The 288358-nt window shown below is 48.4% G+C and overlaps 4 protein-coding genes across 9 annotated transcripts; 3 read left to right on the top strand and 1 right to left on the bottom strand.

The window, feature by feature from the left end:
* The first annotated feature begins 81970 nt into the window (after nucleotides 1-81970).
* Nucleotides 81971-93917, top strand: fmr1 (fragile X messenger ribonucleoprotein 1). The gene is made up of 15 exons (XM_049028374.1): nucleotides 81971-82739; nucleotides 83761-83813; nucleotides 84180-84273; nucleotides 85218-85289; nucleotides 85439-85587; nucleotides 86794-86887; nucleotides 86977-87093; nucleotides 88122-88292; nucleotides 88634-88712; nucleotides 88800-88912; nucleotides 89009-89098; nucleotides 89190-89385; nucleotides 90116-90301; nucleotides 90626-90708; nucleotides 90975-93917. Exons 1-15 carry the CDS (start codon nucleotides 82689-82691, stop codon nucleotides 91152-91154), a joined length of 1728 nt encoding a protein of 575 aa, XP_048884331.1. The 5' UTR covers nucleotides 81971-82688; the 3' UTR covers nucleotides 91155-93917.
* A 13256-nt stretch (nucleotides 93918-107173) lies between these two features.
* aff2 (AF4/FMR2 family, member 2) lies at nucleotides 107174-222251 on the top strand. Of its 5 annotated transcripts, none has more exons than XM_049028793.1 (21): nucleotides 107174-107295; nucleotides 138576-138699; nucleotides 146360-147214; nucleotides 179708-179752; nucleotides 182301-182387; nucleotides 183218-183254; nucleotides 183467-183521; nucleotides 189770-189821; nucleotides 195117-195154; nucleotides 210341-210500; nucleotides 211578-212573; nucleotides 212693-212802; nucleotides 214340-214610; nucleotides 215453-215589; nucleotides 216078-216141; nucleotides 217913-218049; nucleotides 218369-218440; nucleotides 218973-219066; nucleotides 219148-219197; nucleotides 220837-221051; nucleotides 221304-222251. In XM_049028793.1, the coding sequence occupies exons 1-21, from the start codon at nucleotides 107243-107245 to the stop codon at nucleotides 221423-221425; spliced, it is 3774 nt and encodes a 1257-aa protein (XP_048884750.1). In that variant the 5' UTR covers nucleotides 107174-107242; the 3' UTR covers nucleotides 221426-222251. The 5 variants fall into 5 exon arrangements, with proteins under 5 accessions (XP_048884750.1, XP_048884747.1, XP_048884749.1 ...); XM_049028790.1 differs by having other exon boundaries at nucleotides 219136-219197; XM_049028792.1 differs by having other exon boundaries at nucleotides 146357-147214.
* A 29667-nt stretch (nucleotides 222252-251918) lies between these two features.
* ids (iduronate 2-sulfatase) lies at nucleotides 251919-257928 on the bottom strand. Its single transcript, XM_049029407.1, has 9 exons — nucleotides 257689-257928; nucleotides 257368-257504; nucleotides 256696-256873; nucleotides 256211-256299; nucleotides 255379-255579; nucleotides 254682-254852; nucleotides 254456-254582; nucleotides 253467-253640; nucleotides 251919-253038 (listed from the first exon to the last, which is right to left on the bottom strand). The coding sequence occupies exons 1-9, from the start codon at nucleotides 257753-257755 to the stop codon at nucleotides 252512-252514; spliced, it is 1671 nt and encodes a 556-aa protein (XP_048885364.1). The 5' UTR covers nucleotides 257756-257928; the 3' UTR covers nucleotides 251919-252511.
* Nucleotides 257929-259962: 2034 nt separating this feature from the next.
* On the top strand, nucleotides 259963-287105 carry zgc:66433 (uncharacterized protein LOC321250 homolog). Of its 2 annotated transcripts, none has more exons than XM_049029147.1 (12): nucleotides 259963-260132; nucleotides 272948-273024; nucleotides 275199-275370; nucleotides 276818-276935; nucleotides 278317-278475; nucleotides 278870-278935; nucleotides 281134-281292; nucleotides 281810-281930; nucleotides 282088-283731; nucleotides 285075-285208; nucleotides 285780-285864; nucleotides 286074-287105. In XM_049029147.1, exons 2-12 carry the CDS (start codon nucleotides 272961-272963, stop codon nucleotides 286253-286255), a joined length of 2904 nt encoding a protein of 967 aa, XP_048885104.1. In that variant the 5' UTR covers nucleotides 259963-260132; nucleotides 272948-272960; the 3' UTR covers nucleotides 286256-287105. The 2 variants fall into 2 exon arrangements, with proteins under 2 accessions (XP_048885104.1, XP_048885103.1); XM_049029146.1 differs by lacking the exon at nucleotides 259963-260132 and adding an exon at nucleotides 265314-265539.
* Nucleotides 287106-288358: the final 1253 nt, after the last annotated feature.

Below are 288358 nucleotides of genomic sequence, written 5' to 3'. Positions count from 1 at the left end.
CAAACGACACTGCCAGATCCCAGAAGTGCCACTCGTTTTCTTTTAAAAGGCTATTTGTAAAATAACAATACTGCAATTATACAATCAGCAAAGTGTAACTTACAAAGTGTGAAGTGCCGATTTGGGGCGGGGTGGCATAGGGTGAAACAATTCACACTCTGCCTGATTGTGTTGCACGGAAAACGTTATCAAATGAGCTTCCTGATACCAAACTGTGATAATTACCTCTGGTGATTGGTGCTGGCACGGCTGAGCATCTGCTGCTGTCAGCCGCCACGTCGGTGTCCTGTGGGCAGAGATGAGGACTAAAGCTTTTAGTTTGTAGCCGCATCTTTAGCTGAGTCACGCAGGCCCGCTTAGCGTAGCAGGCAGATAGCTTTTAGCAAGGAGAATGTTTGCCTGTCACAAAATGGCCGCCGCAGCAGAGAGGCTGAGCACTGTGCTTTATTTTATGTGCTCAGCCGGGGCTCAGTCGGCAGTCATTGACTTTCAGACATCCTGCTCTTTTCAATTGCCGGTAAAAAAAAAAGGCTTTTGCTACCTTTCACGATGACAAGCACCGCTGTCAGATTTCGGATGAAACAGCCACTATTCCCTCCGAATAATTGGACAGATGTGACATTCCGTTTATCACGCCTATTGGGAAAACACTGACTTCCTGTTTTGCCCCTTAAAACGGGCGTTTTCCCCCCATTCTTTTTTGTCATCTAAAAAATTGATAGCCTTGTGCGCAGTGCCAAGCCGCAGAGAAAATTACTAAAATACTTGAGCATGCTTTAATATTTCCACCATACAGTTATCTAAGGAGAATTAATTATGTGTTCTGACATATTATATTGAGTCATTTTTTTTACTTGTATCTATACTAGTTGGCTTTGATTACTGCAAAGAGGAAAGGATTTGCATTTTAATTTCGAGACGTTACCCTTCACATTGACTGTTACCCAATAACAAAGAGCTGTAATATTTCTTGAATGGGGTCCCAGAATTGATTATTAAGCCTTTGAAACGCATCAACCCATTGTACTTAAGAAGGCCAACATCCATAAATGCTTAGTAACTGCTAATAACAGGGTTAAAAACTTTACATGTAACCAATTTCTCCACATAGTAGGAAACACGTCTCTACTCTGGGCTGCTTATTGACCTTCCTGGTTTAATGTTACTGATTCTTGTTTAATTTACTTCACTAGTGGCTCCTGCTGGCTCGATACCGGCTTGCTTAACAGAAATGGTGAGCGACTGAAAAAAACATTCTGCAAACACGCAAAAATATGAATTCCCAAAATATCCATCCTTGTGATGTTTCATTAATTAAACTACCCTTTATGTGGTGTAGGATTAGTTTTGTTTTCCGCACTGCGGAAAGGAGTCATGCAGATGTTTCTGGTTATTACTGGTTTGTAGTAATTGAGTCTATTATCTAACCAAATTATTTAGTGCTGGATTCGGTCTCGGAGATGATGTCAGGCAGGCGAGTTTGATCGTCTGGTAATCAGTCTGCAGCTCGACAGGTAGGGATCTGCGCCTCTTGGCATGTCGACCATGAGATACCTGCCCGCAGTGTGCGGTCACGATCACCGTCCCGCTGCCCGAGTGAGGTTGCTGAGCATCATTAATGCTCTTGTCAGTCTTCTTAAAGGTCAATCTGAAGGGTCTGGAACTCCAGCATCCGAAGTATGAGTGTGATCATGGGCGTTGGATGACGATGGAGGATGATCGCATACCTGAGTGTAGATCAGGTCGCAAAAGAGCTATGATTTGTGGGGACAAACCTGAGGCAAAATGAGCACTGGTATCCAGACTATGGTGTTTACAGTGTTTCATATTGGTAACAGTGCTAAGCAAGACTAACTTTACTTACGGATTATGTGCTTACGTTCATTGAATTTGCAGTTTAATACACTGTTACACTTCAGTGCACTGCCAAATATATAAATACCTGCACATATGTTTCCATATTTAACACTAGTGCTGTTCGCTCCGATACCCGCGCCTCGAACCCGGTTTCTGCTCTGGATGTCTCTTAATCCTGGGTCATCCTTGCGGGCATGTTACGGATCCCTGGGTGAGATGCCACCTGACCCTTAGGTGACAGGTTCAGAGCATCCGAAACGCCGCTGGCACCCTCGTACGAAGCCTGCATGGCCACTATTCCCAGCGCTTCCTCGTTAATGCTCCTGACAGTGAACGATCTGGAATGTTCTGAGAAAATCCTCTCGCAGCACACCTCATTTATGTAAATGAAGCTCCTTTATCTGCCTTAAATTTTGATTCATGGGATGCTCCAGCGTAGATTTAAGAGAACTCGGTGATTTAGTGAAAACTGGAATGGAAAATTAAAGAGCTTTGTTGTTACAGACATACAGGTTCAGATGCAGAACCTTGGTTTGGGACACACAGACACACACACACACACACACAAACAAACACGCTTGCAGGAGCAGCCTGCAGTGCTAGTTACCATGACTCGTGAGGAGTGCCATGCCATCACCAGACTGCAGGGCTGTTGCACTGAATTTGCTGCTTCTTATCCTTCCCCATTGCTCCAGATGAGCGCTTCGGCTAAGTAAACGTGCCACAAATGCCACTGTTTGTGCGCTTGCGTCATCTGATGACGTTCAAAGGGAAGAGGTTCATGGAGGCCATTTCCTAATGATCTCCCGCGGAGCAAACTGGCTCTTTTTGTCATTTCTGATTAATTAGCGCTGCACTGTGCAGTGAAAATAAATCAACCACATTACCATAATCAAATCTAACCCAGAAAACGGATAACAGCTTATCAATGAACAATACGAAAACAGTGGCACCAAGTCGGCAAAGGAAGTTTCCTTTATAAGTGTCCTTTGAAATCACGGCCATGATGAAGCTCAAAGTCCAAATTAACGGTTTCTGTGGCACTGATTTTCCAATTATGTCTGCGGCTTTCGAAGTTCAAGGGGATCAGAAACCCCATTTTAAGGGACTCGTGAGGAAATGTTCTGCCTTTGATCTCTCTGGCATCTTTAAATTGGTCAACAGCCGAACAGACCAGATGATTAAAAAGCTGCCCTTCTGAACAGCAGCCGAACACTGGAATCCCAGGGAGGGAGTCGATACGTGATTGAGGATGCGGCGCAGTTGCGAAATAACCTGAAATAATGTTATTAATTACAACTCATCATTTCTACCATGGTTTTTTTTTTTTAGCACACGCTGCAAATTTGTGGAGCGCCGGACGGATCAGAAAAACACAACGCTGCATGACGATTAAAATTGATGAGGGAACTGGTGAGGGGGCCGGGGGGGGGGGGGGGGGTGGAGAGCTGCATCGCATGCATGCAAAGCTGTGCAACCATTCGTCAGGCCTGGAGATGTACGGCGCGGCGAAAAAACTGTGTGGCAATAAAACACGCTGCACGGCCCATTGGGTCACGGTGCAAAGTGCCCATCAATCCCACATAATCGGCCAGCTGAGGTGGGCTGAGGTCCCCAGGAGGGGCTTAAATCCTGCCACCTGACACTCGGGGTTGGGCTGGATCAGCTTCAGCCCACACCGCCGTTGTACTTTGCTGTTTTTTTTCTGGGCAGGAAATTTGGGGGGGGGGGGGTTATTTTCGGGGAGGGGGGTGGGGGATACGGGGAAGTAAAACATAACAAAATGGGCAGATTTTTGGTCATACAGGGAAAAGGCAAAAGTGAGCTGAATAGCACCATCCTCCGGGGGTTTTACACAGGGATGCGGTCAGGGGGCTGGGCGTCAGGCCCATTTACTGGGGGAGGGAGAGAACCAGAGGCAGACGACATCTACGGCGAAAGACTCAGATGGGCGAGATCAATCGACACACGCTGCCACGCACCCAGTCACCCGTCACCTGCTCACTCATGTAGCAGGAAGATATTAATTTTTCATCGTGAAAAAGCCAGTTAACCGGAATGACCAGAACCATATATTACTGCACACAGCACAGCTCGAGGCCTAAGAGGAGCCCTAGTTAAGCCTCACCGCCAATGGCCCGCACCAACACCACCATCACATAGCTGTCGCCAGGGGGTGTGAGTACTTCTGGAGGTGAGGGGAACATATAGAGCACCCAACACATAGTGAGTCAATCAACTGAGTAAGTCAGCACCCCCACCCCCACACAAGATGGGCTTCTAATGGGGTACAGCCATACAACTAGCTTCCTCTGACTACCCAGATGCAGTGGAAAAGGCAAAGTAGGCTCTCGTGTATGGGGCTACAAAAAACATAGCAGCACACTGTAATACCCAGCATTCGATTATCTCTCTCAGAGTCGGAAGTTGTATAAAAACATCATGAAATGTGTCACTTCCTGTTGGAAACACGCCTCCTTTCCCATATTGAAATTGGACAAAATTTTGTAGTCCGAGTTTTCCCTGCGACATCATTTCAACTTGGCGGCTTACACAGTCAACAGTGATTCTATTTTATAAATATTTTTAAATGTTTATTTTATTAAATGTATAAATAGTTATAATGGTCCATTCAGAGAATACCCTATCATGACCATAAACCGCATCCTAGCAGCTATATCAGATTTTTACCAGACTTGTTAGTGTCTTTTGTTTGTTTGTAGTTTGTTTGCCTCTCGAAAACAGAATATCGCTATGAATGTACTAAAATATTAAAAGCTTTTAATGTGGTTTGACTAGTTCATGTTTCTTGTTTGTTTGTCTCTTGAGAAAAAGAACCCGGCTTCAAATCTGCTAGTACATAGCGGCAACACACGACAGCGCGTTCGTGGAGGTGGCCATGTTCGTTCCGGGATGCGTAGCTCGAATGGGAGATCGGTCAGATATGACGTCACGCACCTCAGAATTTACGACTTCGGAGAGAAAATCGAACGCACTAATATATCAAGGCATCACTGGGAAAGAGGAGCCAATCATCAGGAAGGGCAGTGATCACTTCACCCCGCCAACCCCCCATTTCTCCCACAGCTGCCTTCTTAAATCCACACTGTTATGCAATCAGGAATCCATTTACAAAAGTTCAACTGGGACTTTGTTCAGCATCTGAAAGATAAAGTTCAGTGAAATTAACAATCCAATATTTCTCATTAACCAGAGATTTTAACTTCTTTTTAAAGACGATTGTGAATCCGCTTGATTCACTTAAATGTATTTTTAGGCCAGTCATTCATACAGGGTCCTTAATCTGGTCATTATTGTGGACTCTAAGTGGTGTCTTAATAACATGGTCACCTACTCAGCATAAAGGGCATCCAGCGCTTGAAACAAGGGCTAGTTAATACTGGGGGTAAGCCCTTTGATTATCGAGCAGATCTATCTCCAAAATGACCCGAGAAGCATGTATCTTCAATTAATGCTGAGAGATTTCAAGTTATTACTTTGATCCCTTGAGCACCAAAGCGGGTGGAGGACTGAGCCAGGGATGGGGGGGTCTCATCTATCATTACACTCCCCCCCCCCCCCCACCGTTTTTTTTTTTTGCTTTGTCCCAATTGGATGGACTGGGTCCAAGCACAGAAGACCAAAAGAAAATATGTGCTATAAACAGATAAATAAACCATGCCGTGGTTTATGGTCTGGAGCTAGTAGAAGAATTTGCTAGTCAGATAACATTAATCAGTTAGTTTGACGCCGAGGCACCGGCAGAATACTACTGACATGTTATTACCTCCACAAAAGCATGAAGCTAAGTGCCCCACGCATTCTGCACCCCTGGATGTGTCCACACTAATAAAGCAGCTGGCATTTAAAGTTGCAGAAGCTCCTAAGCCTGGTGCTTACGGCCCGCATCCCCTATCGATCTGGGCTTTGTGGTGAGGAGAGGGGCAAGGAAAATTTGCACATGGCCCTGTGTGAACGTAACCTGAGAGAAAATACACATGCGGGTCCAGGCTTTGGAGCCCTGCCAGGTCTGCTTTACCAACACTGGCTCTGCCCCACTTGTCCCACTCCGTCCACACTTACACACTAAGACACTTGGCATGCAAGTATTCAAGGGTGTCCCATTTCTCAAGTGCAGCGCACTTGATGTGCACTTTATCCACACATTGGCAAATACTACGTAGAAGAGGTCTTTGATTAAGTATATAGACCACAATGTACTGCATTAGTGATAACTCATATTCACACTGAACATAAGGAAGTGTCCGGGCTTGTCAGAACACAGGATGTCTCCCAAGACGTTTCAACATTAGTACGCAAAGTTGTATGACGAGTGTCTACATATGTGTCATTCTGTTTCACAAGTGGACACCCACGAACACAACCAACACAGATGAAAGCACAGTTGTAGCGTGTCTCTTGTCTACCTCTTCAGATACCAAGTGTGTCCCATTGCTTTTAAGAAATACCTGCGCACTTTGGCTCTTTATATACACTTCAGCACTTCACATTTAATGTTAACATACATCACCATAGTGTGTAGTATCTCATCCAGGGACAATCCCTAAGCCTTAGGGGGGCTAAATACAGGACATCACCCCCCTGTGATTAAAATTGTTGGGAGAAGGGGAGATCCCCATGATAAAGTTTACCGAGATGGGTGCAAAATAAATATATAAATCTGGTTTTGCTAAATGGTTTCAGAAAAAAAAACATCTTTCAGGAAGGCTGAAAGAAAAATCAGGGGAGATGAAGGGTCTAGATAGGGTCTAGAACCACCTATGATCTCCACGTGCTTGTCCTTAAGTGTGCTGAATGGGACGCGGCCCTAAAGCTATAGGGTGTGCCATCTCACAAAGGCCTGATCCCCTGAATGTTACCTCAGTATTGTTTGGTGGTTGTACACTCTTCACAACATTATGACACATCAACATGTGTTTGAAGTCTGAATGTGTTATTTTTAACCCTTCCGGGCCAAACCATGTTGGGAGGGTCTCTTCTGGGTACTCTGGTTCCTTCCTGCACTAAATGATGTTCCTAAGCTGCCTGTTGTGTGTACCCTGTGATGGCCATACCTTGCCTGCTATGGGCTCCAAGCTCATCCTGACCTGAAGTGCTTGAAAATGAATGAATGGATGGATTTGAAAACGATGACAAGAGTAAAAGTTCCAAAGATGCCCTGTGACACTTTTCCCTCCACTTTCCGTTGGCCGTCGATGTCCTGTTTGACGGCCACCCGCACAGAGAATCAACCCCCGCCCCCCATGGTGTTCCACTGAAATGTCAGATCTGGATGCATTTCCCCGAGTGAATGATGCCATCAGTCCCCTGCAGAGACCCCCGCACCCCCGACAGGTCAGCAAAGCAGCAGTGACAGGCTGGCACTGCCCAGGATGGCAGGCCTGTGGCTGCTGACATCGATTTGCTGTCCTGTTAAAGAAAGCGCACTTCAGCGGGGAGGTGACTCCCGCCTTACAGGAAGCAGGGAGGGCAGGGAGGGCAGGGAGCGCTGCCTGGCCTGTGGCTCAAAGCCAGGGATACGCCGTCGGGCATGCCGATTACCCACCCGGACCGGATCAGATCGCATTCGAAAGGCAAAAGCGATGCAGTACAGAAACTTACAAGCTGTAGGTCAGGGGTGGCCGATCTTATCCGCAAAGAGCCAGTGTATATGCAGCTGTTCAAACCCAGGTGTGAGGACTCTTCAGCCAATCATTCCTCTAATTAGTAATCTAATTAGGGAGTTGCTGCAAAAAACCCACACACACACACTGCCCCCTTCTGGATCAGATTGGCCACCCCTGCTACAGGCTCAGACTGTGGTAGATATTTGGACACTTTTCTACTACATCCTCTTGCTGATGCAGTATTTATTAGAAAACTTTGCTCCTGCAGGGCTTTGTTTAGCTTTTCTTCCTGACCATCCTATACTGGTCGCTGGTCGTGAACTGGAAGCTCTGCCCAGCAGCACTGGTAGCTAAGTTAGCTCGCAGACAGCTGCACGCCTGTGACGGACTGTTTGCCTCACGCCTACATCACTTTGGACAAAAGTGTCTGCTGATGAAATAAATGTGAATGTAAGTTTTAAAGATGGAACTGTGCTAAGCCCTTCCAATCCAGTACGTGCTTGTTAAACAGTCAGGCTCGGGGTGTTTGCTGGGGCCATCTGTGGGATAGATGTGGCCAAACGCAGAGGATCTCACTCATTCAGAGTCAAGAAAATAGCATGTTTTGTCATACAAAATGAACATAAATGCCACGAGTACAGCCAGTTGGCTAATCAGACACAAAACTAAAATCCAATGAAGAAGATCTATCTATCTATCTATCTATCTATCTATCTATCTATCTATCTATCTATCTATCTATCTATCTATCTATCTATCTATCTATCTATCTATCCCTTCTCCCTTCCCTATGCCCATATCCGCTTATCCGCCAGTGTTTATTTTTTTATTCAATTACAAGCAGTGGAACATCAGTTACTCCTGATCGGCGGGAAAAACCGGGATTCTCCGAGATGTGACTCTCTCCAGGTCACACTGCTATCGCCGTGGAGTGTTTTGCGGGGGGGCAGGGAGGTAAAGTGGCATTCACAGCCCACTCTCATCCATGTCAATGTGTTCAGAGGTGCTGCCTCACTGGATTAACGCCCCCCCCCCCCCCCGCTTAGCTGCCCTTTGCCTGTGTCCTTTTCATTATTTCGGAGAAGTCTGCAGTGGGGTGTGGAGCAGCCTATGAAGCTGGCATCTGCTGGGCCTCATTCATCTCGGCTGCCAGATGGAGTTTTATTAGCCAGTTAGAGATCATTTTATAGGAGACCGTCAGGGTTACGACACGAAGACGGCCCTTTATTTTAATTCACTCCTAACGACTCGCTGTATTAGCCCAGTAGACGCCCCTACGCACCGAATAGCAGTTTTCCATGTCGCTAGATATCAAATAGACTGTTTGATCACTCAGAGGTCCAATAGTCATTTTGCCTGTTGGGCAGATTTTTTTTCATTAGTTCCTTTAATATACACATTCAAACCTTTTAAAATATTTCCATCCAACAATCCATCCATCTGTATTTGATGTGCACAAAATAATAATAAACTTCATATGTCTTTCATTATATGCTGCGATTAAATTACTCCGCCACATACCATTTGAAAAACCCTCTCATATTTTCGTCTCAGGATTTTTATAGTTGCTGGAAAAATGTCAGTATTGCACTGATGCATTATATATTTCATTTTAGATGACTGATAAATGCATATGTTAGCATTTTTACTATTAAGAAAAGGCTGCTGTATTGTGCTGAAATCTCTGGATCAAAATAGATCCTCTGGCATTAACCACGGTAACTTCAGACCCATGAACATCTCCGTTCCTAGCTACACTTTGTGGATCCTTGATATTCAAGTAATATAAAATCCCAACTGAGAATAACTATGCAGGTGAATTTCTACACTGAATCTGAATGCTGGTACTTATGGGCCAGACCTAGATAACCCAACACCTTCCAGTACCGCTTCACATCAGCAGTAACATGGCCCATGTGTGATATTGGGGCAGGTACCAGTTCCGAACCAGCTCAGCTATGCATGTGGGGAATATCAAATCAGCTGTCTGTCAAAATGGTTCAACAGGACTTGGCCAAGCTTGGAATGTGTCATTCCCAGAATCCCCGCTGGCAATAGACAACGAGGAAGTATCAAAAACCCATCTCTCCCAGACAATTGAAGTCTTTGGCTGTGCCCCAGTTCAAGGACTGCATTTGAAGACCAAATGCGTCACAGCGGCGTGACAAGGCTGTCCCATTTAGAAAATGCAGCCTGGAATCGCATCTTTCTTTCCCCAGGCTGCAGAGAATCCATTGGGCGGCCCAACCTGTCCCAAGGTTCATTGTACAGACCTTCAAGGATGCAGCCCCTGAACTGGGACACAGCTTTTGTCACAGGTTGCATCGTAACCATGTAGTTCAAGATAACTGCATGTTAGGGCTATGAAATGCTGACAAACTAACGTTAACTTGTGAACATAATCACAAGCATAATCCCCGATAACTTTAGAATTTCCTTTAAGTTGAACAGTATAATGTCAACCCTGTATGAATATGACTGCACTATTTTGTTTTGATATTTCATATTAAATTTTTGTTTCATTCTCACACTTTACTGGTAATCTCCAGTTTTGACTGGCGTTGCAATTTAATGTACCTAATTCAGTCCAATATTTGTGCTTGCATTGATTACTGGACAGAGCAATGTCAGTCGGGAGGGATTAAGTTTCGCACCTTGAACTCCAGCCTTGGCAGTATTTTCATTCTGTTGTATTTGCGAATCTGAGGGGACCCTACCATTACACTTCTGTGATGGGGGTGCTCGTAATCTGATGGGCAAAACCAAGTCAGTGCGTGGATCACTGAATGTAATCATGAAAAATGATACTCTCCATACTTTGTAAGTTTTATTACTTAATAAATAAAATTGTATTTTGGATTCGTAAACTTTACAGTTGTGAATAAGCAATGTTTTGTACATAGAATGTTAATTGTTCATTGGATTAATTCTTCCAAGGGGAAGAGCTAAAGCCTATATACTGTAGACACTGGGGTAAAGCACGTTGTAACTTGTATATGGATGCTACTGATGCAGGGTGCACTAAAGCACAGCTCACTGGGGTTTTTATTCACAGTTTTATTTTTATCATCACTATTCACTTTTGCACTTTTTCCGGATGACTGAATAAAATTACTCGCACTATTGAGATGCCTTTGCCTCCTCTGGTGTTCAGAGTCTCTGACCACTCAGCCATTGGTAACATCTTCATTCGCAATTTCAATTTCGCAGCCAAAAGCAGAACTCCGCCACCACAAGGTGCCCTGCCTCCTGTTTTAAACCGAGCTAATTAAAGGCAGATTGAGGTATTTACTTCACGCTGCCTGCCAATATGGAGGCCAGATCCTCAGGAGCCTACCAAGTTAATGACACCAAATGTCAAGAACCATACTTCACGAGTAGCATAGCCCGAATCATCACACACAAACTAATTGCAACAAGAGGAGGGCTTGTTGTCTCCTCCCATCTCCCAGTTAAAGTTTTTCTCCTTTGGACCAAACTCCACATTCTCTGCTGCAAAAATCAGGCACATTTTATGACTACTACAGTATGTGAGCAGTCAGAACCTAAATGTGACACAGGAAGAGCTCAGATGATCCTGCCCTCTCCCTGGCCCTCTGCTCGAAATGCACTACAGCCACTGATGGTGTTTGCCATCACACAGACCATGCATTTGTGTGGAGCCCCCTGCTGGCCACAAAACTCACTGCACTAAGTATTGAAGAAATGCATCTATTTAGGACAGGGATAGGGAACCTGATCCATGGAGAGCCGGTGCGGGTTTTTGGGATGACCTCTCAGTCAGCCAATAATAAAGCAGCGATTCTCAACTCCAGTCCTTGGAATCCACTGTTATTGGCTGATTGAGAGGCCATACCAAAAACCTGCACCGGCTCTCCGTGGATCAGGTTCCCTACCCCTGGGCTAGGAGATGCGTAAGCAGCGTGTTCTGCTAACCAGCTGGCTATCCACCATCTTCTGTTAACGTTTTATACAACCATCAACCAATCATTTCCCAGCGGTTCCACAAAGAGAAAGGACATAAAAGACATGAAAGTCTATGGAAGAATATTTAGCAAAAATCTTCCAGCAAAGACGACGGGAGGTAAGCAGTGACATTTCGAGTGGGACTGCAGGGAAAGACAAACCTGACTCTGCTTACAGTCAATTCCTTAAGTATCGTTTCCATGCGCTTTAAGAAAGGGGCGGAAATGCAGCAGGCCGCCAAAAAACAGGGAACGCGGAGGACAAGACACACTTCATATGATTCCTTCAAAACATCCCTGATGACATCCCACCCTTATTCATCTTCTGAAGCTGCCTACAGGCCCCAGAGCGCCCCCCAGGGGACTCTGCCCGTAAATCAGCCAGCATTTCAGGTTCAGGCGACGCATTGCTCATCAGCCCGGTCCCCAGCTTTGGTGGCGACACCCCCACTCACTAAATCAGCATGAGCGGGGGGGGGGGGGGGCGCTCGGGCTACAGTGACAGTCAGCGAAGACTGCGCCAGAGAACGAAACCCACGATCTGCAGAAAGCCTGGCCTCTGAGGCCCCTGTACTGCAGGCACTCATCACACGAAAACAACGCAGCATTCAGCTCAGTTTCATTCATGTTTAAATAGAGCCGCTCCACACAGAGCTGCCTGAAAGTGCTTCACAGAGAATATAGAAATATGACACATAGATCGGAAGCGATTTAAAGGACTGATGGCATCACAGGCAGACCGAATAGTGAAATGCTAGTCGCACTAACATGCATTTCTATACTTAGTGTATAACTATTATTTTGTATTATTTATTTAATATGTATTTTATGCTTATATTAAATTCATATTCTATTCATGTGGTGTTGAGTTTATTAGTCTATGCTTTAATAAGGCTAGTGTGCATGTAGTTGCATATATAGTTGACAGTTATGTATTTTTGGTATCTCTCTAGAGTAATTATATGTCATCCACAGACAGTCCATCAAAATCAACAAAGCCCCCCCCCCCCCCCCCATATTAAGATGGGCGAGAATGAGTCGTGGGAACTGAATATGTTTGACATTTAGGGCAGCATTTAATCCATGTAAATGTGCAGTGAAAGCTGAGGCGGGACACGCTTCGGGAAAAGTGTGGTGTGTGTGTGTGTGCGTGTGTGTATCGTATGTGTGTGTGTATGGATTGGATTGATATTACATTGTGGGGCTCAAATGTTCCCCATAATGTAATAAAAACCTGTTATTTTTATGTTGTTGGGACCATTTTTCAGTTCCTCATGAAGATCTGAGAATTAAAAAATAAAATGTAAAAATCACACCAAAAGTCTTGTATTTTGTTTGGTTATTTATGGTTAAGGTTAGGGCTGGGTGGGGGTTAAGCTCATCATGTTGGAATTAGGGCTTTCCCCATAGAAACGAATGGAGAGTCCCCACAAAGATATAATTACAAACCTGTGTGTGTGTGTTTTGTGTGTGTTTATGTTTGTGTGTTTGTGTGTGTGTGTTTGTGTGTGCATGTGCAGCCCACAGCACCACCTCAAAATGCGAGGGTTGGCTTGTTTGCAACGGTTTGTGCAGAATCGCAGGTGTGAGGCTGCAGGAATACATGGTACATCCATCTCTCTCTGGACATTTGCGGCACGTATGATATAATAACAGCAATTAAGCCGATTAAACAAACTGAAAATGTCAAAAAGGCATTTTTATTAGGAACTGAGGATTACTGGAGAAAGATCGATCCTGTAAACAAAACTTGTGGGTAATATATTACCGTAAACGTTTTATTTGTTCGTTTTTTCATGATTCAACCAAACTCTATTAGTATTCTACTGTATGAATTCATTCATTTGTTTTCTCTATAAATACCAAAACATGGGAGTATTTCACTCTGTGATATCATACTATCAGTTTCTATAAATGCCAACCCACTGGAGTATTTCACTCTGTGATATCATACCGTCAGTTTCAATAAATGCCAACATGCTGGTGTTACGGCAGGCATGACGAGGGAGGGACGATTCACGTAGGAGCTCCCAACAAAACAGGGTTTTGTTAACGAAACAAACAGAAAGGGAAAAATAGAAAAAATGGCCCATGAGGGGTCCAACCCTGGGCACAGGAATACTAAGGGTGGAGAGAAAAACTACAACTAAGGAATAGAACAAGGGCAGCCACTTAAATATACAGAAAATGAGGACTATATATGGAGCAAGCGCAGACCAAAACAATTAACCAAAGACTAGGATTGGGAATAAAACACCAGTGAGGTTTATGATAAATATTTAAGGGTTCCATCACTAGGAGAAATCAGGATTACAAGGGTTACATAACTGGGACACAAGCTGGAATAAAACAAAGATACTAACCAAGGAACCAAGCAGAAATACAAAACAGGAATAAAACAAGAACCAAAAATGAAAAATAAACACAAACACGACAAGTAGGAGAGTCTGGATGACCGGTGCCTGCTTTGCCAATTAAACCACATGGCAGCCAGGAGAACAGGAAAACACTAGGGGCTACTAACCTGGAGCATAACAGGAATCAGAATGACCAGTGACACCCGCTGGCCAAACAGGGAAATGACACATGAACCAAGGCAGGACGGGGACTGATCCTGACAGTACTCCCCACCAAACATGCTAACACCAGGTGTGCGAGGTCACTCCCGGGACCACAGAGAAGGATAAACAAGACCAAAAACAGTACAAGACTAGAAATGGGAATCCAGGTGAACAAAGGACAGGAAGGTCTGAAGCAAGGCATAACACAAAGGGGACCCAAGACAGACATGTGGAACTCAAGGAGCTGGTGTAGGGCCACCTGATTAGGGAACTCTACAGGGAACTGGACACCAGGACTGGAACCACACAGGGGACAGACAAGATGACACCCAACAGGTACACTATCAGGGAGCAAGAAATGAGACCATGACAGATTAGGAGAACCAAAAGGGAAAGGCATGAATGGGACATGGCAGGACAGCAAGGCAGGAAATGGAGGGGGAAGGATTCTAGGAGAGGCAGGACTAGACTGGAGTTGACAGGACACTGGGGTTTTAACCAACCAGGGAGGACGAGACACAGAATGACAGGGGAGTAGCCCCCTATAGACCAGATTCTGGACACTTGGGCAGAGTGGGCTCCAGTCAGACTCCAGAGGCTCAGGATGAGTGGTGAGCCCTCCTGGGCCAAACTCTGGAGACTCGGGTTAAACGGCGGCCCCTTCTGGGCTGGGCTCTGGAGGCTCAGGAGGAGTGGGTGTGGCCAGCTTCTTCTGCTTCCTCCTCTAGGGATGAGGACCAGGCATGGCACTCACGGGGGGTGAGGAAAACCCCCTGTCCTCCTCAGGACCGGGAACAGCCAGGTAGCCTCTGTTGGGCCAGTGACTTGGGATTTGGCTAGGCGGTGGCCTCTCCTATGCAAGGTTCCAGAGACGTGGAGGCAGCCTCTCCTGGGCTGGAGGCTTGGGATGGGAGGTAGCTCTGGCCGGGTGGTGAAACAGGTTTACCATGGTTCCCTCTGCTGGGCCGGAAACTGGAGATGGGCTGAGGGATGCAGATCTCAACATGACCAAGCATTTGCTGGAGCCATGGGATGATCAGTTTGAGTGGTTCATTCTGTTATGGAGGGGCATGGAAAAGGAGGGATCCCTGTAGGAACTCTCAACAAAACAGGGTTATATTGACAAAATGAACACCCAGGGAGAAGGAGATAACAAATGGACGAAAAGGGGTCAAAGCAAAACTGGTAAAACAGAAACTAAGGCAGGGAGCATCACTGGGAACAGCAATAGTAAACACAGGGAGGAAGACAGGAAAACTGCAGTAACTACAGTAACATAGGATATCAACTGGGCTATTTCACTCTGATGTCATATATTCATATCTATAAAGGTCAACGCACTGGAGTATTTCACTCCGTGATGTCATAGATTATTTTCCTTTAAAGGCCAACTCACTGGAGTATTTCATTCTGTGATGTCACACGTTCATGTTTTACAAAGGCCAACAACTTGGAATATTTCACTCTGTGATGTCACACATTTGTTTCCTGTAAATGCCAACACACTGGAGTACTCTACCCTATAATCCCATATTTTTGTGGTAAACACCTCAAAAAGAGTTCTCCACAGCCTGAAGCTGACATGAGTGTTAATGAACAATCCCACAGAATCCCCCCCTTATCGATCACACCACTCGCAGCATTTTGCCCCCCACACCCACACCTCACCATGGTCGCTCCGGTGACCAAGGGAGCTTGTCAGGTCCCGCTCAGACGCTTGCCGCTATCGTTGGCCTTTTATCATCCCCTGACAACAGGCCGGATAGAGCCGTCATGCTCGTCTCCGGCCATACGAATAAATCATCCAATCCGCTCCCACACGCAGTCTTGGGGAAAAGCTGGGTGAAACTCTCACGCAGTCATACATCACAGTGGCACACACAAAATGGAAAATCGCCCTCGCAACCATAAATCATATATTAATCTACTTTGCTTCGCAATACCAACAATCGGGATTTGGGCACTCTGTGTGCTATTACACTCACTCTCAAGCTCAATATAACAGCCTATACAAAAATTTAATTAACTAAAACACAAAAGGCCAACTTCAATAATGAGATTTTTTTTTTATTTGACATGATATTTACTTATGATTTACTATGAAACGCAAATAATTTGCTGCATTTGCGGCCGCAGCTGATCGAGCCCTAACGGTCACAAAGCCGCCTCACGGAAAACAGAGACAGGAAAGTGAGATGCTGGAAGACCGTCGAAAGGTGTGAAGGGCCACCTTAAAACAGGGGGCGGCAAAAACATTAAGAAACAGTATAATCGTTCAAATTAGGCCTGGAACCCTTCTGGAATCTTCTTTAGAGCATTTCATCACCAGATACAGAGTTTATTAGGAAGCTGTCGCTCTTCCGTCGTCGAGTTTGGGGGTGGGGGGGGTGACAGCTCGTGTCCTGACAGCTGTACTTTCTTTTTTTTTTCTCTTCTCCCAACCTCGTCACGATTCAAGGTGGGAACACCTATTTCTGGTATCCCATCATGCCCCTAGCAAGCGCAAAAGAATCCGCAGCTCCCGGCTGGCTCTGTCAGGTGATTTAAAAATACCATCCGGAGCGAAGCCGCCGCAGTAACTGTGTGGAGTTCCCGGTCTCGACAGATTTTTTTTCCCTCCTTCTTCTTACCATTTTTTCCTCCACTCATCCGTTTACTGTCACCTTTTCCCCACAGCTAAACTACAGGTGCACACCACGCTGTCACACCTTGTGGAGTTGGGGTAGAGGGGGACACTTCGCTTTGTCAGGCTGAAACGCGGGGGGCGGGTCCGTCCGGTCCGGATCTGTGGCACCGTTACCATCCGTTTAAAACCTGTCATGCTCGTGCATCTGGTGATTTCCAAACAACATTATTTGTTTTCAGCTCGGCTGCTTTTCAGCCCAGAAATGCTTGTACGCTTACTGCTGGCTGATACTGTTTGAGCTACATAACGATTTGGTACATAATAATGAGATTCAGAAAAACTTACCGAGCTACAGCCTCCATTTGCAAAACATCTTCTGCTCTATTACCTGAATCAAAATCCCTGATGGTGCCCAGTGTCAGACTGGTGTCTTGAAAATCACTTCCAAGTCTGTGGTCGAGAATGTTTCACTTTATTTCCCTTTAAAATCTTTTCCTTTTCCTCCCAGTGCTCAATTTGAAAATTACTTCTCTAATACCTTTCCTGCCAGTCTTGGTCTTCATCTCCTAATGCGGGTCCCACATGGAAAGGTCTTTGGATTGTTCAGAATTATTTTTATTACTCATATAAATAGCTTTTATAACACAAACATAAAACCCTTCTTCATTTGATGTCGGATCTATCATCAGTTTTATTGCTTATTCAGTGTGTGCAAAGCATGGCTATATTAATGTTTAGAGTGGAATGTGCATAGAACGAAAAGCCGAATCATTTACAGCCAGAAATGTTATCCGTTACATTTCATTAAAATCTTTTAAATCATTGGTTTTTTAATGTACTGGGCAAGTTTCCAGTGAATTAATAGTTCTATGTGGTGTCGCGGACAAAGTCCTTATTTGATAACCAAGATATTTCAAATTAATTTTTTGCTAAACACTTGTCTTATACCATTACTGTGGTTACATTTGTTTTATTTATAAAATAACACCCCCGCGACCCAGTAGGATAAGCGGTTTGGAAAATGGATGGATGGATGGATAAAATAACACTTCAGCTCATAGTGATATACCTACTGTCACGTTCTGTCCATCATGTCCAGCTGACCCTCCTGTCTCTTCCCTAACATGCCCTGATGCGTCGCGTTTGTTGCTTGTTACCCCTCGTCAGTCCTTATATTTTAGGGTGCGCAGCTCACCTACTGCCATCCCATCAGTGCCCACCTCACCTTCTGCCATCCCATCAGTGCCCACCTCGCCTCGTGCCATCCCATCAGTGCCCACCTCGCCTCCTGCCATCCCATTGGTGCCCGGCTCACCTCCTGCCATCCCATCGGTGCCCGGCTCACCTCCTGCCATCCCATCGGTGCCCGGCTCACCTCCTGCCATCCCATCAGTGCCCACCTCGCCTCCTGCCATCCCATTGGTGCCCGGCTCACCTCCTGCCATCCCATCGGTGCCCGGCTCACCTCCTGCCATCCCATCGGTGCCCGGCTCACCTCCTGCCATCCCATCAGTGCCCACCTCACCTCCTGCCATACCGTTGGTGCCCAGCTCGCCTCCTGCCATCCCATCGATGCCCGCCTCACCTCCTCTCGTCACCTTGATGGCCTCCTTGCAGCCTCCCAGCTCCCCGCCAGTGATTTCCTCATCCCCTGTAGGCCACTGCTAGTCCTGCGCCCGACTTCCCAGTTGCCGGCAGGCTGACATCTGACTCCCTGGAAGATGCCCTGCGGTAGGAGTTAGAGAGGGACCCTCTTCATGGTCCCCTGCCTCAGCCCAAAGTCCACACTGACCCAGCCCTAAGTCCTACTGCAGTCAGCAGTGTCAGCTGGGGCCTAGAAGAGGGAGGGACTGGCCAAATCTCCATCTCCAGGACGGGGAGCCAGCTGCAAAGTCTCTAGCCTCCCCAGTGATGTCAGCCCTGCCGCTACCCAGCTTCCAAGGCTCTGGAAGACTTCCCGAACATTCCGCGTTTCCTCTGCTCCCCCCTTGGTGCCTATCCCGCTCATCTGTCTTGCCTCCGTCTTGCCCTGGCCTGGGTCCCCTATAACTCCCTCCAGTATGTCTCTGTTGCTCCCCTTCTTATCCACCCTGTTCTGGTGTGGCACATTCTGTCTGTCTTTGTCTCTTCTGCTACTTGGTCCCTATTTGATATCTGGCATTTGTCTCTTGTGCCTGATCTTGTCCAGTGTTTGTTCTGTTTCATCTGTGTGGTTTGTTTGCTGGTCTCATCTGTTGTTCTGTCCTGTCCTACACCTACAAAGGCATCAGTGTATTATTAGCCTAAATATCCAGCGATGGTTGTCCATAAAAAGCACGTGATTTTATATCATATTCATGATAATAAATATATTTCTGCCCGATAGTATGATTCGTGCCAATAAGTCTGCAACATCGAGACGCAGCGCAGATTCGGCACAGAAAGCAGCCAATCGGTGAAGCGAATCACCGTGGCATTCCGGCAGGTAGGATGAGCGGGAAGGTCGTACCCACCAGCCAGTAATGAGTCCCAATCGCAGCCACTCAGTCCGTAATTCTGAGCTGCACAGCGATGTGTGAGTCACCGTTCGCCCGGGACACCACTTTTACCGGGCAGGTCGGGGAGATCGCTTGCCGCTCGAGGGCTGTCTCCCCCTGCCACCTCGCCTTATTATGTCATTATTAGCAATGTGCAACCCCAGCAGTTTGTGTCCCCCTATGCAGAGGAGACACCGCTATGCTCTCTCTCTCTTCCTCTCTTTCTGAGGCGCTGCAGGATGAAAAAAGCACACATTCAAATGCGCTGCTCCTGCCTCCTGTTTCTGCAGCTTATGCGTTTCTAAAAACAGGGACTAAATCCCCAGGAAGGACAGATCCCTCATCTCGAAATGCTTTATTACTCGGGGAGCAGAAAAAGATGGGAGTAGCGTGTGTTTAGTTTCTATGATTCGAATAATTAGGGGAGCCCAAAAGCCGTCGCCTAAACCACTATCACTGGCTGTGTAATTCCTTTAGCAAGTATATCAGGAGGCCAACGCAGGGCACTGGGACCCCTGTGTGGCATTAGGATCAGGATTTGTGTTTCCCCACCTTCCAGAACGGATTCGCCTAAATTTGCTTCTACTTTGCTGGGAGATGACAGGCAGATGAGCGTCTCCCTTTGTCCACTAATGCCATGCGCTAAAAACATGTCATTAAGTACATTAGCGAAACAGCAGAAGACATGAGAGGAACAGAAAGTGAATTGTTCATCTGGTGGCAGGCATAAGGCAAGTGTATGTAAGTGATGTTAAGTAGAAAATTTTAACGTTTGCATTTATCCAAATCAATGTATATTTCTTAATAGAGAAACAATAGCATCCTCCAGTCTCTGGAGCAACTGAGGCGTATGCAAAGTTCACACTACATGATTTTGCCAAAAGTTTTTGGAGATCGCCAACCAAACCCCAAGATCAGAGGCAAATCGGTGTTCGATCGGTGCCGGCAAATCTTAGTTCTTAGTGTTCAAGAAGATATATATTATATGCCAAGGTATGTGATACCGTTTCCTGAGAGTCCTATGTATGCGAGGGTTAATTTGGCGTGGGTTCTGATTTTGTGAAAAAAAAATTTAAGTGTGTAAAGAACAACAATTTAAAGACTCTTACAGCATGTGACGTCTGACGAGCTAAAAATCCATGTAGTGTGATCTTAACCTTAAGGGCCTTACTTGGGAGCCTAAGAATGAAATCACTCTGCCTACCCTGAGTTTTGAACTGATGATCTTCCGGGTCGCAGACAGCTTCAAGACCCAATGAGACACACAGTATTCTGCAGGTTGGGTTTAGCCCTATGTGTTAGCTTGCGCTAATGTATATCGTAAAGTGGCATAACATTGCACCAGTGGTTCCATAAATTGACGTGTCGTCCCAGAGAGGGTAGGGGGCAACAGCGTGGTCTTCGCTTCTGACGAGCCTCAAGCAGCTCAGAAAGCATGCGTGTGAATAGTAGTAAAGGCAGAGCTGGCTGAGAAACTGGACCTTTTAGGTTTATTGTTGTAAGTCTCCTCCCAGCCCAGCATTCACTACACTAGACCTTGGAAATTGGCCCAATATTTTGTGGTGGAGGTTTGTAGCTGTCAGGGGGCAGAGGGCTTCAAATGAATATCACAGACCATGCCAAGGAAGCATCAATGCTTTGCTGTTTTTTGTGATACTGGATAAGCAGTTACCGGGCATGGATGGATGGATGGATGGATGGAGGGTTGGATAGACAGCTGACATTCCCCTAGTACAATCACATCAGATAGACACTGGCATTTTTGCAAAGTTCCTCTGCAATTTCTTTTTCATTTTTAAAAAGGGAATAATGACTTTTTCCTCCGACATGGGCAATCATTAAATTGGTCCCAGTCTGGCCACTTTGACAGGCCCTGAAATGGGGAATTAGCCTTTGGTGTCCCGCAGATTTTATGTGAGAACCCCACTGTGTGACTCAGAGTGCCCCAGAATTCCCCTCACGCACTCCTACCGCGATTCGGGTGAGTTGAACTCAGTCAGAAAAGGCGGTTTTCTGGAGAGCTTCAGGCAATCATTTAACCACGCATACAGAAATAATGTTCCCATCAGCACACTCTATGCAAAACCCAAGAACAATAATTTCTGATCAAGTCAAGTAAAGTTTATACTGGTACATTAAACACAGCAGACTGGGCAAAAGTAGAAGCCACTCGCACTGCGACGTGGATTTCCTGTTTGCCCGCTTAAGATGCAAACCAGGACCATGTTTGGGGTAGCTGCAGATGTTCTGGCTTCCCAACTTCAGTCTAGGCCTCACTTTGAAGAAAGCACCGCATTTGTCACTGGCATTATGGGATGTCACACTGATGGGGTGGATGGCGGAGATGACTTTTTGGCTTAAACTGAAGTTCGACCTCTGGAAGTACATTTAACGTGTCAATGTGTCTGTAAAGACAAGGCGAGGAGGACTTTGACACCAGTTGGACAGGTTTCAGCATAATTTGCATAATAATAAAAGCGTGGGGTTGTCACGCCCCCGATGGGCGGGGCCTGCGGACTGAGCAGAAATCAGCTCCCCACCCATGCTGCTCTATAAAAACCTTCCGACCCGCACGTTCAGCACGAAGCATTGTTGCCCCAATGCACTTCACCAAGCACTCTTATAACCTTGTCTCTCATGTCTCCCACCTGCCCGCTCCTGCCCTGCCCTTGGATCTTCATCGGACTGACCTTCTCACCTTACGGACCTGCAGGATCTCCTACTACGACTGCACTTCTTGCCTTGTGACTTGGTTTCTGTTTGCCTGGACTCCCCACTAAACTTTTCGGTCTCCCACATCTGAGTCCCCTGTCCTTCCTGTCTCCTAAGTGTAACAGGGGTAAAGGTGCATGTTTCATACCATCCATCTTCTGGGTTTTGAACATTACCTTCAGGTTTCCGTTTAGCATACCCCAGCCCCAGTGCTCCTGTGACCCCCACCCACGGTGATATCTAACCAGGATCCTGCCTTCCGGTGTCGGGAGGTCACCAGTGAAGCTGCCCCTCCCCCAATCTTGTATACCCTTCAAAATTAGTTTTTGGAGAAGCTGAGTGGAGGATTTATCATTGAAGCAACACCAGCAGAGTGTGGTTCAGCAGGTTAGAGTGATATGCTTGTTATCAGAACATTGTTGGTTCAAATCCCAGTGTGCAGAGAATGATTTCACCATAACCTTAGCAATTGTTCCAGTTAGTGTTGTCACAATACCAAGCAGGGTCTTGATACTCAGCATAGGCAGTGGTGACTTAATCATTAAATAAGTGCCCTTGTACACATTCTGTACAATAATTCACTTGTACGCATTTCGTTGCTGTGCACTGTGTGCTGTGGTGTGTCAACAATGACAATTAATCACTAAATTCTAAATGATATAAAATGTAACTCAATAAAAAGAATCCAGTTGCAATTTTGCTTGTAGTAAAAACTTCACGACCTTTATAAACTTATATCTTAAAAGAAAAAAAAACATAGCACCACTTTATCAGTCAAAGCGTAATACAGTTTAAAAGCAGTCATTGTTTTGTAATTGTCCTGTAATCACATTCAGAGACATTCGTGAGCAGTAAATACTCACCATTAAAAATTAGACGCGACTTTACATTATTATTGCAATGTATAATAGTCTCAAAGCATAAACACATTTAACAGTTGCACAATTACTGTATCTGAATGATCAACAGTAATCAACATAATTGCAGACTGTTGTCTTCATTCAGAAATTTCAACCGACTCTCAAAAAATGTTTTAACCTGTGAAAAAAATGCACGTCACATCTCGACCTTAACAGGTTAGTACAGATGAATATTTTACTAATTCAGAAGGAAGACACCTATCCCCCGAACCTCTTTGTATTGCGTTGCATGCTGATCCTTTATATATCTGACTAAATTTGTGCTGTGTGCTTCATTTGCATTGTTAACTTTCTTTTTGGATCTCACAATAAACATAGTTGCTTCCCATTTTTCTACTGAGAAAATTCTTGTGTTCAGTTTGGGTTCACCTTCGACTGAGCATCTTCCAGGCTTATTTGTCCTTCCTGCCCCCTCACTCCAATCTTGGCAATAGAGACCCCTGGATTGAAGTCGGTCAGCGGACAGGTTACAGATGGCAGGGGGGACCCCTACCTTCAGGCACCCATTATGAGAATGAGCCGAAGCAGTTAGTCTCAGCTGACAGCCGGTCACTCCTCAGCCCCCAGGGCCCGGAGAGATGACCTTGTTCTCTGGATGGGTCTCTGCCCCAGGCCCACGTGTCAATTGAACCAGGAGAGAGGAAAGGGACAGGCAGCCATTATGTTTATTTATGCTTATGTTTATTTTAATTTGGACGCCTTTGTCCAAAGTGACATACAGGTGCGGCAGATAACACATTAGAAACATAGCAGATAACTACATATAAGTGCAGCTAGGCTGAGCTTCTAATGCATACCCAGCCACAGGTCAGGTCTAAGCAGTATCGGGGCAGAAGCTACACAACATCTTTGAAACAAAGCAAAATCCTCATAAGACAACTATCCAGCACGTCCAGAAATGCCAGAATCGCTCTTATCCCTCCACAGTCCAGCAGCGTGACTGTGCTACTGAATTGGGCTGGAGGACGTGCCTGTGAATTGGATGGTGGCTGGTTTGAATTCCATGCTTAGCAGAGACGCTACTGTGCAAGGTCCTTAGCCCCCCGACAAATGCCCCAGGGGGGCTGGATGGACAGCTGACCCTGTGCTCAGGCCACAAGCTTCACTCTCACCTGTGTGTGTGTGTGTGTGTCTGATTGTGTGTGTATACATGTGCGAGCGGGTGTGTGTCTTAAAAAAGAGAGCAATATGGGGCATGTAAAAACTCACACATTCCGATGTACCTGTACAAATGACAGATATAGTTTCAATTCATTATTTATAATTCCATTTTACCGTAAGAGCCTTTCATATTCATAGGTGCGAAAATGCTCGTCACAGCTGCCAGGAAGATGAAGGGATGGGCCTCAGTCAGGAAGGGGGACCTAAAATGATTCATTAGCAGGAACCAGGTCGCTGACAAAATTGAAACTAATTGGCAATTTCTTATACCACTTGATACTAAGGAGGCAGATTATTTAAGGACTGGCATCTGTTGTTGTTCATCTGTCGACTCCATCTTCCATTCTGCTCCCAGGTTCGGAAGGGCTGGCCTTTCTGACAGGGGTCCTGAAGGATACCAGGTGCAAACATTAGCGCCAGGACCGTCTGCACAGAAGCAAACATAAAGCACAGGGACTTTGGTTCTCGGAGGCTTGACAGAGGTTAATCTCGTGTTGCTGAGTAGACGTCAAACCTTGACTCATGCATCTGTCACTTCAGATATTTCTACCGATTTATTACATTTATTATGGGGCAACGTTTGATTTAAAGAACGCGCGAAAAGCTCCTGGCTGTTTTTCATATGCAATATATCACCTTCCTGTATCGGCCTGTCAGCGTAATGACGGAAAACGCCAGAGTTAAGTACCTCCGCGAGCCTGAAGGGTAGGCAGCCCCTCACAGGGAAAATCTGCAGGGGGGCTCTCTGTGGGACCTTAAGAAAGCCACTGAAAATAAAAATTGCTTTTTATGTAACAGTAGCTATATATGCCAATGTTGTGTGGGACTGTAGGATGTGTAAGCTCCTTTGGAAGGCTGAGTCTGCTGTATAGAGAAATAACGTGAAATAGGAATAATAAAGCAGATCTTAAGAGCGGTAGATTAAAGAAGCTCGTGTCTGGGAGCAATCGGGGGCTTTCGGGGTGGAAAGCCGAGGCTTCATAATTAAATCTGCCGCTGTCAAGGATCACACCCAATGCCACCTCTGAATAAATGGAAGCTGATCTGATTTGTCACAAAATGATTACAAATACAAACATAAATTCTGCTAATCACCGCCAGTCTGCCGATGTGTGTGTGTGTTGGGGAGGGTGGGAATTCTAGAATTCTCCATGCAGGGTGAACAAGCCACGTCCCATGTGGGGGTCTGCATCAGTCGGCTCAGGAAATTGCACCCCGGTTGGTCCAGAAGCGCCCCCTGCAGCACCACCCTACACCCTACCCCCTGTACCATACACCCAGGCAGTCGTGCTTTACGTGGCTGTAGAGAGCTTCTGGCCAGATGTGCTGAGGTGCCTGCAGGAGGCGTCAGACCAGTGTGATAGCTCTGGGATCCATCTCATTTCGTCCTGAAGTCCTTTTCAATAATGCATATGAAAACCGTTTCTAATAAGACATATCTTAAAGTGACCTCGTCCATTTTCATCAGTCGCGTCATCTGGTGCCATTTGTAGCTCAAGCAATACTGCAACACTCTGATCTGGAAAAAAAATGGTGCTTTAAGTGATTGGCGTTCACTTTGCTGTCCTGCATGGTAAGTTCACTCAGCTTCTTGTTTCCTTTCCATATCCAGTGCCTCTATGTCTTGAGTTCCTACAACACAGACCGGCCAACAAACAAGTAGATGAACATTGTGGATATCACAGATGAATGGGAAGAGCCAGATGGAGGATTATGTGTGCTTGGGCCTGGGGGGGGGCTTCAGAAACATCTCAGAAATGGGATGGATGTATGGATGGATGGGTGGATGGATACAAGCAGGGCTATAGGTGACATTGCCTAGGGTGCCAACGTCTGAGGGGGTGTCAGCCTGCCAGCGAGTTTCACTGTTCATCGGACCACAGGTGTTGGCAGTGATGCTTGCCTAGGGTGTCACATTGGCTTGGATGGGCAATGGATACAAGGCTAGGTAAGCCAGCTAGTACAGTCATGTGTCACAAAATGACATTTCAGTCAACAATGGACTGCATGGTCCCATAATATTACAATCCTTGAACTATTTTACTGTTTTATATATTTACTACTGAACATTTTAATGTTATTTTACAGTGCACTCTTTCTATTTATATTACAAAAAAGTTTATCGTAAAACAGTATGCTGTGTTGTACATCATGTTGTTGCAGCATATGATGGTCGTGCAATGAGGAAATCACCAAATGACACAATTCTCACAATTATCTCTCTGATTTTGATCATTTTCGTTAATTTTGATACCCCAATGGGAGAATAGAATGAGCAAAGATTTTTCATAGAATTTAATTTCTATACTGAATATACACCATAAAATCTTGTTTATATTTTCTTCATTGTATTTTAGTATGATTGTACATGCGATCAATCACAATTAAGAAAAGGAGACGCAGGGGCACCAAACTCTCCAGTTCTGCTCAAACGGCATCCAGGATATAGATATCTGCCCCCTGCCGGTGTTAATTTTGCACCCAATCCATAAAAGTATCCTTAGAATTCGCCCAGCACCGAAAACTGGCTTTTAAATCAAATCAGCCAGAATACAACAGAAATAAAGAGGCTTATCAGACTAAGCAGAGCTTCATTTTTATCGCTGCGTGAGCCGGGCGGCTGTAAGGTCACGGCAGTGGGCTGCACGATGCTAACGAGCGAGGCTCGTTAAGAATGAGCCGTCCAGAGCCATTCCTGCAGTTAGATAAGTCAAATTCAGCTTCTGTTCCTTCCTCTGGGCCCGAGCTGGAACCTCAGCGCTGAGCAGCCTGACAGCCACCCAGCGATTAAACGCCACACCGTCTCCTCCGCCAGCAGGGGCTGGATTTCCAGCCTGCCTCTGGTCAAAATCTCAGGAGTCTGTCAGCCAATTAGGGGGCAGCCATTCTGGGAGGGGGCTCATCAAACAACCCCCGCCACCCCAAACTCTCTGCTTTTTCCCCGGAGACCTCATTTAAAGCCCCCAGTTTCTGGCTGCTCACACACAACAATTGCAGGTGTCCCACCGTGGGCTGGCTGAAGTGTTTCATCTTCACGGGAATCTAGACCTTGACAAATGTCTTTTTCCAGTTCAACATTCCTGTTTTCCCAGTGTGTTTAAACACTATGGCTGTTTACCTTTATCCTAAATGCTTTTGTAGTTCTGGGTGAACTTTACTGACTCATGCTCTCGGGGGGGGGCACTGATACCCGGCAGCCAGAACACGTTTCTGTCCATTCTCACTGGCCCTGGAGAACATATTCAGCAACTCATCAGCGCCCCCTACCTATACTTTACTTTCTTTTCTGTCGGAATCCTGCTGCCAATACAGACCTCCGACAGCCATAAGACACAGCCCCTCATCGGCCTGCCCCCTCGTCTCCCTCCCGCATGTCCAACAGTCCAGCAGAGACCCCCCCTCCCCCCCCCCAGTTCGATGAAAAGCCCGCAGCCACCAGAGGACCTGCATGGATCCTCTAGGCCCGGTTTAATTTCATAAGCGCTTGTCTTAGCCTATTCAAGAGCAGGTGCATAATAGGAAATAATTTACTGTCTGTTCTGAAAGCCACCGCGATGTTGTATTATTCATCACAGGCTGATGGGAGACGCGGCTGCCACCTCGCCGGAGGGGGACAGTGGGGCGGGCGAGGGGGGCTCCTGAAGCACGACACCACCATCATGCACACCACGGACGCTCACTTGTGCCAGTCCCTGACCCTACCTCATTAAGAGCCGTCTCCCTGCGTATCTCTTAGCGCCACCGATGCTATAGCTACTCAAATATTACCATTTTGATAACAGCGCAATTAGACGCCCGGGAAATCATTAGAACAGAGCAGTGAAATGGGAACAAGCCGGCTGATGCTAATGATGGAACTTCTTAAGAATTCCGAGCTTCCTCCTAGTAGAGGTATAGTGTGCTAGTCTTAACCGCTGGCAAGGAGCCAGTACCACCGCAAACTTTCTGGTGAGCAGAGATGGGGGCAGCTATTTAGGGTAACTCTGTATGCGACTTCTGCCTTCGGGGGCCTGCGTGCCAAGGGACGGGCTGGCCCTCACCGCTGCTGTCGTGTCACATCCCAGGGTACACATCCGCTGTTCTTATCATTTCTTTTCTCACCTTTGCCCGCTTCTTCTGAGGGTGCAGGAGACAGCACCGAGGCCGCAGGGCCCGGCGGGGAGCGGGCATAGGTGTGTGGGACTCTGCGGCCTCCCGGATGCGGTGGGGGCCGTGCCGAAGCGGGTGTCAGCCTCTACCATCTGGTAGGAACTGGCTGAAATATTCATCAGAGGCGTGAGTCAGGCTGCAGATCGAAGTGCCCGACTTCTAATACGTTTTTATTTGTGCTGTTATGTGACAAGTGAGAGCTGATATGTGTTTGCACAGGGGTTTTCTGTGCTTTGGGGGGGTTTGGGAGTCACTAACAAAAAGAGATGCCTCTGGCAAAATTGCAAATATGGATAAACTCCCAGCTTCTGTTGCAGTCAGAGACATTACCCTTCAGCACAACGCACGCACACGCAAGGACACACACACACACACAAAGAGACACATGCACACACACATCACATGCTCACAGTGTCTTTCCCATCACAAAAAAACAGCGATTTTCTCCTGAAATGAAGCCTGTAATGGGTAAAACTATAAAGCGCTCTTGATGAAAATGTTAGTATAGAAATGCGGCAGATGGCCACTTTTTGGACTCAGCCACAGTGAATTGTGCATTTAAGTGGATTTGCTGAGCTGGTGAGCTGCAGTCTGGTCACTGTGGAAAAGCAGGGAAACCAAGCATTTCAACATTTTAACTGAGATCTACCAAAACATTCCTCAGAGAGGAAACAAGTTCGGTCAGATACTGGGCTACCGCTGATGAGAGACGGCTGTCAGAGTCACTGAGCCTCATTCCCTGTGAGATAATGAGAGAGTGGGTGGTTACAGGTCTGTTTGCATGACGTTCTGCAATGGGGGGGGGGGGAGGGGGGGTGCCCTAGTTCTGCCTTCAGCCCTACAGCAAATTGTCTCATCCCAGTGGGAAGGAGGTGATTGAATATGGGGGGGGGGGATTCTGTGGACACCATTTTCAACTTCAGCTTTCAGATGTAACACCTTCCCATGCTAGTCTTCCCAAATGATCAAAATCTCTTAAACTGTTATCTAAATCGCTTCCGTAATGGAACACAGGCGCTAGAACAGTCCTGAGACCCGTGAGAGAATTCCATGGCCACTTTAAGATCATGGGACTTTTATTTACACAAAAATGTCCTGAGGGCAGAAGAAAAAATTATTGGTTCTGAGAGATAACCAATCAAATTGCAGAGGAGGTGGGTCCAAGCAACTAGAGGAGGTTGAACCAACCAATCCATTTGTCTTTGTCCCGCCTCCCCTAGCTGCTTGGACCCCCCCTCCTCTACAATATGATTGGTTATCTTTCGCTATTCACATCTGTAATGTCAAAAAAAACCTCTCGAAATCAAGCTACAAGTTTTCAAATTTGTCGGAAAAACACTCGGCATGTATTAAAAAATACTGTATGAATACTGTATCTGTAAACATTATTCAAATGTCACCTTCTTTGATTAATGAGTACAAGGATTGTGAATAATTTTTCATAAATATTTGCCCCAGAATCCATCATGTGGCTGCAGGACCATCTGAAGAAGAAATACCTGTTAGGATTTTTGGGGAGTCACATCACAACAGACATTTATCATGTGGACACATGAGATGTGGATCATGCGGGGTTACTCTGAAAGAGTCATTCTGATTAGATGCTCCTCTGAACATGTTATTTTTAACTCTTTTTTTTATCAGAGCGCCTTGTGCACTTTCGGACAGGTTGTTGGAGAGGGCTAGGGTTAGGGTTGGGGTTAGGGCTAGGGTTAGGGATAAAATAGTTAAAGTAACATCAAGTTTTATTTCCAGGTGCAAATTCTGTTAATTATGGTCCTGCAATCAATGAGACCAAATTATAATCTTCCTCTTCATTTGTTACGCTGCAGCATGCCAGTGGGATGATGTTAAACTTGGAATAACTGGAAAAGTAGGAAATTTCATAGCTAATTATAGATCAACGCTAGGTTTCAGCTGGCCTTTTAGTGTCTTGCCTGTGAACTCAGTTAATACCCCCACCCCCAGTATACTGGAGAACATCACAGTGTGTCGGAAATAAATTACAAGGTTTTGTTCCTGTCTTTCATAGACACGTTGGCATTGAAGAATCGTGAACTTTATGAATCCAAGTACACAAATAAATCAGGGCCCTGGGTGGGACCATTAAGCTTATCGCGATGTCATCCGAAATTCCCCAAATTGCAAACAAAATAGCATGCGAGGCCCCGTCCCTTGAGCGTGTTCGTGAAAACAAATTATACAGCCGTTTAATAGCCTTCACACATTTATGCATCCATATCAAACTTCCACAGAAATCCAGGAAGGTTATATATCATGACAAGATTTATGCCACTCGCGGGTGAGGAACGAGAGGGGCGTATTTACCGTGGCAAGTCAGGGGAATCAATCAAGCAGGACATCTAAAGAGGATCCGTTCCACTGCTCGCCTACAGTACATTCTGGCAAAGAGTTCTGGAAAAATTCCAGGTGGTCAATTCATCCAAATTAAGAAATGCGGGAGTAGTTATATCTTGCTCTTCCAGGTCCTGCATCATCAGATGTTTCTCCAGCAGAACATAGGCGGTAGCAGTAAAAGACACTTCTGGGAAAACCAGACACTGGGAGTTTGGAGATGGGAAGTTTTCTACTCACTCACAGTGAGAGAGCACACCTTCACAGGCCAGAGTTGGGTGCAATGTGTGATGAATGGAACCATGAATCAAAATATTTATAAATACAAATTAGATTTAGCCAATGCCTAAGTAAGTACTGTCAACAAAAGAACATAAGAAGCTTACAAATGAGAGGAGGCCATTCGGCCCATCAAGCTCACTTGGGGAGAATAGCTTGAAGTTGTTAAAATTTTATCTAGCTTTGATTTAAAGGAACCCAGGGCTTTAGCTTGCGCTGCACTAACAGGAAGACTATTCCATACTCTACACGCTGTGTAAAGAAGCGTTTTCTCAAATCCAATTTAAAATGCTCTCCCTCTAATTTCCACCTATGGCCATGAGTTCCTGTATTTCAACTAATATTGGAGTAACTATTTGGTTGGTCCAAACCTGCTAGAATCTTACCTGGATCATGTCCCCTCTTAGTCTCCTTTGCTGGAGGCTAAACAGATTCAGCTCAGCTAACCTCTCCTCATAAGACCTTCCTCTATAACCAGGAATCATTCTCGTAGCCCTATGTTACACTCTTTCCAAGGCACCAATCTCCTTCTTAATTTATGGTGACCAAACCTGCACACAATATTCTACTTTGGGTCTTACCAAGGAATTGTTTAATCTTAGCATTACCTCCCTTGACTTAAACTCCACACACCCATGTTCTAAGAATTAGTTTCCCTTGCCCTCCTTCAATATGTTTCGCAATACTTTCCTCTGGTAGACTTTAGCCCATTTAAGCGCTATGGGAGTGTATCTACAGATTTGGTTTTGTAACTGGATCTTCCATACAGAAGCGAATACCGAAGGTATCTTCCCAAAAAGTTTCTCCTGGTTTTGACACGAGCTCAAATGTTTTACTATTAGCGTAGCTGTGCTAACACCAGGTTAGGAGACTATATTTAGAAAAAGCGAGCAGACTTTATAAAGTCTCATACAGTGGTTTTCCTCTGTGCCATAGAGGTCTCAATAAAGCAGTATTTACTGCTAAGAGAATAAGGATCTTCTGGCCCAGTTTCTCTGTCCTGAGCTGCAACCTCCTCTGGGTCGGATCCTGATGCATGACAAAAGAAAAGCAGCTTTTCCAAAGGAAACTGTCACCAAACGGATATTTGTCACACTCTCCCCGCGACACCAGCTTTCAGAACAGCAGCGCATCGATTAATTAAAGAGTTCCATCCGTAGGACGGAGTCCACAGATGAACAACAACAGATGCCAGTCCTTAAATAATCTGCCTCCTTAGTATCAAATGGTATAAGAAATTGTCAATTAGTTTTAATTTTGTCAGCGACCTGGTTCCTGCTAATGAATCATTTTAGGTCCCCCTTCTTGACTGAGTCCCATCCCTTCATCTTCCTGGCAGCTGTGACGAGCATTTTCACACCTATGAATATGAAAGGCTCTTACGGTAAAATGGAATTATAAATAATGAACTGAAGCTATATCTGTAATTTGTACAGGTACATCGGAGTGTGTGAGCTTTTACATGCCCCATATTGCTCTCTTTTTTAAGACACACACACATACAAAAGTGAAAGTGAAAAGACAGGTTCAGCTATCCATCAAGCATCCCTGGCGTAATTCTCACGGGTTAAGAGCCGTGCTGGAACGGCTGAGCAGAAGATTTGAACCAGTTCCCTTCTGATCAGATGCACAGAGGCCTGAGCCACTGAACCACTCAGCACTCCACCAGAGCAGAATCCAAAAACATACTGTATGAGTGCAATGGAATTCGATCCCAGGATTCTTCACAGCATGGGGAAGGGGTTTCAGTGTGAAATTCAGTCCTGGACCAGTTGGGGGCGCTAAACATGGATTTGAGATCAGAGATGCAGATTTTGCACATGGACTCACACATGACATTACCACCCCAGATGGTCATGACGTGTGTAGGAGGGCTTTCAACAGATGACTTTGAGAGTCAAGCATCACAGTGCCAACTGGACATAAGAGATTCTCTCTCAGGAAAAAGTATCTCGGATAGCAATGTTGGGGTATCTCGCAGAGATCTGTGACTCTGTGAGTGTGTGTGTGTGTGTTTATGTATGATGAGCATTATGTTTGTTTTGTGGTGTCTTTCAATCTACAGTATAAGATATATATTCAGCCGCTAGTTTAGTATTTTGAGAGCATTATGAATGTTTCCCTTCCACCATTCACCGTGAGTTCACAGACGCACTGCGATTGTGGCTGATTTGATATTTAATGGCTTTATTTAATGTGTGTGGGCTGCTCAGTACAGCTGGGATTTGTGAGCCTCCCAGTCTGCTCAATGGGATCGTGCCCCTGTGACGGGGAGATGAGCCAAGGTGAGTCTCCGACCTCCCGAGCCCGCGGGTCCCCGAAGCAGTCTGAGCCTTTTGTAATGGGGGGACAGGGTGGCATGGTCAACCCTCGTCGGGGGCAAGGGTTGGGGTGTAAATCACCCCTTCCACTAATAGACAGACAACAAGCTAAAGCTAACTGTTTCCCTTCCAAACGGTATCCTACTGTTATTTTGTTCACTGGGGCAGATGGACTCTGAAAAGTGTTACTTTGCTATCAGGCTCAGTGAGGAAGCGTGATAGTTCGAATTTGCCAAAGACGAATCACATTGGGCAGGAAGGTAGTAATAGTAATGTTCCAAATAACATGGTCTTTTGATAACAGATGACTGACAGACAGACAGACAGACAGACAGACAGACAGATAGATAGATAGATAGATAGATAGATAGATAGATAGATAGATAGATAGATAGATATTTTCACAGTAATATACATCAACAATAAATGATAAATCTGATTTTACTAACCAAATGTGGGTCATAATGACTCAAAATTTATTCCATAAGCTGTATGGGGCGTCGGGCCAGAACGTTCTGGATCGTGGGTGTAAACGGGTTGGATATCCTGAATAGGCAGCCCGGGGAGTGAGAGGTGAGGCCACCAGGGGGGGTCACTGTGCTGACAGCCTGTTTTGGGTCCGTGCCTGTGTAAGGGTGCCTTCGCCCCTTTTAGGTGATCCTTCATCCGAATCGAATTCAAAACAAACCCAGGCTTCCGAGATCCATAAACCTTCTAATCATTTACTGAGCAAAAAATGTAACAAATTTTATGACAAATTCTGAAGAATTCATGTGCATATCAGATGACGTGTTTGCTTCACCCAGGTCCTGGAGACAAACCAAAAAAGCTCAGGATGCCAGCAGAGGTAATAATTTTCGGGCTTGCCCAGGTTTACAAGAAGGCGGCATCTGACTTGCTAAGGAGCCTTAACAACATTGTCGCAGCACACTGGTAATGGATGCTCGCTATATCTGGCAGTGCATTAATGACCTCAGAAGAGTATGTTTGCCAAACAGCTCTGTTTATGTGGAAATGCCCTCACATGCGATTAAAAATGGGAAAACAGTCCTTCCTTAAAAGGACATAATCCCATTCAGGGGGTACCCCCGCCCTGTGCTGCCTGGGATAGACTGGGCTGGATGGATGGATGGATGGATGGATGGATGGATGGATGGATGGATGGATCAATCAATCGTTCAACGGACAAAATGGACTTATAGCACATTTAAAAGAACAGGACAGCCACATATCAAGGAAATTAAAGACTGGTGAAAATGTGTAAGGTATCTATATTAGTGAGAAGAGGTTTTTAGGGGAAACTCATGTTAAATTGATGTTTTGTCAAACTTCCATGTTTATTAATGAATAATATGCATTTAAAACCACTCAAACCTCACTGAAAAGGCTATAATGAATATTCATTAGAGGTTATTCATTAGAGCAATCATTCTTCGAAGAAGCTTTAGATAATGAATCGATACCTATGTATGACAACTGTTTGCTGTTGATACTATTTCTGCGCTCCTCTCCAAAAGCCCTCCAAAGTCATCTGACATCTTTAAGGGAAAGATGGCGCCCTCATCTGGTCACGTATACAGATACGTTTGACAGGCACATAGCTGATGGCAAAGATTATTCACAATGGCCACTTCTCGTATTTCTCTGATGACCGTGGTGTCTCTGCCACTGTGGTGGAGCTTGATCCAAACTCCGTCCTTCTTATTAAAGGTAGATCCAAGTAATGAGGTTCAGAGGTCTCCTGGAAGGGGGTGGGGGAAACAAGCAGCATGTCTTGTTCACGTTTGATGTCCGAGCACATTTCTCCTGTAAATGTACAACATGATAAGAGCTGGTGCTACTGAGTGCCTCAAACTGAAACAAGGGCAAAAAAGGGCTCACATCTCTGACATATAAATACTGCACTAGAAATGAAAAACAACAAGGTTCTTCATAGGTCAAGTGAAGGTATGTTAAATACACTTGTGAGTAACATAGAAAATGCATTTTTACTACATTTGTTTGGCACATTGTGCTCCAGAAATGAGCAGTTATATTTCACTGTGTAATTTGCCTCAGCAGTGTGACTCCCTGACTAAGGTAGCTCTGCATGCCATCTACATCATATCCAAGCCTGCTTTGCTTGAATGAATCAGCAGGGATATGTTCCCTGTTCTCTAAAAGACTCTGGGCAAGTTTGTGGTAAAAGCTTAGGAACCAACAGATCCATTTAATTGCCCTTAATTATACTTGAAAATGTCGACATTGGGCTTCAAAGACCGCGCTACTCAGTTCATTTCTTTCCTCTGTTTTTCTGTGTCTTGAAGAAGAAGCAATGCATTAACCAACTGAAAATGAGGTGAGCCGGGCATTGGCTGATGGTTCATGATAATCCTGCCCACTTTGGACTCTGAAGCTTTGTTCCTACCATCACTAATAGTATATATATATATATTTATATATATATATATATATATATAGTATATAATATGTAGTTAAAAAGCGGTACAATTTTATGATTAATTACTAGCAAGCTCCACTGAGCTCCTGTCCACCAGTTAGCGTGGTTAGCACGTTAGCATCCATCACGCAACATCTTGTTGCCCTTGCAACCTTTCTAAAATAAACGCTCTTGCTAATTAAACTGATGCTAATGACATATTATCTTCTGAAATTCCTTGCATCATTGATCCAAAACGTGAAATAACTGCTATTTGGCAGTTGTGACTTGTCCCACTTTCCAAGGTCTAAAACTGTCAAACGTGACAATATTGCATCTTGAGGGGCTACCCAGTGGTGACTCCCCCGCCCCCTCAAAGGCTGGCTAGGTGGTGCGGGGTGGCCGGGTTGGGCTTGATGAAGGGCACAGAAGAAGTGAGATAAACAGATGACAACAGCAAGCTTCATGTATAAAGCAAGCCATTGAATATCTACTCATATTATGTTTGAAGGGCTAAATGATCGGTTTCGTGCACCGACATAAAGTTGCAGTTGACCACAAATCCCAAAAACCCCTGTTGATGATGAGGATCCATCTTCAGTGATGGATGGGCGAAGTTCTTATTTATAGCCACCTGTAAAGTGATAAATCCATATGTTTTTTTTTTGGAGTTAGCCGTTTTCGAGAAGGCGAAACGTACAGAGCTAATCCCTCTTCTGAAATGCCCTTATCTAGTGACCATTAATCCGGGCTGCCACTGTGCAGTTAAAACAGTCACGGCACAGAGGCATACAAGCTTGATTTCTGCAGGAAATGGTGCGTTTTTATTGGCTTACAGCTGGAGTGTAGCAATAAGGGCTTTTTGTTTTGTCAGACGGGCACCCTGCAGGACTGAGCAACAGGATGCTGTAAAATATAAGAGTTGTGCTCCTGAGCTCCCAGGATTTATGGAAACGACTTTTTTTCAGATGTATTAATACATCACTTCCCTTCTACGACTGGAGATGGGAGGGCAGGCAGACTGTAGTAATCTAGACAAAGGAAACACATTGCTGCTATCGCTGGTGTCCCTCTCCGTGCCTCTGTAATGAAAATCACAAAGGAGCAGGGCTAATTTCCGAGGCGGAGACGGCGGGAGCTTCACCTCGTCTTTCCTGGGATGAGCCGTCCGTTGGGAGCGGCGCGCCATCACAAGGGCGACTCAGGCGCGCGTCCCCTTCATTCTTTTTCTGTCGGGCAGCAAGGCAGGCAGCTCAGGTCCTGTCAAGCTCCCACTTCATCTTCTTCTGGCCCGACTGCGCAAAGATACTGGCCCCGTTTGTCCATCGAGGCGGCCCATTTTCCATCTTAGGGACCACAGAGAGCACGGGAACACGAGATCCAAAGAAGATAATTGTGTTCAGGGGGAGAATTATGAAAAAGCCCCAAGGAGATGGTTAATTTCACGCTGCCCTGGGCCTGGCCCCCAGTTGGCGAAGGGTAAGAAGAAACTGGAAATTCAGGCCTGATCCCGAAATTCACTTTATATCCCCCAGATATATATTCCAGATACACACCGGCACCAGCCTCCGCATTCTCAACGCTTTCAGTCAGCCCAGAAGCTCCTAATGTATTCCTTTTTAATACTCCTTAATCATTATAATAATGAAAAATCAGATTTTTTTTCCTCTTCTGATTTATTACACTCCTTCACCCGCGTCCTTATCGGGCTCATGGTGCAATAAGACCGGGCGTAATGAGCGAATGCATTTCTCTTCATTATTATTTCTGCCATTCACAAAATTGCACTCAGATCACTCAAGGGCTATAAAACGTATGGTATTAGAATGAAGATTCTATTTGTTTTAATTGCATTATTAGCAGAATGGGTTAATTTCATTTCGTTTACAGTTACTTATGGCAAATCTGGCTCTTTGCAGAGATACATGCCATTCATCTACGTTCACCATAAGTGTGACATTGCAGTAATAGTAACGGTTAATGATTTGAATACCCAGTAGCTTTTGATTGCTTACCTCTGCAGCTCAATCCTCAGCATCACTGAATGATATCCAGAAGGCATTTTGCTATGTCCCACAAAACCGGTTCCCCCACCAAAACAAAACCTTTATTCACTCGTGACTTGGATCAAAGAACAGTCTACACCTTTTTTTTTTATAAACCCATTCCACAACGGATTTGTGGGAGTAGCACTGCAAAAATAACAACCAAAACAGAGCTGAAGTCTCCAGCGACAGATACAAGCCCTGAGCATCTTCTAGAAAACGAACTTGCTATTTATAGATGAAAGGAGGCCGCATGGCTTGCAGTGTAGCTGTTTTGGGAATAGACCGCACTCAGCTCCACAAAATCCCCAGCTAAGGCAAACAGCACTTTGATACAGTCGAGTTATCAGGTTCAACATCAAGAGTTACTACTTTGACCAAAAGTGAGCCCAGAATGTATGTTTCGTTTTTTTCTCAGCGACGATGTTTTGATAAACCACGCTTATCTTTTAAAGTCAACCTAAAATGCAAATCATAATTTGGGACCTGTGGTGTTAAAGTGAATTTCTGCTAATCCAAAAAAGACTCATAACTGTAGATGGTGACTGTAAAACTTTTCATTTCATAGAATAATATCCTGCTGTGTTTATTATTTCACTTCTGTATTGAAATCACGTGAGAATCAGATTTAAGTGTTTCCCCTCGCCTGCGGAATTGAGATACAAACACTGAATTAACACCGAAACCAATCAGGCCCAGAATTGATTACTCAACAGTTCGACACGATTGAGTCGCCATTGAAATGTGCCCAATAAGCTCTCGATTTCATGCGGTTTCAATCCCAGCATCCATTAAAGCAGCAGCTCAGTTAGGGCTAATTTATTAAGAGCTGGATTAGAACAAAAACTCAATGGGAGTTTCCAGGACCAGCACTGAGAACTTCACTGTTGTTGCATTTTACTAAACATCGAGGGTAGTTTTCCCAGCTGCTTTGCCACTGCTGTTGTAAGATGTAATACATCATTTTCTAGTGTAAAGAGAAAATATGGTAACATTGTTACTACTGTTTTTAGTAAGTCATAATCACATTCATAATGTATTATAATGCATTCATAAAGCATTACAAACATGGCTATAGATATTTATCAAAAGGCATAAATCATTATAATCATATGTATTATGCATTATGAATGCTTCATGAAGCTCTCATCTATAATGCACTATAGATACCTTTATAGCACATTATATAGGTTGGTGTATGCATTCAGGATGGTTTTCACTGCATTATAAAGGTATCTATAATGCATTACAGATGGGAACTTCATAAAGCATTTATAATGCATAATGCACGACAATAATGCCATTTATGGGAATGTTTATAATGCTTTATGAATGTAGTATAATGCATTATGAATGTGTTTATAAATGACCAAAAGCATAGCCTTAAGTAAAGTGTTACCGAAAAACATGAATTTAAAATGAGAAAATGAGTCTGGCAGAATTGGCAACTCAGGAAACAGAAACATGTGACAGAATAAAATGATAAAACAGAAGCTCAGCACAGCAACAACAGTATGAGCTCACAGACAAACCTGAAATCCAGCCATCAGTTCTGACTCACAGACAAACCTGAAATCCAGCCATCAGTTCTGACTCACAGACAAACCTGAAATCCAGCCATCAGGTCTGACTCACAGACATAAACCCGAAATCCAGGCAGGAGTACTGACTCAAGGACATGAACCCAATACCCAGGTAAGAGTTACTGACTCACAGACATAAACCCAAAATCTAGACAGGAGTCACCTCTGGAATCAGCTAGCCAACCTCAGCACTGTGGATGCCATGAACCTTGAGCCCGACTTAGTCTGGTCCTCCTCAAACATGTTCTTTCAGGCTCAGCACACAATAGGAGCCCAGAGTTATTAGTGAGAGACAGCATTTAGGGCCATTATACACTATATACACAGTAAAGTGCAATAAAGATCCTTTCTGAACCATTAAAAAACCCAAAAATATCAAAAATAAAACAGCAATAAGCCATCATAGAGAGTGTGGAACAGAAAATAGATCAAGATTAATCTGCAGCGTCAATTTACACATAGGAGAAAAGGGGCTTTGAGCTTTATGGTTCTGGAAGCCACTAGCTCAGTGATATATGCACTGCAAGGCTGTGTATATTCAGCAATTTCTTGTTGTTTTTTTAGGCAGAACGTACTTGACTTGATTCTGCATTGCACATTAGCATTTTCATCAAAGTCCAAACAGCCACGCTATAAATATAATTCTTAATTTTTACCACGCAAGCAGAAAACACTGCAACCCTCACAAGGAAAAGTTATTTCAGATGGATGGGTGGATGGATTGCAGCAACAGTCTTTCACATCAAGTCACAGTATGAACTTGTCCAAGACCAGGACCAATGACAGTTGTGTCATGGTTGGTCCCTGCCATGGCCCTTTTGTGTGTATCCTAGCATGTTCCCCTGTTCTGTGGGTAGCTGTGTGATCTAAGGTATTAAGTGTATGACTGTGTTATCCAAACTTCCTTCTTGTCATGGGGTTGAGGCTAGCCTCAACCATGTTTACTATTTAGCATTTAGGAGTCTTTGTATATCATGTTTTATATACTGGTGTATTCCTGTACAGATCCTTCTTGTCCCTTTGTAGTTTTTCGTATTTGTAGTAAGGCTCAGTAACCTTTTCTATCTAGTCTTCCCTGGTGTTCGATCCTTTGGTTGACATTGATTGCCAATACCCGTTCCTCAGTGTTCCTGGTCCTTAGTGTTGTTAACTACCCACAACTGTTTCCCGCTGATCTCTCTCATGTGTATATTTAAGTGCCTAATGCTCCATTCTTCAGTTGGTCATTGTGTTTCTGTTTCGGTGTCCGGTCTGTTTCTTATGATTGTTATTGCCTTGCTTCCTGCCTGTTCCCCTCAGAAGGTGAGTTGGTGTTTGGCGTCTACCTGCTGTATTTTGACCCCTCGTAGATCCATTTCTTTTCTGGTTTCCTGTAGAGTCGAGTTTTGCTCTGTGAAACTCCTTCTTTGTCTGAGAGCCGTACTGTAGATCGTCAATCCACCATTCCACGCCACAAGTTGGATGGTGAACCTCCCACGCTTCCATATCATAGGGTTGGATTCTTACCGAAACCCGAACCGTATCATGTTTCTTATGAATCTGCCCCATTCGAATCCCATCCCATGTTATCCAGCATCCTCCTGAGACTGTCCTGTAGGTCACTGCATCTCAGAGACCTGACAATTCCGACTCGTTACTTTCCCTCACCGATTGGTCAATTAGTCTACTTTACAGCTAGTGGCAGGTTTATACTCTCCATCTTCAGTTTCCCTCCATCCAAGCTGAACGTAGGCCGAGCTGTCGCCGTGTCACACTGTGGCCACAGGGCTACTGTCGGCTGCACATCACACAAAGTGACACTGACGCTGACAGCAGGCCTGGGGATTCTGGGAGGTTGAGGGAGTGGGATAGGACCAAATTCCAGACAGCCGGACCCTGAAAAGCCATGGGGGCAACCTCCTCTGGGGGTTCCACCGCTTCCTTGGATATTCCTGAGCTGCCCTTGACCTTTATCGTCACACCTGACACCAAACCGCAGTCGTCAGTGCCAATTATTGCAGTAGGTAAGAGAGGAGGCTGCCTAGCACTCCAGCTTCTGAGGGGACGCAGACTTATCCAGTTGATTTCACTTTTTTTTTTTACATGGGGGTGTGCCAGTGATGAATCTTGCTTAGGGCACCACATGGTCTTCAGCTGGTACTAGCAGCCATGTGTCCTGTCTTCTCTCACAACCATTCCGATATGGATATCAGTCTCGACTGCTGGGACACTCGCTCATCCCTGCCAGTCGGCTGGTTTGGGGCTGTCTCAACTCCTGCTGCAGACATTGCCTTGTCACCTTGAGCTGCCGCTGTGGTAATTTTTGATGGGATGTTTAGTGCATTTCAGATGAATGCCAAGGCAGTAAACGCGGCCCAGAAAACGCTTAGAAGCCCTCACGGTGTAAACGAGGCTTCATGCACACTCCATCGCTCTCCTCTCTTACTTTACCGTCAGCAATAAATTCTGCCTTAATCACGTTGATGTTTTTTTGGTCTTAACAGCACTTAAAACCCATAACAGCAACTGGTAATAGATGGCTGAGCGATAATATTTCAGGTGGTTTCCTCACCTACGTGGATCTTGACTTTATAGTGGCTATTTCAGCAGACCTTCCTGCCAGTACTGAAGATTGCTAACACTTATTAGCTTCGTGTGTGCAGGTGTGTAATAAGAAGTCAGCAGAACTGCGCCTTTTCACCCCCCACACGTGCATGGGGCATTTTCACAGCTGTGAGACGTTAAGTGAAGCTCTGGTGAACGGTGCCTCGAATGGGCGAGGTCGTAAATGGCAGGAGCTGTATTGATCACGGATTGTTGTCATTTTCATTTCATTTATTTAATTTTATTTTTTCACTGAATAAAAGTGTGACACTGTAAACTTGAAATTATCCGTCATGATTAATAATATATCTATCTGTCGGTCCATCTGTACATCCATCCATCTATCTATCTATTACAGAGGCATACACTGAATCTATGTATGGAGGGTTCAGTCAGACGGTGCCTTTGGAGCTGGACTTGGGACTGCAGCATTCTCTGTTCTACTCTTAGGACGTCCTGAACCTTTCGGTAGCAATAATCAACATTATAAATGGGGAAGATGCAAGTAGCTCTAGATACCTTCTAAGCAACATTATGCTAAATGATGCCATATTTTATTCATTAAATTCACTATTAGATTTACCTCAAAGTGCTCACGAGCTAAGCTATGGCAAGGACACTGATGTTACCTGGAGAGGGTGCCAAGCTGCCATTATTCACACGAGGAGCGCAAAGAGAGAGCATCAACTCCTCTTCGCAGGCAGACCCAGGCTGAGCCCTCTCTCACCCTGCCTGCACTCCCAGCTTGAACTCGATTCCTCAGGGAATGGAAGAGCAGGCTTACTGGAGGCTGGGTTTCTGTTGTCGGGCTTGATCCCCTGCAGGAGGAGAGCAGCAGGAACAGCCAGACAGACAGTCACCTATGGGGGACGTGTACCGGGATACCCAAAGAGGTCTCGTCTCCTGGGTGTTACAGATGAGAATAAATCTGTCTGCGCCATCAGTCATGAACAAGGGGGAAGAAGTTATAGTCAAGTGACTCGCAAAACAGCCATCTCACCCCCCACCACACACACAAACGACTGAATTATACAATAATGTAAAGGTCCAAATTGTCCCACAATGAATTACAATGGAAGATACTTAATGGGGGTCTGAGGCAAAAGGCTAACTACGCGTAATTCTGCACCTGTGGCTGTCACAGGCCCGAGGAATAACCTCAAGGAAGACGACAGACAGAGGTATGAGGTTTCTCACTCACAAACGTTTTTATTTTTCGTGAAAGATGCTGGCTGCTGTGGTCGGAGACGCTGCCCAGCAGGCCTGGCCTCTGCCTCCCACAGCCGCAGGATAATGAAGAAATCGACTCCCCTCCCCACAAAACTGTCAGCAGTTTGTAACGGTTGACCCGCTTGTTGGTGCTATCTGAGGGAATCTCTGGGCTTTCATTAAAGTGCCCCCCTCCCCCCTAGTATTTCCTTTGAGAGGGAAAAAAGAATCAGCCAGAGCTTTTCTTAGGTGTGGGGGCTGTTTCCAACAGGTCTCTCTATTCCAGCCATTCCACGGGGGAGGGAGCAGTATCTCCACACAGCCCAAATGTCTGGAACCCAGGGGCAAGGCTGACACCCCCCTGCTGCCCCCAGAAGCTGCTTCCAGCACCGCTTGAGTCAGTTTAATATTTCTTGACACATACCATGGGATGCTGGAAATGATGCTGGGAGATGGCAGCAGAGTCGCAGGCTGTGAGCAGCTCATTTGGGAAGATCCAGTCTGCTCTGGAAATAGGGTCTTTTAGCCATGAGCCTGTGGGAGCTGAGATTTCATGAGCTCCCCCCCCCAACACCCCTTGGGAAGGAAGACTCATATGTGACCCCACTACACCCAGGCTAACTGTTTCCTGGCTGCCTCTTTCAGCCAGAGACCAGGAACCTTCCACACACGAGAGTCCCTGCATCCATTCATTAGAAGCCCAAAAACCATGCTGCTTTCATTAGTGCCCATTAGAATGGTTTGCCAGTGACCCGTGGAATGTCGATCAAATGCAGCATCAAAATGTAATCAAAAGGAATGGCTAATCTGACGAGATAACAGAATATCTGCAAGGAAGCTGCTCTATGTGTTGGATTCGCTCAGTCTAACAGCCCGGGAGGGGGATTCGAGAGAATCCTCCGAGGGTCCTGCACTGCAATTCGAGATTTTGCAATGAGAGCTAAAAAAATAACGAAGCTGTCCAACTCACAGCAATGTTAGGAGCGAAGGAAAGACTATCTGTAAGGACGAGGTCATGGTTCGGTTTCACTGTTGAAGCTGGAAATCGTTCCTGCTGTGATATATCATTGGTGGTCTTAATCAGAATATTAGGCTATGAGGCTCACTTAAAACAGCTTTAGCAGTAGGGTAACAATATGCAATTAAGCTCAGAGGTTTACTTTAGGTTACCTCTGGATTAATGATAGGCTAACATTTGGCTAACTGGTTTACTTCCAGGGTTGCCAATTTTGGTCAGCTTGCTGGAGCGAAATTATCAATTCAAGACAAGTCTGCACATACATGCACATGTATGTAACTGTTTTATTACCCTCTAAATAATATGTAGTATGTATGTAGGGCTTGTAAACTACCACAACACTTTTAATGTAGCTAATTTTAGGTTTATAATGGAGTTACACAGATTTACCGTAAGATTTCTTGAGCACCGTGAGAGTCTGAAAGCCTGAGAGTCTGATCATGCCAGAGTTGGCAACCTTGTACTTTAACTTAACAATGGATTAATAATAGGTAAACTTTTGCCTGTAAAAGAGGTTTACTTTAATTTAACATTAACTTAATAGTAGGCTAGCATTGTGCAACAGAGTATTAGGCTAACAGGTTTATGTTAACCTTATCTTAATATTAGGCTAGTACTGAGCAGGCTTGAGGCTAGTAGCTTAACGTTACTATGTTTACGTTAACATTATGTCCATAGTAGACTAACATTAGCCCCAGATTATTTTAACACTACAGCATTTTTGTTCCCAATCTTTTCAGTTTATCATGAATCCACAAGCCATAGTTAAGTCATCGCGACTACCAACTGGCCAACATACAATGTTACATTTGGTGCTTTTCTATTGGCATACAGGAATCAGGAATACAGGAGTTAAACCCGAGTTGTACCGCAAATAAAGTATAGTTACAGCGTTTTTCCAGCTTACTTCAGTTTTCCACTGCAGAAGGGTCAGCTTTTTAAAGCTTTTTAAAGGCACTGTAGGGTTTGGAGCTACGTAAAGCTGAAGAGACACTTACAGTGTAAACTATGCTTTGCTATGTGCAAGTTTCCGCTAGCATGTCTGTGAGAATCGCCATGTTAGGTTAGCATCACACGCTAGCGGAATTAGCATTGCCTGCTCAAGTTTACATTATGAATCCATTCCATTCAGCTGTTCTATAGTACTTTTTATGTAGAGTTTGGTTCAGGTTCCAAGTTATTGGGAATTCATCAGTACATCATGGCGTGCAATGCAACCAATAATGAATAATTTACAGAATACACCCTTTTTCCTTCAGATAATCTTTGCGCAGAACCTTGGTATCTAATGCATCAGATGGTAGTGAGGAAACCAGCCTGGTTTAATCAGACTTTTGACCCTGCATGGTTACAGCTTGGGTACAGCTCACATACTTTGCAATGGCAAACCACTACTTAATGGTACATTGCAGGGCACACTCACACACCAGCCAATCACCCACACATGGTCTATTGGACAATAGCATAAACATCAGATAGAGGCTCCTCTACAATGTGTTACAAGTTTAAATTTACCAAGCCCAATATACTGTAATGTTACATAATATGTGAGGATACATTAATAGATTTTGTTTTTTGTTTTACTTTAACACACATAATTTAACATTAGGTGAAACTTACTGTAGGATAAGTCGTTTTCTTTGCTGAAATAAAATTAATTAGCCTATCAAAAATATGGGAAAAACCATGTTGACAATTGCATCCAACATAGGCTTGGTGTAAATTAAGCATGTATAAAGTTTATGCCAACTTACATTTCTGATGTGTATTTATTTGCTTATTGCTTTACATATTTAAGTACCCCTGTCAAGTACTGGGCCCCCAGAATCTGCTTGGGTATCCACGCCACCTGTTCCTAGGTATACCTGTAAGTAAAGGTGCATGTACAAATTAATATATGCAGACAGGAAGAGGTGTCAGCAAGAAATCACTACTGTTTAAATTGTAGGCAGTAGATTTACACACAGCTCCTTATTGTTGTCACACCCCCCTCATGAGAATGTGGAACACAGCTGACAGCTCTCACATGCACCTGACTTAAACCCTGCTGGATCCCGCGAGCAGTGCGATGTATTACCGAGTGTTCTATACTGTATGTATACTAAGCGTTCTGACTCCTAAGTGCACTGTGAGGTGTACTAAATATTCTGACCTGTGTCTCCTGTTCAGCTTCGATCTGCCTTGTTTGCTCTGCCCGATGCACCTGTCAGTCCTTCCCTGGCTCCACCCTGCCTGTGCCCTCCTCAGACTTCGCCCTCCTGTTGTCCCTGTATATAGAATCTGCGTTTGCCGCTCCAGATTAATCTCCCCAGCTTCAGACCTCTTGGACTATGAACTCTAGAGTCCGACTTTGCCTGCTCTTGCTGTTTACCTGTGGAGGGTATCTAATAAACAACTAGACCACTCAGTCCCTGTGCAACTGTTCTGTCTGTTACAGAATTCCTTGCCAAATACCATGGATCCCTCGGAGATGCAGTCCGAGCTACAGGGCACCCTGTCCCAGATTGTGCGGCTCACAGACCTGGTCGGACAGTTCCAGCAGGGTATGTCCACCGCCGCTCTGCTATTGACAACTCCACCCGACGATCTTCTGTCATGTCAGTGGTGATGCTGAACTGCTACGACAGCAACCCTGACACCTTCTGGGCCTATCAGATGCAAAATGGGCTATATATCGATCACCACCCAGAGCTGTTCCCTGATGACCAAGACCGCGTGCATTTTATGGTCTTGCTGCTAAGTGGCTGAGCACTGGAACGGGTGACTATGCTCTGGGCTGAGAACAGCGCACTGCTGCAGTCCTCTACTGGGTTCCAGGGTGCATTCCTCGAAGTTTTTGGTCACCCGGCCGTAAGCCGTAGTCAGGTCAACGGACTGTGTGATCAGCACCAGGGAACAGATCAGCCACACTGCTAGTTTGGGTGCTGTTACAGGTGCTGTACAGATTCAGAGGCGTAGGCAGAGACTGCCTGCCAGGGAGCCACTTGTTCTTTCAAGGAATATGTGAAGCTGTTGATCGCTATGGACAGCATCATCCTTGAACAGCGTCATTCCCAGTCAAACGATGACAATCAACGTGCTTCTACCGCTCCCTGGGTGGAACCAATGCAACCCAAGGGGATCCCTCTACCTCCAGTAGATTGTGGAGGTATCAGAAGCATTTTAGTGTCAACTATAGGGAACCAGTACTTGTGATCTGGACCTACCCTATGCGCTCAGTGAGAGGACAACCTGACACCGGCCCAGCATACTGTAGCATTCCCCTGGAGCTGTTGACAGCCCCCGTTTGGTTCAAGACTGAATCATCCAACTGAATCATGACACCCCTGGCTGCCGAAGCACAATCCCCACCTGGAACTGAAAGGTAGGAGAGATTTGGTCCTGGTCCAATGAGTGGAACGTGTCTTATGTTGCCACGCAGAGTTTCGTCAGTGGAGAGCCCCCAGCCAGAGGGTGTGTCTACCATTCTGCCTCAGTATCAGGAGTTCCGGGAATTAAGTTTATGATATTGAATAAAATGTGTGACCATGCCCCAGTCAGTGAAAGTGTGTGCCCTACCCCTAGACCCCAGAGGGTTAACATATTACGTCTACCGATCAGTATTTGGTGATGCCATATGGATTGGCAAATATTCCTTCCACATTCCAGTCTTTCATAGGTGAGTTCTTAGGGGATATGTTCTACTCTGACTCATTGGAGCACCACTTACACCACATCCGAAGTGTGCTTCAAAGCCTGAAAGACCGCCATTGCTACATCTATGGAGAGAAATGTGAGTTTCATAGCACCTCTATCAAGTTTCTAGGGTACCGGATTTAATCTGGAGGAGTGGAAATGGACGATAAGGCCGTCCGGGATTAGCCACAAGCCTGCGCAGTGAAGGAATTGCAGTGCTTCCTGGGTTTTCAAACCTCTTTTATCAAGGGGTTCAGCTCTGTGGCTGGCCCCCTGTCCAACCTTCTCTAAGGCTGAGGATCCAAGCTGCAGTGGACCCTTAGGGCCATCTCTGCCTTCTTAGTATGAAAGAACTGTTCTATTCTGCCCTGTTTCTGCGACAGCCTGATCTGTTGCAGCCCTTTGTTATGGAGGCGGACACAGCAAAGTAAACATCAGCGCCGTCCTGCCCCAGCGCAACCCAGAGGCCAGTAAGACCCATCTGTATACCTTCTATTAAAAAAAACTCCCACCAAGCATAACTGTGATGTGAGCAACTGGGAACACCTGGCCATTAAGGCTGCCCTGGAAGAGTGGTGACATTGGCTAGAGTGGGCCCTACACCCCTTCCAAGTGCTTACCGATCACTGGAACCTGGAATACCTCCACAGCACCAAGAGGACTACTTACTACCGGGCCAGATGGACACTCTTCTTCATGTGCTTTGATTTCCATGCTCCCAGAGCCTCCCCGCTCCCATTTTGTGTTTTGTAGGTCTAATCACCTGGGCTCTTGAGGAGCAATTTAAGAGGATCAATCAACAACATCCTCCTCCTGCTGATTGTCCCCCAGGGAGGATGTTCATCCCGTTCCGGCTCCGCAGCATAGAGCTTCAGTGGATCCACATTTCCTTGGGGTTCGGGCATTCAGGTGTGGCTGTGACCATCCGACTGGTCTTCTGCAGATACTGGTGGCCTGGCTGGCGATGTGAGATGGAGCAGTATGTCAGCTCCTGCCCCGTGTCTGCTCAGAATAAGGTACCTCCCCTGCCACCAACTGGCCTCCTGCAACTCCTTCCCACACCATCCCAGTCATGGTCCCACGTCTCCCTAGACTTTATCACTGACCTGCCACCCTTCCACAGTTTCACCACTATCTTGACGGTGGTAGATCATTTCTTCAAGATGATTGGTTCCACTGTCTAAGCTTCCATCCGCCTCTGATCTAGCTGACCTGCTGTTCACTTTGGTGTTCCGAAACTATGGGGTCCCTGAGGAGATTATCCCAGATTGTGGACCTCAATTCACTTCCAAGGTATTTCACTCCCTCTGCTCCTGCCTGATTGTTACCCTGAGCGTCCCCTTGGCATGTCATCCCCAGTCCAATAGCATTGCAGAAAGGACTAACCAGGAGGTCTGAATGGACCAACCCTACTGAATGGTCTCAGTACTTCCTTTGGGCAGAGTACCTCGGGAACTCCAAGATCCAGCCCTCCATGAACCTCTCTCCCTTTCAGTGCATCCTGGGTTGTCAGCCCCCACTCTTCCCATGGGTTTCCCAGCCCAGCGATGTCCCATCAGTGGAGAAGTAGTATCGACAGAGTCGGGTCTGGAAGCATGCTCACTGTCGCCTCTGCCAACAATCTGCCGCACAGAAATGTCACGCTGGCCACAATGCAGACCTGGCCCAATCGTCCACCGCAGTCAATGGGATTGGCCCTCCACCCAAAACCTCTGTATGCCAACTGGTCATCATTTGGCCCTGAAGTATATCGACCCTTTCTATGTCCTGAAACGACTGGGGACCGTTACTTACCATTTACAGTTACATCAAGTATATCATATCACCCGGTCGTTCCATGTGTCTCTTCTCAAGCCTATTCATTACTGCCTACCACACCTACCCTTGTAAGTGTCCGGACCCCCTCCGTTGATCCCGCTAGAGGATGGAGAGGCCTTCTCTGTCCAGGACCCCTGGATTCCCATTGCCGGTGAGGCCACTTGCAATACCTGGTGGACTGGGAGGGTTACGGCCCGGAGGAAGATTCCTCCGCCTACCACAGATGTCCTAGACCCAGAATTGATTGACCAGTCCCACCGAGATCATCCAGACCGGCTTGCCCCACGTTTCCCGTCAGACCCCTCGGCCTCCAGGAGGAAGCCAACAGGGGGAGTTCTGTCACGTAGAATTTAAAGCACACAAATCGCTACTGTTTAAATTGTAGACAGTGGATTTACACACAGTTGCTTATTGTTGTCACACCCCCCTCATGAGAATGAGGAACACGCAGCTGACAGCTCTCACCTGCACCTGATTTAAGCCCAGTCAGGTCCTGTGATCAGTGCGAGGTATTACCAAGTGTTCTATATGTATACTAAGCGTTCTGACTCCTAAGTCTCCTATCCAGTTTCAATCCAACCTGCTTGCCATGTCCAACCTGCTTGCCAGTCCTGCCCTGCCTCCACCCTGCCTGTCCCCTCCTCATCTCCATCATGGAGACTCAACATTACTCTCAACTGTGACTTTGGCTGGTTTGTTACAGTTTGTCCAAAGAGGGTATCTAATAAACCACTAAGACCTCTCTGTCCATGTGCGAGTATTCTGTCTGTTACAATTGTCAGGCTGCTTCCAACTCACGTTAAGACTGACAGTTTAGATCTCTTTTTTGGCAGTTTATTTTTCTTAGGCTATACTGTGCAGTTTGCCCCATCCTGCAGCCCATACTTGTGCCAGTGGGCACCGGGTTATTTGTGCGAAGGAAAAAGAAGGTCTTTGCAGTTATTCCAGCATAAAATCTATAAGTGAGAGGGGCAGATGAGTAGTCTGAGAGGGGTGGGGGGAGAGAAATGGGGAAAAGGGCCGTCCGGTCATTTGTAAAGTGCAGCAATCAAACAGATTGCATCGGGCCTCGCTGCTTTCAGTACCCCACTTCATTATTGTAATGAAAGGCATCCGGCAGAGCCTCTAGTGACGGGTCAGCATGGCCACATGCCCTCTGCGCTTGCCTTTCTTCTCCTAAGGAACAGTTCCTGTTGGCCGCCTGACCTAACAGCAGTTGGCTCGAGTGTTAATGAATCAGAATGGTGTGAAGTGACTAAAAGGTGATGGATTTTATAACCCAGGTGGTGCCTTAACACCCAGGAGTTCCTTAACCTTGAAGCTAACAGCTGTACGAACAGGCGGAGGTGGTAAAACTTTGAGCGATGGAGGTTGCTACGGGTCAAACTGAGACACTGCCAACTCCTGGCCCATGGAACACAATATCTAGCACTCTCACCAGGATGTGGTGCTCAGAAATGGGCAACACTTGAGCAGTTGGCCTCTGGGAATGGAGCGATGATTATGATTATGATGTCATTTATGCTGATACTGATGGTATCAGTGATGGTAACATCTTACATGATCACAAAGTTCTTGTTTATCTGTTGTAGACGAAGCTCTACACGGTGGAGGTCCTCAAAGGAGCACTCTCTCTTGCCTATGAACAGGACATTAAAATGTAGGCTAAACCACCTTGCAATGGTGAGCCAAATGCTGTAGGGGGCGAGGTTTTTGGGCTGCTCATCCTGGTATTGGTTCTCCCTTTCCTCCGGGAATCAGATTCACAAAAAACAGACTAAACTAATAAATCATGGAGCCTTGGGCAGTGTGTGAAGTGCAGACATTTGAACATACTGCATTGCGCTCTTAACGGGGAAAATAAACTGACCAGTAGGTGAGACTGTGAATCAGAAATCGACATGGACGCAGTCATGTGATACCCTCCCCCCCCCCCCCCCCTCCCCGTGACAGAAAATGTCTGCCGTGTTTTGCAGTGAATCACAGAAAAGACAAAAAGCAACACCGGCTCTCCGGGGCTTGAGGTGAATTTGCGGGTTGGAGAGGGACCTGTGTAGCATCTCCGGGGATGTTTTTGAAACTCTGGTGTCACCTTGTGGTCAAGACATGAAATCATTAACAGACACACAGGCCGGGCTAATGTCCACGCCGGGGACGGTCACAGAAATCACAGCTGCATGGCCCCTGTTTGCACTGTACTGCCTTCCTTTGAGTGACTCATCTGCATAAGGGTGACATCAAAGCCATTTCTTACTCCATAAAGGCTTCCTTCTACTTTAGCTTCTCTCACGCTCCCATTATGGCGCTTGTATATTCTGCACAATTTGTACAATCTGCAATTACTGCAACACATACTTTGCTCAAGGGTACAGCACTATCATTGCAGCATATAACTGCAGCTTGTTGTTTTAATTATGAGTAGCAATAACTAGTCCCTATGCTAAAGTACCTGGCTAGTGAACATGTCCTAGAGTATCATCTTCACAAGGCGGGAGAGTGCCACCCGTCCCCCAGGAAACATGTTTGCGTGGCATCCTGTCGCATGTTCCCTCGAACCTCAGCCCAATCCAGGTGACGCAACGCCAGAGTGAGTCAGCCTTCCCTGCCAGAAGCTGCCCAGAGAAGATTCCGGAAAGCCTGCGGGGACTGACACGAACAGCCAGGGACGACACAGGCCCATTAAACGGTGAGGCGGTCACGTCGCCAGCATCACTAACGTCAGCACGTTCACCGGAACAGCACGACCCAAATGGGCCGTGAAAAGGGAACAAGAGTAAAATCGCTCGAAAGGGTCGACAGGGAATGAAGATGAAAACATGGGATCTTCTAAAAGAGGAATGATGAAGTAGACAAAGGTGGCAATAAAGACGAAGGGATCGATGTGGGCAGTTTGATCAAGCTATCAGACCCCCCCCCCCCCCTTCACAGTCGCTTCCCAGGGAGGTGGCATCAATTCCAGGCTGATAAATAGTAACGTAATATTTTCTCCACGACTGCCATTAATCTTTCCCTGCATTTCACTGGGAATGATCACCGCTACAGAAGGTAATTAAATTTCTCTGTGTCTATATCCAGCCCATAAAAACGGCACGCCAGCGTTCCTTGCTGTAATGGAAAAGTGGCTCCCCGCTCGATTCCGGCCCGGCCTATTGTTATTGGGAGGAGTCTCAGTAAGCGCATTACTGACAAACTTGCTGCTTTTCCCCCCTTTTTCCCACTGTTCATAATGGGTTTTTCAGGAGAAATAAAGCCTTTTTAGAATCTTCTGTTGTGATGGCAGCAATAAACAGATCGAGGTTTTCGCAGCTTGGACGAATATTCCCTCGTCTCTTTCAGAAGAGGAAGGCTTGTAGAACAATGGCGTTACTTTGTTGGTGGGGATGGATCCAGCCGGGGTTTCTCCTTGCGATATCCGTATAATTGCGCCTATGGTTCAGCTTCCCACAGAGCGGACGGGAAACTGCGAGTGGGAAACCCGATCCCGCTCCCTATCGGTTATCGGACGCATTTGGGCAGGAGCGGGAGCGAAGGATTAGGCCTGGACTGTTTCAGATGAGTGTGCGGGTCTGCCAGCACCTTCCCACGGAGTCCAACAATTGAGGTTACCATTTCCGTGGCTGATTGCCAAATGGGCAGGCTAACACTTCTCCGAACAAACCGGAACAGACGGGACTCCTCTCCCAATGCGGGTGATACCGCAGAACCACTGACAGCTCCTCTGTGGGGCGCAGGAGATGTTTTCATTTATTTTGACTACATATTAGCTTAGCGGGTGGTCTCTCTCTTCAAAATGACTCTTCGGCCATTTACAGAGCTGAAGTAGTTCAGTTATTTTACACAAAATCGAGCACTAAAGAGTACAAGAGCAGGGTTCCACTTGGGCTTTAACAGTGGATCTGCTTTTGGCAGTCATTCAGGAGCTCATTTCTTCATCAGGAGAGCTGCTGTACTTTAGAAAGGTAGGCAAAATCCTTGAGTGGGTGTTCTTACCATGTGCTGAATCTGGGAGGTTTATAACTGCTGTTTTACAGTGATGTGTCTTCCTTTGTCTCCTTACCAGTGAGCAAATTGCTCAGTAGCTAAATCCCAGCACTTTCAAAGGTCCCCTCGAGACAGTGGTCATTTTTCCTGACAAAAACAATCAAAGGAAAAGTGCTTCATAAAATGTTGCTTCTATTCTAGTGCAGCTGGTTCCATTGTCCAAAGCATAGACCGGGGTTTTCTGTTATGACATCACCTTATCGTGCTAAAAATCCTCTGTTGCATTTACATTTGTTTAATGTAGCCATGTTTTATACCCTAAGCTACTCAGTGTATTAATGGATAGGCCACAACAGGCTACATAAGCATACAATAAGCTTGAATATAAGGTGAAAATCAGATGCAGCACGTTTCACTAAGTGTGCTGAGTGTTGTGCAGTGTGGATGTTGGATGAAATGTTACACATGACAACATAATTCTGTAAATATCTATGGAAAACAGGGTGAGTCAACACTCACATTGAGGACTCGAAATCAGACAGCAGAGCTAGAATCAGCTTCATACAAAGACGAAGACACGAGTGCGACGACAGGATCACGAACGTATTCAGGATGTGGTGGGCACTTCAGGCTGGAGAGGCATTTGGCAGTGCCGTTGTGGGGAGGTTTGTTTCAACACACAGGGGCCAAGAGCGAAACCAAATGGGATTTTAATTTTTGACCCGTCAGACCTGGAACTGTCAATTGAGCTGATGTAAGGAATCGTCTTGACAGTACAGGGAGACTCTGGAGTTATTATGCTGTTTTCCTGGCTACCTTATATACCAAGAATTACCTCATATACCAAGAGGAAGGTCGGGAATTTCAGATGAGCTTCTGACAGGTAGTCGACGTATGGAGATCTGGAGGGAAAGGAATGTGCGAGTCTGGGGAGGCTGAACACAAGTTCAGAGGTTAGGATAAGCCCAGCTCGAAGAGTGGGACATAGGTGAGAGATGATCATAGCCTGTGACAGAAGTTAGGCTGAAGGATTCAATCTGTAGGTGTAAAGTCAATGTTGCTATGTTATGGGATAAGCTGAGGCTCTTCTTAAGGGTGACAACAAGGTTTCTGGTTACCCTCCTTTACATATTAGGTGGTCTGTCTGCTTTCTGATATCAAACTCCTTCAAAAACCCCAAACAGCCAGAAATGACGTGACTTCAGCCCGGAGCCTTCTCTCCTCGGGGCATGATGTTCATGGGATCATGGAGGGTGGGATATCAAAGCCCACAAACCGACAAAGCCACATGGACCTAAAGCTGGCCATCCTGCAGCCGAATCCAGAACCACAGGATCCTAATCTATCGAAACTACCACAAAGGCTGCAGAAAGCCAGGGCGAGATATTATACACGAGTCGCCACCTGGTGAGTCAGCGTGCACAGCGGCACCAAGTGGGAACGCCGGCCCTTTTAGGCTGGTTAATCGCTTTTTTAGGAGGTGAGTGGAGCTCTGGGGAAAAGTCATTATGTTTCACGGCTGGCGAGGCCAGCTGTTGATTGGACGGCGGGAGTGAGTGCTTTTGATCACGCAGAGAGGGAACACGTATTGGAATCACACAGAGAGTTTGGTTAAATAACTTCTTTCGATAAAATAGCTATAGTTAAAACGTGGATAAAGCATAAGATAAGAAGCGTGTTTGAGGACAGTCTGGGAGTCCTACCTACTGACCTGACAGCAGGACCAAAATGTGGTTTTGCATCACCTGAGCCAGCAGATTGTCGTAAAAATTATTCACCTATAACTAGTCCTGCATGTTTCGTACCTGGGGGAGGAAATTTGTGTTTTGTTTTAAGTGTAAGTGTAGTCAGAAGGTTTGTGGTTCATTTCCCATGAAGCACCAGCAAGCCACAGCAGTATAAATGGGTCCATAATAACTCTGAGAAGATGATGCTCACTGTCTGTACCCTAGATGGTCACCTCCATGTGCTCCAGGCAAACAGCGGCCAGGATGCTTCAAGTGCACCTTATCCACACAGGGAGTCGAGAAGAGGATGTTATCCAGCACATCCATTCTGCATTAACGGAACATCAGAGTAATCAGTGCAGAAATGAGGCCTGGAGTGGCCCTCAGTGGGAGGGGCTAACATCATACGGCCAATCACTGCTTGGCTCGGCCCCATGGGGAAACAGGAAGTGACCAATGAGAAGCGGCTAAACCTGACAGACAGAGCACACATCTCTGGATGGTGCCTATGGTGGACAGTGGGCACTATCTGAGCTGGAGCCCTGGTTCAGTCCCATTTAAGGATGCGGTTGTGGATGTGACTTACAAACTGTAACATTGTGGATACCCTACTCAGGCCGATGTAGAGAACTGACTCATTGATGAACTTTGGTTTTGCCCTTGACCGTAGTTTACACCTTCCTTTTAGTATAAAGCCCACACTTTCAGTGGCGTAGAATTGGGGCATGCAGTATATGCGATGCATATGGGCACACCGCCGGGGGGGGGGGCGCCAAAACAAGGGAGGGACAAAAAAATATATCATTGACATCTATGTTTTAAAACTGTTCTTGTGCTTTTAACTCATGACTATGCTCTAAATATGCTGTTTAAAATATTTAAGAAATGTGAGGCCCGGCCACTGGCAGTAGATGTTATGCATTCATGCATTCATGGATAGCTAACACATGGCTGACAGAAAGTCGGATGAAAGTACTACAACTCTGTTCTGTTCTGACCACGATACAAACTCAGCTAACTGATTTATTATGATTACTGGCAAGACTGCATCAGATAGATGTGTAATTCATGATAGATGTGTAATTCATGTGCAATATGTCTGCAAAGTCATTAAGCTGGTTGTTTACTTTTTTCCTTTTTTATGGTGAAAAATATAAAATCTGTTTAAATTAACTCTAGTAAGTGAACTGTAAAATTGGCATGTTTTTTCAAATCCTTTTTTTGGGGTGGGGTGGAGTGGGGGGGGGAGGCGCCAGAATTGTTGTTGCATACCCCCCAAAAAGTGAATAGTTGCACCCCTGCACTCTTTATTTGTATAATGTCTTTACTCAGGGGGGTGGGCAGCCAGTTGACCTTGGACCTCCAGAGGTTTTTTTCCTCCCTACTTGGGAGTTTTTGCTACCCCTCCTCCATTGTCATATGACATTCTTTTATTTCTTTCTTTCCATTTCTTTGTTTTTCCATTGTTCACTATTTGTAGTGTTGCTCTTATCACACTACACCCACGCAAAGCGCCTTGGGGTAACTCTGTTGTGAAAGGCGCTATATAAAAATAAATTGAGCTCAATTGAGTTAAATTGAGAGCGCCACACTCTGTGTGTGATACCCGGCTCGTACGCACCTCGTGTATGCCACGCCCCTGATTACCCACGTGTGATTCCCTGATCGTCTCCATCTGTGTCCGCTTATTTTGATTGGTCTTGTCTTATTTAAGTCCTGGTCTTACCTCTTTGCCTGGTCCGTCATTGTGGACTCGTTGTCAATCCCTGTCCGAAGCGCCCTAACCCTCGCTTCTGTAATAAAACCCCGTTATTCCCCGCACCTGGCTTCCCTTGCCTGTTTCTATTCCCTGATCGTGACACTGTGGGCCCTGCCGAGGGAAGTGGCTGGGCTGGCTGGTATGCTTTCTTCCTTTTGAAGGTTAATTTTTTCCGCAGGTTGCTGGTTTTTAGCTTTGCCTGGGAGGCTTTGGGGGCTGCAAGCCACAGCGGCAACCAAACACCTGGTACATCAGTGTGGGGCGTCTTTGAGTTACACTGTGCAGATACCTAACACAGCAACGAACTCATATAGATGTGTTTGTGTGTGTCAGAAAAATGATCAGAGACAAACCACTGAAATGCAACAAAAACTCTTCTAAGTCCTACTAGAGAATGTACTGTTCTACTTCCAAAGGCACAGAAATAAAACAAAGACAATTTAAACTCATTCTACTGATCAACAATGGCACAGAAGGAATTCATGACAGTTCGCCAATTCTCCGTTCAAAATGACACGTTTTCAGCTGCAAAAGTCAAGTGCACCAGGAAGTACTGCTTTAGAAATGTATGACATTAAAGCTGCAGCCCAACAGCACCACGATGAGCAAATAACATAACAGGCTTACATCATCCGTCAGGAAGGAGCCCCTGAAGGGAGCATGCTGATTGGATGTGCATAACCTCCAATAGGAGGGCAGGATATGAGCACGTTTTGGTCATGAATCAGGTGCCATCCAAACAGTCAGGTACATCTGCGCGTTTAGGAATTAAGGGTTTTATTAAACCTGTGTTCAGACAGACTAAAAGAGTAACAGCACAATTTGAACCAAAATTGAGAAAGAAAACAAGAAAAGGAAAGGTTATAATTCAGAAAGGATAACACTATTCTGAACAAAACTACAAGTTACCTAGATCTACCAAGCGCCCAAGCCCAAGTGCATTGATGTAATCAGGCCCAGTCTGGTCTTATGGTACAGTATATATACCCTGAATATCTATGCAATTAACCCTCCAGCAATATCATGCATTACATTACTGTGTGGGTCATGGTGTAAAGAGCTAACCAAAACTAAAAAGCTTTTCTTGTTGGAATGAACAAAGACGTCTGTGTTATAAGTGATGAGTACTGGTGAGTACTCATGACCCAAAGCAGGTAAGGAAAATTACCCAAATTTTGAGGAATAATGAATATACAGGAAGTAGGAAATACTTCCAATGGCTGATTATTTTATTACAGGAGATTATTTTATTATAGCTCGAAGGTGAAGTGGTGTCCTGTTTTCTATAGTATTTACAAAGCACACAGACACTTCAAATCCACAAGTAGCATGTTAAAAAACAGCTTAAGCACATTCATTATTGTAATTTAGAGGGAATTAGCGAGAAGAAGAGCTCATTTACAGAACAGAAGGGCAATTAATGGTTAGCAACTCGCCATTCAGCAGAATATCCCCAGAAACAATAGTCACAAAGTCTCTGAGATGATGTATCTTTAAGGCCGGGTGCAGGTTTCAGCGCCATCACCAGTTAATGGGCCACTTGTTGGATAACCTCGCGGCCCTCCCTGTCGCTATGGGAAACATGATGTTTTTCGTGTAAAAAAGACCGCAGAGGATCTTGTGGCAATCGTTCACTCTGCTTGCATCAGGCCGTCACGCATAGGCAATCAGGGAACCAGCGAGTCTGGAGGACATGTGACTCCGCTGTCTTCTCCCGAATGTCAACACCGGCCCGTCTGGCAGCCTGTCGATGCGTTAATTAAGCACGCCGATCTGTTTCACGCTGGAGAATCGGCTGCTTAGGAATCCGGGCGGGCAAATTGGCCGGATCACGGAGAGCCGTCGCTCCTGTGGGAGGCGAGGGTATGGCCTACCTTGCGGACACTTGCCTAATTCCCCATCAAAGGCCCCCGATCCGCAGCGCTGTTCGGAAGCGGCCTGCACGCTGAAATATTCATCACATCTGCGTTTCAGGCCAGATGGCGCTGCGCCGCAAAACAAGCCGCGATCTGACAGCTTCTGCGCCGAAACCTCTGTTGTCGATCTGTCAGATTGGTCTTTTCATCCACCCTGCAGAGCACACCGGGGGCGGGCGGGGGGGAGACGTCTGTGTCACCCTTTGTCAGGCATATATATAAATCCCCGGAGGCCCATGAGGAGTTCTCCATGCATAAACACTGGACTTGCGTGATTCCCCTGCTTTGGTTAATGCATGTTCCTGAGGGCCGTAGGGGACCACAGGCAGGGTGATGCTTCAGTTCGGAACCAGGGTGTGTCCTCGGCTGGTCCAGAGGCCCCTGGAAGCAGAACAAAGCTGTTTGCCAAAGCGGGGAATAATCAGCCAGGGTACCTCAGCTGCCCCGTGTGTGATGAGTCACCATCAGCAGGCACATGACATGGGACACGACCCTCAGATTCCTGGCAGGAATTCTGTAGCCTGGATACCACAGAATCTGAGGCGGTTAATATGCAACACGCAGAGCGGATAGCAGGCCACCGACAGCCTGTAAAGCATTATCTCCATGCAGGACACTCACATAAATCATCTGTCCTACTCTCATATGTTTCTAAAAACACATTTTCAGATTAGGCTCACATTACGCTGTAAGCTGGGGTAGGAAAACTGCACATATGCACACAGCACACATACGTGCACTCACACACACACATATATGAACACACACAAATGTACACACACACGTGTACACGCGCACACACACACACACACACCTGAGATAACTGTCTTCACAGGACAAGCACACACACAAATGCACACCACACACACACACACATGAACACACACAAACAGGTACACATGCATGCACGCACATACACACACATGCACCCCTGAGACGCGTGCGTCTTGTGAAAATAGTGCCAGCAAACTGGAGCATCAAGAGACCGTAACACATCAAAAGAAACTGCAAAAAATGATATATCATGATGTGCATAATATTTATTTAAAAATATTACTCCTCATCTAAGCGAAAACACCCCAGTGCATGTAAATGTTTTAGGACAGTTGCAATAACATGATGAAATCTGTATTTCATCATTTTCGTTCTTCGAACACTTGCATGGAAATCTGTTTTTTTTTTACAGAAAAACGTGACACCTGTGTTATTTTTAGCTAACGGGACAGCTCCGTGTCATGCGCTAACCCTACACACTCCCTCCCTGCCCTTACTGGGCAGACATTATTGGCCTCTTTTCAGTCAGGAACCTGTCCAAATAGCCAGAGCATCTTAGATCAGTATGAGGTCCACATCAGTCCCAGAGTAGCAAACTTTTCTGCCAGAACTAGCGATGAGTAATTAGGGTTTTGTGATATTCGATCCAGTGAGACATAACTTTTGATGATCACTGGGAGCTGGTTTGGGGTTCAGACTCCACCAGTAAGATCACAGCAGTGTAAGCTAGCCTGTGGTTGGTAAACACTGCCTGAGTGTTTAGGCTTATGTAAAATGTTGAAACAGTGTTTACCTATTATGGCTTATCACCATATACCCCCCTATGAATCCCCCACTCCCATTCACAAGTGTGAAACATCATTAAATCTATTCAAAAGAAAAAACATTTTCCAATTAAACTCCTTTTTAAAACATTCCGTCAAGGAACATTTTATGTAGAAACTTGTGCCTTGTTTGGATTTGGTCTTTGGGGTGTCCATGTCTCGCACAGGTAAAATCCCTACGGTGTGTCTTGGGGCATTGCCTGGAAAAACTTTGACTAATCCCAGAATGCACTGCAAAGCTTTTTTTGCCTGGGCTTCAGCCAGAGTTGTCGCTCCAGTGACTCTTCGTTAAAGCGTGCCATTTATTTGCCTGCGCTGAGATTAATCGAGTAATCAGTGTCCCTCATTCCCTTGGGAGGTCTCTGAGATGCAGTAGCCAGGACAAGCACACAGAATAGCATTTACGCTACACGAAGAACAGCGTCTGAAAAGGTCCCATTACAGAACGATCCAGTGGAGTGAGAAATCAGGTGTGAAATGCTAATTTGCTAACTGGGACATCAATGCATGTCACTGATTTATGGTGGTACCTGGGAGGGGGCTTGCCGCTTGGTCTCCTGCCTCCTCACCACCAGTGGTGGTATTTACCACCATTCAAACCGCACATTTGCATGGGGCAATTTAGGTTTTCTGCCACCCTGTGTGGTATATATTAAATCCATCCATCCGTTTTCCAAACCGCTTATCCTACTGGGTCACGGGGGGTCCGGAGCCTATTCCGGAAGCAATGGGCACGGGGCAGGGAACAACCCAGGATAGGGGGCCAGCCCATCGCAGGGCACACTCATACACAATTCACTCTCATATGCACACCTACGGGCAATTTAGCAAGTCCAATTAGCCTCAGCATGTTTTTGGACTGTGGGGGGAAACCGGAGAACCTGGAGGAAACCCCACGACGACATAGGAAGAACATGCAAACTCCGCACACATGTGACTCAGGCGGAGACTCGAACCCGGGTCCCAGAGGTGTGAGGCAACAGTGCTAACCACCATGCCGCGCAAATATTAAATAAACACTTAAAATAAATAAATATTTAGGAGATGCTGCAGTAGCCTGTTCTGCTAACTAGCAGATGCTAGCTACCATCTATTGACTCTATGACTCCTTAGGTAGTCATTTAGCTGTCAAAACTTCCCGGGGGGATTTTTTCAAGCGGGGTCTACGTACAACAAACCCACCCCTGCCCATGGCACACATGATATTTGACACTGTCCATTTCAACACGCATGTTAACGTCTCCAGAAAGTTTATAGGGCGTCACAGCAATGTTAGATCCCAGCTCGTCATAGATCAAACAGCTCAGAACGGACAGAAATTCATGACAAACAGTCTCTTATTTGTGCTTCTGTCTGAGTCACTACATATTTCACTGGAATGCTAGAAGATGAAAGATAATCGGCTTCTCCCGGAGGAGAAAATAGTGCCTTTTAATTGCCACGCTGCACTCTGCAAAACACGAGGAGTGACTTGCGAAACCTTTGATATTACCACAGTTTTGTTTGCTTTTCATTTATTTATCTTCCAAAAGGTCCTCTGAACAATACGCTTTTTTCTCCTCACAGAAAATAGAGCACTGTGCCCCTCACATGCCTCCAAATTGAAAGATTCTGCCAAATCACTTATTGGTGCAAGAGACTCACAAACAGGCAGCCATTTATTATTCATGCCCGCGTAAGTGGAGCCGGCCTTGTTACCTTAGCCTAACCAGCCAGCCTCAGCAGTCCTCTGTGTTGAGGTGACCAGCTCGGCCTGACAAACAACAGGATTGGCTCTGAGACATCGTTAAAAAGCAGGCTTGCCGTTTTGAGAGTCAGAGCGTTAACACAGCAGCCAGTTGCAAGGAGAGGTGACCCTGCCAGTTGGGTGAAATCAGCAATTAGCATGCTAGGTTAGCAGTCAGTGTATTCCGTTACGTTTTCCGGAATCTGATCCGTAATGCAAGGTCCTTCCCAATGAAAGTGCACGATTGCAGCATCGTTTTAACCTTGGAGCCTAATCCTTCCTCACCGACATTATATATTTGTGCTGCCTGGAACCGAGCCAAGAATTTGTTGGATGTGAGTCATGGTGAGATGAGGCACTGGCATAGGGGTCAGTACACACTGCACTGTTTGCAGTGGACCCTTATATTAGTTTGCTGTTATTATTAATTATTCATTTGAAAAATGACCCGCAGCACTCTCTCTTCCTCCCGGCCAGCCAGCACTTTGCTCAGCCGTATGAGAACCGTGTTCTTCTTTGTACTGGAACACACACCCCACTAGTCAGAGGTGCGACCTTTAAACACAAAACCGATGTTCATGATCATTATTCTAATGAGAACTCAGCAAATGGCAGGACGGTCACTCTCAGTGCTCAACTTTGTTTTGGACGGAGCTGCTTGCTAAATATCCTGCAATGGTTCAGGCTCATGGATTCCGCGTTTGTCCTTGAACAGGAAATGAAGCAGGTAGCTTACTCCATGGCACCACCCAGTGGCGGGTCACTGGAGCTGTCAGTGTCAGTGGGGGGGTGCTGCTTCGGCATGCATCTCGCTCATTGTTCCTGTGCTTTGGTGTAAATTAATAAAGTTCCTTCCCAGGAGGCTTGTGGGAGAAAGCCTGGCCCCTCCTGCGGTGGGAGAAAGTTAAGCTCTCGATAAGTTGCTCTCATATCGATTTCCTGTCTGAAGTGATACCCCAACCCCCCCACATTCCAGTCCTCTCAGCCGCCCTGTCTGTGTTATTACTGGGGGGGTGTCAAGGGGGTGGGAGGATTCCCCTCCTCTGTGGTGCGGACACCCAGAAAGAATAATTAGCGCTGAATGTTACCGCATTTCGTTTGTCTGACACAGATGGCAGGCATGCTGGGCTGGGTGATGCAGCAGGGGGACCTGCCGAGATCCGCAACATGGCCTCACAGGGAGCCGGGACACAGGTTGGAGGATGAAGGCCTGACTTTTCACTTTCACATAAAGCCTGCAGTTCTACCCCCAGGGAGAGATTAATGCCCAGGCCAAGCCCCAGCAAACATCAAAGCCTCATTCTGCCTCTGGAAAAATGGAGCGGTTAGTTAAATCAGCAAGACCTGAATGTCCATGCTGATGTCAGCCTAGGGTCCCCAGATAAGTGAAGCCCCCCCCCCCCACACACACACACACACATTCATAAGGGTTTGCTAGCATGATACAGCAGTAAATACTCATGGATGCAGCAGCATATGAAGACCTGGACGAGCCCATCACTGGAAAGAAGATTAAACTATATCTCTCTGATTAATGAAATACAACCAAGTTTACGAAATATTGGGGACGCTCTTTACAATGCAAATAAAAACACAATCCAATGGTTTGTAGTTTCAAAGACCACAGACCCATATTTAATTGAAAATAGAACAAAAACAACATGAGAAATTTTATTGTTTTATGACTGTCATGCCCAGCTCGTCTGATCCTCGTGTGTGCCATGCCCCCTGACACGCCCCCTGACACACCCCCCCTGACACGCCCCCTGATTATCCACTTGTGCTTCCCCGATCTTGCCCAGCTGTGTCTGATTATTTTCGCCCAGTCTTTTCTATTTCAGTCCACGTCTTGCCTTGCTTGTTGTCCGTCATTGATGTTAGTCAATGTCAGATGTTTCCTAGTCGCTGTCTCCGTGATAAATCCCCAGTTTCCCCCGACTTTCGCCTCCTTGCCTGCTTCCTGCCCGCTTGCCTGCCCGTCCGCTTACCAGCACTCTGACAATATATATGTTCAGTTTGAATTTGATGCCAGTAACATGTTTCAATAAAGTTGGGACAGAGAAAACAAAAGACTGAAAAGCGTGTGTATTGCTAGAACAAAATAACTCCTGGTTGAATATCTTACAACTTATCAAGTTAATTTGCAACAGGTGACTAAGGTAATTGATATAAAAAGAGCCTCCCAGAGAGGCAGGGTCTCTGTGCAGTGAATATGGGGAGAGGTTCACCAAATGGTGCAACAATTTAAGAATACTGTTCCCCAGTGTAAAATCACAAAGAATTTGGGAATTTCATCATCTACAGTACATAATATCATTAAAAGAGAAATCTCTATATGCAAGGGACAAGGCTGAAAACCAGTATTGGATAGCCGTGATCTTCAGGTCCTTAGGTGGCACTGCATTAAAAACAGACACGATTCTATAATGGAAATCACTGTAAGGGCTCAGGAACACTTACAAAAACCATTGTCTGATAACACAGTTTGTCACTGCATCCACAAATGCAGAATGAAATCTCGCCCTACAAAGAACAAACCATATCTAAATATGATCCAGAAATGTCTCTGACTTCTCTAAGCCTGAGCTCATTTAAGATGAACTGAGGCAAAATGGAAAACTGTCCCGGAGTTTGATGAATCAGAATTTCAAATTCTTTATGGAAATCATGGACGCCCCATGCTCTGGAGTACAGATGAGAGGGACAATCCGGCTGGTGATCAGTGGACAATTCAAAAGCCAGCATGCATGATGGTATGGGGGTGTATTAGTGCCCATGGCTTGGGTAGCTTGTACCTCTGGGAAGACACCATTAATGCTAAACAATATATATCAGTTTTGTAGCAACCTATGCTGCCATCCAGACAACATCTTTCTCAGAGAAGGTCTTGTATATTTCAGCAGGACAATTCCAAACCGCATTCTGTGCCTGTTACAACAGCATGGCTCCATAGTGTATCAGTCCAGGTACTAGACTGGCCTGCCTGCAGTCCAGACCTGTCACCCACTGAAAACATTTCATGCATCATGAAATGAAAAATACAACAAAGGGGAGCCTGAACTGTTGAACAGCTGAAATCTTATATCAGGCAAGAATGGGACAACATTTCACTTTCAAAACTCCAGCAACTGGTCTCCCCAGCTCCCAAACATTTACAGAGTTAAAAGAGGAGGTGATGCAAAACAGTGGTAAACATGCCCCTGTCCCAACTTTTCAGAATCATGTTACTGGCATCAAATTCAAATTGAGCATATACAGCTGAGGAAAAAATTAAGAAACTACTCTATGTTTTTAAACAAATCTACAATTTAGAATTCTGGTTATATTGTGAGTCTCCTAGCAGAAGGCTGTACTGTGAGTCAGATTACTTCCAGGTTCAAAGTTTCTAAGACAGCATAACACAAGAAGAAGGTGAAGCAGGAGACACTGCGAACAACCAGAAACTAGCGAGATAAGCGGCAGAAGAGACTTTCTAATGCCAGAGATCACCATTAAGTTATCTAACAGTTTCTCGTGAATCGTAGGATGGCATCAAGCGACCTTCTAAAGGATAGGCTACAGTTTGGAGAAAAAAATATATTATTCACAGACACACACCCATAAATTGAGAAATGAGTGGAATTAAAAATTGTACTGTGGTCTCTTAATGTTTTCCAGAGCTGTCGTTGTCATAAAACAATAAAAATTTCTCAGTTTCAACATTTTACATATTACATTTTACAGTGTCCCAACTTTTTATGAAAGGACGTTGTATATATGAAAGTCATGCGATAATATTAAGCTGGCAGTCAGTGTGGGCAAGAGGGGTCCTGTCTGGTAGAGGGTGTGACTGTACAGAGCAATAAGGTGCATGTGTACCTTCAAAAGAAAAAAAATTGGCCCTTGACATGCAAATTAGCCGAAACAGTTTCCCTTGTAGACCCTCCACTGTTCCAGGGCTGCTTCTCTTGTCTGGTTGGAAGTTGAAAATCGAGCTTATCTAGGCATATGCAGGCTGAGAAAGGTGATCACCATATGGCACACGGTCCTCTTCATCACACCTACAGGTCTTCCTTGAGTTAAAATGTCAGTGTTTTGATCTGGAATCAATAATTATGCAAAATCCAAACCTGAACAACCACAGCCAGGCCCAGACAGGCACCAGAGCTAATCTTAAAAAAGTAAAAGTAAACTGATTATAAACACCAACAAATATTGCTTAAGCTGATGGTCCATATTTTCCAGTCTTTCAATGAAACCAAAATCGTAGACTTCATTAATCCTCAAAAGCGCATCTTCTGTGTTAAATTTTTCACTATTTCAAATTATTATGCAGTTCGAAATGAAAACCAGAGCAGATTTTCCAGGCGGGAGTTCGGTCTCTCTGATAACGGACCGCTCGCCTCTGAAATATTAAAGCCCGCAGCTGCTTTTCTGTTTCTGCGGAAGCCCTTTAATCAAGAGTGAAGAAACGCAGGATGTCCGGTGCATTATATCTGCATTGTTAACAAGTAGCACATTAAATGCATCCTCTCCCTGGCACAACAGCGCGCTGGCATTAATGCGGGCATTGCATTCCTTTTGCTCTGACTTCGTCTTCTGCTCTTTCTCATTCTCTGCTACCTTTTTCATCATCATTTGCCCGAATAGTTGCCACTGAGAAATGAAATACAATGAAGCAGCCCCCCTCCCCTCCCCCGCTCCTTGGGTTAAGTCTCGGTGTCTAAGGGAGCCCATTAGTAAGGCGAGGCGAGGCGGCCCACTCTCATCTCTCCCCAGCATCGACGAGGGCCACTGCAGTCCCTAACTGGGTTGCCGCCATCTTGGTACGTGCGTGTTGGCATCCGGGGGATCTGTCACCGGCACGGAAGCATCAGAACTGGATCAAAGGCGGAAACGGTGTCACCTGCTCCGTTCCCCTAGTGGGGATCCTGTCTGCCGGGTGAAAGACGTAAACAAACGCGGGAGGGCCATGATGTAACTCGGTGCAATACTGATACATCGAGAAATGCACTAGGAAAATCATCACCTGCCACGGGGCACGTGCCTAGAAAAGAGCACTTTGGGAACCGCAGAGGTCAGAGGAACTCCCCGGTATGGTCCATGTGCAGCCAGAGAGAATGACACTGCACAGAGCAATAATACCCCAACCTCATAAATGTGTAATACACTTTACTGTACAGAGTAATAATACCCCAACCTCATAAATGTATAATACACTTTACTGTACAGAGTAATAATACCCCAACCTCATGAATGTATAATACACTTTACTATACAGAGCAATAATACTCCAACCTAATAAATGTATCATACACTTTACTGCACAGAGCAATAATACCCCAACCTCATAAATGTATAATACACTTTACTGTACAGAGTAATAATACCCCAACCTCATAAATGTATAATACACTTTACAGAGCAATAATACTCCAACCTAATAAATGTATAATACACTTTACTGCACAGAGCAATAATACCCCAACCTCATAAATGTATAATACACTTTACTGCACAGAGCAATAATACCCCAACCTCATAAATGTATAATACACTTTACTGTACAGAGTAATAATACCCCAACCTCATAAATGTATAATACACTTTACAGAGCAATAATACTCCAACCTAATAAATGTATAATACACTTTACTGCACAGAGCAATAATACCCCAACCTCATGAATGTATAATACACTTTACTGTACAGAGTAATAATACCCCAACCTCATAAATGTATAATACACTTTACTATACAGAGCAATAATACTCCAACCTCATAAATGTATAATACACTTTACTGCACAGAACAATAATACCCCAACCTCATAAATGTATAATACACTTTACTGTACAGAGCAATAATACCCCAACCTCATAAATGTGTAATACACTTTACTGTACCGAACAATAATACCCCAACCTCATAAATGCACAGTGCACTTTACTGTACAGAGCAATAATACCCCAAGCTCATAAATGCACAGTGCACTTTACTGTACAGAGCAATAATACTCCAACCTCATAAATGTGTAATACACTTTACTGTACAGAGCAATAATACTCCAACCTCATAAATGTGTAATACACTTTACTGTACAGAGCAATAATACCCCAACCTCATAAATGTATAATACACTTTACTGTACAGAGCAATAATACCCCAACCTCATAAATGTGTAATACACTTTACTGCACAGAGCAATAATACCCCAACCTCATAAATGTATAATACACTTTACTGTACAAGTGTATGGAGTTTGCATGTTCTCTCCATGTCATCGTGGGGTTTCCTCCGGGTACTTCGGTTTCCCCCCACAATCCAAAGACATGCTGAGGCTAATTGGAGTTGAAATTGCCCATAGATGTGCATGTGTGAGTGAATGGTGTGTGAGTGTGCCCTGCGATGGGCTGGCCCCCCATCCTGGGTTGTTCCCTGCCTCATGCCCATTGCTTCCAGGATAGGCTCCGGACCCCCCGCGACCCAGTAGGATAAGCAATTTGGACAATGGATGATCTTCAGGTTTAAAACTATGACAGTATGCCTTAAGACAGTAGCCATTTTCTAAACTTCAGGTAAAATCACCCCAGTATTTGCAGCAATCCTCCACACACCCATGCATTTTGCGACTCGACCTCTAGCACATCTCATATTCTAATTAATAAAAAAATACTTTTTTTAAACGAGTAAAGTAAATTAAGTAATTAAGGGAGCTGGTGGTGATATTTAGCAAATACATGGAATGACTGAGGTGCCGCTGAGGAGAGATTTGTGAACTGAAGCGGTGATAATCTAGCCATTAAAGAAGATATCAGTAACTTTTTGTAAAACAGAAGAAAGTTTTACTAGTTTTTATTGTGTTATTCTTAATTTGCATATGTTCTAATGCTAAAGTGTTTTTTGTTCTGAGCAAAAGTGATACTCTGCATTTTTTGGCTGCCTAAGACTTTTGTACTGTACTGTACTGTATGTAAAACACTGTTAAACTTACATTGAGTACAGCCTCTGCTGTAAAGAGAATTCAATGCCATCCATCCAGTTCCTGCTGCTTGTCCGAGGGTAGGTCGTGGAGGCAGCAGTCTAAGCAGTCATGCCCAGACCTCCCTCTCACCAGTCACCTCCTCCTGCTCCTCCAGGGGAATACCAAGGAGTTCCCAGGCTAGCTGAGAGATATAATCTCTCCACTGTGTCCTAGGTCTGCCTCAGGGTCTCCTTCCAGGTGAACATGCCTGAAAAACCTCTCCAGGGAGCCGTCCAGGAGGCATCCTAACTGGATGCTCGAACTACCTGAACTGGCTCCATTCGATGTGGAGGAGCAGCAGCTCTACTCTGAGCCCCTCCTGCTGATCTGAGCTCCTCACCCCATCTCTAAGGCTGAGCCCAGTCATCCTGTGGAGGAAGCTCATTTCTGCTGCTTGTATCCATGATCTTATTCTTTTGGTCATTACCCAGAGCTAATGAGCACAGTTGAGATTAGGAATATAGATTAACTGGTTAATCGAAAGCTTTGCATTCCAGCTCAGCTCCTACTTTACCACGACAGAATGGTACAGCATCCACATTACTGCCGAGGCTGCACCCATCCGTCTGTCAAGCTTCTACTCCCTTCTTCTCTCACTCATGAATAAGACCCTAAGGTACTTAAACTCCTCCACTTGAGGCAGCAAATCATACCCCACCAGGAGTGGGCAATCCACCCTTTTCTGAATGAGAACCATGGCCTCAGACTTGCTGAGCCTCAGACCTGCTGAGCCTCGTCCCAACCACCCTGCACTCAGCTGCAAACTATCCCAGTGCATGCTGCAGGTCATAGCCTGATGACACCAACAGGACCGCACCATCCAAAAAAGGATCCTAAGGCTCCCGAACCGGACCCCCTCCACCCCTTGGCGACAGCTAGAAAATCTGTCTATAAAAGTTATGAACAGAATCGGTGACAGAGGGCAGTACTGGCAGAGTCCAGAGTGAGTTTTACTTACTGCTGGCAATGCACACCAAACTCTTACTCTGTTTGTATAGGGACCTGATGGCCTACAAAACAGACCCCACACTCCCAAAGCAGCCCTCCACAGAATCCCCTTGAGGGATATGATCGTATGCCTTTTCCAAGTCCACAAAACATTTATAGCCTGGTTAGGAAAAACTCCCATGAACCTTTCAGTGTCCTTGCAAGGGTGAAGAGCTGGTCCTGGCGTTTCGCAACCAGAACGGAATCCGCATTGATTCACCTGGATCCGAGGATCAGAAATTATCCAATGTGGGGTTGTTTCTCTCATAGAAACAGGAAACATTTCAGCCAATCAGAGGGCTCCCACTGTCAGTGGCCTTCCATTACAGTCAGCTCTTTCTGACTCCTCTGACGCTGCATTCATTTCCAGTTTGGCACCAGAGGAGCTAATTATACACTTTATTCTGCTCGCATTAACGCCCTTTATACTAATTGTTTTGGTGAAGTGATCACCTCCCACATTTTATCTAGGCCATGGTTTATTTTTATTTGCTTATTTATTTATATTTTTTCACTTATAAAATTGTTCACATAAATGGTTCATTAATCCCCCCCCCCTCCAATATTTAAATCTTCACTAGCCACAAATACTCACAGTAAGCAGCACAGTTGTGATAAAGAGTTTATGCTTATATACACCATATATCTTATAACAACTAATTCTGCTCCGGGTCACGGGGGCCCAGGGGCCTATCCCATCCAGCTCAGGGAGCAAGGCTGAAGTCCACACTGGACGGGGTGCCAGTCCATCATAGGGCACAGACACAAATTCATAGGGGTTTTACTTACACAAAAAAATTATGAGGGCAGAATGATAAATGATTGGTTCAGAGAGTTAACCAATCAGATTGTAGTGGAGGTGGGTCTAAGCAACTAGAGGACGAGCGGCCATATGTCTTGTTAATGCCATCTCTAGTTGATTGGATCCACCTTCTGTACAATGTGATTGGTTGTCTCTCTGAACCAGTCATTTCTCGTTCTGCCCTCCGAACATTTTTACGTTAGTAAAACTCCCACAAGCCACATACAACCCTGTTCTGTGGTGAACTGTGACTTAGTGGGTTAGGCTTGCGATCAAAAGGTTGCTGGCTCAAATCCCATGATTGGTGGACTGACGCCACCATTGGGCCCTTGAGTAAAAGGCTCCTGGGACAGTCTGATCCTGCTTTCAACATTGTGTTGTTTTTCTGAAGGTGTGAAAGCATGCAGGAATCATGCAAATGCCACACACACAGAGCAGAGGCTGGATTCAAACCCATCACCCCCAGGTGGCACTATGGACTCTGGTTACTTAGGTACTCTGTTTACTTGCTTTGTTTAAAGCTGATCAGAGGAGAGCAGCATTTCACTGGCAGCTCCTTCTAATTGCAGAGCACAATGGAAATTGATTGAGAATCCTGACTGGGATGCATAACCATGACTCACCCATACTGCTACATCAATCTCTCTCACGCTTTAAAGAAGATAAATCCCATGATCGTTCAAATGATTTTTATTTCAATTACATTTCAGGTGAATCTGATTTCATTCTGTATTTGGGGGGGGGCATTATGCATCCGAAATCCTAAGTGAGGAGGGCTATGCAGTTTTGGACTCCCTGAAAAGACTAATTCCATTGCAGGCCCCCGTGGGGCCTAGCTGGCTCGGAGCAGAGCGATCAGGTAAACATGATTCGGCCGAATGTTTCACTGCATTTCCAGTTAGCCCGACGCGGGAGATTAAGATGTCAGAGACACGAATACCTGGGAGTCACATGGTAACGGAGCGGCCAGCTTCTATTAGTGTCTCCAACTGACAGCTCTGCTCAGGTCTGTGTACAGTTCAGTCCACTGGATGGATCCCTTTTTCGGGGTGGATACACATGTGGCATATGTGGCTGTATGCTACCCTCGGCTCAGAGGGAATCCTGCAACTCACTGGCTTGGGATGTTGTACCCATTACTGGAAGATCACAGGTTTGAACCCCTGAGCAAGACCCTTACTATATCCCACCAGTTGCTCCAGAGACTTTTCCAAAATGCACGTCGCTTTGCAATTAATTAGTATAGAATAAATGTAAAATGACTACATGTCCCATGATTCAGTGGGTCAGCACCGCTCCCCCTGCCCCCACCTCCAAGGACTGCACCCTGTGACGACGTATTTACATTTATATATGTGGGCTAACATTTTGTGCGCTGGGAACAGGCGAAAGACAAACGTAGGCACATTATCTTGATGGACGCTTAATGCAGGTGCGCTGGGTGGGGGAGGCACTTCAGCTGGTGAAGAGCAGAGTTAATGACAGGAAAAAATAATCAAGCTTTAAGCAGTTTGGAGGATGGATGGATGGATGGATGGATGGATGGATGGATGGATGGATGGAGGGAGGATGGATGGATGGATGGATGGATGGATGGATGGATGCCCTACTTACCTGCTCCTCCCGTTTCTTCCTAGCACGCCTGTTCTGTGTTTGTCTCTCCTTTTGTTCCTGCCCCCTTGTTAATTAACTCACTCCAACTGCTTCCTGTCTCCTCGTTAACCCAGTGTACAAGGGCCTGCCAGTCTTGTCTTCCCTAGCCCTGTTATTGATGTTGTTTCCAGCTGGGTCTATGACCAGGCCAGTCTTCGTGTTTTTTGATACGGTGTGGGCCCCTTTGTTTCTAGGCCTGGTTCTTCTGCTTTCAGCGAAGTCCCTACGTCTCCCCATAATCCTGCTCTTGCATCCTGCATCCTTCCTGGCACATGACATCTTACATATTTGTATGAATTACATATTTATAAAAAGTGTCAAATGTTACCGCAAAGCATTGCATAAATACCTCACTGGCTTTCAAAATCGCCCTCAGCTTTTTAATGTTAGCAATCCAGTGTAAGTAATACTTGAAGGACATTAAGGTGAAATGCATCTGCCCCCCTAAGAGAACAACTGGCCCCAGTCTGCCACCAGCCCCACAGTTCAAATTGTCTAGAACTATACTGCACAGACACACATGCACTGGACAGGTTTGAAACATGTCTGCATGTCTGTGGAGTCTGGGAGGAAACTCACACGTACAGTGGGATTTAACCCCAAATCCTGCAGTGTTACTCGAAGAGATACCATGGAGACATTGTATAACTTACCGGCAGGAGTCACCATGGGGAGCAATTCCATTTAAGAATTTAAATGACTAAATTCGGGGGCTTTTAGCCTTCTCTTGATTTAATTTATCTAATGAAGCTGCCCCCTCAGGGTAATAGATGAAGATAAGATTCTGTTTATATACACCAATAATGTGTCACTCAAAAAATAAGTAGTCACACATAACATCATAATCAGGAAGATCAGGGTTTCATGGCTACACCTACTCAGCAGCTGAGCAAACAATCAGCGCATTTACGTTCCCCGTCTGCAGGGTGAGTTTCCCACGCTCCGATCTACTGGGTTTGGTTACTGGTCGGGTCTGAGCCCCACTAATGAGCGTTTGGGAAAAGCATGTTTCCTCGGACCGCGAGGCATTGCCTTTGAGGTACCAAAAGCAGGTAATTCATTTCCCCTGGGGGCTTTTTAATCTTGCAAGACAAATTAGAGTCTAAAAATCGCTTTGTCGCCAAATGGCTCCTCTTCGGCCTGTGCACCCCGCTTCCTCTGGCCATAATCACACACGCTGCAGTGAGATGGAGAGGTGAGACAAAGCGAGCAGCTGTAATTAAGGGTGGGGGCTGCTCCTGGCTAGCTTCAGTATACAGGGACAGTGCCTGAATGACTACACATCATGCTAATGGATAGCATTAGCGTCGCTGAGGCCTTATGAGCAAGTATAGCCATCACAGAGAATGCTAGTGGCAGGGAGCTAGCGACTGGCAAACTTTGACCAACCAGCAGGCCCACAGTGCCCCTCTCAGGAAGACCTCATTCCCAACTGGCTGCTTGCCCACCTCTCCACCCCCCCCACCCCGGGGAGCGCCCGCTGGCGAGAGTCAGCGTTTTTTAAACAAAGCCGCCTGGCTGATATGCAGACGATTTGAAATGGATCGTCTCGCTCCAGTGTGGAAGCCACATGCGAGCGTGTGTGTGTGTGTGTGTGTGTGTGTGTGTGCGCATTTGCTGGTGCCTTGGAGTGCTGTGAAATGCGGCATGTCCATTCGCTGCTGCTCGGCTTTGGCGCGGATAGCAGACACTCTCACCGATGCCAGGTATGACAGCCAGAGGCAGAGGTGATGACAGCTTCTGAGCACAGAGATCCTTAGGACCGTCTATCTGCAGCAGAGGGCAGGGCAGTTGGCTAGGGGCAGGTTTGTTGTTTCGCACTCAAAAAGTCACTTTTGCCCTCGCCCCAATCTCAGATGTTCAAAAAACTAAATAAATAACTAGCGAGTAGGACGAGAAGATTAGCTATTAGGTAGCTAGCTAGCTGGTTAGCAGAACGTGCTGTTTCAGCGTCTCCTAAATAAGGAATGCATCTATTTGATATTTAGTGCAGTGACTTCGTGGCCAACAGGGGGCCCATATACTTCAGGGGCTCCAGGAAAATTCATGTTTTTTTCTCTAGAGAAAAATTGCACCAAACCCTTATGGTTCCAGTAACACCTCCACTGATTGGAAGATGAGCGAAAATCACGCAGGCCGTCGTGTGGACTGGCTGGCTGCGAGGTTGGGTATAAAAAAAGTGGGGTCTTGACTGTGATGTGCTCAGTGAAGGGGGCGGGTCGGTGACTGGGGGGCTTCCTGTCTGTGTCTAATGCGTCTCTCTGAGTTTTACCCTTAAGACAGAAACCTATTTTAAGCCGCCTGGAGAAACAAGCTGGTCTATTAAATATGCAGCATTTCCTGGAAATGTTAACACTTTAGAATAAAAAATATGAGAAGAGTAAATAAGTTGTGTTTTCAAAATAATGTTCCTCTGTGGAATCAGCTGGAAGGAAAAGTAAATGAATTTAATTGAATGCAAATTAGTCTAACAATAAAAACAATGCAAAAGCCTGTACCTAAGTTCTAAAAGTTCTACTCAAAACTTTTATTCAGCAAAGAAATTGCCCCTTTTCTCTCATGTCATGTGATGAACCCATTGGCTTGTGCAGTACACTTTAACGTGATTCTCCAGATGACCTCACTGGCTGAGTCTTCACCCGTCTTCTGTAATGGCCATAACTGCTGCCCTCCAAACCTGCCCTCACACCTTTCTCAGACACATTTTCTGGGATTAAGAATTGTTTTGTGTAATATTTTCAACATGTACAGGTCAAACGTGGCGGATCACTATTTTAAAATATATATGCATTCTATAATATTTTATCATATAAATCTATGTTACCACTTCCATCAACTTGGACCATGATGTTTTAATGGCCTGTGGGAGCTTAACTTTATAAAAAACGTTATGAGGGCAGAATGAAAAATGATTCAGAGAGATAACCAATCAGATTGTAGAGGAGGTACGACCAAGACATCTTATTTGTTGGTCCCACCTCCTCTAGTTGCATAAACCCACCTCCTCTACAATCTGATTGGTTATCTCTCTGAAGCAATCATTTCTCGTTCTGTCCTCAGAATAATTTTGTATAAGTAAAACTCCCATAATGTTTTAATGGTCCTCTCCACTAAACAGAGATCATATGCATCAATACTTTTCTTGTCAAGATTCTTCATGATCCAGCTTTCATCTCCATCTGAGTCACACACGATACCATATTCTGATCAATTCTGACCATTCTTTCTTAGAGGTCAATCTTGAATTGTCCAGTGTTGTTCCATCAACACACTGACATGTACTGAAGGCTGTTAAAGTTCCTTCCTCCTGTCTTCAGCCCACGTTTGTCTACTTCCAGTCCAGCTTATTTCTTTGTATGTTCTGCATACACGTTGAACTCCTTTACCAACCTGGATCGAGCCAGTTTCTCCATATTCCCTCCGAGTGCAGAGATGCCCATGTGCCTTTCCTGGCCGGCTGTGGACATGGCCTTCCCTTCCTCTGTGCCTTCAAAAGCCGCTTTCCTGATGTCCCCTCAGCTGATGTCGTCATCAGGTGATTTTGACCCAAAGCCCTTGCAAAATCGATGCACCCATTTGCAAGCCTGGATGAAGTTCAGCTCCTTCAGCCTCCCGCGGCTGCGGTAGCAGGACCCTGGAGGGCAGTGGGTCAGCAATCTTGGTGGATCCCTGCTGTGCGGGAGCCCGGACTTGGGGAAGCGCAGAACTGACACAAATAATTCATCGGCGGAGCAGAGGCTAAGCACGGCTCTCCATTTCATTGACAGACCAGCAGGTGGAGGGGGGGGGGGGGGGGGGGGGGGGGGGGGGGAATTGTATAAAAAATGGTGGTTCTGCCTAAAAAAAAAACAAAAAAAAAACACCTGCCAACAGGAAAAGGGAAAAACAAAACTCAAACTGAGAACCGTCACAGCGAAAGCAAACCTCAAACCATACAAACAAACCTGGGGACTGAGACCCCCTCCTCCTCTGGCCCACCACCCAACACACTGCCCTGCTGTCCAGTGTAATGAGGCTCTGCTGTGATCTTTACATACGTGTGCGTGGAGGTAGCAAACCCTGGGTTTGTCCTTGAGCCCACATCAATATAACCTCTCCAATAAAAAAAATGTTCATGCACAACAGGACCACAATAAAGTACTATTAAAAAACACATTTTAGAACCAAACATGTTTATTTCATTAATGTTTGATCATTAATAACAATTGGGCTTGATAACGATCAGCTAAGAATCCTCTGCTTCAAAGAATGCACATTTCCTAAATAAAGACTGCATAATTAATTAATTTGCCTCACAAATGCCTGCGGATATCCAGGACCGAAAACAAATTCAAGTTATAGAGGAGGTTAGATAAACAGTTCCAGCCAAGCGTACTTCAAATATAAAAGTGCGGAAAAGAAAACATGAAATAAATGGATTTATTTTAAAAACCAGGACATACAATATAGAATGCTGAAAACAGACCGCAACCCCCCCCTTCCCCCCGAGAACCTCTCACTCTCTTTTTCTCTCTTTATGGGTTTATGGGGATTGTAAAAAATGTCCCCAGAAGGTCAAAGTAACAGGGTTTTATCGCATATCACATTGTGTGTGAACCTTTGGTCCCTACAATGTAATGTATACATGATCAAACACACACACACACATTATTAAATGTTTAAAGCAGGTGTAACAGCTTGCTACTGTGACAACCAATGGGACAGCAGTCAATAACTGTTTATACTGAGGCTTCAAGATCTAAGACAGAAACCCCGGAGGTTCGCTCTGCATGATCACAAGGCGACCCTATAGCGCCTCACAGTGGCTGTTTTGTGGCATATCCATCACCTGTAACTGAGGCAAGGACTTGCGTGTGCTAAGCAAGCTGCCTGCATGTGTGAAACCTGATTCCCCAAGATGGGGCGCCTTAATTGGGTGAGTTTCTGCCTCGTCATAATTGCCCTTGATCAAATCTTGCTGCTCTGCCCATCCACAGCAAAGCCATCGGATCTTAAACCCTAAATCTCTCTGGAAAAATGATGATGGACAGCTCAATTAGGGTTAAGGGTTGGGAATGTTGGGATTATATGTTAGGGTCCAACAGCTTGTTACGAGAAACAAATGCCCAAGCAGAGTGCCCTATTATCCCCCATCCCTAGAATATTTCCTTCTATATTGCTTTCGGGACCACAGAGAATCCAAACAGCGACGTGTGCTATTTTTTACCATTATATTACAGATTAGCCCTAAATAATGGATTAAGGACATAATCAATAATGCATAGTCATATCTGTGTTTATCCCCAGGCCGTACCGTCCCTTAAATTCGCTGACAAAAGCTGAAAGCATCTTTGCAGACTAAAAAAATCACACTTGATTATTCATGCTAGATGAAATGATCCTGCAGGATTTGACTGGCACAGTCAGTCGTTTTTTTCTTGTACGTCCTTGTATGTAACATCTACATATTAATAAGGTATTTATGACGGGCTGGTAATATCTTCTAATATTCAACAAAAAGCTCCCACTGAGAGCTTCGAGAACATAACTGCTATCTCAGCTTAACTTACCTTTCTACATGTGAAATTCCATTAAGTGCCTATATTTATTATTTCCCCAGCTACAATAAAAAGTAATCGGATTGCTTTTTGTAGAGAGCGAACGGTAACCTAATTTCAGTCTTTGAGAACAGAAAAGCAGGACATTGGACACAGCCGTCCCTGCAGAGAGTCACATTAAGTAAAGTTAACCCAAAGGTATTTGCATTGGAAAGACAATTTAACTTTGGGGGACTTTTTCAGAAGTGACAGAAGCCATTAGAGCCAGACATTTTGCCTTTTTTATGGGAGTAAAACAGGCGATGATGACAGGGAGCTTCCTGTCTGTCCACTCCTCCACCAGCCGGGTGTTTAATTGGGAACCAATGAACCAAAAGGCAAACTCCAAAGCTGCCTGGATATTTGCTGATAACAGACAGTAACAAAAAATGACCATAGGAAAAGCTTATTTAATTCCTAAAAATAGTCATAGGAAATACTCTCTGGAAAAGTGGGCTTTGATTTTAAAAAGCACTTTCCAGGAGTTCCTAATAAACGTTCACTTCATTGGCTTTGTTTAAGCGGTGATTTCCTGGCTGAAATGACCCCGACATTTATTGCAAAATCTAATGGGGGGCCCAAGGTGACACGCATAGACATTTACTAGCTATCCTCCTGTCTCAGAACAGAATAGTGACACTTTATTCATCGCTGCGGTCAAATTATTATTATTATTATTTTGCCTACTCATTTTGCTCTCCCGGAGACACACACACACACACTCACCAGGTAAAAGGAAGTCTGAGTTGCAGTGCAGGGCCAGTCTTATATCCAGTGCTCCTACAGCAGTGTTTTTAAACCCAGAAAACCCTGGACAGTCCACATTTTTCCTTCCTCTCAGCTTCCTCTCAGTCTTTGATGTCCCTGATTGACTGGGAGCTAAGAGGGAGCAAAAATGTGGACTGTCTGGGGATCCCTGAGGACTGGGTTGGGACATACTGTCCTAGAGAAATTAGAGGGGGGGGGGGGTCAGGGTCTTGCTCAAGGGTCCACTGGTAACATCACTCTGGTAGCCCTGGGATTTGAACTGGTGACCTTCTGGTCACAAGCACCGAGTCTTGACCTGCTGAGCCATACTTGGCCCCTATAAGCTTCATACCGGTTTCTTCAGGGTTTTCTTATTCCGCTCTGCCCTCTGCACCTTCCCCCCCCCCCCCCCCCCCCCCCCAGTGCTGGATAAGAGGGTGGGAGATGGTTGGAAATTTAAATGTGAGATATGCAAGTTTCTGTGAACAAACATCTTTCAACATCTACACAACAGTCACTGTAAATACACTTAGATCAACAGACAATAGCTTTCTGCTGTAATTACCCACAGCTTTTGTTCTTCAGTGGCACAGCAAAGACCGGCATGCAGGGTTCCAATCGGGAATGGGCCTGGGCATCAGGGCGTTTTTCCGTACGGGGCAGGTCTACACGGAAAGCTGCAGTTTCATAGTAATGAATCTGTGAAATACGAACTGTCCACTTTGTTAATGGCTCAAGACTGAATTTAGAAGCAAAAGTGTGATTTTAGGGATCTGATAACCACAGATTTATAATCCTTAGTAAAAACCAATCAGTCAGACGTGGCTTTCCCTGTTCCAGCTGTAGACGGTTTCTCCCAGAAAAGCTCACGGCAGTGCGGTCCAGCGACTGCTCAGGCTGGAATGCAGAAGCGCAGCACATCAGTGTAAGACAGCACCCCGTATGCAGCAAAGGAAGCACGCCATCGTGCGCTGGACAGTCTACACTCTTGGTCGGTGGTCCAGCTCGGGAGCCATTACACACTCTTCACCGGTGACCACCCCAAGAAAAGAGGGTGGTGTGCAGCTCAGTGGTCATCCGTTCAAATCACATGCTTGGTAGAGTAGCCACATCCGCGTTGGGCCCTACAGCAAGGCTCCTACATAATGCCCCAGGGGAGCAGGATGGACGGCTGACCCTGTGCTCAGACCGCATGCTGCACCTTAACCTCTACATGAGGGTGTGTCTTAAAAAGGAGAGCATGGTGGGATATGTGAAAACTAACACACTCCATTGTTACATTGTGCCCGTACTCCTGCAAACAGCAAATTATTTCTTAGCTTTCTGTCATAGTACTTTGCACTCCTAAAGAACCCCAGCCACTCATATTCAGGAGAAAAATGACAGGGTATGTTAAGCACAAGGTGTACAAGGGTTTGTATTTCAAGAGCATGACATCATCACAAAGATAATAAGGCAATGCAGGAATTTTATATAGCCACTAGATGGCTACAAGAGCAACCATCCACTCTTAACTGCTTATCCGGCTCAGCACTGTGGGTGTCTGGGGCTGATCCCAGGAAGCAGAGGGCATAGAGCTGGGGTATACAGTGGAGAAGATGCCAGTCCATCACAGGGAATATACATGCACACCAAGGAATCCCATCAGACCTGGGGAAAACAAGAAAACTGCACATTCTAATGACAGATGTGGGATTCAAACCTTCAGGGAAGTACAGGGCTAAACCACTGAGCCGTTATCTCATCCCAAGATGGACAGATGATAACTTAAAAATGTGCTACAATGCACAATAATATGCCTGCACAAATGTTCACCTCTACCTGTCTCTAGGAAACATGAATCTTTCTGCTGGAAGTATTCTATTATCAAAAAGAATATAGTGAGTCTTGGTATTTCTCTCAGTATTTTCCTTACATTTTATATTCCAGGCAGCATAATTCGTATCCGGCAATTAAGTCAATGTATTTGTAAAGGAAAAACTATTGCTGACCCTTCGTCCAACTCTGGGTTAATGAGTTACCTTTAGGATGTAGGTGATTTCACTGATGTTGTTTGCATGAAGTGACATTTGCAATTGAAGAAAGTAAATTAAATTAGTACACTTTAGTGACATCTAGTGGGAACAGACGGACAATACAGGGCAGTCAGCATTGATTTTCAAACGAGATTAGATAGATAGATAGATAGATAGATAGATAGATAGATAGATAGATAGATAGATAGATAGATAGATAGATAGATAAAAAATAAAGATCGTGAGCATACATTTGTTTTTAACTTTTTGTGCTTTTCCTGTGATACCTAAAAAAAAACATACCTTTCTCGGTTTTTAATGCGACCTGAACAGTGAAGGCATGAGTACCAGTCACAGGGGACGGTTGTCTTACTTCGGTACAGCATTGCCACCCTTGAAAGTATCAGAATGTGTATCCAAATCAAGGTAAATGGTCTGATAAAGTTACAAATTACACACATATAAACATATACACATATTTCGCGTTACTTTTATATGGTCTCTTACAGGACATGGGTTTTGCTTCATATAATGTACGCATGGTGTGTACATATAATTCACACCAACACAGCAACCTTTCGCGGGGAATCGCCAAGATGACTTGACAAATACATTTGGCGTGTTCGATTATAAAACACGTTCGCTTTCATTCGAAAGTCAGACTGACAACTAAGCGCTGTTCTGCTTATACGTTGCCAGTACGCGGCACCATTTTGGATCAATTTCCGCATCATTTAACTCGTTAATCATATGCGCTGATAAGAGCCAACATGGCCACCACCACCCACTCCGTGGACGGGTGATCCGGGGCGCCCTCTAGCCAAGAGAAAATGGTTTAATCCTGTGGCAGGATCATTTCTATTAAATATTTTTATTAATTAAAAATACAATAATTTAAAAATACGATAACAGTAATCGTAGTACTGAAACATAAATAGTGTTTCCATAAATAGATAAACCATTAGGCCTAACTCAAAAATGCACTAAAAACCTCCCTGATCACGTGTAGAAGGTGAATGAGGGGGTATCACGTGATAAGGTTAACGAATGGTGAAGACCCTGATCACGTGTGAGATGTGCTATCTGAGTCTGCTGTGTTGACGTGACTATTCGTGTTCTTTCTGTGTATCGTCTGTGAATATATTGGAATAATAAAAGTGGGAGTTTTTGAGACCGACCCTGATCACCTGTCGTAGGTCCTCTCAGGGTCTGTGGAGTTTTCGTGACTGTTAACGTTCTTTCTGTGTGTCGGCTGTGAATATAATATTGAAATAATAAAAAGAGGGAGTGTGCGAAGCTGACCCTGCTCACGTGTCTGGGGGGCGCTCTCCGGTTCTGTAGCGTTTACTTGACTACTAACATACTGTGCATCATTTTGTGAATATAATATTGAAGTCTTTGAAGCCGATCCTCGTCACGTGTCGGGGGTGCTCTTAAGATCTGTGGCGTTTACGTGACTTCTTTCTGCGTGTCGGCGGTGGATATAATGTTGAATAATAAAAGAGGGAGTGTTTGAAGTCGACCCTGGTCACGTGTCGGGGGTGCTCTCCGGGCCTGCCGTGTTTACATCGCTGCGCTCAGGAGCGGCCGGCGGGGAGGACTTGCTTCTTGTATCCGCGCTATGCGCGTCGTCTTTCGCCGTCGGTCGGTTAAAAAGCCGGTCGCGCTACCCGCTACGCCGAGCAAGTAAGACATCGCCGAGGAGAAGGAGCCGAAGCGTCGCCGCGGTTCCGGCGGCGGGCTGGGGGGTGCTGGTGTCCGACTCCCGTTAGCTAGCTAGCGTCTGACTGGCTGCATCTATGGAGGAGCTGGCCGTGGAAGTTCGAGGGGTGAGCGGAGCCTTCTACAAGGTGGGTACCCTTCCTCGGAACACATCTCTCCACCACCAACAGGGAAGTGACCGCCTCCGTGGGCTGCCTGGTTATGCAGGCCGGTTCGCTATAACTGGGTGTCGCTTTACGACTGCGGCCCGCTTCGGCGCCCTGGCGGAAAGGATCCCGGGGGTGGAGGCTCCGAGCTGGGCATAGGCTCTCCATTTCTGCGGGAACAGGACGTAACTGTGAATCAGCTTCGTGCATTTTTAGCCATGCATTGATGGCATTTCGTTATTTTATCGACGTACCAGCCATGCCAGGCCGTCTGCCTTCTTACCCGTTCGGCTACGTGCTGGTTTGGTACCGGTTTTATGAATTCGTCCTCGGTAAATTTGCATGCCGCAGCCCGATTTTGCATACCGTTTCATGCATGTGTATAGCAACGCTCCTTCTGCACAGATACGTTTGTGATAATTGTTTCCAGTAAATGGGGCAGGTTTTAAAGCAGGGTGCTATTCCTGGCGGTACACAACAGTTAATGGAACATGGAATATAGCGCCTGCCCTTGTTTCACTGGTATAGGGAATATAGGACCTGTCCCTTTTTCACTGGGATAAGGAAAATAGTGCCTGTCCCTTTTTCAGTGGTATAGGGATTTGAGCCCCTTTTCTCTTTCACTGGAATAGTGAATATAGGTCCTGTCCCTCTTACATCCACAGATGTATATTTTTAAGTGTTATATTTGTTTTGTTTAATGTATTTTTTTTATTTATGTCCACTGTTCACGGTTTGGAACACTTCAGTGCCAACTGTACCAAATATAATTGTGTATGTGACAAACAAAGGTATGGAAAAAACCCCTTTGGATGCTGTGTACTTCCTCACAGTGACTGTAAATAGTGTGTTAGGTGTCCATGAGAACTCCTGTGCTCTGAGCACCTAAATGAGGTTTAAAATGGGGCAAATCTCTTGTTTTGGTCCGAAGACCTTTTACTGTATAAACAGTCTTAGCCTGGATGTAGTTGTTGTTAATCTTTGTCCTGACTTTGCATCACAGGCTTTCGTGAAAGATGTGCACGAATCAACTGTTACTGTGGCTTTCGAAAATAAGTAAGTACTAAACCCTGCTTCCCCTAATAAGTAAAATGTACTATTTATTGCATTTAGCACATCATTTTAACCGCGGGGGGGGCATTTCCCTTAGGAGATGGACAGTTTGAGGTGGTGTTACAGTTTGGCCAAGTGCATGTTTGAATTAAGCATGGTAGGCAGCCCGACTCCGGCCGGATCTGTGGAAGTAAATTTGATCGCAGCAGGATATTGCTACAGGCTACATGGAGGAGTTGGAGAGGATATTGATTTATCTTTTGTTTCCTGTCATGCTTTTGAGACTGATGGTTTGCTCTAGTCTTCTTTTTTATTACTTTATTTAAATCTTAAATCCTTTTTTTTTTTTTTTTTTGCCACCTCCCTCAGCTGGCAGCCGGAGCGTCAGGTCCCCTTCCACGATGTCCGCTTTCTCCCACCCACGGGCTTTCAGAAGGAAATCAATGAGAGTGACGAGGTCGAGGTACGCGTCATGAGTCGGGGCCTTTGGGGCCTGGCTGAGATGCAGCACGGCAGGGAGATGTGTACGCTAATTAGCGAGTGCTCTGCATGGGAATTGTGAATTCCGTTAATGGAGACGTCTCTGGGTTGTGTGGCGTGGTGTCTAAGTAGTTAAAATTTGATGTGACACTGCAGGAATGAATGACCATGACATAACTAAACATATGCATGACATAAGTAAGCCTTGTCTGACCATTCAGAGCACCTTATAGCAAACAACACATAAACCGAAAACATACTAGTGATATGTGCTAAAGAACACTCATTAAAAAATGAAATTGTAGTGTAAATACGGGGGCGGCATGGTGGTGCAGTGGTTAGCACTGTTGCCTCACATCTCTGGGACCCGGGTTCGAGTCTCTGCCTGGGTTACATGTGTACGGAGTTTGCATATTCTCCCCATGTCGTCGTGGGGTTTCCTCCGGGTACTCCGGTTTCCCCCCACAGTCCAAAAACATACTGAGGCTAATTGGAGTTGCTAAATTGCCCATAGGTGTGCCTGTGTGAGTGAATGGTGTGTGAGTGTGCCCCATCCTGGGTTGTTCCCTGCCTCGTGCCCATTGCTTCCGGGATAGGCTCCGGACCCCCCTGCGACCCAGTAGGATAAGCAGTTTGGAAAATGGATGGATGAATAGTGTAAATGCAGGCGCTCGCTGCCTTCTTGCGTGATCGCTTCTGCGAAGTCCGATATTTTTTGTGCAAGTTTTGATTGCTTGAGTCGGTTCTACCTTACTCAAGAGCTGCCAGTAATTTTTATTGTTTTGACATTCAAAAGCTTGAACATACTGTTTCTGACCGGAATTCCAGTTTGGACCAGAGGATGAGAGCTGTCGGTGCGTAGCTGGAAGTTGACCTCTGTGGTAGTTGTACAGAAATGCCCCCTGTAATGCTGCCATTTGCCACCAGGTGTACTCCAGAGCCAACGACAAGGAGCCTTGCGGCTGGTGGCTGGCCAAGGTCAGGATGGTGAAAGGAGAGGTGAGCTTTTCTATCCTCTGTGTGTGGTGGGATTTTTTTCCCCCCTTCGGGGAGAATTCCCTAACTATTGCTTTCACACAGTGTATAGTTTTAATAGAATCAGCCGTTTTAAAAGGTGTCATTGTGCCCCCCCCCCCCCCCCCCCGCAGTTTTACGTGATTGAGTACGCAGCCTGCGATGCCACGCTCAATGAGATCGTCACGCTGGAGAGGCTGCGGCCCGTCAACCCCAACAAGGCGGCCACCAAGATCACCTTCCTCAAGGAGCGGCTCGATGTGCCAGAGGACCTGCGGCAGATGTAAGAGGCTCCGCCTCCCACCCCGCCGAATGCACAGCTACTGCTCACCGCCACTGCAGACAGCTCCACTCATTATTGCTCCCTGCTCTGGTCAGTTTTCACCTCGCTCCAGTGAAATCGCTCACCGCTCGCTCCAGTGAAATCGCTCACCGCTCGCTCCAGTGAAATCGCTCACCGCTCGCTCCAGTGAAATCGCTCACCGCTCGCTCCAGTGAAATCGCTCACCGCTCGCTCCAGTGAAATCGCTCACCGCTCGCTCCAGTGAAATCGCTCACCGCTCGCTCCAGTGAAATCGCTCACCGCTCGCTCCAGTGAAATCGCTCACCGCTCGCTCCAGTGAAATCGCTCACCGCTCGCTCCAGTGAAATCGCTCACCGCTCGCTCCAGTGAAATCGCTCACCGCTCGCTCCAGTGAAATCGCTCACCGCTCGCTCCAAAAAAGAAAACAACATGCATTATATTTTAATTTTAGCTTAAACTGTTGCCTGCCACCGAAGTAACTCGGCAGCCAAATCCACATTCAAGCAGCAAGATGCAACAAAATAAAAAGAGCCATCTGTAAAATTAATCACAGGCGTAATTAAATATAAGCTACAAGAGGTACAAGTTTTATAACTAAATGAACTGTTAGGTAAATCCTTTAATTATGACTTAAATAAAATTGACTTGTCTTAACTCCAAATTCCTTGCGTAATGCATATATGGTTTACATAAAATTTCTCTCTTCCCTGTCAAATGTCCTTTTAAATAAAATACAAAGAGTTGAATTGTCAGTAATGCCTCAAATGCATCGTGTGAGCGGGTCCGGTGCTGCTCCGGTATGCGAAGGTGGATGGAGGCAGAGCGAGAGAAGTTTTTTCCACATATGCCGTTGCTTGCTCCTGCTCCGTGCTCGCTCCTGCTCCTGCACCATTCCCGGGTGGAAACTGGCCAGGCAAGACCAGCCACTTTTGTCTGTTTGCATATCGGCACATTTGATGACTTATAAGGAAGAAGGTCATCATTTTCTTCCTTGTAATGCTGTTTACTGTCAATATTTCTGAAATTAACTTGCTTAATGTGCTCAGTGCTGCCCATGCACACGCTATCCCCGCTGCTCCCTTTCTGTGGCCCAGAGCCCCTGATAATATACAGGCTGCGTGCTTAGCCTCTAGTGCTGCCTTCTCAGTTAAGCACCCTGAGCCACCTCCTGCTTTCGTCCTCTAGGTGTGCGAAGGACTCTGTGCACAAAGACTTCAAGAAGGCCGTGGGTGGCTTCAGCGTCTCGTATGATTCCGAGAAGAAGCAGCTGGTCATCCTGGTAAGGTTGCGTGGGCCCCCCGTCCTTCCCTGAGGGAGCTCACCCTAGCCGCCCGTCGCCCCATCTCATTATTATCTATCCCACTCCAGTCGGTGAACGAGGTGACGAGCAAGCGGGCGGCCATGCTGAGCGACATGCACTTCAGGAGTCTGCGCACCAAGTTGACCCTGATGCAGCGGAACGAGGAAGCCAGCCGACAGCTGGAGGTATTCCAACCCGGATCCTGAGGCGTCTCTCGAGCTTAGGAACACGGCTTCAAACTTACTGGGTTGTTATGCCGTCGAGCTCTTTGATGGCGCAATAGCTGCCGTGGAACTAAAGCTGCACAATTTCACATCGCAATTATGTAACGTGTGCAAAATAATCACCAAGGCTTCAGATGATGGATATAAACCGTTGTCCAGATGCTTGTTTCAATACTATATGGAAGTTTACTTGCACTCAGCATTTGGTAAGCAGATTAATAGTGCATGACAGGCATATCACGACACCCAACAGTGAATCTGTATAAATTTGGCATACCTTTAATAAATGTGTCTGATTGCGAAAAGACCATCTTCCACCACCAACATGTTTTTACGTTCATCTGTCCCTTTCTGCTTCGGTGCTTATCGTTTCTGTGATTTGCCGAAACGGTAGAATACGGTATGCTCCGCTAACCAAATTGAATAAACACAAATATATGCAGAGTTTAAATGCATCTCAATATGCAACTCATTAATATTTTAGGCATACAACTAATGTGTTTTGCCAAATTGTGGTTATAAGGAAACATCAGTAGAGTGTTGAGCCTTACATGCAACCCTGAGAGAGGCTTCAGTTGTTCTAAGAAAGACTTGGTGTTTACCGCCACAGAAACTACATATTTATGTTGGAGACCTGAAGTTTAGGCTCCCTGTTGACACAGAGTCACTACGCTAAATATTAAATAAATATTTAGGAAGTGCTGAAGCATTATGTTTTGCTAACCGGCAAGCTAGCTATGATCTGACTGTACTCGCTAGCAATTTAGTTTTTCAGATATCTAAATGGTGGGGGGGGGGCAGACTGGGTGCTAACGCATGTTATACACCATCTTCCATTCTGGCCGGATGTGCATGCTAAGTCTTCTGAAGCTGGTGCACTTCAGCGGTGTTATCAGCTATACGACTAGGTCAGGTGTTTAGAACTTTTCTTTAAACAAAAAGGCACGCTGTATGTCTAAGCGAATTTTGGTGGTGGTTCCTGTATGCAGAGCTCCCGGCAGCTGGCCTCCCGCTTCCACGAGCAGTTTTCCGTGCGGGACGACCTGATGGGGCTCGCCATCGGCACCCATGGAGCCAACATCCAGCAGGCCCGGAAGGTCGCCGGGGTTACCACCATCGACCTGGACGAGGAGACGTGCACTTTCCACATCTACGGAGAGGTATCGTCATTTTCCCCTCCTGAGGAATTGTTTTGGTCGACGAGTCGTTTGTTTCGTTGAGTGAGATCAGACAAGCCGTTCGTTTTCCTTGATGGGAAACAAAGCCTAACACCAACTGTGTCTGCGGTGAGGAGGGGGGTTGTTTGGTTATCCCTTGGCCTCTGGAAACGAAGCAGCCGAGTAGAACTCCTGGGAGAAGATCCAGTAGACTAACAGCCGTGGGATGAGTATGCAGCGAGTGGGCCGCCTGCACCGCTAGCTTGTCGGGCCCGCTGTGTGGTCACCGAGCAGCTAATTTCGGCAGCTCATTTTAAACTGGCACTGGTGGTGTTATGCCGTAGGACCAGGAGGCCGTGCGAAAAGCCCGAAGCTATCTGGAATTCTCCGAAGATGTCATCAAGGTTCCCCGGAATTTAGTAGGTGTGTAGAAAGGCCCTCAGTCGCCACCCTCGCTTGTCCGCTGGGTTTTCCATCATTGATTCATTACCACCACCCCTGTCTTGTTAGGGAAAGTCATCGGTAAAAGTGGCAAGCTTATCCAGGAGGTTGTGGACAAATCCGGAGTGGTCAGGGTGAGGATCGAGGCTGAAAATGAGAAGAAGCCGCCGCCGGCAGACGAGGTGAGTAGGCGTGGCCAGCCGGCGGCGGCCTGACGTGGGTCTCCTCAGCTGGCCGTGTGATATCTAACGGGCCGCTCTCCATGACATGCTCTGCAGCAGGGGATGGTGCCGTTCGTCTTCGTAGGAACCAAGGAGAGCATCTCGAATGCCCGCGTCCTGCTGGACTATCATCTCAACTACCTGAAGGTGAGGAGGGGGGGGGATTCTTGGGGCGGGTGGCCTTGCTTTTCCTGTGCGTGCAGATGTAGTAATCGTAATCCCCTCCGGCCCCCCACAGGAGGTTGACCAGCTCCGCATGGAGCTGCTGCAGATCGACGAGCAGCTCCGGCAGATTGGCGGGGGGCCCAGGGCCTCGGCAGGACGGCCCGACAAGGAGAAGGGCTTCGGTGTGGACGACGGTACTGGCCCCCCTCGTGGGGGGAAACCCTTTGGCCGTGGGGGGCGTGGCCGACGGGGTCCCGCCTTCACCTCAGGTACTTCCTTCTCGGTTAGTGAGGTTTCAGGTCTGTGCAGTCAGAAGGGGTGGAACCAACCCAGCTATCTCAGTAAAACGTGACACCCGGCCACCCGTCTCTTATGAGCTAGTTTAACGTTCAAAAAACAAAACATGGTGATGCTTCCCTGTGGTTAAATGGTAAATGGACTGCATTTATATAGCGCTTTTCTACTCTCTCGAGCACTCAAAGCGCTTTACATTTCATGCCTCACATTCACCCATCCACACACACATTCATACACCGGTGGCGGAGGCTGCCATGCAAGGTGCCAACCTGCTCACCGGGAGCAATTTGGGGTTCGGTGTCTTGCTCAAGGACACTTTGATGGGGTCATGAGGAACCAGGGCTCAAACCTACAACCCACTGCGCCACCATCTTCCCCAACTTAGGCCTGTGTAGTCTGACCTGATGAAGTGCGTGTTTAAATGTGTGCAGTACGATTCATCTGCTCTGCTGCATTTTGATTTCAGTCAATTTGGTTTAATCTGCTGAGACTCCACTGGACACGACACCGTGATCCGAGAACCAGCCGGTTTCCTGGCTGGCAGCTTCGCTGACTGTTCTGCGCTATAGGAAATAGTCCAATGTACTGTTGGCTCCTCCCCTCATTGCTGATAGGCTGCTCGAGTTCTGCAAGTGACCTGCCACTTCCTGTTTCTGCCCATGTGACTTTAATGTACTGAGATGCCACCCCACGCTCCCTCAGGCACCAACTCCGAAGCCTCCAATGCTTCAGAGACTGAGTCGGACCACCGGGACGAGCTGAGCGACTGGTCCCTGGCCCCCACCGATGAGGAGAGCAGAGGCTTCCCTCGCCATGGAGATGGGCGCAAGAGGGGCATGGGTCTCCGAGGACGTGGTGGGAGGGGCCGTGGGGGAGGGGGCTACAAAGGTCAGTGATGTTCCCTGTGGGGCATCCCAGCTGTTTCTGGTCTTGCTTATGGTGACTGCAGCACCCATTAGCTGTTAGGATGCCTTAGCTTAGCACTGTGTAGCTGCATGTGTGCCATTTTGTCAAGCTGGTGCGTGTTTAGCTGCAGGGATTTTTCGCCCGTCTTTAGCCAACGTGTGCTGTAGCTTTCCACTGGGCCCGTAGCTGTGTGTGAATCCCGTGTAGCACTTAGCTAACCAGCCCTACTGCATAACACAGCATGACGGTAAGAGCAAGTCAGGAGCTGGTATTCAGCTCTTTAATGATGGGCCGTCTGCTTTTAAGTTCCTGAAGACGTGCAGTGGAATGATTCCCGCCCACGCAGTTCCAGAGATGTGAAATCCAGGCCCCAGGAAGATTCCCTGCAGGTGAGAATGCGTGAGTCTTTGAAATGGGGTTTGGGTGCAGTTCCACATACTCGCCACTGGGTGTCATTCCCCCCCCCCCCCTCCAATTTCCGGTTGTCGCCCAGTGCTGACATCATCACACACGAAGTGTACAAATATATACTTTATCATTGGACACGTTCCTCAGATGTTTGCACGTGAGCACCCCCAGGGGCCACCATGGAGCACTGCACATGCTGGTGATGTCCACCGATGTGCTTTGTCTACCTTCTCTCTGATGTCTGCAGATTCGTGTCGACGGAAATAACGAGAGGAGCGTCCACACAAAGGTCCTCCAGGGCCCCACCCCTGGAGCCGAGATGGGTGGTGGGGGCCACCGGCAGAGGCCCGCCAAGGAGCGGGGCCTGAAGAAGGAGAAGGCAGAGGGACCTGAAGGGTCTCAGATGCTGGTGAATGGAGTGTCGTAGTCCAGCAGCCGCTCCCCACCGCACTCCTCCCCTCCCGCCTCCCCACTCTGCTCTGTCAAATCCAGACGCTTGTTCATTAGAGACTCGATAGGCCAAAGAGAACGGGATTGGTAGGGCTATTTCAACACACTGGGGGAGGGTGGGCGCACATGACATTACTGTGTCTCCAGCACTTGCTTCAGTGGAAGGGGTGGGGTGGATAGTGGTGTGTGTGGGGTCACTTCCTGCCCGCAGAGAGAGCGTTCGGCTTTAGCGAAAGGTAAACAGGAGACAATTTGCAGGTGGATTGCAGGTTATAATACTCTGTGTGCTCTTCAACATCTAAAGTGAGCTATTATTACTATTATTATTACTGTTATTTGTTCCTCCTCCCCCCCCACCCCACTGTACAGGTTGATGAATAAGTTTTGTGGCTTTTTAGCCTTGCCATTCTTTGATCCCGCCCCCCCACAGGTAGCACATCACATGCTCGTTCCAATGTGATGTCACTGCTTTGACATTATTCGAGGGGAAAAAAAAAAGGAAAAAAAAATCCTGTCTGATTTGTGCCTTTAATCTGTTGTGGGTAGTATCGTGATTGGACGTGTAAATCAGGGAAGAAGGCTGGGGATAACACTAATGTAATATACTTGTATTTAGAGATGCCTGTTCCGCTGATTATTTTCCTTTTCTCAGAGACTGCATGCGTTTCATTACCATTTTTTACATTGGGCAAGAAAACGGAATCGCCCGTGTTATCAAATACTGGTTTTTCCATTAGCCTTGCACTGAAATCTCCTAGGAAGCTGGCGATAGAGCGGTTTGTTTGCCCGGGGGGCACTAGGAGGTGCTCGCCGTCAAAAGACGGAGGGACTCTCTCGACTTTGCTTTGCGGCTCGTGTGGATGAACCAGATGTAGCGCAAGCCACAGCATCAAATGGGTGTCTGCTGATTAACTTAACGCGTGATCGTTTAATATTCCACTTTTCCTTTTTTTTTTTCTTTTAATTAAAACCGCGCTGAAAGACAGTTTAGGCATAAGTGGGCAAGACTTCTGTTTGTGAACTATAAGACTAGGTTGCTTTGTAGGGGATCGCTTTTACCTTCGGTTAAGTAGACATTCTGCTACCCGCTTCGTGAGTAATGTCCTTGTACAGTGTTTATATTTGACAGGACTGTAGAAGCACTGACTAGGATTCAGTGGCTCTGGTGGGTGGACTCACAGACGTCATACTATGAGATCATTCTCAGTCCCACGCCCCTTACTGATTTCACTGAAAGCACGAGGGTTTCGACTAAGCCTGGCTGTCATTGGATGGAGATGAGCTGGAGTTCAGGTGTATGCATTTGTGTGCACGCCTGTCAGATACACTGTCAAGTTCTGTTGGGTATAAGGCCGCACCCATGCTATTGGACGGCTGCAACACTGTATATTATACCATTGTTTAAAAAATAGATGCTGTTATTTTGGACATGTAAGGTAGGCCTTTTCTTCCCGTGTCATTTTGCAGGTGTTTTCTTTTTTCGTATGAAATGTAATAAACCTGATGTGGTATTTAAAATCCTTTGGCGTGCACCGTCTGCAGTGTTTTGAAATCGGGCAGCGGTTTTCTGGCCGATTGTTCTTTTGGCGCCCCGGCCATTCCAGTGAGAGACTCACTTCGCTCCTTGTGCACCGTCTGTCTTACACGATCAGTGCTTGTGCATTAAACCTTAGTTTACTTTCGAGGACTTGAAGCTGTTTAGAGCCATGCCTCTTTTGACTTTCTCTGCCCTTTTATTATATTTGTAATATAAACATCTGACGTTACACGCGACTTCCAGTTTGGAACTGCTGTCAAATTCCGTCCAACACCGCGCTCACTTGGTGCCGCCGGTCCAGTAGTTTTGGGTCGTGATCTGCTTGCCGTCCGGTGGAAGAATGGCTGTTCGGACAGGAAAGAGCGTTTTTACCAGACGTGACTTGTGAATTTCTACCACAGGGTAACCGACTTGGTGTGACTTGTGATCCTGCACCTTGGGATAACCCACTCTGCATGATTGGTGATGACATGACTGGTGAACCTTCACCAAGGAGTAATCAGCCCGGCGTGATTGGTGAACCCGCACCTCGGGATAACTGGCACCACGTGATTGGTGAAACCCGCACCTTGGGATAGCTGGTGCCGCGTGATTGGTGAACCCGCCCCTTGGGATAACCGGCTCGCTGTGACTCGTGTCACTTACAACAGCAGGCGCGCAGATCTGTCATCATTTTTCACATCCGTCGTTGGGTGCAGTAAGTGGGCTTTTGGTGCTGTGGTGCCAGTCTGTGACACCTTCTGCAGGAGATATCCAGCGAAGGCGTTGGCGACTGGAGAATCACAGCTCAGGGCTGCCGCTTGACAGGCCCTGCCAGGCCGTTTACCATCAGTGTTCTTAACGCCTTCGCGCCCGGCACAGAGAGCAAGCAGATGGTCCTCGGAAATGTCCTCTAAGTGTTGCCAAACGGGACGATTTGTAGTTATTTATTTTGGGAATGTATATGAATTAAAAGATTAAAAAAATAATCCGATGTTTCTTGCACACGTTGTAGGCTGTCGTGGTATAAAACTTCAAACAGAAACGTTGTAGATACTGAACTGAGGTAGACTGACCTTGTATATTACTGCACTTTGGGCAATATTTTCTCTGTACATATTAGCAGAACCAATTTGGGTTTTATGTTGACATTGTTTGGTTATAGTGCAATATATTTTGTATGCAAGCAGTTTCAATAAATAAAGGTTGATCTTTCTCTGCTAATTTGGTTTCGTTTGTCTCTGTGACATTGTTAAATCACGACTCAGAAATTCAGCATCAGCGTAGCTTTATGATGCATCAAAGCATTTGTATTTTATTATTTTTTTTAAAAAAAAAACAAGGTTAATATCATGGGTAGTACAGTGGTTAGTCACCTCACACTTCTGGGGCCAAGGTTTTGAGTCTCCGCCCGGGCTGTGTGTGTGTGGAGTTTGCATGATCTCCCTCTGTTGTTGTGGGGTTTCCTCCTGTGACTCCTATTTCCCCCACAGTCCAAAAACATGCTGAGATGAACCACAGTTACCAGTTTGTCTATAGGTATGAATTGCGTGTGTTTGGCATCCTGCATTATTCCCTACCTTGTGTCTGTAGCTACTGGGACCCCTGTGACCCTGGATTGAACAAATGGATGGATTTTATTGCTCTTTCTAGGTTATATGGCATGGAATCTTGCAATAAAAAAAACCTCATCTGTAGCTCCTGTGTTGAGCCACTAGATGGCAGTGTTCTGCTGCCCAGGGGTTTCACTTGCTGGGTTGGGTGATCAGTGTTTTCTACTATTTCTCGGGAGATATTGTCTGTTCGAATGTCTCCGACAGCCTCTGACAGAGCAGCCCTGGCTAAGAGATGCATCCCAATTATTTCTAGCGAAAAAAAAAAGGGGGGGGGGGGGGGGTGTACGGCTTCGGCCTCCCGCTGGCCTCGCTGTGGAATTAGAGCTGTCATCCACGTACTCCGGAGCCTGACCTACTTTCGCATGCTCTCTCACTCTCTCCCCATGACATCGATGAGCGCGGGCTGGGCGCAGACCCCGCATCACACCGGCGCGGGTGGGCTCTGAGGATGCGGAGCACCACCTGCCCGACCCCTTCGCCGGGCACCTCAGCAGGATCGTTAAGAAGTGCAGGGGAAATTGATGATGGCACTTAGAATGGTGCCTGGAGTGCCATTTAATTAGCATATAATGGCAGAGCCTGTGCATCCATTACAGTCTCGTATTAGTCGAACGGGCATTCGGCTCTGAGTAACTAATGCCAGTGTTTTGCTGGATTGGGGGTGGGGGGCCGGGTATAATTTGTTACTTGAGGAGCGAACTCGGAGCCCGCTTGAAGATTTGTCCTGTCTGCTGCCCCATGCCTAGCTTTTTATTGGGAAAGATTTATTTAGGAAGGTGCTAATCAGTTGGGGGGGGGGACCTACTGCATCTCCTAGAGTATGATGCTCAAGTGACTTTGGAATGACCTTATAAATACGTCCATGTGTGGTTCTTCTACCGCTTCCATTTTTCTGTTCTGTCTTTTGTTTCGCCCCGTTTTTTTTTCCTTGGGGGGGGGGGGAGGGGCTCTTTTGTTCTCCTTTCCCCGAATGAGCCCCTCCAACTTTTTTGGCACTGGCTGGCCCCTCGTTTAGGAAGGACTTCACAGGCCACGGGTGTGAGGCGCTGGCATCCGCCCTGCCAACGCCGCGGCTGGGCTCTGCCGTCCCGGGTGCCCGGGGATGCCAGCGCCTTCCAGCAGTGCATTCACAAAACGCTGCCCTTTCAAATCATCTCTTATTGTAAACATCGTCCGTGGGAGGCGACGTGCTTGTCTCCCAGACTCTATGCCAGCTGGTCTCCAGTGTGGTGTTTTAATTCTAACAGATTTTTACTAGAAATTCCTGCTCCAGAATTCCCAGTCCCAACATTTATTTATTTATCCACCCCCTCCGCACCAGACAAGTGCCTCTCTGTTCAGGTCTTTTGTGTGTGTGTGTGTGTGTGTGTGTGTGTGTGTGTGTGTGTGTGCGTGTGCGTGTGCGTGTGCGCGCGCATGTGTGCATGCAGGCGTGCTTGTGAGTTTCCTACTTCCCAGACCTCCACTCTTAAACAAGTTGTTCATGTGGGGCAGCATCTCTCAGACTTTCCTGGGAAAAGGACCATGTGACCTCCACGTTCCTGTTTCCATGGCAGCTCTGAGTCACGTTCCACTGGCCCGCAAGCTGCACAATTTACAGTCCTTTTCGGCCATGGTCGTCAGGTTGGGGCTGAAGGTGAGGTTGTGGGGCAGTCCACTGTCCCACAGACACTAACAGGTCCCAGCCCCCTGCTGTAGGGACACATTCCTGACACATTTCACTTGGACACATGTTGGGCTACCTGGACCAGATGTTATTGGCTGGTTGTGGTCATGTGACTAATTACATCACCACTGATGGTGCCATAGCCATTCATGTCATGGACTTTAATGTCTGGGTTGCGGCTTCCTGTATTAGCCTGAATGGGGTTGTGGTCAACACCCTTTGCTTCTGGCGCAATGGCTCTTCAAGACAGTGGTCAACATTCCAAACATCCAGCAGAAAACGTCATGTTTGATGGTTCTTTATGTACCTCCATGTAGCTCCAGGATCACACTGAGGCCTCAGTGAAGACGGGTCACTTTCTGTTTACCTAATTAGTGCCCCAGCATTGCTTTTCACTCTGGAAGACTGAAGAAACCCTCATTAAGTGTCAGTGCGCAGTAACGGTTTACAGAGTGTAAACGCTTCAGAGCATCTAATCCCCTTTGAGTGGGCCGGATCCGACACCCGTGTGAGCAAGAACCCTCCACGAGGACGACCTTGTGGACTGGGGCTGGGGTGGCACCTTGATTAATTGGTTCCCTTAGTAGAGAGCGCTAGTTGGAAAAAAAAATCAGGCAGACCAAGGTCACCCATGTCAGTGGAAGGACCCGCCAGTTCAGAGCAAAGATCTCTCTGGTCTCCACTTTATTATTGGCGTCTGTTGCTGTCTTTCCTTACTTGGCGTGTATTTGTTTCCTTGGCTGCTGCCCTTATGCTGTTGCACCCTTTTCCTCACGTAAGGAGACTCCCTTCCAGCACTCTCTACATGGGCTAATTTTGTACTTTTTTACTTGTGCAAATGCCATCGATGGCACTATTTATTTGTGTTTTATTTTTCATACGCAGCGAGGTTGTCTGAGGTCGCCCGAGGTTACCTGGGGTTCACCCAGGCGTGAAGTTACAGCCCCTCCTCAGAAAGACGGCCAGGTGTCTCCCCGCTCGAGCATTCTTTCCCATGGGGCCAGATTCTGAAAGCGAGATTCCGAGCTCGCGCTCTCACGGGAGGGGCTCTGGGTTTCACAGGGGCGCAGTGGTTGGGTCTGGGGAGGGCGGGGGGGTGGCACAGGTGCCCCGGAGCTTCTGGTGTGTTGCGAATCCAGGGAACAGGGGCATCTGTTTCGACCTCTGACCGTGGTTTTTAATGTGAGATTAGCAGCTGTACCTGCTCTCTGAGCTTCTTTGTACGAAACTGTTGCACAATTGAAAGCGGAGTATGCGGGGGGGCGGGGGGTGGAGGTGGGTAATCGGGTCCTTAATCGCTGCAGATTTCCGCGGAACATGCCACATATGTACCACCTGCTCCCTGTCCCCTCGCTCCCTCTGGCCGATTGACAGTCCAGTTTGACAGTCCAGTTTGACCACTTTGGCTGTCTGACATGTCGTTCCTGTGCCCAACCTCAGAGCCCTTGGTCAGTCCAGACAGCAAGGTTTTTTTTTTTTTTTTGGGGGGGGATGTTAAATTCTTTCATTCTGGCTTCTGTGAAACGCGACCCAGTGATTGGCTTCTCTCCAGGGACATGTAACCCCTCCCCCAGCACTTACCAAGCGATCGGACCCTCCCCGCTAATTCATCACTGTCCCAGCCCCTTTGGCCCTGGACCGCGAGGGCCTGCTGGAGTCTTCAGGCCCGCCGTGGGAGGGGCTCCGCCTGCCAGTAGAGATGTCAAGAAACCCGAAATAAAGGGAGGAAAATGGAACAGAACCCATAAAAGCTCATTAGGAAGGAACACACAGTGCTGTGCTGTTCCTGTTCAATCCAAACACCCCATAAACTTTTTGGACTCTGCCATTTGAATTAGGGCTAGGCGTCTTGCTTTCTGGCAACGCCCCACCCGAAGAGAAACACTGATGTGATGCAGCCTCGTGCTACTGACAGTAGACCTGAAGGAGGCGTCAGTGAGCGTGGGGTGGGGGGGGAGGGGGGTGTTTTTGCCCATTGACACCATCCGTGTCCTGGTAGGTGGTACTGGAGAGCTCCCTCCCATCCCATCCGTTCTCGTGAAGGCCGTCTCTTATGGGAGACAGACATCTCCTTTGTGAACGTATGTCCAGAGCAATGAGCCTGGTTTTAAACAAAACCTAACGCCGCTGTTCAGTTTTAATTTAGCGTTAAGCAAAACAGAATCCTGTCTGGTTTCCTGAAAGCCCCCATTGTCCATGCGCAGGTGAAACGGGATCGTCTGCGGAGAGCACGGCGACAGCGTAGGCCGGCGTATCCATTGTTCATGTTTTTGTGAAAGTGAGCTGGCCGCCGTCAGCTTATTCAGGGTGTCCATGTTTCAGTGATATCCGGCCACGTTTACCTGGTGATGGGCAACGACGGCAGAATGATCGGGTTGGAGGCTTCCAGTGAGCGTCGGTTCCTTTCTTCTTCTGCTTCTTCCAAGATTTACTCACTTTATAAATGTTCGTTTAGAAGAACAGGTCCTCCGCCCGCTCTCTGCGACCTCGTCGTACTCCCTTCCCTCCGCCTGCGACTCTGTCCTGCCGCTTTCCTGGTTAGTGTGCTTCACCCGCACACTCGCCTTTGGGATGCACTCTGGCATAGCGTCAGCCCCCTGGAAGGCCGGAATCGGGTAGAAATGGGACACCCTAGAATATGGCCGACTTCATGAAGAGCAGGCTAATTAGGAGACGACCGAGTGCAGAGCAAAGCTTGGGTTTCACAAGCCTTGGTCACATGGTCCAGTTCATCCTTAAAGCTCTACTGTCACCTTAAGGTTATGAGGCCGTCTCATGTCGGTATTTGAAGCTTATTTTAAACATTGTATATAATTCAAATTTTTTATGTAATTTAAATTTACAGGCACATGTAAATGTAAATCTGGAATTATGCAAAAAAAAATTATCCAAGATATACAAGAGTTTACGGAAGCACTAATACGAAAGATGTTTACCATTTATTTAATGTTATTTCATACATGTCTTTTTGTTATAAGACAAAGAGGTGGCCAGTCTTATCCACAAAGGGCCGGTGTGTGTGCAGGTTTTTGCGATAAGCTTTAGGTCAGCTGTTCAAACCCAGGTGTGAGGACTCGTCACCCAATCAGTCCTCTAAGTAGTAATCTAATTAGGGAGCTGCAACGAAAACCCGCACACACACCGGCCCTCTCTGGATAAGATTATGAAGTGTCTTGAAATGCTGTGGGCAAGTTAATGTGACTTCTGCAAAATCTGACTTATGTAAGGTTTTGAGGGACGGATTACTTGCGTCAGTCGGAACCTGCCTATATACACATACAGCTGCCAAATCTATAATGGAAACATGGTAACAGTCACACTTCAGGAGAAAGAAAGTAAATGTGATTTTACAGTTTATGATTCAAATTCAAAAGGAGCCAGTGGTTGCTTCCACTAACAAAGGAAGTTACCTGACATCCCCGCTGTTTGTTTGAACATTTTGGCCATCTGCACGTTCTACTGCACACTCGCAGCAAATTAGAACAGTGTTTAATCACTGCACATACTACTGGCTTCCCTTTTTAATAAATGGCATGGTGGGAGCAGGGCTAGTCAGAGTGGACTTGGTGTCACCCTCCCCCAACTGGTTCAGCTGGTACTCTGGTAAGTCATATGCATAAACGAAACTGAAACCTGGCCGCTTGCCGCCTGCCCGCTAAGGGTCATACACGAAGCGGCGCTGTAGAAACACCAGCTCTGTGTTTTCGGGACTGCACGCCAGTTCTGAAATGATTAGGCAAAACGGTCCCCATTCAGGTGTCGATTTGCATGCGCTGTCGACGACCTGATTTCCTTTCGGGTCCTTCTGCCGGTTGCCAGAGTTCTAGAGGGCGGCTTCACTGCTGCCTGCGTCACTCACTGACATAAAACCTTATTATGTTTATGCTGAAGTTAAGATGATATTACAAGCTGCCGCATAATTAGCCAGGCGGGCAGGACGGGAACTTCTGCAGCCAGCGCTCTGATTAAATCCTGCAGCCTTCCGATGTGCTGCTACTTTTCAGAAATGCATCCAGCAGGTTCCGCGGCGGCCCGCATCCCTACACCCTCTGTTGCTGCAGCAGCATCATTCTGAACCCCCCCCCCCCCCCCTTTATTTGTTGCGTGCATCAGCTGTGTTGCGGCTGTTCTGCCTCGATCAGGGACTGGAATCGCTTCAAGGACATTTAGTAATTAGTCAAATTTGCATTGTGTACATCCTACGCGCCTCTCTCCCGTGTTTTGACGCGTACACGCTCGCACTGGGGCTGGCCAGAAGCTTCCAGAAGAAGGTTTTGTGCATGGCTTCTTATATCTACTTCTCGTCTGCTGCCATCGTCGCCCCCCTCCCCGCCACCACCGTTCCGCTTGATGGCCGAATTAACGACAGATTTTCTCCAGACTGAGAGGAACTAGGGGCCGCTGGTAATGCGGAGATTGCTGTCTTCGGACACACATGTATGAATAGGCCCTTCGGTGTGTCTGTTAGCATGTTAGCGTATGGTGGGGTCTCGGGCAGGGGGGGGTGCCTGTCGCGACCGGCACGTGAATCCCAGCGCCCAAGCAAGTTGCGTGCGACCTGTGCTGCCAGCAGCCCGGGGCCTGGCGGCCGCAGATGTTTGCAGGGAGGACCTCCGTCAGCAGAGTGCTGCTGGAACGGCGCTGCTCTGAGCGGGAGCTCCTGCCAGCCGGGCAGTTTGTCCAAGCCCGTGGGGCCATGGCCGCTTCTGGCTGGGCATGCCGGAGGCTAAGCTAATTAATGACTTCCACTCCACAGGAAGGGCAGCCAAACTCAGACACACCGGGAAGGCTAATGCTAATGCTAACGCTGCTGCTCCGAACATTAGCATGGTGCTAACAGTAGTGCTATTGCTAGCAGTCCTCTGGTCCTTCTGGGCTACTTACTGAGGTTGAAGGCCGCCCCTTGTGGGCCAGTGTCTGCGCTAACCTCGCAGGTGTCATACTTAGCGAGTGTGTTTTGTTTGTTTCCACGTATCCCATCATGCTCTGTTTTTAAGACTCACACATATATAGAGGTGAGAGTGAAGCGGGGGCAGCCGTCCATCCAGCACCTCTGGAGCATTTTATATATGGGGCGGGGGGTTAAGGCCCTTTCTTAGACCAATGGAGATGCGGCTTCTCTACCAAGCAGAGGATTTGAACCGGCAACCTTCCGATCACATGGGCCTAAACCACTGAACGACACACCTCCCATACACAAATATTTTTCTCTGTAATTTTTTTTTGCGCACCCAGTAGCGAAGTCATGAAGTCTGAAAGTTTTTAAAGTGTCATGGTATCTTTCTGTCGGTATCGTTCTTTGTGAGATGAACAGCAGGGAATCTCCTGCATAATTAGACAATTCCTTCAAACGACTGTCAATAGCACTTAGATATCATTCAAACTGAAGGCAAAAAGGGGAAAAAAAATACAAAGTACAGCTGGCAGCTTTCGCGACAGACCCCTGTCATGTCTGATTGGTAACTTTGATCGAGGTCTTGAGGGCCATCGCACCTCGCCGCAGAGAATTGTGGGACAGCTTTCCCCAAGCCCACAGGAGAGTGAAATGAACCGCTGCTGGGTAAACAAGCTAACGTTTAATTATTTGTTCATTTTCACTCCTCTGAAAGGAGAAATGAATGATATGCCAACAAAGGCTTCTTGTTTTCTTGCTAATGCTTAACGTTGGCAGATAGTTCTGTGATGCTGAGCGGTTAGCACCCTACTATGTTATTATCTTAAAAAATATGATGCAGACAACTTCTGCTGAATTTAGCTGCCTTTTAAAATCACAATTCATTTCGTCGAGCATTTTCAGCGCCAACCTTTCTGGGAGAACAATTATTCATCAAGCACATTCTTCTGATTTTTGGGTCCCTGTTCCGCACCCTAATGTCCCCCCCCCCCATATCACAAAGCCAGCCCACTCGCTTTCACCCAAGCCGTCGGGCCCCCACTTGCCATTTTTTTGTGCCTCCGTCTGGCAGGTGGCCAGGTCACGTGACTCAGCGAGATCGCAGGGAAAAGTTTTGTCAGAATCGCCAGAGATAATTAACTCTGAAATTACAGCAGTGTAATTAGGAAGAGGTTCTCTGCATGCTGTATCAGTATAACTAATAATGCGTCCTTTATTCATGTCATCAAGATCAGAGTGGGCAGGGAGGCAGTTGTGTGACCTCTGCTGTTCCCATCCGGAGTCTCTCCTCCACTTCTGCAGTTTTGTGAAGCTGGTTTGCAGGTTGATTTTCAGACCCATCCAGCTGTGGTCTGCAATGGTGCTTGTGTACACGGTTTCTAAGATGGGCCGCTGGATAGCCCTTAAAACGTGCAGCATTCTGGATGCTCAAATAAAGGAAAAAAAAGTTATTAATGATCTTTTCTACTCTGCCAGTTGATGAATCGATTGCGTTTTTATCATCGTTATGAGGTTGTTTAATTAAACTCCAGTTCTCCGGGTACCAACGAGCCATTTCATGAACTCATCTACTTCCCTCCTCTTAGTGGGTCATGAAGTGGTGGACCTTGGTAGGCCAAGGCGGCCTTAGACCTGGTTTAAACCAGGGGCCTAGTTCTGGCTCAAAGAAGGTGAGAATTTAGACCTCAGCCAAGGCAGGGGCTAAGACCTGGTCTGTACCCCAGCCACATTGGGGACTTAGACCTGGCTCGGACCCCAACCAAGGCAGAGGCTAAGACCTGGTCTGTACCCCAGCCAAATTGGGGACTTAGACCCGGCTCGGACCCCAGCCAAGGCGAGACCTAAGACCTGGCTCGTATCCCAAACAAGGTGGGGACTTATACCTGGCTTGTACCCCAGTGAAGGCGGGTGCTTAGACCTGGCTCGTACCCCAGTGAAGGCGGGGGCTTAGACCTGGCTCGTACCCCAGCGAAGGCGGGGGCTTAGACCTGGCTCTTACCCCAGCGAAGGCGGGGGCTTAGACCTGGCTCGTACCCCAGCGAAGGCGGGTGCTTAGACCTGGCTCGTACCCCAGCGAAGGCGGGGGCTTAGACCTGGCTCGTACCCCAGTGAAGGCGGGGGCTTAGACCTGGCTCGTACCCCAGTGAAGGCGGGGGCTTAGACCTGGCTCATACCCCAGCGAAGGCGGGGGCTTAGACCTGGCTCGTACCCCAGCGAAGGCGGGGGCTTAGACCTGGCTTGTACCATAAACAAGGTGGAGACTTAGACTTGGCTTGGACCCCAGCCCGGCTTGGACTTGAGCTCAAGCTTCATTCACAGTCCAGTGGGCTGTGTGAGGAGTTTTGTGGTCCTGGGAGATGAATGGAGGCTTCAGCACTGCCAAAACTCATATTTGAGTGCATTGAAACTTCTCATGCAAATCACAAACTGCCAAGCAATCATGATGAGACTAATGCCACAATGTCAAGCAGGAAAACTTTTGGGTCAGAATGGAATTTTTTACGGTATGTTCCCCCTGGCTCATCACAGAAGGTTCTAGAAGTGGTGGTGTAGATGTACTCTTCAGGTCAATGGGTTTTGAATTAAATTATTGAACTCGCTTGGTTGTTTGCAAAGATGAACCATCGTAGCAAAGCTGGGGGCCGTTCATCTCATGCTGCTTTTTACACATTAATCTATATTTATACCGACATCAGAGGGCGGGAAGGACCTGGTGGAATCTGAACTCACTGCCCAGGGCACATCTTTCAACGTCAGCACTCCCTTTCCGGAGAAATGGTGGATTTTTTTTGAAAACCCGAAATGAAGTTTTATTTGTTAGTCTACAGCTACATCAGAGTTTATTAGTTGTCCTTATTAAGACACACACAGACACATAGATGTGAGAGTTAACATTTGGGTCTGAACGCAGGGTCAGCCATCCATCCAGTGCCCTCGGGGTATTTTGGGGGGGGGGGGGGGGGGGTTAAGGGTCTTGCTCAAGGGCCTCGTGGCCAGTTAGCTATTCTGATGATCACAGGATTTAACCTAACAACCTCGCAATCACAGGCCCAGAGGCCCAACCTGCTGTGAACCCCCACCTCCAGGGGAGACTGCGAACCAAATGCAATGTGTTAGACCTCCAAGACTTTTTTAAATGTGGCCCCAAAAACAACAAATCTTCCCCTGACTGCGCCCCGCCCCGCATACTTTTATTATTAAAGGCAAAATGTATGTGAGTGTGTATGTGAGTGATGCGTGAGCGAACCCTGTCATAAGCACTCAGCGTGTGGCTGCACCCATTCGTCATGCACATGCTATATCGAAGACCTTGATTTGAATATCGCCACACCGCGGTTTGTCCGAGGCAGCACCAGCTGCAGTTGGTTTCCCACGAGCCGGAGTGTTTCACCCCCAAACTACACAAAATAGCCAAGAAAGCATCATCAAACCTTCAAACCCCTGCCAAAAAATAAACAGTACAGGACACTCCATTCCCTGGCAACCAATGAAGTTAACGATAAGTGCATTTATTATGCAGTTTTTGGTCAGATTGTGTTGTAACACGCTCCACATGGGGGCAGTGTGTGGTGCAGTGCGTTAGTGTGTGTCTACTAAAGTGTAATTTCTATTTATTTATTTATTTACATATATGCATTTCACTGCCTGAACAGTAAAATTTTAATAGATAATGAGCTATAACTGAAGTCCAACAGGCCTCGAACAGGCTATGGATCTCAGAGCGCCCCCCGGAGGACAGTTTAAGCAGTAACACCGTGGTGGTCCTGTGCTCCCCCTGTTTCACATGGTAGGGGGACCAAACCAAGACTCTGGACTCTAACACTGATCTAGTTCTTAAGGACCGGATGCTTTTTATCCCGACTTTTCCACCATGATTTTCCAAAGAAATAAAATGAATTGATGTAATATGTTATTTTTAAAAATGTATGACGTGATGGTTTTACTTCTTAACATACATGTTTTACATTTACAAATGTATATCTTATTGGGTTAAAACGTGCTGCATATAAAACAGAATATGCATGTTATATAGATTATTTTTAATGAACCTTTTAAATCTCAGACGTTTCACGTCCTTTGTTAAGCGGCCAGCCACACTGCGTTCTGTACCACTGAAGACTAAACTGAAATGAATTATTTATGATGATGATTTATTTTATTTTTTTTCCCTGGACTTTCACGCGTCTCGGGGAGGATGGAGGCTGCGGATCCTGCCGGACGTCAGAAGCTTGCTGTTCCTTTGTCTCTGTGCCTCCAGCCTGTCGCCCTTCTCCCGGCTCCTCCTGGGCTGCGAGGCGCTTTCTCCCTGGGCCAGCCAGCTGGGTTTAGGCCCAGTCGCGTGTGCCAGCAGGCTGAATTGGGGGGGTGGGCGCTGTACTCACTTCCCCCCCCATCCATGCGATGGTGTCGCTTTCAGGACCCGGATGCGCACCATGTATGATCCACCGACTCACGTCTCTGTAAATTCCACCAGACCCCCCTTGTGACATCCACACTGTCACAGTCAGCCCCCCCACCCCCACCCCCAAGTAAGGGAGTCTTTAATGTTTCCTAATGTTGTCCCTCTGTCTTTAATGACTCGATTAACTGAGCGATCTCCGGTGGCCATGACACGTGGAAACGGACCTGTCCCCGGGTGGCACCGCAGGGTCATGGGTTTGAATTCTTTGGCGGTCACTGCAGTTGAACCCATGGCCGTCATTCTTGCTAACACCGTCCGCATGCGCAGTTTCACCAAAAAAAAAAAGAATGAGCGTTGACTGAATTGTATGCTACGTGTTTGCCTTCAGTCTGCATTGGGCAAGTACAACCAGAGGCGTGGCCGGGATGGCGACTGTAAGGCACAAGCCAATCAGGAGCTGCCGTGGCAGTCACCTGGCAGGTGGGGTGACCTTCACGCCCAGCGGCAGTCTGGATGGCATGGATACCGGGTCCTTCTTTAAGCACAGGTGACCTCCTCCTCCTCTGCGGCGAGGACACCTGTCTGACGACCACTAGGGGGTGCTCATAGGAGACACTGGGTCTGACGGCTGATCTGGTCAGTGGGGATCCCGGCTCTATTTAAAGAGCAGGCAGCTTGGCAGCAGGGCTCATGTTCCAGGGGATATGCTGTCCTAAAAATACCCTGACCAGGGCCTCCAAAGTCCCAGCGTACAGACACCAGATCTTCCAGCCCCTACCTCCCATCACTCCCAGTCACATAACCAAGGGCCAGTGCGTTGTCTCTGTGGCCCCACTCAAAAGTCACTTTGGGGCCTCTCATAGTGTAGTGACTGTTTTTGGCCAATCGGTGGCCTCCTGCAAATGTGTAATTTGAATGACGTAAATACCGGCACTGCATATACTGTAGCACACTGGAGTTTTCCGGAATTCCATTTCTGCCCCTTTGCCTTGAGGCCTCACTCATATGGCAGTAGGTTCGATGTTTGTCAAACGGCATGTAAATTGAATTTTTTTAAAAAGATGAAGATGATGTCGTACGCCTGGTATCATAAATACGGTACCGACTCTCATCTTTGTTATAATGTGTAGAAAGGTAGGGGGTGGTTCCCCTAGAGGCCAACAGGTGTAACTGCATCGCTGAGTATGATTAAAAATATATATGTGGACATAAAGAGCAGCATTATGCTCGGGGACAGGGTGAGCGCACGGAGGACAGGTGAGATCGGCGTGGCAGGAAGCCAGTCCGGAACACAGCACGGGAGGGGCAGTCAGATGAACGGCTGCGTCAGCCATGCCCACCTGCCCGTGGGAATGACAGCGGTCAGGGGGGCAGATGCACTTGGTGCCCGCCGGGAGCTCAGGGAGGCAAGGCACTGCCGGTGGGGGTTTCCGAGCCTGGCGGACAAAGCGCTGTGCGCGTGTGCGAGACACCCCCGGCAGACAGGAGGGACACTGGCATACAAATAAACCTCACATATAAATGTATATAAGGAGCAGCGCTTGTCAGCCCGATGCTTATTTATACGGCTTCTTGGGAGAAATATGTTGAGACAGAAGCCGGGTACCGTGGGGGGGGGATGCCAGGCGCCCCATCCTCTGCCCCGCAATAAAGCCGCCTTCGCTGTTATCTATGTGGCGCACAGCAGCCGCAATGGCTCGGCCCAGCTGATCTTGACAGCAGAGGGGTGCCGCTGGTGCCGCTGGGGGGGGGGGGGGGGGGGCGAAGGTGTACCGTTATTCCGCCTATTTAAATATGATAAGCCGGCCCCCCCACCCTTGCCCGGCTCCGCCTTCGCCGAGACGCGGGGCAGGCGGCGGGGGGCGGGGGCCGTGTGTCGGCTCTGCTCGGCTCGGCGGAGCACGTACAGTACGGCGGGGTACAGTGTGCGGGAAGCCACGGTCGCTGCGTGCGGGCAGCGGCTCCTCAGCTATGGACCTATTCGAGTTTGACTTCTTTAGGGACTGGGAGCTGGAGCAGCAGTGGTACGTGTGATGCTGTTTTATTATTTTAAATACGCGTAATACGTTTGCTTTTATTATTTTTTTACTTAAAATACGTGCGTCTTTGTCGTGCAAGCGGGGCTGCGCCGCGCCGGTGCTCACGGCATGACAGCCCGGACCGCGGCGCCGTAGCCGCGTAGCCGGGAGACGGGAGCGGGGATCCGGGAGCCGGGAGCCGACGCTGCCCGGGATGGTCCCAGATGCGGGGCTATGTCGCCGGCTGGTTAACTTTAACAGGGTTGCGGTTCCGTGTGCGTTTCCTGACGCCGTTTAACCGCATGCATTTAACGCATTTAATGTTAATTCGCAATTTAAAAAAACGCCACTGTTTTTATCCCATGCATTTAATTGGTTTTAATGTTAATTCGTAACCAAAACGCCAGTGTGTTTCTTATTATTGTATACATTTATTATTATGATATACGGAGAGAGCAACTTTGTGGCGGCGTTGTTTCAATACAAGTTGTTACACCGTTAAATCATATCGGTTTGTATCATTTCACGGTCTCCATCGCCCATACTGTCATAATATTAAATAACAATAATATTAATAATAATGTCTGATATGATGACAAAAAATATCCGTGCAACTAATCATTACAGGGGCCGACGCTCAACTGTCATCTTTGTAAACTTGTTTACTCATCGCTAATAATTTATGAGTATAATTATTTCTCCTGCATAATTGATCATGCCACTACTAGAAAGTAAATATTTGTTTTGTGTTTTTTTTTCCTTATTAATAAAGAGGGCACACATGAGTCGAAGTGGCTGTAATTTCGGGCTTTATTCATGTTCCCCAGGTACTCATTTCTCCATCTGGTTAGTTTCTAATCGACTGGTGGAGTTTTTATATTTAACATTTTATCATTTGAGTGTAGTCCGTGCGCTTCCGGGACTGGCCGAACCGAGCATCGCAAAGGAATGTTATGCTTGTTTATATATTGAGATATTAATCTCTGTTTGCCCTAATTCAAGTGGAAAGCGTACAACAAAAGCCCGAACCGCTGCTAATAGGCTAAGAAGTAGCGCCACCATGTGGCGAGATTTGAGAAGGACAGGTGTGGGGACTGTTTGTGTTCTGCTCTGTGCAGGCCCTGTGTTTGTGTGCGGGCCACCCTCTATATATCTGTGATAATAACTGTGACATTACGATCTATGATATTACTGACAACCGGTAATTACTGTATTTACTACTGCTACTGCTCTAAGTATGAATAATACAACACATTATTTACTGGATTACTGAGGCTTTGCCTTATGCAGATGAAACAGTTTTGACACTGCTTTTGAGTCCATACTAGTGAACGCTGTGCACAGCTGTGTGCCCTGTACGCCGTGTCCTCCGTCCCACCCAGATCAATAGCACTGGGCTACGTTAGTGCTGGGAGGTGGGGGGGGGGGGCGTGGGGGGGGGCAGAGCATTGGGTCTGAGGCCTGCGTCACGTCACTGTGTCTCCAGTGCTGCCTTGTTTTTCCTTGGTGCCACGTGCCCCCCCCGCTCTCTCTCTCTCTCTCTCCCTCTCTCTGCCTCTGATACTTGCTGTACTCTCTGCTCGTTCTGCCTTATTCTCCTTTTTTTCCATTCATCTCCACCTCCCTCTGGTCTCTGCCTCTTACTCCTGCCCCACCCCCACCCCCCCGCCTCTCTGCTCCACCCGGTGTCACGCTCGGGCCGCACGCTGACTGTTCACTGCCGCTGTGTCATCGCCAGCGGTTCCCAGCCGGCTCTGTATGGCGCTGTGACACAGCCCCGCAGCCCAATGGACCCCGGCTGCCTTTTCACCTGGTGCCTGGATCACTCTGTTTGTTCTCTTCTTCACGGGAGTCACTTATGTAGCCTGGTAATTGTGTCCGGACTCTTTCTGCTGTCTGGTACTTGTCACCAGATGTTTTAATAAAACATGCCTGTTTAGCAGCTGACCTACGTGTTCCCGGAGCCGTTTTGCTTGAGCGCCTCGTGCGTCGACCCAACAGGAAGGCCGTACCTGCAGCCCCGTTTTGGGGTTCATCTTGGTTCTGGATTCAGGCTAATTTGTTCGCTAACAGGACCTTGACCCAACATTTCCGCATCTGGGCTTGTCCTGAATGTTGGCAGGCAGCCGTTATCAGATAATGAGTGAGGGCATCTTACTCTGCTCTCTGCCAAAGGTCACATCTCAGGTTACCCAGAATTCAGTTTGTGGTTCAGGTAGTCATCCATGTTTGGGTCATGACCTCTGTCTCTCTCTCTCTCTCTCTCTTGCTCTAAGATTGTGAAGTTGTACTGTTTGGTTGTTGGCAGTAGGATCTGTTGCCTGTTGCAGAGTATCTATTTCAGGGGTGTTCTTCCAGGGGGGAGGATGGTTCAGTCATTAGGCAGCTGGTCACATCTTCACTGTCACGGTGAGGCCAATTAATACTAACTGAGCTTCGGAATGGGGTGCACTTAAGTTTGGACTCGCTGGTGTGTTTGATCACAATTCATATCCCAATGGTGAAGCACGTCGATTCCTTTAACACCGGGTTACTTAATGGCTGAGTGATCAAATATCTGTATCATTTCATATATCTGCACTGATCTGAAATCCGTTTAATTTCTGATTAGTAAGGCAAAGCTGCCATATTGCCCAGTTCTCTCTGCCCAGTTTGTGAACGTAATGCGATACCAGGGTTCCTGTTTAAGGGCCACTTTTGGTTCTGATTTGATTAAACACATGATGCGTTACATGGAACAAGTGTGAGGTTTAATCACGTCAAATCAGGTTTCACAGTGAGGGGAGATTCAGCTGCTCGCAAAACGAGCCCCCCGTGTGGAGAAAGGGGCCGTTTGTACGTGTAAGCTCACCGGGGTCTGGGGGCTGGGCCGCGGTCTTGGCGAGCCGCAGACTCCGTCCAGCTGCGTTTTTTACACTCTCTCCGCAGCCAATAAAAACCCTGAATTTTATGTGGTCCTTTAAAAAATATTCCGATGAAGACAGGCCTTTTGTGCGGATGCATGAGGGTCTGTGTGGAGCCAAATGACGAGATATTGCTGTGCGTGTTACCGTGAGACGCTGCGTCCGCTCACAAAGGCACAGTGATGCGTGCGTTTGCACCCCCCCCCCCCCACTTGGGCTGCAGCCAAGCGCAGCACATGGCGATGTAACAGCGTGTGTAACAGACTCGGGCACATCGGCGCTCGTAAAAACACACGGGCAGGACTTTCTCAGGAGGCTGATTAACGTGTGCCGAATGCCCCTTTCCAGTCGTCGCCGATGGGGCTTCCCACGTCGAGGCTGCCAGTCGTGGTAACGCTCACCATGTTCTAGAAGGATCCTGCGGGCATCTCGCCGACCGCCCCCTTTGTTCCTAACTCACGGCGCTCCGTACAGATTTCCTCCCTGGATAATTTGCTGCTATTTGCCGGGAAGATTCGTGAAACTGCAACACCGGAGAGATGGGACTCTGTCCCGCATGTTCATGTGCTGCCTCCCGACAGGAGCTGCGCCGTACTGGTGGAGGGGGGGGCAAGAAGAACAGCCCCCCTCACTCGCCCAGGGTGACTCTAGAGTTGGAGGGGCCTCGTCGCTGATTTGGGTGACCTGCACAGGTGCCCGAGCTGCATGTGGCCCCGTGCACCGGCCGGCTCGGCTCTGTGTGACCTCCGGACGAGGGATGTGATTTGTTGGTCCCGACAATGTGGTCACGCAGATTCAGCTTGCTTACGGGATGCAGCAAAGCCGGCACATTTGCTGCCTGCTCGCCCTGTGCTTCTGGGTATCCCATGATGCCGCGGGGGGGGGATGGGCGGTGAGCCATAACGAGAGGCACACCAGAGGTGGCGCATGCCAATCTCATTTATGGCTGGCATGAGGAGGTGGGACTGCCAAGGAGGCCCACTGGCACGGCCACGCCTCCACCCCCCTCCACCCCCGGTTGGCACAGACCTGTACTGCTGAGCCTGTCGCCAAAGGAGCCCTGAGGCCCCAGCATGCTGTAACCAGTGAGCACTACCTGATGGTGCATGGAGGAGGCCGGCGGCCTTCACTAGTGCTGCCATTATTGTTCTTATTATTATTGTTGTTGGTTTTCAAAATTCCCCTCCGACATTCCGCCCCCTGCTGGCCACAGTCAGTTGCTGCCAGTCTGTTCAGATGAAGTATTAAGGTCCCGCAGATGGGAAACTCCATAATTAAATAAGTATATGAGCACAGGCCTCCAGTCTGCATACCTCCCCTCCAAGGGCCAGATATTCTGCAGGGACAGAGAGGAGGCAGGGCTACGGACGGCCAAGTGGCACCAACCATAGGCCAGGCATGCCTCCACTCCAGCCCCCCCCACCCCCGGCAGAGTGCTAATTAGCACGCGGCTAACGGAGGCTGCGGCAATCGCCCAAAGGATAGGGAGGCGGGCCAGACGGGGAGATCGGCCGAGCAGGCCAGACGGAGTCCCGGGTGCTGGCCGGGTCCAGCCTGTCACACGGCCCACCGGGTCGGGGGAGGCCTGGGTCAGCTGAGTTTGGTACCACCGACCCGCTGTAGTGCCATTTGGCGAATCTGTACGCCAAGCCTGCCCCACTGTGGCGTGGTCCAATACGTGTCGGCGTGGGAACCAAACAGTGGCCCTCACCATTGTCACCCGGCGTGGCTCAGTTAATCCACGCTAAGAGACTTTGATTTACGGGCCGAGATGCGGTCCCTGGCCCCCCTGGAAGAGCGGCCCACCTGGACCCGCCCCCCATCCTCACCCGGGATGGCTGATTAGCACCTGCTCTCAGCTGATAACCTGCGTGGCCCCCGGGGAATGAGGGGCTGGTGTCGTCATGCAATCACAGCATCTGTGTTGCTCTGCCCGTCATTCGGAGAAGCAGCCATTAAAGTTATTGGATTAATCTCTGCACTCAGCTTTTATCGGACGCTAATCGGAAGGTCCTGCACCGGCGTGGGCGTTTTGGCATCCCCCCCCCGCCCCCCCCATCGTTCCCCTCTATCGTTTGTAAAAGACTAACGGGCCATTTTTAAACCCGATGTTTGCCATTCCCTGTGAAATAATTCCCCACCATGGAGTTCAGCAGCTGCGCAGTAATTCGCCTCTCCATGCCAGAATCTCATTCCCGCCATTCCCGCCATTCCCGCCATACCCAAAATCCCTGGCGTTCTGCCTGCTAGCTATTATTGCCATTTATCGTGGTGTGTAAAATGAAGTGAGTGTAAATCATGTTTGTGCGCTTTGTCGTCGATGCTGCAATCAACTTGCGAGGGGGTGAATGAATGACTCAAGCTGACGGGGGGGGGGACGACACACAGTCCCCCTCTCCTGCTCCCACGGCGCCTGCCCTCATCACTGTGCACAGAACATCAGTCCTCCCCTCGACCGGCCTTTCATGACTGATCTCTTTATAAGCTGTTGGAAATTGCGATCCTTTCAAGGGGTCTGTTCTTTGTGATATGATGCTTATATGATCTGTCTTATGTTGCTGCCCCCAAGGGGGCCCATAGCATGTGATGGTAACGGGGGGGGCGCAGGTATATGCAACGAGTCACACGACAACAGCAGCAAGAATGAAAATAACAATAATAATCTACATAATGATACAGCCAGTTCTCAACTGATGTAAGTCTGTTTTACAAACTCTCGTGTAAGTCAAATTAAATAAATGCTTCCTGTAATGATGACGATGATGGATGAAGGCATGGTGTACAGTATATGTGATTTTAAAGTGATATTATGGATATTTACTCTGTAGCTTTACAGCATCTGTCTGTCTGTCGTCCTCAGGTGCTAATGATGGCGGGTCAGGTTAACGGGGCCCACAATGGGAGCCGATTATCAACAAAAGGTTCTTTATTGCCAAACCAAGCTTGCAGCACGTGTGTATGGGTGTGGGGGGGGGTGGTTTCCCACCCCCTACCCCCTCCCACACTGTTATCTCGGGAGCCCCCGCCATTAAGCCGTCACAGATCTTATCGGACCGCAGCAAAAGGAATCCAGCCTTGCGCCTCTGCAGGGCCGAGCGGCTGCGGATCTGGCCGTCTGTGGGGGAATGCGGTGGGTGCGGGGGGGGTGGGCTGGCCCTATCTAGGTGAAGATGAAGATGATGGTGTGGAATGTTCTCATCATCATCATCATCATTATTATTATTATTATTATTACGATGATGACTAAGCTTGTAGACCTAGTTTTACTCGATTTGATCTTTAATTCTGGTTCCGATACCTTAAAGGTACAGCAGACAGCCCACTCCTAGGATTGGTTGCTAAGGAGTTGGGGTTAAGGACGGTGCATTAAAGCGCAGTGAGTTGATAGAAGGAAGTGCGGAGACTGGGGAAGGCGGCGGGCAGCTGGGTGTCATGGAGGATGGCAGCTCTCGATAAGCCTCGCCGGCGAGCGGGATGATGCCGTACGCAGCAGGGAGATAAGAGGGGGCATGCACACGCGCGCGCCACGGCAGGGTGGGGACAGGGGGGGGTTGACAGCTGTCAGCCCAGGGTGACTAAGGTTTGGGGGGGCAAGAAAATCTTCTGATATTTGATGGGAGAAGAGAACAGGAAAGTTGGACAACAGCGAGTCGCCGTGGAGAGGCACAGTCGGGGGCGGGGGTAATCCAGGATGGGGGGGGCAGAATATGGGCATTAATTCATACAGGGGGGCAACTTTACCATTAGCCCCTGTGGCCCAGCCCCTGTAGACACCCCTGATCTGGGTGTTTACGGACAACACCACAAGGAATTCCCAGAATGGCTGCGGTTTTTAATGAGCGTGTGGGGAACATGCATACAGTGCAAAAGCGAGAGGGAGAGAGAGAGAGAGGGGGGGGGGATGGGGGGAGGGAGGGAGCTGCACCACCTGGGACCCCCGGCCGGCACGTTTTCTGAAATACACAACCCCCCCCCACCACCCCCCCATCTGTCGTTTCTCGCGCCAAACGATATTTGCAGAAGCCGGGTTTGGCAGTAATCTTCTCAGGGACGAACTTGTGGAGAATAAATTGACAAACCATTTAGCGGCGGCGATAACGTCCTCGGAGGACTTCATAGAGCCACAGGAACGGCACACCGGCTGAATCGGGGGGGGGGGGTGTGAGCGGGATGGGGGGCAGCTCTGCTCACACTGCGACGTCGAGAGCCAAATTACGACCAGGAAAGAAAGTTTTGTGGGGATGCAAGATGGGGAGGGCTGATTGAATTTGGCCGTGCTCATAAAGATGGGTGAGGCTTAGATTCCATGAAGCGGGGGTTCCAGTGCGGGGGGGGCAGATGCACTTTTCCTTTGGGGATTTTAAGAGCACTCCCAGACCACCCCATGGATTCAAATTAGGCTTATGCCACCATGTTTTTGCTGCCCCCCCACCCCACCTCCGCCATTCCCCATCACAGCTTTGTGTCTGTGAGTCACGCTTACTTTTTTCGGCCGCACTGAGCTGTGGTGTCCCCCTCGTCACAGCAATAGGCAGAGGTCAGGGTCTGTCATGCACTGTCATGCATATTCCTGTGTAAATAGGCCGCTGCCAAGCTTCAGTGCTTCTCCTTTGCTTCCTGGATCCACTGAAGCTGTGGCGATCAGGGTCCCACCCCAGATCACAATCAGATGCATCATCACCAGGACTTACTCACAGTGGGACAGCCTGCCTTCACCATACATTCGAGAAAGCTGGGTCAACCAGACCCTCTACTAAATGGAGACCAATGTTGACATCCACTCTGTTAACCCCAGGTTTTGAACTGGTGACCTTCTGATAATGGACACAGAGTCCCAACCTTCCGAGCCACACAGTGCCCATGATGACCCTTAGTTTCACAGCACAGACAGGGTTTGAACCCATAATCTTTGGTTTATGAAAACAGCACGATATCTCTTGGCCATCACACTTCTGTTCTCCCTCCCAGGTGCTGATATCCTTATATGGAGGGAAAAAGAGAAAAGATAACTCTGCCGTTTAAGACGCGATTCGGCACCAAGAAACACATCTGCTGTGACATCACCACATTCGCCTGCCCTGTGGTCTTGCTCTTTGTCATGCCCCTGGGGTCCTTGGGGTCCTCTGTCCGGAGAGAGGACAACTCTGCCTGCATGTAAAATCAGCTCAGAGTCCTGCATGAGGGCAGGGGCCCTGGCGTTGGCGAGGGGTTTGGGACGTGGCCCGGGAGCAGCTGGCCTGTGGGCCGTCTTGGAAGGCCGTGGCTCAGAAAGTACCCAGAATGCCCTCACAGTACCCAGAATGCCCTCACACACGACAGACTTTTCGCTCAAAGTCCGAGTGGCATCCCATCGATGTCCAGATTTTTTGTTGTTTTTGTAACGTGTGAATTTGTCCGCGTTTCCACAGTTACCCTCCAGACCGGTGCCACTTTCCGATTCGCCGATTCCCACGGCGGTAATCCAGATGATTATTTTTCTTCCCCGTTATTGATTTCCCCCGATTCTTTCAGGAGTTCCCAGCGTCTGGCCCACATCGGCATGATGTGACTCAGATGGATGTGCCGCAGTCCGAGCGGATGGCAGCAATGGCCACATTACCGCTATTCCGCAGCCATTAAGCCTTAATCTTCCGCCGCGTCTCCAATGTGCGTTCCAGCTCTCTCTCTCTTTCTGCCACTCGCCAGTCCACTTGTGCCGTCCTTTACGGCTTCATTAATTCATTTGTTATCAAAAGCCGTTAGGGCCGCGGGGAGAATGTTCTTAATTATATATTTTACACGCACTGTCCTCGCCATAACCCAGCTCCGTGGTTCATAAATCTCACGGTCTCTGACCTGCTGCTTCTCCGCTCTTCTTGAGGAGAAGTGAACCAGCTTCCCCGGCACAAAAGCTGGGTAAGGCGGTCATCTCTACCCCGCGAAACCTTGAGCTGAGATCAGTCTCGCCGGTCATGTCCTCCTGTCTCTGCGAGTTTACGCACCGCACGTTTTGGCCCGAGGGCTACGGTATTTAATAACGAGGGGCCCCTCTCAGGGACCTCTTGTGTTGAAGGGATTATTTTCCATGGGTCTTGCAGACCTCCGGGGGGAGACATCCCCCATATGGGCAGGTGGGTGAGGGGTGGTCGGGGTGTGGGAGCGGCGGGGACCTCACACTGCGGTGTGGCCCAGATTGACCCAGTCCTGGGAAGGCATGAGCCTTACCTGTGACACATGCCTAAACCCCCCCCCCTCCCCCCTGACAAACGTCAGACAAGGTGGTAGTTAACAAGTTTCCTTTTTCATTTATCCATGGTGTCTCCCACGTCACAGTCAGGGTCACTGATGATGTTACAGGGCTGGCCAGACAAATAACAAGAGGCCACAGAGATCGAGACGGAAGTGGAACATTCCGGCACTGACGTCTCGGAGCGGCCTTTCTGGGCAGTGAACGCCCATGTCACCTGATGACTAAGACCTATTTCCAGCTCGGTGCTGACATAATTAAGAACACACTTTGTTTGGAGCCCCGCTGTTCGTGCCCTTGCTGAGAGAGGGTGAGGAACGGACACGCAGGGGGAGGTGCGGAGTGGGTGGGGGGGGGGGGGGGTAGCTACAGCGGTCATGCAGCGCGAGAACAGGAAGCGGGCCTGGCGGTCGCCTGCAGCGCAAGGGATGCTCCACGCTGGCGTTTCGCCATAGCAACGGGATGCCTTGGAGCTCAGCCGGGGTCTGCTATTGGAGGATACATCCTTACATAGGCTGGGGTGCAGGAAAATTATTATAGTTATGTCATTTTATATTTATCTATATTATATTTATCTATATTACACTATGTGCGTATGCCACACATTTTATGTATGTGCTTCGGCTGTCTTTATATATATTTATGTGCAGGTATGAGGTCACCCCCCCACCCTTCAGTTTAATTTCCAATCCCCTCCTCATTTACCCCACTGCCCTTCCAGGTGGCTGGACCTCCAAGGTTCCGGGATTCTTTGCTGCCTGCCGTTTATGGTTCTCACATGGGCCAATCACAGTGCGGTGCTAATTAGCTCAGGTGCAGGAAGCTTATAATAGGTATAATTATGTAGCAACCTCCAGGAAGCTGGTTTTTTGGGAAACAACAGGCCAAAGGTTACACAAGTAAGACAAGTAAAGAATCTGAGTATGGAAGAAAGGTGCAGGTATTGCGAGGGAGTGACACGCCAGGCTTCTGCTCTTTTCTGCCTGGGATAGCCTCCAAGCCCCCCTTAAGCAGGAAGTTGAAAGATGGATGGATGGATGGATGGATGGATGGATGGATGCCTGGATAGATATGCAGGCACATGTGTATGTACTCACTGGCTAAAATCATTCTATTTGTATATTCTAGAGTAGGTTTAATATGAAACAGTGTTCTTGATATTGAGACAATACAGATGTTCGGTGTTAAGCTGCTGACAAGTACCGTTCAGGATGTCCTGTCTGTCGAAACACAGCGTGAACCTGTGGTCCTGGTTTAACACCTAACAGAGCGTTTACATCATCTTTCAGGCCCGAAGGCAGAAGGGGCAAATGTTGCCGGGTCACCCCTGGCTGACAGTTAATGCCGGTGTGGGGAGAGGCAGGCTTCCCCCACCCCCCCACACCAGCGTTAACTGTCAGCCATCTCCAGGCGGCGCAGTAATGGAAAATAAGGCGAATCACTCCTTTATTGTTTTGATAATGGCGATTTTATTGGAAAATCAATCAGCTCCAACTATGCATGTGTGCCCCGGTAATTTATACGTGCTAAACACAGGCATGGCGTGTGTTGGGCTCTAATTACTATGGGATGTTGGCTGCTGTGCTTGAGACTGACAGGGCGGGAAAAGTGACTGACTGGTTGCCGTTCCCACGGCGACGTCCTGGGGCCTTGACTCACACAGCGGTGCTGACCCGACCCGCGGTCTTCAGCGGTCTAACAGAATGTCCCTCGTGTCCGGTGCAAACAGAACAGCCTTTCACTCAGGCAGCAGATCCTGGGTTTTCACACCAAAATTTCACGTTCGGGTGTCAGATCTGGATGTGACGGGCCTCTCTCCCCACCGGGTCCTTCGAGGGTTTCAGCCTGGCTGTGGGGGAGCCTTCTGCGAAACCCGACTAAATATCATTCATTCCTCGAATGCTGGGGGATCCCCCAGCCATGAGTCATTACGACTCCCCCGGACACGTGTGTGCTGGCAGCATGCGGGAAGCGGGTTTATCGTCCTCAGCTCGACGGTCGCAATGCAACATCATAACAGAGCTCGACTGGAATGTTCCGGAAAGAGAGGCGTCATCCCAAGCCTATTTACTGATGCACATTAAAATATCACAGTAACCTGTGACGGTCTTGACAGTGTTGGACTTCTGGAATGCTGGTCAGGCTTGTGGTTTGAAGCAGGAGGCTGATTGTTGTTCACGCCCCCCCCCCCCCAACCTGCTTGCTTTGAGTCTCCCTGGGGGACAGCCGTTAGTACCTCGTATTATTAAGCCACCAGCAAGGCCATGATTAAGGATCCGTGACCTGGAGGTCAGAGGTTCAACTCCTGCACTTGTAATTGCTGTTGTACGATCGCTACCGTAATCACATTTGGGGCGGAAATCCAGCCAGATGTAAAATGCGCGGGAAATGAATGGTACAGAATCGGGTATTAAATGGGCCGCTGCGTTGTGTCGGTGCTGGGAGGTGGGAAGGCTCGCCTTTTGCGAAACATCCCTTTTGAGGAGAACGATGCGCTCAAAGACAGGCTTAATCCGCTAATCCATGCGGGAGAAGCCCATCTCCGTGGTTGGCCTGGCGATCGCAGCGGCGTTAGCTTGAGTGAGACACGCTGTGGTCACCGCAGTGATCTACACCGAGTCCCCCCCCCATTGCAGCTTGCATCTGGGGGTCGTGGGATGCCTTACTGAAAGTGTGAGGCTCTCTTTTCGTTTCTTAAAATGGCAGAATGAGACATGAAACAGAAAGACAATAAAGGGGGTTAAAAACAGAGGCATCTGCTGTAAACTCCTGCTGTGTGCAACAGAAGGAGCATCAGCATGCTGGCTGACGCGCCGAGAGGCTGCGGAGATTCACTTGGGGAAGGATCCCAGACAGACGAGTCCTCGCTTGCGGTTTATCACAGAGCAGAACACGCAAGGTTACCTTCTCCTGCCCGCAGCGCCCGGACACTGCAGATCCAGCCAGCAGGTGGCCTAGCGGTTAAAGAATTGTCTTTTTCCACTATAGAATGAAAACACTTGTTCAGCGTGTTTCTCTGCAAATCATATGGCAGTCACATGATCCGCTGGCAGTCACATGATCCGCTGGCAGTCATATGATCACCACAAGGCAAAAAAGAAATCAACTTCTGTCACAGAACATTTGGGAATATAAGCAGTATTCATGTTTATACTTGGTGTTCAGCAGTGACAGACAGCACAGTATAAACATGTTAGAAACTTCTAGAAAGGCTGTCACTCGTCCCCCCTCCCCCAGCAACTTTCTATAAAATGATTTAAGTGGTCAAATTCATTAAACATCATGATTAAGCAGTGCGGTAAGTGCAAACGAGCTAATAATCAACTAAGTTTTTCAATTTTTATTTCTCCCCTTGGCCAGGATTGGAAAACTCATTCAGATGTTCCTGTTCATTTGTTCATTCATTTATTTCATGTCTCCGCCTCCCACACAGAGGCCCCGCCCCTCCGGCCCACGACCTACGGGCCCCCTGGCCTGGCCTCCTTATAACCCACTGACTCAGAGGCTCCATGTTCCAGGTGGCCTGGCTGGGTCTGCGTGTTTGATTGTCCGACTCCCCCCCCACCCTTGTGATTTGATTCAGCTTCTGGTGGACGTGCAGCTGTGCGTTACCCAGGCTTGGCAACAGATAATGCATCTAACTCCACAAACAGGAGGGAATCAACTGAGAAAAGGAGGAAATGTTTTCGTGGATTGGAGAGGCATGAGCCTTCCTCCGGTGTCCCCTCTGACGCCCCTGTGTTTGTCACTCACGCAGGGTAATAGGGGTCACGGGTCCAGCGCCTGTTTTCATTTATCCCTTAGTTTTAGGGTGTTTTGAGCGGGATGTTGGCTCGCTGGGCGGCACTGTGGCCTCACACCTCCATGGTTGTGGGTTTGATTCCCTGCCCGGCTCTGCGTGTGCGGTATCTATGCTCTCCCATCATTCTCTGTGTGTTCCAGCTTCTTCTCACGGTCTGTAGGCACTGTTTAGATGGGCCGACGCCTCTGAGGGTGTACGTGTGTGTGTCCCCCTGAAGCGCTGGGGAGCCTCTTTCCCTGTGCATGCTGGGATATGCTCCAGGTGCGCCGTGACCCCGAACTGAGTAAGAGGTTATTCATCCATCTCCTATGTTGTTCCAGTTTGCGATGTTGGCGTATTTCAGCTATTACTCGTCCGGGCTGCCAGACCACAGGGTGTCGTAGATAATTGTGTGGACCCCCATCCTCCCCCGATACAGAGTCCTGACTGCTTACATCAGACAACAGTAACTGAGGCTGGATTTAATTGCTGGGCTCTTCTACACCCTAAAAGCATGTTTTTGTAGGACGCTTTTGTAGCGTGACGGGGGGACTGTGAATCTGCATTTCAAAACATTTAGCAGTAAAGTGCTAGGAGGGGTAATTTGTTAGCTGTGTTAGTTAGCATTTTAAAGGTGAATGCAGTGACTCTGCAGACAGCGTGCTGGTTTACCTGTGGTAGTATGTCGACAGGCCCCGCCTTCTTTTGGAAGCCTACCCCTTCCTCATGGTCCTGCCCCCATGGGGGCTGCCAGTGGACCTCTGGTGCTCTGCTCCCTGTTCTTTGTCCCCCTGATGTACACACTTCACACAATCATGTTCACCGTGTTTTGAATAGTGCTGCCATCTAGCTGGTGGGGGGGATGGATTAGTAATTTCTATCCTTTGAGCCACATCACTGCGTCGATATGCGATTAGTAATGACTGAAAGGGACGGTGTCTGATTTAGCATCAGTGTCAACATTAGTGTTAGCACCGGTGTTAGCATTAGCATTAGCATCAGCATTAGCGTTAACGTTAGCATTAGCAACAGCCTGCGTCCTGGATATGGGCACAGCTAACAGAGAAACACTCACCCCGTTAAACCTGCATCCTGCTAAACCCCACGGGACAATCTAGCCTCTCTGTCAGTCCGCAAAGGAACTTGTTAAGAGGTTAGAATGTGCGCCAGCGTGTGGAGTGAGGTGGGAACTTTGAACTCTTCTTTTGTTTTTATCTCAAATTCCGCGCCTGCATTTTTGCAGGTTCATACATCCAGGGTGAAGATTTATTTTTGTTTGCGGAGCCCAGGCAGGCTTGGCGAGCCATGGGTGGAGGGGCGGCCTGTTTTTCTGACGATTTATGACGCCCGTCTGGCCCGTGAAGCAGTAATGGACCGGACCCATGGCTAATTCCGATAACATGTGTTGAGATATTTAAGATCTGGATAAAGGGCTCAGCTTGGCGATGCTTGGACTGGACGTGCCCTGCTGAATATTCGCAGTGTTCCTGAATTTTTGGGTATGACACCCCCCCCCCCCTTCCCGCGTACCCTCACTGTGTTTACTTAGCTCTCTATCTGGCCGTGTTCCTCATCTGGAGCCAGTGTGACTTGGGCCTCATTTGCATTCTGCGACACGATTGGTGAGCTTAACCCCCGGCATGCTGGGAGCAGCCGTAATTGGCCCTGGCTTTGTGTAGGAGCGCCTGTGCCTCTGTCCTTGGAGGCCGCTCCTTCTCATCGCAGTGTCTGGGCCAGCAGTGGGTTGCTATGGAAACCGGGGACGAGTTTCCATACAGCAGGAGACCTAAATTGTATTATCTTTTTTTTTTTTATGGAGAGGAGAGTGGTAGGGACTCCTGTGTGTGTCTGCGCGCTAATTGAAACAACCATCTCAGAACTGGCTGGAGGCTGTTTATCGGTGTCTGTCACAGGAGAACCAGAGAGGGAGTTGTTATTCTCCGGTCCCTATTTATAAATCCTTGCTATCTTTTTTTTTCATTTTATCCACCCTCAGCATTAATATAGGATGCTTTTTTTTTTTTTTTTTTTTGCATGTGCAAATTTTTTCCCACCGGGAAATACGCGAGTGAGAAACTTGATTAATTAAAATCAGCGATGCCGCCGATAGAGCGAAGGATTACAGTAAGCTGTGAAATATTACGCTCGTTTATCACGGGGACTTGAGCGGCACGCTCGCCGGCGTTTGGCGACGCTCTGTCTCGTGCCCGGCAGCTCATGAAAGCCATTATCCTCTTCATCACGGTGGGGGTAGTGCCGCCCAAAGACAGCAGCTACCGGGGAGGACCCGGCTCAAAGGAGGCATGCTACCCTAATGCATCACATGCTAAGTGACCCCCTCGACCTCCTGGGTCAGGGGCCCCTCTCACTTCTGTCGAGGGCCCGTGTGGCACATTGCTGCCCCCTGGCTCCCAATGGGCAGCACATCAATGGCTAAAACGTGGACGATAAGTGCAGGCAAAGGGGACCCCCAGGAGCGGTGGATTTACTGCAAATCCCTGTATCGCGCGCCTGTACGACGCAGCAATGGTGCAGCCGCAGGCCAGCCACAACTGCGGGAGTTAATGGAGTGCCGAGAGGGAGTGAGACAGAGAGAGCGGCGGGCAGCGTGCGGATGTCAGGAGGCCCGATCTCTCTACCCCTGCTGCTAGTCCATTTGCCTAATGTGTGCTTCCTCGACACAAACACCATTAGCACGGCTAGCTTCTGCATTCCTGTTTCTCATACTCATTAGCACAGCTACCCTCAGTATTCATGCCCGCTTTTCCTTATTACCACAGCAAGCTTCTACATTCATGTATGCTTTTGTTTGTTAGCATAGCTTGCTTCTATGTTTATATATAAGGATAGGCTATTTAGCGCACTTAGCTTCTGCATTCATATTTGCTTACACTGATTAGCGTAGCCAGCTTCCACATTTATATATGGTTATAGCATATTTGTATTAGCTTTTGCTCATCAGCACAGGTAGATTCTGCATTCTAATATGCTACTGTTTGTTAGCATAGTTGCATTAGTTTGTACTCATTATCACAGTTTTAGGGTTGCCAGCTCTCCGGCATCTGGCATAACACTCACACTTTCAGACTCTCATGCTCGCACAAAAAAAAAAATCTTACGGCAAATCTATCTATTATTCCACTATAAACCTAAAATTAGCTACATCAAAAGTGCCGGAGTAGTTTGCAAACCCTACTCACTATATTCAAGGCAATAAAACTGTTGCATACATGTAAACGTCCTGAAAATCTGACTCGAGCCGACCAGAATTGGTCACCCTGCAGTTAGCTCCTATTTCCATATATTTTTATAGTACCGCTAGCTATTATATTCATATATTTAAATACTCATTAGCACAGCTGGCCTTTTCATTCATATATTCTTTTACTTATTAGCATGTTTGCATTAGCTTGTGCTCATTATCACAGTTATGTCCATATACGCTTATGCTCATTAGCACAGCTATCTGCCTCATCTATATGTGCTAATGCTCAGTAGCACAGCTAGCTTCCTCATCTATATGTGCTAATGCTCAGTAGCACAGCTAGCTTCCTCATCTATATGTGCTAATGCTCAGTAGCACAGCTAGCTTCCTTATCTATATGTGCTAATGCTCATTAGCACAGCTATCTGCCTCATCTATATGTGCTAATGCTCAGTAGCACAGCTAGCTTCCTCATCTATATGTGCTAATGCTCAGTAGCACAGCTATCTGCCTCATCTATATGTGCTAATGCTCAGTAGCACAGCTAGCTTCCTCATCTATATGTGCTAATGCTCATTAGCACAGCTATCTGCCTCATCTATATGTGCTAATGCTCAGTAGCACAACTATCTGCCTCATCTATATGTGCTAATGCTCAGTAGCACAGCTAGCTTCCTCATGTATATGTGCTAATGCTCATTAGCACAGCTAGCTTCCTCATCTATATGTGCTAATGCTCAGTAGCACAGCTATCTGCCTCATCTATATGTGCTAATGCTCAGTAGCACAGCTAGCTTCCTCATGTATATGTGCTAATGCTCATTAGCACAGCTAGCTTCCTCATCTATATGTGCTAATGCTCAGTAGCACAGCTAGCCTCTCCTTTCCTGTATGCCTGTGCTCATTGTCTCAGAGGGTTGCTGTGTTCTCTTGCTTACACTGTTTTGTGTGTCGGTGTGATGTTTGCTTTCGCGCAGAAAGTCACCACAAAGCGCGGTCAAAGGGAAGGTGAAGCGGTATTCCCAGGAGCTGCACCGTTTTTGCGTTTATGTTTTTGTGTTCAGCGGCTGTGTGCTGAGCTCAGTGACCTTGGCTGCCTACACACAGCACTGGGATTTTGGAGAGCGACATAAACGGGTCCGTTCGGTTCACTGGGAGGGCTGGCGCTGTCGACCCCCCTCGCCCTGCCGGTGGACTGGGGGCATAGCCCTAGGAGGGGCAGGGAGGATTGACAGCAGACTCGGGACATGACTGGTGTCTCGCTGCAAGCGTAGCTGTCACACGGCGGGTGAACGGCCGGGTGGGGCTCCTTGGTGGGGTGGGGTGGGGGGGGTTTAGTGTTTGTCACTGGGTTATCAGCTCAGCTGCAGTGGAAGGTGGCTGGTTTGGTGTGGCAGCCTAATCTCCCCTTTGTACTCACCCTGTGGTGATAACGGGTGCTTCTTTCTGCTGTGAGGTGTGTGTGTGTGTGGACTAGGCTTACAGTATATTACATTGTGGGGACCAAGCATTGCCAAGCTGTCTCCCACAATGTAATAAAAACTTCTTTTTTTTTGGTGTTGTGGGGACCATTTTTCAGGTCCCCCCCAAAGATCTCTGAATGCAATCAAAAAATTTAAAATACAGACGGTCTAGTATTTTGTTTGGTTACTTATGGTTAAGGTTAGGGCTGGGTGGGGGTTAAGGTCATCAAGTTGTGATTAGAGTTTTCCCCATAGAAATGAATGGAGACACAAAGATATAATTACAAACCTGTGTGTGTGTGTGTGTGTGTGTGTGTGTGTGTGAGAGAGAGAGAGAGAGAGAGGGTGTGTGTGTGTCCCCGCCATTTCTGCCTCTCCAGCAGCAGGCCAGACTGTATCCCTGAACACCCCCTATCTGAAAGCCCCCTGCTCACCGGTTGTCTCTTGAAATGCCTGAAGACAAGCTTGGTAAATGAAGGGAGCCAGACAGCCTCGCACGTCGACAGCGTCCTCTGGTGGCTGGCCAGATGCTCCCCAGGGACCCGCTGATACCTGCTTGTGGACTGGGCCTTTCAGCCGGCCCGGCCCAAAGCGACTGCAACAGTGACTCTGCGTCTTGCTGCTCATGACATGCTGTCAGCCATTTGCGATTTGGATCGGCACGCTCCTTGGTAGCTGTCGGTAAACACACACTTTATCGTTCCTAAAAATGCATACATTGCTCATTTTCTCTGTCCAAAAAAAAAAATCAGAATTCAGAATCCAGCAATCGATCTAAAAAAACAGCTGGTACAATGAGTTGCAAGATGGGGATTGAAATTAATTGCTAGTTTTGAAAAAGTACAAATTATTCTCATGTCTCTTTTGACCCCGTCTTTTCTTTAGCGTTTGCATTTCTGTCTTTAAATTCGACACACATGAATTCGGAGGCCCAACTCCAATTCCAGTGCATTGTTCCGTGACCAGTCTGGGTTCTGTCATAGTTCAGAGACTCAAGTGACGTTCGAGACCCTTAAAGGCTGCATGTGTGTATTTGGGTGGCTGCTGTCTTACTGTCACCTGGCAAATATTAAGAGGAGAATAAGGTCACACAGAAATTCTGGGCGCTAGTAGCTAGCCCCCCCACGCGCCGGCGACAAAGTAAAGGGACGCGGCGTGGTGCCCACCCCCCCCCCAGGGGACGCTGCTGGTGGCATGTTTTGCCCGGGCTCCTGGGAGATGAATTGCATAACATTCAAAGGCAGTGGGGCAGCAATGAAAATCGTGTGGGGTTCTAATTAAAAGCAGAGAGATCCATCTCTCAGGGTGTTTCATGCGGACGGGCACAGGGGGAGGCCTGTGCAAGCGATTACGGAGCGGCTTCAGTTTGTTTTTTCTGGGCTCCGGTCTTTCGGTGCTCCCTGCCCAGGGACCAGGACAGTGCAGGATTCATCTGTTGGCCTGGCCCCCGTACACGCCATGGCCCCCGCTCCGCGTGCATGTTTAATGGGGGGATCCCTCACGGCCGTAAAGGACCAGTATGGCACTTTACTGCGCTGCACTTCAAAGCCTCGCTTTTTTACGGCCCGTTCCACACGCCGAGTTTTACCGCGCGGGCATCTGGACGCTGTAGATGAAGCACGGGTCGCCAAGTTAACAGCCGCGGGATTTATAGCGGAGAGGGCGGAAGACGAGATAGCATGCAGCCTGACCCCTCCCCCCCCCCCTCCCCAGGCCAACCCCACTGTTAGAGAGAGAGGTGGAGACAGACCGACAGAGAGAGAGAAAGAGGGAGAGATTTAGGGAGAGACAGAGAGAGAGAGGGAGGTACAGGGGAGAGAAACAGGAAAAGGGAGAGAGATACAGGGGAGAGTGAAGGGGGAGAACGAGAGAGGGAAAGAGAGAGGGAAAGAGAGAGAAGGACATAGAGAGAGTGGACATGGTGAGGTGACTGTGTGATGTCAGGAGATTAACGGCGGTTTCCGCCGCAGCCGCGGACGAGCGCACGGTCAAAGGTCCTGGCGGCAGTGCAGCTGTTCAGATGTGACACGCAGGGTCACACTGGCATTTGGCAGGCGAGCATGACCTCAGAGCACCAAGCTTTAAAGCAGATTAACGCCGGAGCCGGAGAGGTCCTGTCTGTCTCCGCGCCACATGGCTGTCGCCCCCCTCCATTCCTCTTTTATTTTACCCTGGACTGGCTCATTTTCAGCACCCCCCCCGCCCCCCCCCCCAGTTCACGAGACGTGCTGTTCTTTATGCCACTCTCGCTCTTTATTCTCGAGACAGTCTGTGCTGTAATAGAGTCCGAACAGGAAGGCCTCCCCTGCCACCTCTCATTACCGCGGCGGTGCTGGAGACTTGTGCCGTCATGCAGTACTCCCAGCCCAAGTGACGTGGACTGCAAACATGTTCCATGCACTGTGGGGGACCGTGTGTGTCCCTCCCTTAAAATATCTGCCCTGGCGGTGCTATCAATGAGTCATCGCCTCTTCAGCCGGTCTCCCCTGGCGTTCCGCGTCACACTCGTCCGGGACGCGCCTATGAAGTAAAGGTCAAACAGGGCACTGTCCGCCTTACAAAATCCTGCCATCGTTATGTTTACAGTCTCTGTTTTTAAATTTCAGTTAATGCACAAAGTCAGTTCCTTTAATTAAGTGTTAATTCTCCCCTCTAAAGAAGGCACAGAGTGATTTAGGGAAAAACTTATCTTTGTTGTGTTTGTTCAGAACTCATAACCTCTGGAACCATTCATAGATACTCAGCTGGACACAGTAGTGCTCAGTGATATTTATTAGTTGTCAGTGGGATTCAGTGATACTCAGTACTCACTGGTACTCAGGTATATTTATTTGTCATCAGTGGTATTCGGACATGCTCAGCAGTATTCAGTGATACTCAATACTCACTGGTACTCAGTTATACTTATTGGTCATCAGTGGTATTCGGAAATGCTCAGAAGTATTCAGTGATACTCAGTACTCACTGGTACTCAGTTATACTTATTGGTCATCAGTGGTATTCGGCAATGCTCAGCAGTATTCAGTGATACTCAGTACTCACTGGTACTCAGTTATTCTTATTGGTCATCAGTGGTATTCGGCAATGCTCAGCAGTATTCAGTGATAATCAGTAGTCCTCGGCAACACTCATCCTGTTTCCGTATACATTCTTTTGGGGATGTATCAAAAGGAAAACAGTGTTATCGGCTGGAGGCAATTAACACTTTCCACATTTGAATCAGAAGTTTTCGCAGTGATGCGTCTCTCGTGGGAACTGAAGCAGGAACTCTGAAAACTACCTTTAGACCGCCATTCGGCATTTAGCACATGCAAGGACGCTCATTTATTTAACCTAAAATGCAGAGCTTGGCCTGGTGTTGCTCACTCTGCACTGCTGGGGGCCGTCAGGGACTCCTGTCCTCAAAGTCTCTTGCTGGCGTCACCTGATCAGTCACATGATAAATGTTTCAAGCCTGTGACGGGAGGGGTTTCTGAATTCTGTCTCTCAAACTTTATAAGAGGGATCCAGGAAGTTTGAGGTAGAAGGAGCTATGAAGGCACTGTGGGGTGTGTGGGGGGGGGGGGGCAGTGTTCTGGGGCTTGCCGCAGCGTGAGTGTACACCACAGCCGAACCCCAAGATCCTGGAACCGGAGCCACGCACTGTCGTCAGGATTTATGGAACACAATGTTGTCTTTGTGAAGCCAGCCCACATGGTATCAATTGAAGGCAGTTTTTTTTTTTTCTTTCTTCTTTTTTTCAATTTTTTTCAAAGGCCGCATGACCGGCCTGCGTGGCAGAGTGTGAGTTAGGCCAGAAACATGGAAACGGCCGACATAAGGCAGAGATGCGGGGGTAATCAGCTGCACACAACCCCCACCCCCAGCTTGGGTACACTGCACTCATATGTGTACATGCCCCCTGCCCCCTCGCCTCAAGGGATGGTTGGCCCAGGCAGACCTACCGCCATCATTGTTTCCATGGCAACAGAGGTAGCGGCAAACCACTGTAGGTCCAGGGCGACTGAGGTGAACGTCTCTCACCCAAATGTCGAAGAGGGCTGGGACCTCGAAGCCAGACGTTGAGCCCTGGCCATCAGCACGAGCCCCCACCCCCCCCCCCCACCCCCGGTCAGTTTAGACCAAGATCAGCAGTCCGATTTGAGACTTGGCCCGGATCCACCACCTGCCTGCCGTCCAGCTCAAATCCGATACCCACAACTCACTTTTTCCATTTGGCCAGCCTCAGGCCTGCTTTCATTTCTCAGGAAACGCGATGAATTTTCGGCACCAGAGAAAGGATCCTAGAGTGAAACGAGTCCCAGAAAAGTAAGCAAGTGTCAAGATAGGAGTGATTCATAATGTCCCACATCTGCCAAGAGAAGAGGCAGGATTCCCAGATTCACCTTTCTGGAAAGATCCGCCACGCTGTGCCGCGCCTGTCTGCCAGGAGTGTGCTGAGCTGAGCACAGGGTGATGTTTCCCCTCTAGGACCTGGACAGCCTGAAAGCGTAAATCCAGCTGTGGTCCGGAGGCCCGTGATGTAAATGCATGTCAGGGCTTTCATAGGCTTGTGGGACTCCTAACAGATCACACTACAGAACAGGGCCCAACAGTGCAGCTTCAGCGTGAGAGTCTGTGGCCTGGAGATAACCTGTTCCCAGGTCAGTGCCCCTATATTAATGAGGAACAGGTCTATCAGCGGCCTTTGCAGGGACTTATCTGAATCATTTTTACATGAACAGACACCTGGGCTTATAATCAGAAGGTTGTTGGTTTTATATTAGTTATGAAGGCATGCACATTATATTAATCTCTGCAGCTCCACTAAGGTCACTCTTAATTTGTACCTGGCCATATGGTGGTTAAATATCTGGGCTTATACCCAGATGGTTGTTGGTTTTATACCATCTATCAAGGCCTGTACAATACTATGCTAGTCTCAGGCAGTGAAGAGAAATGTTTAAAGCAATTTATCTGGCTAGTAAGTGCACTTTGCTCAGAACAAGAAACACAATTGACATGTATATTAAATTACATCATTAGCTCACTTAATTTTTTTTGTTAAAAATCTATGAGATATGGATTAGCTATAGAAGGTGCACTAGTGGTCAGGTCAAAAATATTTGTGTGTTTTGGATGGGTACTACAGATACCAGGGTGATTATGCAGACATTATGAAATGGCTAAGCTAACACACTTTCACAGGCATAGCATCGTAGTTTTACACCAACATGAAGATAATTAAAGCATTTTTTTTGCACAGTACTGTACATCGTATTAATCTGTGCAGCTCTACTAAGGTCATTGTTAATTTGTAGCTGTCTGTTTGGTCATTAAATGCCTGGGATTAAAACCAGAAGGTTGTTGGTTTCATTTCAATCATAGCAACGGTTGGGTGGCCTTTACAGACCTCGTGCTATGATGTTCCCCACTGCTAAGCTCCAAGAGGTCACTGCCAGCTTCACAGGACCAGCTTCTCTCAGGGGGGGTAGTTTGTCACACTTTGGGGGGGTGGCAGCATGTCAAAGGGTGCTGTATTGCATCACTCAGCCCAGCTGAAGTCTGGAAGCATTATGGCCCGGTGACTATGATAACACCATCCCCTTTTTGGATGTTGGAAATAGTCTTAAAATATTATGCATAATATCAATGATAACAATAATAACCACCCTGGATTCCCTGTTTGAGTTTCTGGATGTTTCTGGATATGATGCTTACAGTAGATGCACGTGACCCTCCTTGTGTGTGAGGTGCCCGAGATCTCAAGGAGCTTTGGGGTGTGAGACCTGTCCACTGTAGCCTTTGGGAGACAGCCAGGTGTTTCCTGGAGCTGGGCTGTGGTGAGAGTGTTTGGGAGGAGTCACGTCCATATGTATGAGGTACACCCTCTGCGACGCACAGTGCTCCAGGCCCCTCTCAACTGCCCCCCCCCCCCCCAGATTTGTGTGCCAGAGGGGAGGGGGGGAGCATTAATAATAACAGCCTGTGAGAAGGAGAGGCACCTTAAAGGTTTCACTGAGTGGTACCATTCCGACAGCTGCATGCACGTGAAGAATCTGCCACTGTGAATTCGGATCAGCGGGCAGCCTGGCTGAGGACCTGCCAAGCTGAAGGTAGCTACATTGTTTCCTGGGCCTCCAAGCACCATAAACCAGAACCTTCCTGGAACTGGACCAGTCGCCGTCAGTCCAGGCCTGCAGTTTGGAATCCGCCTCTGTAAAGCGGCTCTTTCCCTCATAAGCTCTTTTATCTTAGATAAATAAACCCTTTTGAAGTGTACACATCATTAAGGTAATTAGGCATCTCTGCACCTCTTCAATCTGCGCCGTGACTCAGTTGGGGGCCGAGCTGAACCTGCACGGGCTTGTCGGCCAGCCGGCGTTTGGCGGAACGAAAAGCCGAGGTTTGCATTAGTGGGAAGGTGGGGATTTTCACCCGGGCAGGTGACAATTGGACACGCAGGTAATATGAATGGAGGGCATTTGCATGGGGCGTCCAAGGTTTGGGCCCCCTGTTGGCCACAAACATTCACTACACTAAATATTAAATAAACACGTTCGTTATTTAGTAGATGCTGAAGGAGCAGTTCAGCTAACCAGCTAGCTAGCTACCATCTTCCAACTGTACTTGATAGATTTTTATTTACTTGTTAAAAGATCTGAGTGGGGTCAGGGGGCCCGAGGTGACCGAGGAGCACCAACCCTGCCCCTGATTGAGGGTGACAATGAAATGACCAGTGAAATGTGTGTTTAACCATTTTCCCAGCAATATATATTCCGTAGTCGTATAATTTTCTTTTTCTTGTGAAATCATTAATTGTAGGTAATGCAGCTTGAATTTTGCACTTTCAATGAAATCAAGTAATTGTTAGGGGTTGCGACAGACAGAAAGGAGGGGGGGGGGGGCGGGGAGTGGGCGGGCACTTTCGGGCTGACTGATGGTGTCCACCTGCATGCTAACAGACGCCCTGCTTGTCTGGGGTTGGGGGGGCTCTGCCCTGCACCAAGACGCAACCTGCTGCCCATCTGGGTCTTAGCCGACTGCTGTTTTGTTATTTGAAGCTGATCGCTGCCGGCGTCCTTATTCAGGCGTTTGCTGAAGTCCTCCTTTTCTTCAATGGCCCCTCCAGTGAACTTGTCCCAAGTCATCCAACATATTTACCTCACCATCACAGCAGTGGACTTGATTGGCTAATCTATGTCGTGTCACATCTCAAATAAAGCCTGCTATCTGGAGACGGACGGGAAGAAGCCCATCTCCTAACAGCGTGACACCTGATTTGTGATTCCCAAATCAAGCCGAATTAAATGGAAAATGGAGCGACGGCCTCGTGCTGTCGGCAGCATTTTCCATATTAATATTTATTCGGGATCAACAGCCTCACGTTTATTGCAGATTAACATCACTCAGGCGGACGGGCTGTGCATAGCCCCCTGGACCCCTCGCGGTGTCCTGAAAGCATGCTGCTTGGTGCGGGTGGTGCTGGGAGGGGGGGGGAGGTGTAGCCCAGTAAAACGGCTGACGACAGGCTGGATCTGTCTAATAAACACCAAGAAATATTCAGGAAACCCCCAACCCATCTACCCACAGCCAGCGGCGGTGTTTAACACCACTCAAAGCATGCATGTGTCATGGACCCAAGCCATCATTGGGTACACACACTGTGGGCGATTTAGAGGCCCTAATTTAACTAACCGTATGTCTTTGGGAGAAAACCAGAGATATAAATACCACTTATATATAATCTAATAAACGTTAATTCTTCAGCAAGAAATCTAAGCTGTTCTCCCTCAGCACTAAGGGTGGCAGTAGCTCACCTTTGATTTACAAACATGACAATCATGCAGTGGCGGGCTCGTCTGCTCACTGAGATGTGGGATTCCGTTTTCCCCTACAGAAATTCCCAGGGAGGAATTCTGGTGCAGCCAGCCAGGGTGAGCTCAGTAGATTCCAGAATTAGGGACAGCTAAGGAATAGTTTGAGCTGTAATGCTTAGTCTGCATGTTCAAACAGGATGATGCTTTAACGGAGTACCTAAATAATGAGGATCCATGTGCATGATAGCGCCTCAACGGCTCCCAGGTAATTGTTGCCTAATTTAAAGTAAATTCCTTTTAAATGGAGACAGGATACAAATAGCTGGGGGGTAAAGTGAGGTTGGGAGGGTGCATGCTCATTAAAGCATGACATGCCACTCACACTGGCTGGCGGGCTCATTCCGCCATCTGGGCATTCCCACATTCCCGGCACGGGCACAAGACCCCCCTCCCCAATTTCACCATGGCCTACACTTCATCCAAGTTCCCCCCCCCGGTCTGAAGTGCTATGCGTGTTCCTTTCATGGAGGTCTGGAGCTGAGCGCCGGCGTTTCCAGCACCTCACAGGGGCCCCGTTTGTTAAATTGGGTCGAAAGTTGGAGAAAAGCCCGGGTTGTTCTTAAAATATTCATAACATGACATTTCAGACACGATCCAGTCCCAGGCAGTGTCCCTAATTGGCCACCTCGCTTAATCATGGGAGCTTGTGTCGTTAGTCACCCTCTGGGGGGGACAGAGGGGAGAGAGAGATAAATAGGATGAATTGGGCAGGGTTTCGGGGCACCAGAGTCTGTTAGGGATGTTTTCCTGACGTGCCCATCTTTCTGCAGTGCAGAAATGTTACAAACACCAGCATCATCATACCACCCCCCCCTCCACCCCCCCGAAGTTTGCCACCTACTCCCACCCCCACACCCAGCGGTGGAGTGCCGTCTCACTTCCGAGTCTAATCACCTAGCTACTGGAAATGGCTCACGGGACACTGGGTGTTGAGTTAGGGCGGGGCAGCCGCCCCAGGACTCTCTCCTGTGTATTTCAAATGGTGCAGCATTGATTTTGTTTGAATCTGTGGCCGGCGCTGATCTAAGGCCGTCTGCATTGTACAAAAGTGAGAAGCCACGAGATCTGAGGGCACTACACACTTAAAATGATCTGAAGTGACCAATCATATCACTCAACAATCAGCCGGCCATCCTCAAAGGTCCAGCAGAGTGTGAACTGCTCGTTATCAGCCGGTCATCCTCAAAGGTCCAACAGAGTGTAAACTGCTCGTCATCAGCAGGTCGTCCTCAAAGGTCCAGCGGCATGTAAACTGCTCGTTATTAGCCGGTCATCCTCAAAGGTCCAGCAGAGTGTAAACTGCTCGTTATCAGCCGGTCACCCTCAAAGGTCCAACAGCGTGTGAACTGCTCGTTATCAGCCGGTCTTCCTCAAAGGTCCAACAGAGTGTAAACTGCTCGTCATCAGCCGGTCATCCTCAAAGGTCCAGCGGCGTGTAAACTGCTCGTTATCAGCAGGTCATCCTCAAAGGTCCAACAGCGTGTGAACTGCTCGTTATCAGCCGGTCTTCCTCAAAGGTCCAACAGAGTGTAAACTGCTCGTCATCAGCCGGTCATCCTCAAAGGTCCAGCGGCGTGTAAAATGCTCGTTATCAGCCGGTCACCCTCAAAGGTCCAACAGAGTGTAAACTGCTCGTTATTAGCCGGTCATCCTCAAAGGTCCAGCAGAGTGTAAACTGCTCGTTATCAGCCGGTCACCCTCAAAGGTCCAACAGCGTGTGAACTGCTCGTTATCAGCCGGTCTTCCTCAAAGGTCCAACAGAGTGTAAACTGCTCGTCATCAGCCGGTCATCCTCAAAGGTCCAGCGGCGTGTAAACTGCTCGTTATCAGCAGGTCATCCTCAAAGGTCCAACAGCGTGTGAACTGCTCGTTATCAGCCGGTCTCCCTCAAAGGTCCAACAGAGTGTAAACTGCTCGTCATCAGCCGGTCATCCTCAAAGGTCCAGCGGCGTGTAAAATGCTCGTTATCAGCCGGTCACCCTCAAAGGTCCAACAGAGTGTAAACTGCTCGTTATTAGCCGGTCATCCTCAAAGGTCCAGCAGAGTGTAAACTGCTCGTTATCAGCCGGTCACCCTCAAAGGTCCAACAGCGTGTGAACTGCTCGTTATCAGCCGGTCTTCCTCAAAGGTCCAACAGAGTGTAAACTGCTCGTCATCAGCCGGTCATCCTCAAAGGTCCAGCGGCGTGTAAACTGCTCGTTATCAGCAGGTCATCCTCAAAGGTCCAACAGCGTGTAAACTGCTCGTTATCAGCCGGTCTCCCTCAAAGGTCCAACAGAGTGTAAACTGCTCGTCATCAGCCGGTCATCCTCAAAGGTCCAGCAGAGTGTGAACTGCTCGTTATCAGCCGGTCAGCCTCAAAGGTCCAACAGCATGTAAACTGCTCGTTATCAGCCGGTCATCCTCAAAGGTCCAGCAGAGTGTAAACCACCTATTATTAACTGGTTATCCTCAAAGATACAGTGACTAGTTGCTCACAAGACTCGTCTGGGTAGTGCTGTATGCTCTGTTATACCTAGGGGTTTTCTGGCCACCTTGCGGGCCCACCCAGCACTGGGCAATCTTGGCCCGAATCCCTGCAGGACCCCCATGGTCATTCTCCATTTACCCCTGATCATCCAAAAGTGGCCCGCAACCTTGGCGTCCGGCTTGCCTGGCGATAAACTGGGAGCTCGTTATAATTACCATCTGACGGAATAACGCTAACGAGCGGCTAAATGCTCTGTTGTAGCTTTAATTAGATGGTGCTTCAAATTAATAATTGCCGTTCAAGTGAGAAGCCGGTAACTGTTGTCGGCAGTTCCGTTTTAATAAGGATGCCGTTTGCCACTGAGCGTATCTCTCGGTCTGAGGCTCTTTCCGGGGGGCCTCTGGCAGCGATTTGGGGTGGGGGGGGGGGGCAGGTCTGTTTGGTTATCTTCCAAGTGCAGCAAAGCTCAACTGAGATTAAATTCATTCGGTTCACTGTGGATATCAGTATTAGGGGCCAGGAAGGAACGGGTGGAGAGGTGGAGAAGAAAAGAGATAGGAGAGGAGGAAAGAGAAAAATAGAGTCCTGAAAACGGCAGGATGTGAGGGAGGTGTGCAGGGAGACGCGGCGCCATTCTGCCGGAATCCACCGACTAATTAACGGATTCCCAAACCCGGGGGGAAAGTTAGAGGAACTGATGAAACGAAAACAACAGAAGTGTCCTTATCGGTCACAGTGCGAGCGGGAAGAAGGGTGACACCCCACCCCCCATACTGAGCTCTAAATGCAAGCCTCTTTGCATCCTGGCACTCTATTTACTGTTTCACCCCCCTCGTCTTGATTATCAGGACCCCCTGCCACCACAGGCAGCGTACCCCATGAGGGGCGCCCCGCAGCCGGCATACACCCCCGCACTCTTGCGTTCGGAGTGTAATTCAACGTCGGGGGACCTGGTTTCTGTGCTGCTGTCTCAGCTGTGCGTTTGATCTATCGGCCTGTCAGGTGCCGCTGTCAGGCGCCCCAGCGAAGCGACATAAAGATAACTGACATCTCGCTGTCAGTACCCGCACGGGACCGCCGTCACTCTCGCCATATTTATTCCCTATTCCGGAACCATCTCCCCCCGCCCCCCCGCCTGTCTCTCTCTCGGACCCCTGGTCGTTTTTCTTCCTCGGCGTGGCCTTTTTCCAGAACAATTTGGTGATGGATTAAACGCTTCGGAAAAACCAGACGGCCTCAGGGCGGGGGTGGGTGGGGGGGGGGGGGGGGGGGTGAGGGAGGGAAGATTGAAGACAAACTGATTTCCGCTTTCCGCCTGTTTTTTGTTATCTACCACAGAGAGTCGCAGCGCCCCCCAGAGGAATAGCGGCCAGCTTCAAAATAAATAACACTTTACAAACGAGTTACTCTAGTGAGAAGGAGCAGTGGCTGGGAGATCCTTAAATGGGAAATGCTGATGTACCCAATAGCATGTTTAGCTATTTACGTAGATTTTGAAGTACTAGCATGTTTAAGTTAAATTGACGCTGTATATGATGTCAAGAGCAGACAGACAGTGACCCACGTGTAGTGTGGGTCTTTCAGGGGTCTCTTCCTAATGACAGTCCTGATATTGGACCACTGAACTGCTTTTTGAACAGCTGTTCAAACGGGTGTTTCAACGGTGTGACAGTGAAACTCATTTAATTTTGGCAACCTTCTCAATGTGTGTGTGTGTGTGTGTGTGTGGATTAGGTTTATATTACATTTTGGGACCAAATGATTCCCTACAATGTATTAAAAACCGGTTATTTTGATGTTGTGGGGACCACTTTTCAGGTCCCCATCTGTGAATGCAATCAAAAAACTAAAAATGCTAAAAGTCTCATATTTGGTTTGGTTACTTATGGTTAAGGTTAGGGCTGGGTGGGGGTTAAGGGTGTCATGTTGGGATTATAGTGTTCACCATAGAAATGAATGGAGAGTCCCCACAAAGATATAATTACGAACTTGTGTGTGTGTGTGTGTGTGTGTGTAAACATGTTATTTTCACATTTTATAGATCTTATACAAATCTGTGACTGCACAGATCATTCTTAAAAAATTAAGAATGCCAAAAGTCTTGTAATTTGTTAGTCATGGTTACGGTTAAGGCTGGGTAGGGTTACGGTTGTCATAGTTGGGATTGAGGTTATACCCATAGAAATGAATGGACAGTCCCCACAAAGATATGAATACAAGCATTCAACTGCATCCGCAACACACAGACTTTACCGACACACGCTCAGACCTGCTGTTACCTGTGCGTCTTCACCAGCAGGCGGTGCAGCGGTTCAGAACCCGGATTTTCTGTTGAAAGATTGCTGGATGTGAGCAAAGCCAGGATTAACAGCTTTCCAGCGCAAGTGGTTTACTCTGGATGTCAGAAATAACATCACATCCATGGGTACCAGTCCTGGTCACTGAGACCCAGAGACCCACTTCCGTGGAGGAACTGTGAGTCTGGGGGGGCCCTGCAGGCAGGCGCCTGCCCAGCCCTGGACCCTGCCGGACCCCCACCATGGCTGGCTCTCCTGCTGCCTTCATATCTGATGCCACTGTGATCATTCGCAGATTGACAATACATGCACGTCTGGGCTGTGACTGCCTTCCCCGGGGGGACATTGCCATTCCGCCAGGGACAAGAAATCATTCTCAGATGCTTTCCACGTTGTCGTGTTTCTTTCCCCATTTTTTTATTATTACTTCCCATGGAACATCCATGCACTTCACAATAGTTAAAAAGGAGGCTTAGCGAGAAGCGGGGTCATCAAACTGGGCCGGCTACAACCCCGCTACCCTTACGGTGGAATTTATTTCTGTGAAGTGGAGCGAAAGCTTGTGCACTTTCAAACTTCAGTCCTTATTTACATTCCGAAGGGGCGATGCTGATGTTCTTTAATGTTTGCATTTCGGAAAGCGAGGCGGAAGGAGCGTCACCGCGAAGCCCTTTCAGCGAGTTCGCGACGTCGGGGTGCATTATGGGTAAAGAAAACCGAGTGCCCTTTCATTCAGAGTGGCCCGCTGCTTAATGAGATGAGATTAACATTAAAGAAAAAGAAACTTAAAGCCGGAATTTTAATTTGTGAGGATTGGGTTTCACAGTCCCCCCAGGAGGGTGGGGGAGGCCCGGGTATCGTCACTGCCAAGAGAGCCGTTTGATGCCAGCCTAGAAGGAGAGGTTCCATTTCCGGATTTTTCTATCATTTTGATATTGGCTCTGAGAGGTAAGCCTCTCATGTATAAGCAATTAAGTGCCAATCTCGTTTTTTTTTTTCTACCTGCTTGTGCTTACTGGAGGTATGGATGGCGATGCAGCATGCCCCTTAACGCCTGCCCCCCCCCCCCCCCCCCCCCCCAGCAGCCATTACGAGCCGGACCGCAGCGCGCTGAAGAAGAAGGAGTGGGAGAGGCGGACGCAGGAGGTACAACAAGATGAAGATTTCCTTTCCTCCGGCTTCAATCTGTTCGGGGAGCCCTACAAGGTAAGGACGGGGGGGTGGCCAATCAGAGGCGGCGTTTTCTCGCCATGCTCCGGGCGTTCCCCGGCAACAGGCATGGGGTGGGTGTTTAATGGAAGCATCTGCGATGCTACTCTCCCCATCATTTTTTACACCTGGTATGCCCCTCTTTCCCAGCTTTATTCAGCTTCCTCTGCAACCTGCCTCCCCCTTCCTGATACCCCAGCCTATGACGGGGTTTAGCCCCTTTCTGCATCCCCTCTAGCATGTGTATAAAGTTTGTCCTCCCACATTCTGGTTTTTACCTACGTGTGACGTGGGCGGTGTCACCGAGTGTCCCAAATAAATCCAGAGCCGACCCTTCCGGTGACCCTGAGCTGTACGCTCTGCCTCCTTGACGTTAAATGGGTGTTTTCACCACTGCAACTCTCTCCCCGTCTGCTCAGTGACAACATGAGCACATGGTCGTCGTAACCCCCCCCCCCCGGACTTGCAGACGTGACCCAGCCGTGTGGTTCTGTCACACATGCATTTAAGGTCACAAAGAGTATTATAAGCTCCCGTGAAATAAGATGCTCGTATTTCCCAGAAATCACTGCGGACCACGGGACCAGCACCCCACCCTACCCCAACTGATGAGCTCGCTGCCGCCCCCTGCTGATGGGTTATTTAGCACCCCGCTTTGTTTTCTCTTTTCCTGCTCTGTTTGAAAAAAATGACCCATTTGCCAAGCTCAGGGAGCCAATATAAAATAATAGCAGGGCTGTTCTGTGTGGGGAGGGGGCGCCAGTACATACATCCCACTGGTGGATGGGGTTAGCATACCCTGGGGGGGCAGCTGCTCCTTCTTTGTCCGGTCCCCTTGACATTACTTGGCCCCCACCCATCACAAAGAAGCTGGAATCTGGGTTAATGCGATTCCAGCAGTCTCTGTCACTCTCCCCCCCCCTCCTTTCTTGCCCTTTCATTTACATATAGATATATTTTTTCCGACATGCAGCCCTAATTAGCCATGTTTGACTGAGATATTTTTTCTCTCCGGAAGCTGCTGGTGACAACACACACATCCCTGCCTGTGAATCCACAGCGACCCCCCACTCTTTATACCTCGTTTTATTTTTCTTCCTTCTCCCTGCTTCCTGGGTGGAATATCAGTGGCCGTTTGGAGTCGGCCCAGCTGAGGGAGACCTCCCTCCCTCGTTCCCTCTCTCCCCCGCCTCGCTTTACACTGTCCACATCCCAGCAGGTGGGGAGTGCCTCCCCAGGCTGAATGCCGTCTCCCTGGACTCGGGACTGAGCGCATCCGCTTTCGATCACGTCGGGCCTCCTGTCATCTCATTGGCTGAGATTTTACTTATATACATTTTGATAAGCCCACAATAAGCTGTGGAGTTTGGGAACTGCGTCATTTACGGCCGACTTTGTGAGTGTGGTTTTTATGTCAAATGGCAATTAATCTGATGGTTTCTTACAGTAACATGCGTCGGCAAAATACCATTTATTTTACGAACACAGAACATTTTTGCTGATATGAATCGAATATCTCATGCAGGCTGATTGGTTGGTAATGTAGCCCTACACTTCCATCTGATTGGAACTTAGGTCCGGAGTGCCACCCTGTGATTGGCAGCATCTGGTTCAGACCATCCGATCAGGATCTGCCAATCCGAAGGGGTGATTTCTCTGTCTTCCGGTTCTCGTCTTGCCCCGCAGGGCTGATTTCAGCCCCCAGCTCACACCCTGCTCACAGAGTTCCCATAGCACTCAATGTGTGGTAGTGGTGGTTAATCCCCCCCCCGACTTGAACACCCCTCCCCACCCCACAACCTCTACTTTTATTACCTTAATGCATATGACCTTTAACATCACCACTCTAGCTAAAAACAACTAATAAATCACTGTTATTACGACTTCAGTAATTATGAATAATAATAGGGCAGGAAAGGGAAGATCTGTGTGAAGGTGTTCCTGGGCCTGGGGGCTTTCTTTTAGCATGGGGTGGTTATTGTTTTATCAGTGGGGTACAGTGAGGAACTCTTACCCTGCCAGGACCTCCGTGTTTGATGATTATGTAATAATCTCATATTTTACAGATATTTGTTTTTTTATAAAGACAAATGTGTGCGTGTTTGTGTGTGCGTGTATGTGTGTGTGTGTGTGTGTGTGTGCGTGTATGTGTGTGTGTGTGTGCGTGTGTATGTGTGCGTGTGTGTATGTGTGTGTGCGTGCGTGTATGCGTGTGTGTGTGTGTGTGCGTGTGTATGTGTGCGTGTGTGTATGTGTGTGTGTATGTGTGCGTGTGTGTATGTGTGCGTGTGTGTGTGTGTGTGTGTGTATAAAGTCCTCCTGTGTGTCCACCCTGCCCCCCAATCTGTACCAGCCCCCCCTGCTGGTGATGCTGCTTCGCACAGTCTGTTGCTAATCTGCCTTAATCCTGATTAATGGAGCTCTGCTGTTAGGGGCTGTTTGCTATGTGTTTACCGGCTTCAAAGCGTTACACACTCTGGCTCTGCGGGGTTAGGGGAGGGGGGCCCTCTGGGAGACAGACACAGATACACACTGACACTCATTGAAACAGTCACAGATACACACCGACACACTGACACTCACCGACACAGTCACAGATACACACCAACACACTGACACTCACCGACAGTCACAGATACAGACCGACACACTGACACTCACCGACAGTCACAGATACAGACCAACACACTGACACTCACTGACACAGTCACAGATACACACTGACACACTGACACAGTCACAGATACAGACTGACACACTGACACTCACCGACACAGTCACAGATACAGACCGACACACTGACACTCACCGACACAGTCACAGATACAGACCGACACACTGACACTCACCGACACAGTCACAGATACAGACCGACACACTGACACTCACCGACAGTCACAGATACAGACGAACACACTGACACTCACCGACAGTCACAGATACACACCAACCTACAGTACTGACACAGTCACAGATACACACTGACACACTGACACTCACTGACACAGTCACAGATACAGACCGACACACTGACACTCACCGACAGTCACAGATACAGATCGACACACTGACACTCACCGACACAGTCACAGATACAGACCGACACACTGACACTCACCGACAGTCACAGATACACACCAACCTACTGACACTCACTGACACAGTCACAGATACACAGTGACACGAACACTGATGCACACTGTCACACACTGACATAGATGCACAGTGACACAGACACTGAAACACACTGACTCAGTCACATATACACACTGACACTCACTGACACAGTCACAGATACACACTGACACACTGACACTCACTGACACAGTCACAGATACAGACCGACACACTGACACTCACCGACAGTCACAGATACAGACCGACACACTGACACTCACCGACACAGTCACAGATACAGACCGACACACTGACACTCACCGACACAGTCACAGATACAGACCAACACACTGACACTCACCGGCAGTCACAGATACACACCAACCTACTGACACTCACTGACACAGTCACAGATACACAGTGACACGAACACTGATGCACACTGTCACACACTGACATAGATACACAGTGACACAGACACTGAAACACACTGACTCAGTCACATATACACACTGACACTCACTGACACAGTCACAGATACACCCCAACACACAATGACACTCACTGACACAATCACAGATATGCACTGACACAAACTATGATACACACTGACGCACAGTAACATAGATATTCACTGACATACTGTAAATACACACTGACACTGCTACTCACTGACAGTCACAGATGTAGTCACACTGACACTCACTGACACTGACGAAGTCACTGAAAGAATGACACAGATACACACTGACATAGAAACACAGTGACAGACACGAATACACTGACAACCACTGACACAGTCAGAGATACAGACACACAGATACACCTTAACTCACACACATACTGACACAGACACACACTGAAATAGACACAGTCACATACACACAGTCATATACTGACAGATACACACTGACACTCGCTTTCACTTAGACATACTGACAGAGACACACTTTGCTACAGACACACCAATGATCTCTCTCTTTCCATACACACACACACACACGCACACACACACTGACCTTCTCTCTCTCTCATACACATACAAACACTGCCAGACACTCTCACACACCAACACACACTGACACTCTCTCGCACACAGAAATTGACTTATACTGTACGTACACATTCTCTCACACACACGTTCTTTCACACACACACACAGACACACACGCTGACGCTCTCCCTCTCGCACACTCCACCGCTGCCCCCATCAGTCCCGCAGTAAGACGAGCTGGAGGTGCCTCCCTCCTGACTCCCTCTCTGTTACTCCTCTCTCCTCCTGCTTCACTCCTCACCCATCTATGTTTTATTCATGGCTGTGCGGTTTGCGCTGCAGGATGAATCGTCCGGGTGATGCGGCTGCCTGCTGCTCCCGGCTTGAAAACGATCCCCCCCCCCCCCCCCACGACTCCCCTCCAGCCGTCAGGCCTCCTGAAGCGTTTTATCCAGGGAGTCGCTTAGTGGGGCCTTTCTTTGCCAGCGTGTCTCGTCAGCAGGACGCCGACTTCTTAGCCTGCTCCCCACAGCTCCGCGCAGCTCTTTATCGATCACGAGGGGGCTGGCTAGGTGTGGGGGCCTCCCCCCACCCCCCCATATTGACTGTGTGCTAATGGCCATGCACGCCGCTAATGCCTTTTATTACTCCTGCATCCCCTTCAAAGCAAGCAAAACAGTAATTCATCTCAAGAACGTCCATACCTTCTGCCCTTTCTTACCCAGGGAAAGCAATAGCGCCGTCTAGCTCCATAATCCAGGCAGGGTGCCATTGGCATCTCATGTTGCCGTCTCTCTTTTCTGCCTGCCCATACAGAACATCAGTCCCAGAATTCCTTGTGGTGGCACGACGCAGGTCGCACCGCCAATGACACTTTGAAGCTGGTGTCGTTAGCGGTAGCGTTTACCAGTACTCAAGCCATGCACTTATGTGACCCCCTTCTGGTTTGGGGGCCCCTTATTGGCTACAATGAGTCACTGTGCTGGGGGGGGGTCCCAGAGTAGCTTTTTTATTGGGGTCCTAGAAACTGCAAACCTGTCCCTGGTTGTTGAGCTTTGGAAAGCCAAATAAATGACACCATCGCCCCCAGACAGTTATGAGGCACAGCATATGATGGAGTCGATCGCACTGTAAGTGGGCTCTCCACTGGGGCGGCGCTGCCAGCCATGCCCGTTGTCCCGCAGGCAAATCCCCATCCTTCAAGGTCCGTGGGGGATTTTTCTCGCCTTTTTTCAAGCGCAGGAGCTGCACTGAGATTTCTGCCTGCCTATGACTCTGGGCTGCGGCTCTGTTCTGCTTTTTAATTTCCACGCTTCTAAATTTGGACGCTGGTCTCGGAGCAGCCGAGCTCCCACTGCAATAGTGGCATTTTCTCCCTTTTCACAGGGGTAAAGTGGGACCTTTGGGGGGGGGGGGGGGTGGGGTCTGGCTCTTAGGGTGGACTGAATAAGTGACCATCCAGATCTCAGGTTTTCACCCACCACCTTTTTTTACTAAAAAATCTTCAAAGTAACCCCCCCCCCCCCCCCCACAAGAAAATAAATTTGGTCATCCCAAACCAAACTGTCAGCCGCTGCCAGACGAGAGGGGTTTTTTATTTTATTTTATTTCTTTTAAGATGAGTCATCTTCGCCTCTAATGCACTGCAGAACCCAGTAAGAGGCAGTCGCTCTCCTCCACTGAAAAAAAGCCGTATTTTATTATTAAGAAATGAAGTGTAAGGATTTTCAAAGTGTCAGTGCAGGCTTTTAATGTCATCCTGCGCGGCTCTGCTGAGAGGCCAGGGCGCCCAAAGGCACTTCACGACGGGGGGGACTTTTAAAGGGGTCTGTTGATGGGGGTCACAATAAGCAGGACGGGTCGCTGCTTTGAGAGATATCAAAGTCCATTTTTATACTCAGCAATTGCCAGTTGCCAGGATTATTGTTTGCCATTGTTGGCATCCCATTAATCTTTTACTGAATATCGAGTGAACATCCTCTTCCATCTCCCTCCACCCTCCACGTGTCTGATTCTGTGATTTTAGGGCGTCAGTTTCACCGCTGAGCGTCCCATTGCCCATTTCAATGTAGGTAATCAAATTCAGTCAGCACCGCAACACCATAATAAATGTTTTACTCGAACCCTTAAAAGGCTCGTTTGCTAATTGCAGCGGCAGTAGACATCGCCGCTGCGTGCATTGCGAGCCGCTGCATGCATTGCGAGCCCGCATGAGATAATCCCCCCTCGGACCGCTATTTTTGCTGACTAGCGCTTTGAAAACCAAAACAACAATTGACGACACGCTTCAGCCTTTCCAGCTGGCTGAATATCACCACTAACTGCTATACCTTTTGTCTTTTTTCGCCTTTAACGACAGGGTAATTAAAGCGCAGGGGTGGCCGGGATCCAGGTTTCTAGCTGGGAGCCGGGCAGGGCTTTCTGGGTAGTGGGTGTGTCCCCACTCCGACAGCTCTGCAAGTCTGAGAGCCCAAATGCTAAAAATACCTTGACCACAAAACGCGAATCAATACGTGAGACATCGGGGCACGCAGGCAAAGTCGAACGTGAGAGGATTTCCGAGATTGGCATTGGCTGGCGGTGGGCGGGGCTACGGGTATGGGTGGAGGCTTATTTGCTTTCAGCCATCCTGATTGGTCCTCTCTCAGTGTATCCCAAAATTGCTAGTTAAAGTTATGTTATTTAAGAGGAATTAAAAAGTGAAATATGTAAACAATTATTTAAACAGTCAAGTCATTCAGGGTTGCAAAGTAGAGTTCAGAGGTTTCTGGGAATCATTCATCGATCCTCTTTTTTTTCAGAAGAATTTGAAGATTCTTTTCTAACCTCTGGGGTTGATCTGATCAGTTTGAACTCAGTCGAATTCAACACGTTATAATGACTAAGTAAAACTCTCTGGGGATCGGGGTTTAGGTGCCAGACTACCGGAACTTTCCCTTGTCACCCCATCCTCTCACTCAGACCTGTTTTCAGGGTATCTGTAGATTGTTCTGCTGTCATACTGCACACTGGAGAAGCGCCCCCTACTGTGTGCGGGAGGACGTGTCACTGATCCTCTCGTAGCTGATTCAGGAGGCTGAGTCTCAGGCAGCGTCTGCATGAAACGATCTGAGGTCTATTATGCAAATAAAAGGAGGGTATAAGCTAATAATACGCTATAAAAACACTGCAAGAAAACACTTATTATAATAAAGCCAGTTTCCACATGTAAAAGGAAGCCCCTTTTAATGAAGTGTTACATTGTGTTTCCATGGTGCCACCCACTGGCTGTGAAACCCCTGACCCAGGTTTAAACCCCTGGTGAACATGACCTCTTCTGCCCCATACCTCTGTGCCACCCCTCACCCTCCCAGCCTGGCCATGCAGATCAGCAGCCCCCCCGTACCATGACCCAGACCCCACCCACTTCATTTCTAGCTGAGTCCCCCACAGCACAGAGCTGACAGTGCTTGCGATGTCTCCAAATGCCCCTGTTCCCCATGCTGCCCCCTCGTGGGCCGGTTCAGCATGTGCTTTGTTTAATCCTTGCCTCTTCTGCCCCAGCAGACCAGCAAGGGCGACGCCCTGGCGAACCGCGTGCAGAACACGCTGGGGAACTACGACGAGATGAAGGAGCTCCTGACCAGCCACTCCAACCAGAGCCATCTGGTGGGCATCCCCAAGAGCTGTGTACCGCAGACGCCGGTGGAGAAGGCCGAGCAGCCTGGCTTCTTCCCTGAAGGTGCGCGGGGACGCCCAGGGCCTGTCCAGGCCGCATCCGGATCTATGCCTCCCCCAGGCCCCTCCTCTGCCTCCTCTACATCATCATCTTCCACGCCCAAGAAATCTCGTGCCACAGACTGGCACAGAGGGGGTGGGCAGGCGGCCCTGGGGGCCGGGCCCACTTGTGGGCGGGGCAAGCACGGGACCACCATCCACGAGCCAGCCCCGGCTCGCCATGAGGACCCATTCGTTCTCCAAGGCGACAGCCACAAGGGTGACTCTAGCCCGGCGACCTCCTCCTCGCATGGACGACGGCACGCGTCAGCAAAGGGGGCGCCGGTGGACACACCGTACAAAGAGCCCCCCCACGGCCGGTCTCCCGGGGATGTGGAGGTGGGCCCCCACGGCGTGGGCTCCCCCGTGGCCTCCACATCCCTGCTGCCCGGTGGCCTGGCCACGCCCACCTTCCCACAAGCCTTGCACAGCAAGCCCAGTGCGGTCCAACAGAAGCCCACAGCCTACGTGCGGCCCATGGACGGCCAGGACCAGCTGCCCATCGACTCGCCAGAGCTGAAGCCGCCCATGGAGATTGGGGATGGCTATGGCAATGCCACCTTCGGGGGCCTGGCGGACAGCAAGGCAGCTGGTAACGTCACCAAGGGCAAACTGCCGAAGCTGACGCTACCGCCGCCCGGGGAGGTAGGTGTGCCATGTGCTCGCCTTCCCATGCTTTGGGTTGGACCTGTGGTTGACACCATCTATGTGATCCTGTTGGTGGAAGGTGGATCCAGGCCGGCTGTACCGTGACTTGATGGACTTGATGGTACCTGTTAGAGTGCTCTGTGGTCATGCCGTGGCACCATCGCGGTTTTGTAACCATCGATTTGGAGCGTCCGGCCATTAGCCGAGCAGGCGGATGGGATTAACATCTGCCACGGCCACCCGTAGGCACGGCTGTTCAGAAAGAGAATCTTCCAGGGCTGCATATCTCATATTGAAGGATGTGGATAAACGTGTCCACAGCACAACCTTTAGATGAAAACCCCCTTTAACCCCTCACTGACACAGAAGCCTTCGTTTTGGGCCCAAATTAAGGTTCAACTGCACTTCTAGCCCTCGGGCCAAAGCTATGGGCCACCAGGTACGTGAACGTGAACTGAGTCCAGGGCTTTTTTGGGGGTGGAGAGCGGAGCAGCAGAGCCTGTTCCCAGCCCTGCAGAGGTGCCGCTCGCTGGGCCTCTGAAGCATTTATGCGACGCACCGTGCCAAGCCCCTGACAGAAGACATCTTTAATCCGTGGCGCCCTGCAGTTAAATGCTAATATATTAAGGGCACTGTAAGTGCTTTGAAAGAGGGATTAGAGGGAGACGTAGGCCGCGGCCGGGGGGGTCATTAGGCCGGCTCAGGGAGTCTGCTGGCGCAAACACAGCGTCACAGAGGTGGAGGATAACTGCACCCTCAGCATTCAGGTCGCGAGGGATAGGGAGTGACACAAAGAGGATCCTGGGATAGATTAGCCTGGCCTGGTTGAGATAAGGACTGAATCTGCTCGCCTTTGTTCTCTGCGGTCTTCTGAGGATGCCTGGCTCCTGGTCTGCTGACCTGCACCTGCCTTTAATATATGTCTTTTTTTAAAATATCACAGTTGATTATATTTCTGCTAGCTGACAGGCCAGCGGTGTTCCGTAGGAATGGGTGGGAATGCCACATGCTGTCAGTCACAGGCAGGGTTGGCCCTTATTGGTTAAGGCAGGAGGAGTATTGCATGTTAATCCCGCCCCAGAGGGCTTCACGGCGGATCTGATTGGGATGATCCCTCGGGGATGAGGATGGGCCCCAAGCTGTCACTAATAGTGGGATAACTGCAATGGGTCCTGGTGGTGGGGGGGGGGGGGGTAAAATATATTAGTGTATTTACACCTTTGTGTCTTTGCCTGTGTATGTATTTGTTGGAACCTGCTGCTCACGACTGGGACATGAAAAAACAAATCAGGGTTCGATGGGAGGTCTGACGGACAGAAAGCCCCCCAAGGTGAAACGTGAGCAAGTCCCGAGTGCCCCAAGGCGCCCACTGTAAGCCCGTCTAACGGCCTCAGAGGACACGGCCCGCTAAGGTCCATCAGACACGTTGGGAAGCGTCCTGCTATCACTGAGGGTATCAATCCGGCCAGGGGGGTGCATGCGACACTCACTGCAAACGGCCGCCGCAGGTCCATCACGGCAAATGCGAGCCACTGATAGTCAGATAACGCCATTGATCGGCCTCGGTGCCGGGCATTATGGGAGCTCTCCGTAACTAATCGCCTTATCGCTAGGCCCTTCCGGGACAGAGCCACAGCGGCGATGGGGCACATTAGATTAGCCGCTCTGTCGAGTGCAGACTGAAGGATGCGCCGAAAATGATCTTTTATTGCACGCTCTTCCTTTAAAGAGCCATTTTTAATCCTTTGATGGTGTTGTTTTGCGGGAGATCATAGCGGATATTTGCGTGGAGGGTAATCTCATTCCGTCCAAACGGTGGTTTAAATAGTCCATCCCAGACGGTGCACCCACTTTGATGTGGGCCTCAGTGGGCTTAGCACCAGCCGCCCCCCCCCCCGCCCCCCCCCCAGCCTGTGCAGCTTCTGACTGATGGATTTCTGCCTACCGAAGGTCAGCTGGAGTTCCTCGGCCGTGTTTCTGGAGGTAATTGAGCCGGTGTCGTTGACCCTGACCAGCGCCCTCGATGAAGTGGATGCCATACCCCGCCACCCCAAAAAAAAAAAAATTGTGTGTGTGTGGGGGGTTGCTGACCTCATGAGCCCCTATGGCACAAATGCTCACTTTCCCGAAGCAGACAGCACAGTATTTTTCGCACCAGGTGTGTGTGAAGACAGGGAAAGAACATTCTGGAATGAGCCTTACGTGGGGCTTGGCTCCGGTTTCAAATGCCTCCTGCCTGAGCCACATTTCCAGCGTCACTGCAGTTCCGTTTCTTCCGAAACGGCTTGGAGGATCTGCCCCAGAGTGAAACTATTTCACACACATTCGTCTTGGCAGACTGGTCATGTCTTTCAGAACGGTCCGTCTTGGCACATGTACATTTAATTTATTTAGCAGATGCTTTTATCCAGACCAATATACAGGGTCATACAGTCCCTTTAGCAACTGGAAGCTGAGAGTCTTGCTCAGGGGCCCAATGGTGAAGTCCCAGACCAGCTGTCTGTCTGGACGTGTATCATGTAAGGTAGTGTGGCCCTCAGATACCAGGAGGCCAGCGCAGAGCCTCCAGGACACCTGCTGGAGGTGTGTGAGATGTAGGAAGGTGGCTGGTGCATGTAGGGAGGGTGAGCAGGGGTCACGCTTTGGGCTGGGGGTGGGCCAGCTTCTGGGACTGGCTGGCTGTGTTCAGCAGCCTTTAATTTAGGATTTAGTCTTTTGAAAGGAATATGGTCGGGGTTACCACCCACAACCCTCCCTCCTTAGAAACTGAACCCCAAATGCCCCCCTCCCCCCTCCACACTCATGGAGTTCCTCCTCTGTCATGTCTCGTGATGATAACAGCAGTGGAAGCTGTGGTTAAGGCTTTATTTTCATGTAGCCTGTCCGTTTACCTCAGAGCTAAATTGGATTTCTGGGAGGGTCTGGGCATGTTGGCGGGGGGGGGGGCAGCAGAAATGCTGGGGGACTGAGACTGGGGTCTGATGCTCAGTTTGAAATGGGTCTCTGACCATGCTCTCACAGTCACAGTGCCGCTCACAGTCACAGTGCCGCTCATAGTCACAGTGCCGCTCACAGTCACAGTGCCGCTCACAGTCACAGTGCCTCTCACAGTCACAGTGGGCATCACTGCCAGCAAAGCATCTTGGCTCCCTTACGGATGGCCGAGAGTGAGTCAGAGCAGCTTCTGTGATCGGCCTAAGGAGGACCGGTTGTCTCACTAATGGGTGAGTCGTTTACAGGCTCGTCATCGGGGCAACAGAGGTGCCGTTAGGTACTGCCAAACACGCAAGCCGTCACATGGAGAAAGTCCTATGGGTGTTGCCACGGATACACCTCACGTTAAGCAGTCAGCGTCACCACGTGTCACTGCACATGTTAAGTGTGAAACACCTCGGCCCATTCGTCTTACAAGTATCCCGTTCACCGAGACAATACGGCAGTCATGCCTTTCATCCTTCAAGTACCAACATGTCCCTCTTCGCCCCAGAATCAGACCAGGGGCTTCCACAAATGGACTCTGTATTTATGCTTTGATCAATATCCTGTGTGTCTCACTGTCGTCGTAGATATCACTGTATATGAAGGTAGGAGTGTCCTCACCTTTAGTGGCATGAATGATGTGAGCCCATGTTCATGCTGTTATCCCACTGTGACCGGCTGATCGTTATTCTTAGTGCTTCTCCTCTGTTTCTCTGATCGTCCTTACAAGTTAAGAGTCCCCCATTCCTAAGGGAGGTCATTATCACAGGTGCGTCAGGCTGAGGATGACAATCCCCCATCTGTGTAACCACAGATAGAATCACAATAGATAGACAGATGTAGCGATAGATAGCAGGCAGTAGTCCCAGATCAGGCTGTGCTTTTTGGGATCTCGTTCAGATAGGCAAGGGCTGTCGCACCTTCGGCCGGCGGCTGGTGCGGGGGTGCGGCGTCCATCCCGCCAACGTGCCGCGTCCAGCTGGATCACCGCAGCACTGAGTGTTCTCCCCTCCATGCTGAGTTATTAGGAAGCTCCTTAATTCCAAGTAACAGCTGGTCTCATTTGCATAAATCCCATCACAATCTATTTGCCCAGGTTTCTTGTCAAACTGCAATAAAGAAAGATTGTGTAGGCCTGGGGCTAGAACCCACACAGGGTTCACCGGCACAGCCGGGAGGGTCGCTCTCTCCAGCCAGCACCTTCTGTCCAACCCAAACTCGGTTCGCCACACAGAAAATGCGTCCTGCTTTGGGTTTCCCCTGCTGGCTGATTCGCTATATTTTGAGTTGAAAACTGTTTGTAAGTTTTAGTCAAAAGCTAGAATCCTGATTAGATGTAACATATGAAGATCTAATGAAATCATTGCTGTTTCCATCCATCCATTTTCCAAACCGCTTATCCTATTGGGTTGCAGGGGGTCCGGAGCCTATCCCGGAAGCAATGGGCACAAGGCAGGGAACAACCCAGGATGGGGGATCAGCCAATCGCAGGGCACACTCACACACACACATGCACACCTACGGGCAATTTAGCAAGTCCAATTAGCCTGTTTTTTGGACTGTGGGGGGAAACCGGAGTACCCGGAGGAAACCCCACAACGACATGGGGAGAACATGCAAACTCCCAGGCGGAGACTCGAACCCGGATCCCAGAGATGTGAGGCAACAGTGCTAACCACTACACCACCATGCTGTTTGTAGAGTATATTTATATATCATAGATTAAAATTTATTAAATAAAGTTAATGAATTTCACTCATTTTGGAGGTTGGTGTCGGGATTGGCACTCCAGCTACCATAACAAAATTTCACAGAGCTTCGACAAAGCAGCCAGGACTCTTTTCTGCTCTCCGTGGGAGCAGCTCTGCTGCTGCCGCCCACAGGAAGGCTGCACACATCATGAAATGGATGGAGGGAAAGTCCTCTAGAGCTTCATCCCCAGAGGAGTTGAAACCGCTGGAGAGCTAATGGAATCGGTCCTGTTGGGGATCGGAGTTGGTTTGGTGCCAATGTGTTGCTTGCTGCAAGGCAGCACTCAGGTTTTAACCAGAGGGGATTCATCTGGGTAGGCATGTTTATCGTCTTGTGTCATGATGCCCATTTCCCCCCACTTTTGGAGAACCTTTGAAAGCTCAACATTTCAGTGGTGGCACTCTCTGAGGTATGCAGACTGGGGAGTGGCCAGTTCTCTGTAGGTGGGTACACCAATTATCAGTCTAGTCACCCTGATAGCTCCCATACTCAGGGAGTAGCTGTTTCTGAGGTGGATCGGCTCCTCCCGATGGTGTCTGATGTCACTCTTTTCAACGAGCGTATCATGAGACTCAGGCTAAGGCACTCTCTGGATGTCTTGTCTGTTGTCTCAGTGTCTACTCCAACTGTGATGAGTGATTTCTCGATGAGGGAGACATTTTACTCGCAACTTTGTTCGGTTGTTGATGCGTGCCCACGAGGTGACACTCCTCTGGTCATGGGTGGCTTCAATGCGACCACTGGCACTGAAGGGCTGGCTGTGAGGATTGTGTCAGTCCCCACGAGTCTGGTGACCATGGTGATGGTGGCAAAAGGTCAGGAGCTGCGAGTCGCTGGATCTTAGTTCCAGTTCTCTGAGCTGCTTTGTTGAATTTGGTACCAGTACTGGGGCAAAGGAAATAGATCATATTGTCATGGGCAGTTACTGGAGGCTCCTATAGAACTGCAGGGTCCAAGACTTCCCAAGACTTGTTGTTACTACTCTGAAGATTCATCTTAAGTCCAGAAGGCTTCCATCTACTAGGAGAATGAGGCTGGACCTGGCCAGACTCCAAGATGAAGCTCTTTCTAATGAGTTTGCATACAGTTTCTACGAGGACCTTACAGACTTGGGGAGACGACTCTCAGCTCTAATGTGTTGTGGAAGGTATTCCATGGCAAGGTAGCTGAGGGTTGTATCGATGTTGCCAGTGTTCCCAGAAGGCAGTGTTTCATCTTGAACAGCACCTTGAATATTGTTAAGAGGGGATCACACCACACAGCTTGATAGGAACTCCAGTCTGTACCAGGAATTGAGAAGGATAGCCGACAGGGCTTGTTAGAGAAATCTATGAGTAAGTTACACACCATCTATATTCTAGTAACCCACGTGTTACTCACATCTAAATTTGTTTCTCAGAGAGTTGCAGTCAAGGTGGGTGATGGAACTGTCCTTATGGATGACACTGCAGTTGCGACCTGTTGGGCTGGCTACTTTAAGCAGCTGTTTAAAGCTGATCCTCTGGCTAGCACATTGGGCATCTCTGGGTTCACAGTCTTTGAGGCTAATCCTCTGATTAGCTGTGAACCAATCTCAACGAGATTGCACAGATAGTGAACCAGCTGAGCGTAAGAAAGGCTGCAAGGATCTGTGGTATCCAGGTGAACTTGTACACACTGTTGGTAAGTCTCTCCACCTGGCATTGCAAGCCATCTTTGCTTCCATTTAGGACATGGGCATCATCCCAACTGACTGGAAAATGGAATTTGTTGTCACTATATGTAAAGAAGGGTGATCGCCTGGATTGTGGCAACTACAGAGGATAATACTGCTCTCGGTGCCAGGTAAGGCCCTTGCTCAGGTTATCCTCAGCAGGATCCGTGATCACTTGCTCGTGTACCACTTTTACACCTAAGAAATTTACTATCAATCGCCCCTTGGCACTGAGGGATCTCATTGAGCACAAGTCCGGATATCAGCAGAGCTTCTTTGCAGCCTTTATCATTATCATAATGCGTTCGAGCTGCCCTTTGGGACATCCTGGGACTTTACAGGATCCCCCCTAATTTTCTGGATGTCATAACCAGCCTGCACACTGGTACTGTGCGTGCTGTGCAGAGTGCATCAATCCCAGTTAATTCTGGGGTTCTTCAAAGGTGTACTGTCTCTACTACTCTGTTCAATGCTTGTGTGGAATGGGTGTTGGGCAGAATCGTGGGGTCCAATGGCTATGGGGTATCTTTTGGTGAAGACAGATTCACTGATCTTGACTTTGCTGATGATGCTGTGATCTTCATGGAGTCAATGGAGGCTCTGATCAGGGCTCTCCAGAGACTGAGTGAGGAGTCTGGGCTAGATAAAAACCAAAGATCCAGACCTTTAATGACCTCTTGGGCATAGCCATCAGCAGTGTATCTGTCTTCAGAAAGAATATTGACTGCATCAAGACGTTCACTTACCTCAGTAGCGACATTCATATCTCTGGTCACTCTTCCTATGTAACAGACTCATTGTGAGAGCACAGGGGGTCATGAGCTCACTGGAAAGGGGTGCGTGCTGCTCCTAATATCTTTGTAAGAGGATGAAAGAGTCCTGGTGCTCTCTGTCTTGCTGTATGGCTGAGATGAAGACTGGACTCCTTTCGTATTGTTTCTCTTTGGAGAATCCTTGGGTACCGCTGGTTTGACTTTGTGTCATATGAGCAGTTGTTTAGGGAGACTTAGATGAGGCACATTACCTGCATTGTGAGGGAGTATCTGTTATGGCACTATGACCATGTGGTGTGATTTCCTGAGGGTGATCTAGCCTGCAAGATTCTCATTGCTGAGGACTTGAGCAGCTGGACCAGGCCAGGGGACACCCACTTAACACCTGGCTGTGGCAGGTATACAGCTATTTCTGGAGGGTGGGACATGATGTCAGCCTGGGGGGGGGGGGTCACCAACCGGGATCCCGAGGTTTTATGTCATGTGGTGGGTGTGGAAACACAATGTACCAGTAGATGCTCCCTAGCCTGACCTGACATGAACTGAGTGAAAGCCACAAAGAAGCATAATCCCTGCTTGAGTACACAGTTGGTCAGTAGCAAGTGGCTGCTCTGACCTCCAGCTGCAGCATTCAACACACTTCCAGCTATGGGAAGTGTGTCACTGCAGAATGAGCAGTACAGTGTCATCAGTCCCCTGCCACTTCTCCCATGGGGAGGCGGGTCACTGCAAGGTCTGCTCTGGCTCCTCACAGCCTGGAGGGGATAGGGAGGTCTCCTGCCAACATACAATGGGTATGTGACGATGCTCTCTGATAGGTTGATATCTGAGGAATAAGCTGAAAGCTTTACTGTTCAACTTTTCCATGAGGCAAGTAAAATGCCGACCATCTGAATCTGCCGCCCCCAACTTCTGACATACACCTTTTTTTGCCTATACATACAACCTCACAGAGTTAAATGCAAACAGACTAACATCCTGTGTTATTACTGCCCCCGAAATGCAGTGGAGGGCCACGATGCATGCGCACAATGCTGTACCCCCCACTGGTCTGCCATGGCACAGTGCCCGTAACCTGCCGGTCAGAGGCTTGGTTCCTGTCTCACGGGGCTCGGGGGTACCAGCTGACGCCAAGCAGCACCACAAAGCGAAGGTGACCGCTCTGATTGCTTCACCATTCCCGAACGTCACATTAGCGCTGAGCAAGCGTATGGCCAAGCTCCAGCCGTTATATGCCCCGGAACCTTCTGGAAGGTGCTCATTTGTGTCGCCCTACAAGAAATCCTGAGCTGCAGGCACTTCAAACTAATGCACGACATGGTGCACAGGAAGGCTGGCGGCCTTTTCATTCATCCCAAGTGCAGGATACCCGCAGTTTCTCCTAATGAAATACCCACAATGCAGTTTGCAGGTATGTCAAGTGGGCTGTGACCAGATATGCTAATTTAATGCTGTAGTATTGCCGGTGATGGGGGGGGGGAGAGATATTGCAAGCACCTCACACCCAGTACACACATAAAAGCAGCTCAGAAGTCATTGAATTTATCACATGTAGCTGGCAGGGGTAGACAGAATCCATGGCTATCAGCTGTAAGAAGCCGCTTGTTTTCGCCTGTGCCTTGTTATTTGTCGGGGGGAGGAGTGGGGTACACAGCTAGTTAGGTAGAAGGGGATGGGGGAGTGGGTGTTCTACTTCACCACCCTGCCTGCAGGTGGCGCTGGGCTTACTTATCACCCCTGAGTCAGCTACTGATATCTGCTCACCACAGTATGTAAACATACCCTGTTAATCAGTTAATGTGCCCCTCAATTCCACATACACTTTGGCACACAGCTGTCACTGCCCCCCTCCCCATCACCCCCCCAGAGTTTACAGTGAGGGCCATCTTAAGACACTTCTCCTTAACACAGCTATTACGTTCCCCCCGCACCCCCCCACAGAGTTCAGTGTGAGATCTATCGTTAGACACTTCTCCTTAACACGGCTGTTAGTCCCCCGGAGAATTCAGGGTGAGGGCCATCGTTAGACGCTGCTTCTTAACACACCTATAACCCCCCCCCCCCCCCCCCCCCCGGAAAGTTCAAGGTGAAGTCCATCATTAGAGGCTGCTCCTCAACACGGCTGTTAAACCATCCCAGAGAGTTCAGGGTGTGGGCCATTGTTAGACAATGCTCCTTAACACGACTGCTGTGCACTCCTTATCCTTACTGTTTTCCCTCTGCGTCACATATTTTCAGGGGTGTAAAGACTGTCAGTGGTGTGTGTGTGTGTCTGTGTGTGTGTCTGTGTCTGTGTGTCTGTATATGTGTGTGTGTGTCTGTATGTGTGTGTGTGTCTGTGTGTCTGTATATGTGTGTGTGTGTCTGTATGTGTGTGTGTGTCTGTGTGTGTCTGTGTGTCAGTATGTGTGAGTATATCCCTGTGTGTCTGTATGTGTGTGTGTGTGTGTGTGTCTGTGTGTCTGCATGTGTGAGTATGTCCCTGTGTGTCTGTATGTGTCTGTGTGTCTGTATGTGTGTTTGTGTGTCTGTATGTGTGAGTATGTCCCTGTGTGTCTGTATGTGTGTGTGTGTCTGTATGTGTGTGTGTGTCTGTGTGTGTCTGTGTGTCAGTATGTGTGAGTATATCCCTGTGTGTCTGTATGTGTGTGTGTGTGTGTGTGTCTGTGTGTCTGCATGTGTGAGTATGTCCCTGTGTGTCTGTATGTGTCTGTGTGTCTGTATGTGTGTTTGTGTGTCTGTATGTGTGAGTATGTCCCTGTGTGTCTGTATGTGTGTGTGTGTGTGTGTCTGTATGTGTCTGTGTGTCTGTGTGTCTGTATGTGTGAGTATGTGTGAGTATATGTGAGTATGTCCCTGTGTGTCTGCATGTGTGTGTGTGTGTGTGTGTGTGTCTGTGTCTGTGTGTCTGCATGTGTGAGTATGTCCCTGTGTGTGTGGCTGTGTGTCTGTGTGTCTGTATGTGTGAGTATGTCCCTGTGTGTGTGTCTGTGTGTCTGTATGTGTGAGTATGTCCCTGTGTGTGTATCTGTGTGTCTGTATGTGTGAGTATATGTGAGTATGTCCCTGTGTGTCTGTATGTGTGTGTGTGTGTGTGTGTGTGTGTGTGTGTGTGTGTCTGTGTCTGTGTGTCTGCATGTGTGAGTATGTCCTTGTGTGTCTGTATGTGTGTGTGTGTCTGTGTGTCTGTATGTGTGAGTATGTGTGAGTATATGTGAGTATGTCCCTGTGTGTCCCAGTGCGTATCTTTGCTCGCATCCCTCATCGGACGTAAAACACTGATTGATGATGCTAATTATAGGGGCGTTGCTCTGTCTCCTCCACCATCTCGCCGGGTAAATGATGCATGCCCCCCCCAACCCCTACACCCATATATTCAAGGTGTCCCCCCCCACCATCCGGCTGCTGGCTGACTCCTTAATCATGGGTTTAAAAGTCAAGCTCGTGCTTCTGAGAAGCTGCAGGGTTGCATGTCCCATCATGTCACCCCAAGGATCGGGATCATGACGACACCTGATACATAAACTCCAATAACTACAGTGGGGGCTGGGCTCAAACCTCAGACACCTCCACTCCGCACATTTGGCATCAACTGAGAGTGAGACACTGTGACTCCGGGGTCATATGTATTTGTGTGCACCTTCCCGCCATTTGACGTTTATACTTGGTTAAAGGTGACAACTGAGGGTGCTACATCACCCCTGGGGTCCTCTAGTCCATCAGTAAAATGTAAGTCAGGTATTAAACTCCTCTTCATTATGTCAGCTCCTCCTGTCTACTGCGATGGACACGGATTGGTCAGTTCTGCAGTACTTACTCAACCAGAAATGGCAACATGCTGGACCAATGGGGATGGTGTGTGGCTCAGCAGGTTAGCCTGCTGTGCTTGTGATCGCTAGGTCACCAGTTCTAATCTCAGGAAAAGTCACGTCACTGGGCTGAAAGTGTCTGCTAAAGGACTAAAATGCAATGAATTAGCTGCTCAGTTGTAGTTGTGCCGGTCAGTTTTGTAGGACTGGAACAGAATACTGTCTCTTAGGAATTCATGGCAAGAAAGTACAACCTGTTTTACTCGGCAATACTCATGACTCAAGACATTCCCCTCATCCTTCTAACTCGTGATTGCGAGGGGGTTCTTTGTCCTGTCCCTGCCAGTTTCCCACCCACGAATGCTGTGGCTGCATACGGGGGGGATGCTATATCAAAACGAACTCGCGCAGAACTGTTCCCTCGAGGGATACTATCTACTGCAGCAGCTCCGATTGTGGGAAAATGCTTGGTCAGCCTCCTGGGGCAGTTTGCATGAATGAGCAGCGACCCCTTTGGTTCTTTTGGTGTAACTACACCTCGATGCCCTCCAGTGCCCCAACCCCCCCCACATAAACACACACAGACACACACACTCAACTGCCAAACTCTGTCAAGAGCTTATCCGCGCCCTGAGTCTTGGGGGGCCGTAGATAAGACACGGCAGTTATTCATTAGCCCACTCTGCTGATCTGTATGCTAATGTGACCTACCCTGCCACCCCCCCCCCCCCACAGAGTGTGTGCGCCTGTGTGTGAGGCAGGCCGAGATAGGGTTACCCACATTAAGACTCACACGTAAATTGCATTAGCTAATCAAAACACCAAGCGAGTGTTTGCTCTGCAAGATAAATTGTTTCAAGATTATACAATTTTTTTTCTTTTTCCTTGGCAAAGGATGAGTTATTTGAAGCTTCCGTTTGCATTAACCAATGATTGTTTGCCAGTTAATCATCCTAATTAATGGCAGAGGATTTACAATGTCCTCTGGCTCCGCCATGGATGTGTACAGTCGGCGTCCTTGCCCCAAAGCGCTTCTGAGCGTGCCTAGATAGAGAAAGAGTTTGAATGAGCGTGCCCAGATAGAGCAAACTCCTCTTCGCATGTCCAGATACAGAGAGCTCCACAGAGAGCATAGCCAAATTGAGAGAGAAATCCTCCGAGTGTGCCGAGGTCGAGAGAGAGCTCCTCTCAGCTTGCCCAGATCGAAAGTGAGTTCCTTTATGTGTGCCCAGATCAAGAGAGAGCACCTCTGAGCGTCACCAGATCGAGGGAGCTCCTCTGAGCATGCCCAGATCGAGAGAGCTCCTCTGAGCATGCCCAGATCGAGAGAGCTCCTCTGAGCATGCTCAGATTGAAAGCTCCTCAGAGTATGCTTAGACTGAGAGAGACCTCCTCTGAGCATGCCCAGATCGAGGGAGATCTCCTCTGAGCATGCCCAGATTGAGAGCTCCTCAGAGTGTGCTTAGATTGAGAGAGAACTCCTCTGAGCATGCCCAGAATGAGGGAGAGCTCCTCTGAGCATGCCCAGATCGAGGGAGAGCTCCTCTGAGCATGCCCAGATTGAGGGAGAGCTCCTCTGAGCATACCCAGAATGAGGGAGAGCTCCTCTGAGCATGCCCAGATCAAGGGAGAGCTCCTCTGAGCATGCCCAGATTAAGAGCTCGTCAGAGTGTGCTTAGATTGAGAGAGAGCTCCTCTGAGCATACCCAGAATGAGGGAGAGCTCCTCTGAGCACGCCCAGATCGAGTGAGAGCCCCTCTGAGCATGCCCAGATCGAGTGAGAACCCCTCTGAGCATGCCCAGATCGAGTGAGAGCCCCTCTGAGCATGCCCAGAAATAAAACAAAAAATGCATTAAACACATTCTGGAAGATGTTGTAGCATGGGTCCCACAAAAAACCCCAGATGGCTGTGCTGATGGTTGAAGAGGGATGGGACAAGTCCGTGGTGAATGGGAGGTATGATTAGAGGAGAATGGTCATACCTACTGCTGGAAACTGACAGAGCTGCAGGTTCCTGTTGCACCAGTGAGGGGAGGGGTAGGAATAGGATTACTGGGCAGGGATCAAACTGCCTGCCCCGGTGCACTCCAAGCAAACTTTAGAGAAGCAAAAAGAACAGGACCTGACATCAGACCCCTCCACAGATATCAGTCCTCACTCCTTTTAGATGCGAACATGGGATAAGGAAGGCAGCTTGTCCAGCAGGGTCAGGGTAGCTCAGGGATAAGCAGTTGACCAGAGGCTTCACACCCAGCTGATGTTCAGACTCGGGTGCATGCGGGGGCCAGTTTGTGGTTTCTGGGGCCCCACTTATAAAGCTACTTTGGGGCCCCAGTGTAGTGACTGTTTGTGGCCAACGGGAGGCCTCGCGCAAATGCATGGTTTGAATAGTGGTAAAGACCGCCACCGAACAGACAGCAGACAAGGAGTCCGACATGTGTCCATAGTGTGACCCCCCCCCCCCCCTCAGGTTACCTTACAACCCCCCGCCCCTCAGAATGTAGGGGAATGGGGAAGTTGTTATTGCCATAACGTCCGTCGTGTGATGGGTGAAACGGAATAAGACTGCGGCTAAGAGCTTCATTTCCGGGACACTCAGGCTATGCACTTGTTATTGGTAAAGAATGACAGCCATCATGCTGGGGGTGGGGGGATAAGTATCTCCCTGCATCAGGAGATCAGATAGCTCCCAGACTGCCTTCGTCAAATCATGGGATCGCCTTTGATATTGCACAGTGGGAGGGACAGTCATGTCAATACCTGGGGGACTCAGCTCACTGAGGGCGATTAAGCAACAGGTAAAAGGGTGGTGGGGGCAACAGGCCGGGGGGCGCAGCTTGTGGGAGGCGGAGCTGCCAGCAATGCTTCGCGAAAAGGCACCCCTTGTCCTTTGAGGTGTGCTGCGATAGGGGGGTCGCTTGAGCGTGCCAGGGGGGGATTCGCCTCAGTGATTTAAAGGGAGAAGGGCCCTCTTTCTGTCGTCCTGGTTCAAGTCCGGGACCACGGCTGGCATATCCGGCACCTGCCACTGTTTCACTTGAAGTTGTTGCTAAGGTGTCCAGGCCGACAAGGGCACAGTGATCTAGCCAGGAAGCAGGGTCCTGGATGAGGCCCGACAGGCCGCCCGCCAACACCAAGCCCGTCTGCACCAGAGGGTCAGTAAGCGCCAGTCGCCTTCGCAGGCCCAGCTTGGACACTGGCTGGTTCTGCCTTGGCAATGGGAACGCATTGTCTGGTGATGGGAAGGGGTTTCTGCGGTCTGAGGACTCCGGCAGCTCCAGATGGCGCTGGTGGCTGCCAGACACGATTGCTTGGCCTGGTATTGAACAGCAGCCAGTATGGAGCCCATACACTGAAACAAGCAGCAGCTGCTCCCACTTCCCCCGCCCTTTGACATATATATCAGGTAACGTCCGCTTCGTGCTCTGCTGCTCACCTTCCTGCCCTTTGGCATATATATTCAGTCATGTAGCTTTGCACTCACCTTCCTGCCCTTTGACATAATTATTCAGGCATGTAGCTTTGCACTCACCTTCCTGCCCTTTGACATAATTATTCAGTCATGTAGCTTTGCACTCACCTTCCTGCCCTTTGACATAATTATTCAGTCATGTAGCTTTGCACTCACCTTCCTGCCCTTTGACATAATTATTCAGGCATGTAGCTTTGCACTCACTTTCCTGCCCTTTGACATTATTATTCAGTCATGTAGCTTTGCACTCACCTTCCTGCCCTTTGACATAATTATTCAGTCATGTAGCTTTGCACTCACCTTCCTGCCCTTTGACATAATTATTCAGTCATGTAGCTTTGCACTCACCTTCCTGCCCTTTGACATTATTATTCAGTCATGTAGCTTTGCACTCACCTTCCTGCCCTTTGACATAATTATTCAGTCATGTAGCTTTGCACTCACCTTCCTGCCCTTTGACATTATTATTCAGTCATGTAGCTTTGCACTCACCTTCCTGCCCTTTGACATAATTATTCAGTCATGTAGCTTTGCATTCACCTTCCTGCCCTTTGACATAATTATTCAGTCATGTAGCTTTGCACTCACCTTCCTGCCCTTTGACATTATTATTCAGTCATGTAGCTTTGCACTCACCTTCCTGCCCTTTGACATAATTATTCAGGCATGTAGCTTTGCACTCACCTTCCTGCCCTTTGACATTATTATTCAGTCATGTAGCTTTGCACTCACCTTCCTGCCCTTTGACATTATTATTCAGTCATGTAGCTTTGCACTCACCTTCCTGCCCTTTGACATAATTATTCAGTCATGTAGCTTTGCATTCACCTTCCTGCCCTTTGACATAATTATTCAGTCATGTAGCTTTGCACTCACCTTCCTGCCCTTTGACATTATTATTCAGTCATGTAGCTTTGCACTCACCTTCCTGCCCTTTGACATTATTATTCAGTCATGTAGCTTTGCACTCACCTTCCTGCCCTCCATTTTTTTTTGGGGGGGGGCATTCACCTTTCTGCCATTTGACGTATATTTTTGGGGGTGTACACATTCCCTCTCTTTTTCCTTTGAGCTCTTTGTGTCCACATGCATCTGACTAAGTCTAATCACGATGCTGTCATATTTTTTAACTCAACTACTTCTACTGATTAACTGAATGAATAGCATAAAATTGAATTAAAATAATCCAACTTTGTACATGGGTGTAATTGTAAGCAGCTTTGGATGAAACCGTCGGCTATACAGAGTAATGATATGAATAAATATGAATAAATGATTATAACAGTTTTTCTCCTGGAGCAGAATTCCACATAATTACAGTGGATGGTGACAGTGATGTTTACTGCAGTGCTGCCAGACCCTGGTGAAACAGGAATATGTGATTTATGGCAAACTCAGGGTAATTGGGAGGGCATGGGGGCATGGGGGGCGATTTATGGGCCAATTCACCAGCAATTAATGGTGTTCATAAATAGTGTCACCAACTGCCATCAGCATGTTGGTAGCAAAATACCATGTGTCTGTTGGGTACTGCCTCTTGAGTGTGTGTTGGGTAAGGTCTGTGTCTGAATGTGTGTTGGGTAAGTCCTATATCTGAGTGTGTGTTGCGTAAGTCCTGTCTCTGAGTGTGTATTGGGTAAGTCTTGTCTCTGAGTGTGTGTTGGGTAAGTCTTGTCTCTGAGTGTGTGTTGGGTAAGTCCTGTCTCTGAGTGTGTGTTGGGTAAGTCCTGTCTCTGAGTGTGTGTTGGGTAAGTCCTGTCTCTGAGTGTGTGTTGGGTAAGTCCTGTCTCTGAGTGTGTGTTGGGTAAGTCTTGTCTCTGAGTGTGTGTTGGGTAAGTCCTGTCTCTGAGTGTGTGTTGGGTAAGTCCTGTCTCTGAGTGTGTGTTGGGTAAGTCTTGTCTCTGAGTGTGTGTTGGGTAAGTCCTGTCTCTGAGTGTGTGTTGGGTAAGTCCTGTCTCTGAGTGTGTGTTGGGTAAGTCTTGTCTCTGAGTGTGTGTTGGGTAAGTCTTGTCTCTGAGTGTGTGTTGGGTAAGTCCTGTCTCTGAGTGTGTGTTGGGTAAGTCCTGTCTCTGAGTGTGTGTTGGGTAAGTCCTGTCTCTGAGTGTGTGTTGGGTAAGTCTTGTCTCTGAGTCTATGTCGCATAAGTCCTTAGCTGTCCTCTCCTGTCCTTCCTTCTCCACCCTGTTAGGAATGAGCGGTTGGGGCCCCTGCAGTTGTCTCTGGCTGATGGAGCCTATGGTGGCCCTTTCAGAAGGGGGGAGTGTTGTGTACCGGCTAGCTTATCGCTTACAGTGTGCTGTAAGACATAATCCTCCACTCTTATGGACACTTATGCAAATGGTAAAATCAGACTAAAGCCATAATTAGGTTTTGATTTATATCGCAGTCACTGACCATTACACCAGTAAAGGTTGGGAAAACCAATTTGTTTCATGGTTCTTGTGAATGGTATTCCCTAGCACACTACAACATAATCAGCACGGTGTGTGTATGTGTGTGTGTGTTCGTGCGTGTGTGTGCGGACATATGTCTGCATGTGTGTTTCTGTGTGTGTTGGGCATACGGTGGTGCTCATGCAGCAGTGCAGTGCAGCGTATCGCAGCGAATTTAGAAACTGACTTCAAGGTAAATTTCCTTCAGTGCAGTAAGAGACCGGAGAGCAGTGGCAGAGTCACTGATCCACTGTGTCTCTCGCTGGGAAGCGCTAACCGGTATAAACCGGCAATCTCTGCAATCATCTCTGCGATGAACCGGGAACATCTTTTCTGTTTCCAGAAAAAGGGGAATAAGGGAGAGGAGCTGTGGGACGGTACTGTTCTGTGCCCGGGTGCGTGTGCCTGTACACGTGTGTTATGTTAAGGATTTTCACGGGTGTAGGGACACCTGTGAACATCTGCATGCATGTGCAAATGTGCCTCGCCGACCTGGCACTGCCAATTTCAACGGCACAAACGGGCAGGAGGGGCTGGCACTGCCCCCTGGCACCAGTGCAGGGCCGTCTGGGGTATTAGACAGCCGTCAGCATGGCCAGCCATGGGGGGGGGAGACAGCTATAGATCAACAGGAAGTAAACCGAGAACCCAAAATGTATATCTGTCTGTATTTGTATCTGTGTCTGTCTGTCTGTGTACCTGTGTATGTCTGTGTCTGTCTGTGTCTGTCTGTCAGTCCGTCTATCTGTCTGTTTGTGTACCTGTGTGTGCTTGTGTCTGTCTGTCTGTCTGTCTGTTTGTATCTGTATATCTGTCTGTCTGTCTGTTTCTGTGTGTGCAAATGGTTGCCACACATAATCCTATGACAAGCCCAGCTCACTGACTATGGACCCCATACAGCCGGAAGTCATGACGGTACTGTGGTCAAGAGCAGCCGGACGGGGGCTAATCTCCCCCACCCAGGGCGGCCATCTGCAGCCTGGCCTGGGCCATGACCGTACCTTAACCAAACGGAAGTGAGGGGGGGTTGCATCCTGGAAACGGGGCTAATGTCCCGCTAGCTGTATTCTATTGCAATTATACGGTTCAGTGCCGGTGATTATAGCTCTTCTTCAATATCGTTCCTTGCAGTTGTGGTTAGCTGGCTCCCTCATAATTTACGGCCCGGACATAATGGCCCAGTCTTGTGGAAAAGGGATGATAAATGGAGCTGGCAGGGGCTCATAGATTTATTAAATTTCTATCAAACGCTGTAACAAAAAAATCTGCTTTGGTTAGAAATGGGCTTAGATTTTTTAATCAAAATTCATGAGTTCCCCGATTTGTGGTTGAGTGCGGCCGAGGAGGACTTGAATCGAGGACTGATTAAAGAAAATAAAAGCCTTATTTGAAGTAATTTTTCAATGACGCCTTTTAATTGGATGTTAAATCAAATACTTATCTGCCTTCGCACAGATAGTGTCCTGTGTAGTGTAACGTTAGTGTCATTTCCCCCGTAACCGATACTCAGAATAATAACTGACTCTGTGCTCTACCCCCGTGAACGCCCATTGGCTGCTTGCGCTGATTAAATATGCAAATGAGCAGCCCACCCCGAGGAGGTCAGGCGAAACCACAGGCCAGAGCAACTTCCAGTGGGGAGGGGGTCAGGCAGAGACCTGACTGACAGGCAAATGCAAGCCCCCCCCGGATCGTTGTTGGTTCAATGCCCTTTCACCACTCTATTCCCCTGCCGTCCTTTTGGCCTGTATCCCAGCTCTCATCCGACCCTCAAAGTGTGTCAGTTCCGGTGTGACGCAGCCGCTGGCTGGATCCTGTCACCGGGAGGCGCTCTGGGTCGCCAAAGTTACAGTGTGTCTCCTTTTAGGTTAGGAGATGTGGGCCGTTGTCTTCATTTCCGGCAGTAATGAGGTCAAACTGCAGCTCCTGGCAGGATTCAGCCGGGCCAGTGGAGCTTGCCTGTCCCTGGTCGGGGGTGACACAGCGGCCCATTCATCACCGCGAGATTTAACAGCGCCGTGCTTTACGGCAGAGGCATGAGCGTGCATCACCGCGACCTGGCAGCCGCTCTGGAACCTCGGTGAGACGGTCTTCATAAAAGCGTGGCACATCTTCATTGTGGAGGAGGGCGACGATGGCTGACAGAGATGTTCATGAGTCACAAAATTAGAGTCCAAGTAAGGACTCGAATCTCTGACTTAGATTCCGAGTCAAGTCTCAAATCTCCATTGTAGCTCCAATTTGACACGACTATCAAAAATGTAACCTCCTATTTGTTTTTTCTATTAGTAACTGATGCAACTAAATGGGAATCACCGCTTGAACAGCTCAAATCACTGCATTTCTCATAGGTCCGTAGGTTAATATACGTTTCCAAAGTAACTGCTATTTCAAATGCCTTTGAAGCAATAACATTTTTGTAGGAAACTAAGCACTTTTCTAATATAGACATTACAACTAATAGTTTCTCAGAAATAATCTTGATGTTCTTGATAATCTTGTTAATCTTTATCTAATGATGCTGACATCCCTTGTTGGAAATTTCGGCATTCCTGAGTTGGACCGTACATGTACATGTATGCATGAATTACTGTGCTGAAAGCCCAGGCCTTGATCTGGAGCCAGACCAAACCATACCGGACTGCACCCAAAACTATGTTAAAGTGATATAATTGGCAATTGCATGAGTATAACTGAGACCCTGTTTGTCGTTCTGCTAAAGTAAATGCATGAGCGAGCGGGCGAGGGCCACCGCTAATGTGACTGGAGTCTGCTTCCTGTTGGGGAGAGTGTGTGTGGGCCCCAAAATGACTGTGGGGGGGGGGTGCAGAAACAATTAACTGGCCCCTGCCTGCAGCCAGACCTGCCTAATCCCACCACTCACCAATCAGTGTTTTTTGAACTAATAAAAAGCGACAATTTCATCTCAACGAGGATGAATGGACTGCTTTATTATTTAGCTCGGTCGTTAATAATCTCAGTTACATAACTGGATGACTGATTAATCCTAATTAGGCAGAGTACTACACTGCCGTCTCGCCACGTCACGTTACGGAGGTGCAAAGACTCTACTGAAATTCGCCCGTGACCCTTCAAGGTCAAAGAATACGTAGCTCACAAGCGACATCAAAGAGACATTATGCCAAACTAATGTCAGACTAATTTATTGTTAGGTAAAGTCTATAAAAACAGTACGCACATTTGGGGGGGGGGGGGGGGGGGAGTCTGGACAGCGGCCCCAAACAGGTTATTTAGGAATCCTCCTAACTTCCCCCCCCTTTCCAGCACCCCTGGGGCTGGGCCCTGTTCTAGAACATCACAGATGTTCCAGAATCCCCACAGGAGGTGTAATGGGGCTTCTCACCCGGTGATGAGGAACAGTGTGCCCTCTTCCCTTAAAATCTGCCATTCGATTATTTGGCCCCCCTGAACATGAAGTGAGAGGGGATCGATTATTTGGTCTGCCCAGATCACTGGGCACCTGCAGTGTGGAGGCGCAATATCAGGTGTTTTAACTGTACAGTGTTAGTACAGTGAGACGTAACTGCATTTATGGTGCAGATACCATAGATGCCAACATAAGCGGCTAAGAAAATGCTAATGATGGCTATTTCTCACTTTTGGAATGGGTAGTGTGTAATAAAAGCTTAGTCTCCCTTTGAGGAGCTGCCTGAGAATCCCTTCTGTTTTATAAATGGGCCCATAACCTGATATAGAATAAACCTAATGTGTGGTAGACCTGCTGTTTGACAGCTGTAACCAGTGCTGTCCGTGATGTGTGATACTTGTAATGTGTGGTATCCAACATTTGTTATGGCTGTAACCTGTGCTACCTGTGATGCCTCATAGTCATGTCTTATCGTTGTCAGGATTGATAACTGTAATGTGGGATAACCATCAGGATTGATAGCTATATTGTGCGATAACCATCGGAATTGATAGCTGTCATGTGGGATGACCATCGGGATTGACAGCTGCAATGTGTGATAACCATCAGGATTGATAGCTGTAACGTGTGATCACCATTGGGATTGATAGCTGTAACGTGTGATAACCATCAGGATTGATAGCTGTAACGTGTGATCACCATCGGGATTGATAGCTGTAACGTGTAATAACTATCAGGATTGATAGCTGTAACATGTGATCACCATCGGGATTGATAGCTGTAACGTGTGATCACCATCGGGATTGATGGTTGTCATGTGGGATGACCATCGGGATTGATAGCTGTAACATGTCATTGTCATTGTCATTGGAAACCCTTTATTGCTGATGCAATATACCATGGCACCAGGCACAAGTACCGGTGTGATCACCATCGGGATCAATAGCTGTAACGTGTGATCACCATCGGGATTGACAGCTATCATGTGGGATGACCATCAGGATTGACAGCTGTAACGTGTGATAACCATCTGGATTGATAGCTGAAATGCGTGATAACCATCAGGGCTGATAGCTGTACCATGGGATAACCATCAGGATTCGTAAACATAACCTGTGATAATTGTCAGGACTGATAACCATAGCATGTGATAACCATCATGATTGGTAACCATAGCATGTGATAACCATCAGGATTGGTAACCATAGCATGTGATAACCATCAGGATTGGTAACCATAGCATGTGATAACCATCAGGATTGGTAACCATAGCATGTGATAACCATCAGGATTGGTAACCATAGCATGTGATAACCATCAGGATTGGTAACCATAGCATGTGATAACCATCAGGATTGGTAACCATAATCTATGTGAAGGCTCAGTCGCACCCGCCTAACTCCCTGCCTACCATTTTCAGATGTTTTCTGGTAAAATATTTACTACCCTCTGATCTGTGGTCTGGGGGTGTGTGAGAAAGGATGTTATAAGGGCAGCATGAGAAAATGGCATGGGGCCGTTATAGCATCCTTGGGGGTTACACATCAGTTTTTCAGGTGGCAGTGCTGCTGTGTGCGTGTACGTGACACATCCCCCCACCTGCTGAATATCGAGGGGAAACCCCTCCTGGCGCAGGAGGCAGTGCTATCGTTCAGTAACCGGAGGGTTGCAGGATCGAGCCCCCGTTCCTCTTGACTTAATCAAAGTATTCTTGAACAAGACACTGAACCCCAAATTGCTCCCGGTGAGCAGGTTGGCACCTTGCGCGGCAGCCTCCGCCACCGGTGTATGAATGTGTGTGTGGATGGGTGAATGTGAGGCATGAAATGTAAAGCGTTTTGAGCACTCGTGAGAGTAGAAAAGCCCTATATAAATGCAGTCCATTTAATGGTGCTGAGAGTCTGTAATGATTCTTCTGACAGTAAACAAATCATCATACCCTGGGACTGCCACCCCCCAGTGGCCTGGAAGGACAGACATCACTGCAGGAGCAGCACTGACCCACTTTCAACAGGGGTTCATGTGTGCAGAGTCTTCCTCCCAAGGCCTCCATTTGACATCTTCCTGTTAAACACTTTAAACTGTCTGACTGTGTTGACTGAACCAATTATTGCTCTTGACCAGTTTTCTGTCATTCCACCTATGTTTATTGTAAATATTGTAAATATCTGGTGTTGTACTTCATTGTGTTTATTGATAATGTTGAGGGATTCACAAGTGGCTGATGATCTGTGAGCAGTATCAACAAGTGTGGAAGAAATCAACATGGGGGGGGGGGGTGGGCCTGCGCTTTGTCTGGGAACGCCAGGAATGGTGCAGTCAGGGAACGCTTGAGTAATCGCCTTTCATCGGACGTGAAAGGGAAACAAGCGACATGCCATAAACGTCGGCAGTTGTGTGTAAATCTAATTATGCTAATTACGTTTGTCGTGTCTATCTGCATTCATTAAACCAGCGGGCAGGCAGTGCTGTTTTGATGGGCGGCTGGGCACGCAGGAAGCCTGGCCCCCTTTCAGGTTCACAGCCAGGGGTCAGGGCTCCACAATGCTGTTCCCGTCATAATAATAATAATAATAATAATAATAACAATAATAATAATAATAATAATAATAATATAGCCACATACGCTTATTCATTTGCAACAAAAGTGATGTCACCCCATCCTGTCGCTTGTGGCAAAACAATGCCCAAATGCATGCTGGGAGAGAGTTATGCCTAGACTAAATAATAATAATAATAATAATAATAATAATAATAATAATAATAATAATAATGCAATTAACAGTAAAGATGGATAGATGCATAGTAATTATTAGGGGTCGATGCCATAGCAAATTCTGGTGAACATTTTGCTTATAATGAAATTTTTACCATTTAAATGGTGTTTAAAAACTTAACCTATATAGTATTTTTTTCTGGTAACTATTGGTACAGACAGTTTGGCAGATGTTTCATTGTTGTGTTTGTGTTTGCCACTGTAAAATTTAGAATCTTCTGGTTTGAAATTTGGAGTTTAAATATGATTTAATTTAAATCCATTCATCCATCCATCCACCAATCACCTGTCCTTATTCCATAGCTGTTTATCGATTATAGGGTCACAGCCCATTGAAATATGTCAGTGTTTCTGTGACTGTGTTATACAGCTCAGCTGCCTGATATGTGAGTACTGTATTTACCGTGTTTTACCTGTCTGCAGAGGTACAGCCGGGACATGTGTGGTTATTTGCGGCGCCTTGGTTTGCGGGCTTAAAATCTCAGCCATGTGACGTTAGGAGACGTTAAGGTTTAAATGCGTCAGTGACACTGCACGGGCTTCAAATGCGACGTTTGCCCGAGGACATGGGGCCACCTCCCTGGCGCGCAATAAATCGATTAACAGCCTAACCCTAATCCCCAAACAAGTTCTGAAAATAAATTGCACGTGTAAAAAAACCGACGCAGAAGCTCAGCCAGCCCCAGCTTCCAGACCTTTCCTTGTTTTGTGAGGTCTGCGGTTTCCCCGTGCTCGTATCTTCTGTCGCGGGATCATTTTCCTGGGGAGTTTTGAAGCCGTCCCGGCTGTCCCCGAGCCCCTGCACACCCTTGCAGCCCCCTGCCTCTCCCTCCCCCACTCTGAGATGATGATGAAACACAGATGGACCGCTGCATTCAGCCGCGCACTGTGCATAAATAGTATATTTAATTAGACTGTAGTGCGACCTAAATCAAATTACTCCTGGACTGACAGGAACACTTATATTAACATCATTCCATGCGGAGTCATAGCCAAAATTTAAATTAGTAACAGATAATGAGGGTGTGTGTGTGTGTGTGTGTGGGGCAGGGGGGGAACTCGCCAGGCATTCCTCAGAGTAATTGGACAGCATGTGAAACATACTGCCGCTGCTAATTAACGGCGCTGTGCTCGGGTGGGGGGGGGGGGGGTTGGGGCACACGGTCGCGGTCATGGATGAAGGGGACCTCGGCGGGACACGAGGTCGTTCGCTGCAGAGTGCGTCCGGCCGCTCCCAGCATGGCGCCCCCTTTTGGTGACTGAGAGAAGCACGTCGTTTGAATCCGCGTCTACGGGTCTCCATTTGCAGACACATTTTCGGGATTCTCCCACTCTACCTGAAAATGTATGAATATGCAAAGGGGGATGTTTTCATTTGTAAAATTCCTTGTGTAAAAAGCCCAGCGTTAACCGTTTCTGCTTTCAGTCTGACCTTAGTGCCACCGGCGGTGTGTTTGATTTGCTTGTGAGTGATTTCCTCGCATTCCCAGTCTTCCTTTGTCTTCCTGCATTTTGCCTTGAGCCTGGCATCTCTGCAGCCCCGGAAGAGCCGGCATCCTGTCTGCCATCTTAACCTGTTTCTCTGTTGCTCTTTCTGTGTTAATGAGACATTTGCCGTGTGATTGCAGCCTGTTGACCTTCTTTAACATCCACAAACCTCGATATTTTCACCTCAGGATGGCCCGCACCCTCGAACCTCCCCTTATGCACCCCCCCACCCTGGGCTGTGTCCATGCACTTATCCAGTGGGACATAGGAATACGGGTTTCCTGATGCGCCCCCTGGTTAAACATGTAGCTGCTCCTTGTCCAGATGAGCTGAGCACAGCGACCCCCTCCCCCATTGCCCCCCACCCCCCAGCTTGATTCTCACGCTCACAATCAGTGTGTGCAGATGGAGGTCGTTACTTTAGTGGAGGGAACGCGCCGTTTGACTTGAAGTCGCTGTGCATCGCCATGTCACGTAGGGAGCTTAGTAAGCCACAATCAGCCAAGTGGCATAGTGGTTAAAGAACCAGGCTGGACCTCCCAGACACTCTCATGGGTCCTTCTGCTGAACCCTTCTGCTTGCCATTTAAGTATCACTATGAATTAGCTATCACTGGGAATCTACAGGGCAGAAACGCTTGTTGGAGCCATTAATTCTGCTTTTACAGCTCAGTATTTTACGGGAATATTTCCATGCTGTGCGGGAGGCTCTAAGGTCCAACAGCTCGATGCTCCTCAGAGCATGCCACCCCCCCCCCCCCCCTGGGGGAATGTGGCGGGGGTGTAAGTGGGGCAGCTGAAGATGACTCTCCTCGTCCCCTCCCGCAGGGCCGCCTGCCTGCCTGGCTCCCGCTTCCTGCCCGAGCTGTCATGCTGGGCTGCGTCCTGTGTGCCCCCCCACCCCACCCCCCCGCCGGCGATGCTGTGCCTTGCATGGTAATTAGGTCTCTTTGTTCCATCTGTCCCTGGCGCCGTGCTTTCGGCTGCTCTGTGCTCGTCTGGGCTCACTGCTGCTGTGCTTCTCTGTACTCACCCACCCCCCCCAACCCCTTCCACTCTTCTTTCTTGCATGGGTCAGTGTGTCCCACCCCTGTGCCAGGAGGCAGGTTAGAATTGGGCCCCCTGTAACAGGAAATGGGGCCCAAGCCACGTCCAGTCCTGTCCTGTGATGGCATATTACCGCCCCCCCCCCAGTTCAGGTGTGTGTTGGCCAGCCTCATGATCTAGCCACCGCAGCTGACCGCAGGCCATCCCCATGGAGACGCTTCCCAGGCCAGGATGTCCCCATGTGACATGGGTGGCTTCCGGCATCATGGGAATGTCAGAGCTGGAGAGCGCGGGGACAGGATTAGACGCGGGGAGCGACGCACGGCTCCCGGAATAACCGGCGCACAGACAGAGGCGTCTGGGGATGACGGCGAGGACGGGGAAAACCGGGAAAGAGGGAATGGCTTCCGCTCAGACAGCTCATTACCGGAAGACAGAAAGCGCATTTCAGGAACGCTGAGAGAAGGAAGAGGCGGATAGCGGGGAGTTAGTGTGTTAGCGTGTGGGAAGACGATGGTAGCTGCATTGGAGGCGGCTTCCTTGCCTGCCCCCCTCACCTGCGCACCTCACCCCCCTCACCAGTCTGGTCTGCTTGCCTCTCCCCCCCTCGCTCGCCACCCCTGCCTACCTCCTTTGCAATGAGCCAGCCTCATCCACCCCACCAGCCTGACCCTCCTCACCTACTCTCCTCACCTGCCCCCCCACCCTCCTCACTTATCTCACCCCCCTTGCTCACCTCCCCAGCGCCGCCCCCTTCGCCCACCGCGGCCTGAAGTACCCGCCTCCCGCATCCATTCCGCTCGTCATGATGTGTTTATTTCCCGGGAATGGCAAGTGCCCAGATCCGGCAGACGCTTGCTGCCAGTGGGAGGAGGCCGTCCCGGGGATTTCGTGGCATGCGGAGTGATTGTTTTTTCCAGTTAAAACAACAGTCAGAGAAACCGTGTTGACAATAATATGGAAAGTTTGGAAATCTGGAGCCCTCGCTCCCCTCTCAGAGCTACCCCCGCCCACGTCCTTGAGCTCTGTCATCGGTAACCATCACTGCGACTGGCGGTCTGTGTTGCTGCTAAGGAGCTGTGCAAACAAAAGCGATGTGGAGGGGAGAGAGGGAGAGAACGTGAAGGAAGAGAGAGCTGGTGAGACCAGGAGAGAGAGGGAGCTAGAGAGGGGGGAGGTGGAATAGAAGATAGAGGGATGGTGGAAGATCAGACATTGAATGAAAGGATGGGGAAAAAAGGAAGAAGGAGATAGAGAGAGAGGGGAATAGAGAGTGGAGGGTGAGGGACAGAGAGAGAGAGAGCACTTTGGGGGGCAGGTTCTGCGGCTCAGCTGGCTGCTTTAGGCGCCCCTGCGTCTCCCAGACTTGCTTCAGGGATCCATCACGGGCTTGACGAACTTTCCAGAAGAATGATGGTCATCAGATTGGCCATTAGCGGTAAAGCCGTCCTTATGATGTCTTACAGCGTGCTGCGAGACGAATGCTTTAATAACCTGCGTTCGAAACGATCCACTCATGACGAGTTAGGTCACCACCCAGCATTGGTCCTGATTTTCTTATGAATAAGTAAAATTTAATTTTTGACTGACAATAAAGCAGCATTAGTTTGCTGAGTCTTTAGAAGGTTCCAGCCTCTTTTTCAAGTCGTCCCGGGTCATGTGACGTTGTCAGCATGAACTTGCTGAAGCGGTTGATCACACGAAACTTCACTCCGGTGCGTGTAATTGATGAAAATACACTTTTCCTCAACAGCCGTGGCCTGGCCGCCTCCATTCCTACGCGAGGAGCTTCACGAAAGATACAGACGACTCGTTCCTAGGTAAACATCTTTAGCAGATGCTTCTGTCCAAAACTGCACACTAGTGAGAAAGCAGAATCAGTCAGTCCCTGGAACGCTGGGGGCTTTAGGGCCTTGGTCAGGGGCTCAGCGGTGAAATTGTTCTGCTGACCCTGGGATGTGAGTCCTAACCTGCCGTTACCTACCTGGTATTTCAGCAAATGGTCCACATGAGGGGATGTGGTGTTTCGTCAGCCCCCTGTTGACTGCCATGATGCCAATGTAACTTGTTAATGTCGAATGCGTTACCGTGACACACAATGACAGTGGCTCATTAGAAGTGGGTCTCTTTCACCGATGGGTTTATTTTTTATCCCAGAATCGGCCCTTTGGGGCTGAAAACCAAATTCCTGTTCTTGTATATTAACTTAATTGAAACTTTGAAGTAAAACGAAACAATCACACCTCTTTATGCAATTATTCATAATATAAATAATTTCCATTTCTTCACACGTGTTATTTTACTTGCGATTGTTTGAATTATCATCCTTTTTAGTGTTTTTTTTGGATTCTTAAATTTAAGCATGAGGATCCAGGCTTCGTTAGGAATCTGATCGCCACACAGCTTCGATATTCTCGCGTGTCGCTGGCCTCCGTACCGGAATCACAATACATTTTCCATCTAGATATTGTTTCGTCTTTGTTTTGGCAGAAGCTATTGAGCTGTTTTACGAGGAGCAACATTTGTTGCGATTCCGATTACAATAAAGCTGCCGGTAACGTCTGCGACGTCTTTGCACGACCCCCATTGTCCTTGTTTCCTTTTTACCCGAACACAAGGCCTGTCAGTCATCTCCGGGGGAAACAGGTTGGATTGCCCTCTCCCGTCCTGATATTTATTTTACGCCATATCTGTATCTGGGAGGTATGAAGTCATATGTGCAGGTATGTCGGCCTGAGAAGCTGCTGATCGTCCTCCAAGAAAAGCTGGCTAGGGTTTGCGCGCTCGTTCGCCCATCTGCGGGCTTGGAAGCCCCCCCGTCTGACGGGATCGAGAGGATTGCTTCCAGACGGCGGTGCGGGGACACCCTGTTCATCTGGCACGGGAAGCACTGACCTCCCCGGCTGTGGGTTCGAAGTCTCCTCAGCCTCCTGTTTTTTCTCCTGCCTTTTCATGCACCCGGGAGGCAAAACCGGAGCTATACAGAGGCCACGTCGACAGGGAAGGGAGTGCCCTGCTGCGTGGGTCCCGTTTCAGCCCAGCTGCTGGACGGCCGCCACGCTGGAGGCAGAGGGCCAGAGACCTTTACAGTCCTGCCTTTATGGTACTGGGCTTTGGCAGCTTTCAGCTCCATTGGAAGCTGCTCTGCAACTGATAGTTACACGCTGGTATCTCTCCTGTAATTATGTTTAAAAGCCTTGATTCCGTTCCTACGATGCAGTACATCCAGCAGGTATAGATGTGTGCAGTCCCCTGTGCAACCAGCAGGTGGCGGAGTGGTTAAGGCTAAGTAGGTTAAATGTCACAATGACACATAGGCTAAATGGTGACTGCTGAGTCCCTCCCCCCCCCCCCCGAACTGGGATCCACAGAAAAACGTGGCATTTCCCATGACTCATCCCCGAGGCCCTCATGCGGTACACATGTGAGGCACCCCCCCATGCCAATGTGCCCCCTACCCCACCGTCTGCCCGGTTCAGGGAAAGGACCAGAGGGCCTGAGACCAGCTCTGTCTGCATTTCTGTCTGGTTGTCCTGGTACATTTTTCAGGCCAACTGGATCTGTGTGAAGGGCTACACAGTCTCTGTGCATTTCAGTAGTAATACTATTACTAATTATAATAATGATAGTAATAATAATGCAGGTATTCAATGCATTATATTCATACAGTGCTTTCCAAAGCCGAAAGACACTTTCAATATTCAGTAATTCTGAATTAGACAGAAACAGGGACAACCAGCATTCTTTTTTTTTTAGCAAAGGTCAGTGGGGGGGGATAGTGCTATACTTTTTTCCAAGAAGCTGTCTTCTTGCCCCACGTGTTGGAGGGCCAGCACTCCTCCTTGGTCCCTGAGAAGGAGCTCAACAACAGAAATCCCCCCCACCCTTCTTTCCTCCGGTGCAGTGCCAGGAACAGAAGCAGTTACCCAGTCTCAGTGGTGCTCAGTGGCATTTGGCAAACTAGCCAATTAAAAGGCTTTGTTTTCTCCTTGAGAATGGGCAGGCGGGGGTGGAGCAGGCGGAAGGCAGCGCGGTGGACAGGCATGGTGCCTGCGGGTGGGTAGTGTGACACGCCTCGTGGAGGCCTGCTGTATGGGTGCATTCACAGTCGTGTCATGTTACACGCTGCAGTGACATGCGTCCTGCATCGTGTTTCTGTGTTTGATGTGTGTCTTCAGTTAGGCCCCATCCCTGCTTCCAGACTCTTCCAAGGGTCCCAGGGTGTGTCCAGCAGGTCATGGGGGACTGTCTGACGGCTCGCAGGGGGAGTGTCTGCTGGCTCAAAGGAGGAGTGTCTGGTGGCTCACAAGGGGAGTGTCTGCTGGCTCAAAGGAGGAGTGTCTGGTGGCTCACAAGGGGAGTGTCCGGCAGCTGACATGAGTAGTGTCCGGCGGCTCAAAAGGGGGAGTGTCCGGCAGCTCACAGGGGGAGTGTCTAGTGGCTCGCAGGGGGAGTGTCTGCTGGCTCACAAGGGGAGTGTCCGGCACCTGGCAGGGGGAGTGCCTGCTGGCTCTCAGGGGGAGTGTCTGACGGCTCGCAGGGGGAGTGTCTAGTGGCTCACAAGGGGAGTGTCTGCTGGCTCAAGGAGGAGTGCCTGCTGGCTCTCAGGGGGAGTGTCCGGCATCTCACAGGGGGAGTGCCTGCTGGCTCTCAGGGGGAGTGTCCGGCAGCTGACATGAGGAGTGTCTGGCGGCTCAAAAGGGGAGTGTCTGGCAGCTTGCAGGGGAGTGTTTTGTGGGTCACAGGGGCAATGTTTGGCAGCTCACAAGTAGAGTGTCTGGCGACTCACAGGGGGAGTGTCTGGTGGCTTGCAAGGACAATGTCCAATGGGGCAATGGGGGAATGTCCAGTGTGGGAAAGGGGGAGTGTCCGGGGGGGGGGAGGGGGAGTGTCAGGGGGGGGCAGGGGGAGTGTCCAGTGGCTGACAGGGGGAGTGTCCTACAAGACACAGAGGGAGTGTCTGGTGGCTCACAGGAGGACTGTCCAATGGGGAAAAAGGGGAGTATCCAGTGGCTTCCAGGGGGAGTATCCAGTGGGGCACAGGGGAGTATCGCACAGTGCACAGCACGTAGGGACCCTCCAAGCAGCCGAATACTTCCCATCTCAGTCACTGGCCACATTACGGTTTAATGGACCTTCATCCTCTGCCATATTTATACCGGCTTTTAATTTTATCCCTACATCTCATGTTTGTTTTAATTTTACTGACCAAACATCTACCGTTTTTAAATATATTGATGACATACATATCTTTTTCAATCATTAGAGTTCTGTTGTGGTTCTGGTCATGATTTTGGTAATGATGATGCTGTTGATGATGATGATGACGATTATTATTATTATTATTATTATTATTATTTTCACATGGTGGTAATGATAGATAGTGACTTAATGCTGATGCGGCGTAGGTTAACTAACCCAGCTGCCTGTCCTCTGCGGGTCAGTTAAATTGGCCAGCATTGATGGCGAGATATTCTGCAGAGGCAAGAGAAAGACAATGGGGAGGCGGAGCATCCGGAAAGGCCTGGAATGCGCGAGCGGCCCGTTTCCATGGCAACCGGTTCTGGTGTGCCAGCGCTGCTCTAACGGGGAGCACACCCGCGTGTGTGTCTGTGTGCATGTGCTCTGTGTGTGCATGTGCTCTGTGTGTGCATGTGCTCTGTGTGTGCATGTGCTCTGTGTGTGCATGTCAACGCTTTGGGAATTATTTCAAAAGTCATGTGTTTTGTTTGGTTACTTATGTGACAGTCCCCACAAAGATATAATTATAAACCTGTGTGTGTGTGTGTGTGTGTGTACGGGTGTGTGTCTGCTGTGGGCCACTGAGCTCTGGTGTTTACTGAGCCCCACGGTGCCCAGTGGCCAATCAGGGCCTCACCAGGGTGACTCAGGTCCGTCTGATTTGACGGTTCTCCTTGCCGGGGACACCCTTCCAAATTCCTTTGTTGCTGAAGGTTAGACCTCGAGGGTAAATAACCCCCCCGAAATAAAATCCAAACTGCTCATTATCTGCTTGCCTTGGGGGTGAATGGCGGGTTTGATTACCTGTGGGTCCACCAGACATTACAGTCCCATTTACCTGATTTTCTGTACTCCTGTCTGCAGCTTCCCTCTGAGTACTGGGGGGGGGGGATGTTAGTTGATAGGCTGGCTTGTCGCAGTGCATCACAACCTTCTGACAGGGCGACTGGGGTTGCATTTGGGGTCAGAGGGGTTCCTGACCTGACAGGGATGTCCTGGGGGGTGGGTTCCTCACCTTTCAGGATGGGTCTGATCTGAGTATTAAATAGCGGAGTTGTCGCGGGCACGTATGGCAGGGTGTGATTTCCTCATGGAGGAGGCCAGGCGTCTCCTCTGCGGGTCCCCTCGCCTCCTTGCAGGCTCGGCACGGCAGACGCGGCTCTCCCTCGCACCGGGACTTCCTCCCACATCAGCGCGAAGCCAGCAGAGTGACGAGCAGAGCCGACTAAATATAAAGTGGCGACTAATTCCGTAAACAAACCCCCCGTTTCCACGGATGGCCGCATTTGCCAGTTATCTGCCACTAATTATGTACCAGCTCAGCCTGGCTTTCACGCTCGCTCCTCAGACGGCGGTTTTTGTCTGCGTGCTTTTCCGTGAAATCCCTTAAGTGACAGACTATTCCTGAAACTGACTCTGCCTTTTTATTCAGGATGAATCTGTAAGTTCGAACCCTTTGTTTCCCTTCTATATGGAGATCTGTCCTCCTCTCGCCTGTCCGGGCTTAGGCTGTCTGTCTTATTTATCTCACCCCAGACCCCAATTTGCCCTGACCCCAGAAATCTTTGCCCCAGCCCCAGACCCCTTTTCCCTATCAGCTCTCTCCATGTCCTAATCAGAGGCTTCTCCTGTCTCCACAGGTCAGCTTGTCCGGCGATTCCGGCTGTGTGGAGGACATTCTCCGGGTGAGTCCAACGCTCTTCCTGACCCCCCCCTGCCCCCTGCCTCATGTTAATTACACGTAGTTACCTGCAGGACCCTGCTAGTGATCCTCTTACCCCCCTTGGAAGGTACCAGAGCTCTAGGAAGAGTCGAGTGACAATTAACGAGCTCTGTTACGCCACGTGCCTGTCAGTGCACGCCATGGGGTAGGGCTATGTGGTTTAACTTTGCTGTTTGTGCTGCGTGGGCGAGGCCTCGAGGCAGCGGTGACGCTGGCATTCCCGAGGCCCCCGCGGCGTGCTGGCACTGCCTGGTTGTTTATCGCCAGGGAAACAGGAGGCTTTTCAAGTTGGGGGCTGGAGGCCTCCACATGGGCCCTCCTCCTGGGGCCACAGGGCCACCAACAGGAATGACAAGGTGGCGGTCAGCACCCTGTGGTGGAAGAAGAAGGGGGGAGCGGGGGGTGACGGTTGCTGGGCAACAAAGCATTTAGCCTCCCCGTGGGACATGGCTGTATCAGACATGGCGCTTCTTAGGGTTTTGTCATTATAAACCAGAGCACTTCCATGTCATGTGTGGGATGTTTCAGTTTCCTACCTTCCCATAATCCTCCTGGGGCCGGATGTTCTTATTAAGTGATTAACTGGTGTGTGTCTTTTTTTACGTCTGTCCTGTCTCGCCTTCCAGAAAAGTCTGTCCAGTGTAGTTACACAGTAATACCCTATGGGCAGATTGCCCACCTCTGGACCAAGGGCTCTTCGGTCAGAGTTCACTCTTTCATCCAGTCTAAAGGCGTGTTAAGCAATCTTGCTTGTCTAAATAGTCATAAAAACTCATACCCACAAAATCACTGTCCAACCCACCTATCTTGCATCGCTATTATTATAATTTTTTTGTCCAGTATAATTATTCTTGAACATGAATGACGTGAAAACATGAAGGGTGGTTTCGGCCTGTGATTATTCGAGCGGGTTTTAATCTTGGCGCCGCTGTCTCCAGGCTTTACGAGCAAGCGGCCGCCGGCATCAGCTTGTTCTGTTTGCAAAACCGTGTTTAGATTGGGAGACACGCTCTGGTACCCTTAATGCGTTTAATTTGCAGCCCAAGGCCGCCAAAGATGCGCTCGGCCTCACTGCAGCAAGTAAAGAATAAGGTCAGGGGGAAAATTAGGGGGTTTATGAGAAAAACAACCCTGCGGAGTGGGAGGTGGGAACTGAGATATCTGGGAGTGTTATGAAAGGGCAGTAAGTCAGGATAGGTTCTGGGAGCCATTACTGACAACCACCTGCTTCTGGGGAGACCTTACTGACAGCCAGCTGGTTCTGGGGAGACCTTACTGACAGCTAGATGGTTCTGGGGAGACCTTACTGACAGCCAGCTGGTTCTGGGGAGACCTTATTGACAGCTAGATGTTTCTGGGGAGACCTTACTGACAGCCAGCTTGTTCTGGGGAGACCTTATTGACAGCTAGATGGTTCTGGGGAGACCTTACTGACAGCCAGCTTGTTCTGGGGAGACCTTACTGACAGCTAGATGGTTCTGGGGAGACCTTACTGACAGCTAGATGGTTCTGGGGAGACCTTATTGACAGCCAGCTGGTTCTGGGGAGACCTTACTGACAGTCAGCTGGTTCTGGGGAGACCTTACTGACAGCTAGATGGTTCTGGGGAGACCTTACTGACAGTTAGATGGTTCTGGGGAGACCTTACTGACAGCTGGTTGGTTCTGGGGAGACCTTATTGACAGCCAGCTGGTTCTGGGGAGACCAAACTGACAGCCAACTGGATCTGGGGAGACCTTACTGACAGCCAGCTGGTTCTGGGGAGACCAAACTGACAGCCAACTGGATCTGGGGAGACCTTACTGACAGCCAGTTTGTTCTGGGGAGACCTTACTGACAGTTAGATGGTTCTGGGGAGACCTTACTGACAGCTAGATGGTTTTGGGGAGACCTTACTGACAGCTGGTTGGTTCTGGGGAGACCTTATTGACAGCCAGCTGGTTCTGGGGAGACCTTAGTGACAGCTAAATGGTTCTGGGGAGACCTTACTGACAGCTAGATGGTTTTGGGGAGACCTTACTGACAGCTGGTTGGTTCTGGGGAGACCTTATTGACAGCCAGCTGGTTCTGGGGAGACCTTACTGACAGTCAGCTGGTTCTGGGGAGACCTTAGTGACAGCTAAATGGTTCTGGGGAGACCTTACTGACAGCCAGCTTGTTCTGGGGAGACCTTATTGACAGCCAGCTGGTTCTGTGGAGACCTTACGAATAGCCAGCTGGTTCTGGGGAGACCTTACTGACAGCTGGTTGGTTCTGGGGAGACCTTACTGACAGCTGGTTGGTTCTAGGGAGACCTTACTGACAGTCAACTGGATCTGAATTGACCTTACTGACAGCTGACTGGTTCTGGGGAGATTTTTCTGACCTCCATTTACCTCTGGGAGACCTTATTACCATCCATGGCCTCTGTGTATGTATGTTTCTTTCTGAGTGTGATTATCCATGTGCATTTGTGTATGTGTGTGTTGCTCTGCAGATGACTGATCACTGTCTAATGATGCCCCCTACAGGAGATGACCCATTCCTGGCCCCCTCCTCTGACTGCAATCCACACACCAGGCAAAGCGGACCAGAACAAATTCCCCATCCCATCCAAGGTGACTGCCTTTGCCCCACACTGAGCTGACCCGCTGCTCACAGCACCGTATCTGTGTTCTCCCAGCATGCCTCGGTACAGCATTCTCACATGGACAGCGTCCCGCCTCATGACTTGGGCCTCCTTTGGGTGCAGCTCGATCAGGTCCCACCCCCCTGTCGGAACGATAATGTCATGTTCCTTTCCTGCTATTTCTGGTTCGGTTGCCGTTTGAGGAATGATCACAGATGTAACGGAACTATGACCGTCCCTGGTGTCCGTTCTGGATCTCGATGGGGTGGGGGGGGGGGGGGGGGGGGGGTGATGTGCTGCCCAGACTTGTTTGTTCATTTAATGATTTGGCAAGCTGTCCTTTGAAGAAAGAACAGTACAGATGGTTTATTTAAAATTGGGCCTTAAACCAACCCAGCGCCTCCTACAGGGCCAGTTGGGAGTGGTCACAGCCCATTGAGAGCATCAGGTAGTCAGATTGGGTCGATCCTCTGTAGAATTAATTTACAAAAGCAAACAGCCCATCTCTCTCATGAACCCCTTTAACCATTAGTGATTATCATGCCTGATCGCGTGACTCATCAAGACGCCCATTCCCCATCCTTTTACAGCTGAATCCCTTCATTTGTGTCCTTTAACCATGTGGCATTTTTCATAAGGATCTGTGTCAGTAAATCCGTGTTTAACGGCGCCGCCCTTCAGGTGAGACTGCCTAATGCATCACTACCAGATCAGGTCACTCCACATGTATTGATGCAGTGACGTGTCGCATGTATGATGACTTCCACATGTATGATGACTCATCAGTTCTTCCACCCCCCGTGTGTCTCCCCTGTTTAGGACCCTCAACATCTCACCTCAGGATACAATGGACAGAGTAAGTCTGCTTTTATTTTGCTTTTTAGATTGTCCATAATTTTTCAGAAACATTAATTATGAAGACTAGCAGCAGCTCATTGTCCTCCACGGTGGAAATATTCTGCCATGCGAAACTTCGTTAGTGACGCTAATTGGCGGCATGCCAGCCCCGCGATGACACTGAGCTGATGCCGGCCCATGCTGACGTTTCCGCATGGCATTCCGTTACAGAGCGGTGTGGCATCACCGGTAACAAGCCCCCCACCAAGGCTGTGCCTCAGAAGTCGTGAGTATTCATTTTTATTAATTATCTGGTGCGGCAGGGGGGGACCGCTGCCTCCTCTGTGGGATAAGCTGCCTGACACTGGTGCCAAATGGTGTGAATGCTGCAAGACACAGGACAGAAAATGGGAAACATTTGCCCTCTGCCTAACCTCTGGCAAAAACACTTCCCTGTCACATGACCGAATGGTCCCCAGTCACATGACTGACTGGCTCTCCTGTCACATGACTGGCTATGACAGTCGGAGGCATGCCTGGCTACCTCGTCAATGCGTCTTTCACTTGAGGCAGAAGCGAAGATGAAAACGTTGCAGGTTCATGTCCCAAAATCTTGCTGTACTGGAAGATATTATGAAATAAAATAAAAATGTAATCAGTGTATGTTGATTTGGAAAAAGTAAGGCGGGTGATTTTACTGATAGCTGAAGCAGTATTTTCCATCATAGCCCAGAAGCGGCAGGGAGTCATTTCCTGAGAGACGGCATCCGCAGACGGAGCTGAGCATGACAGTGAATCTCTCCGTTGACCTTTGCACCTTCACTCTCTCTCTTGTCTCTCGACAACTGCACTGTCGCCCATGGAAGTTCTTCGCCAGGTGGCGTGCTCTGTAGTTCCGACAGCCCCATGACGCATGTCCTGATGCTCGTTACAGAGGCACTGCGGGAGAGAGGCGTCCTCAGAAGGCCCCGGTTGTGATGTGCGCGCTCAGCCCCTGAAGGATTTTGGGAATTGGGCACATAGAGCCCTTCTAATCCTCAGACTAGCTTTGCCACGTGCACGCAGCAGTGGGGAGTTTAGCAGTTAAGGACATGGTGGCTTCCTGCAAGACTCACAGTGCACGGGCTATTCCTGTAAGAGTCACAGCAATCAGTGCGTTCCTGTAAGACTCACCGTGATTGGTACATTCCTGTAAGACTCACCGCGATTGGTTCATTTCTGTAAGACTCACCATGATTGGTACATTCCTGTAAGACTCACCGCGATTGGTTCATTTCTGTAAGACTCACCGCGATTGGTACTTTCCTGTAAGACTCACCGCGATTGGTACATTCCTGTAAGCATAAGCACTCAGCCACAAGGCTTTAAGAGAACTTCCCGTATGTACAACAGAAGGCTCCACAGATGCACAAAGCTATTGCTTGCAAATCATCCAGCTATTCTGATGTGTGTGTGTGTGTGTGTGTGTGTGTGTGTGTGTGTCTGTGTGTTTGTGTCTGTGTTTTTAGATTAACTCTTTATTTTTAAAGAGTAAAGTACTTAAGACTGAAATAAACCGAATCCTCCTCCTACACAAGCCGTCCCTGTCTGCGGGGGCTTCGGCATGCTGTTTAACCACGACGCAGGGGGATAACATGGCGGAGTGCTCTGCCCTGCCCACACCACCGGTCACAATTGCGGTCATTTACACCAAAGGGGTGTGGCCATGCAGTGACGGCAGCATGGAGCAGTTCGACGTGAGCGGCCATGCATACAATGCGGTGACGTCACCGCGTACAGCCACCCGAGCCGTTAAGGAGGCGGAACGGGAAGGAGTGTGTGCAGGCAGCTCATTCCGAGCAACACACCCACCACATGCTCCGGGAAGCAGACGGATCGTTGAGTCCGAGAAAGGAGAAAACATCCGACTCCAAGCGGTCAGGAATAATTACCAGTCCACGGTCAGGGTTTGAAGCGTAACCGGGTGTGGCGGCTTAGAGAGGCTTCCGCCATTTCCTGGGAGAGAGGGCAGACAGCCTCCAACTCTAACGATGCCTCCGAGCTTCCCGCCCGGTGAGGCCTCAAGCCCGAGACAGACTTCCTAGCAGCCTCCTGTAACCTTTTCCACTAGATTAAGATTCCAGACGCTGCCATGGAAACGGAACCTTGAAAATGAGATCTCTGTCAGAGTGTGGGAGAGGCAGTGTCTGTCCTTTTGTGTTTCTCCAGTGCCGAGTCCGATTAAGCTGGCCATTATCGCTATGGCAGTTTTTGAATAGGTATAATGCGGTATCCCACCGCAAAGTGTCAAGTGTAGAGCTATGGTGAGACTCTCCAAACACCAAAGTGGCTAAAGATTAAGTGGAAACCTAGGGGACAAATCTAGCGTGGTTGATCGGACCCTGGGACGCCACCTCTGAACTGCTCCGTAACCGGAATTTCCGCTCCTGTAGGTGAAGGAGCCTTTTGTCATATCTACCTTGAAATGAGAGCCTCCTCTTGACTCAGGAGATGAATTCTGCAGAGGCAAATGATGTACGATGCTGTGGGGCCTCGTGGTAGACAAGGAAGACACGTCCTGTAAACCCTAGAGCCCCATCAGAAATAAACCCCACAGCCCCATCAGAGATAAACCCCACAACCCCATCAGGGATAAACCCCACAGCCCCATCAGGGATGAACCCCACAACCCCATCAGGGATAAACCCCACAGCCCCATCAGGGATGAACCCCACAACCCCATCAGGGATAAACCCCACAGCCCCATCAGGGATGAACCCCACAACCCCATCAGGGATAAACCCCACAGCCCCATCAGAGATAAACCCCACAGTCCCATCAGAGATAAACCCCACAGCCCCATCAGAGATAAACCCCACAACCCCATCAGGGATAAACCCAACAGCCCCATCAGGGATGAACCCCACAACCCCATCAGGGATAAACCCAACAGCCCCATCAGGGATGAACCCCACAGCCCCATCAGGGATGAACCCCACAACCCCATCAGGGATAAACCCCACAGCCCCATCAGGGATGAACCCCACAACCCCATCAGGGATAAACCCCACAGCCCCATCAGAGATAAACCCCACAGCCCCATCAGGGATAAACCCGACAGTCCCATCAGAGATAAACCCCACAGTCCCATCAGAGATAAACCCCACAGTCCCATCAGGGATAAACCCCACAGCCCCATCAGAGATAAACCCCACAGTCCCATCAGAGATAAACCCCACAGCCCCATCAGAGATAAACCCCATAGCTCCATCAGAGATAAGCCCCACAGTCCCATCAGGGATAAACCCCATAGCTCCATCAGAGATAAACCCCACAGTCCCATCAGGGATAAACCCCACAGCCCCATCAGAGATAAACCCCATAGCCCCATCAGGGATAAACCCCACAGCCCCATCAGGGATAAACCCCACAGTCCCATCAGAGATAAACCCCACAGCCCCATCAGAGATAAACCCCACAGTCCCATCAGAGATAAACCCCACAGCCCCATCAGGGATAAACTCCACAGCCCCATCAGAGATAAACCCCACAGCCCCATCAGAGATAAACCCCACAGTCCCATCAGGGATAAACCCCACAACCTCATCAGGGATAAACCCCACAGCCCCATCAGGGATAAACCCCACAGCCCCATCAGAGATAAACCCCACAGTCCCATCAGGGATAAACCCCACAACCCCATCAGGGATAAACCCCACAGCCCCATCAGGGATAAACCCCACAGTCCCATCAGAGATAAACCCCACAGCCCCATCAGGGATAAACTCCACAGCCCCATCAGGGATAAACCCCACAGCCCTGCAGCCCCAATTCTCCCACTTTTGTGGTCTGAGGTGTTTCCTCAGGTGTGGATATGGACATCCCCATATTTTTCTTCCTGGAAAAACCCCAGATTGAAATATTGATTTTCATCCCTTTGTCTTTGCTGGGATTATTGGGTGTATTTTCATGTCTCACATTTCTGCCGATCATCCATCTTCCCCTCTAATCGCTTGCCTGCTGTCTACATTCGGGCTGGGATCAGTGTCCGCAGGTGTCTGCCTCACGTTTGCACGTGAGAAGGGTTTTGCCACAAGGGGGCTCTGCTGCCGTGACTCATCCATGGTTAACGGGGTCGACAGCGTGTTCATTTTCATGCTGTGGGGGGTTTGTGCTGGCAAGAACCTGCAACTCTACCCACTGGGATAGAAAATGGGGTGGGGGGGGTGGTGTTGCCCCTGGCAACATCTGCTGAACCGCCACGCGAGTGGAGAAGCAGGTGTGTGCGCAGGCGTGTGTAACTGCAGGCAGGAGCATGATGCAGGCACACGTGTCAATGTACACGCGTGTTTGCACCTGGTCTGTGAGCACGTGCAATTTATAATTTATAGACTGAAAACCCAATACATTTAACGGTAAGATCATTTTAAAAAATGTAAAGGTATTTTAACTCATAGGAACAACCTTACAGTGTCCTTTTATATTTTTTGTTCAGGAAAATATCCCCCCAAAAAAATCAGGTGTACCATTCTGGCATCAGCCCCCACCATGGCCAAATAAACATGTCTCTGCAGGGTAGTTACTATACCTGTAACTCTTATAGGGAAATATTTAAACGCGAAAGATCACCCACGTTAAAATCTGTGTTTTTGAGTCAGATCTCATCCTGGCCAGCTGGTGGGTCAGCTGAATGAGATTCAGACAGTGCTCAAGTGTCTGAGACACAAACTGACGACCCCCGTGGGTCTGCTGGCCGATGACTGCACTCCAGAGGGCCCCTGCCAGACCTCTGATTCATCCTGTTCTTTTGTGGCTTTCAAACAGATGTGTGCTCTGCCTCTGTATATTTTGAAGGAGGTGTGCTTAATGGGGAGTGCTTTAATACATAGCAGTGTTTCACACCCCTGTGTGTCACTTCACAATGTTGTACGGGGACTATATTATGCATTGGAGCTGCCTGTGAAATACCAGTTGGGTCGCCTACTACAACATGCCTATTTGTTAGTGTAATGCTTAACGTTGCAGACAACTGATCGGCTGTCTGTTAGTTCTTAGGCTAAAACCAGCTGGTAACTGGCTGCGCTTTTCAGTGGGACAGGCAGAGCCGTACACACTAGTGGATCCCTTAGATGTCCCTGGGGAATTTTTAGGATAACAGGAACGTCCCCCACCCACTATAAAATGCCCTGCCCCTTTCTTACACAGAATATGCCCCCACAAACACCCCACTTTAAAACACCCTGGCCCTTGATTACACAGAATAACCCCCCCACACACACCCCATGCATCACTGATCAACTTGCTGACTTCTTTGTTGTGGGATTTTTATTCTTTAATTGTTTATTTTTTTTATTGGTCTTAGAAGAATGCCATGGGCATACCCACACACACAGAAAGACACACACACACTCACACACACACACACACACACACAGACCTATACTCATATTGTTTCCATTCATTTCCTTGGGCATAACCCTAATCCCCAACTATGATGACCCTAACCACTATCTAGCCTTAACCCTAACTATACATAACGAAACATTTTTAGTTTTTTGATTGCCGTTACCGATTTTTATAAAATTGAAGTTGATGTAAACCCGCACATACCCTAACACCCACACATACCCTAACACCCACATACCCTAACACCCACACATACCCTAACCCACACATAGCCTAACCCACACATACCCTAACACCCACATACCCTAACACCCACACATACCCTAACACCCACACATACCCTAACCCCCACACATACCCTAACCCCCACACTCGGAGACTCTCTCACATACGCTCTCATGAATTACCTTGGCTTTGTGACACAGGTCCTGCAGGACACATGTGAAACATTAGAGGAGTAATTGCTGGTAGTTGGACTCTGAGGTCCTGCGTGGTCTGAGACAGTCCGGGCAGCTGAGGTCATGCTGTGCGAAGCTCTAACATATTGGCCTCTTTATTGTTCCCGCTTCAGAGGAATGACTGCCAGACCTTGTTAGAGCCGCGCCAGGCTGCGATCTCGCCGTGCAGGAACGCATGTCAGCAGGACTTGGCGTGCGTCTCTCGTGTGGGTTTTATTTACATGCTTTTGCGTTGATGTCACCACAGCCCACGGGCTGCGTAATTGCATCACCTCTTAAAGCCATTACTTCACGCATTAGAAGTCCGACATGAAAGTTGGACACGCGATCGGCCCGTGATGGGTATCGCAGACCCGTAGGGGGTCAGGTCGGCGTTCTGCATCACAAAAATCCATCATATAGTTCCTTGCATCAGTGCAGTCAGAAGCCTGGTGTTTGAGTCGTACAGAACGTTCCATCAGTTATGTGACACGGCAACTGGCAGATGGGACACCGTCTCCGTGAGCCCTGGCCTGAAGGGTTAATGTCACAGGACCGGCGATGGTGACAGTGACACGCGGCACAGTTACTGTATGTTTACCACGCATCGGTCGTAGGTCCCAGGGATGGGGGGGCCTCTGTCATCAGGTACTCTGATGGAGTCTCTGTGTGGCCCCAGGGGATATTGACCCTGTCATATTTACATCTACAGGATGCTGGAGGACGACCTTAAAATCAGCAGCGACGAAGACGACGGCGACCAGGTACCGTGTGTGAGGGCCTGCATGCATGTGTGTGTGATCTGTGTGCATGTCTGTCTGTGTGTCCGTAAGCATTTCCCGGTGTATGTGTCTATATCCATGTGCGAGTCCATGTGGATTAGGGCATCTCTGATTTCCTGAACCTGTACCAGATTCAGGGGCTGTGTGCAGAAAACTCAATCATCGCCCAGCTTTGTACACATATTCAGGTGAGCAGAGTGTGTGTGTGTGTGTGGGGTAGGATGGTTTGTTTAAAGAGACACACCCTACGCTCCCCCTTCGCACTACATTTTGACACTGGTGAAAAATGTTTGTTTGTACTGTAGTTTCTTTGCCACACGTTAATCTCTGCCTGCGTTTTGGGGGCTCAGATCCACACCTCTCAGCCTAGAAAACGTTCCTTATTTATGAACCATGTGAGGAAATATGGCCCATGTCAGGGCTGCAGATTGGCTGCAGTAATCCAGCTCTTTAAAGGACCTGGCTAACTCTGCGTGCCGTCGCTCACTGCGTCCTCCGGAGCTGCGGGTTCACCGAGAGTCAGACGACTGCAGTCGTGTTTCATGTGGGTTCGCGTTAATCCAGCCAGGATTGACTAAGTTTGCAGAAACACATATACGGGCAGTGGGGCCATCATATGTTGTGTAAGTCAAGCTGGGGGCGGGGTGGGTTGGAGTGTCCATGCCCCCCCCCCCAAAACCACACCAGTCATCCTAGATTACAAGGGAAATGCACAGAGTCTGAGTCAGAGTAAGCCGATAAGTAATCAGAAACCTCAGGACAGGGGGGAGCTCTCGTCCGAGCCTCTCAGTTTTGGCCCTGGGGACAGGATAATTATGTCTCATCTTCCAGAATCTTCTCTCCGTATCAAAGAGAGCTCTCAGTCCAAACTATAGGTTTGCCTGCCCTTTGTTTTGGCAGCAGCAGTTGTTTGTAAAGTGTTTTTCGACTGCAGTGTGACTATCCATTTATTTAGGCTATTTTTATCTGCAGCTTTAAGAGAGACGCGCATCCCCCCTCCCCTGCAGATATGGCACGAATGCCTCGGGCTCTTGTGCCCCCAGAAATGCTATTGGGGGGGGGGGAAACCCACCGGGATTCTGTAGCTTTCTAATAAGCCACTTCCCTCTGGATGACAGGCGGCTCTACATGGGGTATTTGCCCCTTTGAATGAATGACAGTCGCCCAGCTGTACAGCCAGGTGGCGCTCATGCGCGGTGACATGCTCTGGTGTCCAGCCCATTGCGTGTGTGGAACACGCATGTCCCAGCCGGGCCCCTCCCCCACTCCCCTCTATTGCTTTAATGATAGTTACCATGTGCTGAGACCTTTATGCTGTTCAAGAAACTAACATGAAGGTGCTGGGGGTGGGGGGGTTCAGCCAGTTTAGATACTGGAGTGTTTGTCTCTGTCTCATGTCTGTGTGTGTGTCTGTGTTTGTGTGTGTCTGTGTTTCAGTGTGATTGTCTGTGTGTGTCTGTATGTGTGTATCTGTCTGTATCTCTGTGTCTGTTTGTATCTGTCATCCCACATACACACACTCACACACACACACACACACACACACACACACACACACACACACACACACACACACACACACACACACACACACAAGCACACAGCTCCCCCCCCCAGGCAGATTCCCAGTGTGAGTCACGCTCGGCATTTTCTCCAGCATGTGACTCCAGGCAGCGGTCGGGGATGGGGTGGGGGGGCTGAATATATTTGTGACAGGGCCTGGGGGGGGAGGGGGGTTGGGGGGGGGGTGCAGCCGTAACTCCACTACCCCCCTTGCTGTGCGTGCGTCACACTGCATCCGGAGTAATTAGCATCGCCCGGCATGCTCCATCACCCCCCCCCACCCTCTTCTGCTGCTATTTCATGCCCCCGCTCTCTCCTCTGAATGCCCCCCCCCCCCAGAGGCAGAGCAGGTAGGAGGTGTTCTGCCTAATCCCCAACCCCAGGCAGCTGGGCGGCATCGACCCATAGTGTCATCAAAACGAGATGCCCGCCCCCCCCCAAGGAATTCACTTAGCACTCTGTGAAGATTAATTAACGGGCTCAGGAGCGCCCCTTACAGGCAGGCCATCTTGCTGACCACGCAGGTTGAGCCACCTGGTGCCATCCCATAATGTTCACTCAGGTATGCTATAGTAACACCCTGCCGTCTGCGTCCGATCACAGTTTGAGGTCCTTCCCTACGGCGACGCACGGAAACGTGCTGTGGTGCAGCATCACATGCCGGTAAACGTGCGAGTGTCACACACCGTTGTCAACTCCCCGTTGTCACATGCTGCTTCCCTGTACCCCTCCCGGTTGCCACGGCGATGTTTGACACGGATTATTTACTTCCATTCACGTCAGTCCCTATGTGGAAATTTGCCAGGCTCCCGTTCACAGAATCATGGCACATTGTGAAATGTTCCTCAGACATATTTTAAATAATTCTTATTTTTTTAGCTTTTATTTTTTTAGTCCCTGTAGTGACTGGAGGGTTAAGGGCCATGCTCAGGGGCCCAACAGTGAAGTCACTCTGTCGACCTCAGGATTTGACCCAGCAACCTTCCGATCATAGGTACAGCTTCTCCACGCACACCTCAGACATAAGCAAAGGTGGCTCAGAACCTAGTGAATCTGTTGCATCCTTATAAATTGTGCTTTGGGGTTACGCGTGTGTGGGGGGGGGGCGTACTCTCACACCCGCTCCCCTGCGGCCATTGTCACTCCTTACCTAATTATCTTCTTCAGCAATTAAAGCTCCATCTAATCTCTCCAGACTGCGCCAACGCTATTTGTGTTTCCCCAGCTTTACTGTGTAATGATTCAACGTCCCGTTTTGGTCCAAATTGAATGAGATATCGGTGTGACTGATAGGGGGCGTCGACGGGGCACGCTAATGGTATTTTCACAAGGAGTATTGAAGTTCAATGGCATCATTTGTTAAGAGCGAGAGGATAATGAGTATTGAGCGATCGGGCAGATGAACGGAGGCGATTTTTATCAGATGTGTAAAATCCCACATAATCAAAAGCTAATCTTTGAAACGGAACAAGGCACTCTGGGCCAGCGAGGAAACGCGCCCCCCCTCCCTCATTAAGCCACACGGGCCGTCTACCAGAGGCATCCTGAATTTAATTAGACCCCCGTGGTCTGTTGGAGGAACCCGAACAGGGGCCAGGAGAAGGTCAGAGTTAGGGTCACATGAGCGGCGATTAACCCTTTGTGTTTTTTATTCATTATTCCATCTTTAAAAGTGGTGCTTAGCTTGTCGATGCCACTGCTGTACTGGGGGGGGGGGGGGGGTTAGACCCCCCCCAGGAATTATAAAGGGGAATAAATGTGTGTACTGTAACGGAAATGAGTGAGCAGCGGAAATATGACACAGAAATGACATCTACTGGATTTTTTCAGAAAAGAACACATCTTGCAGAGTTAGGAGTTTTTTAAGCAAATCCTCCGCATCATCAGCAGCTAAATCTGGACTGGCGTCCTTCAGGCGAAGTGCAATAGAGGGGTATCGGGTTTCTCTGTAGTACTGTATATCTATTCTTCATTATCTGTTTCTTTACTTTTCTGCATAACGGAGCAGTGTGTGGCTCAGCACATTTGGATGTTGTGCCTGCGATCGGAAGGTCAGTGGTTAAAAATCCTGGAGGCAGCAGAGTCACTGCTGGGCCCCTGAGTGGGGCCCTTAACCCCCAACTGCTCCAGGGACTGTCTGCTGTCTCACTGAATAAATACGTTTGTTCTTTGTGCACCTGTTGTAAACTCCCACTAAAACATCCAGAATCCTGGAGTGTTGGACACCGCTGCCCAAATGCTCTGGGAATACTGTGACACGTATTATCTGTGCCAAGCCAGACGGATCTGGGGAAACAGCCCCACGCGGGTGGGACTGGCCGTCCCGTCACCCCGGCCCTCCCCCCCAACGCCGGCCGCCCGGACTGCTTCTGCGGTGACGGCGGCGTGTGAAAATCCTGTCAGTCGGAAGCAAGGCCTGAAAAACAAAAGTGCCGCAGCCATTTAAATAGCTTGGCGAAGCCAGCGACCCGCTCTGGCAAGCCTGGGGCCCCCAGCTGTGTTGCCTAGCAACGGCCGAATTCAAGAAGGATGGAGGGAAGCGAAATCCCCGCAGAGAGAGAGAGAGCGGTGAACAGGCAGGAGCCTGGCGCTGACAGATGAGACAGCCTGTTTCATCTAATACACTGTGAAGATCACTGGCTCTTTCCCTGAATGATTAATGGGCTGTACACAGATCAATAGCCACGGCAATAAGGCGAGAGCCCGACTTCAACACCTAGCTGCGGACTGCCGGGGGGGGGGGGGGACTCTGTGTCGCCACCGATCACGGTGCTAACAGATAAATATGTTTTTCTGGGACCTGACACCACCCTGGTCAGCCTACGGTATCTGAGCACACTGCCCCCTGCCTGCCGTCTTGTGTATCTGTCTGCCCTTCTGCCCGGACTGAAGGGTCGCAGTCTGGGTTTTTTTACCTCTCCTGCTCGATCTCACCTCCCCGCTTTACTGCCGACGGGAGATTCGTTACGGGGAAGCTAATTATCGCTGCCTTCCTCTGCGTTTATGAATACGGTGCTGAGGTCTGCGATCCCTGATGAATGTGGCGTACAGAGCGAGCGCCATCCTCATCCGTTTGAGCAGGAGGTTGGCTGCTCACAGATGGAGACGCGGGGGCTGGGGCCCGGAGCCCCCGGCGGCCTGAGAGGGACCCCAGGATCCACGCCATCGCTATCGGTTGCCCATGCCTTTGGCTGCCAGCATCGATCTGTCTGTTTACATTTCACTTCTTCTTGTAATGATTTAGATTTCAAGAGAAAAGTGTGTGTGTGTCTGTGTGTGTGTGGTCCAGGTATACCTTACCTTGTGAGGACCAAATGTCCCCACAACATGATGAATACCTGTTTATTTACCTTATGGGGAGCAAAAAACTAAAAATGCAAAAATCTGTATTTTGTTTGGTTACTTACGGTTATGCTTAGGGCTGGGTAGCGGTTAAGTTTGGCATAGTTTGCATTAGCATTTTTCCCATTGAAATGAATGAGCGGCCCCCAAAAAGATATGATTGCATGACTGTGTGTGTGTGTGTGTGTGTGTGTGTGTGTGTATCTCTGTGTCTGTGTGTTAAGTGTGCATCTGTCTGCCTCTGTATCTCTGTTGTGTCTCTGCGTTTTAAGTCCTCCCTCTGTGGTCGTCATTAGGAACCTTTGCTACGTGTTTGAGGTTGGATACGAGCCGAGGATCCCCAACTTGACTGGGTTGTGTTTCTGTCCACAGGCTGCAGACAAGGCCAAGCCAGGCAGTGGACCTCTGAAGTGAGTGTGTACCCCGCATCTGTGGGCCTGGGTTCCAGTTCTCCCTCACCTGTGCACCAATTAGACAGCGCTGTGTGTTACATGACTGTAGCAGAGTACCACTCTCCAGTCAGGAGAGGTTTACCCGTGTGGGGGTGGAGGGGAACCACGAGAGCACAGGGTCGTGGGCATCAGTGGGTTACTCTGGGGTAGTGGGGGGGTCACAGTTCCCCTGCACTGTTTATATGAGGCAATGAAATATGGCTTGGAGACACAACGCATCCAAATCAGCAATTTGCGCGCACAATGGTCAGATCTGCGGGGGGTTTGACTGGAGAAGCGTAGCAAGCGGCTGGCCCAGTTCGCCTGAATGACGCCCCCATGTGTGAGCTAATATTAGCAGCCTGACGTATGACTTTTTTATCGTTAATAAACATTTCCCCACCGGCGGCCAGAGACGGGTGACAGCGTAGAGATGCTCATTAGGGGCTGCTGTAACCGCAGTCCCTGGTGCCCTATCCTGCGGGAGTAGCACACCAGCTGGCTGCAGTGCCTGACCAATCAGGGAGTAGGAGCGTGGTGGTGGGTGTCAATCAGAGTCACTGCTGTACTGTGGTGCCGTTCGAGACCGGGCTGCAAGGAACTAGGTACCTTTACCGCCTTTTTACCACGTTTACCGCGCATTAGCATGATGCAGATCCAGTCTGGCCTTGACTCTTCAGGGGTGATTGTGAGGAGCTGTGCACTGCGTTCTGCAGCTGCTCACGGTGGGCTCTGCACTGCAGTCCCATGTCCAGCTGGTGGGCGCCGTGGCGTAAGTTGTCAGCTGAGACACTCAGTGTGAGGCTCTGCCAGGCTGTGTAAACTCACACATTAACACTCCGAATACAGGCATGGCTCATGCCACATGTTGACACGTTGAGGCCCCCGTTCGATATAAGGGAAGTGAACACGTCATGCCCTTGGACCTCGACCAGTTACTTGCTCTGCTGAATCAAGTGACCTGGGCAGAAGCTCTGTAATGGGTCATGTGACCAGGGAAGAGGCTCCGTAACACTTTAACTTGTGTTTTGTGATGTCTGAGATTCTAGCTAATTATTAGCACTGGGTGTTTCAGCAGTAGTGGTCCGTTCCAGAGAGCCCCCAGTCAGCACGCTAAGGTAAAGCTGAAACTGAGGCTTTACTGCACCCCCCCACCACTCCATACATCTGTGTTCTTATCTGTGAGTCCAGACACTACCCTGCTTGTTGGCCCAAAAACCACATGACAAAAGCGGGCGAATCAGGGTTACGCCCTGTGACCTGAGGGGGGGGTTGTCGAGCCTTGCTGTCATGCCGCCGCCTGTCGCGCCAAATTGCCTTAGTTGCACCAGGAATTTGGGAAGTAAATGTTATGAAGGTGAGAAAATGTATGTATTGAGTTCAGCTCTGCGGACGGCCCAACGGTGGTGCCAATCTGTGTGAGCAGTCATGCAGGAAATGCATCACAGGCTCCGCGGGAGAAGGGGGCGGTGCGCTCCCTCGTATCATTCTGCCCTGGCAGTCCGTCTGCTGGCTGGTCATCCTTTACGAAAAGGGGGGGTTGAAGACGGAGAGTGTTTTAAGACTGTGTCAGGACGCCTCAGACGACTCCTCGCTGATTGGCTGCTGGTCTCTGGTCGCTTTTCCCCGAATTTTCATGGGCACCTACTACTATTTTAACAATGAGGTTCACAGCCGGGGAATGGCGGCATGCTTATACGCACCGCTAACGTGCTTTCACACGCCAGAGTGTGACACACTCGCAAGGCGTGAAAGGGCGGGTGGGGGGGACGTGGGCAGCATGAGCGTCCGGCCGCCATTAATCAGGCTTGTGTCCGCTAACCGCTAACCGTTAACTGCTGCCGGCACCCCAGCTGCCTCGTACGGCTTGGGGTGCCGATTGGCAGAGCAGAAGGTGTTCTGGCAACAAGAGGCTGATAACGGGAGGCGATGACTTGGAGGGGGGGGCTTTTAATCTCCCCCACTAAACCTGCCGTCTGGGTTCTGGGTGGGGGGGGGAGGGGGGTAGGGTGCAGCCCGAGTGCCTGGTGGTGGTTCCTGCCAAGCTCTGCGGTTTCTGGCCTTCACGCAGAACCAGGGGGGTTCGGAAGGTTTCGGGCCCCCAGAGAGGGCCAGCAGTGGTCTGACCCCCCAGCCTCCCCCTCACAGCTGAGACCCTGCAAGTCCTCTAGAAAATGGCAGGGAACCTCAGCAGACCCCCTGAGAGAGACATACACACACAAATACTAGCACGCAGAGGGAGACACACACAGGGTGCTCACATCCCCTGGCCTCCTGCAAGGTGTATGTGTGTGTGTGTGTGTGTGCCCACTTTGGTGGTACCATTCTCTGAACGCTGACCCCCCCGCCTCCAGTTCTTCACTCACTGGCCTGTTTGGGGAGGCATCTTGATCGATTATGGGGCCACATACCCGGGGTCGATCTGACAGTGCCCCCTGGCACATTCCTGAGAATGCAGCATTGTGTCTCTCTGTTCCTGACAAGCACGGCCAAAATGCAAACTTTCCCTCTGACGCCTCATCCTTCATTAATATATTTACTTTTTGTTTATCACCTTTTTTTCATTACAGTGTAGAGGGATCGGCTCACTGTGTTGCTGGGCCTCTACATTAGTTACAGTGCATTCCCTCTGCATGCTTTCTGCGTGTAACGTGGTCTGGGAGAATCCAGATTGGGGGGGGTAGGGGTTTTCAGCTCAACCCCAGGGGCTTTGCCCAAAGCTCATGCATTCCCGTTCAGGTGAATCTGTGTGCTGACACAGAGGCACTGTAGGAATCCAAGAACTGGGAGGAATTACAGGTGCTCTGGGGGTGTTTCTGACAGGTAAAGGCAGTCACAGGCAGACGCAGTCGCAGGTGAATGAAGTGGCAGACAAATACAGTGAAAGGGGAATGCAGTGACAGTCAAATGTAGTAACACACAAATGCAGTCACAGGGGAATGAAGTGGAAGACAAATACAGTGACAGGGGAATGCAGTGACAGGCAAATGTAGTAACATACAAATTCAGTGACAGGGGAATGCAGTGACAGGCAAATGTAGTAACACACAAATGCAGTCACAGGGGACAAGTAACAAACAAAGTAACATGCAAGCATAGTAACAGGCCAACGCAGTGAAGGACGAATACAGTGAAAGGTGAAGATAGTGACAGGTCAATACAGTGACAGACAAATGCAACAACAGGAAAATCCAGTGACAGAAGAACACGGTTACAGCCACACACAGTGACAGCTGCACGCAGTGACAGGAAAAGGGTTAGGCAGCCAGGTGTAAATGACCATACAGGACTTCTGTTGGCGGACTCTTAGGTCTCTGGATCAGCATCACCTTTTGGATGCTGTGAGCATCTTAATGGGATCTTAATAGCAGAGTAAAGAACATCAAAGCAGTCAGCAGAAAGTCACTGAGTGATATCTCTGGCTTAACGGCAAATGTGACAACCCTGAAACAGTGACACTGTCACACAGCAGGTCTGCTAGCTCCTGGGTTTAAAGGCAGAGAAATCAATGGAAGCTTATGATGAAGACCTTGGAAACTGAGAAAATACAGCAGAGATATTTGATGGAGCTCAGTAAAGGCCCACAGAGCAGATACAGTGATGCTTGATGGAGCTCAGTGAAGGTCCACAGTGCAGGTACAGTGATGCTTGATGGAGCTCAGTGAAGGTCCACAGTGCAGATACAGTGATGCTTGATGGAGCTCAGTAAAGGCCCACAGTGCAGATACAGTGATGCTTGATGGAGCTCAGTAAAGGCCCACAGTGCGATACAGTGATGCTTGATGGAGCTCAGTGAAGGCCCACAGTGCAGATACAGTGATGCTTGATGGAGCTCAGTGAAGTCCACAGTGCAGATACAGTGATGCTTGATGGAGCTCAGTGAAGGTCCATAGTGCAGATACAGTGATGCTTGATGGAGCTCAGTAAAGGCCCACAGTGCAGATACAGTGATGCTTGATGGAGCTCAGTAAAGGCCCACAGTGCAGATACAGTGATGCTTGATGGAGCTCAGTGAAGGCCCACAGTGCAGATACAGTGATGCTTGATGGAGCTCAGTGAAGTCCACAGTGCAGATACAGTGATGCTTGATGGAGCTCAGTGAAGGTCCATAGTGCAGATACAGTGATGCTTGATGGAGCTCAGTAAAGGCCCACAGTGCAGGTACAGTGATGCTTGATGGAGCTCAGTGAAGTCCACAGTGCAGATACAGTGATGCTTGATGGAGCTCAGTGAAGGTCCACAGTGCAGATACAGTGATGCTTGATGGAGCTCAGTGAAGAGTCTCTGTAGAGTTTTGTAAAATAGAGTGAAGTTTGGTGTGGGTACAATGGAGGTGGGCAGAAGACAGAATAAAGTCCAATGAATCAGTGTGAGAGGTTAGAGCCAACGTTGAATGGGTCTAGATGGATAAGTTAGAGCTTCTCTCTGCACATGTGGATCTATATGGGAGATCTGCTTAAGCCCCACCCTCATGAAGTACCACTGAAACAACACAAGATAGAAATTCCCCAAGCTGAATAACCAGGGCAGAACATCAAAACATCAAAGGCACAGGGGGAGACTGATAAACCCCAGCCCAGATCAGAGTTAGCAGTCTTTGGCTCACAGGGACAGCACTTGTGTTGGAATGGTGAAGTGACACACGTTCTCTCACCCTTTCTCTACTCCTCTCCCCTTCTCTCTGTCATTATCTCCCTCTACAAGAGGTTTCCTCCCATCATCTTCTCTGAACCCTGGAGCAAAATGCTCCTGCATCTGTGGTTAAACATGATCCCAGTGTCTCTTTACCTGCTTGATGAAGGTCTTTATCTTTGCAGAGGTTTGCCAAGTACAGTTATGATGGACAAAGGAATCACAGGATTAAGGTTTCCAGACAGGCAGTCTGGAATAGAGCCCTTATTGTTTAACCAAACAAAACACGAGACTTTTGCTATTTTTAGTTTTTTTGATTGCAGTTACGGGATTTTTTATAAAATTGAGATTCCACTAATGGGGACCGAAAAAATGGTCCCCACAATGGTCCAGCACCCCAAGGGGCATTTTTCAGAGGGTTAACCCTTTGGGGTCTAAGGGTAGGGAACACACTTTCACTGACTGGGGCATAGTCACACATTTCATTCAATATTATAAATTTAATTCATGGCAAATCAATTATCCATCCATCCATTTTCCATACCGATTATCCTACTGGGTCGCGGGGGGTCCGGAGCCTATCCTGGAAGGAATGGGCACGAGGCAGGGAACAACCCAGGATGGGGGGCCAGCCCATCGCAGGGCACACTCACACACCATTCACTCACACACCATTCACACACACATGCACTCAATACGAGCAATTTAGTAACTCCAGTTAGCCTCAGCATGTCTTTGGACTGTGGGGGGAAACCGGAGTACCCGGAGGAAGCAAATTGTTTCTTATACATTTGTTTTGCTATTACACTCATCTTAATTTGAATGTATATTTAAATATGTCAGATTTATGTTAAGTTTGACATCAAAGTATAGACATTGCAAAATGCATTTTGGAACACTTGCAGAAAAATTATAAAAGTACATTATAAGCAATGGTGGCAGTTTATTTTGATCCCAGATATCTGATCACCAAAGTCTTGGCTACATGAAGATGACTAAATGGTGTAGTTGCAACATTCAGTTGGATAAAAATATAAGAAAAACCTAACTCACATCACTATTTCTGGCTCCTTTCATTGAATGTGTAGGAGCTCTCATGCGTATGAATGAGCCATTCACACCTGGCCACATCCCCCCCCCTTTTATGGCGCTGATGGGGATGTATCTGGATCGCGTTTCACCGTTGCGTTGTTCATAAAATTACCATGCGAATGCGATTTGAATATGCGGAAATGCAGCTACTTAGAATGCGAATACCGATCTTCAGGTGAGAGGGGCACTACACGCCCCCGATGCAGGTAAAACAAAGCAAGGTGACATGGTTTACTTTTTTGCCAATTTAACATAATTTTAAAAACTTTAATACTTCCGACAATAGACGTTTTGAAAAGAAGACAGATTACGGATTTAGTCGGCGTTTTTTTCATGATTCTACATAAAGATTTCAGTGAGATATAAACTGAAATAGACGCAAAAATACGTTGCATCGCCAACAATGCACTTGACCCCAGAGAGTCAAGGGAGCAGCTGAGATGTGGCTATGATGTGGAGCACCGGCTTCAAATCAGTGACCTTCCAATTGTTGGCGCAGAGACCTAACCCACTGGTCCCTGTTTGTGGTCCCTCCATGGCACTCATTTACGTAACCCCTGTGTGTGACCCTCTCTCTCCCGCCCTCCTCATCCTGCATAATTTCTGCATCAGTGACCTGTCATTTTGCCAAGCTAAGCATTTCCCCTGCAGAACCCAGGGCGTCTTCCTGTACAGTGGGATTCCCACCGTAGCACACTGTTGGGGTTTATCCAGTCACAGTGTGTCCAGCTGTGCAGTGGGATTACCACTGTACCATCCCACTGGGCAATGTAAGCAGCACAGTCAACACACGCATCCGCTCTTTGGTCCAGTGCGGATCAAACCAGAGTCTCGGAAACTCCCCACAGACTGGGCTGACAGACAGCTGACAGGGACACCTCATGACTGAGTTTATCAGCGTTATATCCTCCGCAAAGCGTCAGCATCCCCCCCCCCCACAGTACCTCACATATAGCAGAGTGGCAGGTTGCTAATCTGAACATTTCATTCCACAGTCAGCAGATCTCTTCGCCTTTCTTCCGAAAAAAGTCTTCTGCTGATGCTAATTGTGAACTTTTTAAATTTCCTCGCTCATTTCCCCATGCCTTCCCGAAGCGACAGAGGCTTGTCACCCCCTCTCCTGGCGTAGGCGGGCCAGAAACATGCCTTCCGGGGACGGGGGGGAGGTGAGACATCTGCCAGGGGAACACAAGCCAGCATGTTGTTCTCTCAGAGTCGGAAATCTTTCAGATCAGCCTCTGTGGGATAATCTGATGTATTACGAGCCTCGTTGAGGCTTTTATCCAAAGTGGTGGAAATTTATTGATAAAGCAGGGTTATCCAGCCCCTGCAGCATTTGGGGTTAAGGGCCTCACTCAGGAGTCCAGTGATAATATTACTCTGCAGGCAGTGAGATCTGAACCGGCAACTGTCTGATTATTGACACAGTCCCTTGGTTGTGTAGTGCTTCAGAAAAGTATACCCGTAACAGCCCGGCAGGGAGTACCCCAGACGCTGGAGCTTGGAGCTGGCCAGCTGGACGTTAGGTCGCAGCCCGACGTGAACCTCTACACATAAACCTTGTGAGGTGAACTGCAGAGGTTTTACGAGGGTGGAGGGCAGACAGCACACCTCGTGTGAACGTGACACATGGGACAGGGGGGTCCAATACCTTCAGGGTGAATCGCACGCACTCACGATGTGACAATCGATATTTGTGGTTTAGCCTCACACCTGCCAGCAGGACACTCCCATCCTCCTAATGAGGTGCTTGATGTTCCGTGCTGTCGTGAGACGTCTGCCATGGAGGGCAAGCTCGCGTGACTCATTGCAGTGGGATGATCCCGGCCCTGGAGAGCGGGGTGACCCAGGAAGCATGTCACTATTACGGTGGGGGGGGGACTCTGATTAGCACACCTTATGGTGTCACGCAAGACACAGTACCTGCCTCTCTCATCTGGTGCACTTTATTCCAGAACGTTCTCCTGGCTGCAGTTAACGCGTGTTTGTCACTATCGAGATTATGATCCCCAGCGAGGATACCCCTGCGCCTTGCAGTCCCGTTTCCCGGCTCTGGGTGTCGCTCTGCCTTCATACTCCAATTAATCATTTTCTCCAAAACCACAACTGCGATTGACGCTGAAACCTGGAAATCCAATCTGCACGGAGCCGTGTGGAAAATCCAGTTGATCGCCTGACTGATGTGGGATCCGAATCAAAAGCAAACCGAACTGAATAAGCCCAAATTAAACGGTTAGGTTTCGATGATATGTGGCATTCCATCCAGCATGAATAGCTAATCGAACTGCTCTTTAGGTTTAGCCCCAAAATCTGAAGCGCTGATATGGGAAGCTTGCGATGATGTCTTCATGAAGTCTCCAGCCCTCTAAGCGCCAGGGTGTCCACATGCAGGAGGGTTATTCCACATCAAAGTATGTTTGTTTTACCATAAAACCTTGGCCTTGTGCTCAGTACAGCCCACTCAGCTTTTTATCGCGTCTTTAAAACTGCATCACCAATCATCGGTGCTGTCATTTTAACCTCCCGGCTCAGTGTCACACCGCCCTGCGTTCCTGTGGTAAGGGGGCGACCGCGGCAACGAGACCTGCCGTGCTGGGGGGGAAGCATTTTAGCATCCTGACAGATGGATAGATTATTTATACACCAGGCAGAACCCCTCCTCCTTATTTTAGCTTAAGTAAGGGTGCTCTTTAGTTCCTGAAGTTATTTATAACACTGAAAAAGTGCGTAGGGGGGGTCCTTTACTTTTACTTTAATGTTGTACAGTTTCTAACCTTGCCCTCCACTCCACTGGAGTTCTCTATGTACATTTATATGCAGGGAGGCTGGGGGGGTGGGTTGTAATTCATCTTGCTGTTTGAGACTGTAAAGGTCTATAAGGTGGCTGTATTTTTGAAGCGTAAATGAGGAATGTAGCGGCGAGGGCAGGAAAGGTCGGGGAATATCTGTGCGCTCTTGCGGGTTATTTATGTGGGCATATATCTCTTTTATTTGGGGGCATCAAAGAAAAAAGCACATGATGGGGGAGCTCCCCCCCCAGCACACACACACACGCACACACACGTGAGGCAGGACAACATGCTCTCCAACAGACAGAGGCACTCATCTGTCCTCGTAAGGTGAGCGCGGCTAATTAGTGAGCTGCTCGACCTACATCACACTCGCCGTTTCCATGGGAACGAAGCCGCGGGCACCTTGAAGAACTGAAACCATGAACAACGTCAAATCCGCGTTTTTGGCTTACGAGAGGGGGTCTCACCCCATAGGAGTGACCTAGCCTGCAGTAAACCTACATTAGCCAAGCTATGGTTAGAGGAGGGGCCTTTGAGGGTGCCGTGGCAACAGGCAATGATGAAATGTGCGTCTGAAATGGTGTCTAAAAGATGGCAGCATTTAAGGTTTCTTGTCCAAAATAATACTGATCTATCTGGAGTGTGAAACCTGGATGGAACATTTTCCAGTTTAAGGCCATGAAACATCTGTAGGAGGTTCACTTTCTTAGCCCTTGGTGCTAACAGACACCGATCTGCAGCAGGATTAACAGACCAAATGCAACGAGGTCACTGAGAGTTACTTGTCTTCTAGTGAAAATGGAATTAAAGTTTGATGGGAGCAGGTATCAGACTCGCGACTGTCACAATCCAGTTACCCGCTTGACCTTTGAACTCTGTCATCTGCCCCTACAGCATGTGTATCAGGTGGCTTGACAGTGATGACAGTGATTCCGTAGATAATGGTTTATGGTGCCTATGTGAATTGTGACGCTCTTGTACCCGTTGTAGTCAATCCCCTCTTTTGGGTGTTAGTGGGGGAGCATTTATTTCCCGTAGACCAGTGAGCTACTGTTGTATGAACAAGATAAATATTTGTCATATTTCCATCATACTACATATTGAAAGCCTTCCAGACTCACAAAATCCCAATAATCAGTGTGACAGATCATCAGCATTGTCAACAGACCCTTTAAGGCGTGAGCAAGGACCCAGTAACGTGAAAGTGTTGGACAAAGCTTCCCTATTTGATGATCTCTCCACCTGCTGATCTCTCTGCCTTGCTGACCTCTCCCTTTACTAATCTCACCCCCTGCTGTTCTCATCTCCATGCTGATATCTCCCCCTTTCTGATCTCCCTTCCTTGCTCATCTCTCCCCTTGCTTATCTCACATCCTTGCTGATCTCTCCCCCTGCTGATCTCTCCTCACTGCTGTTCTCCTCCCCTCGCTGATCTCTCATCCTTCCGATCTCCCTTCCTTGCTGATCTCTCCCCCTGTTGAGCACTCCGTCTTCTGATCTCTCCCTTCGCTAATCTCCACTCCTCGCTGATGTCTACCCCTGATAAGTTCTCCCCACTGCTGATCTCCTCTCCTTGCAGATCTCTCCCCCTGCTGATCTTTACATCTAATGATCTCGCCCCTTGCTAAGCTGGGTGATTGGCAGGCAGTTGTCTGATGGGATGTAGCTGAAACCCAATATTTTCACCTCATTCATGCATCTCCGGCAATTCTCTCTGCCTTCCAGTTAATCTGCTCTCCCTCTCTGGACCATCCTCATACATGAATGAATTCATCTTTCATTTATACATATAAGAGAGAGAAAGGCTGACTTTAGAAAATAAGACATAAAGAATGGCTGGATTTTGAAAGCCAAGCAGTGCACTGTTTAATGCCATTAGCACTAATCTACAATCCAGCCCCCTTCCAGGCTACATTGTGGGCTGAGGATAATGAAGTAGGATGTTGGACCCTAGAATATTTACAAGCTGTGACACAAGCCGCAGGCAGGCAGGCAGGCAGGCTCACCCGCAATCCGGGGCCGTTCCCCTGGCACGTATTGCTCTGCCTCTCAATTATTCATATTCAGCTGAGCAACTTGCAAGAAATACCCGATGTGATGGGAAACAGATCCGATTATTATTGCCTCCAAAAAGTTGGACAGACACGCTAACAAGGAAGGAGCACGTTAACAAGGAAGGGACACGTTAATGAGGAATGGGCACGGTAATGAGGAGAGAACACATTAACTAGGAAGGGACATGTTAACTTAGAAGGAACACATTAATGAGGAAGGGGCATATACACGAGGAAATGATACATTAAGGAGGAAGGGACATACTAACGAGGAAGGGAAATGCTAACGAAAAAGGGACATGTTAATGAGGAAGGGGCACGTTAACAAGGGAGTGACACGTTAAGGAGGAAGGGACACGCTAATAGGGAAGGGGCATGCTAACGAGGAAGGGACACATTAACGAGAAAGGGACACGCTGACAATAAAAGGGACAGGCTTACAAGCAAAGGACAAGCTAACAAAAAGGGATATGCTAATGAGGATGGGATATGCTAATGAGGAAGAGACATGCTAATGCGGAAGGACGCATGAGGAAAAGACACACTAATGACTGCCACATGTTAATGAAAAAGGCAAAGAATGAGCTACAGCAGTAGTTTGGGACATTGATGAACATGTTTGTGGTCAGCTTGAGATGAGGCATGTTTAGTAGATCTAGGGAAAGAGAACTGGATTGGCTGTGAGTCTAAGCTTGAACCCTGGAGACGACGTATGAGAGCGGTTCATTGGAGTGCTGTCAGTGCTGCTTTGGCTTGACTCTGTTAAGGGACATGTGACTGACATTTTCTATTTCAACTCGAAAGGCAGAGAGTCTGAGAACCACGTAAATGAATGTCTGTGAGTACAGCATGTAACCCTGATGTGAGGCTCCAGGCGTCTCTGCGTCCACTATGTGTTATCATATGTGAAGGTACATGCTAAGACTCACATAGCACACATGCTCTCACATACACGCACAGAATACACACATGCGAGTATGTGGCCACATAATCCATCAAGATGTATCCGCAAACAGGCCAGAGAGTGGAGAACTAGAGGCGGGGGGTCAGCAATCAGAGAATGATACCTCCAAAGTGGGCACATGCTCTCACACACACACACATGCTCTCGCATACATACACGAAAAGCACACACGCACTCACATACATACACACAAAGCACACACGCACTCACATACATACACACAAAGCACACACGCACTCACATACATACACACAAAGCACACACGCACTCACATACATACACACAAAGCACACACGCACTCACATACATACACACAAAGCACACACGCACTCACATACATACACACAAAGCACACACGCACTCACATACATACACACAAAGCACACAATATGCTGAAAACTGAAACCATGGAGGGACACGCCACTCCTGTCTGAGTAAAAGCTGGCATCAGTAGAGAATTCATCTAACTGCTCTGCTTCCTGTCGTTATCGCGGCTGCTGTGCACCTCCTCAGTGCCTCCTCTGCGACTTCTCATCTGGATGCCGCCTCAGTAATTGAAGTGATTCAGTAAAATGTACCACATCTCTGTGTGTTTTTTCTTTGCATGTTAAATTACCAGCAACTTAGCCAAGGGCAGAGACCTGTGATTACCTTCACTGGCCCGAATCAAGCGCAAATACCTGCATCAGAGGGGAAAACACATTCTTGTATTTTCTCAAGCACAATTTAGCGCGCACACACACACACACACACACACAGACGCTCACACAAGCATAGACACACTTGAGGCTTTGCTTACTGGTCCATGCATCTAATGGCACTGTACAGTCAGGTCCTCGTCCCAGGAGATGATCTGAGCTGTAACACACACCACGACTAAGAACGCGGCCTTTTCACACAAGTGCCCGCTGGGGGCGCATTTTGTAATCTAATTAAACATGTCCCCATGGTAAACCAGGCCAAGTCAGTTATGATCCATGAGGCCTACAGAGCCCTGGTGGTCTTCAGAGGTACTGCAGAATTCATTTCATAAGCCTTTTTGCAGACCTTGATGTGCACTCTGCTTGACCTCTGATTTAGGCACCACGGAAATCAGATCTTTGAATCATTTTTGGACGCAATTTAGTCCATCACTGGCTAAATTTGGGGTCCACATTGGCTAAAGTTTGGACCATCTTTGTCCTTTCTCTGGATCCTTGACCATCTGTGCCCTGTGTCTGAGACATTTACACACATGGCATAAAAAAGGACAAATAACTAAACATGACCTGTCCTCTGATGGGGTCAGGATGTTACATGCTGCGACCCGGTAATTGAATCAATTAAAGGCCCCGGGGCGAGCAGGGCGACCCGCGGTCAGTGGTACCATTTCCGCGGCTCCAGAGCACAGGTTGCACTTTGGAGTGATTTATAAAAATAATAGAGCAGTGTGTTGAAGATCATTTAATAACACAGCGAGGCTAGCGGACGAGCTATAAATTATGGATGACAAGCCTCCGGAACTCCTGTCTCTCTCCCCCCCCCCCCATCCCGTCTCTCGTTATCTCACACTCTCACACCGCGATACACCAGCACACTCCCACACACAAACAAACAGCTTCCTCCGGGTCCCTCTGGGAGTGGTGCGAACGCTGGCATGGAGAAACAGGACTCAGCATCGGCCCGGCTGGGATATCAGCCATCGAGGGTCTGAGGGAGTGGAGTCAGACTCATGCGTGCTATGGGCTCCTCGCCGCCTCCCGGTTTGCTCCGTCCTCCCAACTCCTCTGGCCCCCCACTCATACATGTATAATTAAGGGCCCCGCTTTATTGAGGAGGCACCTCGACAGCTCTGCCCTTGAAAGATAAGACCGGGGGCTTGTGTCGGAATTTTAATGCCCCACATGTGGACCCGTGCGGCCCCCCCAACCTGACTTTGTCTGATGTTTAAATAATCAGACACTACCAACAAACAGGAAATGAGCTAGGGGGCTTCGAGGGGCCAATTTGTGCGTGGTCTTCCTGCAGCCCTGGGCTCAGCAAGGGGGTACAACTGCTGGGATTCCTTTGAATTCCGTGGTTTCCTACTAAAGAGAGGACAGGTGGCCTCAGGGCGGTCCAGTTCAAATCACTCTCCCATTGGTGGTGGGTTCTGGTACCAGTGCAGGGACAGCCGAAGAGCCATTGTGATTCTCAAACCCCGGTGTCAAAGGTCAGAGTGGGGGGGGCTCAAAGGTCGGGGGTGAGCAGTCTCTGATGGTTTTTCACTTCCTTCCTGGAAGACAGTGAATCATATAGCTATGAGTATGGTGACTTAAGCTGTGAGTATACTGACTTAAGCTGTGAGTATGGTGACTTAAGCTGTGAGTATACTGACTTAAGCTGTGAGTATTGTGACTTAAGCTGTGAGTATGGTGACTTAAGCTGTGAGTATGGTGACTTAAGCTGTGAGTATACTGACTTAATGTGTTTAGCTGGCTGCAGGTCCCTCTAACGGCTGCCTGGGGTGTGTGCTACCGGCACATTGCCGAAGCAGCCAGCCGTGGCTCGGCCAGTATGCCGAAGCATGGCTAAGCTGATTCCGCACTAATTCCTGGTGAATCGATGCAGGACCTGGAAGACTTTTCTGGATGAGGGAATTCTAATGTAATTAAGCCAATGGGTTTCCAGGCGGGGAGTGTGCGCACAGTGCAGTGTTTGCGTTTATGTGTCCATGATCTTGTTTCGAGACTTAATTATAGAGAGTCATTGGCATTTTAAGTGTTTTAGCGACCAGCAAGTGAACAGCTCCAAAGGTCATACTGTGGCCACAGGGGGTAGGGTAAAGACATGCCGGACAGCATGTCTTGATCAAATGAGCACTGCTACCTCACACCTCCAGGGTTGTGGGTTCGAATCCCATTTGGGTTACTCTGCATTCCTCATGCACTTTGACTTACTGGTGCTTCAGATTTGCCCAAAGAATACAGTTGTGGGTGTGTGTGTGTGTGCGTGCGTGTGTATGCATGCCTTGTTGCGGACTGACATCCCATCCAGATCGCCCACTAGCCTTGTAGCCCGTGCTTTCTGGAATATACTTGCGGCACTCTTGCACTCTGGAGCAGGAAAAGTGGTTATAAGATGGATGGGTAACCTATAAATAGTGCAGTGAGCAGGATCTGGACCGAGGGTTCCCTCCAAGAGCGTGCGGTGATTGTGTAAGCATCACTTTGCAGTTACGTGAGTGTGCGTAGGGGGGCGTCAGGTCTTCTCCCCTCCCTCTTAGTGTCGAGTGGTTTATCTGAGTGTCAGAGGCACCTTCAGGAGTGTCAGGCGGCCCTGGACAGCATGTTGTATAGCAGGCCACGGCGGTGCCTGCCAGCAGAAGGATAGGAGGCAGAGACACGGCTTTCATGGAGATCGGGAGTCAGCGGCATGGGCCAGGGAACGCACTGGGGGGCGCCGTGGTGGCCTGGGAGAGTGGCAAGCTCCTTTAACGTGGGTTCAGCCAGATTGCAGAGAGTTGTGAGTAATGCCGACTTCCCGAGCACAGGGCGTGACGACCCCCCAGAGCCAGCCGAGTGGTACACTGTCCGCACTGGCCATAACCGGGTCCCGGGGCGGGCCTCTCAAGGCAGGAGATCCAGCTCACCTCTGCCTTCCTCTCTCTCAGCCTCCCCGGGCCGGCCACTCGCTCCAGTGAAGCAGGTCACTCCAGCGGTGCTTCGGGCAGCTCCAGCGAATCAGAAAGCAGCTCTGAGTCAGACTCAGACAGCGAGAGCAGCTCCAGCGACAGCGAGGGCAACGGAGCATCCCGGAAGGCCACACCCGAGGTACGGCTGCCTTCCTACTTCCTACTTTTAATGCTCTTTAAGAAAAGGTTGACTTTTCTGCATGCTCATTTGCCACAAAAGGAGCAGATAGACGTGTTGCAAAGAGAATTGTGGGTAATTTAATTCTGCCCCCTACCCCGATAGCCCCTGTGGCATGCATGCATAAAAGAGGACAGTCTGCATAGGTCTCAAAAATACTCTAATTGGCATATTTGAGCCTCACAACAGTGGTACGCCCTGGGTGCCTTTGGCTCGCACTGAGAACCCCCTCCCCAGCCCTTGCTATCTACCCAGAATTCATTGCTGCTCAAACTTTTCACCGATCAGCCTACCCATATCCTCAGGCTCCTCGGAGCAGACCAACCGGAGATCTCCTGTGAGAACGTTGCACTGTGATGTTTTATAAACAATCCAGGGGGCTCTTGCGTTTCCGCGTGCGAGGCCCATCAATATTAATCAGCATTCCTGCGGGTTTTAAACTCCGAGCTCATAACAGCCCGGAGCCATCACAACACGAGCACTAGATGTACACTCAGATGCTTGGGAAAGTACAGGGCCAGAAGATTACCTTTTATAGACAGTAACATCGAATGATATCGTGGCGAATAGTCTGTTAACCGTAAGCTGTGGATGCCGGCTTTAAATGAGTTTATATTCATTGAGGTGGCTCATTGTAATTGCCAGTCCCTTTCAGGTTTCTTTTTTTCCGAATGGCTCACTCATCGTTTATAAAATCATTCAGGGCAGACCTCAGGTATTCATTTGGAAGATTTATTGTTGTGATTAGGCGAGGCAGCACGACACGCGATGGGAGATAACGCGGCTGACAAAAGCGCTCGAAGGTCTCAAACCCCGACTGCTACAAGCAAGACATCGAGCAAACAATCCATCAATCCTAAGAGGCTTTTCAGTGCTGCTTGCGCTCAGATGATGGGAAACCATCGCTATTCTTCTGTGACACATCAACACGCAGCGCTTTATGTGTCGCCGTGTTATCGGGGGTATTATCTGCATAATTATCCGGCCCTCGTAGATGCTCACAGGCTTTCTGATGCTTTGATGTCTGTCTTCTTTCAGCCGGAGCCGCCTTCTACCAACAAGTGGCAGCTTGACAAGTGGCTGAACAAGGTGAACCCGCACAGCAAGGCCCTCATCCACAGCCAACCAGAGAGTCATGGCCCAAGGGATGGCCAGGCCGAAGATGGCAAGGGGAAACCCCCGGGACCACTGCCGCCGCTGGAGACTAAGGACCGGGCGCTCCTCAGTCCTGTGCGGGACAAAGCCAAACCCCGGACAGGCCAGAAGCCACCCGAGGGCAAGAGTGCCAGGGCCAAGTCCCCAGCCAGCGGGGAACCAGTGCCACTCCGGAGGAGTACTGGGAAAAAACAGCCCCGCAAGGCAGAGCGCACCCCTAGCGTGGAGGACCCACACGGATGGCCCAAGCCCAGTAATCCCAGTGCTATCGCCAAGGAGAAGGAGCCCCCGCCACCAGAGCCCACCAAAGGAAGGGGAAAGGGTGCCCCCCGGAAGGAGCCGCGGTCTACGGCCACGGCCGCCCCACCCACCACGCAGGACAAGAAGAAGCACCGGGGACCCAGCAAAATCGTCCCCAAGTCCAAGGAGTTCATCGAGACAGAGTCGTCCTCATCCGAGTGCCACTCAGATCCAGAGGAACTGGCCAAAGTGCCCCCTCCTTGCCCAGGCCCCAGTGGTCCGGGGCCCCTGAAGTCCAAGGACTGCAGCGGCAACATCCTGAGCGTGAGCAGCCTGGCGAGTACCAGCAGCGCCTCCATCCCGGACCCGGGGGCTACTGACCTGTTGGATGACCCCCTCTTCTCACCCATTCCCATGGCACCCAACGAGCTATTGTCTCCACTCCGAGACCTCGATGAGGTCAAGTCCCTGTGGGTCAAGATCGAGCTCAGCTTCCTAACCCGGGTGCCTGGCCGGGACCCCCCAGAGCCAGCCCTGACCAAGCCAGAGCCCAGGGAGCCTGTCACCAGGCACCGCCGGCAATCGCCTGTGTCCACGCCAGTTGAAAAGCCCCCAAGCAAATCCAAGAGAAAACACAAGGCAAGCTGCCCGGTCCCAACCTCTGCCTCTCTCCCTTGCTGCATTGACCCCACCCCCTCTGCAGGAGGCGATCTGCATATTTTTGTTTAAATTGTCATTTCTCTTATTTTCTCTCACAGTCGGAGAACTGTGAACCTATTAGTGGGACCAAGAAGTCACGTCTGGAATCGAGTCTCCAGCCCCCCTGCATATCCCCCGTACACAGCCACAAGTTCACCAGCACTAAAGAGTGAGTATGTCTCCCCCCCTGCCGTCCAAGCAAGTGGCCATTATGACGCTTTTTAAGGAAAAAGAGCACGTATGACTCCAGTTTCCATAGCAACTGTGTTGTCCACTAGGAGCTCTGGGCAGGGTTTCTCCAGGAGCACAAGCCGAGCCAGAAATTTTGTGCAGTGTGCCCCCCCTTCCACTCCAACCAGGCCCTGGTCTCCTCCCCCCCAGTAAATTAGACATGAGGAAGCTCATTGCAGTCAGTAGTGCTTGAGGAGTGGGGGCTGGTTATCACAGGGGCCTTCCCAGGCTCCTCGCTGTGGATCTGCTGTAACCCGCTGGCCCGTGAACTGTTACCACACTATTTAAATGGCCAGGCAGGTTCAGGTCCCACCCCCCCTTCCCCCCAACTTCCGTCCTGGGAAGCTCTTTGAAATATACAAGTGAAGAGAAACCTGATAGACTCCTCCTCACAGTTTCTCCCTGGCTCCCGGAGTGCCGCATCGATCCACAGAACTTCGGGCAGGACCAGAGTGAGGTCTTAGCTTTGACGAGAAAACAGAGAACGCCGTGTTCCCTGGGAGAGATCCCCGGGCAGAGGAGGCTGAGGAGGAGTGTTTGTCCGTGCATTTAGAGAAACGCCACCAGCGGACATCGGGGCTCGGAAGCCATCATTCGCTCAGCCGGTTGATACTTTATGCTCTTTCCCAAGTGCTGCTCCTTCCTGTGACATGTTCTCTCTGTGTTCATGCAGGGAGTGTCCATCGAACATGTGTGTGTGTAAGTGCTGCTATTCCAAGACAGGCCAAGGGTGACCCCCCTACTCAGGCTGGGGGGCCGAAAATTGTAGCCCTTTTCTGTAGTGTAACTCTCTTTGGATAGAGGAGTCGGATAAATAAGTAAAATGTAAATGCGAGACTTAAACACAGCAGACCCCAAAACCTGCATCCAAGTGCTGCTCTTGGTTATTTCCCAATTGTGACAGTCCGCCTCAAGCTGTCCTGACACTGTCTCCAGCCCATTATCCATTTCCTCAGCTTCCTTACTTTGCTCGCAGAGCCATTTACGCTGAATTTGCATGTTGTGTTGCCATCCCATTATCCTGGGAATCAGCCCACACTGGGTTCGCTAACGGTTGCCTTTGGCAACACACTGGCATCACATGCCCAGACCTCGTGTCACCTGACTCTCGATAATGTGACTCTTCTCTGGTTGGCTCCCATCCCCATGTCGGGCCACCGGCTGGTTCCCTTTGCCGTTTTCCTGATTTCAGCACCTCTGCTGCTTGTAGTTACCGGCTGTTTGTGTCTCCATAAAGCCGATGGCATGTTTAATTCCTAGTTGCCTCTGCACACCCACTTGTGCAGTGTTAATCACTCTGGAGGGCATCTGTAGTGCCATTAGTAGCTTGAATTGTTTGGAGTGTGCTCGTGATTCTGTCGATACGGGACGTGTTGAGCACGTGGGGGGGGACCATCCTCGGGTAGAGCACACATGATGAATTCACGTGCACAGCCTGACCGAGCGGGGGGTGCTTTTCCTCTTTCTGCATCCAGCTCATCGAAGAAGCAGCCAAGGAAGAGGGATGAGAAGCTCCTCCCCCCACTGCTGTCGCCCCTGTCTGACGAGCCCTCCCGGCATTTCCCACCTGGGGGGTGCGGGTCTTTCGGCCCCGAAGCCGTCCCTCCCCCAACCTCCGTGGCGGGCTCCTTCCCTCCTGGCTGCCCGTTACCCTTATCTTCCTCCTCGTCTTCCTCTTCCTCCTCCTCATCTTCTTCCTCACACAAGCACCGCAAAGGGGACAGCAAGGTTCCAGCCCATTCCAAGGTGAGCATCGTAAGCCCTGGGGGAGGGGGGGTGGATTTTGTGTCCATGGTGATGTCCCAGCCGTCCTGGATGTCAGAGGTGGAAAGTTCAGGTCAGGGAAAGTACAAATCCAGATCAAGATTTTGTTTTGACCAAATAGTTTAGTACTCTGCGACTGTGACTCTCTATACTCTGATAGTCGGTCAAAACAAAACCTTGGTCTGGAGTAGTACTTTCTGGACTTGAACTTTCCACCCCTGATGGACGAGCTCTTGAGGTGTGTTAGCAGCTTTACGGATCAGTCGGATTCATGGACATACTTTTTAGGCCAGTCTTGCTGCCAGTTTCACCTGACCGTCATTTACCATTACATCTATGAATCACAATAAAATCACAATAATCAATGCATGGCCGAATCACGGGACTACGTGAATTTCTACAGCCTAAAGTATATCAGAATTATTTCTGTTTGTGCAAATCTGCAGATTCGGTACTTTTCTAAAGTGCCTGATTTAGTTGTTTCGGGGTAATTAGGGTTCAGTTAACGGTCTTCGCTAGACACCTGGGTACACACGCTTTGAGAAATAAAACGCCCGTTTTGTAAACAGAATAAGTTGTAAATTCAGAGCTCTGCTAGAAACGTCTCTTGTGCCTCAGGCTTTTCCCAGCAATCCTTGTGTTTCTCACAATCTAATTACTCACTGGAGAGGAGTGAGAATCAGCTCTCCCGTGTTCTGGGAGACCGAGGGAGTGGCAGTAATGTTCCCACAGTGTCACCTCGCCAGGGAGCATCACCGTGCCATTAAGCAAAAGTCCGAACTTGGTTTCTCCTGCTCCTAATCACTTCCCTCCTCGTCTCGCAGGAAGAGGACACCCGCGGCAAGCCTTCCGGCAGTTTCCATGGCAACGGGCAGCCCGACATCGAGCTGTGGTCCAACCCGCCGTCGGTGTCAGCGGACCATCCGGAGCCCAGGAGGCCCAAGCTGACATTCAGCAACATGTATGTGCTGGAACACGGACTGAGCAGAGCCAGAGCCCACTGTTGACCCTCCCCTTCGTAGATCAGCCAATCACAGAGCAGCACTGCTGCAGCCCTGTCCACCTGTTAACCCCTGATAACTGACAGCGGGATCGGGTGCTGCAGATTTCCTGCGCAGCATTCCCGCCTGCTTACCTCCCCTGTCTGCAGCTGAAAGGAGCTGTGAATCACAGTCTCCATTAAAACTATAAAGATTTAGAGCTTTCGCTACGTGTGACTAATCATTTTCTCCCTATTTAGCATCCAGCCTGACTGTTCCAGGCAATTTATAGCTCTTGTGGGAGAAAAAAAAAATCTGTTTATGCTGGAAGTGGCGTGTTAGACTGAGTCACAGTGGGCTGACAGATAAATGGAGGAGCCTGAAGATGAAGCGGCGGACGAGTGTGTTTGAGTGGCTGCATATGTGCTGGCAGGAAGGAAGCTCACTCTGTGGCCCATTCCCCCTACAGCCTCCACAACGCCGACTATTACATGCAGGAGGCCAAGCGGTTAAAGCACAAAGCCGACGCCCTGGTAAGAGTCTGCCCTCTCCCCTTGGCGTTTATCTTGTTATGTATGATCTTTCAGCATCGGTGTTAACTATCAGCCAAACCTTTAGCATGGGGCCCCTGAACTTGGGGGGCTCCCTGCTGACCACAAACAGTCACTACGCCAAATATTTAATGCATTCTTTATGTAACTGATGATGATGCTGCATATTTTGCTAACCAGCTAGCTAGCTTTGATCTTCTGACTCAACTCACTAGCTGTTTAGCTAGTTAGCTATTGAGTTATAGAAACATCTTGGGGGGTGGGGGTGCTGACTTTTTGAATGGGGCTCCAGAAATAACAAACCTGTCCCAGGTCCCATCCAGGTTGTCCCCCCTACCCCCCCTCGTACCCTGTGTGCCCTTTGACCCTAATCTAGATGAATGGCTGATGTATCCATGTTTTGTGATCAGGGCAGCAGTTAACAGATGTTAAACCCCTCGAGGGAAAGGATCAGTTTGCTCAATGATATGAATAAACGTGATGAGCTGTATGAAATGACAAGCAAGAGAGAGAGAGAGAGAGAGATGGTCTTATTGTAGCAGAGTAGGGATTGCAACCAGACAATATGTTCTTCTGATTCAACATCGGCGTGGGAGGCTGCAAACAGCTGTATGCGGAGCTCAGGGTCCAGCTGTCTCTCGCAGGGCCCCTGACACAGAGGTCAAAGTCTAGAGAACCGTTTTTTACCTCCAGCTTGTGGATTTTCTTTGCATTAATAAATCATCCATCTAGGGTTACTGAATTCATAGGATATTGCAAAGGGAACTGAGGGCTAATTCTCCTTACGAGTTCATTAAACTACAAAATCTAAGAACACATCTTACCTGCCTACTTTAAGGCGTGTAACGATTCACCCAATTCATGACTCAGGATATTGTGCTTACATTTTGATTTTCCCACAATTATTACAACATTACAATGACTGCTTACAAACATTTGTGAAGGTTGGAGTAAAATATGGTTGCCTATTAGCTGAAATATTCTTTTTATTAAAAATGAATAAAAATGAAAAACGTTATTAGCAACCATATCACCTTTCCAAGGTGGTCCTTCTGCAGGTTGCGTTGGTTGATTGCTGGTGCAGGGAAAGGCCAGGATACAGCGCCTCCTGCTGGGAAAACAGCTCCATTACAGATAGGAAAAACTAAGCAAAATATGCAGCCTGTTATTTTTTTTCTTTAATTTTGCAGTTCATTTTTTTATTTCTGATTTGAATTGTCATAAATTTGCACTACGATTTATCACGGCGCGATATGCTATTATGTACCTAGTTAGCATATGCAGACAATGAAACACAGACTCTCCGAATGCCCGGAACCAGCAGAAGCGCGGCTTGGCGCTGTCCCTGAACCTGGGCGATCTCTGCTTCACGGGAAGATGGAAAATGTTGCCTGTGGTTTATCTCTCCCTAGACATGTCGCCATACTGAAGATGTGCGGCCGTCTATTTGGTCACAAATCTGGTCGGGGACCTGCAGCATGACAGGAAGGCAAGGCAAGGGGAGCTGATTAGCCAGGATGTAGAGGCCAGCCAGTGGCCTGCGTTACAGCGCTCGTTTAGAACTAATAGACCTCGCAGGGGCCCACAAATCTCCTTCACTGCCATGAGATGGAAAGGACGGGCATTTTGGCAGGAGGGACTGTGAGAAATGTGACATTCCATGTTAGACCTGTAGGGGGGGCTAGCAGCATCATCAGGACTGGGATGTTAACCCCCCTCACTCACCACCAACCCTCACCTCCTCCCCCCACAGCTGGAGAAATTCGGCAAGGCGGTAAACTACGCAGACGGCGCACTCTCGTTCATCGAGTGCGGTAACGCGATGGAGCGTGACCCCCTGGAGGCCAAGTCACCCTACACCATGTACTCGGAGACGGTTGAGCTCATCAGGTGGGTCCTGCTCCCCCTACTGGGCACAAGCAGTCACTACACTAAATATTAAATAAACACATCAATTATTTAGAAAATATTGGTGCAGCATGTTCTGTTAACCAGCTAGCTACGGTGTCCTTACTCTACTTGCTGTGTTTGGAAATCGTCGCGCAGCCATGATAGTTACTGAAACGAAGGGAGACTGCCAGAGGTGTTCAGGTTAAGTTTAGGGTTAGGGTTAGGGTTAGGGATGCATGTTCAGGAAACAGCACGTCCCTCAGACAGTCGGCATTCGCTAGTGTCGCCGGAGAGTTTCACACCGATGTGCTTTTTAAAGGTACGCCATGAGGTTAAAGAACTTCACCAGTCACTCTGCAACCATTGCTGAGAAGAAATTAGCCGTCTTGTGGTAAGTTGTTTACCTTGTGTGCCCCCTCACGCACACACTCACGCACCCCCCCCCCCCCCCCAGAGAGTGGAGTGTGAAACCCAGCACTGTTCAAAAGCATCAGATGGTAAATTCTCAGCCCTGCTGAAATGCTATTTAAATATCCAGTACAATCAGCTCTATCTTGAAGGAGCTTTAAACACAGCTGAAGCCCTTAATCAGCTTAAAGTGGCCCTTTATTCTGTATTTCATTAAGCTATTACAACATAACTCATGATTTCCCTACCAGCCGCTGCTTCAAACAGCAGGAAAGGGGTCTGGGGGAGGGTGGTCAGAACATATTGGACCTGGCTGGTATCTCGGCAACAGTCACCATTCCTGACCGACAGCATCACATAAACTGGGTTTTCAGCATCACGTTTGTGCTGCTTGCTTTGCTTTTCACGGTTTATAATTTAGTTAGCATGTTATGCGTCTGATATTGAGTGGAGGTTTGGGAAGTTGAGACTCTCAGAACTGCGCGTTGATTGTGTGCCTCTGTCTGTGTCTACAGCTACCGGTGTTTATCCCTGCTTTACCTGAGGATGTTTAAACTAAAGAAGGACCACGCCATGAAGTACTCCCGCTCGCTGATGGACTACTTCAAGGTAACTCTCAGCCCAAAGCTGCACCGCTGGGGACGGGGCTCTCGTGCTGTTATGCTCATGCTGATACAGTCTCTGTTTCAGAACTCCACCAAGCCGGCACAAGCACCCTCTCCTTTGGGAGCCAATGGAAAGTAAGTGGGCCCGGCGCCATCTTGACGCTCAGTGTCATCACTCGTGGCGTGCTGTCCAGCCCCAATCCCACATGGCGTAGGCTCCGGCTCCAGTCACATGTGCCGTAAGGTCCAGTCTCAGTCGCACGTGGCATAGGGTCCAGCACCAATCTCATGTGGCATGGCGACTATCCACAATCCACCATGCTGTAGGGTCTAATCTCAATCACACGTGTCATGCGGTCCAGCCCCCCAACTGGACATGGCGGGCAGTCCAGTGCAAATCACACGTGGCATAAGGTCACTTGTGGCATGGTGTCCAGCCCCAGTTACACATGGTGTGGGGTCCAGCTCCAATTATATGTGGCCCTAATCATTTGTGCTGTAGAGTGCAGCCTCAATCGCATGTGGCATGGGGTCCAGCCTCAATCGCATGTGGCATGGGGTCCAGCCTCAATCGCATGTGGCGTGATGAGCAGCCCCTGACACACTTGATGCACAGTCCAGCCCATGTCAAACATGGAAAGAAACCCAATCACACAGTGAGAGCACAGTCTAATTTATGGTGGTCGAACATAAGTACTAAGTTAAATATTGTGTTTAACTTCAGTCAGGGGTCGATTTTGGGTGATGAGCAGTGGTATGAGATGTGGAAATAGCTCCAGGCCCCCATCTGAAGGGCTGCCAGCATGTCTTCAGTGGTGACTTACCCCCCTGTACTGTTGGTAAGGTGGCTGCCCATGCAGCGGCGGTTGTTATGGGGGGGGGGGGGTTCTGGACCCCCACCTGCTGCAGCTGTAATCAGCATTAGATTTGAGTCGGCCTCCATTCCAGGCTTTGTTTGTTTACCTTTCGTCCCCCACCCCACCCCCCCACCCCCCCACAGCAGTCATGAATCACACATTATTTTGCTTTCTCCTCCTTCCAGGGACTGTTTGTTTGAGTAAAAACCTCAGCACGGCCCGGAACGAGCAGGACTGCTGACAGGGGGCATAATTTACGTTTGCGGGGGGAGTGCGTCCCATTTCGGCAGGGAATGACGGCACTCGGAGCCGGATTGTCGGGCTCTGCGCTGAGAGACTGATGAATACGGCCTCTGACTGGTGGCTGGAACCTCCCAGTGGCACAGAGACCCGTAATTGTTCAGTTAGAAGGAGCTCCTTCAGAGCACTGGCAGCCAACATCAGCGTTAGCGATTAGCGGTTAGCCTGGCTGGAAGGGCATTACGGGACAAATACACAGGCCCGGGGACGAGGTCGTCCCAGGTCAGGACCCTCTCCCCATGAGGCCTGCAGAGCTGGAGAGAGTGACAGGCGCCTCCCCAGGTCAGTGGGAGTAGTGTGCCACTGTTTTCCTGATTTGCTGTATTATATAAAATGGCGGTATGATTTTACAGTCAGGTCACAGTCTGTGTATTCATAGTGAACATTGCCTGTAAAGGTCAGGAAAAGTGAATGTGCTTGGTTCCGGTCTCTGCCGTGATTCCTCTGAAGTGAACCTTAATTAGCTACACGTTAAACAACCAGAGTCTGCTCTCCGCGTAGTGGACAAATAAGTAAACAAAGCTAATTTGATAGCACGATGATGAGTGAAAGGGCGGCATGCCCCGGCCTAGCCTCTGAACGCTGACCCCTGACCTATGGCCCCCCTCCCCCCCCAGGGGCACAGGCACGCCGTCACCTATGTCCCTGAGCTCGTCGCCCGTGAGCTCGGTGAGCAGCGGCACAGGTCCGGGAGGCCCCTCACCCAGCGGCTGCGTCGCCATCCCCCAGCGCATCCACCACATGGCGGCGAGTCACGTCAACATCACCAACAACGTGCTGCGCAGCTACGAGCACTGGGACACGGCGGACCGGCTGACACGCGAGAGCCAAGGTACCCGGGGGGGGGGGGGGGCCCGCCATCCGCAACAGCGCTCGGGAACACATGGGCACAGAACAGAGCGCCACACGGAAGCCATTTCTCATATAACCAAAGCCTGTACTGAGCACCGCTCAGCCTCAGAGGAGGAGAATTCACCACCCACTGCTGGTCTTTGCCACCTCAGTTCCCTCCTAGTATATTCCCTGTTCACATTTCCTGTTCATTCATTCTCTCCTTCTGTCTATCTCTCTCTCCCCCACTCAGAGTTCTTTCTGGAGCTGGACTCGGTGATGGAGCCACTAACACAGCACAGTAGCATGACAGACCTGGTGCGTTACATCAGGCAGGGGCTCCACTGGTTACGTCTCGAAGCTCACTTATTATAGGACTCGGGCCGCCGCTGCCGCCCCCCACGTCTCCCGTCTCCATCACTACCTCTACCAGCACGTCCATCTCCAGCCGCCCCACCCCCACAAGGACCACCCCTCTCTGCCAGCCAATCACAGTCCTCGGGAGGAGTCCGCATCCTTGTGTATAACCATGCTGTTTTTTTTTTTGCCTATTTTTGTTGTTTACTTTCTTGTTTTTATTTTGTTATTGGTCGTCTGAGGAACTTAAAGAGTCCCACTGGATTCGAAGGAATTTCAAGACAAAAGTGAGAAGGGCGTCTTCACTCTTAATTTGTTTTTAACCCAAACATTCTGTGGAATGATAACTGTTGGGGACAGTGGATTGTCCCGCACTGTGACAGAAAGATAGAGTGGGACAGTGGGGGGGCGGGGATGGGGAGGGGGGATAGAGTGTGTGAAGAATTGACTCGTTGAAGCCGGACAGGTCCTTGCACGCCGTATGGTCTCAGCGAATTGTATGCAGTACAGGACGTCTCAATAGACTACGACTTTGTTTTCACTTATCATTAGCTACGGGACGGGTGAAAAATGGCTTATTTGTACACTTTGGAAAAGTCACAGTGTTTTAATTCACTGGTTGATGGTTTATCGATTCCTGGATGTTCCAGTAGGAAGCAATGAAGGTCAGTGGGCCACGGCTAAGTAAGAGGAGCGATCTAGAGAGGACCTGCCATTTCCGGCGTGTCATTTCAAACCAGAACATCACTCGGCCGACTTCAAAAGGGGACACGGTCTCGCGGAAAGCAGCACATCCATCCGTGAGATCAGCAGCCAGGTGGAGCATCACTTGGGGGAGGGGGGGGGGCACAGAATGGATTAAACTCAGCCCAGGTGTCCGAGGCGTGATCACTATCAGCCTGAAAATCAGAACGAGGTTTTGGTGATGCTGCTGTATCTGAAGGCATGAAGGTTTGCCTTCACCGCAGGCTTTAGCTACCGTTGGCTTCACTTTGGTCTCCTGCATCTTTCTTCTCATGCTGGGGGGGGGGGGGAGGTCCAGGTCTGGAGTACGTTACGTTTTCTGATTGCGGCTTTTAACCTGAGGCCAAATTCACTGTCTTCCTGACTCGGGGAAAGCATGTCAGTACTGTGCAGTACAGACCTCCATCTCCCACTGTGTTCAGACACGCCGGTTGTCAGCCAATCACAGCGAACTTTCACGGGTGACATGGTATTTCAGTCCATGGTCTATAAACGCTCTCCAGATCGACCTCCGCGGCCCTAAATGTTTCATTTGACGTTGTTCATGGTCGTAGGCGCGACGTGTGGGTTGTGACCCCCTGCCTGTTACAGAGGACCCCTCCCGTCCAGATTAACGTCTGTGTCGACAGTGTAAAGGCACAAGCGTCATAGGGACATCAGTCCTCATGCCCGTGGGGGGCAGGGGGGTGTACTGTTACCTATGGACCACCCTTTCCCCCTTAACCAGCCACCTAGGGTGGCTTCTAAGGGGGCATCAATTAAGCAAAGTGCCATCCCCCACCCCCACCGAGACACAGTGAAACTGGGCGGTGAAGTTTATTATTATTGGGGGCAGGGCGGGCCTACGGGCTTTAACCTGGACTGCACTTTGCTGCTGGCGAATTTAAATGAGCCATGGGAAGGACAGAAGTGAAATGGACTCTTCAGCAAGACGATACAAAGTGCCTACTGACCAAGGTGATAATATGAAGAGCCTGTTTAAGAATGATGATGTGATTCCTCCATACCATATTGGTATATTAGATTTTTTCATAAAGCCACAGTTATTTATTTGTATACTTTTTACTGATAATGGTGATACCATTTTGGCTTTAAAAAAAAAATCGCTAACGTCTAACTTATTTATTTCACAGTATTAAAGAGAATAGTTGCTCTTGTTTCGACGGTGAGGAGAATAAACCACAAAACTGCAGAGAGGAACGCAGATGACTGAACGAATTATTTAATTAAATTAACGACTCGCTCTCTCCTGACCAGTGAACCAAATCATTTTAACTATTGTTTAATTAATTTGGTTGTTGTTGATGCAGAATATTCTAGAAGAGTGCCATAAATTCCCAGTATTTACCCTGTTTATCGTGCAATAGCTCTGTGATTCCAGACTGAGGACAGATAGCAATATTCAGTTTAATATTAGTATCATTAAACTACATGTAGGAGGCTCTAAGAATATCCACTTTGTTTCTTGGCATATACACAAAAATACTCAATGCACAAAGAAATCTCAGTATAAAATGTTCTCCATTCCCACTCATTTCTTCTTATTATTTTTTGCGACTTTGTGTATAATCTCCAACGCATCCGCGTCAGCACCTGGAACAACGAAGCGGCTCCTCATTAGTTTTATGCAAATAGTCGCCCCATCCTCAGCCAGCGCCAGCTGTCAGCCACGGCAATGGGGGCCGCTCGCGATTCTGAGTGGGCTTTTCACAGCTGCTTCGTGAAGGAGTCACTCTGGCAGGGAGACCAGTATCCCGTGGCAGAGGGGGGGAGGGGGGGCGGGTGTGGCCACACAGTTATTCATTCCATAATGCAAACACCACGCTAGACTCCCTGTTTCAAGGCATTTTGTGGTACGGAGAACAGACATTTAACATCTGGTACTATTTTAGCTATTATTATTTGTTGTTTTTATATAAAAGCGGGTCTGCTGATTGGACAGCCTTTCGTGGTACTTCCCCCCCCAAACAAATGCCATTAAGCAGGCGTGATGGGGGCCATCTGGCCATCACTGTCGTGAAACAGCTGCCCCCACCTCACGCATGACACACCGAGCTCTCTGTCTTGAACCCACCGCCACGTAACTGAAGGTAGTGACTCTGCAAATTAATTGGCTGACGGAGGACCGCTTCACTCGATTTGATTGGATCATTTCGACAGGGGTTTGGGTGACCTCGCGGTATTAACCTTAGAAGTCTGCATCTTGTGAGCACGCTTTTAGTGTTGAAGTCTTTCTTGACGGTAACTTTTTTTTCCGGTCAGATAAATGCACCAGCGTAACTGCGCGATTGCGCATCGCTTACGTATTGGCGTGAGTCAAGGTCAGCGCTCACAAGCAGCAGGGTCGTCTGCGGGTCACTGCCCTCTTCTTAAAGTGACAATGCAATCATGGACAGCAGATCTTACTGAGGTGGTGACAAGAAATTGGTGGTACATCTCTAAGATGTCTCCCCCTTAAAAGAGCCTAATGTCTTAAAAACGTCAGGAGAAGCATGACAAACCCAGTCATTTTTAATTACACGCCGCCCCCCCCCCCCCCCCCCCCGCCCCCAACCTCACCTTCAGAGTCACGGTTCTGCTCTACGTGATTCTCTCGAGGCACTATGTGATGTATCAGATTTCTTTGAAAACCTGCAAACTCCATGACGACCACTATGTTCTCCCTTCCCATCTGCTGGTGAAATTCGGATGTCACGGGCTGAGGTGTGCGGCTGGACAGTCCCAGGTGGTGCTCCGGCTCCTTAGCAACCTGTTAATTGCCATAACATAAGCTAGCATGGAATCCAGCTAAGCCACCCCAGTGTTACCCGAGTTTCTGCGAGTCCCATGGCAGATTCGGCCCGGGTAGGCTCACGGGTCACATGTGCGGTGTCCGTTGGGCTGGATGTGATGCACCCCACAGCACAGGAAGCTCCCCAGGGCTTGTTCATCCTTCTGGGACACTGGCTAGAGCCCCCACACAGAGCCCCTGAGCCGAAAGAGAAACGAGGGAGAATTGAAAACAATGGACAGTCAATAATTTGTTAATTGACGTGTGGGGTGCAGGCGGTAACACTTTCTGACTGAGGGGGAAAAAAAGGTGCAGAGCAATTGGGGGGGAGGGGGACGCTGGTGTTAAAATTTCATATGCGGGGGGTGCTGGAGGATCAGTTGTCCAGATTTAATACATTTGACCGTTCTCTTTTTCCCAAGGCGGGGCCCCTGCTTTGGACAGGACCCCAGAGCACAGCCTATGCAGTAACCCGACCCTTGAGCCTCCTCAGGCTTTGTGCTGACCTGCGTCCCACCGAAACTGAGCGTTATGCAAAGAGAAGCTGAGCACCTGACGCGGCACCTGCCAGCGGGTGGCGCTCTGACATGTTAATACCTGTACAGTGCATCACAGTGCTTCATGTTCTGTGTACGTTCGTCTTACAGAGTGTGCCACATAGATTGCACTCTGGGCCCCTCGGGACTGAGTGAAGCGACTGCTTCGGAACCCCGTCGCCTTGGAAACGTTTGCAGATGTGTGACATCTTACCTCCCTTTAGCTTTGGTATTCTGTAGCCTATCCACCTCTGTTTTCTATCCAGTTTCTGTAACCTATCCGGTTCTGTATCCTATCTGGTTGTGTACTCAACTTTCCGGTCATTCCATCTTGATCCCGAGTGCGTTCTCTTTGTAGTATCTTCCTCCTTTTTTAAAGAAAGAAAGTAATAATGCTCTAAAAGTGTATAGATAACAAAAACTTTTCTTATGGTGAAAAAGACATTTTCTTTCCATGGCTGTACCTCCTGCTCTGGGACATTATATGTATTACCGGACACTCATCGATTCTGCCAAATAGTGCCGACGGACAGAGTAACATCGTGTGCGATGCAGTTGGAGCAGCCGTGAATACTTACTGGGGATCACTGTTTATGAGAGTCAGAGGTGAGAGTCAGAGGTGAGAGTCAGAGGTGAGAGTCAGGGCGCTTTTTTCCCAAAGAAGAATTCCTCCCTATTTTTGACACATGTTAGAGAGAGAGATTCACATCAGAATCCATGCAAAATCTACGTGGAACCCGTCAGAAAGCGCTTCCCTCCTTTGTGTTCGCAGCACCTTCATAAGGTGAAAGCAGAGCCAGGCGGTGGCTCTACGCTGAGGCATCCCATAATAACCAGCTGCGGATGCCCCAGACATTCCAGCAGATCTGAGTACCCGAGGCTCAGGGTCTAATCGTGACGTTTAAAAGCTACCTAATTCCTGGAGGATGTTCAGTGGTGAGGGAAGACCAGAGAAGAGCAGGAATCCCAGCACCCAGTGAGGCGAGAGGTCGCCAGGGTGACGGCCGGCCCTCTACACGCTAAGGACCGTGACGGAAGGTGTCTTTGTGTGGGCATGCTACCCTCGTGAAGTCTTTTGTTTTTTTGTTTTTTTTTTTTTTATCTGTACAGAGCAGGGTAACTGTTATGCTATCGCCCCATTAATGTATAGCTGTACGAGTTCATTTTTATTGCGTTATGTACAGAGACACTCTTCTGCCTGGTTAGCTTTCAATTTCTGATGTGTTGCACAAGCTTTGCAGAGTTTTTTATTTTTATTTTTTTGCCTATTGTATGTTTATTTTATAAGAAAACTGTCTCATGTAATGAACAAAAAAAATCAACTGTAGTTATGTTGTTTTTAAATGTTTAATGTCTCTGTAAAAATGAAATAAAAAAACAAAAACTGTCATGAACCAGGATGGATGTCTATGAATTTACTGTCAGGTGAGCAAAGTCCTCAGGAATCCCGTCGATCTGCTCATCATCAGGGATCCCCCAAATTGGTCACAGATCCCACCTGTCACCTGGGATCCCCTAAATCCACCCATTGTCAGGGATCCCACCTGTCACTAGGGATCCCCTTAATCTGCCCAGTTGCGTTTGGTCATTGGTGGCCAATGATTAAATGGCTGAGCAAACTAAAAAACAAAGAGGCTCGCCTCTCAGCATTTTGTCCTGCAGTCCTGGCAGGCAGTTTGGTCCACAGGCATGAGGAACGCAGCTACAACACTAATGGACATCAGCCTGGACTGGCAGGGGGAAAATGCGATAACACCGATAGTGATTATTGGGGGTCATTTGTTTGAAGCTTCTGACTTTCAGGTTTCTTAGATCACTAACAGCCTCATTTTCATATGAATGAGATGCACGTTATTGCTTTTCGTAACTCACCCTTTATCTAATTAACTGCTTCTTTTTTTATCTCCAAAATGTTTAACGTGTCCCAGCGATGTGCCGTCGTTTACGGAGGCCTCATTCACGCTGGCTGGCGGCGAACTCTTCAGAAGGAGTCTTTAAAGGCAGGCTTCCCTCTCGCCTGCCGTATAATCCACTAAATGAGGTGTCAGAGACCCACTTTATTCACCGATTCCTGGCGTTCAGCCAGACCTGTCGACAGTTCAGATTTATCGAGTTAATTGCCCTGGGTAACTATACAACAGCGCCTTCTCTAGGAGGGATGTGATTAGCCTCAGACACTGTCGGGATGATCTTTCGAGGACCATGGTGACATCACCTGCGACACAGGCTGCGGCGTGACATGATAGAAGAAAGGGAAACGATAGAGAGAAAGACGACTGGATGGATGGATGGATGGATGGATGGATGGATGGATCAGTTGATTGACTGATCTGTTTAAATAACAAAATGGAGTAATATTAATGGTCAAATGTAAAAGGTGAAATGAGGTGGCAATGGTCAATCTAACAGTTTTGGTCGTTGTCTTATTAATATGATGACGCTGCAGGATCACTTTAATAATGATTCATCCGGGCTGCTATCCATCTTCATTATTTTATAATCTACAGACAGTCTCCTAATGGATTTGCAGATACAGCCTTAGGCACTGGATTATATATTACAAAGCAGAGCAGGCTACGTAGTTTTATTTTTCAGTAACAGGCCAGTGCTCTCTCTAATGTCTGGATATGATATGTTTGGTCTGGTTCTGGTTCTGGTTACGTGAATTTGCACCCCCCAGCAAGGCCAGGTTTTGGTGCTTTGTGCCGGACTGACTTGGACTTCAGCAGCGACCCAAGCAGGCCTGCGCTCCCGCGCTGGCCGGCCGCTTGGAGAAGCGGGCCAGTTCAGGCTGGCTGGGGAAAGCGGGTGTTTCTGCAGATGGGTTGAGCCCCCCCCCGCTGTCACGCCGCTGGATCAAGCCGAGTGTCGGGGGAGGGAGGTTACCCTGCTGGTGTAGATGTCAGAGTTCTGTTTCCACCAGTGACAGCAGCTTATGGCACATGGCCCCGCTTGGGGTAAATCTGAAATTAGGGAAGCATGATCTGGGCCGGGAATGACTCACCAAACATCACAGAGACATGCAGTCAGCATCCTCCCCAAGCTGATGATCAAACGCAGCCGGCACGTAAACCCAAAGTGCAGAGATGCTATCACACTGAAAACCAGGCAGGAGAGACACAGAGAGCCGGTAGGTGGGGGGGGGGGTCACCAAGACAGCAAGCAGGGAGAAAATATCCTCACCATGGCGATTACTACCCCGTCGTCATGGCAACAGGATTGAGAGCAACAGGCACATGATAACCAAGAGTCCCCAGGAGGGTTTGGGGAAGTGATTTCGCAGGGAAAGTTAGAGACCATTCTTTTTCTTTGTGGATGAAATATATTACATTAAATGCTGTGATTAACAGCCTGGTTTAGTTTGTTTATGAAAGATATTTTTTAAAACTAAATTAAGCAATTAAAACTCTGTTAAACGATACCACTCAACAAAATGGCATGTGAATTATGCTCAGAAAACAACACAGGTTAAATCTAAAGGTATGATTTTATTTGAGATGGCAATTGATAGCTTCACACCCCATTTCTATTGGTCGATTTGGTATTTCTAGATGGATTTTAGCAAGCAACTGTTGAAAGTTTAAAAGTTTCATCACTCACATGCTAGCATATGGATTTAAGTGACCTGAGGAATGTCCCGACACAGAGGGAGCAGGGTTAGGTAACCAAGGGGATGACCAGATCACACAGGAAGTGGGTTTAGGTCAGGGTTTCTCAACCCAGTCCTCGGGGACCACCAAGCAGTCCACATTTTTGCTCTCTCCCAATTGCCAGGTTTAGGCGATCTGGGGGGATATCCTGATCACACAGGAAGTGAGTTTAGGCGATCTGGGGGGATGTCCAGATCACACAGGAAGTGAGTTTAGGCGATCTGGGGGGATGTCCTGATCACACAGGAAGTGGGTTTAGGTGATCTGGGGGGATGTCCTGATCACACAGGAAGTGGGTTTAGGCGATCTGGGGGGATATCCTGATCACACAGGAAGTGGGTTTAGGCGATCTGGGGGGATGTCCTGATCACACAGGAAGTGGGTTTAGGCGATCTGGGGGGATGTCCTGATCACACAGGAAGTGGGTTTAGGCGATCTGGGGGGATGTCCTAATCACACAGGAAGCGGGTTTAAGTGAGAGGCTCAGCAATAACCTGCTCCTGTGTATCTAAGTACAGTTTCAATTAGAAAACAGCAACCAGGAAATGTCTGCTGTCTTAGAAATGTTGAACCTGGAAGCAACCTGCTGCTCAGCGTAGCCTCCTGCCAGCAGAACCACAAATAAACCATGATTTAAAAATGTAGATTTGTTTAAAAATACAGAGTGGTCTCTTAATTTTTTCCACGGCTGTACTTTACACAGCAGGCCGCTCTGCTTTCCCACTTTCCTTCCTTTCCTGACTGACGGCTTTCCTAAACCGACAGGCTTTCTCGAACCCTCAACCCCTGTCAGCCTCCCACTACCTCAGCCTGACATGACGGGAGCACTGGGGACATACTGGATTGGAAAGCCCTCCCACCCCCTTTCAGTTCATCCCTGACCGTCCGTCACGGTCGCGCAAGCCTGGGATATTTCACAGCAGCCGAAAATGTGTGTAAGATCCCATTAGAATTCCTCTAATAAGAGCGCGGCGTGAGCAGTTAACGGTAATTACCGTCTAATGCTGAAATATTACCATAAATTTACATGGTAAGTGTCCTCCTTTGCTAATTTAATGAAGCTGCAGTCTGACAGCCGAGGCACAATCCTGGGCCACATGACTTTACGGGCAGCTTTTCATACCGGTTTGACGTAACATGTGCATGTAAGCTACAGCACGTGAGAGAGAGGACCGCCTCTCCAGCATCTCACGCCACGCTGGCCCCCCCACACCTGATGCAGTACGTAACGGCAAAGATCTGGGGGGGGCTGGTTGAGATGCTGGAGGAAGCCTGAAAGTTTTCAGCTACGGCCAATGGGGTGACGCTGTCAGCTAAGTAAGGACTCCCAGGATCAGTTAAGGCTCAGCCGGGGAGGGTAGCGTCAGCCCTGTAAAACACAGACACCCCCCTGGCCTCGCTGTAGATCACATTTGACAAAAAAAACAGCTTTTCCCGTCTCTGCGGCCAGCCCCCGCCACCAGAATGGGCTTTTCTGACATGTGTCGAGCTTTCCGAGGTTATAATAAGACTGTGTTTCTCCCCCCTCCTCCCCCAACCTCCCCGCCGGCTGGCTGGACGCAGGCCTGTGATGCATGAACTGTCATGTGTTATTTATTCAGCAAGCTGTTCCAGATGTGGGTCCATCGTTTGTCTACTGACAAACAAAACATGCGACGTGACCTCTGGCGGGAGCCCCGCCCCTCTCCCCACCATGCTGCCTGCACAAGGCCACCTTCTCCCTTACAGACTTGTCAAGTTGAGCCCCTGGGTACTCTTTGATAAAAAGTGGCCTGTCCTCTTCCCTGCCTGAGTCCTGTGGCCCGTTTACTTTGTGCCATAAATACATCGACTGACTTTTTTGTGGTTCTGGGAAGGACCATGTTGCATGATGCAGAGAATTATACTTTTTACATGGCATCTATTTAGCCGATGTTTTTATCGAAAGTGACGTTCGATTGAGAAAGCCAGGTCCACACATTTCCTGGAGTAATTTGGAGTTAAGGGCCTAGAGATCACTCTGCCAACCTGAGTTTTGAACCAGTGAGCTTCTGATCACAGGTACAGGGTCGAAACCGGCTGAGTCACACAAGGCACCAGTTTTTAATGAAGATATTTGGTTTTCACGAGGTGCATTCATTGGAAAATCTGCTTAATTAACTGGGATGGCTGAGATCTTTGAAGCACCTGAGGGTCAAGTGTGTTGTCAGCACATCACCACAGCTCTAGTGCTTCCCTCCAGCCTTGGGGATCACCTCCACCACCCCCCCCAATCACTCACCACTGTATACTGTACATGGACGGTATTACAATAAAGTCCACTTCAAATGACTTGATGCTTTTGCCAGTGTTCCCATGCCTGGAACAAGACTGCAAATCAAAACATCTGCCTGTCTTTATACTTTTCCTAATGACTTATTTTAAATGAGCTCCAACCCTTGTTGGGATTGAGAATGGTGGTTTTAATAATCATGACACCTAATGGACTCAGTAGTCAATGAATAAGAACATCATCATCCTATGCGTGAAGACCCCGCTGAGAAGGTTACATAACACATACAATTTCATGGTTAGAAGTGAGCTTTCATTAAAGGCTTAAGCTTAAACCATCAGGCTTGAGTGTAGCTTTCCAGCAAGAAGTTTCAGATAGACACATTACACATAGATAGATACATTACATACCAAGGTCATATGGCTACTATCTTAAAGGTCAATTATCCCCTAATTAAAGAGAAAAAAATAACGACTGCAATCATGACGAAGGATTGAATTAAACATAATGAACCAGGATACAATAAATGAAATTCCACCCTGAGTAATATTTTGCATAATTTTATGGACACTGTATTCTGAAGGCTATGGGGCTGCAGTCAGGCCAAAAGGCAGGACGTTTAAGGCAAAATGGCCGTAATTCTGCTGCTGCATCTCTCCATGCAGGTCTTGACAACAGTCTACCAGGACACGTGACGAACAGAATGTCATCCAACTGTTTTGGCAGATTTGCGCTGCAGCGAATCACCAGAATGACAAACAGAAGCCCGCTGATTCCCAAGCAGGTCGGGCCCAAGATATCGGAATCCCACAGGGCAGATCCCACCATCCTCGCCTCATGGGTCATCGTTTTCCAGACCGCCAGCTTTGTCGTGGTTACATCTACAAGAAGTTTAGCCACTGGTGAGGTTGCCTGTCATCACGCTAACATTCATAGCCTGTGGGCATCTGCTGTTAGAACCCCCACAGTAACCTCAGAGTATTCAGAGTAATCGTTACAGCACCTTCAGCCCATGTGCATCGTTGCAGGAGTCCAGTTCCAAGGCCATCTGGAAACATTTAAAATGTTGTTAAGGTCCGTGAAGTTATTAGAATATAGGACAGACATTTCCCAAAACGTTAGGGCAAGTAAACAAGTTAAACCAAAGCAGGTTTCAGGTCCAGCTGTGAAAATACAACGTAATAAATGCCGGTGCTGTTAATTAGTTCTCCGATTTTTTTTTCTAAGTACAATTACTTGTGAAATGAGCTCTGTACAAGTTGTGTGTGATGACTTTGTCGTCATATATCTGAGATAGACATCCTGGTGCCCTTCACCTGATGTGGCATGTAATGGATCATGATGCCAGGTGGTTCTGCTGTCTTCATACTGTACATGTTCCCATGGCAGGATGGGGACCATGAAGCAATGAGGTCAACGATCTTAAAAAAGTATCCATGAACCCTATAAATGTGGCGTCCTGTGTTGTGGAATGATAGGGGTCAGTAAGGTCAATGGAATGTGGTGAATCGTTCAGTATTCACAGAATGAAGATTACTTATTTTGGGTCCTCATGTAATAAAGACAATCAAAACAAAGGACATCACTGGTTGAGACCTTCGCAAACACACCTCGGGATATAGAAAGTCAGGCTTGAGCAGTGGAAGAGGCGGACACGGTGACGGGCCTCAAACAGGATGACAGCACGCTAGGCTGATGAGGGGTCTGCACAGATTTGTCACAGCCTAATCCCGGCCCCGAGATTGACGTGTCACCCCGCACACCGGCGACGGACGCTCCTTCGCACAGATACATCAAAGCGGCGAGGCGCGTCTGCTCTCTGACTGAGGCGCGTCGACGCCAGTCCGCATCTGAGCACCAAGGAAGACTTCACAAGCAGAAACATCAAAAAGCAAGGCCTTCAGCTCTCATCTGCATTAGTGTCAAGGCCAGTAAGGGCTGATGCTCCCAACACAAACACGTTTGGGCATCGTGGCAAGTAATAATTCACGGGGAGGAACCGTTTACTTTGAACTAAAAACAAACAGCAAGGAAACAGCCTCAACACCACTAGCCAATTTAAATATTTTTGTTTCTGGATTTAAATAAAACCAAAAAGAACCCCCCCCCCCCCCCCGCTTTATGCACAAAGAGCCCTTTAAATTCCCGCAGAGAACTCCGAAACCTCCATGCTGTTACTGCAGGAGAAAATCCGGATCGGGAATTCTGACTCCAAGAGTGAAAAAGGGAGGCATGAAAGATGATATGGGGGGGGGGGGTCGGCCCCTGGAGTTTTCTGGTATGGAAACCAAAGCAATTACCAGAAAACCTGCAGGCCTGCGTTCTTGCCAATAAACTCATGCATCCGGATTCCCCTAAGACTCAAAGCCTCTCATTCCCAGACAACCGCTTTAACAGAAACCTCCGGAATGAAACTCACAGGTGAAGGGAAAAAAAAACAAGAGAGTGTAGAGTCTCCTTCTGGGCTGAGCGGCAGAAGGACATCCACTGGGATGGGTTTTTTTAAGAAGTTACTTGTTCCAAGACAGCCATGCTGTGAGCCAGCATCAACAGAGGGCCAGTGGTCCCGGGCAGACATTCTTTAGCGGAGCGTGAGTCGTAACTTCAGCACGCTAATCTAAAAGACATGTTTCTGCGAGAGTCTGCCGGAGAATTCCTGGACGGCCCTGCGAGTTGTCCGATCTGGAGAAAGAGGCCTTGACTTGCTTATGTTAGGCAGCAGAGCTCTTCCTGTATAAATTAAAAAGACGAGTGTCATGGGACTGCAGATGATACCTTAACGAGGTAGGTCATAAGTTCAACCAAAGGCCACCTTAATAAGGGCAGAGGCCAACCTGATTTCTGTGCACTTGTGTTACAGGATCTGAGGGTGTTGCAGGAGGCCTCTTCTGCACTAAGGAGCTCCACTGCAGTGCTAACAGCTATTGGGGAGCTGTCTCCTTGTTGGCCTGGGGAGAGTCGTGGGATCATGGGCCACCTTATAGGGGTGGAGGAGACACTGCTAAAAACCCCCAAAGGTTAGTGCATTTCAACACAGAGGCACACTGTTTGCTGCAGATCTTCAAAGCAGGGTTTACGGACAAAAACCCCAGTGGCACCTGGTGGTTGTAATGGAGGTGGGGGGGCTCACATCCTTAAAGGGGCAGCAGTGCCCTGGTGTTCAGCCCTGGAGAGATGGCGCCACTCTTGGGGGGTGAGCAGCACTCCGTGCTGGTGGGTTCAGCTTCAAGCCCAGTCCCTCGTCACAGGATCAGATTTTAGCCACTAAAGTTATATAGCTTTTTATACCCAATGGAGGATTACGACTTAATCGAGAAGCTCAGGACAACAAATCAGGGAGAATAAAAGACCCCCAGAGAGCTCCCCAGAGACAAATCTGTAATGACGGGTAGCCCGAGGAGGAGTCCGAGCAGTAGAGAAGCTTCTGGAAGCCCACATGTTCTCTCAGACCAGCATTCCCCTGGTGTACGGTACTCGTACTCAAAAACGATCAATGGATTACACTTTTTACTCATGTGTTGGGCTTCATTACCGCAAAACATTTCACGCCCCATATGTAACACAAAGAAATCAATCCAGGAATTCCTGTACCTTCTGCGCTCCTGTTCTATTTAGGGGTGCGATTATACTAATACAGTCATTTACTCCTGCGGCCCTTGTTCATAATTTAATTGGCAGAATTCCCCAGGGGACTTTGGAAAAGTGAGAGGCGTCAGACGAAATCCTTTAATTTTTAATTAGGTCTTGAGCTGAGGTCAGCGTTGCGGCGTTAAGGTTGAGAAACCAACAAGAGTGCTTATTTGTCCGTAAACCCGCCTGCGCGGCATTTTTTTTCTGTGGGATTATGATTGGTTTCAGCCAAGGTCTTATTTATTTATTTGTTATATTTGCTTGAGGCAAAAATGCATCTGTCACTGGAGAGGGACCACAGCGGCCTGTCGATGCTTGGAAAAAACTTTCTGGGAAAAAATTAGCTTTTTTTTTAATGAAAGGGTATAGATCTTGGGAACGAGGACAATGAGCACTGACACCGAACCAATCACCCCTCTGCTCGTTTGACAACAGACAGCTGGTGAGGCCAAGGACCGAACTGAGCCTGAAATGAAACAATAAAATTGCATTTAATCTCTGCAAGAGGTGGTTAATATAGACCATAGTTCAAGTCTGATGGCTTCATTTAGCCGTCTGTGACTGCTTGCCGTCTTGTGATTGAAAATATTCAGGATCACACCCCCAAGGGGGCAGCAGGGGTCCTGGGTGCTCTACACCCCCAAGAACTCATCAGAATCCTGCATGAAGGGGGGGGGGGTCTCTCTCACCCACAGCGTGTAAGGAGCATGCTTGGCTACACACAACACGCCAGTATCCCTGTGGGTCTCTCCAGCTGCATTTAATGCACTTTTATTTTATTATTCCGATTATTCGGAGTTATTGCCGTTTGACTTGCTAAAGTTCTCTTTATGCTTTGTTTTTGAACCTGAGGGATTTATGATGTTCCTCGAGCTACATTTCCCATTTGCTGGAAAGAAACTGGAGTGAAAATGGCTTCCTGATGAAGACGGGAACGGAGTCTCTCCAGACGAGAGATTTTGTAAAGGATCAGAGCACGAAACGTTTATAACAGTCGCAGATGAGAAGAATAACAGGAAGCAGAAGCGTCACATTATAGGAGAAAATGTGAAGGTGACTGTAGTGGGACGGCGTCCCTTTTAATATCGGCTGCTCTAATGGGGCCGAAACACCCAAGAACTTAAGCGGGATCATTTGTCAACATCAGAGCAGCGGGGGCTGTGTTAGACAGAATGATCCAGAATGGCACCGCAGTGCGCTGACCTTCTGCGGGGGCTTTGATGTGAGAGCACTGCTATCGATCGCGACGCACTGGGTGTCCTGGTTTGATTTCATTAACACCATGAGGTCTTCTGCTATCCAGTCTGCATGATTTCACTGGAACGCCATGGAGCGCAACAGCGTGGGCTGCAGTCCACTCCAGCCTGCCCTCTATATATATACTGTTTTATTAATAAGCTTATTCTGTAGAATTAGAATTCACTTTAATGGCCAGGTACATCTGCATGCACTGGGAATATGTTTTGCCAGTACTGGTGCATACATTCACAGACAACACAGACTGAGATAAATAATGAGTATAAATAAAATCAATTTGAATAAAACACATTTGTGATTTGACCTTCGTTCACCTAACAGCTTACTCAATATGCTATTCATGATATCTAACATTGTATATCATCCCTTAAGGCCCGCAGCCTTGGATAAGGCCAGGAGGAAAAGGGGCCCCAAATCAGGCCCAATTCGTTGCCCAAATCTGTCAGGGTGTCACCTGTTTATTCAAGCATGAAACTTTTCAGCGGGGGCAGTGTTTAACCCGAATGGCATGTGGTAACGTTTTTAAAGTCCATTCTCCTCTTGCACGATTTACCTCCCCCTTCATCACTTCATACTATTTTGGTTCTTGCTCATTTCTGGATTCCACGGGGGGGGGGGGGGGGGGGGGGGTCTTGAAGAAATTGAATGACTTTTCAGCCATGTTGCCAGGGAAACATCTTGACCCTGCTCCCTGCTCCCTGCTCGAGCGTGACTCTGCTCGGGCCGTTGGCCGTTTCTGCAGTAACCTGCCTTCCAGCCCTGTTTCTGCTTCAGTGCGGCTTCAGCGTGGGCCGGCTGCGTAGCGCTTTCTGCAGAGCGCATTTCAGACACACCACACATTTACATGCAAACAGGGAAGCCGCCTCAGGAGTCATATCAAACGCAGTTCACTTTCAACACATTTTCATTACTGAAATCTCTACAGAATTTTTCGCATAAACATATTCTTTTAAACACCCTGAGACATGTACAATGTAAATCGTGCAAATTTAAAAAATGATTTGGAAAATATGACTAACATATTTTTCAATAATGCTTGTTATTTTGTATTTTTGTGATATTGCTTTTCTTCTGTGGGATGTTCTTAATCTTCAATAGATCAAAGAAAGATTTGATGTTTTCTCCTCTGCAAACAATATTCATCAATGACAATAACTATATAAGAAATTAAGACCTGAAGAAAAGCATCCCACAGATTTGAATGAACTTTACCCTGCAGCAAATTTATATGTAAAAGATCATTTTTTTTAGTCTTTTAAGTTTAGCTGAAGTATAGATTAAGTTGATTGTTCTTCATTGACACTTGCGCCTCTACCAGCTAAGTACCGACTCGGAGGTGTCACTGGAAAGCCCATTACACAAAGCGTACTGCTGGACTGCGTGTCGTATAATCTGCAGTGGGTTGTGTTTCATCCACCTTATTCCATCTATAGTGGCTTTTTAAACACCCACCTTATGCTCTCTCTAGTGCACGATTAGTGATTACTTTCATCCCATCACTTTGAGGTTTTCCTGCTGTTCAAATGGAAATCATTACGCTGTAGTTAAGTTGGGGGAGGAGGACTGGGGAGTCTTTTGGGATTTGAACCATTTGAACGTTTTCTCAGTCGGTCCACTTCCTCAGTCAGCACGCCCTCTGCTGGTGTTACTATGCCACGTGGCTTCTGTACGTACCGTAGTTTTGCCCTCCCTAGGAACTCTTCCTGTTGTCTGTCGCTCAATCGTGTCAGGCGATCAGCCAAAACATAGTGTGTAACCCGGGAGTTGGAATTAATCTGACCCTCTTTGATGGCGACTTCAGGAAGCGAACGGAATGTCAGGAAACACTTGGGTGAGTCTGCCTTGCTGTCGCCATCGGCGGCTGGCAGATTCCGGGCACTTCTTCAAACTTAGGCAGTGAGAGAGTCAAGCATGGCTCATGCTCTGCGGGCGGACGGTTCTTCCTGATGTGAATCAGGCTGATTGTTCTTGACACACAGTCATCTCCAACAGGAAGAGATGAGGAGCACCATGACCCAGCCTCCTCTGAGATTGCAGTGTGGTCTATAGGAGGTCTGGTGGTGTAGGGTCTGTTAAAGGTCCAGGGATCAAGAAGGAACACTCAAGTTGTACTCTAGAGATCAATGACTCACCAACATGAAAGAACTTTATGGATTATTTAATAAATGAAAGGTTAAAAAGCTTCAAAATACACCATAAACTTATATTATTACTAAGCATGATTTTACAGTTTATATTTTTATAAATCCTAAATGTATCAGTCCCTGGGGGGGGTCTTTGTTTTTCATTTGGCCAGAGAAGCGCGTGCATGTGGTTTGATGGACTAGCCCGTGACCCCTTTATCTGTCTCTGCCAAAGAAATGCCACCATCTCGCGGCCATTTCCCAATGCATCTGGCAAGAGTCTGCAGGTGCCCCCCCCCCCCCCAGCGGCCCTCTAAGGGGCACCTCAGCCTACTGACAGCACACGACGCACCGCCCTGCAAAGAGGCTTATATTCCACTTTAATGCCCCTGGGACTTAAAGAATGAGTCCAGCAGCGTCTGTTCGGACTCACCTCCCTCAAGACAGACATCGGTCAGTGTATGTGAAGTATTTATAGCATTAAGCTGAGGGTCCCTCGTTGTTTCGAGGGCATGCAAACTCACTTCTCTACATGATGGCTTCTGAGAAACATGAATTAATAGATATAATTAGTGATAGTGCACTTACGTCTTCTACAAGGAAAGAAAACAGGCAAAGACATGTTGAAGAGTCCAGTTTGGGCTGTCATTTGCTTGTTGTTCTTTTTTGACATATCAACCCTTCCATCTTCTAGCTAAATATCTTGGTCAGAGACACAGGAGAGCTTATCCCAGGAGCCCAAGGCCGAGGTTCACCCTGGACAGGATGCCAGTCCTTTACAGGTAATGTACTTTTTTGAATGCAGATAACAAAATAATAGATAATGTGACCATGTGACCACTGATCTGGAATCCCATTGGTGTGTTACAGGACCAGGCTCACAGAGTGGATCTATAATATAAATGTAACTCATGGTTGTGGTTAAACAAGGTATGAAATATGACAGCTTGGTTCAGAGTGCCAATGGCGTTGTGAGCCTTTGAGCAAGGTACCTCTTGATTTTCTTCTCACTTTAAAGTAGAATTGATTATTGGAGGGGGGCTGCCGTATCACAAGGCAGGGGACACCCCAGATGGGAAAGCAGTCCATGAAAACAAAATCATTTAACATTTCATCCGGATTGGATACTTTAATCCGAAGATACATACAATTAAAAAGGCAAGGTCAACCAGTACCTGGGGCCTTGAAAGGGACTCACAGAGAAACCACTCTGCCAGACCGGGGTTATGAACCAGCAACCTTCTGCTTACAGACACAGCATCTTAACCCACTGAGCCACACAACGCCACCTGTTTTAGGTGGAGTGGGGAAACCCAGGGAAAATCCGTAGCTCTGTAGAAGTGTGTGGCTGAGTGTTAAGCACAGTGCTGTTCTGTACAGTATGTGAAGTCATTTAAACAAACCCAGTTCTGCACCACTTACTCTTAAAGGTAGGATTCTCCACAGCAACGTTAATCACCCTGTTCAAAGGTACCCTGGTGTGGCCTCATTGAAACTCCACTAGCTGCAGCTAATGACAATGGCAGTGTCCTGCTGAGCAGCTTCCAAAGACCCTCCCTCTGGGCGGGGCCTATCTACCTGGCTAATGACAATGGCAGTGTCCTGCTGAGCAGCTTCCAAAGACCCTCCCCCTGGGCGGGGTCTATGTGCCTCGCTAAAGATAAGATCAATGTCCCACTAAGCCCCTCCCCCTGGGCGGGGTCTATGTGCCTCGCTAAAGACAAGATCAATGTCCCACTAAGCCCCTCCCCCTGGGCGGGGTCTATGTGCCTCGCTAAAGACAAGATCAATGTCCCACTAAGCCCCTCCCAAGACCCTCCCCCTGGGCGGGGCCAATGTGCCTGGCTAAAGACAAGATAAATGTCCCACTAAGACCCTCCCCCTGGGCGGGGCCTATGTGCCTGGCCGCCACCCACAATTCATTAGCAGATAAACCTACAAAATCTGATTGTGCAGGTAAAGCAAACGGCAAGTCATGCAACAACATAGTGCAATATAGTAAACATTATTACTGCATGTTATGAGTAATCACCAAGGTCCCTTAAATTTTCCCAAAATTACCCCATTTTCACCACAAAAGCACTGTAAACACAAGATCTGTTCCACAGACACACATTTACGGCAGTTACTGCAGGATTAATTGATGTGTTGTCAAAAGGCACATTAAAATGTTTATAATATGGCCGGCACTAATGTTCAATGAGGCAGATTAACAGATGCCATCAAACTAAAGAAAGCAGCGGCTCAGAGACCCAGGGACACCTTCCTGCTCTTGGAAGCGAGCGTGGCCGGCGTTCGGGCCTCACCGGGATGCCCTGAACGATTTGTTAACGTGGGCCTGTCACACAGAGTGAATGGAGAGCGGCGCACAGTCCGCCTGCCATTCCGAAACGCTCACGGGCTCTAATTGTGCGTGGAGGAGAAGCCGGCAAACACAAAGGGCACCAGTCAGGGGGCTCCCCCTGGCTCCCAGAGGTGGTCATTACGGCCAACGTATCCGTGCCCAATTAATCCCCTTATGTTGGCACTGTTCTGACACTCTGTCAATTAATAAGGGGTCGCGTTATTAAAGAGGCGCGTGGCAGCGCATGACAGGCATCATCTGCCTTCCCTTAGCTGCTCTTAACCTTCGACCCCCCCGCCACCCCGCCGCGCACCTTAACAGTCATGCTTAGTTAACAAAGAGACGTCGTAATTAGCAAACAACAATTAAAGGGGCCCCCTCGCCGTCCGCAACGGCATGTCTCTCATTTGCTATCACTGCACCCAATTAGTTGAAGCGTCCCATTAGCAAGGGCCCGTGGGCACATGTGGTGGTGGTGGGGGGGCTTGGAGATGGGGCACGTTTCTCCTTCAGGCATCCTGTCTGGGGGAAGCCAGGACCAATAATGAGAAATGGACAAGGGAGACATAGCAAAGGAAAGCTCCTCAAGACAAAACCTGGTAAAAGAGAGAGGGATGAGGAAGAGGGAGGGAGGGGAAGGAGTGGGGAGAGAGGGGATGGAGAGGGGAGAGGGAGAGAAGGGGAGAGGGAGAGAGAGATGGAGTGGGTAGAGAGAACGAAGGAGGGAGAGAAAGCGACAGGGAAGGAGAGGGGACAAAGGAGAAAAAGAGAGAAGGAGAGATGAAAAAGGGGGGAAAGAGAGAAGGGACTGAAAGAGAAAGAGGAAGAAGAGAGTGGGAGAGAAAGGACAGGACTGGGGAGAAAGGGAAGGGGAAAGAGGAATGTGTAGAAAGAGCCAAGGGGGATGTGCCGCGTGATGTGATTGGTGTCTTTAGACTAACCTCATGACAATGGCAGGAGGGAAATGAAGAGTATGAAGCGTAGGCCCAGGAGTCTGGATAGGCCAGCGCGCCGTTAGCCCCGCCCACCGGCTGGCCGTGGAGGGCGAGCTCACAGCACAGCTCAGACTGATGTGGCAGTTAATGGCAGCCCAACACCCGCCTCTCTGCAGAGCCCATTAAAGCACACACAGGCTGGCGGCTTTGATGGGAACAAGATTAAAGACGTAAAAATCAAATTATCTCTCGCTTTCAAAGGGTCTGATATTATACAAATCGGCTATACAGTAATTAGTATAATTTCCCTGTTTGATGTGGAAATGAAATATTTATTAAGCTCCTTGTTTCACTGTCTGTCTGTCACTGTGGAGGCTTGGGGACGGGGGGGGGGGGTGAGTGGGACGTAAAAGACCTTCCCTGGCCAGGAGTTAAGCCCCCTGGAAGCTCGAGGGTCCCGTGACAAAGGGGTCACATCACCAGAGACTCTCCCCCACTGCCCCTCCCCGATTCTGCGGCGCAATCCTCCAACCAATCAGGTTCCAATCTTTTTTTGCACATACAACTGGCCAGTTAACTGCCCCCTTCTCTTATACACTCTTGCACTATTTGTTTTACATTTACGATGCGCTACATGTTACATGTAGCCTATATATTTATCATTATAATTGCAGATGCATTTATTGTGTTACTGTATGCAGCTTGATTTGTACATGTGATCTGTGTTTTGTCTTTAATTCCTGTTTCCCCAGAAGGGCCTGCAGAGGAACATTTTTCCACATTGCATAGTGGAACTGACTGTTCACTGTGCATATGACAAATAAATTCTTCAATCTTGAATCTGAGCCTTTTCTGAAAAAGAAGCTTTATTTGCCATCTGTACAAGTAACAGAACAGAATGTGTTGGTTGTCACGTATCCCATCATGCTCTCCTTTTTAAGCCATACACATATATAGAGGAGAGAGCGAAGCTTGCGGTCTGAGCAGAGGGTCAGCCGTCCATCCAGCACCGCTGGAGCATTTTCAGGGGGTTAAGGGCTCGGTGGAGACATGGCTTGTCTGCCATCCATGGGATTCAAGCCAGCAATCTTCTGATTATAGCCACAGAGGCCTAATCTACCGATCCACACACCACTTGCCCTGCAGGCAGGCCTATCCCTGCTCTAAGTTTCACTGGGACCTGGGGGTCGAAGAGGAACTGGGATTGTAAGGGGTAGTCACTGAAATAGCCATGATTCAAATTTGGGTAAAAATCCAGCAGTGTATAAAATGCTTCAAAAACTAAATAAATAACCATAAACAATTTTATTATAAATAATAAACAAGTAGCTGGTTAGCAGAACATGGTCCTATATCGGTGTTTCCCTACCTGGTCCTCGGGGCCCCCCAGACAGTCCATGTTTTTGCTCCCTCGCAGCTTCCTGCCAGACAGCCCACATTTTTACATGGACTATCAAGACCCCCCCCCTCCCTAAATAACAAATGCATTTATTTAATATTTAGTGTAGTAACTGATTATGGCCCAAGGGTGACCGCAGACAAATGCGTGGCCAGAGTGCCTCCGGGTAGAGTGGCTGCCATCTTAACCTAATACATCAGCAGCGGAAACCAGCGGAGTGAGATTTACTGAAGGTAGGATGGAGCTGTCAAGTATGAGGTCAAAGGGCGCCCCCTTATGGAGTTGGCGGGGGCCTGCCTAGCCAGACCACTGACTGGCGAGGACTCCAGGAGTCAGGGTGGTGATCCTGGGGTTGGGCCCGGGGCTTCCTGGTGCTGCTCGGCAGAACCCGCAGGAACATGATACCTTCACGGGAAGGGGCCCCTGGAAAACACGGGGCCCACTTGCTCTGTTAGCGTGTTAATGTACTCCTCCTGCTTTCGAAAGGGCTTCTTGTGTCTTCCTGGAACATCTGTTTCTGAGTCCTAAGCTGCGGCACCAAAGACCCAGTCAGCCTCAGACACGCATATCTGATGGAAACGATGAAGGAGCACATTAGCGGGACAGAGCGGCCTTTGGTTCTGTAAATGTTAACTTCAAAGGTTATCTGCTCGCTCGTTCTTACGTGCCGGCCTGATTGCCACGATTGTAACTTTAATCACAGCCCTTTTCATTCCGGCATAATGAAATTAGCTATTTGTTACTTAAGTCTGTTCCTTTCTGAATACAGACAAGTAGTCCGAATGTAACTAACCCACAGCTGGCTGGCCTCTGGATTTTCACCAGGTGTGAGGCCACCCGTAAATCTCAAAAATATCGTTAACAAAGAAAAAACCCATCTCAAGCTGTTGGAATTGCCTAGGTGGTTAGCTAGCTGGCTGCAGTGGACTTTTTACATTCCTGAACCTCGTTTTTCAATTTTGGAATCAATTTCATCATTTCTGATGCTGTTCGGAATGTGATTACAGTCTCAAAGCGCGCCCAGCAGAGCGGGGGCTGTGCACTGTCCTCCATCAAGTTGTTACAGCACAGATATAAGGATGTGTTCCTAGATGCGCAGTGTCTGACCGCTCCCCTAGGAGGTGCTCCTGCGCCCTCAAGCAGAAACATCCAGCCAAGCTCACCCACTCCAGTGTGGACCACAGGAATTGCTGCTGTGAGGTCCACCAAGCTTCACGGCAGCAGGTGAATGTGAGAACATCTAAGGTGGGACCATGAGCAAAGAACCAAACTTTGGGAACCAATTCTGGGAAGATTCTTGGGAATCTTTAATACTAAAGACCATATTATATTCCATCCATTCATTTTCCAAACCGCATATCCTACTGGGTCACGGGGGGTCTGGAGCCTATCCCGGAAGCAATGGGCATGAGGCAGAGAGCAACCCAGGATGGGGGGCCAGCCCATCGCAGGGTACACTCACACACCATTCACTCACACACCAGTCACTCCTACAGGCAATTTAGCAAGTACAATTAGCCTCAGCATGTCTTTGGATTGTAAACCGGAGTACCTGGAGGGAACCCCACGACGACATGGGGAGAACATTCAAACTCCACACAGGTGACCCAGGCGGAGACTCGAACCCGGGTCCCAGAGGTGTACTAACAGTACTAACCACTGCACCACCATACCACCCCCATCATATTATCTTAAGACTTTTATCTAAAGCAGAAAATCCAGGGTTGCCCAGTTCCATGGGACTTGAACTGCTGACCTTCTGATCAAAGGAGCAGCCAGCTAACCCACAGAGCCACACGCTGCCCCCCTTAATGATGATGTCATTTTAACACATTTTAAGAAATTATCTTGCCCTGCGGGTGACAGGCCATTTGACTGAGACTGCAAAGGGTGTCTGTGTGTGAGCAGAAAAGCAGGCGTCACTAATGAAGCCGGCCAGTTCATTGTCCTGAATACTCACTCCTGGGATAAGGGGACACCGTGCTCCTGTGTAGTGTTCCTTGCTGCTTGTGTGTGTGTGTGTGTGTGTGTGTGTGGGGGGGGGGGGGGTAGATTTTAATGGCGAAATTCCAGCTCCATGCCATAATATCTTTTTATTACGGATGCCTGTCAGGTCAGTCCATCCTCTGATGGCCAATCGAACTACAGATCAAACATTTTACAGCCGTTTTTAAACCGCAACGTTCTCTCAGCGCGTGTCCATCAAACCGTGCTGCCGTCATCAAACAAGCAGCGCTCTGGAGCCACGGCCATCCCCAAGCTCGTCACGAGGGTCACCTTCACTCCACACTAGACAGATAGCTCCAAGGCTTCTGTTTCTGTTTGGCTTTACACTTCAGAAAATCACATGAACTCAAAGCGAATCTCAGCGTGGATCCGCCGCCATCTCCTGCTCTGTAATTATCAGTCCGTTTTGTGACCCTTTCAATCAATCCCGATAACGACAAGTTTTATCTATTTAAATGAGCTTCTGCCGGGACTGAACATGGACAGACATTCATCATGGAAAACCGGCTCACTGCAGGGGGTTAAAAAGCAGAGAATGAAACTGTTAAATTAAGCGGGAACATTTCTGTCATATTATGAGCTCATAATGGATTAAAAATATGTTTTTGCTCTGCACTTGTTAACAAAAAAATGTTGAAAATAAAATACAAAAATCTGCCAACCCTAATTAGTGACAAAACCGAATATTATTCCAGTTCGATTCTCAAAATTTAAACTATAGGTCATTGTGATTAAATTAACAGACTAATTAATCAATAGTTTTAAAGAAAAGTAGACTGGGAAAACAGCAAATGTGCTTTTTGAGTGATCTTCTCATTCGGAAGAAAAGAATAGAAATGTGTCATGACAAAAACTGCTCAGGCCATAACAATGTGGCTGTACTGTCTCATTATCGTGGGAAATTACACAAAATTAAATTTAAGAATCAGAGTGTCTGTTATTCTGTAGCTCTCAACAACCAAGGGCAGGAAAGGCTTGACTGAAAAAATATGAAATTATCATTTACATGAAATTTATTTGGTAGACACAATTATCCAAAGCATCATATTTATTTGAGAAAGCAGGGATAGCCAGTCCCTGGAGAAACTGGGGGGGGGGGGGGGGGGGGTTAAGGACCATAATAAAGGACCCAACAGTGACATGCTACAACAGTGATTTCTACCATCATCAGTGTTTATCTAAAGCTTGGATATCACACCGAAATCAGCTCAGGTCACGTCCCTCCCAAGGGTACAACAGCCGGCTCCTGAAGCTACATGAAAAGACAAACAGTTTTCATGCAACATGAAGGATGGATCAGCGAGATGACAAACCCAACATGTCACTGCAGGAAAGTCGCCCCCCCCCGGGACCCTGTTCCCGCTCACCCACCTCGTGACACGTTTTCATATTAAACACTCATGCTTCACTTTCTGAGATGTACTAGTCATTGTGTGCTTGTCAAGCAAACAAATCGATGTTAAACGCTAAAGAGCGCAGATTCCAGATTGCAACCCGCAGCCCAACTCTCCACAACTGCAAACTTGTCATCTTGTCATTCTGTAACCTGTGAGGAGGATATATAAGGAAGAATTTTATTGTACCCATGGCAATAAAGCTTCGAACCTTGAACCTCGATGCCCCATTTGAGGCTCTGCATCCATCCCCCAGTAAGGCAGTTTGCCACACACCAAGGCGAGGTCTCTGCTCTCGCTCAGGATGTGACTGCCACTTAACGGGCGCGTTTAAATAGGAAGGGCATAGCTTTCATGTAATGCGGCATGATGTACGAGTGTTTCATTACCATTAATGTGCTGGAGTGTGTTAAAGAGTCCAACAGCAGCACCTCTGGGAGAGATTCACTTTAATTCCAGGCCTCTTGTTATCATCCTCTCGCCGGGGCCGTTTTTAAGGGGCTAGGTGCCAGAGGAGACCCACTCCAGCTCCCTGAGGTCGTTATTGGCACATTTTATGGCTCCGAGCTTCCCGGAAAACTGCCTGACCAAGGGGAGGTACTGAACAGTCGTCCGCCGTCTCCCACACCAGTGCCCACCGGGCCGGACAATCACAGCAGACTGGCACCAGAGACCAAGGAATGCGAGTGGATTCCTGGCTGGCGCGAGACAAGGCCATCAAGCTGTGCTGGTCCACCATCGCCGCACAGTGTTGAACCACCGGGGGGGCGCTGACCTTTGGGCACCGCTATAACCCGCTCAACTTCTGAGATGGCTGTTTGACTTTGTGTCTTTCATGAGCTAAGTGACGACGAAGGTCAGGCAGAGTATTCGAGACACACAACACAGCTAAGTCATTTATACGATGTCACCTTGCGAAACTGCTTAATAATTAAAAGTATTTATTATTTATTTTCTTATTTCCGAACATCTGCGTGTGCGCCAAGATAAAACGACAAGGGGGAAAGGTCTACTTGTTATTAAAAATAATGATTGAGGTGAATTGTTAACTGATTTTTAATTTTTTTTTTATCCAGCAGTGTACGCCGATGTGATGGGAAGCTGACTGGTTAAGAGAGGGACTGTTAATCCATTGTGCTCTGCATGTAAGGCTTGGAATTCCATCCTTGTTGGGAGAAGTTTTCCAAAGGAGCTTGAGTGATGACTGACCCTGCGTGCACGTCCTGAAGGGGAGAATAAGACAGTACATGTGAAAATGAACACATTCCAAGGTACCTGCACTTATACAAATGGCAAAAAAACCTTCATTTTAGCAGCAGAAACTGGATAGTGAAGAAAGCGGCGTGCTGATGTAGGACAGGCATTCCAGTTGGACGGCTCTCTTGGGGCCTTCCTCTAGTGAAGGTGAGAGAGAGAGGAGGCAGGAATCTCTGTGTAAAAAGCAGCAAGTCTGCTACAGAACCGGCGGCTTATATTTTGGCCAGCGCAGATTCTGTCAGGCGGACGCTACAGTGACCTATAGGCAGGGCCTTAACAACCCCCAGCTGGACCCCCACCCCCCTCCACAGAGGCAGTAGCACCTGCACATCACTGCACCCTCCTTCAAAAAATGTCCAACACACAACACCAAACCATCGCTCATCAGCACCTTGTTACCCTGTTTTTATATAGCTGTATATTGTAAATATTGCATTATATTGTATCCATTGTGTGTGCTGTATCTACACTATTGTTCCCATTATTCTGTTCTTATTTATTGATCTTCATCGTAGTATGTTGTTGAAGTCTGCAGTGATGTACACAAGCGAGAATTTCATTGTGCTTGTACAAATGACAATGAAGGACTTGAATCGTAGGAGCGATGGGGCCGCATAAATGTTTGTGATAAACAAGGTGGGGCCTGGATTTTAGGCAGGTCAGTCTCGCTGTGGGATAAATTTTTTTTATGGGGTACGATTCAGGGCCCGGCTATGAAAGACAACGGTCACAAGATTCCGGGTTAATTAAGGGAATGCGCGTACCTTCAAAGCGCCTTTGATTGCACGCGTAATGGGTCACAGACCGTTTGCTAACGCGGCCCAGCTGTCTTTTATGGGTGCCACATTCGGCTTTGTGTAAACAGAGCGTGTCAACTTTCCTTCGGTGGGGGGGGGGGGAACGGCCATACCAGGACAACCTCACCAGCCCCAAGAAAAACCTCCAGCAAGACCTTGCATCTCAATTCCCATCTATGTCACGGCCTAAATCTGTAACTATTCCCGTTTTTATCATTGCCAGCTCATCCAGGTATCCTGCAGAGAATTTTGATCGGGAGCAAATAAACGTATAAATCTGCCAATAGCTAATTACTGATTCCAGCCGACCCAAACCCCAGCCAGGACGCCTTGCCCTGCAGTGGTCAAATCCTGGTGGTGAGAAGGGATCCCTTAAAGGTTCTACAACCACGACCTTCCACCCCCCGCCACGTGTAGCATAACGGCAGTATCCTACTACAGGGCTCCGACCCTCACGGGGCCCGAACCCTCCATGGGGGCCCCTCAGTGACTGTGACAAGAACTGATCTTCACTTCGCCCTAAATTATCTCAGACAGGTTTACAGCAAATGAAATAAAAGTGATGACTGAGGTGATTAAGTCAGTTGTGTACGTCTGGCACGAAAACCATTCAGAACAGAGTGAGACGTAAAATGAAATACTAATAAAAATCGACACGACAATAATGTAGTTCTCTCTCTCTCGTATACAACCGGCAGCAAGATCATGTTATGGTCTGTTAGCTACTTCAGCTGCTCTTTCCAGGATTGAATGTATGGCGATGAAGAGAAGATTGAAAGAATCCTGCAGGCTCTAAGCATACCTCCAAACCAGACCATCGGGGAAGGATTAAGAGTATAAATCCATTTTATCAACTCGGACACTAGCAGTGAGTGACGTCCACATATTCCAAACAGTCCAGCTTAGTCCACGGTGCCCAGGCTAAAGAGAGCAGCACCGCTGTGGTGGACGCGACTCAGCAGATGTGGGTGCTGTTTGTAATCCGAACGGCCCAAGTTTCAAATCCCAAGAGAGGCAGAAAGATTTCACTACTGGGCTTGTGAACCGTAACCCCCGTTCAAGATAAAGGCTGATCTTGCTTTTTAATTCTACATCAGCTAAATATGGGAAAGGTGCGATGTAATGGGACAGCAGCCCATCGCAGGGCTCCGACCCACATTCACACGACGATCGGATCACGAGCAGAACGGGGGATGCTCTAATCAGGATGTATTACCCACTGCAGAACAATAAGCCATGTGGCATCAATTACAAAGCATGACATTTTAAAAGACATAAAGTTAAATGGGTTTATACCCACCCTCCCGATTCACTGCGCATGTCCATTGTGCCCTGCAGAGCTGGTGCGACACCAGAATCCAGCCCCTTTTGCCCGCAATGCTGGCTAACCGCCACCGAGAGGCGGTGTGGGAACACGCCAGCATCACTTCCTGACAAACTTATCCTGAAAACTGGCTGCTCCTGACCCTCTCCTCAGAGCAAATTTACCTTGATCTTCCCGGAGCTCACGCCATGGACGTCCCAGCGTATGCTTCACCTCTGTCTCCACTTCCACGTTGCTCTTCTGACACAGACACTGACTCCTCGCACCCTCTCACACTTCACACCCACAGGAATCCTGCCTGCACCCCAAATATCATCTAGACTGTCAGCATTTGCACTTGTCTTCTTTGGATGCATCGCATGATAAACAGGGTGATTCTGGCTATAGATCAGTATCACCAGCGCAATACACACGATGGCAGAATGTTCTGGAAGCTCCTGGTTAAACTCCTCTGCTCAGATTGCCATCATTTCTATGTATCTGTGAATGGAGGACATTTAAGTGATGCTAGTATCTCACCAGCTTCTCAAAGCCTCCTGTGTATAAAACGCCCTAAAGCTTGCAGGTTGTTATTCCTTCTTGTTTTCCTTCATTCGAGCTAAGATGCTTACCTTGGCTTCAGCCCCCCCCTCTGTGTTCCCTAAAGTTAAAAACAGCAGCTGGAATTTTAATCCGATAGGTTGAACATCATCTAAAAAATATCTATTTCTTGTGTGACCCAACAGCAGAGCACGTAAGCAGTGCTGAAAAACAGGTTATTCCCCCCCTCCAAAAACACAAAATATTATATTCAAACCCCAACACGCACCCCCCCCCCCCAAGTGGATACCGCACAAGCTGAACGGGAATGAAAAACATGGACGCAGAACTGGACAGAGAAAAGCAGAATCCTGCTTTGATGGAAGCAATTAAAATATCAGCCTCAATCAGTCCTGGGATCCATCTCCGGCCGGCTCTCGGCACTGCGGGGGAGGGTGAGGCACTGGAATTTTCCGGGCCCAGCTGGCAGCACGGCCTTCCTGCCAGAGCTGAACGCGCAGGCTGTCCCGGGGGAGCTGGCGAACAGCACGTTCGCATTGCCGTCATATGCAGGACGTCGACTGGCGAGATGGCATGCAGCATGGAGTAGAGTGGGGGTGGGGGCCAGACACAAAAGGGGCAAGCCCCACACCCCCAGCCCCCATACACAGCACCCTCAGAAGTCAGCACCCTAATCAGCTACCTGTAGGACAGACCGATCATGCCTGCAGTATTTACACAGGGGGCACTGCAATATACCAGCAGACGGCCTTAGTGTCTCAGAGTTAAAACTGTTACAAACTCACAGTGAGCCTGCGCAGGAGCAGAGAGCAGCCAGCACAGTGACGTGACAAAATAAGACTTTATTCCAAGTTAAATCATTTTCCCCTTTCTGTGCTCTGACAGCCTCATTCATCTTCTGCGCCGGACGCTCCGAGATGCATCTGCTCAGCAAGAAACGCCGCGGCCATCGATCCCCGCCTCTCTGGCCGGCGGCCACTGCCACCACGCATGACTGAGCTCGCCCCAGGAACCAGGCAGGCCCGCCCCCGAAACGAAAACTGCAAAAAGCAGCACCAGGACGAACGTGGCTGACGTGATGTTTACGGAGGAGGCCATGGTGCCAGAACTTAAGGTCGTTACCACTGCTGATACCGGGCCTCTGTGACCTGGGATGGGGAGACAGGCGGTCCAGCATCAGGTCTGGTTTACATTCTCGGACTCCACGGGGAGCTGCGGTCACCTGGGCGGGTGGGTTTCACAAGGTGCTGAGTGAAATGTGAGGCATACTATCGAGAATCAGAGTTAGTGGCAGGGTGGGGGGGGGAGCAGGGAGGTGCACGGCTGCTGTGTGATGTGGTTTTTCTGCACCCTGAGCGATTCTCATGAAAGCTGCTATTGTGGGAAGTACTGAACCCTCCCCCGCCGACATGGCGAGTGACCGCAGCAACAGGCAGCCGAGTAACACGGCAGAAACACGCAGCGTGTGTGTCAGACGTGTCCATGCGCTCAGCCGCCCCAGTACGCAACACCAGTGCATGAAATGAAAGAACACAAACAGCTTCAAAAGTCCCTCATTCTTACCTTCCCTTTATTCATGCTCCCATGTTCTTATGTTATGTTCCCCCGATTCTCTCTCTGCTCCTGTTCCCTTATGTTATGTTCCCCCGATTCTCTCTCTGCTCCTGTTCCCTTATGTTATGTTCCCCCGATTCTCTCTCTGCTCCTGTTCCCTTATGTTATGTTCCCCCGATTCTCTCTCTGCTCCTGTTCCCTTATGTTATGTTCCCCCGATTCTCTCTCTGCTCCTGTTCCCTTATGTTATGTTCCCCCGATTCTCTCTCTGCTCCTGTTCCCTTATGTTATGTTCCCCCGATTCTCTCTCTGCTCCTGTTCCCTTATGTTATGTTCCCCCGATTCCCTCTCTGCTCCTGTTCCCTTATGTTATGTTCCCCCGATTCCCTCTCTGCTCCTGTTCCCTTATGTTATGTTCCCCCGATTCTCTCTCTGCTCTTGTTCCCTTATGTTATCTTCCCCTTATTCTCTCTCTACTCTTGTTCCCTCATTCCTTAAGGTAAACCCAGAATTGTGAAATAATCCCTTCAGTTTTTTTTTAACATGGCTGCCCTGTATGGGATGTCGTCCTTCTCCACCATGCAGTGCAGAATCAAAGCATTCCTTCAGGTTTTAACCCTTTCTGGAAACAGAGCAGGTGTTGCTTCAGCACATCTCTCCACGGGAGGACTGAGCTGAGCTTCCTGTAGGGGGCACCGTGCTCGCTGCTAACATACACATTGTGGTCCTGTCCCGGGTCCTCCCACAGGAGGTACAGCTCTCCGGCGTGGACGTCCGATAGGTTGGCCTGGAAGTGAGTTGGGTCAAAGGTCACCCACAGCGTGTAGCGGTAGTCCCAGGAACGCACAGAGTAACCCATGATGCGGATGTCAGGCAGGGACGGCAAGTCCGAGTCGTCCCGGGGCTCGTCGCTGGGCCGGGGGTACTGGCTGTATGCAATGGCCTCCTTGTCAATCCTGTGCTCGGGGACCCTAAGACTCGGGACCAGGCTGGAACCTTCTGTACACAGCTGGACGGCAAAGGAGGCATGAGGGCAGGGTGGGGGGACCTTGAGTCCTGCCAGCTCCGCTAGTGTGGGGAAAAGGTCAACCAGCTCCACCACACTTCTGACAGCCCATCCTGAGGGGAAGGGAGAAAGACCTCAACTAGCAGCCCACACACAGACCCACCAAATCCCCCTGAGGGCCTTGGGGGGGGGGGGGGGGGTGTCTCCATGAGCAACGGGTTAGTAAACAGTTTTTATAGTGTTCTTTAAGCTGCTTCAGGTGAAAATCTGTGTAATAACTGAGCAAATTGCTTAAGTAGCCTCGAATAGGCCTGGTAGTAATAAAAATGAATACGCTTACATAAAACATGCCCTTCAAATGGGGACAGTTAGACAACAATCAGGACACATCCAGCTACGGGAAGATGGCTGTGGGATGTGCGGTTTACCGAAGAACATGGCAGACCACTTCGGGTGCCAGCATTAGGCACAGCCAGTCCTCTCCAAGGGCAGTGACAGAGTGGGGGGGGGGGGGGGGGGGGGTCACTGCACATGGCCTCACCTTTGGCAAAGCGTTTGTGGGGGAAGCGGAACACGTCCCAGAAGGGGAAGCTCCGCCCCACCGTCCATCCGGCGCGTGACATCATCCAGGGGATGTGGATCAGCAGCGGCACACGCGTGGCCACGTCGAAGTTACTGTACTTGGCCCATTCCCCGTGTTCACCCAGAGACCAGCCTGCGAGCACAGAGAGGCCATGCCAAAATCACGTTAAACAAGCCCGTACACATGCGACCTGGCCGACACACTCAGAAAACCGGGGGCTCGGCCAAAGCCCGGTAACAGACCACGCCAGAAAACGCCTCTGAACGATATCGAACAGCCGTGACGAAAATGAATAATTAACACATAATAAATCACATAAAAACGAGGAGGAACGTATACTACGGCACTTAAGGTAAGGCCCAGACCATGTGACCACATGAGAATTTCAGACGTGCACCTCTGGCAGCACAGAGCCATGTGTCAAGTAAATTCATGGAAATGGAAAAAAAATAAAAAATGCAGCAGAAATTCACCAGACAAAATATAGCACGGCATTTGGAAGAGAAGCGGGGAACGTTCTATATCGATGTCAACACATTTCAACACTAATCGCCGTGAAGCTGGCCAGGCCAGAACAAAAAAGGACTTTGAGAATAATGTTTGAAGACACTTGTTACATGGAGGGAACAGGGAAGATTAAAAACAGCCTCCAGAGTTATACAAAAAAAAAATTCACCACAGAAACAACTCCAAAAAAACTAACCCGTTTCCTATCCTGCCCAAGCCAGACTAAGGGCTCCGAGGGACTCGAAAGCCCGCTGACTCCGGAGAGGAAATGAAGAGGCTTGGGTGTCACTATATCACCATCTAGTGGTGACAAGAACATGGTAAAAAGCCTCTAAAACGCAGTGTCCCCAGAAATGCGGGCCACATGTCCACCCACTGCCGCTAAAGAGGCCATCTGACGTACTCAGGCAGAACGAAGACTATAGCAGACAGGTACTGACCGTGATCAGAGGTGAAAAGCACTACGGTGTTCCTGGCTAATCCCAAATCGCCCAGAGCGCTCAGCAGCCTTCCCACCAGCGAGTCCACGTAAGATACTGCAGCAAAATAGTGCTGGCGAATCCGTAACTGCGAGACAGAAGACAGCCACCAAATCAAACCAAATTAGCAAGGAGGAGGCGCGTCGATTTTAACGAGCCGTCTTAAAGAAAATCCATCAGGCCCCACCTGGAAGTCTGGAGGGATCGGGCCGTAGGGAAAGCTGACGTTCAGTGCCTGCACATCCTCCCGTTTTCGGATGTCTGTCCAGGGATTGTAGGCCACAGGAGGCAGACCTTTTGGGACTTCGGGGTCAGGGGCTAGAGTCATGTTCTCCAGGGGGTAGAGCTTCAGGAACTCCTGGGGAAAGCATCATACCTCCTGCTTTTCAATTCATTTTTTTTTTTTTTTTTTAAACACAGCGCCCCCTGCTTCCCACTTCTATCACATCCAATATATCAACACACTCTTTCCACTCCACAACCGAAAGTCTGGAAACCTTAGGACATCCTAGGAAGGAAACCATTTAATGGAGCTTTGTGGTTACTGTTATGCAGTGTGAGTGTCCATCCACCCATCCCATCATCCATCCATCCATCCCATCATCCACCCATCCAATCATCCACCCATCCCATCATCCACCCATCCAATCATCCACCCATCCCATCATCCACCCATCCCATCATCCACCCATCCCATCATCCACCCATCCATCACTGTTCATCCAGTACATTGTGTGGTCAATGACCTTTCCCAATGAGTTTCCCTGGTAAAAACACCTTTTCTTTGATCATCTGGGGAGCCAACTACTCCCAGCATGGAAGCAGCATTCCAAACCCTGCTCACAGCAGCATACTGCACCCCCTAGAGGGAAGAACTGAAATACCTGCGGGATCCTGAAGGGAATGTGAGGTTTGTGGTAGCCCACAGCTAGGAAAAAGGGCTCCTGTGGCGCCCTCATGGACTGCAACAGCCTGATAGCCTCTGCTGTGCTCTCCATGTCGGGCAAAGTCTTCAGCGGCATCTCCGACACGTTGACGGCACACAACAGATTGGCGTGGAGCTTCTCGTCCTCGCCCCTGCAGACCTGTAGGGGGCGTCCATACACAGTGTGCGAGCTGGACCACCTCAACGTGGTCAGCTCTGGTCGGACAACGCTAAAGCGCTAAGGAAAGGGAGCGACTGTACGGTCCACACAGCAAATCTGATCGGGTTGTGACTGCAGTCTACATCAGTGGGGTGTTGGGTCTAATCCCCACTGCAGTCCATATAGCTTCATCCAGATGGACAGAACCGCGAACTGCTACCTTCAGGTTATTAAGTGTCGTCTTCCTGCTGCCGCAATAAAGCGGCTCTTTAGAAAAAAAAAGCATGTTTGTGTGATTGCACGGCTCTGAGGGGTCTCGCCCAGCTGACAGTGTGATTACGAAACTGTCACATTGGTGATAAATGCAAGCAGATCGTCGCAGAGATGAATCTTACGTGGCCTGCTGAAATAATCCCCATAACTCTATGATACAAACATTACATGCCAGTGGACAAAATCACTGGGCCAAACAGGAAAACAGACACATTATATATAACAGGCAACACATATACATATGTGCGTCTCTATATATATATATATATATATATATATATATATATATAAATGAAAACACACCAAAATCCTGGATGCAATTATGGTAATGGAACCAGCATTGCCGAATGGTACCGACCTTCCTCTTTTCATAGGCCAAAGAAGCGGGATGATATGGCGGTACAGACCAGCTGTACGGGAAATCATCCGAGTGATTGGAGGCGATGCCTTCAGATGGGGGAGACGAGCATACTTTAGTAGGGAACGTGGCATTGGCTGCCACACATAGAGTCACACACACGCAACCAATCACAGCACCACATACATACACATACAGTAGTAGTGGGGTGCTGTTCTGGATATGCTAAATCCAAATAATGTCATTGCATTAGTATAACACAGAGGGACAAAACATTCAGGAATGTACAGGGATCATGGACAAAGGAACCAGTGACACACATGGAACCGGGTTTAATTATTAAAGCTTTTCATTATCGTACATTTAAACAATAAATCTTATTACTGTTTATTACTGTTTAATAATTTAGACTGTTGAACTCGGTAATGCTACCACAATCTAAGGATTTAAAACAACGATTTTTAATGATATTCACATCCCCTTACCCGGGTGGAAGACCTTCCCTATGGACATGGTGTGGTAGCCCTGCTCCTTAAAGTACTGCGGCAATGTTGTGTAGTTGCCCGCATGGACCCTCCAGTAGGAGTTGAAGTCGTACAGCCGGGTGGTGTCAGGACGCCGGCTGGTCAGGAAGGAGGTCCGGCTAGGTGCGCACACCGCTTGCTTAACGAAATACCGGCAAACGGTTAATGACTCCAATTATCCCTAATGCGCCTTCTTAAAATAATAGTACAATACCAATTAGACCCATAAAACAATGCAAGCAAACCACAGTAACAAAGACAGGTGCGTGCTGTTAATTATAATGATCTTATTACTGTTACTGTAACCGAGGCGTCCATAAGTGCAGTCCAACATGTTTTTAAATTAATTTGGTTTTTTTTTTGGGGGGGGGGGGTCTACATGATAAACTTTTTTAAAGGTTTACATAAAGACAAAATTAGACATAAGAAAAACGACCAACAACTCTACTGACCTTTAATGTTTAAATGTCACGGGTGCACCGTCTATGTTTGTGGAAAAATCCTTAAGGTACACAATATAATCTTTATAGCTTTGTCATTAAAAACTGGACACTCTTAGCGGGGTAAATACGGGGGGGGCATTCATTGTACATATTGCTGGGACGGCGCGGATTTCTCGCTTTCCCGATTCACCTGAGCAAACGCGTTATGGAACACGAAGCTCCCCGACGCCAGCTGATCCAGGTTGGGCGTCATCACCCCCGGGAAACCGTAGCTTCCCATAGCGGGCCGCAGATCGTCCGACACGATTAGAAGGATGTTAGGTCTCCCTGTGAGGGACACAGACAGACAGCAGGCTGCTGGTACATGGGTTTCGTATTAATTATGCAGAAGTACAACATGTCATGTGCACTGCGGTGTCCGTGAGGTTAAATCTCCGCATCGAACCTAAAGTTGTCTCCCGGGAGGGTGACCGAGTCGCATAGTCTGCTGCAAATGTAGTGCTCAGCGTACCTGAGGACAAGACCAGCGATATTAACATCTGAAAAGTTAGGAAACTCAGACATGAGCAGGAAGCCATCTTCTGGGTCAAAAACTGATCCACGTTGAAGGTAAATTTAAAAAATGTTCCCACTGAATCGTAGGTTTTTTGCAGGTTGTTTAAAGTTTAAAAACGGTTCCCGAAATAAATGACATCTGACTTCTGCTTCGCTTCCCATGTTTCGCTTCTTGTGTGTGAAATTACTTCCCGGTTGAAGCCCCGCCTCCGCCGGGGGGCGGAGTTGAAGGCGGGCAGGCAGGGGGGGGGACACTGCTTTATACCAACACCAAGGTCCAGGAGATACTCAAGCACAATTTTTCCTACATTTTGCCAAACGGGCTACAATAATGACGGTCATGACAATGATGATAATACTAGTAGTAAAAATAATAAAAGCCGAATTGGTTTAAATGAAACACAAACAAACTAAACAGTATGTTATTAAATTAAAATTATGCACTGAAAAAAATGCGTTTGGTATTTCAGCAGTTTCCTAAACTTCCAGAAACTCACGGAACTCATACAAAATTGTAATATAATTCATCGTTGCCAAGTACTTTGGTGATCTTAATTATTTTTATTATTTTATGGTCATTTGAGTATTGGATTTTATATTTGTTTTTTTTTTTTCATTAATTCTGCAAATAAAATTAAACCAATTTCCGATTATAGCCTCTACTTAGTGAAAACACTATAATGATACAAAAAAGGGTCGTATTATAATGTCATGTGTAGCTCTGTGATCATTTAGGAACCTTTGGGACGGGGTTAGTTAGCATTGCAACGAACCCGATTCGGGCAGACAAGGGATCCTGAATCACACGAGCGTGTTTTAAAAGCTCCAGGTCCGAGACATCGTTTAGACATGAAGATGGATGGAAGATGTGACTTAACATTTTCCCTGGGCCGTTTCAGGAAGTTTCACACTTCTGGATCATGAATAGGCTCTTTCAAAATAGTTTTTTTTTTTTTTTGGTGAAATTTTCCAGACAAGGTTCACAAAGTCGACTGGGGAGCCTCAGGTTCCAGGATTCTCATCTATTTCATCATCAAGTTCAAGGAATCAGCAGAATGGAAGATGGCCCAAGCACTGGATGTTGAAGTTTAGACCATTTTTTCTGCTTAGTAAACATTCATATTTCTATACAAGTCTACATTTTCGCTAATGCAGTCCAGACTGTTCCTTAGTCAGAGGTACATAGGACCTCATCTTGGATCAATACCTTCAACCTTCTCACAAGAGTAGGTCCTTATCTAAGTGCTTATCGTGAATATGGAACAGGAGGACCCCGACCTTGTACTCAAGAATCCCTGACTTACATACCAGCCCGAATTAAATGTTTGTTTAAGGACAGTCTCCTCCTTCTCAGTTATTAACGATGTAACCACTTAATCACAAAATGGTTGAACTGAAATGTTCAACAAGTTAGAAGTAAGTCTTCCTGCACTGGCCGAGTTTAAAGTCAGCCAAAAGGGAATGCTGGCATAGATATTTTAGTAGGGCTAAATACATGAGCCCAAAATATAGTTTTAGCATAAATACACAAATGAAGGCCGGTTATTTAATGAAAGAAACGTTGCACGAAGGTGGGGTATTTTAAAAACGTACAAAGCCCAATTGACGAGCCGTTAGAAGAGTATTACATGGATTGGTGAACGTTCATTTTTAGTGGGAATGTGACTCGTTGGCGCTGAATCCGGTAACACTGAATACTTTCTGCTTGTATACAGAAGCACTGGTTTATTTGCATGATTCCTAACAATAAGCCAAGGAGGCCACTAGATAGAGCTACGTGACCAGGCGTTTACTGCGAAGGGGCTTCACTGCTTCAGCTTAAGCCTTCCTCAAAGTAACACAATGCCCTTTTTTCATCTTTATTTGTTTTGGGGATGGGGGATTACAGTCAATGTGGGAGCTTTCATTTCCTCGAAGTAAGCTTGTTATAGACCGCTTCCTGTTATTAAGCAAAAAGTAAGTTTGATGGTATTCAAGTAGTTAATAGTACAATTAAAAAATCCCTCGTATGCTATAACTAGAGCTTTACATGAACACATACGTGAAATCAGTTCCGTGACCCTGTTTGAAAATGGATTTATAAACTGTAGCTCAGAAACATTCACAAAACCTCCTTTATTCGGTTTGTCGTGTGTGTTGTTTGTGCTGTCATTCTGTTTGTATGGCATTTATATGATGTTTAAATGGGGGGAATTGCATGGTCGCCAGACTCCAAGCTGGTATAGTTTCTGCTGAAAATCTCTATCAAAAGCTCCATTTCCGAGCAGAAAGAGAGGGCGGTACTGAGCGTTTGGTGGGGAAACCCAGGCTTTACCGGGACAAATCTAATAATCCCGAACTGCAGCGCTTTCTGTGTTTTGATGGATGCACAGGACCGCTGTCTGAGACGTAACCCAGTCCGTAAGTACCCACCAACCGTATAATTCCGTTTATAAGCGCTCGGAGTGTTTTGGACGCGATAATGAGACACCGACAGAAATCCGTAGTTGTACTTCAACTTTTCAAAGTCATTTGCTAGGGAGGCATTGCATTTTGTTTGAGTATTGTAAGTTTCTGTAAGTACAAGAAACCGCTGAAACAACTCACCAGTCCTATTTTTTCTCAGTGCGGATTTCAGAAAGAAAAGTTCACATATGATTAGAATTGCGGACAATCTGCTTTCGGTCCTGTCGACTTTTTTTTTTTTAATTTTATTGAGTAGTACATATAACTATAATCAGGGTTTTATTGTATATATTCACAGATAAAGAAGCTGGAATATGATTAAACGATTTTAGTGTATGTTCCATTGTGTTTAGTTTTCCTTATAAACAGCGTAACTAATTATACGTCCTGATGAAATTACAGCGCTGCCCAGTTGTTCCACGCGGGAATCAGTCCAGGGTTTTAAAGGTCCGATTATGAAACACCAGTCGTTTCAGTGGCTAACTGGTACTGAGCTGGTAAGGTTATCAAATGCTGGCTTTTGGTGGTGTCCTGATGGTTTTTACACGCCATGATTCGCTGTTGACTTTAAGGTACCGAGTCTCAGTATATAATCCTCTCGGTTTATGCTGAACCCAAGCGGTACTTCCTGAGACACCGATTTAAAGGTAAATAGACGGTCGGGGGCGGCTGCCCTCCCACTGTCTTCTGGCGGACAGTGATCCTGACCATAGCACATAAATGGACGAATGCATTGGCGATTATTCTTGATGTGCCCTAATATGGAACTGTGTGTAAGACCCGGGAATTAACATGGGTTCACTGATAACGGGAAATCACCCATGCAAGTCATGCTGTTTCATGTGCTTTACAGAAAGAGACCAGCATTGACTCATTTTCACCATTTAAATCGATTTCAGGGTTTGGAACCTCTGCCATGTTGTTTGAGGTGACTGTTATGGACTCACAGTGACTGTCAGATAAAGCACTGTCCACCAGGGTCATTGGGGATTATCTGTAAAACTGTTTTAGCTGGCAGAAGTTACTCCTGTTTCAGTGATTTCAGCAATGATCCACCTTTCCTGAAGGTCTAAGTGGGTTTGGTACTGACCCTGCCAGCCAACCAGCAATGCTCTGACTCAGGACAAGAGAGCAGACAAACACCAGGAAGTTCCTCCATCACATAGCTGGCAAGTAGAGAGGGGATATCAGTGTGGGGCCCAGGGCTGGAAAAAAATATTGCAGGAGCATGTGACTGGCTTGAGCCAATGACAAGGTAGTGGTAGACAGCTTCACCAAAGCACAGGGGTATTCTCTGCCTTAACACTTTGTTAGGCTTTGGACATTCCACTGGGTCCTCCACATAAGGTAAGGCTGCTGCTGGGGGAGACCCCATGATGAAGGTGAGAAGGACCAATCAGAACATGCATGCAACGATGGCTTACATCACTTCCTGCTTTGCTGCCCATCACAAACATTTGCAGGCGACTAAGGGTCATGGATCAAGGTGGATTATGGGTTGTTTTGTTTGTCCTCTGATGGATTGGAGGCTTCAGCCAAATTACAACATTCAACGGCCAAGTGAAAGTAAAGATTGCTCTAAAATACATCCAGAATATGTGGTTGCGGGCATCACTGGCTTGGTGCAGTGGAGTACAGTGCTGAGGTGACGTCATGATTCTGTGCTTTTGTGACAGCAATTCTGAAAATAAGGGGGGGTCACTTTTACGGCGTATTCAGCTCTCCATCCCGCATGTGATGTTTCTGCAGTGAGTCTTTCCCTCACATCTCACTCTTAGTTAAATGTTGTTTTGTTTTGTTTGCAGTGTCCTTTTTGGCCATCGTCATTTTTTGAAGGTGACAGTGTTGGTGAGAACCCAATATACATATTTCCAGGGTTGCAAAAAAAAGACTTTAGGCCATCCAGGGGGTGCATTATTTGCCGGGGGCTCTTGTTCATACTCAAGTCAAAGTATCTTTTTTTTTATATGATGCATGGATCACACACTGAGATGAAATATCCATCTCAATAGCCAAACAACAAAGAAATAGTAACAAATCAAATATTAATATGTAAGTAATTTTGAACAAGACATATTGAAATATGGACCTAAGACAGAAAAATGTAGTTAAAAATACACTTGTGCAAATGGGCAGTCGGGTTGAATGAACAGGAACATGCAGTGTGTAGATTTTGGTAGCAGCGTTACGGCTCCAGTGCAGGGAGCGGGACAGTCTTATCTTTTTAGGAGATTCTCCTCAAAGGAGCATCAGACCTCGTTCTCTAAAAGCAAACTTATGCTCCAGAGAAAAGTGCAAAAGCCGGAGTTTTACTGCTGTAGGCAGCAAGGAGTCTGCACCCCTAAAATAGGGGCTGTGAACCAATCACCGTCGGCACAATGTCAGGCACAGGGACCTGGCTTCTCATGTGCTCTCCCCCCCCGCCTCACCAGTACCCTCAGGAAGGGGTGTGGGGGCGGGGGGGGGGGGGGGGTTTCGCCGATGAATTGGCAGGCGATGCTGGCTAGGGTGATGCAGGGCTGTAATAACCCAGCAGGAGATGAGGTTATAGAGTGGAGAGTTGGATGGGGCGGGACCCCACGCACCTACCTGTACACTGAAGGGGCCTGTCGGGGGGGGTGGGGGGGTCCACTTAGCGCCCTCCAGTGGCAGCAGGCTCTCTGTCACTCTAACAGATGCGCTGTCCCATGAAGCTCATTTCTGCCTGTGACTGTCCTGCAAGGCCGTTACCCCCCCTTTGGTATGACTGGGTACCATTTCTGGGTTATTTACGGTCTTGTGAGCATGGTCCTAATTATAAGCCCGCCAAGATCTCTTCCAGATGTTAGCCGGAATTTTGAGGGCTTCGTAAAGAAAAGAAATATTCCACAGCCCTGTGATGGGGGGGGGAGTGGTGGTTCAGAAATTTTAGTCTGTTAAAACTTTGTTCATGACATGCACCCCTGCCCCCCCACCCCCCTGCCACCACTGTGGTAAATACAGGCTGCTCCGGGGTCTCCAAACGGGGGTGGGGGGCAGTCCAGCCTGGCGCTAAATATTGCGAGCAGACCTTAGTGTTTTTTTTCCTATTCAAGTAATTATTACTTCATATCTCTTAATACAGTGAGGAAGGGAACCGTTTCCTGTTAATATGTTCACAAATGTCTGGTCAAAACAGTAAATGACTGTATACCTTGTTTTTAAGGACCATGGAAAATGGTTCTGAACTATCGCACTTCTATAAAACATGGGCCCAGAAACGCTATCGGGTGCTCTGCTTGTATAAATATTTTTGCTGACCACAGGCAGTGGGTGTGAGGTCTGTACTGTGGGAAATATTTGGAAGGTGGATACGTCATGCTGACTGTGATTTGGGGACTTTTAGACAGTGCTAGGATTTCGAGGAAAACCACCCCCCAGGGCTGAATGTTAGTGCTTGCTAAAAAAAAAAAATTGAATGTAAATTTTTTTCAGGACTTGCCTGTGCTTTTTATCCACACGAAAAATCTGACCAGCATTCCTCCAAAGGAGCAGAAGTGGGGCTGTAGTGGATTAAACTGGAGTGTGCTTACGAGCCCCCCCCCCCCCCCATGAAATGGCAAACATGACACTGTAGAATTCAGCCGATGGATCAAAATCCCTGTTCTGGGGGAGCGCCATGTAAAATGTTAGCTTTCTGTTGCAGAAGCTTTCTTGTAAATATTTGACAATTACGCAAAGCTGTGCTGTTTGTACAGAGGTATGAATGCATCAAGGTTGTGTGAGTGTGAGTGGGTGTGTGTGTACACGTGTGTGTGCATGTGGGCATGTTTGTGCGTGTGTGTGTGTACGCTTGCGTATATGTTGTGCAGGTATGGGTGCATGCATGTGTGTGTATGTTTGTGTGTGTGTGCGCACATGTACTTCAGCCTGTCCAGGATGTTCTCCTGCTTTGCTGGGGAACAGCTGCTGCTGGATAAGCACTAATGGAGTATGGAAGGACAGATGAACTTCACTGTAAATATTTAACTATTAAGAAAATCTGTGCAGTCAGTACCACGGAATGAAGGCTTGAAGGTTTTGTGTTTGGGGGGGGCACGGGGTGTAGCCACAATGGCTGCTGTTTCAGGTCCATTGGTTGCCTGTAAGGCTGGCTGTAAAATCCAGGTGTGCAGTCGTGCTTGAGGTTGAGGGTTTCAGACACATGCTCTCATGAAATCTATCCACCTTACGGTTATCCTAATACTGGTTGGGGGGGGGGGGGGGGGTACCTCTCCCATGTGATGCAGCATGGTTATGCATCTTATAAAAATGGAATATAAAAAGAAAACTGTACCTTGCATTAGCAGAACGAACCCATTAATGTCAGTCTTTATTCATAACAAGCTGACCTCTTTCGGAGGTGATTGGCAAACTGTAATTTCCTGTTACGGTTTAAGGAATTTACCGCCGTCCATAATCGGCTCATTTACATACTCAAGCCCCCAGATGGTGGATTGCGCCATCCAGAATCCACATTTGACAGGGATTTGGGATCTGTTAGGCTTGTTTATATAGGCTTCTCCATTCGGGATCGATTGCCGCCCCTCACGCTCTCGCCTTGGCTGTGTTCGGCCCTCGCATTTCCCGGCCAGAAAGCCCAGCTTGACAGGAAACCGCCGGAAATGGCCCTGTTTGTTTTCCTGTCGAACCAACCCGACGTCTCAGTTCTGCCATGCGGGGAGGGGGCAGCCAGAAAGCGGTGTGGTGGCTCCCGTGGAGGTGGGCGAGGGATTGCCGGAAAGATCCACAAGGGCCCCCCCCCAGTCTCCTGTTGTCTGAAGTAATCCCTGAAGGGTATGGCCAAGTCGTTTCTGCCGTCTGTTATCGTGCTGGCGTTGGGGTGAGTTCCCCTGGGTGTGGGACTCGCACGAAGCCCCCGCTACGGGACGCAGCTCTGGGTACTCCGGCCTAATTACCATGCCGACGCCGGACCCAGTTGCCCCGGAGCGAGATTATGGGGTGGTGCTGGGTGGCGGCTAAAGGAAGAGGAGCTTGGGAGGTGGAGACTGTCAGGGCGGGCTGAATGAAAGCCCCCCCCCCCCCCCACATAGCGCATCGCTATCAGCGCTCGTGCAGAGGTATGCAGTCCGTCAGTGTGAGCGTGTGTGTGTGTGTGTGTGTGTGTGTGTGTGTGTGTCTGCCTTTGGAAGGGGCGTGGGGGGGGGGGGAGACACAAGTATCTGTGGCTGACTCTCACGCTCACAACTTGCTCTCAGGACGCCGGCGAGGAGGGATGGTCTAGGAGCCGCCGTCCGCTCACCGCACGCTCTCTCTCTCTCTCTCTCTCTCTCTCCCCCCCTGTCCGTCTGCCTGCCCAGCTGCCCATCATGACCAGCTTCTACAGCTGCCTGCGGGGGAATGAGTGAGTCCATCTCCGGGGGGGACTCGCAGACCGGCATGATGCATTGGGGGGGGGGGGGGCTCTGTTTCTGTGGTGGGTGGCCCTTTTATCTGAAGGAACCATAAGGTGTTTGCATTGTGTTCTTGGGCTGGGGTGCATGAGTGCACATGGCTGTGCGTATGTTTGTGTGCATTTGCACACGATCGTTACTCATTCCTAGGCACTTAACTGTGCGCATTTTATGACTTTTCCGTGATTTGTGTTTATGGAGGGGAAAGTTTTGATGAACGGCACGTGTGAAATTGGCCCGCGGCGTAATTTAAGTCGCCGATGGAGTGGAGTATCTGTGGATTCTCGTACGGCGGCCGTGAGAGTTTGGCCATATTTGGCGATTAATCGCGGGCTTTACGTGGTGGAATCCGCCTGTGCTGCTCCGGGGCCTTTTTAAGCTGCGGGGACGTGAGCGATGGACACGAAGCCGCAGTGACGCTCCCACCGTTCTGCTCTCCGAGGTGTTTTTAAGCTCTTATAGCGGAAGGAGGGAACCAGGAGCCAGCTGCCCAGGGAGATCTGACCCCCCCCCCCCCCCAACATTGCAGGCTTAATTTGTTACACTCCCCCCCCTTCCCCAATGCAGTATTCAATTGTACTTAAATTAACTCACTGAACTCCTCTAATTTTACTGTGCTTGCTGAGATGCAGGCTGCTTGTGCTGCCCAAAAACCACATGGCGTAATCAGGTCCTCTTCCCAAGCTGGGAGAATTTTTACTAGTGGTGACACATGTCATGCTGACGGACCATCACTTAGTTCAGCCCTCAGTCCTCCGTTGTCCCTGGCTTAACTGGCGTGAGAGACCCCTGGACCGTAGGATGACCTAGGCGCCCTAATCACCAGGGTTAGCACTGCATGTCGCCTTGTCACTGAGGGAGGGGACGTCTGGAGGGGTTTAAGTGCCTCCAGATAACCTGCCGGCCGCTGTCGCCACGCTGCCCTGCCAGCTTCGCGTAGAAAAACAGGAGCGCAACTTCACCGCAGTTACTGAAAAAGCAGAATGCCGTCCTACCCACCCCTGCGCCCCTGTGGCCTGGAGCAAGTCCACGTCTGCAGAGCGTCTCTGACTGTGAACGTGGTGTCCCGGCGCCGTGGAAACGCTCCGCGAAAGTACGGCTGGCATGGTAACGTGTCATAAGAGGCTGCGGTGACCCTCGGCAAAAGCTTCCCAACTTGGAATGTTGCTCCACTCTGTCTGATGCTGAATTACCCGCTATCGTTACCAGGGGTGAATCAAGGTTCATTGTTTCTGGATTCCCACAAAAAAAAAAACACTTCAAACCCCTCCCCAGTTTAGTGACTGCTTATGACCAACAGGGGGGCCCCATATGTCAGGGGCCCCATGAGTCAGGGGCCCCATGCAAATGTGAGTTTTGAGTGGTAGCAAACACTGCTGCTGATTGTTACCCATGTGTGGACCCCTCTTTAATTGGTTCCACTCTCATTTTGGGTCCTGCACACCCAGCCACGCAGGTGCTTGGGTTACGCCCCCTAAAGGCTTATGAAGAGCAGGGGTTCACTGCAGAGCTGCCAATCCAGCGCTGAAGGATTAGCATGTGATCAAACCACCCAGTGGCGTTTCATCAGAAGTTATACTAACCAGTGGGGGTGAAATCTCGTTTAAACTGAGGAAATTCCCCCAGAAGGACCAGCAACGAAAACATGAAGACGCACTGCAACGGTTCATATAAACGATATAAACCCGTACAGTATGACACTGGGGTCCGCATGAGCCTGCGGTGTTTTACTGGTCAGCGCCGTTGGTGCTGCTCCAGGGTTCCATGGAGACGCGCTTCAGGTATGACAACAAAAACAGTGTGTGACGCGATGGCTCTGTGTTGTGTAACCACGAGCAAGCTACTGTGCGTCGAAGGTAACTTCGTTAACATTCCCCTGTCTGAAGGGGGTGGAAGATATATGGCTTGCAGTTCGGGAGATTCTGGCGTGGAGGTTTGAAGGTAGCTTAGCAGTTGCCCTCTGTGACGACAGCCCATGCAAAGGCTGATGTTTGTGTCTGCTATGTTCCGATCTGCACACTTACATACCTGGATCATTAACAGTGCTTACTGTGCATAGTACAGTTTTTAAATTTTATTACAAATTTTTACTACAAAATTACAAATCACATAATGATCTTTATTCCCAGTTTATCTGGTGATGCCTGAAATATCCAGATAATCAAGAACATCTTAAGGTTGCCTTTGATCCCCGGAGCAGTGAAGCTCGGGTCCAATCTTGCGGCCTCGTGATTCCTCTGGAAGGTCTGCATGCGCACCCCCCAGCGAGTCATACAGCTCCCTCCGCAATACCACCCCCACCCCCCTTCACATATTTGCTGTATCTTGTCAGCGTGTAATAGAGTCAGGAACTCTCATATGTTGACAGTGTGCGTGAGTTGATGGCCTGCCTTTCTATATTGGTCGCTCAAACTAAACACTTCAGGCCTCGTGTATAATTCAGGCCCCTGGTTCCTGGTAATTAAAGGCATGCCTCTATTACTTCACCCGAAACAAAGCCACGTTTTTCCCGTCGGCTTTCTGGAAAGTTCTGTAACAGAATTCACGTGGTCAGCTTCTCATATCCCCCCGAGCTAAAGCCCGTCCAGGACACAGATGGAAGTGGCCACCTTAAAGGACCCAGATCACCCCCCCCCCACCAACACCATGGCCCGTTTGGTTTTGGGGGGGCGGCCTGCATTGCTCTCACATGTTTGCCTCAGGGTCTGCACTGCAAATGTGAGAAAATATTAGAAATTAGACTGTTTGAAATGAGAAAATGTCCCCAAATTAGTGTTGTCACGATACCAAAGTTCGATACAATACCATGAATGGTTTTGAGATTCAGTATAATTTTCCTTACTCAACAGTATGTACTGTAACTCGAAAAAAATGTAGATCACAATTTTGTTTGCAGTGAAAATTTAACAACCTTTTGTAAACTCATGTCTTTATTTCTAAAAAGACCTCACTTAAGTACAATAGTAACCATTGTTCATAATAGAACTGCTATACTTGTATGAAATACTGATATGATTACTCTTACATGCCTTATCTTGTGTCTCAAAGCAGAAACACTTCTAACAATTACACGATTCTAGAAGTTTCTATCTGAATGATCAACACTAATCAACATGACCTTACAAGGTCGTATGGAAGCAAACATACTGACAAAAAATGTTTTAACCAGTAGAAAAGCTTTACGATATCTCTGTTTCAACTGTAACAGAGATTAATATTTAATTCATTAACAAATAAGATACCTATCTCTTAACTCTTTGCACCGTGTCACGTGTTGGTACTTATGTTTAGATCATTTGTGGTACGTCTCCCTCCCTTTGTCAGCATTGTTCACAGATTGTATACAGGCTTGCATATGTCCTGTGGTCTTCATTTGTCAAAGTATTTCCCGATGCTGCTCTGTCTACACTCTGTATCATTTCTGAACTAATCATCTTAAGTAACACCCCATGTGTGAGACTGCAGTCAGGTCTACGCTGCGCACTGGGAGTCTACGAGCCGCAGCGGTTACAGTGACCTGGGAGAGCAGGCTATAGAACCAATACCAAAAAAAATAATTAGCATTTTGGGTACGTTATGAAACAGTTTTATATGTGATGGAATCGATGCTTTCTGTATTTCTGATTTTTGACAACAATATCGTAAATAAAGGCCTGTCGATTTATTAGCATATCCAGACACTCACCAGGTTACGATGGTCCGTGTTACGATATTTCGACTTTACGATGGGTGTTTTTCACCGTCAGTACATTAATCAATAAATTTCATGGTATATTCAAGACTTTAATATAAAATAGGCTTCGTGCTAATGATTTTGCCCAGCCTAATGTGAGCATGTTTAAGGTAGGCTAGGCTAGCCTGTCTTTGTTAGGTTAGGTGTACTGAATTAAGAAGCATTACGTTTTATTTTTGCCTTGCAATAGGTTTGTTGTAAGATGTTGCCTTGTGAACGGACACCATGTCAGTATTGGAGGACTGGTCCTCGGTGGCCCTGCACTACAGCTTGTATCTCTTTCCTTGTGACTTCAGACGGCTTGCCGTACAGGTGTGTTTCTTCACTCCTGGTAATTGCTGGTTGTGTAACACAGGTGCACATATCCCTGCAAATGATCTGTAGGCCGCATGTTTTGTTCTGTCAGCCTGGGCCAGTGCCTTAACCAGGGCTGCCAACTTTGGTCAGGTGGAAGGTATCTGGTCTGCTTGGCGATGATGGTCCTGCTATACTCCAGAGCTCCTCCTCTGTGTTGCTGTATGGAGAGACGGATTAATGACCGAAAGCAGCTGAGTTCGCCGGCGGTTTTGCTATAAGCGTCCCCAGGGAAACCAGCAGAAAATGGAGTCTGTGATCCAGAATCCCCGTGGCCCCCTCTGCTTCGGGTCGAGGTTCTGTTTCCTATTGGCTTCCCAGAGCCGGAGTAACGTTCAACTACTTGTGGAATGTTTCAGAACACTCAGAGCAATTTTGACACATCTCCGGGGCAACACAGCCGCTCTCCGATCCAGCCTGTCTAGGTGATCACATGTCATGGTGACAGTCACTGCTGACACAGGTGGCGTGTTTAGGATTGCTTCTTGCAGTTGGGACATTTGGTAAATGGTATAAATCTCCATCAGCGCACACTTTGGGCCCAATGGGCCGCAGTGCCCTGCTTTGAGTGTTGGTGAGCGTACCACAGCACCCTCTGGATGGCGGGGCTGATGTAGATGCTCCGCAACTGACTGCAGGGATGATTAAGCCACAATCTGATTAAATTCCCCATTGAGTGAAGACTGCGGTGATCCTCTTCCTAGCATTTTCCAAGGTTTACCCCCCCCCCGGAGTTCTGACTGCCTTTCTGTTATGATCACAATGTTTAGTGGTAAGAGAGCCGAGATTTTCCCGTTAATTCAACAATCGTCAATGATCTGTAAACAAAGCTGACACTACATCACTTGGGTTTTGAGGTTTTGGTCCACGCTGCTTTGGATTTTTAAATGTGAGACCGTGACTGACTGGGCCCCAAAACCGGCCTTGCAGTCCTGACCTGACATAACTGTAAGGTCCAGGAGTCAGCCACTTTAGCCTCTTCTACATGAGAATTGATGCTGGTCTCCCCGTTGAATTACTGTTGTGGTTACTGGAGGAGTCCTGTGTTGATTTTAGCCATCTCAGTGCTAACTTCATTACCCACTGCATTTCAGAGAGAGGGGTGGGTCACAGCTGAAGTGACCTTATCTGACATCTCCTGAGTGGACTGCAGCAAGCAGACTCTTGGAGGGTTGGGGGGGGGGGGGGGGGAGGGTGGAGTGTAGATTCACACGGTCACAATGCATCTGGCATGAAAACACACAAACAAAAACTAACTAGCAGTAGGAGCTGTGAAGGCCTGTAGTTTGACCCAAAACCTCGCCCAGTCTGCATTGTTTTGGACCTGCAGCCTCTGATATTTAACTCTGCCGCTTTTTAAATCTCTATGCAAATAAGAGCTTTTGTGTACGCGTGGATGTTTTAAATGCCTGTGGTTCGAGAACTAAAGCCCAAAAGAATAGGACAGACTATGAGGGCTAAACGCCCCTCGCAGGGCATTTAGTGAGCCGCTAACGTTGCGCCGTCATGTGGCTATAAAAACACTTCTGGGATTAGAACGGCGCCTCACAGTGGCGGGGAGGATACGGTGCGGTGCTTTGAGAAACCAGGTGCGGAGGGTTGCAGTCGGCGTGCTCAGATTAGGGGCTCGTGACAATGGACATCCAGGCGGGGCCAGTCAGAATGAGAAAATGCATGGGATTGGGGGGTTATTTACACCTTAATGCCGCATCTACAGAGAGCCACCTCCCAACCTTGTCTTATTCCCGAACGCGGCGACTTCCTCCCCTGCGTCTTGTTCAGCGTTTTCCCGCGGTCAGAGATCGTATCGCGGTAATGGATGTTCCGCCGCCCGTCTCGTATTTGCCCATCCTTCCTGGCGGCTTTATCAGCATCCTCTCGGCCCATCCAGGTTATTTACGGCAGTCCGCCATCCCGCAGTGAGTGATGCGCGCCTCTTCCCAGATTTATGCTCTCGCCCGTGGGAATCGAGGGACTCCGTTCCCTGCTCTCTCTCTTTTTTTCAGTTTTCCTGTCAGCGATTTATATGCTGAGGCTGGAGACGTGACCCATAAAATCAGCTGGTCCCTCAGTCCAATCCCCCCCCCCCCCCCCCCCCCCCACCACAAATGCACCTGCCCTGTCCTAACCCCCTAAGCTTCCACCCAGGGGCACAAGATGAATTCTGGTACAAAACAGAAGCGTTGGTGACCACTTCTCTACAACAAGACCACTTACAGAATCATTCATGCTACATCCCATGTAATAATATTTTTACTGAGCCGATACCATGATTCTTTGCACTGTTACTATTTATTGTGTATTATTTGTTACTGTTTATTAGTCCAAAAGTCTTTTTCCTGACTAATTGGAGGGTTATTTACACCTTACACCTCCTGTATTATGCTACTGTGAAGCTGAAATTTCTTTCAGACTGAATAAAATGTCTGTCTGCCTTTCTGTGTATCTGTCTCTCAGTATCTGCCGGTCAGTATATCTGTCTGTCTTCCAGTATGTACTTGTTTGTGTCTGTCTGCCTGTCTGTATATCTCACTTTTTGTCTGTCTGCCTGTCTGTCTGCTTGCTTGTTTATTTGGGACCAGCCTCTCACTCACTGGAGGCATCCGCTCTCAGAGCCTCCTGTGATCAACTTTCACACAAGATCTCTGACCCTGGAATCTCACCCCAGGGGTTCACTACTTCCTCTTAAACTGGAGTCGGCGAAGGCCTTGGGGAATCCCAGGCAGATCCAATCCCGTGTCATGGTTCCCACAGGAACAGGAAGCTGGGTTATGGCACATGGCTGGCTTTGAGACAGCCACATTAATTTGGAGTGATGTAGGGGAACAGTGCGGCTGGCCTCAGCATCCTGTGGGAGCTTGCGATGATTTCCTGCCGGCGTCTTGGCCTTTTTGGGTGACAGCCGTTACCATAACATATACTGTCTCATCTGTCAGTGATATCGGATTGTGGTTTCTTATTACATTGCTTATCGTAGTGCTGTCTTTCTGGTCAGGCCATTGCTAACCCCTCTTCTCCAGCCTGACTGTAAACACTCTTGACGATACTCGTTCTTCGTAGAACGTCTTCTCCTCAAATTCTTTCCCCACATCCAGTCTTCTAATTTTTCCCACCATGCACCTGAGTTCATTATTAGCATATCCATTCACCTTGTGAAACGCAGCCTTTTCAGGTTACCGTCGACCTTCTTTATCATTTTAAACTTCTCTGCCTGACAGGAATCTCCTTAACACGTTTCACTCCTCTAATAATGGCCTTTGTCCCTCCAACAGTGACTGCGATATTATGGCTTCGGGACCTGATGTGACTGGCAGTCAGGAGCCCAGCGACGCCCTGGTGGACTGCCCAGGTAAAATCCCCCAAGATCGGTCACCTGGTTAAATACAGGCTAGATTGGCGTTTCCACCCCTTAGCTGGCTGGTTTGCCTGTGTTTTTTTGATCACGCCTCATATGAGACATACGACGATGGGTGTATTTACAAGCCAGCCATTGACCCCCCAGGCCACAAGACATGGTGATCCATTTCCACAGCAGAATAACCTGGGAGACCAGGCTCTGCGCCTTCCTTCAGCATTGGGGATAATCCCCTGATAGGATTTAAGGCATCGAAACAGGGATGATGTCTATTTAAACGGGCTATTTGTCGAAGGTGGGGGCACACTGGGTCACAGGCCAGGGGGTAATCCCTAGTGATTTCACTGACAGCCCGCAGCGTTATCCACACTCAGAGCGTGTCTCTGTGATTTCAGAGTAAGGATGTACAGCAGTATTAGCAGAGGGAGGGCATTCGGCAAGCAGTGGCCTGAGAACTATCACTGTCCCCGCTGAGTGACACCAACGAGGGCTCCCTGTCTGCTGCCCCCCCCCCCCCCCCCCAGCCCACGCCCCCCCAGTGCTTTGCATAGTGTGAACCGGGCAGAATGTAGTGACTGTGCTCAGGATTAGCTTAGTACTGCCCTTGTATATTATATAACATGAGGGGTGGTGAGACCACAAAGGTGACATTTCGTCAGTGGGCCAGAACGTCTGGCTGTTCTCCTGGTTCTGGAGAGTGTCCAGGCTGGGTGGGGCCCGGTGCCACAGGGGCTGTGCGACAGAGACGGCCGGCTTAACCCCTCACCCAAATGGACCTTTTTATTCCAGGAGACCTACACTGATGCCCCGACCCCCCCACTCTCACACACACTCAATGACACCCCACGCTCACACACACACATACACTTGGATGCCCCGCTGCCCACGTCCAAACTCACGCACTGATGCTGCGCCCCCCAAGCGCACATGCATGCACTGACTCCCGACCCCACACACACACACATACCCACGCACATGCCCTGCCCCCCACCCTCCACACACACACACACACGTGCACTGACTCCCCGCCCCTCACAATCACACACACACACACACGTACCATGGCTCCACCCATCATAAACATTGGACCAATTTAGCAGCTGATTCAGGACATGACATCTAACCTAGACGCTGGAGATGGGTGGCCACGTCTCCCATGGAGAGTCTCTGCTGACCTTTGTGCTCCTGAAACGGCCCCCCGAGCGCCTGGTGCCGTGTAAACACTGCAGGATGTGCCTCTCCCCTGGGGGGCACCGGCTGGGCCTGAAATAAGCTTGACCTTTTTAATAGCATGTGACCTTTCTGCAAACCCCAGCGTCACTCTGTCTCCAGTAATGACCCATTGTTCCTATAATAGGGGCCTTATTGCTGTCGTGTTTTCAGTATCTATGCCGATGCTGCTGATTATTACCAACAAAACCTATTAAGCCATGCTAGACAGGTACAGAGACTCATATGGCTTGGGGGTGGGGGGGGGGGTTGGGGGGGGGGCAGGCTCACGCGGCGGGAGCCGCTAAACAGACATGCCAGCATTTACACTGTGGTGGTGTTGTGGACAGAAGCATCGGGAGCAATTAAAAGCTTCCCTGATTAAAACAATGCAAGGTTCATTACTACACGAAAGATAAATCCCCATCAGGTTACCGGGGGGGGGGGGGGGGGGGGGTCAGTCTGTGTGTGTTCATGGGTTTCTGTCGGAGGTCTTTTACTGAGACCAGTCCTGCTGACCCTGCCAGCAGAGGGCCCAGGTCCTGATTTAGGGATCAGCATGACCCTTTTAAATACTCCCATCTCCAAGGAAGAAATCCAAATTTATTGCAGCTCGGGTCCGTGTATGTCTGGCTTCGTAACTGAGGGCCGGGATTGGAGAGCCACTGCAAACGGTGCGTTTATAAATGAAGTGGGCAGGAGTAGCAGTCACTATGATCAGCTGACTGTGCCAGAGGCTGTTTTACCCCAATCCCCACCGTAGGACTGGTCATCAGTGCATCTTCTGTAAATGTGTCAGCCCAAACATGTCATACCTACGTTTATCGCAAGGGGGCGATGGGGAGCAGACATTCTGTGTGTCTGAGACGGACAGTTTTGTACAGGACACTGTCCCAGTGTCCCCTTTAATATGTGATTTATCTTGAATCTCTCTTTCTTGTGCTTTTCTCTCGTTCCAGGAAAGAAGAAATCAAAGTTTCAGACCTTCAAGAACTTCTTTGTCCGTAAGAAGCGAAAAGGGGGAGATGCCCCCCTTGGGGAGGCCGTGTTGAAGGCCAGTCATTCCTCGGACAATGTGAGTGACGCCAAGCCCACCGCGGCCGGCGGCGCCGAAACAGACGCAGACGCCGGGTAAGCAGGCGCTGGGGCGACCGGTCCCCACTCAGCGGTCCCCGCCAGCGTGGAGCACTACCTCTCTCCCATCACTCTTAACAGCTCTTTTGTGTGAAAAATTCCTGGCGTTCCTTCCAGGCCGCCGGGATGACTCCGTCCCTGTGTTTATCACATATCCGCGAGCGGCACACCTTAAATTAGAGCAGTCGCAGCTGGCAGAGGACCAACATGGCCATTCGCTTGCATAAGATGGGCATGGGTAGAAAGTGCACTACTTCTGTATTTCAGAATAAGAGTCTGGGTGTTTACTGTGTGTGGGATTCACACTTTAAAGGCAAATTACTTTGCTAATTTAAAATGCACGTCTTTCCTATGGATTCAGGTTCATGAGAACATTAGTGTGAGAAACAGCTGCTCCACTCATAACGGGAAACATTTCAAACTGCATGAGATCAGTGCTCATTGGCCATTAGTTGGTCACCTACTTGTTAACACAAAAAAGCCCAGTTGTCCAAACAACCAATCATGTGGCTGGACCTGAATACATGCAATACATGCAGCATGCAGATTTGTGAAGAGGTTCACTTACTGATTAATGGTCATAAGGACTAAGACGTCAGGGAAGCATTTCCACGGAGCATTTGCTGCTTAGCTGGATAACTTGTTGGATTTAAGGTAGTCTGGGTTAAATGGACTTTATTTTCGTTCCCTCATATTTAGTGACTACCTTATCCAGCTAAGCAAGAAATCGTGCTTTGTGGAACACCCCCCCCCCCGATCTGGGTGATCTTAAACGTGGTGTGATTGTTGGTGCCAGGCATGATGGTCCCAGAATCTCAGAAACTCCCTCCTGGGATTTTCACACACTGCGGTGTCTGGAGTTCACAGCGTATGGTATAATGAAGAAAAAGCATCCAGTCAGCAGCAGTTCTGTGGGTGCAAAATGCCTTGCTAATGAGAGAGGTCAGTGGACAATGGCCAGAATTGGTAAAGCTAACAGAATACCACAGCTACAAGAATAGCAACAACAGTGATGTTCAGAGAGGCTTCTCTGAATACAGAACTTGTTTACACATGATGAAAAAGTGGGACCTACTGGTATTACATAGAGCAGGGGTGGCCAATCGTATCCGCAATATTTTTGGGATAACCTTTAGATCAGCTGTTCAAACCCAGGTGTGAGAACTCTTCAGTCAATCAGTCTTCCGATTAGTAATGTAATTGGGGAGTTGCAATGAAAACCTGCATACCGAACGGCCCTTTCTGGATAAGATTGGCCACCACTGATGTAGATGTACCTAATAAAGTGGCCACTGATTGTAGGCTTCTTTCCATCCTGGTGATTATTCTTGATTACTCCTGATTTTGTGATTACTGGTTTCTCTCAGTATTAGCAACGAGCCTGATTGAACTGCTCCAGCATTTTTGGGGGATATTTAACGGTATTGAATAATCTGTCTCACAGCCAGAAGGTCAGCATGGGGAACAAGGCTAAGTCACATGACAGCGTGTTCGTCACCGATTCGCCTGCCTCGGATGGCTCCGATGACCTGACCTCCACGCAGGACAGTGTCCAGGAGAAGGTGAAGGTCCTGCATGTACTCCGCAGCCATGTCTATCTTCTCAGCCACATCTATCTCCACATCTCTCTCCACAGCCACATCTCTCTCCACATCCACATCTATCTTCACAGTGTCTCGCCCCTGGTCTCCTGTCTCAGCCTGAACTGTTCCTTCTCACCTACAACCCTTCCGTTTCCTGGTTCAGATGCGTTACCTGAAGCCCCACTGGTTTGCCACATGGCCTGGTGGAGGGTTAGTCACTATTGCTATAAATTTAAAAGCTTAGGGGTTGCCTGACACAATATGGGGTTCAAGAGAGTAAAAATAAGTAGAGTTAGGAACCCCTTACCACTCCTGGAGAATCACCCGTCAATCATTTTCGCTCCGAGAAGTGGGGGGACTCCCGCCACCTACAGATTCTGATGACGTTTAAAGCTTTTTGCTCAGAGAAAAACATGAAATATGAGAATATAATACTGATTGTTTTGGTGGCTTATAACACGCCTTAGGCATATGGCATGAAGGTGCAAGCGGCGCATTTTGTCAGGATTTACAGAATGTTTCTGCGGACCTCCACTTGACGACCCTTAGCCTCAGGGTGGGGGGGGAAGTCGGAGCTGCTTCCTGGAGCTGGTTTACCGCCGCATGCCTCAGCTGTGACACATCCCTCCGACAATAAGGAGGAAAATGACACAGAGAAACAAACCGAAAGCCGCAGATGGAGGGCTGGGCCCGCATGCCGCTTGTTTACGATCTGCTCCTCTGCAGCGGGGCCATCGTGTGGCGCTGTGCCCTTCTTTGGAAGAGGAGTGGAGACGGCGTCTGCCTCTGTGTGCAGACAGCACGGGCAGTCCAAAGCTGCTTCAGGTTCTGCTGCCATGACGACAGTGCCCTACATAGCTCTGATTCGTTAGGCCCATGTCCCTGCTCTCTGTGGACCAATCGGGTGCCCCTCCCTTCCATTCTGCCCAGTTGATTGGACGATGGTGTGGATGTTGCATCTCCTGAGGGTTAACTGCTCCACGACACTGAGGTTTTTGCTCTCAAACATGCATTTGTGCCTCATGTAAGATAGAAGCCTCCTCTTGGTGTTATTTTCCTTCATTCGTACTCCATAAATGGATCAATTTCCTACATAATTACGACAATACAGACATTCAGTTATATGATTGTTCTGGGGGCTAAAACAATTATCTAATCAACCAATTACTTTTTATTAAGATGAATGCCGATCTATATATTCACTCATTTACTCAAAAAGCGGAAAGGGGAAACGTGGGTCATAAATAGGCTGCTGTTTCAGACACTCTGGCCTTTTCTAGGGCTGGGGGCTACAGATGTGGCCTGTAGGGAGTGCAGTGACCTATCGGTGTCTGACTGCATCTGGGGGCCTTTCCAATAGCTGCAGCTGAAGCAGGGCAGCCGGCAGGCCACGCCCATCACCCTCATCGGTGTGAGGAAGGATGACGACCCGGGGGCTGTGTCTGAGGACGATGGCCTCCCCTGCAGCCCACCAGAAATCTCCACACTGCACGCCGTCCTGGCTGACTCTTCGCACAAAGTAGGCAGCCCCCCACCCTGCCTTATCTCAGTCCAAGCAGCTGGTGTTTCCTCCCTGATCACACCCTCCTCGTACCCTACATGCGTTCTGATGGGACCCATGAAATAGCACCCAAGGCATGTTCAAACGGGGCTAACTTTAGATGATCACATCCAATCTACTCACATTCATACAGGGTAGGTCTTTTTGGACCTGTAACCGGTACAGAGTTAAAAGGTAAATGGTCCCTGAATTGTTACCCGACACCCTCGGTTCCACACTGCACTCCACACTGCACTCCACACTGCACTCCACACTGCACTCCACACTGCCCAGGTGAAACATCACCACAGTTGTTCGTTCTGATGCTGTAACTTTTCCCTTGTGTGTTTCTTTCTTCCCGCTCTCCATCCAGCCCTCAAACTCAGTCCAAAGACGCAGCTCACTTAGCCAGGAGGGGTCTGACACTGACGATGACCAGGTAAGCACTCGCCATCTGTCCTTCGCATGGCATCTCGGCAGTGGATGCTTAAAGAGTTTCTCCACTTTTGCTCCTCAGTGATCGATGGGATGGCCCTAGCTTATTGTGGACCAGCTACCTTGCTGTGTGCTTTTGAAACCGTGTAATGCTTACAAAAATGCAACATAATATATCAGACCAGTGACAAAGTACCCTCCACAGGGGGGTGCTAGTGAGTCACAGGACACCTGAACATTCACGCACATGAGTACGTGTTAAAGAGCCACATCCCCTGGCTTATATGCCTCTGAGATGTGTAAGTATTCCAGTAAATACCAAGAAAGCTGCGGCAGCCAGATGCAAAGTCGTAACAGATATTTAATAAGCTTCCCCATAAGCAGAGATGAGCTTTGGTACGACAGCTCAGGAGAATCTACAGGGGACAGAAGAAGCTACAGGCTCGTCAGGCAATGAGGGGGTTGTTCCAGGAAGCGCACTAAAACTCTGAGGGTGGAGGTGAAACACAAGGCATGAAGAAAATCCAAGCACTGGACAGAGCTTTAGTTTATGGTCAATCTGAAGAACACTGGCCATTGGGGAAGGGGCTAGGGGGTACCTAAGGGCCTGGATGTGCTCTTCATTGTATGGGGAGGGGGGGGGGTGTGGGGGGCAGGGGGGCTTGAAGGCTGATGGACGGCCTACAGGGGACCTGCATTCCAGCTGTGTTCTCCTGGGAGCTCTGTCAACACATCGGAGATGGGGGGGCAGGGGCCGTGTTAAGTTCTCACCCGTCAAAAGAGCGTGTCTTTTATGAGAGTTTACAAATGGGGCAGGTCCTTCCAGACTTATCTCTTGACACACATACAGGTCGCTCTCACGCACTCACACACACAGGAATGACGGGGGAACGTCACGACTTCTGACCCCGCATGCCCAGAAACACACAAGCAGGAGCCAGGAGCCGCCAGCGAACAGCTTCACTCGGTACTTAAGGGGCAGCCAGCTGCACTGCTTCGAAACCCTGGCCCTGCTGTCCAGACCAAAGATGCTGACGTGACACTTAGTACTTTTCGAGTTATTTTGGACGTGTTTTTGAAGGATTTATGGTCGGCACCGCCTGCCGTTCCCCGCAGCCTGGTGGATCTCCGGCAAGCTCCCAGTGTGCCAGCGAATCGCAGGATGGCGGGCAGTTGTGATAGCAGACCATGCCTCCTTGGAAAACAAAGGGCATTTATTAATAATTCCAGGATCCTTTTTTTGCTGTGCTAAGTCAACCACAGAGCCTTCCTGCTTATATAGCTTTAAGATCAGTTTGTGACAAAGTCTACATGCATGCTTAACTCGGTATGGTTTGTTTCTAGCGCCGTTCCCCGCTCAGAATGACGAGTATGACGCCTTGCAGCGGGATCACATGTAAACAAAAATATGTGACGTACGTCAGTGGGGCTGGGGCTCGTTATAAATTCCCAGTAACTTATCCATGAGGGCCTGAAATTCAAACATGGCTTGTAAAGTTGAACAGGAATGCTAACTGTGTTTATCCAAAGCCGATCAGGGACAAAACACTGGAACAGAGAGGGGGGGTTTTCGGAGGAGAGTGTTTTAGCTCATGTTAATGTTGAAAACTGACGTTGACTTGTTCTTGTCGTAGGATTTGTTCAGCTTGACAGTCTTCTGAATGCACACATAATCCATTTCTTCCTTTCCCACTAACACAAAGGGTGAATTCCTAACCGTGAGGCATAATCATGAAAGTATGAGAGAGAAGGGCCTGCAAGGAAATTTGCGAAATACCAGGGTGCAGTGTGTAGCTCAGCGGGTTAGAGCACTGTGCCAGTGACCCGAAGGTGGCTGGTCCAGTCCCATTTCTGCGTAATGCCCCTCAGCGAGGCTTCTAACGCCAAATTGTTCTGGGGACCAATTGACCCAGCTTTCTCAGATGTGTGTCGTGTTGAATGAAAGTGCAGCTGCTAAATAACTAATAATCTTTTTTAAAAAAAGCAAATATCAAGGGTAGCTGCATTTTTTAGAATGACATAAATAATTTTCATCATTTTAGTTGATACTTCACTCCAGTGGTGTGTCAATTTGCACGTTTGTTGGCCAGTAAGGACAATGATGCTTAGGAGATACATCAGAAGTATGAAATATTGCCTCTCTTTTTCACTCTCTCTCTCCCTCTCTCTCTCACACACACACACACACACACAATTGTCCAGATGTCCTTTGAGGCGTCCTCCAGGCCAGTCAGCCCCCCTCACTACCTCTTTGTGGACCTCGGCTGTCCAGTGACCCCATCAAGCTGCCTGGACACCTCAGCTGCTCGCCACCGCATCGCTGTCAAGAACCGGGCCTGTGCTAAGCGGAAGCCAGCCAGCGTAAGAGCGCCCCCTGCTGTCAACCCCAGGCACCTCATATATCATTAAAATTTAAATATGAATTACAGATTCCAAACATGATCTATTTAAAATTACTATTAAACAAGACATAGCTACATTGAGAAAAAAACATAAATAATCCATCTGCCAACAAACTACATAGGGTTTCAAAATACCATTGTGCAAATAATTTTATCGCAAGATTTCCATGACGTGATATCAAAACTACTCTGACCTTGACGGGTCCTGGTATGTAGAAGAGAATAAACCCTTTCAGTTTGCCACACGAACGATAACGGGGAAATCCGGCAGTCTCAGTATGTTCTGGTACAGATTGACAATAGAAAAACAAAACAAAATATCACCAGACTTCACAAGCCATGATCTCTCGGAGTTTGTACAACATCTAGCTTCAAGGCTGAAAGACTTCCTTCAGCAATCATGTGATGCTTGCTCTCTTCGGAGCTAGAACCTGGTATTGGTGCTTATCGTGCTTGGTTTTTTCTTTAACTTTCAGAGAGAGTTCCTGGACAGTGGAAGAGAGAGGGATCTCAGTGGAAAAGTGCCCGGCAGAGGAATAGAAAATGAACTGGGTGATGATACCCCAGAACCTACTTCAGCAGAGGAGAACTCTAAAGGTATCCCATCATCTGAAGAGTTAGATGTTTTCTCATCCAAATCTTTCATGTAACTAAACTGGTACAATAACAAAATCAGTACTAGAATCATCTAGACGGTTCTAGCTTATGTATTAACAAAGATGGCTGCAGCAAGCTCACTTTTTGTTTCTTGCAGATTTCTCTGTCCAGCAGATGGACTCTGCTGAGAGGACTAGTGAAGAGTGGCAGCTCCTGGCTGAGGAGGTACAGCTGGTCCCAAAGGAGGTGCCACCTGTGGAGCAGTCGGTCCCAGAGGAGGAACCCCCTATGTTGGAGGAGCCAGCTGGGTTCCATCAGTGGCCCAGGATTGAGTATGAAGAGCAGAACGCTGTAGATGAGAGCTCCTGCTGCGAGGATGCCCCCTTTCCTCCTTCCTGCTCTTTGTCTTCCTCCTTTGTAGATCCCTCGCAGGAATTTCTCCTGGATCCATACTCAGAGACACAGAAACACTGGGGGAACAGATCTCTGCTGACAGGTTCTCAAGAGTCTCTGGATTCCCTAGAGCTCCCCGCTGAGAATGACACGAATGCTATGCTGGAGTTAGGGTGCGAAGCCCCAGTGGAGGAGTCAGGCTCGCTCCTGCAGGAGGTGCTCAGCTCTCTGGAGAAGCCTCTGGCTTCTGGACTTATGCTGGGGCCTGATGCTGAAGACCAGGAAATGGAGAAAGTGGGTGAAAGCGCAGAAAAGGTATCGACCTGCCAAGGTGAGGAGTCGCTGCCCTCCAGCCCGACCTCCCAGCATGAGCCGGTGGCACAGGGTGGTGATAGAACCTCCTACATAGCTGCAGATCAGGAGGAGGATGAATCCAGTGCATCAGTTCAAGGGGAAGAACATTCTGAGGATAAGGGACATGCTGAGTTGGTGGAGGTCAGTGATGAAGATAGTAAAGAAGCAAAGAGTCTTGTAGTTGAGCCAACCATGTCAACTGGAGGTGAGAAACACAAGGAAAACGAAGAAGAAGCAGAAGAAGAAGAAGATGATGATCATGATGAGGGTGATGATGAAATGAATGCAGAAGTGGCTTCAGAGACCCAGGATCATGAATGTCCAGTCGGGGTGGAGGGGCTGGATACACATCAGCAGCCTGAGGCCAATACCCAGGCAGTTGTTGGTTTGGACTCAGAAGGAGATGGAAAGCCTAGCTCAGATGAAGCTGTACAGGTGTCCAGCCAAGGAGATGAGGACTATGTGAAGCCCTCAAAGGAAAGCTTGTCCATAACAGACCGGGTGGAGCCTGAACAATTAATACCCAGCACTGAAGAACCTGGCCAAGACATCATAAACCTGTCTTCCAGAGCTAGCATTAGTCCACAGCACAATGAGGAGGACGATAGTGTCAAAGAGGATTCTGGGAAGCATCCAGTCCGGTTTACTATTGCTCCAGCATGGCATAGGTCACTGTCAGGAGATGGTTTCAAAGAAGCTTATTGCCACGCCCACTCTATCGCTGCAAAGGCTTCCGAGGCATGTGCTGAAATCAAATCTGAGGCAGGTACCCCCCCAAAGGCAGACATCGGGGACAGCTGGAGTCACAGCAGTGCATCTCTGTCTCCCGTGAGAGACCAGGACCTGGGTGCAGCTGAGACACCGTTCGGTGTTCGGCTGAGGAAGACTTCTCTTAGGGGCTTCTGCTACGGCACAGAGGACTCAGGAGAACCCCCCGGAACGCCCAGTGAACCACCGAAAGCCCCCTGCCCTGAGTTTCCCAACAGCAAGCCTGTCCTGCCCAGGAAACCTGAGCTACTTGAGGACGACGTAGCCAAGTTCAGGAGGACAGCAGGTATGAAACCCCTGTAGCTGGCCTTCCCATCGCTAATCTCACTTTTCAAAAAACACTATCACAGACCACTAAGGTTGGATGTGGTACAAATGTGTAGTGTGCTCACAGCAGAACCAGAAGCCTGGTGCAGGTTCTGTTCCCTGGGCCGGGATTATGGACTCAGGATTGCAGAATCTTCTAAATTTCCTCATGACCTTTTACAGGGTATGAAGGAAGGCATACTGTGTAATATAACCCCATGGAAATGTTAAGGAAGTTACCCATCTAAATACGCATGTGATAGAAAGCATTCTGATATGTAAGATAAAACTTTATTGATTGCGGGAAATTCTTGAAAATATGGATTTAAACCTTTATATTATCTATCCATTGATCTATCCATTCAACCGCTTCTCCAGATGGAATTTCAGTCCATCGCAGGGTGCACACTCATAGTCATGTGTATTATGGAAGATTTAGAGATGCCAGGTAGCAAAATTTGAATAGTTTAATACCCTATATTCTGCAGTTTGTTGCATCTAGATGCATCCGTCCTTATAACTGAGTGCTTACTCAGGGTGTTTAGCTTATCAGCAGCTGAAGCGAAGACCTAGTATATAACAAGCAGATTGCAAGAAGTAGGATGGCGCTCGGGTTAGGACTCTTCCTGTGATCGGAAGGTTATTGGTTCGAATCCCAAGGTCAGCAAAGTGACTTCAGGGTTGGGCTCATCAGCAGGGCCCATACCCAGGGACCGGCTGACCCTGCTTTCTCAGTTGAACGTCGCTTTGGATTAAAAGCGTCTGTCAATAAAATTACATGTAAATGATGTAGGAATTCATACGCTTGTTTGCGTAGTTTCAGAGGGAAACCCTCTGCAGTTTAGAGCACGATTCTGAATTTGCTCCTGGCACCGTGAGAGATAAATGCACTGGAAACCACGTAGTCATGCTCTGTAGTGCATGTTTCAGGGGGCCGTGCTGAGTTCACTGCAGCAGAGTGACCTGTAATTAAACACAAAGATGCCCTTCGCTGAAAGCCATGGCAAACATAAAATTAACATAAACACACTTCCGTCACGCTAACCTTTGTGCTGGTAGGACAGAAAATGTGTGTGTGTGTAGAGGAATTATATAAAATATACATTATATATAATAATATATTACATTATATATGATTTGCTTTGTTTGTCCATTATTTATTTGTAAGACCCAAGACTCCCTCCCCCCTGCCCCCAGCAGTTCTGTTTGTGCTTGCAGTGTTAAGGCCTGACTCATTTTTGCGCCCCCCTCCCCCACTTTCCCACAGTCCTCCGTTTGTCAGAGGGGCGATAAGGATGTCTGATGCACTCATGTGTTTTTCAGAGCCGGGTGCCGGTCAGTCTCCTGGGGGGAGCCTGGCTTCACCAAGCTGGGTCTATGTTGCCAAGCAGAAACAGAAAATCTTCAGAGAGAATTCACTGGAGGAAAGTCCAGGCAGGAAAGACCCTTTTGAGAAGGTGAGGTCAGTCCCTGCTAACACAGGCTAGTGCTGGTCCTATTGAAATAGGCTTTTCGGTCTTCCTCCCTATGACAGGGCCACCAATTACACTGTGAAGTGGTGAAATCCTTCCCCTGTCTTCCTTATCTAATCGTTACAAAAGCTACTGTAATCCTTTAATCTCATTGGTTCGTATCAGAGTCTACGTCTGGGAGGCCTGAGGTAACAGTTCCTTTAACCTCATTTTACACGGTCACCCTTGATTTGACACAATAGCGACACCTGTTGACCACACGTCAAGATGACAAAAATCAAGACCGTTCTCTTGATGCTTAGTAGCATTGAAGGCCCAGTTAGTTTGCTTGTAGTCTCTCCTAAATAAGCCTATATGGAGATACCATATACTTATATACATAACAAACATAAGCAAACACAAGCCATGAATCAGGGTAAACGTGTGCTTGGCCTGTGTTGGGTGTGGGGAAAAAAATGTAGCATATTCAAGTCTGAACTGTGTGATTTTAATTATGAATTTATTTTAAGTTTCGACTTTTCCGTCACTGGTTTATTTTTTAAAATACATTTCCCAGGATGCAGCATGCAGGAAAAACTTGAGTGTTTTCCCCAAATCGACTAGTAAAGACCAGGCCAGGATTTCAAACCCAAATGCAACTGGTAAGTAGTTCTCCATTCAGCCTGTGCTAATCTGTAAAACCTCTGTTTTAATGTAACCTCCAGAGAATTCCTGCTGTCCACTGCGCGGTAAGTGATGCATTACTGCCCCCTTGTGGACTAAAGTCTGCATTCATGGGGCTCTGTATTGTGATAAAGTTTCCTCTCTCCAATAGAAGAGGAAGGGCTCATTTATTTTTTCACACTCACAGGTCTTCCTCCCACTGCCCCATGCTCCCTGGAGATATCTAACCCTGCGTCTTCGGACAAAGACGGGAAGCGGGCTGTGATGTCGGCATCCCCCGCAGCCCTGGGCCCGGAGGAGCCCCCCTGGTTGGCGCTGGCCAAGAAGAAGGCTAAAGCCTGGAGCGAGATGCCCCAGATGGTGCAGTGACTGAGCGTAGGGGGCCATCCGCCCCCCCCTTTCCTGTGAAAAGACACGGATCACGTTTGCACGCAAAGCATCGTTACGTGTTTCACCATTCACTCTTCATTGGTGACACCTTTTGGCTTGTAGGTCTGAGATGAGCTTTTAAAAATAAATATATATATTACCACATGTGCTGTGAACCCCCCCCCCCCCCCCCATGTCCAAATTACATTCTGTACATGTACTCTGTCATGCCAAACGTCCTCCAAAGACCAGCCTTACACCCACGTCCAGGAGCTGGGCAGGGTACTTTAATGGGTTTTGTATTTATTTCTATTTTTATACCCCCTTCCCCCCCCCCTTTTTTGAGGTTTGAATTGACTTTGGTATTGCCTTTAAAAATGCACACATCATCATGTGATTTTGTATATGAATTATCAAGAAAAACAAAAAAATATGCAGAATTCACGTGATTTTCTTTAAACCAATTTATTACGCTGGGATAAACGCACGTTATATTGTGCAATTACGTTTTCTTCCCGAAGGAGGGTTATAACTGTGTCCAAATACTTATGTATCCTATGCTTTCATGTATTTTTTAAAGTTCCCGCATTTTCACTGAGAACTCCTTTTTATGACTGATTACACGTTATTTTTACAAGCGTTTCATAAAAAAAAAATTTCCTGGAGTGTCTTTACTGATGTTTTTAAAGAAATTATAAGCACTTTTCAGCTGTTTAATCCATTGTTTAGAGGATTTTACACCGGAAAGTTTTGCATTTCAAATGAGCTGATTTTTTTTCTTGTCAATTATTATATGAAAACATTGACAGCAGGGATTATTACGTTGTTAATAAACTTTATATTACTACTCTATCGTTGGTGATCTGACGCTTTTATGTGTGTTAAAAACACTGCTGTCATCGTATATTCCATTCATAGTAAGCTCACAGGCTTACGGACATCTTTTAACAATTGATGAAATCATATTTATATAAAAAAATCTCGTGATAGTTTTAGGGCACGTCCATAATAAGCTTAATATTCACAAAAGCAATACGGTATTAGTTGCAGTAACGAATACATTTCACTAGCGGGCGCTGTACTATATGCGCTTTTTATGGAGTTAACCTAGTTTAATATCATGGCCGGTTTCTGTCCTGTCATCCTCAGCTGATCTCATGACGACGCGTAAAGGATTTGCTATTTTGAGAGATACACTTACATAAGGCTGCGTTTGCATTTTTCAGGAGCTACGTCTGAGGATACGACTTGTACAGTGATTAGCATTGATATTATAAATACATTGATTTTTATCTAAGAGTTTACCTAAGTATTAGTTTTTGAAACGCAGATAATGGAAGAAAGTACCACTGGCAAATAGTCTAACCGCGCGCATAAATGACAAATAGGAAATACTTATAAAACCATTTCTATGTAGTAAAATGATTGTCTAAATTGACACTTGAATAGCACCTACTCCTTAGGACTGTAATATAAACAGCTTCGGTATAACCTATTATAACTTGCAATTACATGTCTAATGACGCCTAAGTCTATGTTTAATATTTAGCCGGATGCAAAGCATATAATCACGTATGATCAATAAAGTGCATAGACAGGTAAATATGAATGGCTTTAACCTGTCACCTGTCACATGCTATAATGAGTTCATTAGAAGTAACTTTTATAGACGAAAATGGGTTTAGCCCGGAAGTCGGCCAGCTCTGCTTGCTTTTCCAATTATACCTGTCGACTGAATGTCTAAGTTCAGACTGGTGACTAATACTACAGTAAAATCCAGCATGGAGCTGCATACAAATGTATCTTCACCGGTTAACTTCTATATTCACAAGTTATGGGCTTAATCCTTTGGTCCGTTATTTCCCTTATTAATCTATTAATTAACCACTTTCAGGTGTCCTAAATTATATCCAGTCGCACTTACGCAATGTCGCAGGTTATTTTATTAATATGAAAATTAGATGTTTTTTTTCATGATCCACCGTCATTTTTATAGGCGATTTGACTGAGACAATTTCCCATAACGATGTCTCCAGTATAGAAACCCGCACTCTTAAAACAAATGTGTTAAAAATAACACAACGTGTGTCTACATTAATGCAA

Source organism: Brienomyrus brachyistius, chromosome 10 (assembly GCF_023856365.1).
Source record: "Brienomyrus brachyistius isolate T26 chromosome 10, BBRACH_0.4, whole genome shotgun sequence".
Classification (NCBI taxonomy): domain Eukaryota; kingdom Metazoa; phylum Chordata; class Actinopteri; order Osteoglossiformes; family Mormyridae; genus Brienomyrus; species Brienomyrus brachyistius.
Note: the sequence above shows the minus strand (reverse complement) of the source record. Positions and strands in the feature narration are given on the sequence as shown.

Coding starts and splice junctions, on each gene's coding strand:
- zgc:66433 (XM_049029146.1), top strand. CDS start 265,505: ATGACCAGCTTCTACAGCTGCCTGCGGGGGAATGA. Junction 276,936..278,316: donor AGGACAGTGTCCAGGAGAAG/GTGAAGGTCCTG, acceptor CCTTTCCAATAG/CTGCAGCTGAAGCAGGGCAG. Junction 285,865..286,073: donor TTCAAACCCAAATGCAACTG/GTAAGTAGTTCT, acceptor TCACACTCACAG/GTCTTCCTCCCACTGCCCCA.
- fmr1 (XM_049028374.1), top strand. CDS start 82,689: ATGGAGGAGCTGGCCGTGGAAGTTCGAGGGGTGAGCGGAGCCTTCTAC. Junction 84,274..85,217: donor ATGAGAGTGACGAGGTCGAG/GTACGCGTCATG, acceptor ATTTGCCACCAG/GTGTACTCCAGAGCCAACGA. Junction 88,713..88,799: donor GGTTCCCCGGAATTTAGTAG/GTGTGTAGAAAG, acceptor CTGTCTTGTTAG/GGAAAGTCATCGGTAAAAGT.
- aff2 (XM_049028789.1), top strand. CDS start 107,243: ATGGACCTATTCGAGTTTGACTTCTTTAGGGACTGGGAGCTGGAGCAG. Junction 212,574..212,692: donor AATCCAAGAGAAAACACAAG/GCAAGCTGCCCG, acceptor TTTCTCTCACAG/TCGGAGAACTGTGAACCTAT. Junction 221,052..221,303: donor GCTGACACGCGAGAGCCAAG/GTACCCGGGGGG, acceptor TCCCCCACTCAG/AGTTCTTTCTGGAGCTGGAC.
- ids (XM_049029407.1), bottom strand. CDS start 257,755: ATGGCTTCCTGCTCATGTCTGAGTTTCCTAACTTTTCAGATGTTAATA. Junction 257,505..257,688: donor ATCGCTGGTCTTGTCCTCAG/GTACGCTGAGCA, acceptor TGTCCCTCACAG/GGAGACCTAACATCCTTCTA. Junction 254,853..255,378: donor TTCCCTTCAGGATCCCGCAG/GTATTTCAGTTC, acceptor TGCTTTCCCCAG/GAGTTCCTGAAGCTCTACCC.